At 44.2% G+C, this 288,358-nt stretch overlaps 2 protein-coding genes across 3 annotated transcripts; one reads left to right on the forward strand and one right to left on the reverse strand.

Annotated features, from left to right (window-relative positions):
• The first annotated feature begins 31,110 nt into the window (after positions 1 to 31,110).
• On the forward strand, positions 31,111 to 159,089 carry CCDC69 (coiled-coil domain containing 69). Its single transcript, XM_085617681.1, has 9 exons — positions 31,111 to 31,304; positions 115,931 to 115,991; positions 134,404 to 134,507; positions 150,994 to 151,081; positions 152,920 to 152,993; positions 154,845 to 154,946; positions 155,816 to 155,935; positions 157,365 to 157,462; positions 158,075 to 159,089. The coding sequence occupies exons 1-9, from the start codon at positions 31,254 to 31,256 to the stop codon at positions 158,247 to 158,249; spliced, it is 873 nt and encodes a 290-aa protein (XP_085473807.1). The 5' UTR covers positions 31,111 to 31,253; the 3' UTR covers positions 158,250 to 159,089.
• On the reverse strand, positions 102,908 to 222,128 carry LOC146810625 (platelet-derived growth factor receptor-like protein). Of its 2 annotated transcripts, none has more exons than XM_085617680.1 (6): positions 221,939 to 222,128; positions 207,848 to 208,169; positions 202,260 to 202,411; positions 199,937 to 200,230; positions 180,064 to 180,203; positions 102,908 to 103,048 (listed from the first exon to the last, which is right to left on the reverse strand). In XM_085617680.1, the coding sequence occupies exons 1-6, from the start codon at positions 221,988 to 221,990 to the stop codon at positions 102,968 to 102,970; spliced, it is 1,041 nt and encodes a 346-aa protein (XP_085473806.1). In that variant the 5' UTR covers positions 221,991 to 222,128; the 3' UTR covers positions 102,908 to 102,967. The 2 variants fall into 2 exon arrangements, with proteins under 2 accessions (XP_085473806.1, XP_085473805.1); XM_085617679.1 differs by lacking the exon at positions 102,908 to 103,048 and adding an exon at positions 164,128 to 167,648 and having other exon boundaries at positions 221,939 to 222,127.
• Between the last annotated feature and the right edge of the window lie 66,230 nt (positions 222,129 to 288,358).

A 288,358-nucleotide genomic window follows, 5' to 3' on the forward strand; every position in this document is an offset into this window, starting at 1 on the left:
TTCAGGGAGTGTGTGACCAATGCATTATATATGTGTCTTTATTTGGAGTTTACCATGATTTAGAGAATTTGACGATTTTCTGTAGTTAATTAGTACACTATGCGTCAGAGTAGTCGATCTGGAGAGGTTCTTCACGCCTCCTCTGCCAAATAGAATACACTTACAATACATATTGACTAAATTAGCTGTGATTTACAAACCAGAAAATAACTTTTTGCCAAAACGTTACTTGGAAATAGTGTTCTGTATTCCTAGGACTCACATGATTTCAACACATTTACTGCAGATTGTTCAATGGGTGTGAACAATGCATTACATGTTGCGAAATCTGAATGGTTGAAATGAAGAGGTAATTGTTTTCTTCTCCAGCATGTAAGCTGTTTTTAGACCCCATAGAATAAATTGCCAGTTTTACCAGTTACTGCCAGCCAAAAAGGATCATATACCAACGAATGGAGTGATTAGGTATGCGTACTAAAATCCGTTTTTTCAAACATTTACCAAAGCACAAGTGTTGGTGCTGCTTCTGACAAACTGTGTAATCCTCAATCACAGATAAGAAAATGTGTCCCTCAAGAATAAGGTTTAAATCAGCATTTCAAATAGCAATCTATAAGAAACAGCCTTGACTCAAAAAGGCACATGATCAGTAATTTAGAAAACCATAAAGGTTAATAATTAATACATTAAATTAAAGTGCAGTACAGAAGGCAAAAATATATCAAATCAATTGAAGTGCGCAATATTTCAGTCATAAGCATGAAGCTCAGAAATCATTTAAATCAGATGTAGTTTGAGCAAGATCGGGAAAGTAGTCTACGTAAGACTACGCAGCAAATCAATATAAAATCAGGCAGCATCCCTAGGGTCGGGAAGATCATTAAAACGACTCTGGATTCCCCACAAAAATAGATCTTTTTATAAACGAATTCACCATAGGAAGCAATGGAAAAAACACCATCAGCATACGTTGAGCAAATGTATCAACATACCATGAATTCATAATACAGGATAATACCATGCTACTTAATACCACCACCTTAGCACTATTCCCCTAAATGAATAAAAATGAGTTTTCTGTGACCTAATGTCATTGGACGTATTAGCACAAATGTGGTTAACAGCCACAGCTACCTACTTTGAAACTGGGTAACCAGGTTTGAGTGTCGGCGTCCGTTAAACATCTTGTGACTCTGGGACAAATCACTTAGGGCTAGATTTCGAGTTTGGCGGTCCATAGGACTGCCAAACCTGCGATGGTGCAGCAGTCACTGCTGCACCGGAGGACCGACCACCCAATTACAACTTCGGTGGTTGGACCGCCTTGGAACCACCACAACTGCCAGGGATCCGGGGTCCCTGGCAGTGGCGCAGTGATGTGAGGCGCAGTATGTTTGCTGGGGACGCTGCAGCCCCGCCAAGCATATTACGAGTTTCTTCACTTCCAGCGGTTTGATGGGGCTGGTCATGCCATGAAACTACTGGCCCCATGGTGCCTCAGGCCATGGAGATTCATGCAGGAGGGCACATGGTCTGCCCCGCAGTATGCATGCACTCCCAGTTCTTGCACCGCATGGACTTAACAGTCCATGCCGTGCAGGACCTTGCTTTGGGTTTCCCATTGCAGTGCCTTTTTTAGAGGAACCGCCATGGGAACGCCAAAGGATCGCCGCCAGACAATGAGAAAACTGGTAATCTGGTGGTTGGCCTGCAGTCGAGTTGGGAGGTACCGAAGTGGGCGGCGGCATGCTACCCGCTCCCGCACCACCAAATTCTTAATCAGTCCCTTAATCTCCCTGTGCCTATAAACAACACCTGCTCATGTGAAGCACTCCAATACCTTCAGGTGGAGTTTGCACTGTAAAATGAACAGATCTACAGAGAACACACAAGGAAAAGACCTTGGATAGCAACAATTCATTAATAAACTTTCCTTAGAGGCTCTCCAGAAAAAGCATGTCAACATAAAGCATTAGTGCACACTTTACGGCATGTGGTGTCAACAAGAAATGAAAACATGGCTATTTCTAAATCCATAATGGAGATGAGGCCTAATTGAGGCCTGGTTCAGCCTAGGCCAAGAAAATACAGTTCTGAACATCACAACATGGTTGTTTCTATTACAAAATGTTCATATTACTATAAAAATATTATTTAAAACAAAAATAACAAACACTAGGAAGGAAGGACTATTGATTTAAATAAAACATTGCATGCTTTATTGTTTCAGGCTACTGTCTACGATGTCTGTGCACAATCCGTATTTACCTGATTTCGTGACATAATTTATACCCTAAGGAAGACTTCCTAGCATAAATCAGTATGTAGAGCAGAACCATCGTGTCTACAGTGAAATTAGGTGTTTGTGCTAGTATATTTAGAACACGGAGATACCTATATTTACCCTTCCTCCCCCAAACAAATCTGACTGATAGCAATGTGATTTATCATAATTGTGGAATATGATCATCATACGTTTGTGTTTTGTTCTTATATATATCATGACCTAAATTATGAACTAGTTTCTTTATAATTATAAATTTATACTTCTATCTGCTTTGTCACTTATAAGTTTGTCTCTACGTGTTTTTTTAGGATAAGCATGTAAAGTACTCAGGATTAGGTTTAGTGTACACCATGAGCAGGAAGTAAATATTTTGCATTCACCTACTTATTGTCCTCCTTAATTTCCAATATATTTATCTATAATACTTTTGACTATTTCTACAGATTACTGGACCGTAAATTATTACTCGATCCTAAGGGCACTTAAAGGCACAATCACAGCATGGCGAACAGCTAATCAGAGGACCCAAAATAATTTAGAAAAAGCTTCATAAAGGAACATTCTTATATAATGTTGATTCCTTTTAAAGACGCACATGGTCCTAGGCCTGTGGAACAGACCCCAGCTGCTGCATAGGAAAGACTATTGAGAACTGGACCGTGGCTCAGTGGGGACCACCAGCCCTAATCTGACAGACCACACGTGGAGCACAGCGTCAGCAATCTAGTCTACGGAGACGCCCCTTTTGGACAAGAGGCGCTTTCGACGTCAGCAGGAGTGATGCTGCAAGCTGCACCCGTCAGACCCAAGATGTGACTCTGACCCCAAGATGGAGAGGACGTTTGAGAACTAGTGCGACAGCCTCCCGCTGCTCTTCCCTAGTTGTACCAAGAAGCCTCCCATGCGAATGGTTCTGTTTCCAAGCTAACAACCCCTGCGCTCTATAGGGTCAGAACATTCTCATTGCAGCATTGCTCATTAACCTGAACTGGGGGTCACTTACCTGCTTCACCTCCCTAGTTACACATTTCAATTCTCAATTCAATTTGCATTGCTTCCTTTAGGTGGTGGGTTTGAAGGGGTGGTTTAGTGTTCAGCACCCTAGGTCTGCAGAACTGGGACCGCCCTTTACGTCAGACTGCGACATAGAATCAGTCCACTGTGCTGTTTCTATGCAAAGTAGGCCACTGTGTTAGGCAGGCAATTTCTTGCTCCTGATCCATTTATCTTGAAAGAGAAAGTATGGCACAAATGCAGATTCTTTGACAAGAGGACAGGAATGCATAATTACATTCAAGATATGAGGCATGGCTCTTTACTAATCATTTGCTCCCCTCCCAGTTCGCTAGGTACCAGTTATTATCTTATTCTTTGTTGTCCCCTTTCGATTGTAACCTTTTTGTTTGGTATGCCTATTTGATTTGTTTGGGTTGGTATTCCTTTTGATGCCTGTACTGCATCTGTTACCTTCCTTTCCCTCAAATTGTAAAGCGCTCTGATATCCTTCGGGATCATGTTCACGCTATATAAAACTTTATAAATAAATAAATGGGGCATCATGTTATAGTGTCTATAGTGTGTAGTAACAACCACATAGTGGCAAAACAATGCTAACCTTTCTTTGGAATCTTCCTAATTTGTAGTGCTCTTTTCACACCCGAGGTAAATAAAGATCAACTGTTTGCAACAGGGAATAGCTCCGGGTGGATATTGATCCTGAGACATATACTGTATCTGCATTGTAAACGTGCATCACTTTCGATAAGTAAAGCTGACTGCTCCTCCCGCCCAACTACCCTGAGAGTCAATGTATGTGAGCTCTGCTGTAATACCGAATCTCCTGTGATGCAGAGATGACAGGCTTGACTTGTCAGAAGGATCAATGTGACAAATGATGGATATTTTCTGCTCAAATCTAGTTGAGGATGGTTCACAGCCGATGGTGGGTGTGTGGAAAAATGAGATGGCAAAAGTATAATTGGGAGCTGCGTCAAGTTGGAGAAGGGTAGCCACACGCCTCTTGTGAAAGAACAGGAGACAGGCAACGAAATGGAGAACTTGCACCAAGCAGAGCAAGGATCAGCTCTCTGGTCTTGAACCTGAGAAGAGGGCTGATGGGAGGAGCACAAGGGTCAACTGCTGTAGGAGACGTGGTTTAGGGGGGGGAGAACAAATGAGAAAGGCAAGGGGAGGGAGGAAAATAATTACTTGTACTTCTCTCAGGGCCCCATTCACAAAGGGCCTCGGCACTCGTGGCAGAAGCTCCGCACAGGTTGCAGTGGGCCCGTACTCGTTGCAGACGGCCCACACTCGTTGCAGATGGCCCGCACTCGTTGCAGACGGCCCGCACTTGTTGCAGATGGCCCGCACTCGTGGCAGAGGCTCCGCACAGGTTGCAGTGGGCCCGCACTCGTTGCAGACGGCCCGCACTCATTGCAGACGGCCCGCACTCGTTGCAGACGGCCCGCACTCGTTGCATGGGCCTGCACTCATGGTGGGACCCTCCGGCCTCCAATTTCTCATTGCAGAGGTCCTGCCATGAGTGAAGGGTCCTTCGCCACAATTGCAGGGCCTCTGCCACGAGTGTGGAGGCCCTCGGTGAAACCCGGCCCTCAGTGTTTAATGTGTGCTGGTAGTTGCAAATGGTGCACAGCAGCACTCACTTTCAGGTCTGGCATAAGCCAAGACCCTTTAACTTAACTAACATTATATGTATAATATACTTATGTACAGGTACTTTCATCCAGCCTTCTGCATCCTTTGGTGTAGTATTGAGTTATTCACATTTTTCTTTCATGCACTAGAGCACTCTGAAAGGGGCAGTGGGTCAGCCACTTCAGCCATTGGCTAACTTCATAGGGAGTGATTGCATTCTGCCTGTTCACAGGGAACCAACCCACAAACAAAGTAGATCCCTCCAGAGACTACAGCAGCGATATGTGCTTTTTGAGACCCCCCAAAAAGTTTTCTTTCAGCCATTTATTTTCAGATTGATGAGGTCACTGGTTGTTTCCACAAACAATAATAAAGTTTTCCAAAAACATAACAAAATAAGCATTGAAAAAGAGGACGGCAGTCAACGCCACGCCTATTCGTTTTGTCAATGCTTGTTGTAGAATTAGTCATTCATCAGAAGCCTTTGATCCAGAGCTAGAAAGAGCACGACAGAAACGGAAGAACGAAAGAGAAAGACAGAAGCACAGTGTCACAGGAAGAAAGCACGGATGAAAAGGAAGCTGCAAGAGTGAGATGAAAAGAAAGGAAGTCTAGGGTAGTTGCAGCTAGACAGGGGTATACCCCCCCCATACCCCCCCCCACCCCGCTTTAGCAGCTTAATTAATTGTATATGGGCCCCTTACGTCTGCAGGCAAAATGCGGATATATTGCACTGCTGCTAAGTACCATGAGAGAGGGTTGTGTGCTTCCAGATGGCATACTCAGGGAAGGGAACACATATAGAATAAAAGTTGAATAGTAGAAAATGCAGAGAGGGGAACACATTGGAAAGCAAAGTGCATGACAGAGAAAGATATAAAATAAAAAGTGAAGATGAGAGAAAAAAGATGGATTGATCTAAAAGGGAAAAAAGAACAGAGGCGAAAGGGAGGGTGACAGAAAGGAAGGAAACACACAGAAAAAGATGGAAGAAAGGTGAAAGGTTGGACAAAAGGGTAAATGAATGACTGGATGGAGTGGGAGGATTGACTGATGAAAGTGTGCATGAATGGGAGTATTGAAGAATGCACAGAAGAATAAGAGTGAATGAATGGATGGTTAAAAGATAGATGCATATATGAACATATTGATGAGTGGATGGGTGAAAAGATGGATGGGGCACTGGGTGTGTATATGTAAAGGTGAAAGTATGGACAGATGGATGGATGGATAGATGGAAGGCGAGTGAAAGGAACTCTTCTTAGGAAGCTTGCATTGGCTCGCTTCACGCGCTCGGTCTGATTTGAGATATGTTTCAAGTGGGGGGTATTTTAATTTTCTGGCTACTCCCTTGCAGCTCAAGTCTTGGCGTGGAATCAAAACTAAGCAGGCGTGGTTTTTGGCAGCAGCCTCCTATGAAACCCTGCACTTAATCACAGACCGTTTTTAATGTTCATAGTTTCTGGTAGATAAACCTTGCCAATTCTATGAGCACAGTCAGCTATTTTGCTCAGTCCACCTGTCCGCTGTCTTTGGACAATAACGTCTTGCAGGCACGGTAGCAATGAAGCAATGTTTTAAGATATGGAAGCTGCAAGTTAAGACATTTGTTACCTAATGAAAGCAAAGTCTTCTTTCGTGTGTTTATTTCAATGCATTCTGTTTCTATACAAAATGTCAGCTTAAGATGTCAGTACCTCCGCTGTGAGGACATCACAGGGTGTCTGGCTACCATCCTCTTTTGTTTAAAGATACAGAGGATAATTCATGTGTTGCTGTAAGGAACACCAGCATGAGATGTTACCCGAAGAGCATGAATAGTTTAGCAGTGGAGATAAAGACGTTGAATTCCTTCCATCAATCACTTTGTTAGAAATTTGGCAGCAGAGTGCAGCTGCTGCAAGTTCCCTCTTAATTCCAATGGGGTTAGTAATTTACATTCCTCTTGGGACCCTGAGGGTTCCACACATAATACCTGGTAACTCTACTCCCCGAAGTTACTGATACTCGTAAATACAGAGCAGAACATATGGTTTTATATGACTTGGTTAGTTATTGAAAGGAATGTGAGGAACGCCTTCTGGTAAATAAGCCTTAGGTGGATCTTCTGACAACATGTGAACTTTGCCTCTGACTGCTCAAGTGGGGCATTGACAGTGCCCACTGTAAGTGTAGAGCAGCTCCATGTGTGTGCTAGACAGGCACCAATCATGAGGTCTACTGATGGGACGTACATGTACGTCTGAGATGAGAATGACACTGGAGTCAAGCTAGCCTGGCTGAAGAGGGGTGAAACCCCGAAACAGGTCCTAGGATGCTTGTTTCCAGTCCAGGGAGGACCTGGCTTGGCAGTTCGGGCTGGACTGTTCCCATGGGGAACAGGGTCAAGACTGATTTGCATATGGGTGGTTCAAAACTGGAATGACATGGGGAGCAAAACAATGATGGACTTATGCCCAGATCTCTGTCCAGGGGTGAATGTATGACATTGTTCAACATTCCGTCCATCAATTGTTCGTTTTGCATTTGTCACCCCGAGTGGGATGGGTATGCCAAGACTTGGGTCCTGTGCTCTCCATACCACTGGAGTCAAGCTAGCCTGGCTGATGAGGGGTGAAACCCCGAAACCAGTCCTAGGACGCTTGTTTCCAGTCCAGGAAGGACCTGGCTTGGCAGTTCGAGCTGGACTGTTCCCATGGGGAACAGGATCAAGACTGATTTGCATATGGCTGGTTCTAAACTGGAATGGCATGAAGGAGCAAAAAAACGATGGATTTAGGCCCAGATCTCTGTACTGAGGTGAATGCATGACATTGCTCAGCATTCTGTCCATCAATTGTTTTTGTTGCATTTGAGATGACAATGAACCTGAGTTTACCATGGTGCACAGTAGACCTCGGTAATGCAACACTGTACAATAAAAAATAAATCATCACTGGATAAAAATACTTTTTGGGAAGTGCAAACTAGCTTTACTTCTCGACTCAGTATAAATACTGCAGCACGGGTACGCTTTAGGCTATTCTCCATTATCACATGGGAAACATATTGATCATTTGAGCTCCTCTTCTGGAAGCATAGTACCCATGTGGGACTTACTGTTGAGAGCTTGAAGAAAGCTGAGCCAGGATTCATACGGACAGAAAGTGTATCAGTGTTGTAGACATTTGTTCTCATTGTTAGTGGCTGGTAACATCCATTGGGTAGAGTGTAGGAAATGTTGGGGTAATAGGCTTGTAAGAGCTCATCACTGAGCTGTTACTAGAAAGACTGACGGCTGAGTGGATCCTACAATATTACTTACAGCTTTCTTCCCCACCGGAGTTCATTCACTTACAGGACAGACGTTTTTCTTAGTAACTTACATCCAGGAAGACCAAAAGGTTCAGGCCACAAGGTTGAGAACTATTCCACACATGGATTTTGATTAGGGCCTTTAGGTTTAGACTTGCTGAAATGGAGACATTTTCTCCCTAAAACCAGTGGTTGGAATGCAAAAGTGACACCTAGGTTTCTTCCACCAATAATGTCCCCTTCCGGCTCACTGTAGTTTTGAGGCACAGTTTAGCAAGGAAGCAAGTGTATGTACAATACATATGTGTTCAAAGGGGCATGGCCTGGTCCTTCCTAAGCACAGTAATTCACTAATAGGAAAACAGAATGCTACGCTTACGATTAAGCACCTTGGAGGTATCCTCGCTGCAGTCTCTTTTAAGAGACATCCAGAATTCGAGATGGAAACAATCAATCAGTGAAAGTACTACTGAAAGAAGAGTTACATTTTAAAGGCCACGATTGCTCATCAAGGCAATGAAATTGTAGCTTGAAAGAAATTTAGCATTTGACGGATTGCATGGAGAATGATCTGCCTCACTTTGCCTTTTCTTTTTCTGGCACTCACTCTCTATGTCTTCTCAGTCAGCCAGCTTATCTGACTATTGTACAGCCTTTGGTGGTCACACATTTCGCATCACTACCCTCACACACATCAACAGTAGTAGTGTAATGGTATCAAATAAACACTTGCGCTTCATTTGGGAATTTTTTATTTTTTAAGTTAATGCCCTTATTTGTGACTTTCCATGGACATATTGGGATCTGATCTTCTGTTTCGTCGATTTACTAATGCCTGATCTTATTTACATTACTGTACTGCTGTCTAATATTTATTCAATTGATTTACTGCTATCTGAGCCACAATTCAAAATGAAATTGATATCTGGTCTTTAACTCCATTGTTTTTAATGCCTGTTCTTCTTTTCGAAATATTTGTAGATTCCCTTCCTTTTTCACTGATGTATTAAGTCCTCTCATATTTTCTGTGAACTCATTGATGTCTGTTCTTTTCGGTGCATTATTTACTGCCTATATTCTTTTGAATAAATTTAGTAATTTCTAATTTTCTTTTCGGTGAATTCATTAATGTCTGTATTTTATTTCTGTGCATTTTTGGTGCAATGTCTAGTTTTCATTGGTCTATTAATGCATATTCTTTTATTCTGGGAATTCATTGATATCTGGTCTTCTTTTCCATGTATTTTTGATATTATGTCTTCTTTGCATTCATTAAGTAATGACCGATCTCCTTTTCTGTTAGTTCATTGGTGTCTGTTCATCATTTATGTGTATTTTTCGATGTCAAGTATTCTTTTGCATTGATTTATTAATTCCTGGACTACTTTTTGGAGAATTTGTTAATATCCGGTCTTTTCCCATGTTTTTTGTGTTAACTTCATTTCCATTGATTTTTGATGTATGTGAATTTCCTTGGTGACTGATCTTGCTTAAGAGGATCCACGGTTTTCTACTCAATGGGAATATTAGAATTCTGATTTGAAACCGAAACTAACCATATTATATGAACCACGGCATGCAGCAACAATCACATTGCAGTACATTCAATAAACCTTTCATTTCCCATGTCTTATTTGTCTGTTACTTCCACCTCTGATTAGGTGCCTCGGGTGTGAAGACACATCACCCAGATGTCCAAGATGTTTGCATATTTTGGGTACAATACCTTTGATGGGCGGTACTGAATGATTTTACATGCTGCAATAAACCATGTTTGAAAATAAAGTTTTGAATGTTGGAGTGACCACAGCATTGGTCATCGGCCTGATTTCAAGGCAAAAACTGGCTGAGCCCTCTTATCCACTCTGGAAGTCTCTAGAGGAGTTGTATTTTATCTAATAGATGGGTCATAATAAGGTGAGCAGGTGGAATAACTTACAGACTATACCAAACTCAACTTGCCACAGTTTGGGATAACTCACAGAAAATACCAATGACAACTTGCCAAAGGATATGACAATTAGAATTACAATGACAGGAAAGTTCAAGACGGGTGGAAAAAGCTGTAAGTTTGATTACTTTACATACTTAAACTAGTGAATATCCAGTCATCGCAGGTGCTTGCTATGTGTTTGCCTTAACTTTTACATATGTCCAGTTTCAGAGCAAGTTAAACTGGCTGGTCCCAGGTGACAAACGTGAAGCTGATGCTGGCCATTTTGAACTGTGTGGTAAAGGAGTTTGTGCGAAGTAGTAAAAGTGGGACTAGTGAGATCAAATCACACGTCACCCACTAGCAATCTAGCAACAGACTTTACAAGTTGAGAAAACCTATGGTTAAAGCAGCAAAACACAGGGGAAGAGTGTTGCCAATGTTCGACCTGAAAATTACCATTTATTGGTGCCTCATTCACAACGTGCTGTAGAAAAATGATCACCACGTTATCAGCGAGCGAGGAGGCAATGTTCAAAAGGATGGATAACCATCTAGAAAGGGGAGGTCCGAGGGAGAAGAGATAAAGATCAGAAATTCTGCCTTTTTAGGCTTATGTCTGAGGGAGCTAGAGAAATGGAGGATGATTAGGACTTTGGAGAAATTGTTCACAAGGAACTTGTGGGTACATTTCCATCTCATCTCTGCTCCGGAGCCACACAGAAATTAACCAAGAGACTCCTGGTAAATGTTGAATATATAGTGGGGGCCATGAGGGACTGATCAATGTGTCAGTGAGAGGTGGAACATGAGAGAAAGTCACAATTTGTGACTTGATGCAAGAAGTTATCCAGGAGTGTGAAGAAGCAATGTAGAATCTTGTGTTCAAATCCCAGATGAGAGGTCAGGTCATCAATAATACCTTGATGATCAACTGTGTCGCGAGCTGTGAATAAACCCAGGAGGATCAAAATGAAGGAATCTTCTTTGGCGGGAATTCGCAGGAAGTCATTTGGGATTCTCAACAGAGTGGTTTCAGTTATGTAGCATTTTCTGAACCCAGATTGTATAACATTCAGAAGTTTATTGCCGGAGATGCATAGTTTTAATTGGAAAGACACGCATTACTCAATTACCATGGCAAGGAAGGGCAGACCCGCAATGGGTCTACCGTTATAAAGGTCATCAAGAACCTCACTGATTTTAGGCACTGAGGCAAAATTACTCAAAGATAGAGTGGAATCAGAAAAGTCAGTCCATTGTGTAGCAATAGGCGGCTGAATGCTTTTCTCAGAAAGGATAACATTGGGTCAGCCGAGAAGCTGACTTGACTACTGAAGTGGCCCAAAGGATATGTGTAATGAGACACTGGTTCAAAAGAGTGCCAGTTGGAGTTTGTCATCTTGGAAATAGTATAGGGGCACTCAAATAGAATGGTCAGTGTCTGAGTAACACCAGGTTTTATTTTTTATTTTATTTATAAGTTTTATATAGCGCGAACAAGATCCTGAAGGATAACAGAGCGCTTTACAATATGAATGGGAGGAATACATTTTATTGTAGCTTTGCTTTTTCATCAAAGTGTGAAGCAAATACTATGTGTTGAGCAGGAGGGTTTCAAACATCGAGCATGGCCCTGGTTTACTAGCATTACCTGACACTGCTGAATAGATGTCTTTGACAGTTTCTAGTATGGTGTGTCTAGTTCATTAGAAAATTAAAAAAACAGGGGGAGGAAGAGGGGTATGATAGGTCCACCCTCCTGATTCAATAGTAGACACAAAAATCCGAATTCTCAAATAAAGAACCTAGCTAGTAAAAAGAAGGTTTTCGCTCAATATGAGTCAGGAAATACATGGTGAGAAAGAAAAACTGTCCTTTCTTAAGTCCCCTCACTCACCAGGGTTTCCCCACGGTGACATGCTTCATCATAGGGGCCATCTCAACCCGCTGCGGGTTGAGGCGTGTTACGACTTGCGACACTACGTAGGAGAACTTTTAGTGAGGAACTATGTGTAGTGCAGAGGTATGTGTGGAGTGGGTGAGTTAAAAATATCTAACTAGTGAGCAAAATAACTTTATTCAGGCTCCTAACTGATATGTTAAAAACGGGGTGGGTCTCTAGGGTTCCTGTCTTCAATGGGTGTCCCTAGTGGACGTCAACTAGTTTTTAGCTTCCCCAATGCTCTTCTTCAAGACTCATACAGGGTCCAGCCCTGTGTGTACCACTCCTTAGGTGATCTAAAAGTGAGGAAAAAAGTGCACTGCAACTAATAAGCAAGCGAAGTTAATACATACGATATTATAATCAACGTAGTATGTGTGGATAAAAATGAAGACAAAATTATCAAGTACTACCTACTCCAAGTGGGGTAGGTGAGTTCCAAAATGTAATACAACAGTTCACTCATTCGTTCAGGGTGTGTGTGTTAATCCAGCCTTAACGTGCTTTTTTTCATGCTGGGTTAGTAGGCAATACACACTCCTTATCAAACCACCTTAAAAAGTGGCTCTCTAAACCTGTGCCCAGTGGCACTTTCAGAAACCAAAACAAAAGGGTCACCTTGTGACAGTACCGTAATGAAAAACATGCCGAATCACTGGAGAGCGATTCCGGTTATGTACTTCAGTTAAAACATGCTTTTTTAGTAGTGAAGTAAAGGCTCTGTTAAATCATGCTTATTTTGTCCAATAAATGTGACACGTTAAGTAAAGGATCGTTGGTTATGCCTCCGTTAGTGTCAATGGTGGGTCTTCAAATTGAGCACTGACAGCCAGGGTCTCAACGATAATATCCCTTGGGGCCAGTTCTCAAGATAGCACCACTCAGGAACTGGATGACAATATTTTCCCACACAGAACCTGCAGTTATGGCACGCCACCCCTTGGTATAACAAATAACTCTCCTGAGTACCCTACATATTAATCAGGGACATATACACTACGAAACAAACACCCCACAATCTTGCTTGTCTTTGTGTGAGTATTGTCCTTATAGCTACCATCCACAAATTTAGGAGGTCAGTACAGCCCCTACGCCCCCACCCCCCCCTTTGCCCACGTATATGTATTATCATTTTTTGTAATGTCATCTTTTATTATTTCTTTTCACCCCTTTATTTAATTTTTGTATTATCCTATAATCTACCATCCACAATTGTAGGAGGTCATTACAGCCCCTACTCCCCGCCGACTGTATTGCCTACGTATATGTCAACATTCTTTTGTAATGTCATAATTTTTCAACCCTTTTATTAAGTTAGACATCCGGTGTCACTCTCCCAAAAAGGTCGACCACTTTAGCCACTTGCAGCGGCCATTTTGTGAAGGTTCCCGCTCTAGCCTTCCTAGTATGACTAGGCAGGAACACTTCCTACATAATCCCTTACCCGGCAGTGACTCGCTAATATGCGGTCGCGAGGGTATACCGGTGAATCCGCCAGAGAGTAGATCACTTTCAAGTACGTTTTTTCCTTTACAGGATTGGAACGGGCAGCCAGCGGAACCCGTAATAGCTCACCCGCGCACTTTCTGCCCCGCTTTAGTAAACGAAGCCTTCATCTTTGCTTTGTCCTGCTTTTTTTTCTTCTGTAGCGCACAATTGCCAAATCCTCTCAGCCCCTCAGGAGACCATGAAGCAGATTTATGCTTCGTAACCAGTATGTGTTTTTCCCCCTAATATGTGTTGTTTTTCATGTTGTGTTGTATTGTTTGCTCGTTATCAACGTGATACGCGCATTACTGATAACCACCATTGACACTAACAGAGGCATAACCAACGATCCTTTACTTAACGTGTCACATTTATTTGACTAAATAAGCATGATTTAACAGAACCTTTACTTCACTACTAAAACAGCATGTTTTAACTGAAGTACATAACCGGAAACGCTCTCCAGTGATTCAGCATGTTTTTCATTATGGTACTGTCACGAGGTGACCCTTTTGTTTTGGTTTCTGAAAGTGCCACCGGGCACAGGTTTACAGAGCCACTTTTTAAGGTGGTTTGATAAGGAGTGTGTATTGCCTACTAACCCGCATGAAAAAAAGCGCGTTAAGGCTGGATTAACACACACCCTGAACGAGTGAGTGAACTGTTGTATTGCATTTTGTAACTCACCTACCCCACTGGGAGTAGGTAGTCCTTGATAATTTTGTCTTCATTTTTATTCACAGATACTACGTTGATTATGATATTGTATGTATTAACTTCGCTTGCTTATTAGTTGCAGCGCACTTTTTTCCTCACTTTTAGATCACCTAAGGAGCTCTACACACAGGGCTGGACCCTGTGTGAGTCCTGAAGAAGAGCATTAGGGAAGCTCGAAACTAGTTGACGTCCACTAGGGACACCTGACCCATTGAAGACAGGAACCCTAGAGACCCACCCCGTTTTTAACATATCAGCTAGAAGCCTGAATAAAGTTATTTTGCCCACTAGTTAGATATTTTTAACTCACCCACTCCGCACATACCTCTGCACTACACATAGTTCCTCACTAAAAGTGCCCCTACGTAGTGTCACAAGTCGTAGCACGCCTCAACTCGCAGCGGTTTGAGATGACCCCTGTGATGAAGCATGTCTCCGTGGGGAAACCCTGGTGAGTGAGGGAACTCAAGAAAGGACATTTTTCCTTTCTCGCCATGTTTTTCCTGACTCATATTGAGCGAAAACCTTCTTTTTTCTAGCTAGGTTCTTTATCCGAAAATTTGGATTTTTCTGTCTACTAGTTCCTTAGAAACACAGCATTGTTTCCTGAATGTCTTTTCTCAGGATCTACTAGAAGCTCTAACACAGAGAGAAGATGTTCAGAGGGGCTCTGTTGAAACTTCGTTTCAGCCAACTTCACACACTTTCTTTCATCTTAGCGATGCAATTTGGGCTTTTCTTGTTTAATTTTAAGGGGGTGGTGCTAGGCACTACCTCGTTATAGTGGGGGGTGAGAGATTTTACTTCAGTCCAGATCAGGAATTGGAGTGGCCAGATGAGGAGAATCAAGTCTAGTGATACCAAGTGCATTGACAACAAGCAAGAAGGGCATTTTAAGCTGATCTGACCAATCTACAGGTGGTGGAAGTTTGGATTTGGGACCTCATTGGAGATTATCATGTCAAGTATGGAACCTTTGATGTGGGCGAGTTGAGAGCAATGTTTAATGGGGTTGTTGTTCTCAGAAAAGAAGTCAGAAGGGAGGTATTCTTGTTATTTTTATCTGCTGAATAAGTGTTGCTGTAGGGAGAAATGTCTGAATGTTTATGAAGTCCATGTCTAGTTTGGTAGGCATGCTGTTGTCATCTACTGGTGGTAAATAAGGTGAACGCTAGAGGAGGATGGGGGACTATATAGAGGGGCTATATTTGTCTTCAACAACCAGCCTTTCAAAAGGCGCATACAGCCAATAATTAATATCTCTTCATAAATGGAGCATATTTAAGCTGTTCAAGAGTCCCGAGTTTCAATCTTAGCCTTCTCCCTTAAGAAATTGTGTGATCCTGGGAAAATCACCTCACATCTCCACCTAAGCTAGTTTTCTATTTTCTGCCAAAGATGAGAGTATATAGATACATAATAATCATCAGTATTAGATTCTGTACAAAAATGGTGGACACAATTCAGAAAATGAGTGTTTTCACTTGAGAAATGAAACGCAACAGACACATAGGTATACGTTTAGAATATTGTGACCTTTGCTCCATGGTACATAAAGGGTAAAACCACCTTGGGCAAGAAATCTCTTTACTAGAGCAGCAAAGAAAAGTGTGTCATCAGGTCAAGAGAAGTGACTCAGTAACCACTGACCAACCAGCGTTTGTGACTTGATGGTAGCCCTTGCTGTACTTTCTAAGAATGCGTCTTTAAACTACTTAAACATTACTCTTTTTAACTATCTAATGCAAATTGCAGGTCTTGCTTGATTATATGGTTCTCAAGATTATGGTGCAGCCCCTGGAAGAACGTCTGTGCAATGAAGCACGAGCAAACTGAATCTCAATTTCCAGCTCGCCAAATGTGGAGAGCCACAGGGGGAGCCTGTCCTTGATGTGCATGCAAGCACGCCCCACGCCCCAAAGGCCTGAACTGCCTGCATCACAGAAGGCTTTTGAGACTTTTTGGGTTAATTATGCTGAAATGTGCACCATTTGTCACTATGTCCACAAAGCTTGAAGGCATGTGAGAGAATACTATACTTCTAGGGAGACACGTCATGAAAGAACTGGAATCTTTCATGCTTGTGCTTTTTATGCAAATTAATGTGAAAATCGCACTTTTATTGCCCCTGTTTAAAACAATATCACGAGGGTTGCAGGGGGTTGGCTGCTCTTTGAAATTCAGGGCGGGTGGTGAACCCCACTACTTTCAAGGACCACTGGCTGCTGCTGGTCATCCAGAAAATCTGGAAATCCATCTAAAGCCTGCCTTTTAGCCTAGTCCTCAACCCCTCCCATTCAGCAACCTCTCACCACTAGCCAGAATGTCGAGTACCTGCACTTCTTTTTTCCCGTTTAAAGCATTAATTACATGTAGAAGTAATCTCCTAAATGCAAGTAACTCATGATGTAAAATGGATGGGACAACACATTAAAATCATGACTTCGCCCAGTGTGTACATTTCAAACTTCTTCCCCGGCTACATCTCATTTTTCTGTTTCGGTTAACCGGTACCTCGAATTTTGCGCCACCATTATTGCAGAAACAGTATCGAGCTGCCCAGGAATGAACTTCTGTTTTGGGTCATGTTTCTTTAAGAGTCTCTGTCGGAGGGTCCTTGATGCTGTAACCAGACCCGTGCAGAGGGTGAAGATTTAAAAAGGTGGTGTAACCACAACACTGGCCGCCTGCCTCACGAGAGCACAGGGGAGCCCATTCTATGCACTGCCAAGGGGCCGTATTACACAGAATAGATGCGTAATATAAATTACTGTCTCACTAAATGCCCTCCGGAATCCCCGTACCACAATGGCTGTCCATTCAAATTATAATGATAGAATATTTGACTGATCTGCTTTAAAATATCCACCCGAATTACTTTGTGATTAAGGAAATGCCTATTGGTGCTATTATAAAACAGAGAAGGCCCCTCAGAATGGTAGTGCCACTGAATATGTGAGATCACTCACCGCACTAAAATGCAAAGTCACGCATTATAGCGCCTCCTACGCTGTCGAGTCGGAGCATTGGCTGCTAATGCACCATTTACAAACTGAAAGCAGCTGGAGTGGCGGCCGCATGTGAGCTGCTCCGGGGAGACTTGGGGGCTCCTGGCTGGCTGCTACAATGTAACACACCAGAATTCCCTGAGCTGCAATACATTTCACTGGCGTCAGGAGTTTAGAGCTCATTGACTACTATGGAGACAGTGTAAAAAGGGTTGGATTAGGATTAGAAATCGGCCTGGACACGCAAAAAGAAAGTAGCCCACATTTGCATATTGCCTTTCTGCAAAACATTGCTTCGGTGAAGTTTTATAAACACCTGAAAACAAGTGAGGCCACTTCAGCTCAGGCCCCTGCCCCTGCTCAGTATGCACACATTAATTGGCCGGCCCAGCGAGAGAAAGGGAGTGACATCTCTGCCCATTGATAAAAGGGCGGTAATGGACACCCATCTGCCTCCAGAAAGGCCACTCAGGGCCCCACTGGGCCACTGATGACATCTGAACACACCAGACACAGCCCAAATCGGCTCCCCCAGGCTGTCAAAAAAGTAGCCCTCAGCTGGAACTTCTATACCGGCCCCTCGGCCATTGCCCAAGTGCCCACTTTACCAATCCGACCCTGAGTGTAAGCCTGTGAGGTGAGGACATTGAGGGTCAGATTCTGTAATAGGTGGGTCCTGCGGTGTGAGCGGGTGGCAGTTTGAGAAAGAATAAAGTTTTGGCTGCCGGGAGCAATGGCAGCGCAGTTCATCCCGTGGTAATGAAACCTGCGACCTGACCCAGGCAATGAAGTGAGCTCCAGCAGAAAAACCGAACGCAGTCAAACGCAGGAGAAAATCTGAAAATCTACAAAGCGTGGGTGCAACGGTGGCAAAGAAGGAAATCAGTCGCCAAATGCAATGACGTTGAAGGTTCACAAAGGAGAGTAAATGCAAAAAGGTAGCTTCATTCCACAAAAGCAATCTCCCACGACGTGCTCAGCTGATTCAGATGTTCGACCACAACTAACTTGCTTCAGTTAGAATCCTCCCTTAGTGTCCGCTGCACGTGTGAATCACACATTACAAACAGTAACATAGAATGATTACGAAACCGCTACACGTAAGTAGGAGTGTCTGCCCGAGCACGCGGCACCGGATACGTAGTAGGTCAGCTAACTTGCCATGGCCGTTATTAATAAATAAAATGAATGCTCCAATCATTCTGAGCTGCCTGCACCACCAGCCTGTAGTATACTGAGTCTGAGAACTGTGCAGTCACTCAGTCAGACTCTGCTCAGTTTTCAGCTGCCTGCCGTTAGCACACTTTGTTTACTTCAGTGACTTCTTAGGGTTTCTTGTTGCTGAAATAGGTACTGAAATGGGTGTAATTTCTGATGTGTATATGTTTCCCTGGTCTTTATTGCTTAATTTTGCTCGCAAGAAAGTGTCACTCATAGTCGTTGAAATGTCACTCATAATTTCACTTAAATTATGAAAATGTCACAGATAGCAATCTGAAACCTTGACAGCTATGACAATAGATGGGACACCTAAAGCGAACTGCTGAATGACGCTCACCCAGCAGGCCACTCTGAAGGTGAGTCGCAAGCTAGCATATATCTGGTGGGAAACCAAACACAAGGAGATGATGGACGGAGCCAACGAAATGTGTTGCTACATCCACATAAGTGTGTAACATAACACTTTCAAACAGTACTAAGAACCATGCAGCAACAACAGATCTGCAGTGTAATAAAGCCCCCATAAAGAGGTGTTCCAGGTTGAGAAATAAGAGGCACAGAAATGCTCCGTGTGCTGGAGCGGTAGCACAAAATCATTGTGACTTTATTCACCTCCGAAGTTGCAAACATCCATGAAAACATTAAACACAAACCAGAAGCACACTCCTTCAAAGATATACTCCACCCATACTACGAGCATTCTTCATTGTCTTCAAGATGGTGAGCACTTCATGTGTAGAACAAACAGCACTGAGTCAAACTAGTTCATGAACCCCTGTAAAGCAACATGGATGATCAAAAATGTATCTCAACACTTGAAGCATGCCTCACTGCACTACGCGATAGTGACTCAACTCAGAGCAAAGAACCAAAGCCTCTCAAACAGGCTGTGGTCTCCGCGCTCTTGAAAGAATATGTGTAGGGTCCCCGCAGCTCCCAACTACCATCTAATTTCCAACCTACCCTTTCCTAGCAGGATCCTTGATCTTGAAAAGTGAGGTTGGCAGGTCTCTTGGTGCTCTAATGCATACTTCATGAATGAATGTCAATTAGGTCCTGCTGCTCTTTCTGTTTTCATATTGTGCAACTAAACCCATGAGGTAACACAGCACTTTAAAAACAAGGGCATATGAACGTTAGTTCTGCCCAAGAGGTGTTTAAGAATAACAATACACAGAGTGGTACAAGTGTCTTTAGTGTAAATATAAAAGAAAGTGCAGAAAAGTATGTATGAAAAGTAAATAGAAGGCCATTAGCAGCATGCACTGCACAGCATAAATAGCAGCATTTAGTACAATAGTGTCACTGAAGGTGCTTTCCTGATCAGAGGCAGCTGTTCAGGTATCAATGAATCAAGGATTTATAAAGTGCGGCAAATCACTTGTGGGGGTCTCAAGGTGCTATAGATGCTATCTGCTTTGTGGTGATCTTGCTCATTTGAACAACCACGTATTGAGTCCTTTCCTGAATTGCCGGAGTGATAAGGCGATCCTGAGGTGCAGTGGAAGGTCATTCCAGACTTTGGTTGCCAGGTGTGAGAAGGAGCATCCTCCCCTGTTGACTCGGCAGATTTGAGGGGTGTCTGCGTGGAGGAGGGAGGTGGAACTTAGGTGTCTGTCCGCTTGGTGGACGGTCATGCTGCTGTATGCTGATCCTTCTTTGTGCAGGAACTTGTATATCTAGGTCAACATCTTGAATTGACATCTCAAATGGATCTGGAGCCAATGTAATGTCTTGAGGTGGAGTGTGAAGTGGGTCCATCTGGGGAGGTCGCGGATGAGTCTTGTGGCTGAGTTTTGTATTGTCTCTCCAGCAGGCGTGCAGTGATTACTATGTAGAGTGTGTTCCTGTAGTCCAGCCTGCTGGTGATGAGGGTCTGTGTGACAGTCCTTCTGGTGTTAACAGGGAGCCACCTGACGATCTTGCGGTGCATGTGTAGGTTGTGGATGCAGGCAGATGAGGCAGTGTTTGCCTGTTTCTTCATAGATAGCCTGCTGTCCAAGATGATGCTGAGGTTGCAGGCGTGCTCTATAGAGGCGGGGGATGGGGGTAGTTCAACAGGCCACCATGAGTTCCATGGCCAGGGGTTGTTCGCAAAAATTAGGAGTTCCGTCTTGTCCTTGTTGAGCTTGAGACAGTTGTCCTTCATCCATTCTTCGACGTTCATTATACATCTGTGGAAGTTGGCTCTGGTCGTTGAGGGTCTTCTGAGGGTGTGAGGATGATCTGGGTGTCATCGGTGTAGGAGATGGTGTTGAGTTTGTGCAATCTGACGGAGTTGGACAGAGGGGTCATGTAGGTGTTGAAAAGTGTGGGACTGAGAGATGACCCTTGAGGGACGCTACAGATGATCTTGGGTTCTGAGGTGAACAATGGGAGATGGATTCTCTGGGTTCTTCAGCTGAGGTATGAGGCGATCAATTTGAGGGCATCTCCCTGGTTCCGATGTGGTGGAGTCTGTTGATCAAGATGTGATGGAAGACGGTGTTAAAAGGTGGCTGACAGGTTCAGAAGGATGAGGGCTGCCATTCTGCCACGGTCCAGGAGGGCCCGGATGTCATTGGTGGCTGCAATCAGGAATAATTTGGTACAGTGGCTGCCTCGGAATCTGGATTGGGAGGGATCCAGGAGGTTGTTGTTTTCAAGGTGTTTGGTGAGTTGCTGGTTGATTGCCTTCTCTGGAACTTTTCCTGGAAAGGGGAGCGGGGTGATGGGCCAGTAGTTCTTTGGATCTGCTGGGTTGGTTTCTTCAGGAGGGGCCTTACTTCAGCGTGTTTCCATTCTTCAGGGAAGGAGGCTGAGGCGATGGAGGTGTTCAGGACTTTCTTGAGCTCGTCGCCAATCGTCTTGCTTCAGTGGTTGAAGAAGTGGTGGGGCAAGGGGTCTGAGGATGCACGGAGTTCATGATGGAGATTGTGGTTTGAGTTGTAAGAGGGTCCTAATGGGTGAGCAGGGGTTCGGGATTAGTGTTCATGGGTGTGAGCATGCTGATGCTGTCGGCGGAGGGGGTTGGACTTTGAATTTTTCGCAGATGACTGAGATCTTGTTGTGGAAGAAGTCCGCCTGGGTATCACACAGTTCTTGGGAGGGTGTAATGTCGTTCTTAGTGGCTGCAGGGTTGGAGAACTCCTTCATGATGGCAAAGAAATCCTTGCCGTGGTTTGTGCTGGCTTCTATATGGTCTGCCAGGGTGTTCTTCTTTGTTTCTTTCAGGAGGAGGTGGTATAGGTTGAGTGCTGTCTTGAAGGTGCCAATGTGTCCTTTCTTTTTGCTGGTGTGCCACTTCCTTTCTAGTTGCCGGATGTTGCATTTGGTGGATTTCAGCTCCGCGGCGATCCAGCTGGCTCTTCTGGCAGGTCCTTTGGATTTGGCTGGCTCGGCCGGGCGATTGTGTCAGCACATTCTGTCATTTACTGGGAGAAGTCTTTGCAGCCTGTTCTGGCTTGAAAGTTGTGCCAGGGAGGTCAGCGTTGAGAGCGTTGTTCCACTAATCTTCTGATACCTGTGAGAAAGTGCACTCTTTCTGCATGGTTTGCCCCACTTTTTGCTGAATTGCTGATGTACTTTGACTAAGTGGCCCTGGGCTCCTGCTAATCAGGTACCCAGGGCCTATGTTATTTCCCTAAAACTGCATTGAAGCCTAAACCCAATGGGCATCTCTGGCCACAGGCCAGCCCCTGGTAAATGGTACCACAGGTACCCGCGGCACTGTGACCAGAGAAGGCCTCTAAGGGCTGCAGCACTTATTGTGCCACCCTTAGAGGTCCTGTACCATTACACTCACACACTGCCTTTGCAGGCTGCGTGTTTTGGTGCAGAACAAAGTGAAGAGTCGACATGGCACACATCCTACAACCCACTGCCCTGGCATAGATCAGTCACCCCTCTAGCTGGGTGGACTATACCAGTGGTTAGGGCACAGGTGCAGGAACCCTGTACCCCTACAGTGTCTAAGTCCATTCTTAGACATTGTAAGTGCAGTGCTGCCATTAAGAGTATATGGTGCTGGGAGTTTGTCATTACAAACTCCACTGCACCATAATGGCTACAGTGAAAACTGAGAAGTTTGGTATCAAACTTCTCAGCACATTAAACCCACACTGATGCCAGTGTGGGATTTAATGAAAAATGCACACAGAAGGCATCTTAGAGATGCCCCCTGAAAACTAACCTACCAATAGTGACCAGGCTGAGTGGCTGCTTTCAGCTGCCACCACCAGACATGTTTTTGGACCCCTGGGTCGAGGGCCTGCTGCTCCCGGGGGCCTGAAACAATGCACATCCTGGGACGAGGTGTCAAGTCTCCTCCCCCAGGATGGCAGGGTTCACGATGGGGGAGCTTCAAAGGCTTGCCGCTTTTGTGAGCTTCCCCAGGCCACTTGCTGCTCTCAGCAACTGGTCCCCTCTGGTTCTGACCCCCAGTTTGGGCGGGAGAACCGGCAGGAAAAACAAGTGAGAAAGAGAGGTGTGCCCACCTCTGCCAACTCCACCCCTCAGGTGGGGAGGCGAGGTGAAGCACAACTCTCAGTCCACGCCATCTTGAAGATGGGGGGACTCAGCCAACCAGGGACAGGCTCATGCCCCCTCCCACTGGAGGGTGGCATAATAGGGGGTGTACCCACCCCAGGGAAGGGACCCATTGGTCCCTGCCTTTTACCTACCTATAACGCCGCTAAATCTAGTATTTAGGGGCACCCCTGAACCTCGCATCCTCAAACAAGAAGAAACTACAAGAAGAAGAAGAAGGACCGAACAGTCGTGCAGCAGCTAATAAGAGGAAGACGCCCACTGAGTTGGCCCCAGCCCTACCGGCCTGTCTCCCCCTCGAACCTGCTCCTGCGAAATCCCGGTGTGTCCTGCAGCCAGCAACCTCAAAAATCCCGGAGGACCTGCCTGCCTTCATCCACAAAGACTTTGTCTCCTGTGAACACCTGATTTGTTCATCTGCAACCTCTGGCCATGGCCGGAAACTGCAAATCTGCACCACTCTGTACCAGCCGTCCACGGCCTGAGCTTGAGTGGGCAAACAGCACGAGGAGGTCGCCCCAGCGATCCTGACCCGAGATCCGGTGACCCCTGACCTGCCTCAAGCCTCCAGCTGATGCCTGCATCCTAAAACCAGAAGGCCCCCCTAACAGCGACCAGGAGCTGGTCAGAAGATCCGACCCCAAAAGGCACCCCTGCACCCGACGCCCCACGGCCTTGTGTGCCCAAACCGACGGTGCCTAACCAACCCCTAACTTCCCAACTTACCTCTCGAAGTGGTGGTCGCACCCAGAAGACCATTGTCCCCAAGCCTGCAGTGTCTTTACAAACCGGAGGTTCTCCATTGAAAACAACAGGGCGTCCGACGTCGAAAGAAGCACCCTGCACCCAGCCGCCCTAGTGCCGATGAGGGTGCACCTTTGGTGCTACTTGGTTTCTCCATTTGCCCTGAGCTAAAGTCCAGGAGCTTTGCTCCCACAACCAAGTGGCCTGCTAGTCAGCACCCACCAACCGGAGGCCCCCTATCCCCCATTGGATAACACTGGGCCTCAGTACTCTGCACCCGGCCGCCCTAGTGCCGCTGAGAGTGTAACTAAAGTGCATCCTTGACCCTGGGGGACCCCCGAGTCTACCCCCAGAACCTCAACTCCCAATACCAAATACTTACCTCAAAACCGATAACACTATTTTCCTCCATAGGATAACATTGACAGTTTTCTGTGAAAAGTTGCTAAGTGTGGAGTTTGAGAAACTAAAGAAATTCTTAAAAATTGCATAATTTAACAAAAACGATTTTACTTACCTGTTTTCAGGAAATGTCCCAGAGTAGTATCTAGGTATACTACTCTGTGTACGCCTAGTAATCTCAAAAGTTACTTACCTGTTATTTTACTAAAAAGCCTATTCAAGTCTATGTACTGCATTTACTAAGTATTGCATTTCTCTGCATCCATACTGTAAATCAAAACCAAAGTGCATATACAATTATCATTCCAACTGTATTTCAATTGCATTTCTACTGTAAAGTACTTATTGCTTACCTGTGCCAGGCTTGCTTGGTTCTGGAAAACAAAATAACTTAAAGAATATTTTCATACAAAAACAATTGGTCTAAAGTTCAGTCTTTGAGTTTGTGAATTCATTTGCTGATTTAGTGTGTACAACAAATGCTTAACACTGTCCTCTGATACTGCTTACTGCTCGACCACACTACCACAAATAGGGAGTAAGGTTCTATCTAACTGTACCCCTGCCTACCTTTGGGGATCCACTGGACTCTGTGCATACTATACCTCACTTTGGTATACTATATACAGAGCCAACTTCCTACAATACCCTTTTCCAGTTCCTGCACGTGGAGATGCGGGGCGTGGTACCAGTGTTGGTAGGTCCTGAGATGGTAAAGTGGACGCTGTAGTGGTCGGTCGGGTGAGCTAATGCCGATCAGGTGATGTTGTTGAGGATGTAGTTGCAGAAGCTGGGGCGTGGTCCTGGTGGTCTGTAGGCGAGGGTGCCTTTGATGGTGCATTCTGTGTGTGTGTGAAGTTGGAAGTTCAGATGTTCCGTGATCAGGGACGGATCGTCTGAGGAGGTCGGCAGTGGTGTATAGGAAAGTGGTAAATATCATCAATGAGATTTTTTTTTTAAATTAAGAGAAGCGATTCACGTAGACCATCGCAAACATGATTTTTAGGAGGGGCTTCATAAGCATTCTGGTCATGAATAAATATGACAAGCTTCCTGGGCCTATTCATAACGTTCTGGTGCTTAGAACAGATAAATGAGTAATCTGACCGGAAAAGTCATTTTTTACAGTTTTCTTCCCTTCTTTAGTGCTTAGAGTTTGGAAGGAAGAGGAGATTTTCCTCTGGTTCTTCTCATGGACACACAAGGTTTTTATTTTAATGTTAATTTAATTTTTTAACCAATGTTCAGTCTATTTCTAATTCTTGTGTTTACTTTTGGCAAGAGCATATCTTTTTAACATCTCTTATAAACTGTGGTTGTAAAAATATAATAGTTCAGTAGTGGCTTTGAAGAGCGGTTTAACCGGTGTATGAGGGTGGATGATTGAGTCTAGTTTGTTATGGTCAATGTCTTTAAAATCCATTACGGTAGATAGCACCTTCTCATTATTTTAGCATGAGTGATGCTAAAATACCAACATAAGAAAAGTTAGCGGTCATATCAGTCGAAATGGGTGGAGTTACGCATAAGGATGTGTCCAGGACAGGAGATTGTTTGGTCCAGTATGTTTGCTTTGGTAGGGGAAATAAGATTGTGTTTAGTTAGGTCAGTCTCATTAAGAAATGACTTGAGATGGTGGAGGCCAGTAGGTTTGCTCTTCATTGTTGAAATTGTTCTGGCTGGACAAGAAGAATTTTCCTCTTGTCCTCCTTTATGACAAGAGGGCTTGCACCATACATTCGTACAAGTCACTGCCGTAGATCTGCCTGGTTGCTGACATTTGGTTGGAAGAGAAACTTGCTTTACGATTTGTAATGTTTCAACTATTCCAACTGCATGACCTTTGGATTTGAGTACCACAGCAAAAGTGTTATATCTATCACCCCCAAACCATCTACTCCTTCTCTGGTTACCCTCTGCTTCAATTAACCTGCATCCACCTACTTGTCTAGCTGTATCTGAACACGACTGAAATGATGATTCTCTTTGTAAATACTGTTGAAATGAAGGTAGAAACTGCACACAGGATTCTGATTCCCGGGAGAGTGTGCACAATCTGTGGTAATGTTTTATGCAAAGAGAACAACCCCTATGCCCCCTAAAAACAGAAGAACGTGTCTGTTTGTCTCCAACAAAGCACCTCCCCTCTTGAGGATACAATCAGATGGTCATGGTGTGGCCTTGTGTTCTTGATTTTAATATGAGACATTAATCTTTGTTTTTTTAACTGGGATCACTGGGAGGGAGCCCTGTCTACAGCGCACTGATGCTAACTAGTCCCTGCTAAGCCCCTCCACCACCACCACTGTGACAGTCCTATGGCAGTGTGAAAACGTACATTTTGCCAGTATAACTTTACATACTTCTATTTAATACATTGTTAGCAATCACATACATACCCCAGAATATATAAATAATTGTAATCAAAGATGAATCTAGTTTTGTGGTTGTTTGAAGCGTCTTGTTGCACAGAATATGCTTGCTAGTTGTCATGGCTCTAGTAGGCAAGCACACCAGAAGCATCAGGATTGTACCTTTGCACATTTTTCTAGCAGAGCAAACTTGCTGCCAGGCCTGGCAAGTGGGAGAGAGATTTCCCGAGAATAACGAGTCCAGCATCGTATGTAAGAATATCTTCTCCTCAGAAACATCCAGCCCTTACTCAGGGAAAGATCCTGCCACCTGCGCTCATTGGATAAGTATTCCCTGAGAGTAACAATTTTCTGTCATATGATTAAGCTCCATCGACTTGTATTGATAAAAGGCATCCATGTTCTTGTCTAATTTAGAATGCTTTTTAGCTCTATGCTCCAACTGACTATTTCCTAGCGAGAACCCTGGTCAGTTGGAACAACAATTCTCTTTGACCTTCTGCTGTCCTGCCTGCTATGTTGCATCAAACACTAATTGGACTTTAGGCTTCTCTTTAGGTTTCTCTATTTGTTGTGCTTTATTTTTAACAGCTGCAAGTGATACTACAGTAAAGCATCGTCTAAGTATCTCTGGCGAGGTGCCATACACATGTTTTTCCTACACAGGTGATGCTGGCACGTGACCTGGAGAAAATCAATGATGGGGCCACCTGAAGAATATGAAGAGGGGCCACTGAGTCCCCCATATCTCACAAAAAAGCATTGGCCTTGGGTGGTTTGTGGCCACTGAAGGGTTGGGGGCCCCTCTCTGTGCCGAAGCGGGTGCAGAGACCTGTGTTAAGCCCCTGCGTGGGCCCTGGGAGAGGTGAAGGGAGGGGAGTTTTGATGCATTGCCTCCTATGCATGAGCTTGAAATGAAATGAGTAAGGATAGGATACTTGAGCAGAAGCGATGCGGTTATATAGATGGTCATGTGATTTGTCAGGCAAGTGGTCACATGCGCGCAGACTAGAGGTCATGCAGGCTGTGTTGTAAGCATACATGCAAGCTATAATGCAAGCCTTCAAACATGCTCTAGAAAAACTTATACATTCCATATGATATTGTAATGTCGGAATACTGGTATAGCTCTGTTGCGCAGAGAATGTGGACTGTCCTGACAAGTCATGGGCAGGCTGGCTAACTCAATTCTGGTGGATTTAGTAGATTTGACACACACAGTAAAAGGGCAGGACAGTAGGGGACACATTTATCAACAGCCTTGCTAATACTAGCACTATAACTACATTTCAGGTCTAGTGGCCCTTACAAGAGTAGAAATAATGTTGGTAATGCAATACATTTCAGTAGAGGACCTGTCCAGATCTGAGAAGACGTGCACTTACTCAGAGTTCAGTTCAAGCGGTGTCAGTGGAATCATACCAAGAGTAGTGCAATAAGTTACAGGTTCCTCATAGTCACGGTTTGTGGAACATTTTAATTTAAGTTTTGCTCTCATATGCCTTCCCAGACTGTTACAATGCATCCCCAGTGGCCGGACAGTTTGTAACATCTTTCAATCACAGTCTCCTCTGCATTCCAGTGCCTATTACATGAGCGGACTTGTCTGGCATGGATCTGGCCAAAACATTTGGGCGCACGAATTGGGTGGGAACTGTGCTTCTTTTCTGGTCGCCTTGTGTTTCAGAATTTTAGTTGAGTTGTAGTATATGTACGGCAGAGTCTTGCCAGTAAACGATAAGGCACTATGTTTTCCGTCCTTGGGAGAGACGGCTGTGTCTAGTCTGGGCCACTTGATGCCTCATCTTGGGAAATGCCAGGTCTCCACGGTCCTTTTGAATTCTTGTTGGCTATTGATGGTTTGTATCTTTGCTAGAAGCAACTTCTAGAGTTTAATCCTTTGAACACAGAAGGAGGCTCCCACTATGCTCTTCTTGCAATGGATGACAGTGCTCAGTTCTGGGAATATATATGGATCTTTATTTGTAGGACCTTTGCCACTGATGCCCCGGTGTGTTGTGCAGAGGATCGTGAAAGCTGATCTTCTAGTGACGGGAAGGCAGTGAACGAGGAGCTTCTCTGGCCAGTGAGACATGGTCATGCCGATGTACGTTTAAGAGTTGCAATGCTGCTGCATTTTGAATGTTGTGACACTTTCAGCACAGAGGGTGAAACCACAAGGTAGAATCTCCTTTTATAATCCAGAAGTATTACCAGGAAGGTAATTGCCTGGAGCTTATGCAGGAAGCTTTGGTGAGGAAGGATCCGTCTTAGGGTTCACATTGTGTGGAAGACACTTCTTGTGACTTGATTTACTCATTCAGCTGCGAAAAGCGTAAATGCATGATCATACCCGTTTCTCACTCCTGTCAATGCCATTGGTTGTACAACTGCTGTGGCCATACGATCAGATGATAGCAGTTTTTCCCATCTTCACGTATGAGCATCTCTGTTTGAATGCATTGAGCTTAAAATGATTTGTTAACATCCATTAGTCAATAGATCGGAGACAGTGGTGTAGTCTTAAGCTATCCAGATTGCTCAAATTTGACAAATTCAGGATGAGCTGTATGACAAATGCATCGATGTAGAATGTCAGATTAAAATATTGGATTAGTTCAGAGAACAGGCAGAAGTAGAGACGGAAAAGTATCGGAGCAATGATTGACTCTTCAGATATGCCTGCCTTGACGTTTGAATGTGCGGATGTAAATTGAGGTACCAAGGTAATGCTTGATCTGTTAGTCGGGTAGGCGATCCAGTCAAGAATGCTTCCCTCTCTGCCTGTTTTCTTTCAGCCTCTAAAGGGATGTAGTGATTAACTGTGTTGAAAGTAGCAGACAAGTTTAAAAAAAGATTTACCGCAAAACCATCCCTATCCGCAGTGATTTTCTGATCGTCCCAGGTGGACAGCGGGACAGGTGTGGTGCCTCTCCTTGGGAAGTTGATTTGTGCTGCTTACAGGCATTTTCTTGAGTTCTTGGAGACATTCACTGCTAAAGATCAAGGATTGTAGTGGGGTAATTCCTGCTACTGGTGCAAAATTCTCTGTTGGACTCATCTACTATGTTTGATGAAAAGGGTCATTCATCAGAAAGGCAAATATCATATACGAGAAACATGGAAATGTCACGAATAAGCAGACTGTAAACTAGCCAGCCCTGCACCACAGCACACACACACATATTGAAGTTATTTTTTGATTTACTTACCTGCCCATCTTTTTGCCCCTGGCGCACGGCTACTTTCTCGGTTCAAGCCGTTCCCTGCTCCTCTTTTCCTCACCTGGTCCAACCTGATGTGATGCTGTTCATTGCGAAGGATCATTCTCCCGAAGGGCTCTTCCCGTGGTATTCTTGAATCAGGATATTACAAGAATGTAAATACTTACATAAATTATTGAGTGCTGATAATGCAGGAATGTATTTATTAATACTTCAGCAATCACAGATGTTTTATACACCAGCGAAAAGTATCCTCGATTCTCCTGCAAGCCTCATCACACGACTCCAGAGATGTGCCCAGGGTTGCTACCTGGCTGGTTTTATACTGGCATGACTGGTATTTTAATGTACCGGACAGTACAAAATTAGAAAAGCTGCCTAAAGCCGCCTCACCTCCCCTTACAGATATGTACTTTGAACAGTGAATGTAAGAAGAAAACACTTTTAAAAATGTGCCCTACAAACTGCACTAATGAACCCTGACTGATAATTAAAGTAAACAAAGAGAGAAAGGCCATGTTGATAATCAATACAGACAATTTCCTATTAAGTTCTACTTAAAAATCTTGTCCAGGGTTTTGCAGAATGTTAAAAATGAGCAGATGGCCGGTGTTCTTTCTAGGAAATGTGAGACTGGCCTTAGGATGATCAAGCATTCCCCTATAGGCTGGTCTAATAGGTCCGTTTGTGGGCCTGTTTAATGCTCGGATGGGTCAGTTTTAACTGTTGATTTTCCAGACATTAAAACAAGCATTGCCTGCAGCTATACCTTGCAAAATATTTATACAGTGTGTCTTTACAAGATGAAAACTTGCCGATTTTTAAACAATGGTCAATTTGTAGCTAATCCACTGATGGGGGCACTTGTATTTGGGGCATAACCGTTTCTCTGTACCAGTCCGACCCTGCAAAGGTGGCAACCTTAATTCCACCCTTAATGAGTGACATTGGCTTCCACATCTCTTATTCCATCCGAATGACTGACACTGAGTGCCACACCATCGTCAAAAGCGTCTGTGTCACAATCAAAGCAGTAATGACCCGCCGCCCCATCCCCGCCTGGCAGAAAAAAGCATTACCTCCGAAGGGACAAAACACCTCCAAAAGTATCAATAGATGTAGAGTTGCCAAAAAGGTATAACCTCGAAAAAGCTACCCCCTAAACAGAGCAACAAACCGTCAGCCTTAAACCTTGATCCTGCTTAACGTCCAGGTACTGTGTATAGCAGTACCCAGACAGCGTTTGGGACGCGCCGCTCTTCTGATGTTTACGGTGCAGAAGTTCATGACTTTGTCAGGTTCCGGGTGGGGCGCGGGGACTGGCCTAAAGTCAGCCAGACTTGGAAAGTGCATGAAGTGGTGGAGTTCGTGTGGTGGGGGTAATGGAGCAGCATCTTTCCCTGCACCCCGAGTAACAACACCCCTCGAAGCCCGGCATGGGGTGCAAGGGCAGCAAAATGAGATGCTGTCTGCGACCCCGGAGGAAGGTAACGGGCGGGAAATCCGCATCTTTTTTGTTTATTTTTAGCTTCCTTTTTATTAAACGTTTTGCACAAGTTGAGGAAGTGGCTGTGGGTGGGGGTGGCTACGGGGGGGGGGGGGCGACGGAAGCTCGAGGGAGGGTGTGGGGGCTAAAGGACCGGAGGAGGAGAGGAGGGCACGGAGCCGTGCTGGTGGGAACCGGGTATCTTAGTAGAGAGGTTTCCGTTATGTAGAGTCGGGGGTCGACGGATAGCGGCTCAGGAAAGATCCGATGTTAGGAAGCAGAGGGGATGATTTTTCGTGTAGTTTCATTCCTTGTCTCGCATAAAAATACATTCTACTCGATTAATTTAACGGGAGAAGTTTGAGTCGGTGCCTCTTCCAAAACACACGATCCTCCCCCACACTGCTGCGGTGCGAGGGCACGCACTGGCGTGGCTTCTGATAGCCCCTGCCTCCTCCACGCCCCAAATCCTACCTCCTGTCAATGATGTCAGGATCTGTCAAGCCTCCCTTTCTATCTCGCATCCTTAAAATAGCCGGAGGGACCCTTTCTGCTGTCGTGCGCGCGGCTTTCTTCAGAACATCACAGTGACCGGAGGGAAGACCCCTTCCCCTTAAAAGCACAATAATAGGTACTGACCCCGTGTCTTGTTTCTGGCTCCGAGACGGAATATTTTTTTAAATATTTACTGCATCAAAATAATCGCTGGAAGCCCCCAGACTTCTCCTACGAGTGTTGCAATGACACCTAGGTGACCTCTTCCAGGGTAGTGCGTAACTTTAGTGCATGCAGTATGTGTTCACATAACAACAAACAGCACATGACGGGGGACTTTTCAGTAATGTAGAAAACAGTTGCTGAGAGTCTCTTCCCAGGGCTTTAGTGGGATGAAAAAACTGTGTGTGTGTGTGTGTGTGGGAGGGGGGGGGGGTCCTCTCAAAGGGGCGTAGCCAATGTAATTAAGGGCGCGGCTTAAAAACAAACCAGCTAAAATCTGTGCTTCGCATAGTGTGCCGCCCGACTTGTATTTTGCTGTTTCTGTCATTGCATCCAGATATGATACAACAAGTAACATCATACCTACAAGTCAGGACTATTGGCTTTGTCAATGGTTGTTAGTTGCATAAGATAAATAAGCAGCAACTATGGGTCCTGTAAAATACTGAAAAAGCTTCCACTTGAAGCCCTGGTGACACCACTGACAATGTTGTTGCTCTTGAGTTTCTAAAAGAGAAGGGAATTCCAGAGAGAAATTGACTCTTATAAGGATTTCCCTTCCCGTACAACGCTCTCCTGGCATGACGTCACGCCGTCACTTCTCCACTAGTGGGACGTGAGCACTGTGAGCACGCGCACATGATGTGCCTGCTATCACTGCAGTCCGGAAAAAACGGACCGCCTGTGCCAGGGCACAAAACAGAGACCCGTTTCCAGGCCCCCTTTAAAATACTGCCGGTGTTCAGCACCGGTGAGACCCGGACCACTTAAAGCCCCGCCTCTTCCATTTACTTCAAGCCAGCAGTAGCTGGACTATCCCTTTTTTGGTGTCTTTAGTGGATGATATAAGACTCCCCTTTAGTGCATCTCAATAACAGCTTTAGTTCACCTGCCTCATTCTAGCGTGTGACAATAGCTGAAGGCCCCGTGTCATTTTAGTGAATTCTATAATAATAATAATGCATGCGGTCCCGTGTCACCACAGAAGTGCTCGCCAATGATGGATGGAGTGCCTCTCTCTTCTCCACAGCTGAAAAGCGCCCTTTCTTCTCTTTGTTTTCATTAGTTCATGGCGAACTCAGTTTCAGCGTCTCACAGTATCTTGAGGTTTCTCTTCTGTAATCCATGAGAGCATCCCTCGGGGAGCTCCTTTCCCTGCTTGAGTTGAGGGAAGTCATTTGTTTCTTTCCTTAATAATATCAATGACCCGCTCTCTGGTATGGTCAGGCCCATTGGATTCTTGTAGCGATGGAGGAAAAATGATGTATAATTGTTGACTAAATTATGGGGTCAGAAGAAATAAAAATATGAAGCATGTAATTCATCCCAGTCTGCGGCACTATGACTTCACCATCTGCCATTTTAACCCGCAGAACTGTCTGGACAAAACTAGCACCCCAGTAACAGCAGCGTACCCATAATTATGCAGAAAACACAGTGGCTGCAAACCCGCATAATTTCAGTAGCCCTGGGTATGGTGGAAGCATTGCTTTCTGGCTCCGTTTCCATATGGACGTCGAAAGTTCTTTAACTGCGTTGTAGGATTGGGGCAGAGAGAGTGTAACTGAGCGATGGCAGGGCAGAATTTCCTGGACTGCCTGCAAGAAAAACACAACAAGCCCTCTGGTCATGGGCCGCCTTTGTGAGCTAATGTAGCCACCACGTGCCCCAGTGGCATGCTTAACACTTAGAGATTTGACTTTTTAGCCAACAATTTGCTCTTTCTCAGAATTATGCATTTTGGGTAACTTTTTGAAACCGCTGTGCACCTTGCATGAAACGTCTCGAAGAGACTTTTTCGCAGAAAACTGTTGCAAAGAAAACATTCCTGTTCAAACCCGCTCTTGTGTTGTAATCTTGGGTGAATTTTTCATGCAAATTACACGCCCAGTCAAAAACACAAAAGATACACAAGAAACCCAACCCACATTTCACTCTGAAAGTTTAATCTCACAACATTTTAATGAAACTATGTTACAGTTCGCCAAAAAATGCAGTCTTTTATTGGAGAAAAAGCCTAGGTCGGCTATAGGTGTCACGCATGGCAGGGCGCTCCTTACCAGGTGTACAAAGACCTTTTCCTACCACTAAACCTCAGGCATCTTCTTGTGCGAGATTTGATCTTTTTTGATGAAAATTTGCTTTATTGAATTTGGTTTCCCTGGTAGGAAGTATTATGACAGCATTTGATTGCAGTGAGACTGGCCTCCAAGGTGTGAGGCTCACCTGATCAGCCAGACTGTGCTCACACTGAGTCTGAGTGTGCTCATACTGAACTACACAAAACTCACTAAGTATTTGGCAATTCCCATGATCTTGTGGTAATAGTAGGAAAAGAGACAAGAGTGATTGTCATGATTCTCATGGAAGCAAATTTGATTTAATACTCGTTTATTAATGTGCCTTATACTGACATTATCACAAACAGCGCTTTAATCGTCACTGACTTACCTTCATGATTTCTTTCTTGAATGACCAATTCTTGAGTGTTGTATGGATTATAGCTGATGAATAACCCCAGGTAGCACGTTCCAGGCTGGGAAATTTACTTCACAGTGTTGCAGCGTTGTAGCAATTTAAATGTAAACACCAGGTGTTACTAGCTCTGTGGTACTCATTTTATCATCTTCGGGAGTGGCATCAAGACAGTGTGCCTTTGTGTACGTGCTTACGTCACCCATGGGGAATTCCAAACTTTATTTCGAAGAGGTTAGAGGCACATATATAAGCAATAAACGAGCAGCTCTCTACAATAATATGCCTGCCCTGTTGTACTCTTTTACATACTATTACATGCCTTTCTGAATTGGCCCCAAAATATCAAAAAATGAAATATTCAAGGAATATTCACCCAGTTACATCTACATGTAGTACAAACAGGGACGACTGTGCCCTCTTTGCACTTTTACCTATAGGATGTTGTGTGTTTAGGGGCTAATTCTCAAAGGCTTTTAAAAATACATAAAGTGTTCTCCTGTGGTACAAATTCAGGTAGCCACTGATGCTTTTGTGAATCTGTCCCTCTGGGTGGGACGGAGGCTTGCTCTGCTGCTGCTCTGGCTGCATTTGAGGGAAGCTTGCCCTACTGCTGCACATGCCCAGGATGAGAAGGCAAACCCTTTTGCTGCTTGTGAAGTTTGTGGATCAGGGTTTTGGTGTTGCAGCTCATGGTGTATGTGGAGATATTTTGGCCCATGCATTATCTTGCTATGTGTAGAAAACTTGCCTGCCCTGCATCCTTAGGCAGTGGAAATCCTTACTGTCTGCCGCTCATGCTATGTGTGAAGAAAGCTTTAATGCTAGCCGCGCTGTGTGTGTAGGACACCTGCCTATACTGCTTGTCTTGCTGTGCAGAGGAAGCACGTGATGCTGTTAGCAGTAAGATGTGTGGGGGAATTTTCCCTATTACTTCAATTGTATTGTGCAATATAACCGTGCTGCACCGCTGCTTAACCTATGTGTAGAGGAAATTCCATACTTTTCCTACCCATCGTGGCGAGTATGCAGGAATACCAGCAGCTAACACCGCCCACCAAAATAACTATACTGCGCCAACATGCTTTCCTTGCGGTAATGCTGCCAGGTAAAGTCTGCAGAAGTTTCAACAGGGAAAATCATGGGTCCATGCTAAAAAGCTGCTTAACCTGGTGTAGTATAGAGAATGGATGTACCTAGTATCTTAGATTGAGGCCTCTGTATGTGTTGTGGAGGCATGGAAGCATGAGGCAAGGTTTGAATTTGCTTCCCACCTGTTGTGGCAGTCAGGGTCTCCAGAAGGGCTTGGAAGCCGTGCATATCGAACAGTACCGGGCGCACACCTCTTGTGCAAAATTACCGGGATTTAAAGACCGTAGGATGCCCGGAGCCTGTCCACCCAGGATATCTTTACAAAATAAGTGCAAAAGGTGCTTTACTCTCACGGCGTCCATTAAAATTGGTCAATAGAATTCCCTAAAAAAACAGGGCTGTGTCAAGAGCTGGCGAAGAGGGATTGAGTGGGGCTACTTCGATGCTAGAGAGCTGTGAGGCATTAAAGCTCCCAGAAGGAGGAAGGCTGATACTCTAAGTGCATGATTCATATAGAAACCATAACCTCAACATGAACCAATACAAGTATCTGGGGATTACTGCGTAACTGACAGCGGGGTTAGTCAATAGTCCTAGTTAATAGAACTCACAAACATAAATAGAGGAGTTCAAAATGAAGGTAAAGTGCTATCATTAACATTATTAATTCACTCAAAGTTTTGTAATCCTATTAACAGTAGGATTGTAAATGTTCACCTGTTCTTCTTTCTAGTCAGGTGCCTGTTGCGAGAGTTGCAGGTGATGGCCAGTATCGGAAGGTTCAGACTGCGTTGAGGGCAGTTGCATTTGGAGTCCCACTAAACAGTCCCGTGCATGCATCAGTATATGTAATATACATTTACTAAGTGTCATGGAAAGGCACTACGTTTTATTTCTTATGGAGGAACAGTATTGGAATTTAACCTGTTAGTACATCCCTAGCTGACTACACCACAGTTCACCACTGTACTACTTAATGGCATTAAATCCAAGCACTGTGGCTCTGCATGATGCCTCTCACTGTACACTGCTTTCCCACTGCTGGGCCCCCGCAGAGCCCTCACTGTCTGTCCTCTGGCGTGCACCAGGCATTGGTTTCCAGGTGCTTGTCTCAGGCTTGCAGCATTCTCAGTACTGAGACACTCGGAGGCCTCTTAAAAATGTCTTTGACTCAACACATTTTAAGACTTATTTGGAGCAGGTCCATCCAAGGAGCAGAGTTCAGTGCCTGGCACGTCTGCCCCAGAGATCTGCTGTACCCCAGAGGTCCACAGCCTCAAAGACGGGAAGGGCCAACTCAGCCTTTTATGTCCTGCTGTTTAAGAATGTGAGTTTAGCAATTACACTTGTTGTAAAGCACATCCAGGTGATGCTGTTTCGTCTGTGTGTCCAAGGCACTTTTATAAACCTCTGTGTTTAAAGGAATAAATCAAAATCTACACATCTCGCCTAGAACTGAATTCTTTGTTGTACAAAAGAGCCAGAGAGAGGCTGGCAGTAGATATCTCATTTGAGCACTTGAAATGGAAGCCGTGTAATCAGCAGGATGCAGGCTCCAATCCCAATGAGATTGTTCTGGAGGTTGATGGTTTGATACAATGAATTCATTTTCAGTTAATTAATCTTCAGGTCGCAGGTTCCGGTGCCTGAAAGAAGTAGTGTGCGAGTTCTGAATGTTATATTTATTTTCTGTTTATTTGCTGAACCATTCATTTGTATGTCAGCAGGAGTATCTTAAACTCCAGATGAAGTAGACTGAACAAAACCATGTTTCCAGATTGCAGTTGAATCCAAATTACAACAGCCACAATGTGATGGGCGAGCCTTGGTAACGCTGCTTAAATGGTAATAGGTTTAATCCCATCTTTGCCCATTGTAGGTGGTTCCACTCCCTGTGTCACAATCCAGGACAGTAAGGAGTACTTGATTCTCAAATGATGAAAACTGGGTGTGGTATCAGACAGAGAATGCACAACACTTGCTTTAGAAGTGGTGGCTGGTGACATTTCAAAGTGGTGAGGAGTAAAAGGTTAAGATGAGTTTTACATAGCGAGCAAGCAAAGCGAGTGAACCTGACTGACATAAGGAGGGTTGGGGGAGTTTGCAACCACCTGGAGAACAGTTATTTTTAAAAAAGAGTGTACAAATGTGCATTTTAAAGCAAATTTGAATAAAGAGTTAAGTGAGAAATCAAGAAGATTTGTGAAGCAAACAAAATGGTTCTGCTCCACTCATTCAAAATCTTAGTGCCCCCGCCCCCTCAAAAGCAGCGGTCTACTTAGGCCCCTGTAGAGGACCCCTTTCTCATTTCGCACTCATAATGTGCAGTGTGGCTGGACATCACCCCAGACCTGTCACCTGCATGTGCTTCACCCTCCAGACTGGAAAACTCCTACATTTCAGCTTGGCACTTGTGACAAAAGCAAACTTCAGCCAAACTCAACCATCCACATGGCCAGTCATCTCACACCATGCATGCCACCTGCCAGGGCCTGCCCTAGCTGACCATTAGTCCACCCTCCTGATGATAGGGTGTCAGTTTGTTACCTCAACTCTACAAGGCCACATGCACCAGTTTATTCTCACTCTCTTCATAACAACAAATACACCAGTGACCTAGTCACTACATTCAAGCACCCAGATCTAAAATCATAAACAAATATGCACCGCAGCAGCAATGGGAATGGCCAATTATTTACGCTTCTTCTTTTGGCTAAATTAAAAAAAAAATATCTTTCTTTCTTAAATGTTTATTCTAAGCTGAGAAAAATACCATTTCTTTAGTTTGGAAGAGTGACATCAGGGCAACCATTTACAGATGTGTGAAAAATTATCTTAATTATAAACATCATCATCCAGTCATAGCTTGAGTACACATGGCTCTGCTTCCTTCAAGCTGCATATCAGTAATGCAAACACCATATATATATATGAACATGCATAGGCTGCATCCTTACGTGCTGCTTGCTCTGATCGCAGGCTCTAAACTGAATTCAAACAGCTGATCCCTTAGAAGTCAATATTTATTTTTAGTTTTTTAAAGTGATGGTAACACACTGAATAAAAGAACGGGCATGCAGCGCTTTCAAACGGAGGGTAAAGGTCTGAATCCACAAATAACACATATGATTACTTCATCAGGCTTTCACCATCTTACTACACTGTGTAACGTCTGTAGGGCTGGGCCTCGTAGAGCTAACTGAATGCAACACAACAATGTTCTGATAATATAGGCTAATAGAACACTTTTTTAAATGTAGCACACAGGTGGATACTGTATTAATGCGCTGAACCATGCACAGCCAGTCAGATGTACGCTTTTTGCTGATTATTTCAACAGAGACAGTTGCTTTCTCACAAAAGTTTTTTATTCCAAGATATAAAAAAGCACTTGTGACAAGCTATAAACTAATTTTCATATTCTTTTAGTTCAAACATTTTCTGTAAAATCACTCTCGAAGATGCTGTAGAAAATGATTTTCAAGTTTTGCTTGAACACATCTGCCACTGAAATTAAGTTATTCCTAGTAAATACTCATTCTGGAGAGCTTTTAATATAGCACAAACTCGATCTGAAGGTATTGGAGGGATTTACTTGACAGCCTAGTTCCTTACACAATGTCACATTCCTTTTAATTGACACAGGAGATTATGTAATTTGCTGAAAATCACAGGATGTTAAGCCGACGCCGAGACTCGAACCTGGTTCCCCAGTTCCAAAGTCAGCATCTCTGACCGTAATGCCACAGCCTGTCCCCTGATGAGAGAAAACAAAAACTATGCTAATTTAGCAGCCTGTAATTCTGGCACAAACACATGAATGCAAAATTGATACCTTTAGTTGATCTGATAATCGTCAGTTTACAGAGCGCTGCTATTGAGAGGAGAATCGCAGTGTAAAACAGAAACTCTCTTTGAATTAACATTTGAACTATAGGTTGAGTTGGTATTACATGGCTGGGTTATACCGAGACAGCTGTTTATAATGATCGATCGGTTGTGCTATAGGACGCGCGTCTACAGATATATGTTCTGCGATGACGACTTTGACTGCGTAGACTTGAGGAGGCGCAGTGCAATGGATTCGTTTGTCGAATCCATTTTAATCTCTGAATGCTAAGTTATATGTACTTGATTTGGTGCCCACATGAGCTGCCAGGGAGCTCATCAGCAGTGGGGTCAAATATAAATATTTGTGGAAGTTTCGAATACATTGTAGTAATCTTGCAAGTTCGGCCAGCTGCTAAATCTTTGTTGTAATCATTGGCCACTCTTCTATATTTTCTTCATGTTTATTCTCACTGTTCAAGGCGGTTGCCTACATTTATAAGAACGAGAAGCCGTCACCCTCTACTCACTCAGCCACCAGGCCGCTGCAAGCGCTCTTGGCCTTGGGTCGGATGCGTCGTTCAAGAGCAGGGCTGCTTTCTCTCCCCTCGTGCACAATGCCGTCACAAGCACTGGGCATGAGGGGGAAAAGCAGGCAATCACATAACCTGAATAATAAATCAACAACAAAAGAGTGAACTAGGTAAGGAGCAAAATAAGAGAAAAAGCGTGGGCAAAAACCAAAATAGTGTTTTAAAAGAACCCTCACTCACCAACCTAGTTGGTGACATGCTTCATCATCGGGTTCCCACCAGAGAGGCCGAATGCCTCTCTGGTGTGCTGCAACGCCTGAATTACAGCGGAGCTGGTTGTGATAGAACGGAAGGTGAAAATTTAAAAGGTAAATGGTTTTAACCAATAACCAATTTAATCCTGGCAAACCAAAAACCGAATAAAAACAAGTGAGTCGGACAAGAGCCGGCCAATTAGGTGGGACAAGGCTCGTCCTAATTACGGATAGGTCAACATGTTTCTGCTTAACATGCCTAGTTGGCTAAGCATTCGTCAGGACCATGGGGAACACCACGGCGGTATGCACACGCTAAGGTGCACCCTAACCAGTGGTGTTATTAAACGGTACAACTTACTCTTATACCGCAAAAAGCCATCCTATAATTCAGGGGCTAGTAACGCCTGTAAAGAAAAAAACAGACATAACACACATAAAGACATATAAAGACAGACACTTTGTGTCACTTGAATTGCTTATACTTTATGTGATTCAGGTGAACACAAATGGTAGGCCCATGCTGTGACGCGGGAGTCAGTGTCAAATAACGTTATGTGGTTAAAAAAACTCCCACAGTAGGGTGCGGTGCTCCATAAGGGCTAAGAGGACCTGTACATTTATAGGTGTCTTTCATTACGGTACTTCGCACTATTTGTGTCTGTGAAAAAGTTCAAATAGAACTCTATTGACTGGTCGACCAGCAGTGTGCAGTCGACGGAGGCTATTTTGCCATTGTGTATGCCGAAAAATAGCTGACTCGTTCAAGTGGAGTGCATGCTGAAACGAGCGCACATAGTGTTTGCCAGGCGCCTTTGCTCCAGTGCATGACTATAAATAAAGTTGGTAAAACACAACAACAACATGGAAAAACGGGGCTGAACTCTTACTCAGTACAAAGGTATTGTTTGCGTCATGGGTCCGAGAGGGGGGTAGTGAGCTATAGTATCTGTGAGGGTAAAAAACAGAAGAACCTAAATTGTCTAGGTACTCAAAGGTGGACCTCTCTGGGACTCACATAACCTGACCAATTACTGTGCAGCTCTAAAATAAAGCCACACAGTTATTGGTTCTGTCCTTTCATCCTGCGCCTGCGCTGCCTTGAACGCTTAGACCCGCGGGGATAGGCTAGCCTGTCCAGAGCCAATCCAGGCTTTGTTCTCATGCTTTTTAATATTTAAAGCAGCATGAGCGCACAGCAAGGATTGGTCTGAGCGGGTGAACCCAGCTCTCCAAAGGAGACCATGGGGTATGTGCTGTGGTCCTTCTGGCTCTTTAACAGAGCATGGGGTTGAGACCTGAAGTGCGCGTGTCAGGTTGGCCGAGATCAGAGATCTATCCAACCCGTCATACGCAGTAAGCTTTAGCTGACGCTGACGGTCAGCATTGCCAATCACCTGGATTGGCCAGCCCTCCCAGCAGGCTGCACCATATTGAGTATGGAGTGAGCAGAAAGACACACACACAATTTTTTTTAATTATGCATAGCACAGCGCCTCACGCTGGGGAAGGGAGGCGATGCTCCAACGCCCTGGAAAAGGAGCAGTCCCTGTGTTTTAGGCAGGATGGTTGGTAGAAGACCTGGACTGTTTTCTCTGCGGTACCGGATGGCACAACTTCACAGAGGCACGGTATAATTCACAGTCAATAGAGGAAACCTAAATGAGTTAGTATTTGATAACAGAAGAAGGGTTCTTTGTAATAAGTAAGTGCTGTAGAAATACCTGATGTGGTTTAGCCAGTGTGAGAGGAGGTGCGCTGTAACTAGCCCGGAAATGTGCCCGATAACGAAGATGATTAACACTCCTTCCACCTGAAGGTTGAATCATAATTGCTGAGCCAAAAAGGGGAAATCTGAAGCCAGGTCCGAAGCAGGTTGGTTCTCCAAAGCTAAATCACAGTAGATAAATGGAATAATTTCAGATGAGTAGTCTAGTCAAATATTACAATAAGACCAAGACAAAACACAGGGATTAGTACAAGGAAGTGGGATAAGGCAGTCCAAGGCAACCAAAAAGGTGTGGTAACAGAATTATGGGTGCAAAGTATAACGTCAAGCTAAGCAGTCAAAACAACCGGTCATGCCAGAGCCGGTGTTCTGCATCCACAAACTCTTTATAGGGCTTTGCAGGAGTACCTGGCAGGCAACTACCTGTCCTCTGCTGGTGGTCAGTGGCGTAACGAAACTTGAGTGGGCCCCCCTGCAAAGCACATGGAGGGGGGCCCCCCTCCCCCGGCGGCGCGGCCCGCCATCTACCACTTTGCCCTACCACCCAGAAATCTAGCATATTTTGATTTGAAACCTCTAACATTTAAATGAAATGCCTCTATATTGTCTTTCTCTAAGTTCTAATGAGAAAGTGGGAAACATTCTTAACATACAAGCTATGCCATTTGTAACAATACTGTCAAAAGCAGATTATTTAATTGAGGCAGCAATCAGAACAATGCCAAGGAGGGGTCCTATTGTCTCAGGAACTGCCTATGGCTGAAGAACAAAGAACAACTATGAAGGGTCTGAAATAGAATTGCCAATACCTTGAAACTTTGAAAGACCAACCCAAACCTGCAATTCCATAAAAACTCAACTGACAATATATATGAGAAGTACACAAGCTATAACTCAGTATCCTGCGAAAGTCAAGAGAAATAGACTGGTGAATTATCTGCATGCCACACACTAGCGACTGTCAAGGGTTGTGCATGATAATAACGTGAACTGAGGAAGCAATTTCAATCATAATGTCTTTATTAGTAAGCACTGCAAAACAGGCAGGCAAACAAGGCTGAGGAAGAAAACTGTTTGGGTGCTTCAGAACATTGAGGCAGATGTTTGTCTGTTTTAATTTATCATTTCTGTAGTGTAAACAATGCTAAATACAAGATTTAAGGTACACGTATTACAGATAAGTGCAAGTAACACCATAAATAACACTGCATGTAGAATAAAAACAAACCATATCAGCAAGTACCTAATGACAATCTATACAAACTGTAGTTGGTAAAGCAAAAGAAAAAGTGCAAATACTTTCAAAGTGCAAAATAAAGCAATCATCAGTCCAGCAATATTCAAAAATCAAGCATGTTTTGTAAAACAATCCAACTTTCTTCTTGCATCAAGGTGAAAATACTTTCAAAGTCCATGGTAAAAACAAGTCCAGCAGCTTCCGTCACAAGGACTGACCTGAACCACCAGACTGGGCATTAGTTCATAACAAACAGAGGCCTCAGATCTCAGTGTGTCAAGACTGGGGGTATTTACAATTTACTAAGAGTATAGACACGCCTGCTAAATTACAGATTCACCATTGCCTCCAAATGGCTCTATCATCACGTGTGACACCGCAAGCCAGGCCTGGATTTTAAGCCAACAGCGCCTTGCATTCTGGGAGTTGTGCTGTGACCATCTAAGTAAGGGGTTAAACATTCCAGCATGCAAATTGTTGTTGGATAAAAGCTACGAATGGACACGACATGGTGCCAATGCCACATGGCAGCTATGTTTTATACAAGCACAAGGGGATGTTTAGTTTCCTCAACACAAGCTGCAGAAGTCTGGCGTCAAATAGCAAACACGTTGGGCGGAGAACCCAGAAACGTGCTGTGTTTAGCCCCCGTGTATGGACCTGAGGTGTCATTCTCTAAGAGACCCAGTGGTAAAAGCCCACAGTTGTCTCTAATGCATGTTAGTGCCAGGCAGTGGTCGAAGTGAGGGAAAAAAGTAGGGGAACTGTGGGAGGAGAATCAGAAGGCGGGAATAACCAATGGATTGGGTCTGTGGGCGGAGTGAGAGTTGTGGCAGAAAGAGCAAAATATCCCAATTTTTGGTATTCGTTTCCCATTTCACTAACTGGTTACAGCTTATTACATTATTTAATTTAACCAATAGATACACATGTTTATTTAAGGTTAAATATGTGTTATTGACATTAAAATACATTCACAAAGTGGGATACATTTCCAATCACAGAATGTCCCAAATATCCTTAAAAGTGGAATCGCCAGCCATTTGTCTCCCAGCCATGGAGTTTCTGTCATCAGCACTTCTCCTCCCTTTTTCCACAAGAGCAGTTGAAATGAAATGAAATGAAATGAAATAGCATTTATAAAGCGCTTGGTTACCCGAAGGCATCCCAGCGCTAGGGCAGAAACCGCACTAAGCTGTGGCAATCAATTAGGGAAAAGCCAGGTTTTGAGCCTCCTGCGGCAGACGGTGTGGTCTGGCTTTTTACGTAGCTGAAGCGGCAAGTAGTTCCAGAGTTTAGCGGCGTTGTAAGAGAAGAGCCAGCCAACACTTCTGGACCTCTTGATTCTGGGAACAGACGCCAGGTGGAGGTCATTCGAACATAACCGCCTTTTGGCTTGGAAGGGCTGGACAAAGGAAGAAATGATAGCCGGTCCCACACCCCCTAGCATCTTATGGGTGGTGCAGAGGGCTTTAAAGTGGACTCTTTCCTGAATAGAAAGCCAATGTAAAGACCTAAGTGCAGCTTTATCTGACTGGCAGCTTGGAGTACCCTCAAGAATCCTTGCGCCACAATTTTGCATGATTTGAAGTTTCTTAAAGACCGCACAGGGAGCACCGAGCTAAAGAGCGTTGCCATAGTCCAGGCGGGATAAGACAAGTGCCTGGACCACGAGCTTTCTTGCCTGAGGGGGTAGCAAAGGCAACACTTTACGCAGCAGTCTTAGAATACCGAAGTAGGAGGCAACAGCTTTCCTTGCTTGGGGTTTAAAGCTAAGCTCAGAATCAAGCCAGAAACCCAATCTCTTTATTTCAGATTTGGGGATAGGCACAGGTCCCATACATGCTGGCCAGATAGAGGAAACCTCGAGGGGGGAGGGATAACCGAGCAACATAAGCTCAGTCTTATCACCGTTCAGTTTAAGATGGGAATGGCACATCCACCCCATCACCTTCTCGAAGCATGGGCCAAGACAAGTAGGGGAACTGCTTTTGTAGTTCAATGCCACCACTAATTAAGTGTTGTCGGCATATGTAATTATATGCACCCCAAAGGGTAGAACAATGTCCGCGAGAGAAGCCATGTAAACATTAAAGAGAGTGGGACTCAGGGACGACCCCTGAGGCACTCCACAAAAAAGGGGCCTAGGGCTTGAAATGGCCTCGCCCTCGAAGACCTCGAAGGATCCACCCTCGAGGAAAGAGCACAGCCAATTCAGGGCTGTTCCTGTCACACCAAGATCTTTGAGTCGATGCATTAGGCTACATTGATTAACCGTATCTAATGCCGCGCTGAGATCTAACAATATCACGGCTAGAGAACCACCTGCATCAAGAATCCTTCTAGAGTCTTCCGCGACTGCCAGTAAGGCTGTTTCAGTCCCTTGAGAGGGGCGAAACCCAGTTTGGGATGGATGCAGGAGTTTTCCAGCTTCAAGATGCCTAGAGAGAGAGTTCAAACATGATTGGCAAAATATCCTAGTTTGCAAATGTTTTCAACATAACTATGGCTTTGCCATATTTGCCACATAATACATCATCTGCTGCATATTCTGACTATTTTAACTAATAAATTGTTTATAGCTCAAACACATCAAAAGTTACTAAAAATGTGACTTGTGCTGCTGTGAAGTGGAGGGCCCTTTGCAAAGGTTGACTGGTCAACTTTCTCATTGCTGCAATTGTATGTTCCACTAGTACTAATAAGGAAAAATCTTTGCAGAGACTGTTAGCATGTGTAAAAATTTCAAAATAATAAAGTATCAGAAAATTTACAGCACCACTAATACCAGTGTAGGGTACCAGAGCACTTTACATCACACATATTACACATAGACAATCATTCATATGTGTGTATATCACTGTGTAGGAAATGTTACATAAGACAAAGGACTACAAGGTGTAGGAGTCACATGACAACCATACTAGTAGGCAGCATAGTTTAATAGTGATTGGTCTGCAGAAACACAAACTCAGAATTAAAAACATAATACCATGGTTAGGGGTTCTCTTTAATAATCAGAATTGATTTCTACCCAAAGGAACCCTTTTTTGCAACATTCGGATAATCGAAGACTGGGGAAAAAACATAACGCTCTAATTTATACCTTGGAGTTTGCATGCAGCTCTTACATGACAGTTAATAGCTCACTGTTCTATGTTAGGATTTTAACTTATTAACTGCAAGTAACAATAGGGTCTCTCTGGCAAAATCAGTAACCCACTGACCTATTTACATTATGTGCACTTTGTGATATGCATGGCACGTGTTCTTAGAAGCATGCACATTACACCTCTGCCATGCCTTTTCATGAGTCAAACCTTCCACTAGACAAAACACCATCTCTCTCTACTAAGAACATTAATCATTGGAGTTATCAAGACATTTTTATTGTTGCCCAAAAATGTTGGAGACCAGGAAGGAGGCAGCAAGTGCTTTTAAAACCATAATATACTTACAAACACGATGTCCCCACCTGAAGTTAGCGCCAAGTGCGGTCGCACTGCCCTAGAGCCACCCTGCTCAAGGGTCCTGTGACCTCAGTGACAGAGTCACTGCCACTCTATGGTGTGCTGCTTCATAGGTCTGTCTCCAAGACTGGAGGTGAACTTCATGGATAGTGGAAGACAGGCCTTCAAGGTTAATCCACACTTGCCACCGCTAGGGTCCACCTGCTGGTGCTAAGACACCAGGGCTTTTAAGATCTTGCGGCGTCTTCTAAGGTGTAGCACAGGAATGTGCTCCCTCAGAAGAGTGGTCTGGGAGCCTGGTCATTAAGGCTGAACCTGGTTTACCAGTTCCACTTCAGCAGCTCTGACCATAGCGCCACATCCTCTCCCCCACTGAACAACATACTGCCCCACTGAGAGAAACTTGCACTGCACTGACCCGCTATAAACACCTGGATGTGACTCAATTCTAATTACGCATGAGACAAGAGCAATATGCTGCCTAAAAAGAATGAACAACATCCTAGAAAAAGCAAACACTCATAGGGAATGCAAGATTAGGTAAAGCATGTGAAATGTAAGTAGGGACAACATGGTTACCTTTTTCCTTTTACACTCATTATTCTGAAATTAGTGAGTGCTTTTGCATGAAAAGGTAAGGCCATGACTACAGGGCCCAGAAGGGACCCGTTTCAGTGCCCATTGCTTATATCCTTTCAAAACATAGGCAGTATGGTTTAAAAAGACCTCATTCGTAAAAACACAGTCGCTGTACACATTATGTTTTCCAATTCACCCATCAAGCAGGTATTTCAGTACCTCCAGGCAAGGTGCACTTTCCCACACAGGGAAAACAATGTTGTTCAAAGGGAGAGGAGAAAACAAAAGTATCCCTTCACTGGCAAACACTGTAAAGTAGCGCTAATGTGTTTAGGTGTGAATAAATCAACCTGGACACCTTGCAACCACTCTATCTTGCTTTAATTAGTTATTTATTTTTCACATTTGGAATGTTCTATTCCTCTCCACCCGGAGGCTGCACTTGTGTCAGAAAAAGACAACGTTTCCAGCAAAAATGTTATTCTTTTTTGGATCCAAGAAGGAAAGGGCTGGTAATACCCATTTCTTGAAGTCTCGGTTTTCACTAACTGAGGAGCAAGACCGAAAGAGAGGGAAGACTCGGAGGCTTAGAGGCCGTCACCGTGGTGTGCGCGCACAGTTTAATTTATAGGGACTTGGGGAGGCTGAAGAGGCTTGCTTGCAGGCGCAGCCGTCTCCCTCCGCTTATAGGGAGCCTGGAGCGTGGGGCCCCCTTCCCCCACACCGCGGGGGGCTGCGGGGGCCTGTGTTATGCCCCTGCTGGTGGGGCAGCGTGTTCCAGACCCGAACCTGGAAGCTATCATTCTCCGTGACGGTAGTCTCCAGTGCCCCTTTCTCCATCTCCTCCATGTGGTATTCCCATGACTCTCTTATGTGATATCTTACCCTGAAGCCTGGCAGGAGGTTGAGATGGTAAGTCAGCATTATGGCATTGCCGAACAACACACTTCTTAATTCGTCTTTACACATAACTTTTTTGTTGTACATAATTTGCAGTTTTAGTTACAGCGATTCACAGTCATACACATTTTGTTTTATGTGCTGAAGGTGCAATTAAAATCTAGGCTTCTAGGGTCTAAAGTACATTTAAATATGGGGCGACGCTCCTCAGCCATAGCTGAGGAGCCGCCCCTGCTCTCTTCTACCTTTTATTGATTTTGGAGAGAATACCATGGTGAGGAAGGAAAGCTTACTTGCTTCTGATACTGTTTCTTCACCATGGGTATTGTGTTCCAATTCGTAGAGCCCCATTCTCCGTCCTGCTTCTCAGAGCCACAGTTATTAACTTGGTCTTGTTAAAATCTTCTCTGTGCTACAAAAAAATAACCTCTTGTCTGCCTTCTGGGAAAGATGAAATAGTGCAGCCTTCTGCAGGTCATGTTTGTATTAGGACACCAGTTCCTGCTTCTATCATTTCCATTAGAATGTATTCCAGTGGTGTTTTCAGGCATATGTACTATTTAGTTTCTATGTGGTTGTTTGGGCATGTTAGGAATGTGTTAATGAGTTTGGAAAATGTGTTTGTTGAAATGTGTGTTGGTATCTCACAAATCCACATATATATATCCTACCTATCATAAATTGGTAGAGAATGCTCATAGTAACCTTTGCTTCTTATTGCCACTATTTGACCAAATCTGATTAGCAAATCTTTTCTATAAAAGCTAATCTGGCAGCCTTTATGTCTGGCATGAATTGTTCTTCTCAAGCATTCTTTTTAACCATACCTTGATGAAAATATTTGCATAGAGGGAATTTGAAAAGCATACTCCACTCTAAGGAGAAGATGTAGCCTTACGGCTAGACCGGTCGACCTCGAAGCTGGGAACCGGGTTCAAGTCTTGGCAACGACGCTCAACATCCTGTGATTCTGGGCAAATCACTTAAATCTCCCTGTGTCTAACAAAAATGAATGTGTCCATCTGTAACGAAACTGGTGCTCATGTAAAGCGCTCTGATATCTGATATCTTCTAATTCGCGCTATATAACACTCTTAAAAAAAATATATATATATGTATAATTTAATAAATAATGTTGTTTCTTGAATTGGAAGGTAGAACACAGGAACCTGCCTGCACCACCACTTGACTCTCCATCAATACAAAAGTTATCATCTAACATTTGACAGAAAAGGCTTTTTACCATGAAAGCACGAGTGAAATAGACACATTCCTTATCTTGGGGATGAGGGACAGCCGGGAACACATAAAAGGAGGGCATTGAGCGATTTCCCTACTTCATCCTTTGAAACCATAAAATAAGAGGGAATTTGCTTACTTTCACCCACGGTCTCATTCCATTTTACTCCCCAATTAGAAATATGCAGAGTAGCTGCTAAATAGAGGAACATAGCTGAGTCCCCTGATCTACTATTTTCCATCACAACAAAAAGATTTTGACTTTGTGTATATATGACCTTCCAAGTTGTTGATCACAAAATTAAAACTTATCCTGGCCTGGAAGGGCGAGAAGCACAGTTTTTAAATGTGAATGTTACTCTGCAGTAGCTGTTGCAGACACATCAGTCGGGGGTGAGCATAACGTGCTTAATTCCGTGTAGTGTAATCATGTATAATTACCCGAAAAATTTAGTGTGAGATTATGCAAAATCACGTGAGAAGAGTAATCCTGCATTTTGCACAATTTTTTTAGCTCAAAAATGACCCTTTTTTTTAGCTCAAAAATGACCCTTGTGTCAAAATTGGATGCGAGGGGCATTTTTGTGCTAAGAAATAGCCCTAAATGCAACAGAGCATGAACAGCGAGCACGAGCAGACACTCATGTCCGCAAAATGTACACTTAGGGTAGGGGTTTTCTCCAATGTACTCCCAGCATTTAGCAGTAGTTTCCTAGCGCAAAATGCACCCTAATGTACAAAATCGTAGCAAAAATATATTTTGCACTAAGAAAATAGTGCTAAATTCTACAGAACATAAACAGCAGCTCAAGCAGCCACTCACGCTTGCTAAGTTTGCTCCTGCGTTAGGATTTCCCCCCCAAATTACTCCTAATTACGCAAGCATGCGTAAACTTGTTATCTGTCATTCCGTGTCCAAGAATAACACAGAATTACCGAAATTACACCCATCACTGTGGCATAATTGAAATTCCGCCCCTGCCTAGTCTTAATGCAAGCTAATCAGTTCTATTGTTTTCTTCTGCCCTGTTGGCAGGGGGAAGATGGTTGGCCAGAACGTTCTGTAGTACATGTGCCTACACCTCGAGTCCTGCTGATTCCCGGCGAAACCCAAACACAGCCACTGCGTTACTTTGTAACGTGTAGGGTTTCAGAAAGTTCATAAAAATGATAAATAGGGATGTGTACATTAATCTAAACTACCATGAATTACGCGGGGTGCACATTATTCCACAGTTTTTGGCTAGTCTGTGCTGTTACAAAAGGGTGCCATCAATATACAAATGAGCCAAGAATGCCCCGAAAGGACCGGTCCAGCCCCAAATCTTAGGCTACATCCATGACTTTAAGAAAGTCACCAGAAGTAGGATGTGCATGTCCAAACGTAGTCCACTAGGTCTGTAGCGCACTGTGTCCTAGAACGTAGGGTGTGCCTCCATGGTGAGGCCAAAAACGGCCGGAACATGTCAGGGGTTGCCTTCATGGATACACACAAAAGCTAATAGCGGCGGACCATAGGTGTTGCACCTCAATCCAGTATATTGAAATGTAATGTGCTGTGCATAACTCTTCTGGCACTTGCCGCTGTTAAGTGTCACTGGAGACCAGGAACAGGAAATTCTTCAAAAGGAAGGTGCACCAGGAAAGAAGTTCAATTTCGCAAGATTAAGTCCATCATCTTCATTTATTAGTCCTTTGTATTATACAAATTTAAAAGTCAGCCAACGCGTTTCGTTCCTTGATACATAAGAACTTCATCAGGGCTTAAGACATTGTATGTCGTATGCACAGTAGTTGAAAATATTTGGTGTTGTACCACTCTAGGACAACCATCATATCAAGGGGTTAAGTGCATCCCGTCCACAGATGGTACACAGGGACCATATTGTTGTAATCTGCCATTATTCTCCTTCCTTACATTTTTCTCACGTATTTCCATGTTGGTAGGATCTTCCCTCTTTCTTCCCCCATCCCCCCTCCTTTTGTCTTTCCATGGTAGAACCCTGATGCTTGGAGCGGAGGTTAGAACGTGGGAGATGGCTGGCGGTTGAGTCAGAACGAGAGAGCGAAAACTGACTGGAAATAAACGCTTCAAACTTTCTGCATTGTGTAAGATTTTTCACTACACATATCTTAACCCAACTCGAAACCAGCGTCTTTTGAACAGCAAAGATAACCTGCGGTCTGTGTTCAAAAGGACCTTTTTTATTGTGAATACGACATACTTTGTTTTAAGCCCTGATGAAGTTCTTATGTTTCAAGGAACGAAATGCGTTGGCTGACTTTTAAATTTATATAATACAAAGGATTAATAAATGAAGATGATGGACTTAATCTTGCGAAATTGACCTTCTTTCCTGGTGCACCTTCCTTTTGAAGAATTAGGGGTTGTCTTCATGTACACAGGAGAGGTGGATCCCCAGTTTGGGCTGGACTTTCCTCTGAGTAGCAGGGCCAAAACTGGTTTAATAGTGTGCGTCTCTCGCTGCACTCTTGCAGTGAGAGACAGATCATTGGCTGGAACGTGGCCCACAGTAATTACCAGAGGCGGCGATTACTTCGACCAAGCCATCCATCACTTTTTAATCCTGTGCCTTAGACAAAGAGGCTCGAGCACCCTTCCAGTGTTCATAACATCTAGCTCAGATTGTATTTACTCATATTTTAAGTGTTGCAATATTGATCAGGCGCCGGTGGAAATGTTTATGAATTAACTAATATTCATAACTTCCCACATTAGTAGGTGTGGATCACTCTTAACATAGATTACTGAGCAAGTGATTAATCCAATGATGGCCTTTATGCCAGGGGTTCCCCAGTCTGTTGCACAGAGACAGCCCCCAGCTCCTCCCTGAACATTCCTCATACCAAGAGGCAGTTCAGCTCCCCGTGCGCTCCTTATAAAGTATATTTATTTTAGGGCTTTGCTGGGTGTGGATCTGACCAGCGAAGGAGCTGGATCCCTGTAAGGCTGTTGGGCGTGTTTGAAATCACAAACCCTAACAACCGATGTCTTGTTTGCAATGCATTCTTGTCTTACGTAGATAGTAGCCAGGAAACTAGACCTGGTACACTTGACCATTAGATTGCTGAGGCACATTCTCACAGGTAGACACTTTGCAGGCCATGGGGTTTTCCATTATAGAATTCATTTAGCCGAGTAGGCAAATGTGTGCAAAGCTCTGCAGGTCCATGCCTCCATGGGCAAAGATGTAAGAGACATGAATTCCATCAAGGGTAGTTGTGGTCCTTGAGCTGACTGGATATTTCGGACCTGAGTTCTAATCGTGGTGTTCCCCCATTTGTCTGCATGGTGTGGTTTGTTGGGACAAATCTTCTCTGCCCCAGCAGGTTCACAGAACAACCCCACCTGGTAGTTTACCCATTAGCTTCTGTTGTAAAGTTTAGGTTTTGTGGACAATTTATACTGGGAACTCAGTTGGGGCTTCAGCCTACTGAGTTGCGCAGTGTATGTAAATGAAGCCCCTTTCAAAAAGTTGATTACAAAAGTATAGTGGCAAAAGGTATAAAAAAAGGCACAGATAACATATGTTTCTTTGTTTTTTGTAAAGGTTGTGAGAAGTTGGCCTGGTATATGCTCTCCACTAGTTATAGTGGGCACCCTGTACCAGTCCAAACAACCCCTTATTGGTTATAGGTTAAAGACAACCTTTATTGAAAGCTATCCTAGTGGTAGCTATGGAGAGCAGCCTTCAGGCTAAGTTTTGAAGGAATGTAAAGCAGCTTGTTTTACAAGTCTATTATCTCTTGAATGGCTAAATGAAAGACAACCACACCAGGTATATATATAAAATATATGTATTTATTTCTAAACACACCCTCCTAGTCTCTTTATGAGGCTAGAGGTCAAAACACATAAGTTACACTTCAAATATGACAGTAATAAGCACAAATACACGTCAGGCCCTAGGGGCAAGCCAAACCATATACTAAAATAGTGGTATAAGAACCACGACTTAACTAGACACAAGGCCTAGAGCCTGTAGAATCGCTGGGACCCCAAGGAACCACCCAAGTTAGTGACACAGGGGACCCACGGGGCCATGTGCAGTGTGAGAACACAGCCGCGAGCTCCCGTTAGCTTCTCTGGGGAAAGTCGCGGTTAGATTTTTAAAGATTAGGGACACTTAGAAATGAGTCAGGCCCAAACCCTTTGGGACTTAGGAAGTTCTAGGTCCAACAACCACGGGAGCACCGGAGTACTCGTGTTACCTCACCCAGGGAAGCCGGGTGCATAGGTATCAAATGGTGTCAGGTCGCGTGGTCGATTTCAATGGGAGCTGGCAAATAAGTGCTGCTGCCGGGAAGATGCGAAGTTTCCAAAGAGATCCAAGCCTGGATCGAATTCGAGAAGAACCTGAAAGCAGAGGGGACAGAGTCTGGGTCACTTGCCAGTGACCAGGAGGATGATAGGTGAATGCCCACCGATGTCGGGTGATTTCAGGTGAAGAAGGTGAAGTTTGACTCTTCAGCCACGAGGACCAGGGGGCGTCGAGGATGACCAGGAGCTGGATTCGAGCTGTCCCACGAAGGATGTCGAGTGCTGCAGCGTCAGTGCCCGGATTGGACACAACAAGCCTTGGCAACAGCAACCCTCGCAGAAAGGAGAAAGATGCTTCGGTGCAGACCAGCAAGGTCTGGGGGACTCACCACTTAGTTGGGAATCAGGGCATGTCTATAGCAACCAGGGAAGCCCAAGGAAAATCAAAGTTACCCCCTCAGGGACCCACCCGTCGACGGACCAGGGATCGCGAAGGGACCGCGAGAGGAAACACAAAACGGCGGCCCACGGGTCACTCGGGGTGACTAGGCTTGCTCGAGGTGGAGGCTACAAGTAATCCCAAGCACGACTTCAAGAGACGTTGAGAAGTCAATGCACTTGCAAAAGTGCACGATGACCAGGAGTTCCAGTTCCACGCTACTCACGAGGGCTGCGGGTCTCAGCTTTGCTGGGGACTCGGTTCGGCCTCTGAGATGTCTGGAAATCCTCTTCCTGGGCTGTAAATACTTTGGAGTCCAGCGGGAGCTTCGGAAATGCAGACCAGCAAAATGCTTTGTTGGTGCCTGCCAAGCAGGGGAGTCACTCCTTGACCCCAAGGGAGATTTCTTCAGTCCTCTAGTTTTTAGTAGAGCATCGAAGTTCCAGCATTCAGCTTCAGAGTTTCATCCAGGGATATCTAAAGTTCTGGTTACAGAGGTTCCTTACTTATACCTAAGGAAGGGGTTGGACTAGCTCTGGGAACCCAACTATGGGAGGGTTTGGAAATAGCTGTGGCTACACCCATTTCCTTTGTCCAGTTTTGGACCAGAGCAGGGGCTGGAAGCCCCTGAACTGGTTTGAGCTGGACAATGCACAGGGACACCAAATGTGCCCCCAGTGCAGGACTTCAAAGCACTCTCAGAGTGCTCACACCCAGCCCCACTACACATCAGCCTATCTGGGAGGTGGTTACACCTCCCTGTGACAGGAAACCTATTGTCCAGGCCTTCCCTGCAAGAGTTTCGGTCAGCAGCAGGAGGCCAGACTTGTGTCTGTTGCTGCAGCATCCATTTTGTGATGCCAGGGCTCAGTTAAGTTTCTACCGGGTATACCAGTACTGCCATGTCTCTCCCTCTAGAAGGGTGGGATCATACTCCCACACCAGTTACTGGTGTGGGGGTATGATTCCAAGGTGTCTGACACCAAACACGACATGTAGCCAGTCCAAAGTTAGCATTAACCGTTTAAGATATAATGCACATAAGAGTATATGCTCAGGCTGCACCACTGACAACCCCGGAAAAGAGATTCCAAAGACTGCAGAGGGGCTCAGCTCATGCCTGGGCACCCTCTCACATATAACCAAGCACTCTGCCTTCAGGATTGTTAAGGCCTGCCATAGGAGTGACTGATAGGTTTGTATGTTCAGTGATAGGTGAGGTACAGTGAACCTATACCTCAGTAAGGGATGCATGCACCACCTTACCTAGGCTGCAGTAGCAGACCTGTGGTGTCATTTTGGGTGGCTGTCCAGGGGTGGCATAATACATTCTTCAGCCCCTGGTAGGCCTCTGGGGTACCTATGCACTGGGTACATAGTATACCATATACTAGGGACTCACAAGAGTACCCCAGAATCCAATCTGGAGTGTACCTAAAGTACAGGAAATCAATTTAAAAGAGAAAGCAGATAGGCTGGGGACCTGAATAGCAGGTTCCCAGCCAAACTAAGTCAAAAACCATCAAAGTACCAGGAAAAAAGTGGGGGTAACCATGTAGTCAGATTACACCTTCCTACAAAGGTGTAGTGAAAAAGTTTAACATTTTGCTATCACTTTTCGGCTCTCTTGTTTTTACTAGCATTTCGGTTTTTTTTACTTTACATTTGCTCTTTTCTTCTGCTTTAGTCAGTTTACTATTATATTTTCCTTTTATTTTATACATATTTTCTTAGTATCCTTTACTTTTTCTCTTCTTTTATCCCCTTCAGCCCCTTTTACCTCTTCATTTCAACCTCCATTCACACTCCTCTCTTGCATCACATTTCTTTTTTTCTCTTTTGTATTTGTAGAGTGATACCACATGCAGTTGTTTCCACTCCTTTGGCATTCCTCCCTCAACTCTGCTTTAGTTTCTCCCTTCATTTGCCATTTTTACTGTTCTTTACAGCGGAATGCCGCCTGTAATGGAGGATGATCAGTGTGGGGTTTTGGGGACAGGGCCTAGCGCAAACGCGCAATAACGGGACACGACACATTCGCTACTGGTATGGGCGGGGGACGAGCCACGAGCGACTTCATCCCCTTTATTTTATACTCTCTGGCAACGCCTGGTCAGAGAGTAATACATTGTGTGAAAGCCCCTCCAGGCTGAAGGTCCAGGGCACGGCATGCTTCAGCGGCAACTAGACCACTACACCCCCGTGCTCCCTGTTTTCTCCCTTCAATCACACTCCTCCCTTGTTCCCTACCTCATTTGCGTCTTTGCTGTTTCCTTCCACTTAGCTCTCGCTCTTCATTTGTAGGTTTGGCTTGACAAGTGCAGCTGTTTACAAGACTTTGTTTCCAATTCAATATCCATAGGTTTGGTTTTGGCTCCACTCGGAGGATCATTTTTCTCTCACCTCATGCTATTGACTGGTTGGTGAATTACTGCCTTCTATGAGTTGCTTGCATTTCTATGCATGAGGGACTTTTTTACATCTCAAAATTATAATGAATAACTACACGTTAAATTATATAACTGATATAGATACATTGTATACAGAAAATGACTTTTTCGATTTGTTTCTTTTCTGGAGCAAATTTGTTATGCTTTAATCAGGACTCCAGATGAAATCACACCTATTGGCCTTGCCAGTGCTTGTTTTGCATTTGTCTGAGACTTTGTATCTTCTTCCAACATGCATTAGACCTCTGGCTCCTTGTAAGCAAGCCTTTGGTCTCAGCCCCCGAACCAGCAGCTATTTTGGATTCTTTGGGGACTTTTAAAGTGCATTTTGCTTTTTTAATTTTTGGTAAAATGCAACGTATGAACATACTTGATTGCGTTTTAGACGTTGAGCCCAACATGTGTTCATTTTGTAATCTAATATAGTAGTTTTGGACTTTTTTGTTGTATATATTTTTTCTAGTCCATCCCTTATAGCTGCACTACTGCAAATGTGGGCTTGCAGAGCCAGAGAACATTGAAAGAGTGGGTCAGACAAACATATTGCAATCATGCAAGATTGTACTTCTGTGTCTTGCCTCATGAACTGATATTTTGTGTGCAAACACCTAGCAATATCCAAAGCAGTCTAAAAACTAGCCCGCGGTACACGGACACTGCCCCAGTTTGCCATTGATTCAAATGTATTTCAAACTCTATATGATGTTTGGGGTCATATATCAGACCATTGAGATGCTAGGGCCTTATGGTTTCCCCCGAGCACCATGACTTTACCTGTAGTTTTTACTTACCAGCTAATACAAGACCTCGTCTTCTTTGAAAGTGTAGCACTTACTTGACATGACGTTTATTACGTTTTGTTTACTGTCGTGCAGTATGCGTACAGTGTACATATTTGGCTATCCAGCTGAAAAATTGTAAATGTATGTAGTTGGGTCACCATTCGGAGTAGTGCGGTCTAGTTCTTATTCGGAAGTCTCTATTTTTAGAGCTCAGCAGTCGGTCTAGACGCTTAGACTCACCTATTGACCTTCGACTATGAGGGGTATATATCATGTCTGTCCTCTGTAAACTTTGAAGCACAGATGCCTTAGGAGATCCATGCTTTGTTTACTCTGGTAACCTTCCAGGCTGCAGAGCATGTCGAAAATCCCTAGTAGGTGATAACATCTCTCTATACAAAAATATATCATTTATGTACAGCGGCTGATACTTTATAGACCAACTGGGCGGGGCCACCCGAATTTCACCCTATGAGGAATTAAGACATGGATCTCAAAACAAGCTAAAGATGGCTCATGGAGGCAAATATATGGCAAAAAAGCATGTCGGATAAACATATTGAAAAGTCTTTGAAACTAGAGTGCAAAAAAACGAGAAACACTTCAGTAAAAAAAAACAACAAAAAACAGTTTTCCCAGAAATATTCCGACCTGCCACACAGCATTCTATCTCAACCGCGATATTTCCTTATTACAAGAGAGATTGATTTCGGTGGCCCCTTCCACTGAACGAGCAGCTGGCCAGGGGACTGCAGTCGAGGTCCTAGGCATGCCCATGTGGTGGCCTCAGTCTGAAGTCCTTCATTTGGCTCCTGCATCTATGCAGAGCATCCCGTCAGGCTGGCAACGGATCACTGCGGTCACACGTGAGGAAGTCTGTCCCGTGAAGAACAGGCCGGTGGGGAGCCACCTTTTGTCTCCGGGCTCTGAGGAAGTCCTGCACTGGCTTCTTCCTTGGTGAGCCCCGGTGCATCCAGGGTACAAAGGTTAAAGCAGCCGCTAAGGACAAACACGCGTAGTATTGTTTCCACTTTTTACCTATGCGCCCCCCTCTAGCTGCAATGCAGACACTTTTCATTAATAAATGCCTTTACAGTACCCGTAACTATTAAATACCATTGCCTGTCGCCACTTTACACGCCGATATATTCACACTGTAAAATACGTTGTCCAGGTGTGCCTTGATTACTCCTACCGCCACCGGTGGCCCTTATGGGGCAACACCTGCAGCCTGTGCTGCACTTGTTTGAGGCAGGGTGCCACCCAAATTATACAATAATTTCTTCTGATTGAGTAACAATCCTCAATTCATAAAGACCAATCTTTTAGTCTGGCTTCTTATAAACATTTCTTTTATTTTGATTATTAATCCTAGAATTTTTTAAGTTTTTTAAAAAAAATTTTATAGGACTTTCTTTAAACAAAAATTTAAGTTCACAACAAAATAGAGACTTGAAAGGTATATACAATAACATACAATATATACAAAGACATAAAAAATGTCACTACTTTCATGCAATGTATATCAATTTACAAATTATTTGGTGAGCACATTAAACATTCAAAAAGACAACATTGAGTGCACTTAGAGACATAAACATCAAGACTAAACAAATTAACGGCACATTAACACATATAGCCTGTTCAAAGACAAGAGAAAACGCCCTGGATTTAATAAAGTTTTTTTGAGAGCAGGTGCGGATTCTAGTGATTAGTACAAAATTAATTTGTTCTTGTTTTCATATAATAGACCATCAGATAATTTAATTTTTAAATTATAATGCTGGAAAGATTGGTCTATTTGAGAAGACGGAGATAAAGGGAACAGGGGTCGACGCGTTTCGAATCCCTTGTGTAGCAGGGATTCTCATCAGGACCATGAGGATTCAATCTATAGAAAAAATGATAATAAAAACATTCTGTCAGTCATACTCAGAACACTCGACTTCAATCAATCAAGCACACTCTCAGATCATACCTGTATTTACGATTCAGTGGTCGATCTCCCAATAAAGTTTTATCGTGTGGCTGAAATGTTAAAAATTCAATGGGCTTAATTAATATTGGTGAACCAATGGAAAGGAAGAATAATGACTTTCGTTGAGGAACTTACATTGAGATGCTGTGTGGCCGCGTGGTCAGTTCCTAATTGTTAGTTTCTTCAAACAATTCTGAAATATAAAAAAATCTTATTTACTTTGTGAAGAAAAGACACGCACGAGCGGTTTAGTGAGTGAGGTTGACTCGAGCTCCTAGGTTTGTTAGCACGCGGCGAGTCTGATTCCTTAAAGAGGTGTGCCCATAGATGAGATGGTTTTGCGTTCGGTAGCATCCATTAATCAAAATATTCAGGCGATGCAGTGTCTATACTCGTTTTAAATGTGGCCGCTTCCCAATTGCACGGATGGGTTAAAACTTGTCTGCTGCGCGCTAAGAAGATCTTACCGGTATTGGTTTTTCGAGTCTCCTCCATACGCGTCCATGTCCATCACTGAGGCGCGTTTGTAATTAACCCGGTTGAACCGGTTGTATAAGTGATTGAAGACTGCAACTAAGGATTCTGGGTATCGTAGTTTCCAATGTTTGTTAGCGCGGAATATGAAATGCTGTCTACTATATACTATACTGATTCCTTAAAGAGGTGTGCCCATAGATGAAATGGTTTTGCGTTCGGTAGCATCCATTAATCAAAATATATTAAGGCGATGCAGTGTCTATACTCGTTTTAAATGTGGCAGCTCCCCAATTGCACGGATGGGTTGAAACTTATCTGCTGCGCGCTAAGAAGATCTTACCGGTATTGGTTTTTCGAGTCTCCTCCATACGCGTCCATGTCCATCACTGAGGCGCGTTTGTAATTGACCCGGTTGAACCGGTTGTATAAGTGATTGAAGACTGCAACTAAGGATTCTGGGTATCGTAGTTTCCAATGTTTGTTAGCGCGGAATATGAAATGCTGTCTACTATATCCATGAATTCTTGCAGCCGTGGGTGTGAAAAGGAGGGAGAAAGGAAAACACTGTATTCATAAATTGTAAATTTCCGACATTTCGTTCAAGCCCTGTGTGGCCGAGTTGAATTTTAGGATCAGCATTGCTTCTCTTTGCTTAAGTTTGGTCTCTAGATCTCCGCCCCTCTGGTCATGCTCTAATTTTGAAATGACGGTCCATCTGAAGTCTTGATCGCCGTGTGACTCGTCAATCCAATGTTGAACCAGGGGTGCTGTGGTAATTTTTTTCTTTATTCGTGATTTATGTTGAGAGATTCTCTGTCTGATTTCCTGATTTGTTTTCCCTATGTACAATTTGGGGCATGGACATAGGATGGCATAGATCACGTTTTTTGATTTACAGTTCGTAAAGATGTTGTGTTTCCATGAGATGCCTTCGTGTTGGAATACATTCCCCTCAATTGTGGAAATACAACACATGCATGTTCCACACTTCTTATGTCCTGTAACGGGAGGCAAATTGACAAATTCACGTATTGTAGGGGTCTTCTTGACTGGGACGGCTGCCCTAATGATCTGGTTCGCTATACTTTTATCTTTTTTAAAAGCAAAAAGTGGTTTAGCGTTCAACTGTATGTCGATATCCTTTATTAGATGCCAGTTTTGGTGGATGGTCTTTTTGAGAAAGTTGGATGATGCCCCAAAGGTAGTAACACATACTTCCTTTCCATTGGTTCACCAATATTAATTAAGCCCATTGAATTTTTAACATTTCAGCCACACGATAAAACTTTATTGGGAGATCGACCACTGAATCGTAAATACAGGTATGATCTGAGAGTGTGCTTGATTGATTGAAGTCGAGTGTTCTGAGTATGACTGACAGAATGTTTTTATTATCATTTTTTCTATAGATTGAATCCTCATGGTCCTGATGAGAATCCCTGCTACACAAGGGATTCGAAACGCGTCGACCCCTGTTCCCTTTATCTCCGTCTTCTCAAATAGACCAATATTTCCAGCATTATAATTTAAAAATTAAATTATCTGATGGTCTATTATATGAAAACAAGAACAAATTAATTTTGTACTAATCACTAGAATCCGCACCTGCTCTCAAAAAAACTTTATTAAATCCAGGGCGTTTTCTCTTGTCTTTGAACAGGCTATATGTGTTAATGTGCCGTTAATTTGTTTAGTCTTGATGTTTATGTCTCTAAGTGCACTCAATGTTGTCTTTTTGAATGTTTAATGTGCTCACCAAATAATTTGTAAATTGATATACATTGCATGAAAGTAGTGACATTTTTTATGTCTTTGTATATATTGTATGTTATTGTATATACCTTTCAAGTCTCTATTTTGTTGTGAACTTAAATTTTTGTTTAAAGAAAGTCCTATAAATTTTTTTTTAAAAAAGATAAAAGTATAGCGAACCAGATCATTAGGGCAGCCGTCCCAGTCAAGAAGACCCCTACAATACGTGAATTTGTCAATTTGCCTCCCGTTACAGGACATAAGAAGTGTGGAACATGCATGTGTTGTATTTCCACAATTGAGGGGAATGTATTCCAACACGAAGGCATCTCATGGAAACACAACATCTTTACGAACTGTAAATCAAAAAACGTGATCTATGCCATCCTATGTCCATGCCCCAAATTGTACATAGGGAAAACAAATCAGGAAATCAGACAGAGAATCTCTCAACATAAATCACGAATAAAGAAAAAAATTACCACAGCACCCCTGGTTCAACATTGGATTGACGAGTCACACGGCGATCAAGACTTCAGATGGACCGTCATTTCAAAATTAGAGCATGACCAGAGGGGCGGAGATCTAGAGACCAAACTTAAGCAAAGAGAAGCAATGCTGATCCTAAAATTCAACTCGGCCACACAGGGCTTGAACGAAATGTCGGAAATTTACAATTTATGAATACAGTGTTTTCCTTTCTCCCTCCTTTTCACACCCACGGCTGCAAGAATTCATGGATATAGTAGACAGCATTTCATATTCCGCGCTAACAAACATTGGAAACTACGATACCCAGAATCCTTAGTTGCAGTCTTCAATCACTTATACAACCGGTTCAACCGGGTCAATTACAAACGCGCCTCAGTGATGGACATGGACGCGTATGGAGGAGACTCGAAAAACCAATACCGGTAAGATCTTCTTAGCGCGCAGCAGATAAGTTTCAACCCATCCGTGCAATTGGGGAGCTGCCACATTTAAAACGAGTATAGACACTGCATCGCCTTAATATATTTTGATTAATGGATGCTACCGAACGCAAAACCATTTCATCTATGGGCACACCTCTTTAAGGAATCAGTATAGTATATAGTAGACAGCATTTCATATTCCGCGCTAACAAACATTGGAAACTACGATACCCAGAATCCTTAGTTGCAGTCTTCAATCACTTATACAACCGGTTCAACCGGGTTAATTACAAACGCGCCTCAGTGATGGACATGGACGCGTATGGAGGAGACTCGAAAAACCAATACCGGTAAGATCTTCTTAGCGCGCAGCAGACAAGTTTTAACCCATCCGTGCAATTGGGAAGCGGCCACATTTAAAACGAGTATAGACACTGCATCGCCTGAATATTTTGATTAATGGATGCTACCGAACGCAAAACCATCTCATCTATGGGCACACCTCTTTAAGGAATCAGACTCGCCGCGTGCTAACAAACCTAGGAGCTCGAGTCAACCTCACTCACTAAACCGCTCGTGCGTGTCTTTTCTTCACAAAGTAAATAAGATTTTTTTATATTTCAGAATTGTTTGAAGAAACTAACAATTAGGAACTGACCACGCGGCCACACAGCATCTCAATGTAAGTTCCTCAACGAAAGTCATTATTCTTCCTTTCCATTGGTTCACCAATATTAATTAAGCCCATTGAATTTTTAACATTTCAGCCACACGATAAAACTTTATTGGGAGATCGACCACTGAATCGTAAATACAGGTATGATCTGAGAGTGTGCTTGATTGATTGAAGTCGAGTGTTCTGAGTATGACTGACAGAATGTTTTTATTATCATTTTTTCTATAGATTGAATCCTCATGGTCCTGATGAGAATCCCTGCTACACAAGGGATTCGAAACGCGTCGACCCCTGTTCCCTTTATCTCCGTCTTCTCAAATAGACCAATCTTTCCAGCATTATAATTTAAAAATTAAATTATCTGATGGTCTATTATATGAAAACAAGAACAAATTAATTTTGTACTAATCACTAGAATCCGCACCTGCTCTCAAAAAAACTTTATTAAATCCAGGGCGTTTTCTCTTGTCTTTGAACAGGCGATATGTGTTAATGTGCCGTTAATTTGTTTAGTCTTGATGTTTATGTCTCTAAGTGCACTCAATGTTGTCTTTTTGAATGTTTAATGTGCTCACCAAATAATTTGTAAATTGATATACATTGCATGAAAGTAGTGACATTTTTTATGTCTTTGTATATATTGTATGTTATTGTATATACCTTTCAAGTCTCTATTTTGTTGTGAACTTAAATTTTTGTTTAAAGAAAGTCCTATAAAATTTTTTTTAAAAAACTTAAAAAATTCTAGGATTAATAATCAAAATAAAAGAAATGTTTATAAGAAGCCAGACTAAAAGATTGGTCTTTATGAATTGAGGATTGTTACTCAATCAGAAGAAATTATTGAATCAAAGTGCAGTACTGGCATTTTTTTGTTGAATCTTGTATTGGCGCAGCCTTACTGCGTTGAAGCCAGAACCCTTATTGTTGTCACCCAAATTATACAAACACCCGAATATGGGCTGGAGAAGAAGGGGTTAAAGGTCATTCCTTCTGCGGGCCTCTAGGCACAGTTAACTTGCGGATGTGGGGATTGTTCTGGTAAATATGTCCTTTTAAGAGGCTGGTTTACCAAAAAGCGTTAATGTTGGCCCATTAACAGCGAATCTGCCATTTACATCTGATAGATTATCTCTGCTGAGTGTCGGCAGAGATAACCTATATCTGGGCGGTTTAACCATGGTTGTCTACATGAAAACAAGCATTTGCAATGCAACAGGTCTCGCATTTACCTGAGCATGAGCTATTGGCATTGTAAATAAAAAGGCCTTTTATTTATGTTTTGGTTTTTGAAATATAAATAAAACGCATTGTCATTTACAATGCTAATAGCTTAAACTCGCGTAAATGTGAGACATATTGCATTGCAAATGCTTGTTGTTACCAGTCATTGGTACATGCTTTTTCATCCTTGCCTCATCTGTCGACGTTCCATTTATAACCAAAAATTATTCCACCAGTTTATCTACTCATGTTCTGTATTTTCTGTTAACTTAGCTATCTGACACATGCTGGTGATCCAACATCCTTAAAATTATTAGCTGATTTTGCTTCAACCACAACCATAAATGTTTTCTTAATGAGCATTACTAACCCTGATGCTGCCTAGGCGAGACCTAAAAAAATATGTTTTGTGGTGCTAAGAAAGCAGTTTATATTCACTTTATGCTGTGTAAAAAGCATATTTGAGGAAGGTTGTTAGCAATGTATGGTTTACCACATTTTGGAAATCAAGCATTGGTTTTGTAGCCATGAATACAAATTAGAGACTGAATATTTTTTACATTTTGCATTTTTTCCATCAGGGAGCAATCACAAGGAGGCAGTGCCACCTATCGCACCACCATAAGTTTAAGATGTGGTTATAAATATATGGATCTCGGGAAAAAGAGTGTGTGTGCGAGAGAGAGGGACAGAAAAAGTGAGAGGGATAGAAAGAGATGGAGAGAAGAGGGAGGGAGAGAGAGAGAGGGGAGAGAGAGAGAGTGTAGAGCGGGAGGGAACGAAAGAGAGAGAGAGAGTAGAGCGAGAGGGAACGAAAGAGAGAGAGAGAGTAGAGCGAGAGGGAACGAAAGAGAGAGAGAGAGTAGAGCGAGAGGGAACGAAAGAGAGAGAGAGAGAGAGAGAGAGAGAAAGGGAAAGAGAGAGAGAGAGAGAGAGAGAGAGGGAAAGGGGGAGAGAAAGGGAAGAGAGAGAGAGAGAGAGAGAGAGAGAGAGAGAGAGAGAGAGAGAGAGAGAGAGAGAGAGAGACAGAGACAGAGAGACAGAGAGACAGAGAGACAGAGACAGAGAGAGCGCAGTGGGACTGCAAGAAAGAAGGGGAAAAGTTATCATGGAAGAAGAGGCTGAGATAGGCAAAGAGAATGAAAGGTAATAAAAGTGGAGAGAGAGAATGGCGGGAAAAAAAGATTTGCCTATTAGCTGAAAATATAGACTAGCATGCCAAAGACATGAGACAAAAAAAAGTACTAACAAAAAAAGACAACAGTAAAATAATAACGCCAATACAATAATTATAGGACTGCAATAGTTATTATTGATATTAATAATGATAATAACTATAAGAAGGATTTAATGTTGATACCACTATAAGTAAAGCTATTTTATCTTTCTATTTATTATTTTACTGTTTTAGTGAAATGGTCTAATTCTTAGATATGAATGGATTCAGGTGTGATATAATTATTGAACGTGAGGGGCGCCTTAAACTATTGTGAAATCAGGCTGGTTATCTAAACAAGTGTTCATTTCTGTTTATGGCTTCATCAGTGTCACAGTAGGGTCAATATTGCATTCGTCTCGGAGCCGGTGTGCCGATGTTTAATACTGGCACTGCCCACTGTGTAAGCAGTAGTGCCATATGTGGTATCCATGGCTTTAAGGCGCCGCGTCAATGTGAAATTCATATTTAAAAGCAAGTAAGAGGCTGGCACACACATCACTGCACATGCATAATCCCTTCCAGAAGCCGTGTGCCCTGCTCGGTGGGTGCGACCACCGTGCACAAAGGCCGTAGATGTCCCTCGGGCTGGGGGATGCCACGCAGGGTTGGTACAGCGCACTCTGGGCTTTGATGCTGTGCCTGCCAGCCCCCTCACATGCCAGGCCTACTCTGCGGGGGTGAGCCAGCTGCACGGGGCCTGGGGTGTGGGCAAACATATGCTCCATTTGGGAAGGCTAGGCCCCGGCCCGGGGTAGCTTGCTCTGCAAAGGGGGCTGGACTCTGATTATAGGCAAATTTGTTTACATTTATTTCCCGCAGACAGGAATGTACACTCGTCCGTCTTTGATGTCCACTGCCAGTGACAGCGCTGTGCTATGTCCTGTTTTACTAGGAAACAGTTAGGTCTACAGCTCGAGTAGGGGCATCTAAGTATACGTGAGTGGTTCCGGAGCGAAGATAACAAGCATTGGCAAGGTCAAGTTTCAGATTGCCGATGTCCGACATTTGTGTCTGCCAATGTGCAGTACGCCTCGGCGGGCTTCTCCCTACCTGAGCAGGGAGCTGGTGGAGGCCTGCTCGCAGAATGGGCGGACCACCGGAGGACTGCTTCTGCTGTGTTTGTGTTCGGAGGGTGGAGGGCGGCTGATAATGGAACAGAAAGCAATTGATTAAAACAGCGCGTGTGGGCTTGAAGTCAAAGCAGTGCACTTCATAAATATACAAGGAAGTTAACCGCGAAGTGATCGCGATCAAACATCAAAGCGGCCATGCGGCCGCGAAAGTGAAAGCTAATGGTGTGCAGGCTGACAAATGGTGGGGGATCAGGAAGTGCAAACGAGTGCTTTCAGGCTGACAAATGGTGCGCGCGCCCGGCGCACATGCACTGTATTTGGAGGCCTGAAAGCACTCTTTTGCACTTCCAGATCCCCCATTTACAAAAGCTCTCGCAAGAGCAGCGCTAAAGCGCTGTCTCAGGCGAGACCTAAAAAGGCAGAAAGCCAAGAACCAAATTATTTTTTTGCATTTTAAAACTGCGCTTTGGCATTATGACATGGATTAGCAACATTTATTTTTTTCCACCTATCATCATGTTGGACTGTGGGGCTTGTAGTTTGTCTTTTAACAGTTTCAATATGGGATCAAAACACCAGCATGCAAAGTGAAGTTGTCTAAAATGCCAACATTGGATTGGCGGAGCAGCCCTGCCATGTTTCCCCTGGTCCATGTGTGGTGATGTGCTCCTCCAGGCAGCCCAGGTTTTTAGGTCTCGGCTGACCCAGCGCATGCGCTGGTCTGGCGAGACATTTTGTGAGGGCTCCAAAAAGTGCTACCAGGCCAGCCTAAAGCTACAGTGCATGTGCTCGGGCACGCGCGTCGCACTTTACCGCGATTAATTTCACTTTCGCGGCCGCTTTGATGTTCTCTGTGAGGCTTCAATAGATTGCAGCAGTTAAAACAAGCATTGGCATAGCCAATAGGTCTCGCTTTTGGGACCTTATAAGTGTTTAGTTATGCAACTGTTGCATGGCTAAACACTTATAAGGTCCCAAAGGCGAGACCTATTGGCTATGCCAATGCTTGTTTTCTTTGAATTCTGGGGCTTGTTGTCTTATTTATTCCATTATAAAACAGGACTGTAAGTCTCAGAATTCTAAAGAAAAAAACCTGGACTGGACGAGCACATCAGGTATGGACATAGGAAACATGGCATGTATGGAAGTGTTATACATGACATGCTGCCACTTATTAGGTATGTGTTAACATTTTACACAGTTGTATACTCCATTTCAAAAACTGCTTGTTTCACACATAAAACCCAAAGTAAACTCTGCTCACATATTTTGTGAGGTTTCTCTCTTTTACTCACATCATGCATTAAAATAAGTATTGGCAATGTGCATTGTTTGTTTTTCTTATGTGGAGTAGATACATTTATACCGAGCTACAATAATGGTACACCATGGCCAGCCACAGCACAACCTTTCCTAATACAAATACTGAGTTAATTGTAGTTGACAGCAGCAGAATAAACATAAAACGATTCTCTCACACAATCACTACCGGTAGAACAGAGGTAGCGAACGTACAAAAGAATGAACGAGTAGGACTGTTGTATAATTTTCGTAAACAGACATAAACATTCTAGAAGTACAAAACGCCTGCTAGAAATATTCAAACCGGTAATAGAATTACCGTACATTCATGTATCGGGTGATGAATGCTCACCTGATGTGGTGTGCTTTATTAGTGGGTTCCATATATTGCTCTGAGAAGCCTTCAGGAGTACTGGTGTCCACTGGTTGTAGCATTTCCTAGTTATGTGCTCCCTAGTTTGAGTGATGTTATGTAACTTATGTCGACATTTATGTAGTTGCTTTGTTAAACTGTCAGACCTATATTAAAGGTTTGTGTGTGTGAACTAGAAATGTTTTCACTGTGGCCTCGCTACCACATGATTAAAAACAGGAGCGCGGAGCTACAGACCCTGCTTCTCTTTTCCATCCACATGTTATGGTGCTTGAATATTGCTCCTTTGAGACCAGGTTCTTTCCCAAAAATATTGGTATCTCACATCAAATACTGTGAAACAACCCCTTGGGCATGTTCACCCACCTCAGAAGGGCGATGGGCGATGGGGCCGACCTTGAATCAAGCCATTGGTGAGGTTGCCTGTATGCAGCATGTTTCCCAGGGCGATTCAATGTAATCCCAGCCTGCACTATGGAACCGGCCCGCCCATGCTGTCTAGCCATACTCACAATTGACTGGCTGTTGTACACTGTACATGCTGACCTATTTCAAGATGCTCTCAAATTTGGCGATCATGGGAAAGGAGGCACAGTGGAAGAAATAAATTGCCCATGTCACTCTGTGTGGTGAAGCTTGTAGGTTGGGATTAATACCAGGTTTCCTGATTAGCCACTGGGCTTTTCAGGTCCTGGATGGATATCACATTCATTCCCCTTCGTCCCTGATCAAAATCTTATCGTGACCCAAGTGGCAAGTCGGTTGTCTTATGCCGCCTATACAATGCTTTTTACAGTTATGATAGCTGGAGCAATATTATGGTCTTTTAAGCCCATAAGAGTGCTTTCTACAGTGCAAAGCCTGAGGTAAATTATTTCAAATTGCAATCAAATGTGATGTTCACTGAAAAGGAAGCAGAGGGGAAAAGTAATTGCTCTGGGTCTCACAGTTTGGTCAACCTGGGAAGCTGTGATTGAAACCAGGGTCTCTGGGTCAGGGCCCCACAATTTGTTTTGTCCTGCGTCCAATAAAAGCTTCTGACCGATCTGGACATGTTCTGCAAGGGTTTTAAAATTATCCTTTGTATTTGTTTTATATGATGAGGCTACAACAGTGGAAACACCCCATGTCATATAAAAGCTACACCTTGAGCAAAAACAGCGCATGCATCCGTCCTTCAGAGGACAGGTGCAGCTGGTGAAGCAGCCGCACTAGCAGATACAAATCGGACGCAGCAGTGCAAGTTGTAGTTCCTCGCAGGATAGGGACAGCATGGCTAAAGCAGAGGAAGCTTGCTCTCTTTTAGAAGGCAATAAATGCAATCTTCATTTCCTCGGAGCAGATCAAGCATTGCAAAGTTGGACAAGCTTTCATCACTCACAGAACATGAATTGTCAAGGCATGAGTGACATGTAGATTACTTACAGATCTCTGGAACAGGTGCTTAACTCACTGAGAGGAATGTATAGGTGGATGACCGAGTGAATTTGCAAGTTCTGACACCCTTCTCACTTAGGTGCTATTCCACGTTAGCACCCTGAAAATTCTGCTGCTGTTACTCTAAGACCGGTTTCTATTGATTCTTTGTTTTTCCACATAATGAGAAATTGCAGAAATCTCGGAGATCATTTTTCTTTGGATCAACCTCCCCAAAGCCTAAGTAGCTATGCTCTAGACATGACCACAGGTGCTAACCTCTAAAAGGGTTTGAATGCGTGCCCATCCGGCTGTGTGCTATTCCAGCCTCGGTGCTCCAACTTTTCAAAATATTGAGGGCCGCCAGTACCTACCCCTCTGAAGGCATTCTGAAAGCTGAAACTGACATCAATTGATCTGATATCCCAGATCATGCTAATGCATGTATTGCCCATTTCACCTTTATTGTGTGAAGCTCATAATCATTTATTTTCACCAGGATAGCTCCAGTCCTAATGAATAGTGCCTTGGACTGTTAACAGGATGGCTCTTAGGGCCACATGTACAAAGATTCCCGTTTGCAATTTCCAATAGCAAAGTTTTGTAATACGCTTTTAGGAAAATGCAAATAGCTATGCAGTACAGTGTATTTAACACTGTTTGTGCTTCCCAGTGGGTCGCAATTGACCTACCTCATTAATATTCATGCGGTAGGTTGCAATTTGCGACCCATTGGGAATTGCTAAAAAAACAGGGATGTTGGCCTTCTGAGGACAGCAGACCACCATGTGTCTGTTTGCTTTTAAATAAAGCAGCAGTTGTTTTAATGCAGCCCGTTTTCCTTAAAGAAAAAAATGGGAGGCGCTTCAAAAAAAAAATTTAAGTTTTAAATGGGAGGCGCTTAAAAAAAAAAAAAGAAGTACGTTTTCTTTTAATTTTTTTAAGAGTAGCCCGTGGTCCGTGGGACCACTGCCTGCTCTTAAAAAACGTTTTTGAAAATATTCACAAAGGAGAAGGGGTCCCTTGGCAACCCCTTCCTATTTGCAAGTGTGTTAGTACCAACTTGATGGGGGTAAAATGTGAATGTTTTGCGACCGCATTTCTGTCCTAAAACATTCATACATACCTTACAAGTCGCTGTTAGGAAGGGACACCCGTAACATACCCGTTCCTACTACTGATTCGCGAACCCATTTTGTGATTCAGTAATAGGTTCACGAATCGCAAAATAGGGTTTGGTACATGTGAAAAGGCTTTTTTGCTGTTGGAAACCGTTTGCGACAGGCTAAAAGCTTTGTACGTGTGGCCCTTAGTTCGGAATGGCATGCTAGGGGAGTCTCTGCTGTCCTAGACACTGTAGCTTAGATCTCTCCTGTGTACAAGAACACAGCAAGGGTTCACTTGAAAAGACCATGGCAGGCGTTGATAAATTACCAATGTTACTGAGAAAATAGGTGAAGTGCAGGTCATGGAATTGTTTATAGCTCCCGACGGAGCATATATTTGTTTTGAAAAAAACCCTGTGGTTTCATTGTCACAAGGGTCTTATCCAATAATTAGCAACTTCTGAAACTAGCCCAGTGTTTAGCTTCAGCACACTGTGCCTAGGGCATTGTGTTTGATCAACTCATAGGAACAATTACACAAGAAAGCTCACTGTTTGACATTGAAAAGCATTGTCAAAGACACTTTATCATGTATTCATTCGTAATTAGCACCATCATAAATCCCAAATGTGAACCTTTAAAAAGGCTTGGACATTCATATTTTTCTCGTTTTATGTCTGGGTAGTGTTCCTCAAACACATACCCATCATTTGAGTATGAGATCCCCTCTGAGCTGTGTCGCAAGCAAAGAATCAGATATGTTTAAATCACAAATCTTTGTAAAACCTCAATAGGAGCTAACACTGACCCTATATATTTTTATGAAACAATTACTCCATAATAATGTCTGACATGGCAAGACATTGTGAGTGCCGTGTGTCTTGAGCTGCGGCTCAGATGCGGTGTGCTATCGGGGCTTTACTCAGCAGCCCTACTGGAATTGCTTCCTCAGAATCGTTTATAATTCCTTGGAACGCTGATGTGCGCCTGTGCCCTCTTTGGCATCTGTACACCTGCAGGTTAGAGCCTTGTCGGCCAGAATCCTTGTTCGATCCTTGTAGGCCTGAAACCTATCATAAGGGATTCTTTCAGCTAACGAAAAAAGGGATCACATCCATTTCATTGCTGTGCAAAGCTCTCTTACATGTTCACTGGTTAACTACCGATTTAGATCATAAGGACATTTGCCTGTGTGAAATCTATTGGCTTTGTCAATGTTTTTTTACATGTTGCACAGAAATGGCTGAAAGTAAAAAAAAAAAGAGCTATGACGTGGCTAGCATTGACCACATCTTAGCGTCTTTTTGTCCTCAAGCCATGTTGCTCAGCAGCTCATGCTGCTATGCAATATCTTTAAAAAAAAACAGAACAGCGGTGTTGGGAGGGTGTTTGGGAGATGGCAACACTTTGGAGGGTGGGAGAAGGGTAGGGTGAAAAACAATAGAGGGCAGGGGTGGTGGAGAAAACATGGGCGAGATGAGGAGAGGTACTTTTGGACATGCACGCGATCAAAGTGCATGTCCAAACGTAATAGTCTGCTTGCAGGAGCCTGCGACCATTGGAAGGATATTGGCCACCGGAAGCTCTTCTTGGTCCATGCTCCATAGCACCGATGAAGACTCCAAGCCCAGTAGGAAGCTGGAGGCGAAAAAGAGGCGCTGACCAATTGTAATTAAAGAAACATGAGTGATGTGGGAGCCAACCAATGGTAAGAGAAGAAGTAATGGGAGGGCATTAAGACCCTTTTAAGAAGGTTTTTAAGATCAGTAGCTTTCACTCTGTAGGCAAAACCTAAACTGGAAAAATAAAACCGACATTTGTTTAGAAACTATAATTGAAAACAATAACCCTCAGAAGAAATCAAGGGGAAAATAGCCTTTGTGAGACAGGCAGTCATCCGAAGGTACTGAGCAGATTGCAGACTCATCCCAAGAATCCCCACAAGTTAATGTTAGCCCAATTGTTTTGGCAGAGTAGAGTGGGTAGAATAACTTAGCTTTGTGTGGCAGCTGAATTTTTGTAGGAATTTGCGGGGATTTTTAATGTTTTCGAAAAGGCAGGCGCTCGGTTAGTGCCTCTGGTTCTCAGCCAGGTATGGCTAGCTGGAAACAAACTTTTGTCCCTCTATTTATTGTTAGAATGACTAGTATATCAAAGTGAAATTTGCCACTGGCTGAAATGGGATGGCCTATTGCCCCATGCTCTATGCAATAGTAGGCGGAGAAATATGAAATAGACCAATGGCTGAAGAGGGCTGACTGAAAGTTCCTATAAGCATAATACATAGACATAAAAAAGGATTTCAAAATTGTATACATTCTTAAACGGGCATTTAAAGTATTCAGATAAAACAAGAAATAAATAATTTCTGAAAAACTTGTCTCATACCATTTGCCTTCCCTAAAGGCTCAATATTGAACTCTGCTAATGTTTATATTTCGTACAGTGAACACAGTGTGCAAACACAAGCTATAGGCAGTGCTTAGCTGTGAGTATAGATGACATTTCCATCTTAGCAGTGCTGGCACCCCTTTGCTTTCCACATTTCTGAGCAGATGCAATATGACTGAAAGGTGTCCAGTCCACTCTGTTCTCTCTTACATGAGCCCAGTATTATGATCTGTAATTCTTTGAATGCTAGCATAGTGCCAAGACCTACACACAAGCAAGCCGGCTGTAGCAGCAGATGCATTAAATGATAACAAAATGCACGCCATTTAAATAAATCGGATGTGGCTGTGGCCTGAGAGAAAGATATGACCATAACCGCATTCCCAAAGAATCCAGAGATCCAAACCAAACATGCGTTGACAAAGCCAACTGGCTCGACCTTACCAAGTGTCAAAGTTTTTATTTACTTTTTTTTCTGCAAAGCAGATCAAACATAAAACCAAATAAAAAAAAACATATGCTTGTTTGCATAAAGAAAAATAAGAAAAAAATTACCCCATTGCCATAATAAATTAAAACACGAAATGAAAGCAGAGATTGATTGGAGGAGGAGCCCTAGCAGTGCAGTGGAGTATTTCCTAGGAAGATGTTCAGACTGAGGACAATGAATCAGATGATACCAATGTTAGTTTATGCATGGACAGAATATGTGACATTACTGTGGCATACTGGAAGACTACGTTGATTTTTATCGTGCTGGGAGACAATGATCTGATTCTGGAGATCTGAAAAATGCAGTCCAAACAACTGTAATAAAGTGTATGAAATGAGAATTTATGTTACACTTTTAATGATTTTAACAGACTTTTTTCACATCAAAACAGATAGTCTGTCTTCACATTATGTTGGGAAACGAATATAGGAAGTAAATACATGCCATGTTGAATCTGCATTCTTTGTCTTGAGAAAGACCTTCTGTGAAGTTTTGGAACGTGTGGACGTAAGCTATGTCTTAATAAAGTGAAAGAGTACCAGCTTTTTCCTGTGGTGAAAGAATTCAGTTATTATATTTGATGGATGACTGGCACCTGTCTCATAGGACTGTGCGTTCTGTACATTACAGGTGTTTTCTGACGAATGTGTGTGTGTATATATACATACATCGATTTTGAACTGTCATTTCTAAAAAAAAAATGAACAGATTGACCCCAAATCACAGAAAAGTAATCTTTCTGGACCATTAGCTATCTTTGTTCCAAATTTGGTATAATTGCATTCAGATGTTTTTGCATTATTGCTGTACAACTTTCCGATGGAAAATTGCATGGGGAAAAGGCATTTTTGGAACCCCGCGTTTTTCTTGGACCCCACTTGACAGATTACCCCAAAAATTTCCAGGAAGAAACTGAGGTGGATGAACTTTAAAAAAAGGTTTTGTGAGGATTCGTCAACTGCCACCAAAGTTACACTCAAACGAAAAAATTATTTCCAATGGAGCAAGGCTGCAGGTCAGCGGCCGAAACGCGTCCTGTGGACCATGTCATTTGAATAAAGCCTTTCACGAAATCTGGAGTCTGTGCCCGAGCTGTGATTTTCTATTGCATGCACCAGGAAGGATTGGGATATATATATATTGACGGATCACAAGAAAACAACAGCCAGCCAGGACAAAAATCCAGATCCCAAAGGATTCAATGAGTCACAAAGAAATGAAATATCCAAGAAAGAAGTGACTCAAACCGGTGGACTCACCAAAGAACAAAAATAGTTTTCCTACCAGAACGTTTCGACTTTTGCCTTCCTCGGGTAGTGCATGATTGTTTGCTCAGTGACTGCACAGATGACACTGCTGGATTTTCAAAAAGCGTCATGAGTGAAGACTCCATTGAATGAATGCAGTCCTAAGATCTCTTGGGATAGGCAGTAATCCGGTGGTTGCCAGTGATGTTCAGTCCATCTGGATGCAATGATTTTAAACGGTACACCCAGAAGTTTTCTCTGGAGTCCTATAAGACATGTTCCCAGGGAAATTCTTCAAAAATCATAAGTTAAAATAATTGGCTACAGGCTGGTCAAGTTTCTTATTAATTACTGCTGATATGTGGTTCCTGAATCGTGTATGGAGGTCATTCGCTGTTTGGCTCACATATTGTTTTTACAGTTTTGGCATTGGCACTGAATCACATAAATAATGCATGTTCAGCAAAATGTAAGAGGCTGTCCTATTCCATAGGTTCTACTCGTAACAAAACTAGTTATTGATAATGTTTTAAAAGGTATTCACATGAGATGCACCTTTTAGAATTACAGCAATGAACCCCTACATTTGTTTCAGCTTGCTTGAGTTCAGCTCTCACAATAGGAGATTGTAAATCGGGAGCAGGATGGTAAGCAATGACTGGTGGTATTGGAAACCCCTCTTGCAAGTTTTCTCTATAATTTATCCTTTTTCTTGCCCAGACTAAAACAATTATTAAATGCTACTTTTTCACATGACTGAATGGATTTACACCAAACGAAGCAAAGGAACCTCTTTCATGCCAAGTATGGCGTAATTTCGTTCAGATATTTTTTCTGTAACAAGGAGCAAACTATTGTGTGGGAGTTTCAATGGGAAATGCCACTTTTTCAATACTTATACCAGTTCTAAGTCTTTACCATTCTTCTATCTCTCTCTTGGTGACTGTATTAGACATAAATCTTAGCCATTACCTCCCAAATCAAAGCGATCTAACTTTCTATGATAGGTAATGCACTGGTATTAACTTCTTTTAGTTCAGAAACGCCAGGACCCCCTACTTCAATAGGGTGACTAAAGGCAGGGAAAAACGATAGAAACTAAAACACCTGTCAACCTTTCAATTTAGATTTCTTGAAACCCTCTCACATAAATAGATATGAACATGTACAACTCAGAGGATAAGGAATTGAAAGCATTATAGACTGGCCACAGTTTTGAATAAAAATGATCTGTATAAATATAATTGAATAATGTTTAAAAATGAAAATATATGAAATCTTGATGCTCAACATGACCAAATGAGTGAAACATTAGAGAATTATAGAGACCTGTGTTGTCATTGAAAATAACTTTTTAATATATGTATAGATGCATAGTAGTTAGGAGTTGTATGTAGAGTCATATTTGTGGATGACAGGAAATGTGATTTTATTAGAATTTACATTTGGTTTCCATTGTAACCTGTGTTGAAGATGTTTAAGATGTACTCCCGGGCCATATAATGGCAATATTTTACATAAGAAATATGTTATGTAGAAAAATTGATTTTTGTATAGAAAAATTAAGAATTGAAATGAAAACCATAATCCTCTGAGCCTTACATGTTCATATGTATTTGTGTGAGATGGTTTCACAAAATCTAAATTGCAAGGTTGACAGAGTTTTAGTTTCTACTGATATTACCTCCTGTAAGTGCTTCCTCTGCGCACCCCCTCTAAGGTGGCCTTAAGCTCAGTTTACTGCTCTCAAAAACACTGTCATAAATAAACAAGTATGCCTAAGTAGCACAGCCTATCAAACACCACAGTATGTGGGATATTTGAGCCAAACTAACACCTCTGATTGCAATATCGACAGATGATCTAAATTGCCAATCAGCTTGCAGACATGCAGTAATGCCATGATGTGGGCTGTGTGTTATATACCGGGGATATGCTCCCTCATATTTGGGACAGTACCCAAGAAAATAGCAAATGTTTCACAGGACCTGGATCATATTGTTCACAAATCAGTATACATACTTTCATATAAAAAACTTTGCGGTTATAAAAATGACGAGCGTGTTGCTCACAAAAACTCATTTATGACTAAAGCTGTAAGTTATCCCTCGGTCTGTGTGTCTGGGGTGCTCTAGGTGTGATATTAATATGCTGTACGTGAATAACTACTGCGTGGTGGTCAAAGTGTGTTATGTAGATTGATCCCTTTCTATTTTTTGTCTTCGCTCTATCTGACAGACTCATTCGTCTCGGCATCTTTCTACGTAATGAAAATGATAAAGAAACTTCTACCTTTCCTCCCAACCGGCGCCGGTAGGACTCTCATTAGTACACTAGTCATGTCCAAGGTCGATTACTGTAACGGCCTATTTATCAATGCCCAAGAAAGAGTCCTAAACAAGCTACAACTGGTGTAGAATGCAGCCGACCACACTTCTGACAGCCACCCCCAAATTTAAACCAATATCCAACATGGTACGATGGCTCCACTGGCTGCCCGTCCAGAGCAGATCCAAGTTCAAGGCGCTATGCATTGCCTACAAGGCAGTCCACGCCATCGGACCGGAGTTTCCAAGGAAAACTCTTTGTCCCTACAACCCCACCAGACCTTTACGCTCATCAGTAGCAAACCTCCTGATTGTTTCCGAACCAAAAGAGCCTCCTGTGGTGACAGAACATTCACGTTCGCCACCACCAAACTATAGAACAAGCTCCCACTCCACATCAAGACCGGCCCCACTCCGCTCACTTTTCGAAAACAACTAAAGACTTGGCTCTTTAACCAATAGCCGTCCGTGCCAGCCTTCCTCTGCCCAGTCCACAGCGCCGAGACACACAAGGGTATTTGCGCGCTTTATAAGTTGCATAAATAAATAAATAAATTCTCTCCCAATGCGCACTCCTTTCTCCATCTCCTCTCGACAAAAGTAGGTTTTTCTGTATTTACCATCCTCCCTTTCCCTTGTGACACTCCTCTCTCTTCCCCTTTGGTAAGGTGGCTTCTGTACATTCCTTCTATGAGTCTTTCGTGATGCCTGGGCAGACTCGTGCACTGCCTTCTACACTTCTCCTGTAGTTTTAAACTGGAGAAGGACTCTCTGTCCACACTGCCTGTCTCTGGATCTCCTTAAATCTTCAAACCTGCTGCACGCTTGGCAGTCAGCAACCGTGCTAAGGGGCCATGTGGATGGCACCTAGTGTGTCACAAATGCCAAAGTGCACAAATAAATATTATACGTTTAATTGTCAAAGCTAGTTGGGCCAATAAACCTTTGTTTCCATAAAAGGATAGCTGTCGGGCAGAAATGGTTTTATGATTGCAGAATTGTACCCAGTGCTTAATTTGTAAAACATTAAGGGCCATATGTATCAACACATTTCCCCATAGACACAGAACGAGCAAAACCCTTTGATACATCTGGCCCTAAGTGCCAGGGCTCTGACCAGGAGGCTACTGCAGCTTGCACCACCCATCGCCCTTGTAATTGCCGCCAAAACAACTAGTAACCATCTCTTTCGTATGTGAATGCGACAGTTCAGATTATTCCAGGTCCCCAAAGTTAAAGGAATGGCTGGGGAGTCCGGTATGTGCAACTGTAATGTCTGCTGTATTCCTAAACAACCCTTGTTCTGCTCATCTCTAAATTAGATGAGCAGCACCACCTTGTGGTAGACTGTTCTAAATATGAGGTTGACAATTAGGTGCTGGTGCCGAGCACCGGAAACCAATTAAGTGCTGGTGCTGAGCACCGGAAAGTACCTTCTCAAATTAAGCACTGATTGTACCCCATGACGACATACATTTGAACAGAAGTAAACCTGATTAAAGGGGTGGTGTGAGGTAGGATCAATGCATGGTTTACCATCAGATTTTATGGACGGCCGCAAAGTAATGAGTTTGTTGGCATTCACAAACTAATTCCTAACACCATCCCAGTCTGGAAATGGTCAGAGATTTACTTCCACACATAGCTTGAGTAGCTCCCATTCCAGAATGAGAAAGGGATGGGTATAACTCACAATTTCTGGTGATATATTTCAAGGGTTTCTTCATGGGCGTGTGTGGGGGTGGAGAGAGACCACCTTTAGAAAGCTGTCTTTATAACGGGATGCTTTTTCCATGCATCCTTTACCACGCAATGCCTTTACCATGAATATGCCTTTACCACACATGCTTTTACAACAAAAGTTAAGTATATTTACAATAAGAGTGTGTGTGTGTATAACATTTAATTTAGGGATTAGAGATAGGAATGGGTATTGGGGTAAGGGTGTTTTAGGGTTTGGGGTAGGTAGGGGTATAGGGTGTTAAGAGTATTTTTAGGGTTGAGCGATTGGTAAGGGTATTGGGTGGTGAGTGTGTTTTATAGGGTTTAGGGGTAGGTTTGGGTATAGGATGATAAGGGTATTTTTAGGGTTTAGGGGTGGGTAAGGGTATTAGGTGGTAAGGGTGTTTTAGGGTTTAGGGGTGGGTAACGGTATAGGATGGTAAGGGAATATTTATGGTTATGGGGTGGGTAGGGTTATAGGCCCGTAAGGGTATTTTTAGGGGGTAGTGGTGGGTAGGGGCATAGAATTGTAAGGGTGTTTTAGGTTTAGGGGGTAGGGGTATAGGGTGGTAAGAGTATTTTTTAGGGTTTACGGATGGGTAAGGGCATAGGGTGGTATGGGTGGTTTTAGGGTTTAGGGGTGGGTAGTGGTATAGGGTAGTAAGTGTGTTTTGGGGGTTTAGGGGAGCGTAAGGGCATAGGGTGGTTGTACCCTTAACCTCAGTGACACTCTAAATTTGCTCACCTCAAATGCCTGGTTTTCTATCAAAGTTTTTAAGCATAGGATGGGCACTGTGCTATCCATGCAGAGATAGAAAGGGAAAAAGTATTTTGCCATTTCTACAGCAAAGTCTTTAAGCATAGGATTAGCACAGTGCTATCCATGCCGAGCTGTAAAGTGGCCAAAGCCTTTTACCACTCCAAGCACAGTATTACAGCTTTGGATTGGTAAAATACCATCCAAGCCAACCTGAAATGAATAAAAGCAACCCCTTACATGTGTTTTGCTGTCATTACAGCTCTTCAGAGAGGTTTAGCTTTGTCCAGATACAAGGGAGCACCCAGTATAAGTCAAAACAATACCCTTGCAGGCATAGAGTTATGCATGCATTATGCAAAAAGAAGCAGAGAACTCTGGGTAGTTCCCAAGTTTAGGTGGAAGGCAGCTCCTGTATAGAGCACCCTCAACACCATTGACACTCTAAATGTACTCACCTCAGATGTCTGCTTTTCTATCAAAGTTTTTAAGCATAGGATTTGCACAGTGCTATCAGCGCCGAGATAGAAAGCGACAAAGTCTTTTGCCATTGAATATATATATTTGTCCTAATTCCCGTGCTCCTTCCACAGCAAGGAAAAGCGGCACCACATTCCCTAGGTTTCACCAATATAATATTTTATTTTAATCAAACAGTGCAAAACAAACAGAATAAAGACGGTTGGCGTGTTTCGGCTTGTTACCTTCGACTAGACCTTATAGTCCCATGCCCAGAAAGTCAATTTAAAGTGCCCATACCATAATAGTCATTCATCGCTGCTTATTCAAGAAAATGACTAGAGCGCACATGCTCCTACTTCTTGAAAACACTGTCAAATATGCATCATCATTTGGGGTTTTGTTTTTTTGTTCTAACATTCGCTTACATTACTGTAAAGTACATGTAATACAGAATCTGTTGATTCCTAGTGAACATTTAACAAAACAACTTAGGCATGGATTTCAATACTGACAGACAGGTTCATCTCAAGAATTACTTGATTACATAATGCTAAAATCCGAAGTATATATTGATATCGGGTAAAGCAGATAAGTGCAGATAAGTGTGTTAACAATAGTTTCAAAACACTGAACAAAGTAAAAAAAATATCTTAATCCAATATGAGATAGAAGAGTGATAGCGCAATTGTAAAAGATAATCAAAGTTTTCTTCAGAGGTAAAAAGGAAGGAGTAAAAAAGGAGAAGAAAGTGGAGGGGTGGGTTGGGTTGGAGGGCGAGGCCTAAGAGGGAAATCAGGGCCAGATAGGGGGAGAGAAGGGAGGGTTATAAAATGACATAATATGTATTCATTGAAAAAAAACAAAGGTTAAACTAACGTAATAGTTAGTTGAAATGTTCAGTAACAATGTAACGTTTTAAAGTCTTAAAAACCACAGACTCTTACCAGTTATAGTTATGGCAAGTAACTATAGCTCAGGCCCTAAGGTAACTATAACTCGTACCCCCGCCATGCACAGTTTTCTCCTCTATAATTTCATTGCAAATGTTGCAGTGATATTATCAATGATGTCACAGAAGATGTCATGAATAATGTAATATGTGGAGTAATTAGTAGTGCATGGCAAGGCGTGAGTTGTAGGTAACTTGATGTACGAGCTATAGTTACTTGAGATATCTATAACTATAATTTGTGAATTTCTGTAGTTTTTAGTTTAAAACGTTATGTTGTTAGTGAACATTTCACCTAACTATAATTTTACTTTAGCATTTGTTTTTTTCTGTGAATTTCTAGTTTTATTTTAATACAAAGTAATATTTTTTTACCATGTGTAAAGCCAACCACCCCTCTGCGCATGACCTTCGGCTGTGTGCAGCTGGGGGTTAGCCGCAGGGCCTGGCTTCTCAACCCTCTTACCCCACACAATTCACAATCAGTCAACCCCACTGCACACGGCTGCGTGGAGGGAGTTGGCTAGTGGGCCTGGCCTGCACCCAGACCCTGTGGCCAACACCCCATGCCCCCTCCCAATACCCTATATATAAAGCAGATGTATCATCTTTCTCCAAACATTTGCAATAATTTTAATCAAATGTATATTTCAATAATACACCCAATACAATGTTTATTAATATTGATTACTTAAAACATATTTAATACCTTTTTTTACTAAACTACGTCTACAACTCTTTCATTTAACATAGTTTTTTATTATTACAGTTTTGGGGTGAATTTTTTTAAAATAAGTAGTCCGAGATCTATTATATTTTCTTTAAGAAAACACATATCTATTTTATCTATTTTTATTAATTTATCTCCATTTCTAAAGCACAAACACTCATCCCCTAAGGGATATCACGGAGCTAGAGAGCTTCTTATTTTTACAACTGTGCGAACTGACTGTTAGGTTGGGCCTCCGCTTCTAACATGTCTTAATCTTTGAAAAGCCAAGTTTCATTTTTTTCCCTAAACTGCAGATGGTCATCAGTTGGGCAGAGATCTAAGGGTAAGATTTTCCAGTGCGATGCTGCCTGATGTAAAAATGAGCGGCCGCCAGTTCTTACTAATTCTTATACGTTTAGCCTTGGCAAGCGCAAGGCTACATGGCCTCAGTATTCATGCTCGCTTGTAAAATTCCACTGTGATTTGAAGAATTTTGGGCCCAGTCTGCAGGGGTGTGGAATTTGATAAAATATCTACTTGTCCATGGGGCGAGTTGCTTCATAAATGTACTTGTCCTGTAACAAAATCTACTGGTCCCTTTTGTGCCAATTTAATATGGCAACACATTATTGCAGCAATCTCATTATAGAAGAGCTCTAAAATAGCCTCTTTGATTATGCCGGGCGCCTTCCAGAGTAGGGTTTGAAAACTCGCAATTTCCTTATGTTGCCACGTTTCCGCAGATCTACATATTGGGGCTGAAGGTAATGGTAAGCAACAGTTATAGGGTTGGAATGCCCTTTTGAGTCTGTGCTAACCTACTAACTTGAATGTTTTAAGGGTTTTCACCAACTCTTCTCTAATCTTTTCCCATACTGAGAAAGGTTGGAAATGTACTCCTGACAATGGCAGATATAAAACTTCTTCACGGGTTGGGAAAAAAGTGATTGGAGAGAAAGTGAACTTGCAAAAACTCCTATTTTCGCAGGATCAAATCTACACCTGCATACTTGCTCATGGTAAAATGCAGTGCACACATATTTTCAAGGATGTACTATTTCTTGGCCTACTTCTGTAAAGTCTTGGGAATTCACCAAAGTTGTATATCTGCACTTAATGCAAGGACATGGATACACTTTTGAGTCTTTATTTAATAAATGGGCCCCTAATGAGGTCTGGCGTTAACCATGACCTTTTTGGTTTTATTAAAATCCTCTCCCTCTTCCTCTTCCTCTCCCTCTCCCTCTCCCTCTCCCTCTTCCTCTCCCTCCCCCTCCCCCTCCTCTGTCCCTTTCCCTTTCCCTCTCTTTCTCTTTGTCTCTCTTTCTCTTGCTCTCTCTTCTCTTTCTCCCTCTTCTCTTTCTCTCTTCTCCCCCGTCCTCCCCCCCCCCCCCCTCCAGCTTCACTGTGAGTGATAGCATTCTGTTCTTTCCCAGGGAGCATATCGACACAACGTCATTTTGTTCAGTACCAGGAACTACTGTGGCAATGTGGGTTTTTTGAGACCAAAATAATTTTTGCTTATTTTTGCCAATGTTTGTTATAATGATCAGGGCTCCCACAACAATAAGGTTTTACAGAAACCATGTCAAAATAAGTCACAAATTGACAACATCAAAAGGCTGACCAACAGTTTCAGACCTACTGGCTTCATCAATGCTTTTTTATTTTTATGTTTCCCATAATCCTATAAAAAACTAGTTAAACTGATTTTCCATTATGAATATTTGTGGGAAATACTAGCATATATCAGCACATTTTACTAAATGATGCTGCAAAGAAATGGTACATAAAATTTTGCGGTAGTTTAGCTAAATGTTTTTGCATTTTTTTGTGAACATTTTATTTTGAATGCAAAGAATCACCAATCTTGCTTTCAAGCTGCTGCAAATATTTGCATCTAATCAGAGTGCATCCTGGGAACAGTATACGTAGCCTCATATTGCTAAACATTGAAAATGTGTGTACACATTTCTATACTGTAACCACTGTCAGTAGTGCAGTCTGAGCTTACAACATTTGCTTAGTGTTCTCACCCTAATAATAGAAGTTTTGCATTAATGAACCATAAATACAAGTTTGAACAGCATTACTATATGGACACGAATATTACCTTAACTGCAGGCAATGACTTTCCCTGATCAATAATGTGCTGTAGGGGGTTGGACCTACTTGTCCCAAGGACAAAATACACATGAGAACTTGTTGCCCTTGACCCCAAACAATATGTCCTGGGCGTTGGGCTATAGGAATTCCACATCCCTGCTCAGTCTTATAAAGAGTCTTGTATGCATGACAAAGAAGCTTAATGCGGATCTTTTCCTCATTGGCAGCCATTTTAGAGTTGCCAAGCAAGGTGAAGCCGAGCTGGACCTATCCAGATTGCAGCTCAGTTTTGTGGCTGCATTCTGAACAACCTGATGTCTGGTAAAAGGGTGATCAGCCATACCTACATATAGGGCATTACCATAACCCAACCTGCTGGTTATTAGTGCCTGAACTTTTGTTTTACGCCAGTCGACTGGTATCCATCGGAACACTCATCTCAGTAATTTGAGGATATCAAAGCATTTACCGCAAGTGGGCCTAACTTGCTCATGCATTAAAAGCGAGTCATCAATGATGATCCCCAGATTTTTGGCTGATTTCTTGGGTATCGGTGTCTGTCTTAGAGATGTGGGCCACCTAGAGGAGTCCCATAGTCTGTGGGCTCAGCTGAATAGTAAAATCTGGGATTTCTCAGCATTAAGTTTCAGACAATGCTCAGTCATCTAGTCTGCCATTTCTGAATGACAATTGGTAAGATTATCTAAGGTTTCTTCATATTTCTCTACCATGGAAATGATGAGTTGAGTGTCATCCGCTTATAAGCAGATGTCAAAGCCCCACTTCCTTACCAGCTTTGCTAGAGAGAAGACATACATGTTAAAAGAGGAGCCTTGAGGGACTCTGCATCTGGATAGATAAGGGTAGGATCTAAAAGCGCTCAACTGGACTGATTGCGCTCTGTTCTTTATAAAAGGATCCAAACCACTGTAAGGGTTTAGAGTGGAGCCTAATTTTGTGACGCTTCCCAATCAGCCAACTATGAGAGACAGTATCAAAAGCTGCCAACAGGTCAAGTAGGATCAAAGCAAGGGCCTTGCCCTGATCAACTACTGACCTGATAGCATCCAGTACAGCTAAGAGGGTGGATTCAGTACTATTTTTGGGGCGAAAGCCCATCTGTGAAGGGTCCAGTAAGTTGTTATTTTCAAGGAAGTTAGTGAGCTGTCCATTCACACTTTTTTCCAAAATCATGGACATAAATGGGAGCAGAGATATTAACAGGTAGTTGGAGAGCTCAGAGACATCCATTCCTGGCTTCTTGACTATAGGTAGTATCAAAGCCTACTTCCAAATATCTGGGTATGCTGCCTCTACCATAGATTGATTAAAAATTGGGTACAAATGGGGCTCAATATGGTAGTTAACTTAGAGTAGATAAAATGAGGTCGAGGAACAAGCGAGATCCTGAATTAACTTCATTCATTAACTTTGTAGATTGTTCTTCTGTGATTCTTTCAAAAGAAACCAAATGAGTCACGGCCTCTGGATGTAGGCTTAGTAGTTCCCATGAGATCCATGAGCTCCATGAGTGTCAAAGGACACGTAGATTTTGTGTTTAAACAGCTTTCCACTTATCTCACAGTGAGCTTCTGTAATAATCGTTTGGGCGAGAGATGATGGCTGGGATGGATCTTTTACAATTTTAAACCGTTCCTTTGAGTAATCGCTATTCTCTTCAGTTCTCCTGATAGCATAGTCCTTCTTGGCACTCCTTAGTGTCTTGTGATATTTTTCAATTCCTCTTTGTGATTTAGGCAACTGGTTAGGGTGTTTGAATGTCTCCAGATGTGTTAGAGGGCTTTGCATTTCCTTTTTGCCAGCCTTAATTCATTAGAGTGCCAGTTTTCTGAAAGCGAACCTCTAACTGATTTTTTTGCTTTCAGTGGCGCTCATCTGTCCATGGAATTAGTGATGGCGGCATTGAGGATTTCAATATTTTTATTTAGAGGTCTAGTTAGGTCAGTAGGTGTAGGAGTAACGTGATTAGCAACATTTTCAGCATTTATGCGGCTCCAGGGTCATTTGGGGGCTAAGGATGGAGCTGGAGATATTTTTCTTTGATCAACTAATAACGTGAGGTTGAAAGTGACAAGAAAGTGATCTGTCCATGTTAAAGGGACAGTGTCAAGAATTTTCGTAATTTCAATGTTTGAGAAAAGGAGATCTACAGTATGGCCCACTTTGTGAGTGGAGTCAGTAACCCATTGCTTAAGTAGCAGCATGTTCATATCATTCTCTAATTGCCTACAAAGTGGATCCTCCACATTCTCAAAATGTAGGTTAAAATCCCCAATGACTGAATAGTAATCACACTTAACACTTAAAGGGATCAGCTTAGCAAGGAGGTTGGTCATTCTTTGTGGTTGTTAGCCAGGTGGACCATGGAGGACCATGCCTCCGAGTAGCTTTTGATTGTTCCAGAGCAGCTGGAAAGCTATTACATCACAGTCTGTCTGAGGAGAGTGAAGTTCCCTGGAGCAGGTACATGTATCTTTGAAAATAATCTCAGTGCCTCCTCCTGTGCGGGCGGCTCTATCACAGTTCAACATCCTATAACCAGCATGGCTAGCGAGATTTTGGGTTGGGATGAATCCTTAAGCCAGGTTTCTGTTATAAACACCTAGTCTATCAGTCTACTTTTTAGCAATTTACACCCCAAAAATGAAATCGGAAAAGCAACCAAATATATATTTTATGTGATGCACTGTATCACATAAACTGCAACCATACATCCAGCCCCTAGGTGGCACTGCAATCCCAGCTGTAGAGCCCAGGGCACCCCACAGTGTGTCCCTCATTGGGGGGTTGTGGGGAGAGGACCAGGGCCCCCAGAGCCTCACCTGGTCCCCCGCTTGCACCCATTGGGCATGCAGCTAGAGCCGTCATTGCTCCAAGCCCACAGAAGCAGTTTCGTTATGCTCCTGCGGGGTGGAAGCAATCAAAGCATTTCCCTGCCCGAGAGCGAGAGCAGGGAATAGGTTTTGTTTTGCCACCGGGCAGAAGTAGTTTTGTGTTCCGGCCCGGTGGAAGAACTGCGGGCAGGGAATTAGAGGACCCTGGGACACCGTCCCTGAGCTAGTCCAGGGAAATGGGGTCCCTAGGGCCATTGTATGGTTCAAGGAAGGGGATCATGTTGCCCCGCTCCCCTTTATTTGAAACGCTGCAGGATGGGTTCCCCTGGGTCTCTCCTGACTCGGGGAGGGGTGCTGCACGGCAACCCTCCCCTTTATTTAAGTTACAGGCTCCAGGGGATGGGTCCCGTTGGAGGCTTGGGGAGGAGGACCATGCGTCCCTCTAAAATATACATCTCAGCTTCCCCCGAGACCCTGATCCACACAGGGGTGTTGTTTTTTAAAAGCACGGTAGCCTGCGCTTTTGATTTTTGCTTTTTCCTGCTGATTCATGGAACCTCTGGGAATTTGCTGCAACCATTTTTTTAACAATGTTTTGGGCCCCAGCCAGTGTCCTTCTGGGACCCCAACACCAGGCCTAGGGATTCAGGGTATCTGTACCCTGCCCCCTATGCAGTGCTTAATTTGTAAAAGAATAAGTTCCGGGGCTCTCATTGGGAGGCCACTGCAGCTTGCATCACACATTGCCCCTTCCAGCTGCCAATAACAGTACAAACACAGCTGCTAACCTCACTGGGCTATCCTACATATGTGTGGCAATAAGAGAGTGGAACAACCTCAAAGGTGTCCCGCGTAGGAAAGAGCCCGCAAGTGAGGCATGCAGATGTTTCACCCAAAAGGGACGGGGTAATTACCCTGGGCAGATTTTCATTGTTGTTGTGAATCAGTCTTGACCCAAAAAGGACAGTCCAGTCCAACAGCCAGGTCCCTTACTCTCAAAGGGACACACAGAAGCCCCAAACCGGTTCCACCTTAGGGGTCCCCAACAGCGAGGCGTAGCTTGAACCTTAAAGCATGGCGAGCTGATAACACACGTCTGGCCACACCCGTGCCACACTCAGGGCAACACACTAGAAATCAGTTAATATCACCCAACAGGAAAAGAGTCCAGCCCAGCAGGCAGCCCACCTGCAGAGGTTTTGCTGGGGGGCTCGCCAATGAACCAAGATGCGCGCAGAAGATGCGCGTGCTCACTTCTGGACTTCAATTAATCCAGGTAAAATGCTTATAATAATCACCTATATGTCAAAGCAGTGTCACCATGAATGCCTCTTTGTCCACTAGTGACTGGCATTGCTCATATATGTGCAACAATCACTGACTCCACCCATATCCGGGCTCCTCTGTGTGACGCAGCAGACGTGCATTGACAGTAATGCAGTCCAGAGTGGCTATTTTGAAACGACCTCAGCCTGATATGGTGAGTAAAGGATAGAAAACTTAGCAGTTGGTTTCTCACGTTAGTCAACACACGCAGCCCTGCACCTCCCAGGAAGGGGGAGGGGAGGGTTGACACTGTGGTTGTGACTAACACTCCCTACCCACTTCCCAAGTGCTACTTTGAGAGAAACTGAGCCAGGCTGCTGGGGGGGAAGGTGGCTTTGCTTGCATTCCTTCCTAGTCAGGTGTCTGAGATGCATACATTCCACCATGGACCAGTCTGATGTCACCTGCCCCCATGCCGTGCCCGCTGAGTGCCAGAGTCACCCGGTGCAGGAAAGGACAGGGGTGGAGCCGGCGAAGGGGGCACTTGTTCAGCAAGCCTGTCTCATTACTTTGCATCCATATCTCTGACCTTTCACACAGCTCACTACAGTCAAACAAACTGGGCGCCTAAACTCACAGGCGGCCACCGGCCAGGCAGTGCATCTCTCATCATTCTTTCATGATCATTTGAATGAATCTTATGTAGCGGAGCCGCCGGGCCGGAGCTACTGCTAGTCTACCACAGGGTGACGTGACCTGCTGACGAACGTTGACTCACTCCATCATGCTCCCCAAAAAAAGCAGCACCAGCGTTGGTTTGGCATGGGCCACTGCCACCCACCCACAGCATATTATTGGCATCACGGCATGGCGGCTACGCTGCTACTAATTACTTAACTTCAGTACTGAAGCGCTGCTTGCTTAACTTTGTTAACTAACTTACAGGTTCCGATTAGTTCGTGGTGGGCCGGGCAGCCGGGACACACTGACTGCATTTTCTTGCTTAGGCTTTATTAACTGATAAGGCCTGGCCTGCCTGCTTCACCTGGTGCTGCTGCCAGTACTGGCGCTACAGCTGCCAGTCCTCAGGTCTTCGTTGGGTGAGGTTTGCGCTGGCTGGCACAGGCACTCCGACCTTGAATGGCCTTTGGGGACTCGGTGGTGGGTTGCGGCCGTGCGGGTATGCGGGGGCGTGGCAATGTGCAATCTGAAAAAATCTGCGCAGCCTGCCTGCTGCCGCACAGCCCCAACCCCACAAAAACAAAATCCAGCCCAAATCAGTGTCCCGCACACCGGGCCGGCAACACTGTGACTGAACTATTCATGAATCTCCATTCTCTTCTTGGCTCAGCCAGGGCAGGCCAGGCTCACAGCTTTGCTGGGAGTGGGACTGAGTCACTCTGGACTTTGGAGATGGAGACAGACAGTACTGCGGACGAGAAGTAGTTAAGGTTGCACAACACTCTCTGCCACTGCCAAATCCAGTAGTGAGGTAAATCATTAATATCAAATTCAATGACGTGTAGACCCAGCCCTGATAATTATGTGCCGGTGCTAAGCACCGTAAAGCACCGGCACAAATTAAGCACTGCCCTATGTCTTATTTTTGTGTTTTGTTTTAGGGCTCAGGACCAGTCATGAGCCCAAAGATGACTGCCACCACTTCCTGGTTGAGGTGGTCCAGCCAATCAGATCTCAGCTTTCCATCTGTTGACTCTGCGGATCCTCCGTGGTGTGATGTATGACAATTATTTGAACCTTAATTGTTCCAAAACTACTGAACAGATTTACACCAAAATACAAAGAAAAAGCACTTTTCCTGGACCAAGATCTAGCTTTCTGTTAAATTGATTGTATCCGGTCAGTGGTTTAGACTGTATCTGTGTCTAAAGTTCGTATGGAAAAATAAATGGGGAAAACACATTTTGGGACCCACCCCCTTGACAGTTCACCCTGAAACTTTCCATGCCCAAACTAATCAAAAAGTAGCACTTTTATGGAAAGTCTTGTGGCGATTCGTCAGATGGCGCCAAAGTTATTAGCAACACAAAAAAGGCATATCCTATGGAAACACGATCCTAACTAGAACTACCCACTGGGTGATGTATTACAACTTTTGTTTGTAAACTAGGCCTTCTACCTCACCCTCTCCTCCTGGTTACAGCAATACTGACTGTGCTTCAAGAAGATTTTTTTTTTTTTTTAAACAGGAATGTTTTTTATTTGCTTTCATAACCGGGCAAACTGAACATTGTCTCTGTCCAGCTTACACACAGAGAAATCACAACATAGCACATTATCAATAGTCCATTGCCATCTGATTCCACAAACCCCGAACAAACAGCGAGGTGCCCAGTCACTACATTTAGTACACAGTCCATGGTAGCTCCACCATTTCCTCCCATTTCTTGCTATAATTCTGGGGTTTCAAGAAGATCTTGCGCTTCCTTACCGCTCCTCTTGCCCCCTTACACACTGCCTCTCATAACATTCCCAAACTCCCTTTCATCTCATCTCTCCCTCTAAAATATTAATTTACCAGTAGCCTACCTGTAGGTATCAGAGTCTCCTCTAAGGGGCATATTAAAGTGTTAATAATATACGCAGTGCCTCGGAGAATAATAGTTTAACTAAGCTGCACAACGTGGACCCTCCTCTGGAATCTGTCCTCAGTAAAGTGGGGTTTCACTTCAGTCTTTGTGACTCGGAAACTGCTGTATCAGACAATACTTTTGCGTTCTGTTGCTTTTATCGCCATACTGCCAAACAGGCTTGCTGTATAGTTGACCTCCAAATGTAGTGCCTCCACTCTGTAAATGACTACTTTGTAAAGAATTGGACAGATACATTCGGAATGTATTTTGTAATACACAGCATTTTATTAATAAGCACAGTCCACACACTAAGACCAAGTGTACTATATTCTATTTATTACTGTGAGCTCAACTTTGTATATATTATCAGCTTGATGAGTTATCCTCAGTTCAATTATTTTATTTATTCTTTAGGTAAGTGACTGCATTCATTAAATTGTGCCTTTGCAGAACTTACTATGAGACAATACTTCTTGTGAGTCCGCAATGTGGCCGGTCAGGCTTAGACACTCTCAGCTTTGAAGCACTGGAACATTTCAATCTCTCATAGCCTGACCTGCCACCCTTTTCCCAGCATATGTTCCCTGTAGGTATGCTAAAGCTTTTCTCATCAGATGGGACTTGTATTCAAACCTGCATGTCTACGATGATACCTTCCCCAGAGTGAAAGACTCACAGAGAACGCGAGTTAGTCTCTTCCTAACACTAGTTGTAGGAACTAGTTAATCCTCGCCTTCATAATGTGAGTCAGCCATCCTTCACACCCGTCCTACATGCTGCTAGTCTACTGTGAGTAACAAGCAAGCACATCCTGTCATGAACCCTTATGCAGATCATGAGAAGTCGCCTATTATCCTATAGCCATAGACTGCTCCTCTCACTGCTGTGCACCCTGAACAGTGGGGTTGGTTCTACTGGCTCCAGACACGAGTCTAGAGGCGAATGCATCTTCACATACCACCGGGATCTCCTTAAACAAGATCTCCCTGGGATCTGCAGAGGAGGAATCTTCTTCCGAGTGCCCAGCAAGGACATCACTCTTGAACACCCAACTGCTTTCCTTCCCAGATCTTAATTGACATTCATCCAAACAGTAATGCCTCAGCGTTCTTCAGTGACATCACCGGCATGAGCCTGCGTGACTGATGACATGGATTCTACGCAGTGATGGAGTCCGTATACCACTGTGTACATATTTATAAAGAAAGAAAAATGTTGTCCTTGATGACAAAATGCATAATAATACTCATGCGTAAATGCCGTGCCATTTTCTGTGGTCATATTTGCACTGTGTGCACGTTGTAATGGGACAGTATTGTCACAAGTCCTAACCCAAAATCGTTTCCAGGAGTGTGTCTGAAAGCCTGCTACAGTTGCAAGTTTCTTTCAAGATGTATGTAGAACATAGATAGATTTAGAGGCAACAAAAACCAAAATGTAGTAGACAACAATTTGGACGTCAGTCACTGATTGTAGTTTTTTCTTTCTTTATTCCATTCCTTTTTTAATAAGCGCAGCCAATGCTTTTTATCTAGAAATGTGCTTCCTCAGGGCACAATCATGTGAAAAAGTGCTCTATTCCTTGTCTGAGTCACATCATCGCAATCTGTCACAGTGTCCTCCTCAGCGTGTTGCTGTTTCACCGTCCCAAATGTCGAACTCCAAGGGACTTCGGTCCTGATGCGGGGTAAGTACGGTACCCAGATATCATAGAAGGGAGAGGATCCTTGTTAATGCTGTGTTCAGCTATTAGAGTTCTGCAGACCACAGTGTCCCGAAAATACACATAGTAAAAAAGATGTAGCCTGAGAAACATTTTGATGTTCAGAAATGAACAAGTCTTCACCCAGACGTGTTTGTTAATCTCTATGTGTGACTTTACTGATTTATTTGAGAATCAAGCATGAAACCATTTGGTTAGTAGAAAGAGAGAACAAATACTCAGTGGGATTCATTTTCCCCGTTGACTTCTATTGAAGTGGGGACAATTTCAGATGGGGAAAACCTAAATCAAGGTGATTTTTGGCTTTAAAATCAGGAGTCTCGTGCCTGAATCGGGTCTGTTGGTATGTATGGGCTAGGTGTGCACAGTGACACTTGTAACAAGCGATCTTTTTTTAATTCAAGTTATTACAATGTAGCTGTCTATATTTGTTCCATTTGTTGACACTTTGACACAGGAACTCTCTTAGAAAGCAACTGGCAGTATTTCAAGTCAGAGTTTCTTTGTGGTCTATATTTAATGTATATGTATATGCCTCCAAGGTATTTTTTATCATATTGTTTTGAGTATACGTGCATGCACTCTTTCTCAATCAACAACACCCTTTACAGTGATTACTTCAGTGATTATAATCAATAACTGCAAGCTTTTCCTAGCATAATTTTTCAATCTTTTACCTTCATTTTTTGCATGAAGAATCACTGTGAATTTTTTACCAGCTTAAAATACGCAGATACACTGCACTATATGTAGTAATGCAGATGTGCACTGTTTCCATTACTGAGCTAGTCTGCCATGTCCACCAGCATGCTGAGTTAGGTCACAGTAGCGCTGTGTGGTCAGCACCCGGTGCAGAGATCTGTATGGTACTTATCGGTCATTGAGTTGGTTTGATGTTTTATCAGGTCTCGCCCACAGACAGCTGTCTGTTTTTGAAGCATCAATTGTGGAGTCTACCAGTGCTTACAGAGAGCTTTGTGCCAGGCTGTTGCCTACCATTGGTTTGCTTTCTTGTGACTCTTCTTTGCTTGCTTCTTTTTCAAATGCTCTCCTTCCTGTTCTTGTCCATCCCATGCAACACAGCTTCTTTACCCTTGCTTTTGATTGCATGGCTTGGATCATTCCACTGCTCACACTCGGGGAGCTGCATTGTTCTTTTTCTTTCAGCACTCCTGGGTGTACATGTGCTTTCTTACTGTTTCTTATTTGCGGCTTCCATCTTCAAATTGCAACCTGCTGCCCATCTCCTCCCCTGTGTGCTCCATGTTGCTCCCTCCACCCAAAGCTCATCTGTTGTTTCCCCCTCCTGGGCTTTTTCTCCCTCCTCCTTAATGTTCTCTATTGCCATCTCCCACGTGTTAACTTCTTTCCAACTGGCTCTCCCTATCAGCCACTCCGTTGTTCCCCTACCCTTCCCGTCCAGATGCAAAATATGTTTTTGGTTTGTTTGTCCCTTGGAGAGCCCAGCACCTGCTAGGTGCTGCTGGTTGCTCCGCAAAAAGTGCTTTATCCAAGGACCAATTATTTTTCCATTTCAAGTTTCACTTGCCAACTTGAAATGGTAACTAAAAATAAAAAATGGCGGATAAACGGCAGCCTTCTCACTCCATATGCATAATAACGTGTGGCGATGCATGCACGTGCATACGTGTCATTACAATAAGCTGCTATAGTCTTGACGCCCAAGCACACATACGCTGCACAAGCATAAGCAAAAGCGTTTGCAAAGCCAAGAGGTAGAAAAGGCTAGACCTGTTGGCTTTGTCAGTGCTTATTTTTCTAAATGTAATTAAAGTATAAGCAATTAGTTGGGAGTAGGCCCGTTATTTAGGAGAGTTCAGTTCTGTACGCTGAAATGGTAACCATTATATAATATCAGCGAGATTAGCATTCGGGCGCTCCACCGGCCCCTGCACCCCCCGCCCCCCCAGCTGAAACAAAAACTAGTAACGTGAGCGACGAAAGTAGGTGGTTTTTGCTTCTTTTCTACTTGGGGTTAATGTTATTTCCTGTGTCAATTGCCGACCTACATAGCAGTTTCTAAATCTCGCGTAGCACTATAAGGTGCTTCTCCTTTCTGCCGCCCCCAGCTACAATAATTAACGTCGAATGGAAAAAACGAAACCAACGGACGCAGGTGCAAGCAGTGGAAGTAATTCTCAAGAGAAAAGTTATCGTGTTAGCAGCTTCCACAAACACAACCGACATTGGTGACTGTTTGTTACTCTATCTGTTTTCTTGTGCATTTGCTTATCTCCAATGTCCCCCTTATCTGGTGTACTTTTTTGGCTGGAATTCCTTATTACGGCTAATAGGAGAAGGGTTTTCCTCATCTTGAAAATTCACCGAAAGTAGATTCAGCAACTTTAGGTCTGCAGGCTTGTGGTCTCCGTTTGGGTTTTTCGGGGTGAAGTAGAGCTCGATTGTTGTACCTCCCGCTGAGGAGCTGTTCTTGAATTTCAGTTCTTAGAAGAGTGAAAGAAACAGAGGGTTTGTGAAGTCACCAATTTAGGATCAAAGCCCCATTCGCAGGATTGTGCCCACTGGCAATGAAGGAAGGTGTCTGCTTCCTCACCATTGCTGAACCATGTGGTGCACAAGGTCGACACAACTGTTGGCTCAGATATCTGCCTTGGTTGTCCCTCTCGTATACATGACCATAGTTCAGAGCAGCACCCCAGAGGCGGTGAGGCCTGTAAGCAAATCAGAAGATTCCTTTAAGGCCCATCGTCTGAAATGGTGGGGCTGCCCTGGGTCCACCACATGTGTGCTACACTTTCAAAGGTGGACACAGGGTGCTCCATGATAAGACAATGCAAACCTTAATATTTGCACAGTTGTTTGAGGCAAAGGACATTTCAGGTCAGGATTGAAAGGTGCATTGGCAGAGTGGTCTGGGGGCTCCATGACTGCAATAGCAAGTAGTTGAGATGGTGAGAATTTTAAACCTCTCTTCCGTGACATGTCGCTATATAAAAACTTCAAATAAATACATAAGGTGAATTGATGTCGCTGTAGGTGGGCCCAATGATGTGAGTGCTCACACTTTACAAATAAAGCTGTCTCTAGGAGTCACAGAGCTACATACTGGGAAATGTTGCCCTTAATTAGTTCTGTTGGTTTTCCATATATTGTCTTCTGCATTAAGAGCACACCTTATGAGAGGACCCGTTTATTTTCCGGATGCGAGTGAAGTTCTCTGGTGAATGGGAAGTGTGTTCATGGTGCTGGAGTCCTTGACCTGGTCTGCTTAGACATTTTGTGATGGTATCCCCATCCCTGCGCCCGCTTGCTATCGAGCATGCCAGTTGCAAGCGATTTGGTGTGAGATCTCTCCAAACCCAAGTCTCGACCCTCTGAAATTCCCTCTCTTCCACCTAAGACCTGAGGGTTATTTTCGGAGTTTCAGGAAAGGACTGAAACCTGGAAACCTAAATGTTGTGTTTAGCCTGCTGCGACAGACAATCTGGGGTATACCTGAGCTTTAAAAAGGTTCCTCGCTTTCTTTGCTCCTATTTCATTGTGGTTCCTGTAGGTTTATATTTAATTGTTAAGCTGTTAAAACACAATTGCAAGTTTCAATATCATAAGTTACCATAGATCATGGTCATTGGTCGTTCATCTGGTCGGGGGCAGCTCCTCCGTAATGGTGGAGGAGCGCTGCCCCCCTGCTAAAAGCGTAAAAATAAAATGAAAATAAAAGCATTTTTTTGTTTTTGACTTTTTGTTACCAAAGCTTTGAAATATACACAGGGTGGGCTATGGCATTAAAGTATTCCCTTTCACCTCATGCTAGTGGCTGTTGGATGTATCATTCCACCCCCTATTCAGTGTGTCTGCATTGCTATGCATCAGGGACTATTTTATACATATCAAGTAGTACACTGAATTATCACACACCTTTTTTTTATTTCACAGATATATATAGAAAATGTTTTGTTTTTTCCCCCTGAAACAGGCTTTTTTAACGTTTTAGTTGGGACTCAAAATGCAAGCCAGACACTTTGGTTTTGCCAAAGCTTGCTTATTTTGGGCCTTTTGTTTACAGTTCAATACCTCTTTACATCAACACTAGGTTGAAAGTGCATAGGAAGAGGGAAGTTCACATTCATTATGCCGGGACACACTGGCGAGAAGCAGAGCAGCGACACATTTTGTATCACATCAGGGTTTGTTGCGGTGCCGGACTGGGAACAGCAACCAGCCCTGGCAGATTACTGCACGACTGGACCTCGGAGCGGAGGCAAGTGCTAGCAAGAAGCACCACTCCCACTTTTGTTACAGGGGTCCGATATTGCAGCATTGCTGCAAAACTGGCCCCCCCGTGACAAAACCGCCCCCACGGGCACAAAACTGCCCCCACCCCTCCTGCCCGCTGGGTAAAACGCCCGGTGCCCGCTATGGCCAGCCCGGCCCTGGTTCACTGTGACTGAAGACAGGAATAGTTCAGTTTTCATTGCTGTGATATACACACCTCCATATGGTCCACAATGCAATTGGAGACTAGAAGGTAACAAAGGGCCTTTGAAGTCAAAGTACTCTGCTGAAGAACATTGATGTAAGTTTCCAGAGTTGCAACTATGATACACATTTCTGAATTCAGGTTTTTTGCTTGCTGATAGTGAAGAACTGCTCCTTCCAGCACAGACTCAATTAAAATAGGACTAAATTATTATGCTGCATGGAATATGTAACTACCTACATCCTGGCACTGTTACACTCCTCTAATGAGCTAAAAACACGTGTGAAATACATCCTTAGGTGTTACAATGAAACATAACGTGAATTAATGTAGCACCAGATGCAGTGGCAGCTCCTTCCAGTGATTAGTGGTGGGGAGAATACAATAAAAAACAAATGCACACCAAAAAATAATTAAAAGCACACTTACCTGGCTGCCGACTTCCTTCTCTGCACCAATCCTGGACTCCGACTGCGCAGGCTCCTAGATGCAAAATCCCAACACTTCTCTCATGCTGGGAATACTATTCCCATCATGAGAGAAGAACTGGGATTGGTTTGAGCAGCTTTGTTTGCCGCTCAGACAGTGCATTGGAGTCTTGGGTGTTTTTCCAACCTGGATGTGCTGCACACAGAGAAACTTAAGTACACGTGTGTGTTTGGCCGGCTGTTAGACCCAAAATGCCTTGGATGGCATTGGCTGGCAAAAATACGTTCAAGCCATTGCAGTAGTCCTGTTGAGCCTTACTCATAGACCCAACCCCATTTTCATAGAAACAAAGTGCCTTCTGCAGTTTCCGTATTGGCTGCAATCCCTGTTTGGTCTTTGAGAGCATCTCTTCAGGACACTATACCAGCAGGGACAGCTGCAGGCCAGGCTGGATGCACATTGGAGGTGGCTGTACCGTTCTCAGCACAAAAAGGCAGAGACTGCTGTTCTTCGGGTCTGAGGTGCTTCGACAGAGATGTTTGTTGGTTTTAGTAAGATAGTACCTGGGGGTTCTGGTTGCACGGATCTCACTCATCTGTGAATAGTTTATTAGGCTGTTGGTACTTGGAGTTTAGCGTTGCCTGTTGCTGCTAACTCCTTAACTATTACTGTGCCTGTCACTTTACGAAATGTATTTTGTTCCCTGCTGGTTATTTTGTTGTTGTTGTTATAGTAACTAATTATTTAGTGGCCTTTCGAATGCTGTAGTATTATGGGTGGCTAATTGTGCAGGTTTGGACTGATTTCTTCCGGCTGGAGAGCCCATCTGTCCCAGAGATGCAGGAGCTCTGCAGAAAGAATTTATAAAGTCAAGTTTAAATAAAACATGATGATGGGCTTTATAGCTGCTTGTATTTGTGAGCTGGCTTGAATATACAGCATCACGTTTCATGTGGTTGCGTGGCTGTATGAATATGTGCATTTTCCAGTGGCAAGACTTGCTGCTTTCAGTTGAGATGACAAATCCGACTTAAATATTATGTTTTCCTACCTAATGCAGTGAACATGTTTAGGTCTGGTGTTGCCATGAGCTTTGATTTCTATCTATCTATCTATCTATCTATCTATCTATCTATCTATCTATCTATCTATCTATCTATCTATCTATCTATCTATCTATCTATCTATCTATCTATCTATCTATCTATCTATCTATCTATCTATCTATCTATCTATCTATCTATCTATTTTAAACCATTTCAACTAGGACCTTTCTTGTACTTTTGTGTGCACATTTAGTTTCTTACCATTATCACTTTCATAAATTGAAAACAAACTTAAACCGCTCTTTAAGTATTCCACGAGAGTGCAATCGAATTTACCCTTCAGCATGTTTCCCCCCTTCTCTCAGCACCTTTCTTTTCATAACATTATGAATAATTTTCCAGAGCTTTGTCCTCTTGAGCCGCTCAAATGTACACTTTCACTTTTATACAGCTTTGCCTATTGAACCGCGCACCCACGTGCTTTCACTCCATGTTGCACTCTCCCTTTCATATTTGCATTCACCACCCTCCACATTGCTCTCTCTCCGTTTGCATCCCTCCCTCCATCCTCTGTTTTGCTTTCTCCCACGCCACCTGTGTTGCTTCCACCCGTGCACCCCTGTGTGGCTTCCCCCCAGTTGTATTCTTTCCCCTAGGCGCATTCTTCCCACCACCCGCTTGTGTTACTTTTTTTTTTTCCTAATCCAACTTGAATCAGTAAACAAAAGAAAAAGAAAGTGCTTGCTTTATTTTGTGCAAAAAGAACAATTGATGGACAGAATGCTGAACAGTGTCATACATTCACCCCAGTACAAAAATCTGGACCTAAATCCATAGTTTTTTTGCTCCCTATGCCATTCCAGTTTAGACCCGGCCATATGCAAATCAGTCTTGACCCTGTGCCCCATGGGAACAGTCCAGCCTTGAACTGCCAGGCCAAGTCCTACTCGGACTGGAAACCAGCATCTTAGGACTGGTTCCGGGGTTCCACCCCTCATCAGCCAGGCTAGCTTGATTCCAGTGGCATGTAGAGCACAGGACCCACTTCTGGGCATACCCGTCCCACTCGGGGTGACAAATGCAAAAAGAACAATTGATGGACAGAATGCTGAACAATGTGATACATTCACCCCAGTACAGAGATCTGGCCTAAATCCTTTGTTTTTTTGCTTCCCATGCTATTCCAGTTTAGACCCAGCCATATGCAAATCAGTCTTGACCCTGTTCCCCATGGCAACAGTCCAACCCGAACTGCCAGATCAAGTCTGCCCTAAACTGGAAACAAGCATCTTAAGACCAGCTTCTGGGTTACACTCTTCATCTTCCAGGCTAGCTTGACCCAGTGGCATGGAGAGCACGGGACCCATGTCTGGGCATACCCATCCCACACGGGGTGGCAAATGCAAAAAGAACAATTGATGGACAGAATACTGAACAATGTCATACATTCACCCCAGTACAAAACTCTAGGCCTAAATCCATAGTTTTTTTGCTCCCTATGCCATTCCAGTTTAGACCCGGCCATATGCAAATCAGTCTTGACCCTGTGCCTCATGGGAACAGTCCAGCCCGAACTGACAAGCCAAGTCTTCCCTGGACTGGAAACAAGCATCCTGGGACCAGTTTCTGGGTTTCACCCCTCATCAGCCAGGCTAGCTTGACTCCAGTGGCATGGAGATAACAGGACCCACATGTGGGCATACCCGGCCCATGTGCATCCTTGGTGCGTGCGCCTACAACATGAAGAAGTTGACCAAGTATGCTTTCCCCTCCACCCTTTTATTAGCCATGCCGCATAGCATCACGGATGCTGTGCAACATGTGAGAAACCCTTAGCAAAGCCAATAGATCCCAAAGGCAACATTTGATGGCTTTGCCAATGCTTTTTCTATTATTGTTCTCCATTTCAGAGCTGCACAGCTCCCACTGTGATGCTCTGCTGGCGAGACTAATCCGTCCTGCGCTTCCATCACTGTAGCTCTCTTCCCCGCGGCCACTCAGACAGAGGCATGGCTCTTTGCTGATAAAAAGAGAAGTGGCGTTTCCAAAACAAAACCTTGTTTACAGCAGTTGTTACGCCGCCCCATCTTTCATTTTATCAGCCGTCCTGTGAGACGCACTGTGCTGCAGACCGTCATCCGGCCTGGCTTGTGCCACTACGAGGGCTGCGAGCATGGAGTATTGTTGTTTCCATTCCCCTGCTGCAGCTTTTTCAAGCACTTTGTTTTGTTCATTCGGTGCTCCCAGTGTCGGGCCATGTCTGGGCAGCGACACCTTGCCCTTGCAGCCTTCACATACGGGTCCATAGTTCAATCTCTCAGAGCATTCTTCATGGTTAGCAAGGCTCCTATTTATGGCACATTGTTACTCGGGACTAGGATTTCATGCCAGCACTGGGGAGCAAAGAAATAGCTCCGAACAGAGTTTAGCCTTCTCTCAATTCACAAATGTAGCACCCATGCTCAGTGGTAGGCTAACCACATAGAATTATTTTTATTTTATGGTTGCTGCCTGTGCTAACACACCCCTGGGCAGAATCTTCTGTCTATACAGTAACTATTGGGGTGTACATATATTTATTACCATAGGGCTCTTCATACTGCATGCATATATGGGATAACATTTTTCTCCATGTCAATAGGGTGATCAGAGCATTTTCCGTTGTCATGGCTACTCCTATTTCTGGAATGTAGTTTCTTTTACAATCAGTACTTTAAATGGGAGTGCACTGGATTCCAAGTCAACAGTTTAGTCACTAGACTTGAGCAACAGTACTGGTATGCACACAGTCCTACACTACATTTATTGCTACAGTGCAGAAGTCAATTTCGAATTTATTACCACAATAAACCAAAATTGGCAGGAGAAAAACACTTTTTACTGCCTCACAGATTGCAGGCAATTACTTTGCACGTGGAAAAACCTCTCCCAATAGTCACTCATCTCTTCAATGTGATTTTACAAAACTGCACAAGTTTAATGCCTTGAATCCTGGTTTTGGTTAAATGTAGTGTGTTAAAACAACTACACTTGCAAAGGTACCATAGCATAAACCATATATGCAGATGTGTAGGGTATAATATTCCATTTATTACCATTGCTGAAGGTGGGCCATCATGACTTGTGAGGGGCTCTCACCACACATAATGATAATAGCATAAATTACACTCTGCGCATCTGCATACATGATGTGTATATTTTTCTCTCCCTTGACGCTGAGAAAGTGTTTGATGTGGTCCATTGGTCCTTTGTTGAACAGACACTATTGAATTTCGGTTTTGTCCCCCACTTAAGGAAGTGGGTGGTGGTGTTCTGCAAGTGTTCGGTTGCGGTTGAGGGGAGAACATCTGCCGAATTCACGATGGGCAGGGAGATTTGGCAGGGGAGTCCCATCTCCCCGCTTTTATTCGCTCTAATGTTGGAATCCTTGGCTTGTGTGGTGTAGTTACACCACAGAGTTGGAGGGTTCCCTATATCCATTGTGGATGACCAGGAACAACAAATATTGTTGCTGACGACATTCTCCTGCAAGCACAATCCTGACGCTCTTTCAGCTGTTGAGACTCGCAGCGGGAGGCACAAAACCCGGCACGGATTAGCTTTGGGAGCAGCACAGTCAGTGGCCGTGGAGGATGGGCCAAACATCATACTCCAATGGGAGTGGACGTTTAAAGATTTAATCAGGCCCCCAGTTGGAACATCATTGCTGAGGAGGAACAGGCACTGAAGAAAGCCGTAAGGCTGAAACGCGTCTGCCTAGCGTTTCATGGACACAGCAATTCTATGCCATGCGCTGATGTATTGGTAATAAAGTTCCCTCTTTATCACCATGTGTAGATATATATGTGTGTGCGTGTGAGCATACTATATATGTACATTTTTTCAAATAATATATATATAGATATAGATATATCTATATAGATATAGATATATATATAGATAGATATAAATATATATGTATACAAACAAGTTTGCTATCCTCTCTGCCACAAAGGGCGGCGGGCTTCAGTGAGGGCGCAAGACCTCCTAAGTGCAACAAGAGTCCTCTCCTTAACGGCGAAGAAATACTCAAGCCCAAATCCATTTCACGTAGATGATTTATTCCATAAGCAAGTTGTAAGCCAAACGCCCGACGCGTTTCGGTACAGCCGCACCTTGGTCATGGGTCGAGGGAACATTTGTAAATCATAATTACATATAGTGCACAATAAACATAAGTGTAGGACTACATATCCTAAATGCTGCAGTTTAAAGGTGAAAAACAGCGGACATTTTGTAATGGTGAAAGTCAATAAGTATTTCACTTATTATTTTCTGGATACAAAGATGCTGCAAATTATCGTGAAAACTTTGTTCAAATAATAACACAGATCTTTTTATAATGCTGGTTCCTCACTTGGATACCTCATCAGTCCATTGTGTTTGGTCTTTGCTAAAACCAGCAAACAATTCCGCCCCAGTGGGCCAATACTCAAATACGAATATACCTTAATAATTAATCCTTTTTGTATGATTTCAATTCCGCCCAAGTGGGCATACCTATCAAACAACAAAATTAAATCCATTTTACACTGTGTTACCAGTAATGAAAATACCAAATTAATGAATTAAACAGCATTCATGATCCTATATAAGATATTCATAGCTCTTTTGTTTTTCTCCTTCCAGCAAGGTGATATCATCGTCTCCTACAGTAAAACATAAAAAAAAGTGCAATTAATAAAATGTGACTGTTAAAAGCAAACATGGCAAGAGAATCATTTCATTGTAGCGATGGACAGAATTTCAGACACAATAATACAAGAAACCTTATCCCAAATGGACTGATAATTCCTCGTCTTTATTCAACCCTATTGGATGCATGGTACCAAACTTTATGATCTTCCTAGACTCTAAGCGTCTCAATTCCCTTACCCTGTTACCTCCTCTTTCAGTGACGGGAATTCTATCAACTGGGGCAATACGAGTGGTCTTATTGTGTGCAGTCACTACTGGAACCTACATTGGTAAAAACATTGCTTCATTTATTGAAACCACAAGTACCAGCGTGCCGAGCTATTAACTCGCCTGAGAGCCCATCTAGGGCGAAATGGTGGGCGGAGCGCATGCAGTTAATGGCGCATGTGAAGCAAAGAGCAAGTTTGCTGGTCAAACCTTTTCCACTGAAGGAGTGTGTGAGGCTCTGAAACGCGTTTGGAAGATATTTTAGTTTGGACTGGGGAGACCTGTGCGCCGTGAATATATAGGTTGTTACGTGTGTGTGTGTGTGTGCTCACATGTGTGCTCACTCTCCACGCATCTCCACCATTCCAGGAAAATCTCGGACGTCCAGATTGCTGCAAATAATGTAATGGCATGGTAAAAAATGATGCGTTTCGGCTTTATGCCTTGTTCACGCTAGTGTGTATACAAATTTGCCATGATTAAGGTCACCTCCTCGTCTCTGATCAGAAGACGGACTCACCACACCAGTGCCTATACAACATAGCAACTGTTGCGGCCATTTTTAAATAGTACAAATATCATTGTTGGTATATATATAGCGGCCTTAATATAATGGATATCAGTAAATAAACCACATTTTTACCCTGCAATTAAATTATTTGTAGCAATCTGGGCGTCCGAGTTTTTCCTGGAATGGTGGAGATTCATGGAGTGCATATTAAGGAGTATCAGTATCCTACCTCGTACCGCCCGTGACAGCCTGATATACTGTTACCGATAATTGTGGACTGTATAAATATATATCTATCATTCCAAACTCCCACAGCGATCGGCTGAACTGGGACACGGACTCCAGTTGAGTGCTCCTTTTTCTTCTTTATTTAATCAAGCTGTTGCATGGCAAGATGACGCGTTTCGCCCACCTAATGGGCTTGTTCACATCAATATATATATATATATATATATATATATATATATATATATATATATATATATATTGAAAGATTTAAGTTGCGGTCAGTATTGACCTATAGGATGGTCTGATTGGACTTTTGCCACATTGGTAACCATACAAGCATCCTGCCCATGGTATGTCCCTCTCTGTATGTGTGCTGTCTGGAGGGAGTACAGTTACATTTGTCTAAATAGTAATACATACATTTATTCTTTTTTGTTTTGCATCATTTCAGGATGTTTGGGCGCTTCCTTCTCTAAATCCAATATCCTACTCTGTTTGCATTATATCCTTTTCTAATTGCGCCATACCTTCTTGGATATAATTGAGACTGGCACCATGTAGCAACTTTTCGTGGCTTCCCATTTATCAGGCCCCCAATGTATTGCAAAATAAAGATCAAACTTGGTGCAACTGTCTTTCCTAAAGCCCAAATCCTACAGTCTGCACACCCTGAGTCTTGATGTCGGGATACAGTTCGTTTCCCTACCCCCGGCATACAATAACCTGAAGGTGAGTAATTAATTTTCTGCCTATATATCTGCCCTAGATGTTCCACCAAGGAAGACATGATCAGTTTTGCTATAGGATGTAGCCAGAGCCAAAAAAAACCAAAAACATATTAACTATAGTGCATGGTAGATGTGTGGGAGCTGCAGCAGGGAATCTTCCACATGACCTTTAGGGTTGCGCACTGGAGGCCATGCTCAAGGCTGGCTCCTTGGCTGGCCACACTGTTGTATTGTGGTGGCGAGAAAGGAGCACGGAAGAACATGCTTTGAGATACGGGCAAGAGCAAGGGAGGCAGGAAAAGGTATGGTTGGTCTTTTTGAGGTAGGCTTTTCCTTTACACAGCCCCAATCCGAAATGGCGCTGCCCCAATACCATTTACGACAGGTTGGAAAGCTGGCACAGTTTGATTTCCTGTTTCTCCCAAGTATTTAAGGTGGTCCAGTGTTCCTTCAAGGTGCTACAATGTTTACGATTTACTTTTGCCCCCAGGATTATCACCCTTTTGAGATACATTCTAGCCAGTGTGATTGGTGTGCCTTTTATATTCTCAGAACACAGCTACCTTGGATGGCTGCATTCTCTTGATACCTGTGGTGCTGCTTGTGTCTAAGGCAGTTCTCCTGTGTGACTGGCTGATCTTCTGCTAATGCCACTCAGCTATGCGACATCTTCGGGGGGAGGAGGGTTAGGCCTCCGGGCTTTTCCTTTATCAGTAGTGTACTATTGGACACCTCTCCACGGTCACATTTTTTTTTACCACTGGCTGGAAAAGGGATTACTGATGATCAGCCATAAATCAAACCCAAGAGAAGGGGGGTGGGGTGGGGGGGGGGGGGGTGGTAATAGAGACCTCTGTGAGCAAAACTTGAGACAAATGGATGTTTTTCAACGCATTCGATTATATATCCTGTAGGGACACCGGCTGTGCCCCGTGCCTTGTAAAATATATGACTTTGTAACTTTGCATGAAACTTTTTAGCCCCACAGACATTCAAGGGTAATAGTTTTAACTTACCAATTGATCACCCATGACAAAACAACAATGCCTCCGACCAAACACCTCACCCCCCTATAAACACTAAGAAAGAAAATGAGTCTATGGACTACAAACAAACGAAATTGAAGTTGAGATGCAAAAACACTTAACCACCCATCTTCTACAAAGAGGCTTCTGAAGCAAAACAAACAAAAACATACCTTTACAAACCTCAACATCCACTCAGATTCCATGGTGTTAGATTTACAAGGAACATTTATTTCACAAACTCCTCCCCCCACCCACAGTAAGAAACCTTCAGCATATACACTCTGAAAGGGATAGAAAACCACATAATCCTTAACATTAAGGGACACAGTAATTCACTCAAATCCCAACATGTGGGATATAATCTTGACACTTCCAGTATAGCTCCCTGAGGACCAGCGGAGGAGGAATCTGCTCTGGCTCGTGACCACCCGCTTACTCCCATATGAACTGCTATAATTTGGAGAAGGAGGGATCCAGGAGAGGAACAGACTGCCTCAAAGTCCCTCCTTTTTGTGACGCGAGCCTCAGTCTTACCCCTATGCAGGCAGTGCACCTTCCCACCAGGTGCCCCGCCCACCGCCAAGATCCAGACAGCAGCCGTACTCCTTCACCCCGGTTGGTGCCAGTCATGTACACAGGTGACTTCAGGGCTATTCATCTTGATTAACGGAGTGAGCAGTTGTGGCAGCCGGAGCTTCTCACAGCAGAAAGGACATCTGGAACCTGTGAGCTTCTCACAGCAGAATGGACATCTGGCTGGCTCTGGTGCTTGCGGCAGCTGAATGTCTTGTGGAAGGTCCAGTCCGAGTGCTCGGGTGTTGGGCTGCAGGCGAGGTAATGTGCACGAGGGAATCTTCTGAAGGCTTGGCGTTGGTGTGTGTGTTTGGCTCCTCAGTAGTAGGGGGTTTGTTCAGGTGTAAAGACGAGATGGGATTAGGAGAGCAGTACCTGTTGGGAGAGCACCCGTGGGAAAGACATGGAGGGTGTGCTTTTCACACTCTGTTTCAGCGCATGCAGGCGACCCAGCCTCAGGCTGATGCTCCGCAGTAAGCAGGTCATTTTGTGATGTGAATAAGACATTTGTGCTTTGGTCACTAATAATTGCATGTAGGGTCTCGGTGGAGGGAGACTGAGAGTGTGGTGGTTTTGTATTCCTCGTGCAGGTGTTGTGGTTTTAGTTTTATGTCAAACTGTTCATTTTAGGAAGTGGATAAGAGGCTGTGCTCTGGTCCGTAATAAGAGGTTGTAATGAAGTATTAGGTAAGTAATCCCACTTCTCATGTAAATGGGATCACCCGCGGGTGGTCGAGTCCTTCTGTGGAGAGTCCGTGTGTGTGTGTTGTTGTTTTGGTGTAGATGGACTGGGCCGGGAGGTTTGGTTGACTGAGGGAGCCTGTGGCAAGGGGCAGCGGTGGCATCCGGAAGGGCTGTGGGTTTGTTCCTTGATAGTATTTCAGTCTCTGTGTCAGTGTGTAGAATCAGACAATATCAAGGGGCACCGGGACGTACATACATAACTCATAAGCGTAAAAGTTCGGGTAGTAGGAGTGCCTCTTTCAGCACGTGTATGGTACAAGCAGTGCATATGTTATGTTGGTAAAAGGAACCACCAGCAGAGTGCACCATATGGTAGGAAAAACATTTTTAAATACACTTGGATACACTTTTAACTTACTTATTAACGTAAGGTAGGCACAGACACTACATTCCGTTTTATGGCACTCTTAATGCTTGTCTTGTATTTTATCGCAGAATTCTGCTGGTTGTATTGAGAAACTTTTAATCTCTAGCCAGAGGGTATTTTGTTGAATACCAAGCCCACGTGATTCACTTCATTATAACATACCAGTGGTCAGAAAAAGTGTAATATCAATTAATGGCATGGTTACATTTGAGGTGACTGAAAAGAAATCTAAGAGGGCTTTGTTCAAGAATCTAGGACACTTCACATGTGTCTTATTCTGGGGTGTACATCTGTCCATGTGGCAATTAATATATAACCACCTATTACTTGTTGAAGATGTTTCCTAACTGTTTCTCTTGCAGATTTGGCCCATCCACAAGTATCTGCACAGTCTAACTGGGAAAATGACTTAATATATTTCAATATTTCCATAAAAACTATAGATTGCGAATAAAGCTGTAGGGCCGTCATCTACAGGGCTATAGTAAGAGACCAATCCCAAGTAATTTCCCGGTATAATAATATGGGTGAAAATCCACCTGCCTTTGGAGTCTGGCTCATACCAGTTGTAAGCCCTGTATCCCTTATAGAATAATGGCAGTGCCTTTGTGGGTAGTCATTGCACAGGGATACACATCTTTCTAGCGTACTTGCTCCAATGTGTGTTTCCTGCAACATAATAATATTGGCCCCTGTTTTGTTTTGGATATGGAAATATAGAGCCGCACTTCCTGGGAACGGGAAACCCATTCACTTTGATTATACACACCAGTGCTGTGTTTTAGAGATTGTAATCACTTCAGCCTTCTCCAGTGTTACGCTACTCATAAATCAAATTAGCTTTTTGACTGTTTCTTCTTTTTCACGACCCTGCTACCCTTTCAACCCTTCCATCTCACCCTTTGCATAACCTTTTCCTCCTGTCCCCTTCCGATCCTTTTGTTCCACCTTAATGGAGAGTGGTTGGAGCTGAAACCAAGTCACCCACCACAGCATGTAGCCCCCCCCCCCCCCAGGGCCAGAATGCACAGTTTGGCATTCTGTCAGGAAGGAAGCATTGTTAGGCTTCAAACCATTACCCTAGTGAATTCACGTTACCCTCACTCTGCCTATCTGCCAGACGACATTTCTATTTTCTCCTTTCCTTCTTGTCCTCTGAACGCGGCACCCCACTTAAATCTATGCACCTTGTAAAGCTAGGAATTTATATGGGGGACCTACAATCAGTGACCCAGGGTTTGCACTTGTATCTTTCTCCCTTCTTCAACTTCTTGAAAGGTATGGTGCTCCCCCTTTCATTGAACTTTCAGGTCTGCAGTACCCAGTAACTTAGAGGAGATCCCTGAATTCCTGAGCTCTGATATCTGAAATCTCATCTTCTCTTACCTCCTGGTGATATTAAAGGCATACTCTAGAAAAACTGAGAATGTAATCTCAAGTGTTGTAGTGATTCATCTCTTTTCTCTTGCTGGTCTGATTTCTTTAATCAGAAGTCTTGAGAAAACACAGTGGGGGCTCGAAAGGGTACTCAGCGGGCCCATGCAGTACTTAGATGACTTCCAAATGAAGTATTGTCTTCACCTAGGACCAATTCTCGAAGGAGCTGAGCTATGCAGTTAATGACGGTGTTCTACGCTTTACGACCCATAGCAGACGTAGCAGTTATGAATTCTACAATGCAAATGTTTGCCCCGAAACCTCGATTTCATTAGTCTTCAATTTTTCTTTCCTAAACTTTTGATTTTACCATCCTGTCATGCAATTGCAATATATATGAGGAAAATAGCTTTGGACACCGGTTCTCCATAATGGGCACTAGGTTAATATAACGATCTGGTCTTTTCCTACAGCTCATCCACACCTTGAGATGCTAAAGATTGCCCATGTGTATTACTTTGGAAGTTTTAATATCCTTAACTTCTTGGAGTATGCATTTTAAGTGTGACTTAGCAGATAATTCAGGCTGGAGATGGCTCGAGCGAGGCTTCGAAATAGCACTTTCCTTGAGTTTTCCTTTCCTAGTTGAGGAGGTTACGATACCTTGTCCTTTTGATCCTTCTCTTCTTTTCTCTTGCAAAATAGAAGCATCTGAATCATAATCATATCATAATAATCTTAATCATATCTCGAGCCTTGAATCAAAACATACTTGGCATGATCAATCGGCTGCATACTCATTCTTTTTTGCTGCCTCAGCCTAGACTGCATCTCAGGTCCTGCATCGAGACAATGTACCTATGGATTTCTGTAGAAATTCTGGTCTGTCTGTCCCCTTTTCTCCAGCTAACTCTTCTTGGCAAGACTCCGGCAATGTCTAGGTTGTTTTCGAGTGTTCATTCTATCTTCAGAAGTGTCAGTATTAATATTGGTTTAGCCAGCTAGATACACTTCCTGCATAGCCTCTAAAGTAGCCTATTTTTCTCTCTTTATTTTTCTCTGTGTCTTTCCCAGGTAGTGGTCATGTTTACCATTGCACTGCATACCGTTTCTCCTCTTTTTCCATGTGGGATCCCCTCCTACAAACTTTGATGTCTGTGTTCAAGACTAAAAGGAAAGTGTAGTGCATCTGTGAAGAAAGGTATGTCTTTGGTAAAGAAAGAGTTAGTTTTAATGGAGGCAGGTCTGAGACCAAGGCATTTATCATTGATTAAGGTTTCTGATGGGCAATCAGGGGTCATGCTTGTTGTATTTGAGGGTAGTTTATAATTTGCCAAGCAGAAATAGGGTACCTGATGTGTTGCTACATGCATTCTGGAGTCTTATCTATTATGAAGCTCCCTTTGTGTTATATTTGGTGTCGTAATAATCGTGTAGGCTATTGATCTTGAGAAGCAGAGTCACCGCGGGACAGCTGCAGTGTGCAGGAATGTGAGAACAAATTCAGTACATTATTTGCCAGTTTTCAGATTTTCAAAACAAATTGTTGATTTGTTGTCTATATTTGCAGGATCTATACGGCTTGCGGGTGCACAATGATGAGAGCAGAGGCATTGCGTAGCACAACTTGCATTTTTGCCTTTTGAATGCAGTGCCTACATTTGCAGCTCTTCCCTGATCTAGGGAACCAGGGGCACATTACTGTGTCATAGGGCACAAGAAGGCAGGAGCTGCAGGGAAGCCGAGGCCATGCACAGCAATGGTTGAGGGTTATGGAAGCAAGGGACACAGGAATTAAAGTGCACAGGGAAACAAGAGGAATACACAAGTATGGCACTGGGAGGCAGGGAACACAGGGGCTGTGCCAGGGGTCTTCATCATTGTGTCCATAACTGCTCCCCTGAATCTCTCCATCTTTCAAGGACACAGTGAGGTAGGTTGCACAGTGAGGTACAGGCACTCCCAGACAGCCAACAGCACTGCAAGCAAGACTTTACAAAGGGCACTGTGTGGCCTACCGATGCCAGTAACCTAACATCTAAAAATATCTGTTCAGCTTTCAACATAGACGTGTGTGCTTTATCACAAGGCATGCAGTTGATCCAGAACAGGCCTCCAGAATTCCTCCCCCTTTTAAGAGGCAGGGACATGCTCTAGGACTGAGGAAGATCACAATTGCTGTGATCTGATTTACAAGGCGTAGGTTGACAAAAGCACCAAAACCTGCCAAATCGCATATCAATAAATCACAAAGCCCCAACTGATTCTATCTCTTCCAGAAGGACTTGCTGCCTCTAAGATGGGCTGCCTGAGGCTGGAATACTGCAACCTCTGGGCAGGGGGGTATTTGGGGTGTTACACCCCCAAATAAATGCATTCTTGGCTGGGTGGTTGGATCTGGTGGCCTGAGTTGGGTCTGCTCCCTGTATGCTGCCTGTTCTTGTCGTCCCGATACCACTAAGAGGTTTTAACTTGTTAATTATTTTGAATCACAAATTTAAATATATATAGTGACTGGTTTACCAAAAAAGTAGTAAATCTGCTCCCAAAGAAATACTCCTTGAATGGATGCAAATTTACTATTTTTTGTAATTGTCAAACATTGGCAGTATAGGCTTCAGTCTCAGGTTTCAAGGTGTACTACTGGCAATCAAACACCTGAAAAGTATGGGACGAATGGTTATGAATAGTCTAACCACTGGCAATCACTTGGCATAGCATTCCAACCCATTATTTTTTGCCCACTGTGCCAGTTAAGACAGAGGTACTGATTCAGAGTTTGGTTGACAGGGTGGCAGAGAACTTTACGTCAGCCGCCTAGCCTTTACTCTGCTCTCCAAATTTATAGACATTCCCTACCCACGCGGACATCGCTATGTATTGCCGTCATAGTGGTGACGGTTAGTGTAGGAAAAGTTTGATGGACAGCTCTGCCAAACACGACAAAAATAAATGTCTAAAGCAGGAGTTTGTCTTTGAAAAATAAATAACAAGTATGACCCCCCACACTATGGGAGTATTCACCCACACAGTGGTGGTCATTATTTTTTATATTTTAATATTCCTCATCTTCAGAAGCTGTATTTTCTGGCAGTGATAGACAGTTTAAAAAAATCCCTCTGTCTGTCCACTCTAAATAGGATGGACTATTGGATTGCTTACCTCTAAGAAGCTCCTACTCTACCTGACCGTCATTTATAGTTTTCCACTGGCAGAGAAGAGAATTGGTGTAAAACTTGCAGTTTGCCATTGTAACAGTGTACTCTGTCTGCCAAACTCTAAACCAGCCCCATAGGACCACCTAATTCAAATTTGTACTGACGCTGCTGCTCATGGGAACAGTCAATCCTGAACCCTGGTGATCTCACCCACTCACCCTGCGGCCCACTGTTTTTTCATTTTTGGAAATTTGATATTCTCCCCCCTCGAATTTCCCTGACCAGGCTATGCAGCTGTCTCTGGCCACCCCATACAAGACCACTGAACTGCATAAACATTGTCTCTGCAGACAGGGCTTCCTGTAAGAGACTCCATGACCATCTGATCGCAATGGAGACTGCCCTCTGAGCGAGATGCCTAACTTCCAGTATGGATGAAGGATGGTTTGTGACATGAGGGATCATTCCAAGATGAGATTCTGTGGGTGGGGCTTCTTTTTTTGCTTGGTTGGTTGACTGCTTGCATCTTGATGCGTTGTTCCTAAGCTGGGAGTTCCTGCTCCCCAGCTCTGTCTCCTCTCCCCAATGATCTTACTGCGCTTGGTCGTATTTCTGATTGGGCAGGCTCGCTTGTGCTCCAGCGTGTATCCTCCGAATGTTATAACCAAACATGATATCAAACTGCTTTGAACTCTCAGCATCCCTGCCCCAGACCATGCATTAAGACTCGCTGCGGCAGACACTCAAAACCGCCTGACCCCCTGCTACTAAACCTAGACACACAATGCACTAGATGAACACGCTTGCATTCCCTATGTGGTAGTTCACCTGCTACCCATTTGTATAGAGATTTGAATTCTCAAATTATTGACAAATGGGAGTTTATTTATTGATGCTACAAATGGGAGCTCAGATGCGGATGTGAACAGTACTGGAATTGGTAAAAAATGTACTTCAGGACTCATAAATTACGGGTCAAGGTTTGGCAAAGGAAAAATGGTAAAGCCACCAGTCTGACGGTCAACTTATATATTTATTTATTTTTTAAATCTGCTGCAAGGACTTTGGCAAGAAGGAGGACACATGTGAAGGTAAGTCTGTTCTAGCTTTCTTAATTGGCCACCAAGAGGCTGCATTTTAAGTATTTTACAGGATTAAGACTCCTGCTGTATAGATCTTTGTGTGCCCTGCAATTCTGAGGGTATTATAAGCGAAGGAAGATAACCCTAGTGGTTAAAAAAGTTCTGGGAGATTTTGGTGTTCTGCCCAGTCTCAGTGTTCTCTCAGAAAGTAACATAGACAGTTAATGTGAATGTTGAAAAGAACATTGTGTCACATGCAGATCACAGATTTGTATTTTATGTAGCTAGGTAAGTGGGCTACTGCTTTTCACACTGAGATCATTTTGCTATTTCCAGTTCATATGTTGCAATCCTTCTAGTGCAGCACATTGGTTTATTTACCCCAATCACTCTGTTACATTTTATATCCAGACTTTTTGTTTCTACCAACCATTCACTCTTAACCTATAATGTCTATAAGTATGATATGTGATTGCTACACCTTATTACCCTCATTGTCTTATATGACATTTATATGACATTTCCTGTACATGGATTTACATACTTGTATGATTCATTGTGTTAGCGTGTCATGTAAAGCGCTCTTACACTCTACACTGGGGTGAGTAGTGCCATAACAGAATGAAATAAAACAAATTAATCAATGCCATTCAATCATTATTTGTGTAATTACTTATTCATCTGGCGTTCTTACTGTGCATGCACATCTCTTACATGGGAAGGAGGGTGGGGGGGGGGTTGAACAAGGTCAAAACCCTGCCTCTGAGTCCTAGTTTCTCTAAAGTATTTGTGAAGTGATACCCTGTGCGCCTTTGTTCCTTTCCTACGCATTAGTGTTTAGGTGTTCTGCTCGAGACAGATTCCAGCAAGAATTATACTTCAACAGAAGAAGGGCTGATGGCCCTTTAAATCAGGGCTTTGTTTTAGGGCCAGGTGAAAAAGAAGTCCCCCTTGCCCTCTGCAGGTTGCTGCTCCCAACGAATGGAAAGCAGACCACAGGCGGCCTGCTGAATTGTGTCCTGGTGTTGAAAAATTACACCAGGGCAAGTTCAGCATATTACACTGGGTCGGCTAGATCCCAGATCCGACCAGAATTAGCTGCTGGAACTGGGATCTTAAGGGATCTTACTTTCCAGCGCTGGGTAGGTTCCTGGCTGGCTGGGCTCTGGGGCCCAATTAAAAAATGAGCACAGAGTAGGCAGGCTACGACAATACTCTGTGCCATCTCTTAATTCAGTTCTATAGAGGAAAATTGAAAGAGCGCTGCTGCAAAACAGTACGAACATGAATTTAATAAAAACACTTGTGTTTTTCTCTTTTCACTGAACCTGCAGTTTTAATTAAATGCAGACCAAAAAAGGTTGCAGCATATCTAGGAGACAACAGCAAGACAAACTTTGCATTGTATAACCTAAGAGCGCTCCCCAGGGCCCGTCTCTAACTTTGTCTCAGTTTAGTTTAGTTCCCTGCCTCCTTAGTGGTGTAAAGAATCTCCTGAAATAGCTTTATCGGGTACATCTTAGAAGGCCACTGGTATAAGCATCTAGATGTAGTGCCTCGCTTGCCTGCTGGAGTGCTGTTTAATAAGTTTTGAGATAATCTTTTTTGAATGAATTATTGTAAATTATTTTGTTTCTAGAAATATTTAGTCATTACTGCCAGGCCCAACATCACATATTTTGCATAATTTGCAAATCAATTTATTTGATCATATTGAACACAGTTAAAAATGTAGTTCGTGAAAGACCGCTATGCACCAAGCAATGCCTTTTTCTGCAAATCTAGAGACCGAATTGCAGGTGGGATGATTGAAAATCTGGACTGACAGCCCAACTTCCACATTGGATCAAATTGTTTGATCCTTGGCAGACAACTTATGTCACTGTACTTCACTGTCCTTAACTGTCCACCTTTGAAACACAACAAGCAAATCACCTTAGAATTAAGCCTTTTAACATGGATTGACATATAGTTTAACAGAACTCATTTTCATATGGTTACTAGTCATCTATAGTGTGGTTTACAAGGGTGGTCCTTCCATGGCTCAGGACACGCTTTCGCTCTCAAGCTCAAGCCGAGCTCCTGACTCTGCTGTCCCTGTGAATTTGGTGGTTTGCCAAACTGTAACCTACATGACAATGAAGAAACGCGTGCCGGTGCCCTTAGGTAATTGTTCTCTGCAGACTATGCACAAATGTATTCAGTGTTTCAAGAATTTACTTGTAATTCTGGTGTGTATCATAGATACCAAAATAAATGCAATGAAAGAGAATATGGACTCTAACAGTAAGCGTGCAAGGAGAAAGTCCTCACCACTGACTGAAATGTATATACATTCTCCATGGGTACTTACTGACCCGGAACTGCTTGGATTTCACCCTTTGTCTAATTGTGGCCAGGAAGTGTCGTTCTCTCATTCTGTCCCGCCTCATACTGCACGCAGTGTAACGTCAGAATGCGTCTGTAACAAGTATCACGCTGGAGCATTGATATGATTGTCTTAATTCGCAAAGGAAAGAATGTACAGAGTTTTAATTCACAAAGGAAATAATGTACATAGTTTTAATTCGCAAAGGAAAGAATGTACAGAGTTTTAATTCGCAAAGGAAAGAATGTACAGAGTTTTTTATATGCGAGTTGGAGGTTTCTATATATATTATAATTCCTTTTATAAAGGCACCAGGAGAGATGTCAGTGTTTGTTTGTTAAGTTATGCATTGAATTGTTGGCTTCATAAACAAATGACATCTCCGCGCATATGGGTTATATGTTTACTGATTAGCGTTTAAACCCCCAAAAAACCTGTTTTCTTCTGTTTTACCCTCAACAGAAGAGGAAGACGAAAACGGACCAAAATGAACTGGATGTCCAAGAGCTGAGACATTTGAAGGGTGAGTAAAAGCTTCATTCATTTGGCACCAGTTTTCTTATCAAGCTGACGTCATTGGGGTCGAAGAAGCCTTTCATTAGGTCAACATAAGTGATATATGGCAATTACTGATGTATGTGTATGCTTTTGTGACCACACAGCACTCTTCCTCCCAGAAATATGTTTTAAAGAAAGACCTCGTGTGAGGTCCTCAATGCGTACACGTGTCTGTGACACTAATGCAATCCTTGCGTTGGTCAATTTCTTATATCGTGTATAGTATTTGTTGAAGCGCAGGGTCGGAAGTGCTGTACAGAGTGACAAACACAAGGTGCGCAGACGATCAACAGTTTGATTGAGTAGCCAGAGGCATTGAAGAATTTGTCAGAATGAAGTGTTACAACATAGTGCATACGATAGCCATGTACACATATTTACTGCAGGGAGTGTTCATACAATAGTGGATGATGCAGCGGCTGTCTCCCGACCTCCAGGGATAAGCTATGTTTGACATCTTCTGCGGTATACAATCCTTGCTCTGCATAGAACACGCGTATGCATGATACCCCTTGCAATGATAATGCAAGACATGGACTTCCACATTATAGATGTGAGATTTAAACAGGTGAGGCAACTCACTCGCCGTCACCTGAGCGAATATCTGGTCCATGTATCTGGTGTACAAAGGCACTGACGATAAGGTGAAGTTCAAAGCCTTTCCAGACTAACGTTTTATGAGCAGCACCTTTAGAGAAATGAAAAGGGTCTGCTAGGGTTTGCTCATTGGGTGGGCACATTGAATACGGCTTGCACCTTCAACAACTTTCATTCCCCACATCACCTCCTAATCACCCAGTGCCCTCTCTCCACCTTGGACTGTGCATCATATTTCTCCTCTAAGGTCACAAACATATGACCACCGTTGAAACACTCCTAGCAGGACTATCCCACAGTCCTATATTCCACTTCCAGCTGCCACTGACAGCACCAACCAGCCCTCACTGACCGCTCCAGCTGACCTCACACCTGTACTGAAGAATGAAAACCCTTCTCGCCCATCCCCTAACCCTTTCATCCCACAAGTTTTCCACTGTCCTGCTCACTCATCAGACGCCCTCTCCTGTCTGGCGTCTCTCTGCTACTCTCTCTCAGCTTCGGTTGTTACCTTGCGATGCTTCAAATTGTCCAACCTTTACTCCAGAAACCCACTGCAAACCCGTCGAGCAAACTATTATGCCCCGTCCTCTCTCAAAAGCTGAAACCCTTGGTTTTAACTTTCTCGCCACATTTCTTACTTCACTAACTAACCAAGCACTTACTTGGCTTTCCTTCGATCTCTCTAAACCGTGTTCATTGTCATGCTGTTTACCAGTGCCCCACCCGACTACTCTTCCAGTGGATGCGTCTCAAGGCTCAAATCTGGATCCGTTACACTTGTCTCTGATCCCTCTATACTCCACATCCCTTGGTGACATCATCTTTAGTTGGCTTATAATATCATTTATATGCTGATGCCACACAGATGTTCTCCTCCTTCCAACAATCCTTCTCGAGCTCCAGTCCAGAATCTCTGACTCTCCCAGGGCCGGACTGACTACCGGGCGTTTTGGAATTCTGCCGAGCAGGGGGCTGATTTCACTGCGGTGGGGGCTGATTTCGTTCATGGAGACCTGCGTGTACTTCGAAATAATTAAAGCAAAACGAATTTCTTTCAGTACACGCAGGTCCCCATCAACGAAATCAGCCCCCAGCCCAGCAGCATTCCAAAACGCCCGTAGTCAGTCCGGCCCTGGACTCTCCTGCGGTGAATCACTCCTCTAACACAGAAGTTATTCTCTTCATTGCCAAATCGGAATCTTCACATCTGGCAGTTCCATTTCTGTTGCCTCTCAACACACTCACACTAACATATTCGGCCACAAACCCTGACATGCATTTCAATTCTACAGAGCCTCTAGCATCCTACACCACTTCCTTGGCTGCCACCACCAGATCCCAATGTGCAGAAACGATCGCCACATTCACTTGCACTCCACCAAAACACTGCTTAGCACGCGTGTCCTGAGCAAGTTACAGCCTGCCTGGTCATACGTCCTCTACACACACTTCTTCCACAAGAAAAAAATCTGAACTTTGACATAATAACCCTTCATAACAAACAAAGTGCACCCTCCACTCATAACAAACAAAGTGCACCCCAACACCCTATCATTATCACCATATTAGCAGGATATGTGCATAAAACTGGACAACATACAAACTACTACTACAGGAATCAGTGACCTGTACCCAAGCTGGCTAGCTCAGATTTTTCAGGGTACGCACCTATAACAACCTTTGCTCAACTAAGCTGGGATCTCTTAATGCCCATAAACCTCCCTGTGCTGCTTCTTCAGTCTGCTATTTTTATTTAACTAATAGGGCCATACTATTTGAATCGTCTGAACTGGGCTACAACTCTGATCTTCCTGCCTTCAAAACTGCCTCAGAGGCCCACTCATGCATGGAAGTGGGCACACATAATGCTTACTACCCCCAGCACTCCAGGCCCCCTCCATTGTCCAAGTGCAAGTATAGATATGTGCAGTGAGTTCAGCATCAAGGAAAAGAGCTGCAAATAGAGAGTTTGCATTTTTGCAGGAATCTGTTCCTTCGCAGAGATATTGTGTGTTAGAGGCACTAATAACCTGAACGAATACAGATGGATCTGAGTGTGTGAATTAATGAATGATTCTGGCTAATCTGTTTGGCACTGTCTTCCGAATCTGAATTTAATAATGTGCTGGACCTGTAGGAACTGCAGAGTATTTGATTTTCCAAGCTTTAAAAAGATGAAAACATCCCCCTCATCAAAAATGGGTGGTGCCTCTTCCCATGCTAAAATCAGGTTAAATAGGTTAGTCAAATGAATGCTGAGTTCAGCCATAAATAGTTCCAGTGCTTTGATGCCATCTCCAAAAGTGAGAGGGAAAGGGGTGAGTTGGGCTAGGCCAACTCTATATGCAGGGGTGGAGATGTCTCCCAGAGCACCCCTTTGCCTTCCTATTAGAATTCTCTTCATGTATTTGCTCATTGTGTGGACAAACTGATCAAGGGCTCTCTCTGTTTTTACTTAAATAGTAATCTATACACATTTCACTGTGAAATTAACATGTATATTTGTTCCCATTTAATGTCACTTAAAACACCTCCTGTTAAACAGACATGCTCCTATAGTAACTAAAAGTAATGGGTGATCCAGATAACCAGCCTTAAACTGGTGCACCTGTGATTGCACATAAACCTGGTAATGTTTTTATTATGATCAGTGCAATAATCAAGGCGCTGTGAAACAGTACAGGTGAATTTCGTAGCGCATATGATAATCCATTTCCAGCTCAGAACAACAGTGATCATCACCCAATCACAGGAAACCCACATTGCATGTTATCACAACTAAGCCTGGGCAAAGCACTACGCTACGCTCGCGTAGTTTGCGAAGTTCGCGCTACTTCGCACTACGCGAATTGCACGTAGCACAGTGCGAACACGCGTAGCGTAGTGTTGCGTAGTGCTGCGGTCATTTTTTGCTTGCTCGCGGTCCTCAACGTCAAGTTGGCGACCGCGAGCAAGCAAGATGACATCCCGGCGAGACTTTTTCCTTGTTCGCGATCAGCAACATCAAGTTGGCGATCGCGAGCATGGAAAATAAACCTCCCGGCGAGATTCCCAACGCGAGGAGGTCAGGTTTCTCATTGCGAGTGGTCGCTAATGCTTGCGACCGCTCGCGATGAGAAACTATCAGTTCGCGTTGAGAAAGCTGCCGCTCGAGTAAAAATCTACTCGAGCAGCAGAAAACTACAGCTCGCACTGTGCAAGATGCCATTTTCAATGATTGCACATTGCCGGTTGCTTGTCCACACTGTGCAATCATTGAAAACGACATCTGGCACAGTGCGAACAAGGTACTACGCAGTTGGCGAAGTGCTACGCGTAGCTCGCGTAGTGCGAAGTGCCCTTTGCGTAGCTTCGCGAAGAGCTACTTCGCGAACTACGCCCAGGGTTAATCACAACTGAACAATAAAAGGTGCACTAAAGAAAAGCAAGCAGCAGCAGTGGGTAGTGCAAGTCCTGCAAGAATTCATTCCAAAGATCTGTTATGGGGCACCACTGTTACATGGTGTAGTTAAAAACCGAGTTATGGCTCTGGTTAAAATGAGCACAACAAATGAAATTCTCCAGTTATGGTCACCAGCGCACACAACACATGCCACAATTTACATCGCCCACCATGTTTTCTTTACCGTTAGCAATTTGGTGTTTTGTGCATAAAAGGCAGCGAGAGTTGTGGTTTGTGTTGTTTGCCCTGGTAACCATAACTGGCAAATTTCAGTGGTTTTGTCGTTTTGAGCCAGAACCATAACTCAGTTTTAAATATTTTTTTTTTCAAGAGAATTTCACAGTTTTTATGATGTACTTAATTTGTAACCTTCGCTGCACATGGCCTTCCTGTGTGCGCCATCGGGGTTGGATTCAGAGCCTGGCCTTTGGTCAACCCTGCCGCCCAATGTGCCCAACCTGCCACAGTTGCTCAGCATCTGCTGCACACGACCGTTGGGCATTTGCAGTGCGAGTTAGGTGGTCAACCTCTGCAAAAAGCCAAGCGCATCAATGAGTTTGCTTGCATGGCCTGGCATATAACGAGCCCCTGTGTCATACCCACTGTGGGTGGCCAACATATAGGCTGGCCCTTAAAGCGTGGCCTGTGGGCAGGTATTCCTTTTTTTGCTCTTTTTTTGGGGGTAATTTGTGAATCTAGAAAAGGATTTTTGAGTATGAATCAAGCTTACGCCCTGGCTAACTTGAACACAGGGCAAGCTTCATAGACTCATTCTGCTCCATTCATGGACTCTCTGTTCCAAATCCATGAATGGCAGACGGTCTGTGGTACTGATACAGGTGCCGGGGACTCGGCTGCCATTTTAGTTGTCTAGGATTGGTGGATCTCGAAACGGATTTGGGAATCCCGCACCTCAAGGAGTGGCCTTTTAAGGGTCCATGCATTATTTTCTAAAATGCTGGAGAAGCACATGAATCAAAAAATGTTATTGTTTGTTGAAGTGAAGTATCTTCTTCGCCGTTCTCAATCTGACTTTAGGCTGGTCACAGCATGGAATACACCTTGCTGGGAGTCACAAAGGAACTTAGGCTACATCTTGATAGAGGTGGTGCAGCAACGTTGATTTTACTTGATCTCAGTGCCGCATTTGACACTGTATCACACCAGTTGCTTCTGCAAGGACTGGAGGCTATGGATGTTAGAGACTTGGCTTGACCTGGCTAGATTCATTTTTGCAAGATCAGATTTTTCTGGTCTTCGCCACAAACCATACCTCCAGCTCACAACCTGTACCCTCAAGGGTACGCCAGGTGTTGGCTCTCAGTCCTTTGCTATTAAACATTTATGTACGTCCCCTGGCGGACATTGTGGAAAGTTGTGGTCTCTCTCTTTTTTCATATGCAGATGATACCAAGATTATCTTTTTCCTTTCACCTAAGGAAGATGGCAGCTCTGACACCCTGAACATTTGTCTTTTGAAGGTAGCTGCCTGGATAAGCAACAACTCCCCGCAATTAAATGGAGACAAGACAGAAGTTTTATTAGTGGGCAATAACCCTCTTCTTTGGGGAGCTCATCACTGGTCAGACATCCTTGGTACTCCTTCAGTCTCTGTTTCTGTGGTTACAAACTTGAGTTTTTGGCTTGATTATGAGCTTTCAATGAATCGTCAAATTTCGAAGGTAGCCTCCACCTGTTTTGATGTTTTAAGGTGGCTTAGGAAAATTCTTTGGTTACTTTCTGTTATTGCCCAAAAAACAGTAATTCAGGCATTGATTCTGTCTGGATTGGTCTATGGTAACATTCTTCATCTTAGGGCCTCCAATGCCTTACTCAAATGTCAGCAGAGTCTCCAGAAAGCAACAGTGAGATTGGTATTCTATTTCTTCAAAACTTCTTCCCGTCCAATCTTCTCCGAGACCTCCTCTGGTTTCCGGTGGAACAGTGGATCCAGTTTAAAGCATTGTGCTGAATGCACAAAGCTGTGTCAAACTCGGATCCACAGTTTCTAAGATCATTGGTGGCACACTACCATCCCAGCCTTTCTCGCCGATCAAGCAATAGTAATTTCTTTAGTACTTTCTTTGTAGTACCCAGAATCATAAGAACCCGATAGGACGGTCACTCTTTCTCTTATCTGGATCCTAAATTGTGGAATGCTCTACCGGTTTCTGTGAGAACGTGTAAACTACTTCGGTGTTTTTTTGAAACTTCTAATAACCTGGCGCTTCTAAATCTAATTATGTACCATTCTGTTGCCTTCCATACACATGTATGGTGCTGGGAAACCCTGTCTTGTAGGTTTGCGCTCTATAAAACTATATCATAACAGCAATAACATACCGCCGCCGCCATAGAGAGACAGACACTGGGCCACTTCAATAAGCAGAGGTTCTTTGAGGAGAAGCTGGACATCTTCAGTGAAGATGGCCCACTCTGTGCCGAAGGAGAAGAGGATGCTGACTCCCCAAACGTCCCTGTCCACCAGCCCCTGCCTGGAGGTTATCGGCTCTGACTCCTTGGAGCCCAAATAGATGACAGAAGAGGAGGAGGGTGAAGGCAGTCCATCCACCTCACTCCAAAACAGCCCTGCCGTCAAGATGATGCAGAGAATCGTGAGTACTGCTGACACACAAACTAACAAGCCACACAAATGGCAGCATGCCATGGTGCAGCACTACACCCACGGGGGTTGGCATATAGCCCGACACATAAGCCACCACTACTTCAAAGTGCACCACCACCTTTGGGCTCCAGTCAAAATCAAGGTGAGGTGTTGGAGCCAAGATAGGATTCACCCAATACGCTTGACCCCCATCAGCCTACCTTGCTCCTAAAGCACGTAAAGAGACTTTGAAACTGAAATCCTTTTCAGCGCCTCAACCGTGCTGAAATCTCTCGCAGCCCGGAGACCCGCCTCGACAGCCGAACCGAAGAATTCAAGAGGCCGATCCTTGTGAAGCTTCAGCAGAAACGTGACTGGAGACAAAAGACCATTTTCGCCCACCCCCAGACAAGGAACATTTCCACTGGCGCTGGTGCAGTGATCACAAGAAATACAGGCTTGCTTTTGAGGACAGATTCAAACCGGATCCCTCTTTGGGATCCCAGCTCTTGCGCCTAAGAAGGCACTCCTCAAAAAGGCCACCGGCCTTCCACCTCCACCACCATGCAGCCCACCACCACCCGCAACCCCTCCTTCTTGCTTCCCTCTGGGGTCATCACAGTCCCTTTCGGAGACAGGCAGTCCTATTCTCCTGTAGAGGACGTTGATGCCCCCCTGTACACACACCTCACTGACGATCCCTGGGAAGACTATGATGTAGAACCCCCTGGGGACCTCGACCGTGAGCATATCTCCGGGTCATCATATGCACAGCTGCCTAGACATGCACACCACACCTGAAGAAGGTAGAGTCACTTCCCAGGATGAAGCATTCGCTCCAATCCTACCCATGATAAAGGGCGTGCTAAAGGCTGCCCCAGAGACATTCAAGGAAATTGTAAAGTTCTGTGTTGTCACACCCATGACTGAGAAGAATTACAAACACCCTCTGACCGCTTGTATTTTAGTGGGCATGCTCCCCAGATTCCCTGTTGGTTGCCACCACTTGTAAGTGAACAGCAGCATAGGCCACAGGTAAACCCAGCCCCCCCGCCCCCTCATATTCCGGATAAGGAGTTTAGGTGCATTCACGCTGCAGGCTCTATAACCACCCTCCTCAGTTTATAGGAAGAGGTGGAAAAAGATAGTGGCAGAGGGTAATCTTATTTCCTACACCATTCTCCATTATGCCCTTGATGCTTACATCACCTCACAAGCTGCTCAATTGGCCGCACTCCGTGGTACAGCTCAGATTGATCAAAAGTTACTAAAAATGCAGTTACAACTGTTACCACGCAGTGGAAAGGCCCTTGCAAAGGTTGATTGGTCCTCATTTTGTTGCTAATTGCTGTATTTGAGTGTTAAACTGGTACTAATGAGGTGAAACATTTGCCTCCATAGTGTTAAACTGTGTAAAAATGACAAATAAAGGAAGTCATGTTATCACAAAAGGAGCAACATAACCCTAAATCATTTGCTTTTTCTTACTGCAAAATTAGGGAACCCTGCCACATAATTCAGCCCTCCTCTGCCACTTAACTCCAGTAGCCCTGGATATAATTTACTAAAGGCATTTCCTATATTGGCCAATAGATGGCAGTGAGGATGCTGTAGTCCACATGTTGCTGTGTACACAATGTTTATCATGCTTTCTGGTATTGTGTACACATTTCATTCATGCACAGTATTCTGCCTTCAGTTTATGTAAACCTCTCTTTCAACAGATGTAGACCCAAAACACCATGGGTAGTGTGTATGGTACAGTGGCCGCTGCAGCGTAACTAAAGTAGGGGTGAGGGGGTGGGGGTGGATGGGACAGAGAATAATAAATAATAAAAAGAAAAGTACCTGTCAACGCCGGCATCCTTGTGTTCTTCTCTGGCTCTTCTTCTGGCAGTCACTGGGGCACAGGCTCCCCACCCAATCCCGGCGCTGCTCTCAGTAGCACGAGAGCAATGCCAGGATTGGTCTGAGTTGCCTGGTTTGCTGCTCAGACAGTGCCTGGGAGTCTGTGCTGTTTTTTCAACCCGGCTGTACAACACAGCTGGATTGGAGAAACCGAAGTTTCCCACTGGACCTTCGGCTAGTACACAGCTGGGATATTTTCAAGAGAAAACTAAAGACCTGCCTCTTTAACAGCTAATCTAGCTGCCTGTTTGATCCCCCTCTGCCTAATGCTGGGACACTCTGCTGAGTAGCTGTGTGCTTTACAAAACAATATAACATAACATAAGTGCGCATGTCTGTTTGCCGACTGAGGACCGCGTCAAAACTGACATGCGCACTTTACAGTGCACATCACTCCTCCCCATGCCATGGTCCGGCTCCACCCCACCCCTCCCTACACTGGCATCGGCTTAGTAAGTCAGCGGAAAATAAAATAACAGTATTGTTTTATTATCATTTTATTTTTCACTGACTGACTTTACAAGTGGGGCAACGCTCCTCCGCCATTACAGAGGAGCCGCCCCTGGTTTGACATTGCCATGGTTCTGAGCCTTCATTTATGGATGGTACTCCCACTATGGTGGCTACAACCGGGACTCTAGTATGAAATGTTTACTGGAATTGCTCCAGGAATGGGGGAAAAAAACATTTTAGGATTACTTTTGTCGAGAGAGTATTTAAATGACTTATTTACCAATCCTTATTGTGTAATCGGTGTTTATCGCTTTTCTTATCCCTTCTCTTATCCCAGTCATCGGTTAGTATTACTCTGTGCTATTTTTAGACTTTCAACAGAATTAAGGGTTTTCTTCAAAATATCTTTATTGTATTGATATTATAACAAGATGCATTGTCGAAATAAGGATCTCCTATCATACTTCTGTTTAGATCATGTACCACAAAACCCTAGGGGTGGTGATAGGATACAGAGACTAAGGCGTTTAGAATCACGCTACATTATCGATTTACAAAACAAGAATCCACTGGGTCTGAATAGCAGTGAAGAGCTTGCTGTACATTTAGGATAAACTGGTTTACATTGCAAATTCATGATGATTTTCTAATTCTTGTACAAATTTTGCGTTCTGTATTTTATTTCTTTTCGCACACAAAAATGTACTATTGACTGATTAAGTTTATTGAGTCCTGTCGCAGTAGGTAGAGTACTGGCCAATTTGTGGGCATGATTTATGTATGACTCTCCTATGCGGGTGTGTTCCACCTAGTTTGATGTCATGGTATTTTGAGGCAGAAGATTAATGCCCATCTGTGGGCAAAATTGAATTCATGTGATTTTCCTATATAGGAGTGTTCATATGGCATTAAGGATTTACATATTTATGTATTATTATGGAATTATTACGATATTTATTGCATTATTTTCCTTCCTTTTTAGACATTCAAAGATGGCGTAATGATTAGTTGCCTCATGACGAATAGTCTGTTTTTTGTCTCTATACCGGAAATCTTGAATGCACTTTATAAATGTGAAATGGCCGCTGCGTTTCAAAGCAGAAATTGATGAAGGCTAAGTGCCGAAACGCGTCTTTGCTCGGAGTTCAAGTAATAAATCTCTTTGAACTCTCCCCCGTGAGTGCTGTCGTCTATTACGGGTACGATTACCCGATGGAACTGTGAGCTGTATATTCGAAGCGGGAACACCCCCGCTTGGCGTGCACCCGTTCGAGAGTGCAATTGGCTGGTGTTGTGGAGCATTTATATGTATATATATAAACACATCCTGCTTCAACGAAGAAGAGGCATGCACTCGAGGTTTGTAGGGATAAGGCTCATTTATTTTCTTTCTGGTCTCCCTCGACCCCGCATAAGATGAGATACATATATATATGTATATGTCTTGCACTGTTCGTAATAAGACCGCATAAACAATTTCAGCTGGAAACTCTCAATTGAGTACAGGATAGGCAACATTTGAGAAAAAAACAATCTATTCAGGATTGGGATTTGGTGAATCACGTGCCCTGATGAAAATAACGAGTAATGTTAACGCCATAACTTGGCACAAACACCCTAAAACAACCATAAAAGTGCACAGTATTCCTGTTAACTCAACTGAACATCGGGCTCCGCCATAAAATGTATAAGAATTTAATATAAAAATTCTAAAGGTGCAATACAGGATAATCAAAGTGAAAATGCATAAAGTCATTGCAATGAAGGCTGTCAGTAAGAGGGTAATGCAGAAGAATAAAAAAAAAAAAAAATTTTAACCCCCAAATGAACAGCAAAATCATGAAGAAATCGGACAGCATCCCTACATCGGAAAATCATCTGGCTCACCCCCAGAGTTGAGGTTTTTTTAATAAGCAATATTCTAATAGACTAGCATTGAATGTGCAGATTCATCATAGTGTGAGCAAAATGATGACAATTCCTGTAAATGAGAACATTAAAATGAAGAACATCATACAGCCTTACCACCTAAGCACTGTTTCACTCCATGAATAAAGATCCAGCCCCATCTATGCTTATGTCATCTGTAGATGTCTTCACACACTAGTTACAAAACAACATTGTACTATTGTGAAACATTGTACTATTGTGAATGAATGCAATACAGCGAGCAGGTAGAAAAAACCTTGAATGAAAGTTACATTACTGAACCCATGGTACAGAGTGTTCTTCGAGAACAGTGTCATTCGGAAATAAATAAACATGACTTGTTTGAATATGTGCAGCAGAAAAATAAACAGTGAATGTGACATGTTAAAACCTCCATTTTGAACCAGATGGTTTTGAGGCCCGTTAGCTTAAGCCAGGAAAATGCACTTGAACAGGTCCTATCAAATTTGTTCAAAGGCAATGGCATCATATAATTGCACACCTATAAATCCAAGTGTGGATTGTTAATAATGCACAAATAATATTAAATGCACTAAAACCTCTACAAGCCTAACATCAGATTGGATGGTGGATATGCCATTGGTACACCACTGTGTCAAGAACAGTCAAGTAAACGGAGAACCCTTTGTGTATTCAGACCAGTTGCCTCCACCATGTAGTAACAGAGACTATATTTCAACCTAACAGAAAAATAGCCGAAATTGATATTTGCTCTTACGACTGTAAACAGGGGCTGGAATGAATAAACACGCGGACATTCCTTTACATTCAGAGTATACTCCACTTATTTATAGTTACAAGATCCTTGTCACATCCATATCCCTCTTCACTTCGTTTTGTATTTCTCAAAAGGAGTAAACAAATCCTCCTCTTCCCAAGATTTAAAAACAATCCTTGTGATGTAATTACCCATTATAATTAGTCCTGCCTAATAGGTGTTAAGAAGCAGGGCAAGGAGCTGAGTTTGTTTCCCTATTCTGTATCGTGGAGCCTCCGTCGCGGGCGATGGGCAAATTTGAGAATGTCGTAGGTAAGACTTGAGCGCTTAATAAGACCTCTGCCCTGGACTTGTGTATGGCTATAGAGTCTCACTGCTAGTCGAGGAATGCTTTGGTTTACACTTTATATAGCCTGAGAAGTATTTACAAGCTTGCATTATTATGGCTTTTAATAGGTTATCTTCATGCCCAGGAAAGTATGTGGATTTATAATCGAATTAATTGTAGAAGAAAATGGAGACCGTTCCAGACATATCATTCTTGGTTGTGTGTGTGTCACCAACCCCAATCAGTCTGTTGACCTGATTAAAGGATCATAAGAAACTTTGATGTACAAGGTTTAACCCAAGTAATGAGTGTTGGGGATTTGGGGTTGTCCCAATAACCTATCTCTTGCTTCCTAGATTTTGCAGATTAACTATTATGAGGCTCCACCGCCCAGTGTGCCCACAAAACACCTTCAAAAGAGATGTTAAACTCAATAAAATTGTATCTAGTATATGTGATTGACGCCATTACTTAAAATGAGGAATATTCTCTCCCTGCCCTGCTTACATCTTTGTTACTGTATTTGACATTATAAGACCTGTACTCCAAACTCTGTGATAACTCTTTAGTTGAAGCCTCGGTGCCCAGTTTATCAAACAAGCATTCGTTATTCCACTTTTGAGGGAAACTGTTGATCGTAAGGTCTTGAGCAACGTTCGGCATATACCTCTCTTTCCCTTTTCTTCTACTATTCTGGAAACTGAATGGAATAATCAGTTATCTATAATTATAGAAGAGCACAGCATTATTGATCAACATCTAATGAAGTTCCATCCTAAACCAAGATGGTTCTTACTGCAGAATCCAATGATATCCAATGATATTCAGAGGCTACTAATTGAAGGAGGTAGTGCTGCGCTAATTGTGTTAGTTCTGAGTGCTGCAGTTTACTCTTTTTCTTTGTTTAGTCTTCTCCATTGCTTGTACTCACTTGGTATCTGCTACTCTATGCATGCTGGGCTTTCTTTTTTCTTATACAGCACCACACTTGGAGTGTTTTTCTTTCTTCTCTCAGTTCCTCACAACATTCGTTCTTCACTAAGTCCCCTATTTTTTGTTATTTAGTTTACCGCTTGATCTTGTTTGCAGATTTGGCTTTTCATCGATGTCCTATGCACATCATTATTTTTTTTGCTGACCAGATTTACACAATCCCTAATCATGTTCGCACTTGTCTTTCCGTTGTTTACCGTGGATAAAGACCAAAGCCCTAATCTGAATGGACAAGACAGAAATGCTGCTGTATGGCAGCACTCCCTTGATCTGCTCCACACGCTGGTTGCCTCCAAAATTGGGATTAGCATGTACTCCCTCATATTGTGTAAAAATGTAGGTCTCGTTTTTATTTCTCTTACACTTTTGTGAAGCAAATTAATTCGCTCTCCTCTTCCTGTTTCTACTGTTTACGAGTGCTGCGGAAAATTGTTCTGGTGCTTCCACTTGATATCTACAGATCTGTGGTTTAGGGGATCATTCTTTCTCGGATTGATCACTGCAAACTCTCTGTCTTGGTCTCCATGTATTTCTGATATTGCACATTCAGCTAATTCAGCATCTTGCAATCAGATTTTTGCTAAACCTTCCTCAGTGCTGCCCTTTATCTGCTTATCCAGGACCAAACACTGGCTTCCTGTGGACAAACGTCTCATTTTTAAACCTATGTGCATTTGCCGCTGGGCCTTTCTTAACCCTGGTCCTTCCTTAATCTCTTCCAAAATCAAATGGTATGTCCCAAGAGGAAGGCTGCATTCTGCTGAAGGGTCTCTGGCCACTGTTCCTTGTATCACCTTCACCAGCGTGGGAGACTGGGTTTCCACTTTCCTGGAATGCTTTACCCTCAGATTATTGTATGGAACCCGATTACCTTAATTTCCGAAAAGACCTGAAAACCAAGTTATTTTGCGGAGTTTTGGCCTCTACTTTGGCGCCTGAGCACCCTTTTCAGGTTTTCACCGCGCTTTCTAAATTTTCTTCATCATCATCAGTGCGCTCCTCTGTATTATCATGGAGTACAAGTTGTTGGTACCAGGTTTTGATAGGGACTTTTCATCCCCTTCTCAAAGGACTGTTGCTTTGTAGTCATATACAGTCATGACATTAAAAAAAAATCCCACCTTTCAAGAAGTCTGTGCTCAAGAAGTGTTACCTGCCAAAACCACAGCCAATGTAACCATATCAGAGATCTTTAGATGATTGCCCAAAATAGAGGTGTTTTTCCGATAGTCAGAAAAAACGTTTACATTCTCTTTATGTGCGACTGTTGTAAGAAAATGTAATGAATCTATAATTTTGTGCATTATTAACAAATGAGCTAAATACAATTTGTCACTAAATCCCACATAAACTGACAGATTTAATGTGATTACCTTTAACACTCGTTTTTTAATGATATGTAGAGGTGTATTTTCTAATATATATAGATTAGGCCACATTTCTGACAGATTTAATGTGATTACCTTTAACACTCGTTTTTTAATGATATGTAGAGGTGTATTTTCTAATATATATAGATTAGGCCACATTTCTGTGAAAGACACCCTTTTGACGAAGATGTGAGTCATCTGTCAATCACTCTGTGCCTGCCCTGCACCCATCCGATCCCAACAGCACACAGGCATGCTGAAATATGTTAGGATATTTCCATAGTTATTGTAATTCTCTTCATGGTTAACTTTCTGTAGCTCTGAAGTAATTGGGAACATGTTGCATATTTACCATAGCTTCAGTTTCTTCACTGGGACCTATTTGTTCAATTAGTGTGACGCTGTAAATGTATCTTGTTTGTGCAAACATGTCCGGAGGACATTACCATAGATGGTGGTGAATACCTATTCCTGTAGTAGGATAATGCTTTGGTGTTAAGGTAATGTGGTGTTCTTATTGTACTCTGATTTACAGAAGAAATTAAACATTTGCTCTCACGATATAGATTCTACAAAAGTTGTCATTTTCTATGCAAGTATTGTGTAAAAAAACCTCTCGATAATTGAGGGTGAGCCAGAGATTTGGAAAAGATTTACCTGTTCTACTAGGGATGTTTTCTAATTCTTTTTTGATTTTGCTGCCCATTGAGACGTGGAATATTTTGAGATTTTTAGAAACTCTGTATAACTGCTTTTGAGACCTTTCATTGTATTAATTCGGTATCGCTAGTTTTTGAATTGTGTGATAAAAACCCTTTAACTTTTCTTTGATCTAGAACTCAGTTATTAATTGGACTCATTTAATCCTAAATTAATAATGTACTGTATTACGCTTAATTTTGGTGTCTTTGGAGGTGCTGTAATGTGGAAACACATTGACTCATGGAATAGAAGTTTTAGCACGGTCTCTCATCCAGTAAAATGTGGGAAATCTGATTGAGGTAAACTTTGAGGTGTCTCAATTTTGGGTTATCGTTTTGCTCTCACACTGTTCTGCTCTTCGTTACATTTCTGTCTGTATTATTTCACAGTACTGTTTTAATTTAATGCAGTGGACTAATTCTCACCACACCAGGCCAAGGGGGTTGAAAAAATCAGTTTCTTTAAAATGCTACCCAGAATAAAAATCACTGGATGATGGATTTCGCTAGATGTTTTGTTCGTTTTTTTGCAGATTTTTTTGTTTCATTTCGGTTGCCCCCGTGTGTTCTGGTTGCAGTGCTGATGCTACCAAACACAGTTAAATGAACACATACATTAATGCTTTAGTACTGCTTGGTGCCTCGAATGGTTTTATTTACTTGCTAGGAAAGTAGCCAAAGAGGACCCTAGTGTATAATCAAACATACATTTTCAAAGCATGCTTCACACAGCAAACACAAGTCCAGATCAATCAATCAATTAGGGTTTTTAAAGAGCAATTACTCACCCGTGAGGGTCTCAAAGCACTAGCGGGAAGGGGGGCGGCTCCGTTGTGTGCTGGGGTGACCTGAAGAGCCAGGTGAGCGTTGGGCTTGTGTTCTTATGTGTTCTTATGCACACTAGCTGGCCAGTATACCGTTTGACCTGAAAAAATCCTTTATCATGTGCAGTGGACATGTAAGTAATCCATTGATCCCAGGGGGGCTATGCTGGGTGGTCTACAGAACTAGTCAACTTTTGGTGGATGCTGTACCAAGCAATTCACTATGTGTTACTCAAAATGGAGGCTCTGCTGCCAAGACCGACAGCAACACCTCCATGCTTTGAGCCTAGTCTGTGAAGACCCACCCCAGGTAAATCCATCTTGGGGTAATTCTTCTCCGCTGTTCTTTGTCTGCTGCAGTGAATTATCGCTGTGAGACAAGGCCATATGTTTGCACTGGAGTCAGGAGACCGTGCTATGATCACTGACTGTAATGCCCTTGGGTTAAAGGGAGACGGAGGCGTTTCTAAGCAAGAAAACAGATTTCACATTGAATTCTGTTGTTTCAGTGTTTGGTGAATCCACATTTCTCCGGGATGCTCTGCCCATCTACTACCTCCTTCTGACAGTCTGTGATCTTTCGTGCCCTGTTGAACCCTCGCCAAGAGCGGCATGCTGAAACTCACTCCCTTAGGGAAGAGGGGAGACCCATAGATCCAGAAAGTGTACTTTGATGGAGCACATGAACGCCTCCATAACTGTCCTCCATGATGTTTTCAAGCTGAGATCCTGTTTGCTTTGCCCACCTAAAATCTCAATTCAGTCACTTACAAAAGCCACAGGTTCCAACAGTTAGCCTTTGGGCACATGCTGTTTTCAGTGCGCTGATCCAAACTATGGAAAGTGCTTCCTCTGGCCTCTGAAAAGAAACCACTTGGATCTACTCCCATGAAACCCACCCGTGCCTGTGCCTGGCACAAGACCACGCGCCGGTATCATGCTCACACTGAAACAGAATAGCCAGTCTGTACTTTTGAGTTTTAGTGTAAAGTAAACCACCAACCTACTGTGAGGTGTGTCTTTTGTGCCCATGTGAAATGAGAATGGGAGCTGCCAGGGCTAACGGGGAACCCTCCCGCAGTCCCAGGGATCCTCGTTTGCTCTTACCCAACCTACACTGCAACCTTGCACAGTTAATGATCCCTCCAGCCTGGGCAGTCCTGTTCATGGCAGTCTGTCTGCCTCAGCTGGATGCTGTGACTGGCCTGACCCAAGCAAGGGGACGCAGTTGAAACTGGTGGCTGCCAAAGAAAGCGATGACAGGACACATAGGGAAAATAAATGAGATTTTTTTCACACTGTGACTTCATGCTCACTCCTGGGGATGTTTATAAACTATGCTGCAGAGTGAGGATTTCTACCAGGCTTTATCACAGAGGAGAGGAAGACCTGCACTGAGGGATTAGCACAGAAAAAGACAGATATAAATTCACCCCTTCTCCATCACTTGTAAACAGCATCCAGTCGTTCAGCATGTTGCTTCCAGGTTTGAAAGCGAGAGGGGTTGGATTCTCCCATCCTCACCTGCCTGTACTCAGAAACAAACTCTCTTGGTGAACGCTCTGCTGCCCGGTTATGGTATACAGCACATCTGAGGACCACTAAAGACAGGTAATTCAGTGTCCTAAAGTCTCTGCCGTTAACATCACTTTTTACTAGCTGCGGCTGCTGCTCCGCTGAGGTAGAGGAGCATCGCCCCACTGTTTTTCAGCAGCATAAAAAAGGAAAAATAAACTGATAACAACACAATCCTATTATCATTTTATTTTTCCCTGCTGAGACAGTTTTGTGGGGCGGTGCTGGGCTGCTCTGCTCACAGAGAGGGGGAGGAGTGATAGGCACTCTGTAAGTGGGCATGTTTGTGTGGCCCGTTGTCTTGGGCCGGCCAGACAGTCATGCGCACTTACCATGTTCTCCACCAGGCTGTATTTCACAGCCTGGGGTGAGAACATCCACAGGCTCCCAGTCCCTATCTGAGTTCCGAACCACGGTGCTCAGATTAATCACAACATTACTGACAGCTGCGTCATGAGTGGCTTAGTGGAGCCTGTGTGCTTCCTGCTTCCGTTTCTGCCGCACTCGTCGGAAAGAGACGCAGAGAGACGATGGAGGAGAGACACGGTGAAGAGGTAAGTGTATTTTATTTCCACCCCTGATCCGTGTTAGCCGTCACTGCTTACTGGGCCTTGCCAGAAAAAGAAAGAGTGCCGCAAGTGGCGTAGTGACTTTGAGGTTTTATCAACCAGAGGCTCATCCTGTAACTGAAAGATCATCCTGGAGCACTGTTCGTTCATCCCAGCGCAGAAAACTGTGCTCTGGTGATGGTCGATAGCAACAGAACGAACACCATCTTTGTTTTGCATCTCTATGTGTGACAAAGGTCATGAACCACCCTGGCATAAAGTATGATAAAGAAGTGTTGATGGATAGAGACGAAGGAAGCTGACTCTGCAGTACGGCTGCTGATGTGTCTCTCTCTTTACAGATGGGTCATCTTCCGTCCATGTGGGGCCTGAGAACAATAATTCGGGGTCCCAAGAAAGGCACCAGCAGGAATGTGAACGACGAATACAAAAGGAACAGGAAGAGGTAAGAATACAGGCCAAGAATTGTCCGTCACGGGTAGGATCCAGGTCCCCTCATCTCAAATCAGAGAAATACCTTCATTAATCCGCATCAGGGCTGTGACACAGAAATTTTTCAAGAAACACACAAACATCACTAAGTCTGATTCTGACAACTTACTATATAAGTAATTGGTATTGAAGGGAGACCAGTTGGTTGGTCATGGTACTCAAATAATTTTGTATAAAGGGTCCGCGGTGCTTACCGTGGAAGCATACTCGTTCTATGATTTGTGGGCCTTTTTGTATCATGTATTGTGGCTGCAGTTGTAGAGTTGCTACCTGACTTTCCACAGAGCTTTTCTGCCTCTGGTGAAGACGCCAGTTTCCTTGTTTTTTTAGGGTCATTATATCTGCTAAACTTCGAGTTTGGACTGGCCTACATATCGGATCATGGACTATGGAGTAATTCAGTCTGACTCACTGGACACGTACAAAAAATGCACAATCAAACATTGTTTTTAAATGTGTTCACTATACCTTGCTTCATGATGTACCTTTCACTGCAGCACTTACCATCACTTGAATCACTGTTGTAGCACATTCAATTAAAAATATTCTTCTGCCCCTAAATTGATGATATTTGACTAATTCCTCATTGTACTCTTGATACAAATATTTGTATTGCTCCCCTGAACTCAATTTAAAATATGAAATACAGCCATAGGGATCATTGTTATCTTTTGACATCGACATATCCAGGTTCTTCTGTACAATGTCTTTTTTATGGGGTGACGTAGTAGCTGCAGAGACATGACATTTGCGAACTTGGAGCTCTTTGGGGTGGCCGCGCCTGCTCTTTCGCGTTGTCATCGCACTTGCCTGTTTTGGTGGCGCATCTTTGATGCATAATGTTGTGAATGATGCCTCAATGTGCGAAGCCCTGGCCAGTGGTAAATCAGCTCATTTTCCCAGGGTCAGCCTAGCAACAGACTTTATTTCTATTTATATGAGGAATTGTAGTCTCCGTGGGAGCATCTGCAAGTGGACTGTATTTGTAGTATTATCACCTGCTCCAGGTTGACCGCTTTTACATGCTCACTGGCACTGCAAGCAGGCATGAAATGCATCGGGCAGTTTCCTGGAGCTGTGTGGGCTGTGTGTATTTGAAATATTTCCTAATCTGGGTTCACCTGCTGTGCCAAGTATGTGTTCAATGCTTCGACCATGCCCTGAAATGTGCCATCATTTACGGTTTTTAGCAGCTTCAATTGGATTTTAAGCACATTTTCCCGCCTACAGGAGGAGGTGTTTTATGGCCTCATCAGTTTTTTGGTTGCTGCCAGCAACCCCTGCTAGGCATAAGCTCCACGGCGCTGTGATAGTGAATGGGCTTTGTGACCATCTAGGCGCTTTGCATCACCTTTCCTTTGATTTCGGTTTGTTTGGTTGCTGTGGGAGGCTCCTTCTTCGCCCTACTGCCGAAAGTTATTTTATTATCTGAGGTTACATGCCAACATGATTTCCCCAAAAAGGGGCAGGTTTCAAAAATAATCCCACATTATTCTACAGCCAGCAATGGTATTCCAGGTGTGGGCACCATCATGCCTTCACATGCATGCTCCCCGTATGTCACAAAAAACAAAACTATCTATACCAGGGTCAGCAGTGCATGCTTGGTGCAGCTTCACATTCTATGTTGAATCCACCTGCGCTTAGATCTGTGATGCCCCACGTTGGCAACCTGTTTTGTGGTCAAAACATGGCTCCTAAAATTCCACCGGAATGGTTGGTTCCCCCAAACAACCATTACTCCCCCCAGGTGTCACCACCTAATGCTGTGCAAAATGCTGCATTGCAAAAGCCACCAAGTATTCCACTAAAAGTTTGTTACCGTAAGCAGACAAATATACTTCATCCTTGTGAAAAAATGCCTCCCCCATCCCCCCCCCAAAGGCAACCATGGTAAATTGTCTTTAGCCATGCTGTGGCGAGCAATTGTTTTAACCTGCTGTTCAAACACCTGACTGATTCGTTCAACCCTTTCACAGACCTCCCAAATCTCCAGACTCTCCTCTGGATGATATGCAACCATACTATGGCTGGGCTGAGGAATCATTTACCCAGCAAACACAAGGAGATGATGAACGGAGCGCTGAACCTTTTCAGACACTCACCCCCAGTCACAGATCTGGTTTGAATCCATCATAGTTCTTTAGCTCACTTCGCCACCCCAGTTCAGACACAGCTATATGCAAATCAGTCTTGACCCTGTTCCTCATGGGAACAGTCCAGCCTGAACTGCCAAGCCATGTCTTCCCTGGACTGGAAACAAGCATCCTGGGACCGGTTTCGGGCTAACAGCCCTCATTAGCTAGGTTAGCTTGAATCCAGTGGCAAAGTGAGCAAGGGACCTACATCTGGGCATACTCTGCCAACTTAGGGAGAACAAAGCAAACACAAGGAGATGATGGACGGAGCGCTGAAACTTTTCAGACATTCACCCCCAGTCACAGATCTGGGTTGAATCCATCTTCGTTCTTTAGCTCACTTCGCCACCCCAGTTCAGACACAGCTGTATGCATGTATGCAAATCAGTCTTGACCCTGTGCCTCATGGGAACAGTCAAGTCCGAACTGCCAAGTCAGGTCTTCCCTGGACCGGAAACAAGCATCCTGGGACCAGTTTCAGGCTAACAGCCCTCATCATCCAGGTTAGCTTGAATCCAGTGGCAAAGTAAGCAGGGGACCCAGGTCTGGGCTAAAGAACGATGATGGATTCAACTCAGATCTGTGACTGGGGGTGAGTGTTTGAAAAGTTTCAGCGCTCCATCCATCATCTCCTTGTGTTTGCTTTGTTCGCCCTAAGTTGGCAGGGTATGCCCAGACGTGGGTCCCTTGCTCAATTTGCCACTGGATTCAAACTAGCCTGGGTGAGTAACATGAGTAAACTGGTACTTTGTCAGAGGTACACCTGTATCATGGACCAATAATGAAGCTGATGCTACCCAAGAACATATCTACAAGAATGCATATACTGTCGTGATAGGACACCACCTAAAACTACCATTTCTCCTCAGGATCACTTGATCCCCTTTTCCTAGTTGGTCTGTTTTAGAGGGTGGTATGGTGATTACCAAATTCCCCCCTAGCCAGGAGAGATGACTGAGTAAAATTCCACCATGGATGTCCTACTTAGATCTGGCCACAATTTCAGAGACCCTAAAAGCCCTGTAGAATATGATAGACAAGGTTACCTCATACCCAGTCCAGTGTACCTTGTCTAAGACCCTTATGATTTTCTCCAGTTTATCCACATCTATGGGACACCTTTGATCCGGGGTGTACCCCTTCAACCTTTCCCATCCCTTAAAGGCCTGCTTAATCAAACATGAATGTGAATGATCCCAGCCTCCCCCTAATTTGGCAAAGAGGACTTCCACTAAGTGCTGCCTAGGTGAGGCCACAAAACTACCCTGTACCCTCATGTGTTATAGGAAACCCAGCCAGTTATCTAAACAAAAAAGCTGGGCTTAAGGATTGCTTGCGCTGTATGCAATGTAGCTACATTAAGCCCTTTTATAGGCTCCCAGGGTCTTAGGTGCAAGGCTGGCTGCGATTAGATTAGGGATAGTTGTGTTCCAATGTTCCAAAGATGTGCCTGAAAGTGTTTGGGTTCCGCCTCTGCTTGTGGATGGAAGCACCGAAAATCCTGCAGCTTGAGACGAGATAATGCATCAGCAGCATTATTCAAAACACCGGCACATGTTTTTCTTTAAACAAAATGTTATTCTTTAGACAAATCGCGACCAACTCTTTCAGCAACATGATCACCTTCTTGCATTTTGCATGCTGGAAGTTAATAATTTCTACTACGGCCATGTTATCAGACCAAAATGTCACTGATCGATTGCTAAATTGGTCAGTCCAGATCTGCAAGGCCACCAAGATTGGAAACAGTTCTGAAAAGGTGATGTGGTTTACCAACTCTGACTCAAACCAAGCCTGTTCACACCACTTATTGCCCAATATAGTCCCGAAACCAGTGCTGCCTGCTGCATCCATGAACAATCCAAAATTATGACTTGACCGCTAAGGAGTTGGTCACACCATGGAACCATTAAAACTTTTGAGGAATGACAACCAAATCCTATTTCAGGTCTGCTGACAGGCGTATTTTATGATGTTTTTCCTGAAAACCGTACATAGCCTGAGCTATGGAGTGTGGGAAGGGGTGGCCTATTGGTATTATACGTAGAACAAAATTGAGCTGTCCCACCAGTACTTGTAACTGGTGTAAGGTGACATTCTGTACCACCAAACAAGACTCCAGTGAAGCTCTGAAAGCATACACTTTTTCTGCTGGCAGTCTACATTCCCCTTGAATGGAATTTAATTCTATCCCTTGGAAAACCAAGGTTGAAGCCGGGCCAGCAGTTTTTTCAAGGGCCAGGGGTATACCCCGAACTCAGACATTGAATCTTTGAAAGTTGCTAGGGACTTGGTACAATGGTCGGAATCACCCATCCCCAAGAATAGGAAGTCATCCAAATACTGAATGACAAAAGCAGATCCAGATGCCTGAGTAAAGACCCATTCCAGGAATGTGCTGAATTGTTAAAAATAAGCGCAAGAGACTGAGCAGCCCATGGGCATACACCTGTTGTAGTAGAACTTCCCTTGGAACTGAAAACCCAACAAATGATAGTCATCACGGTGGATTGGCAACAAACAAAATGCTGACTCTATATCTGTTTTTGCTAACAGGGCTCCTGGACCTAGCTGTCTTAACAGTTCAAGAGCACCATCTAGGGACGCATATTTGACAGAGGATAGTGCAGGGTTGATGGCGTCTTTAACAGAAGCTCCTCTGGGACTGAAAGATTGTGAATTAGCCTAAATTCCCCAGGATCTTTTTTTGGGAGCCAACCCCAAGGGAGAACAGATGAAATCTGGAAAACGTGGCTTATCAAATGGCCCAGCCACCCCTCCTAATTTGAGCTCTTTGTCGATCTTTCTTTTTGCCACTTCCAACCCCTGGACCAAAGATTGTTGATTCCTGCAACATTGTGGGCCCTGTAAAACCAAAGCACAACCAGAGTACAACTGATGAGCATCATGCTGCCATGGGTACAAATTTAACCAGGGGTCATAAACAGTAGCGAGACCGGGGAGGGATTATCAAACACTGGAGACAGGACTCCTTCATTTCTGTCCACTTTTTTCTTGAACTTCTTAGAGCATTTAAACTGTGGGTGCCCTGCCATCCCACTAAAGGAAACATTGTGCGTACATTTGCAAGACCCCTGTGGTCTGGAACATGCTTTCTTATTATATGCCAACATGCCCTTTCCGCTCTCCCCCTCCCGTCGCCTGGCGAAAGGGCATCTGGCCACTGCCCTCTGGCTTCTTCAACATCATACAGCGGAACCATGCATTTACATACGTTTGATACCAAAACATCCCCGGGTTTGAAGCTTTCTTCAACCTGAATGCTTTATCGTATTCCTCCCAGCAGGACCCCCCAAATTGTGGGTGCATATGAGGATAAGCACCCACTATTTTGTTCATTTAGTAGGAAGTCTGTGGGCCCAACTCGGGGTATTTCTCAAGAAGAACCGACTGATAAATAGTAAAACCCTTAATCCAGTTCATTATTGTCTCCTCAGCTCTGGAGTCTTCCATTTATGTGAGCAGCCTTTAGATTCCTTGGTGTCCTCACCTGGTGGTTTAACCACTGTGAGATCAAACACTTCAACATATGCCCCTTTCCTTATTTTTGCCTTCACGTCTTCAGATAAGTGCGAGCCTAACTGATTCCTAGGAGACAGGACCTGATCAAGGCCACTACTGGTGTTACTTGCCTCCTCACCTTTGTCCCTGTTGCAGACCCACAATTGCCGTGGATGCCCCGGCCAATGGTGTGGTGGGAAGGAGCAGCCCAGACGTCCCTGGCTGTGTACTCACTGGTCCTAGCTGCTGGGTAGAAGCACTGAGGACATTCCGGGAGACTGCCCCGCCCCCAGGTTGAACTTGTGGATTTCCTCCCACTAGGCTGTTTTCGGCTGCCAATGCACCCCCTCCCCAACCGTTATTGCTGGGCCTTGATTGCCCGGTTGTGAAAGCCATGGTGGCACCCCGGATAAACTATTCACAAGGTAATTTTTATCTTAACTTGCCCCGGTCAGCCCCCTATCTGTCACCCTCTCTTCTAGCACTATGACCTCAGGTGAAGACTGACTGGGCGTGGGCGATATCCATGCGTGTGTCTGGTCTGCCCCTGTTGCCGCCCCTCCCTTCATCATTCCCTTCCTTGCTCTCTTTTTAACTGGTGGGAATGCTGCTTTTGGGGGGACCCCCGTCCCGCTTGGGAGCTCCGCACCCACCAGTACGGTAACAGTTAGTACTCCTGTACTAGGCCCTGGTTCTGGACCCGCCTCTTTCCGAGCCAGGGAGGGCCGTGCAGGTTTGCTTTCCTTTTCACCTGTTTCGGGGCTTTTTTAAAACCCTGGCGATGAGATTCGGCCTTCAGAGGTATCTTAACATCCCAATTAAAATGAAGCCCGTTTTAAACAGGGCCTCCACAGAGACGAAAGCAAAAAAAAAAAAAAGTTAAAACCCAAATCTGAGGCAAACCTCACAATTAAGCATAACTCAGCCCCCCGCGCCATAACAAAGCCTGCAGGATTATCTGAGCTGCAACAGAGAGCAACGAAACTAGAATTTGAAGTGATGTTTAACAATTATGTCCTTAAATCACCCCCAGCGCCGTACAAAAAACCTGGAAGTTTATCTGAGTTTCAGCAAAGAATAACAAAGCAATTTCTCACTAATGTGAGTGTTTAGTGCCACCTACTGCCCAAATACGGAACCACCTACTACAACATAAAATATATCGAAAGTTATCAGAGCCCCCAGTGCAAAACAGATGATTAATATAAATAAATAAAAAGACACCTGTAGCAGAAGTCGAGGACCACTCTCACCCGCCCAAGAGCCCAATTGTTGGACTATGCCTGCTCCCCCGGGCCCGCCGCTCCTTACCTCATTCCCTTGCAACGGCGACCTCAAGAACCCGAGGGATCAGACATGGGTCCGGCTGAGCGAGGATTCCCCTGCAAATAACGGGGACTTCCGTCTCCGCAGTCCCCAGGCAGAGGCAACCGTTCGGTCGAATGCAGATGGACAGGGACAAATGCCCAATGAAGAAAAGAGCAGTCCCAGGAGGAAGCAGGCGATGAGCAGAGCAACAAGGTTGTCCAGACGAAAGAAACTCCTCCGTAGTTCGGGGCATCGTGCGACGGCAGTGCTCCAGGGGCAGGCAGGCAGGTGATGATAGATGTTGGTACATTTAACAATTTAAGCGTGTTGTAAACAGGGGCAATTTTAGGATTTTGTGGGTGTGGGGGGGGGGGCAAACTGAAAGTGAAAGTGTGAGGCCCCTCTAATTTACATACAACATGACACATTCAGGGCTGTTTGCAACTCAATAGATGACCCTAAAGCTGCTTTATGCAGACCCCTCCTGGACTGCAGTCCCTCCCTCACAGTCCCCTACAAGCAACTCTTTTTCTCCTCACAAATGGCTGAGGGAGTGAGGGTTGCTTATCTTGTGAGAGGGTAACCTACTGGGTCACTAAACTGTGGGACAATAGCCGCCCTGTAGTCAGGGTTGAACTGGGACATAGAATAGGCCTAGGCACAAAAATAAAAGAGGCCCCCGTTTGCAAACCAGATTTCTCAAAATGTGGCCCACATTTGCCAATCAGGCCAGTTTTTAACTTGTAAAGACACACTGTATAGTTATTTTGTATGGCATGGGAAGTTGCATTCATCAGTGTTTGTTGCAGGCACTGCTTGTTGTACTATCAGGAAAATTAACAGTATATAAACCGGTCCACCTGGCCATAAAACAGGCCCACAAACTGCTAAATAACTGCCCCACACACGGGACTGTCAGACCAGCCCATCAGGCACTGTCTGATAGCCCTATAGGGCAGTTCAACACAGCCCATGGGGCCTCTCTACGGACCGCATGGCAGGACAAACCTACAGAATCTGTCTCCTTGCAACTGGGCCCATAAAACGGTCTCCCCTACCCCAGGTCTCACCGCTCTACACCATGTCTGCGAGGCTCAGAAGAGGGGGGCCTCCCAAGAGCACACTTTCAATGACACCTCTCTCGTAATTGGATGGGCATGGGTCACTAGAAGACTGGTGTGCCGTGGCCAGGCTGTGTCGCACTGGTGCAGGGCTCCATGTTGGTGTTTGGCCCTGGGCAACTGCCCATACTGTCTATGACTAGCGCCGGCCCGTTGGTCAAATAAATGGCTGCCCCACATGAGCCGAGCACTTGCCATACAAACGTACTCAAACATAGAATATGTGATGTTACAACACGATCAAAATGATCGCAGAACATTACATTGCAGTTTTTACAATGCAAGTCATTACAACAACTTGCGCTGGAGGGCGCAGGACTTAGGAATAGTGTGATTTACTATTCCAACATCAGTCTACGTACAGTAGGGAAGGTGTTGGAATAGTAAATCATACTATTCCTTAGGTTAGAGCGCCATCCAGCGCAAGTCGTTGTAACGACTTGCGTTGTTATACCTGCGATGTAAAGGCATTGTGATGCAATGCCCGCGTGGTACTGGATGTTTCCCTCAAACATACTGCATCTCCCGGTGTCCTCCTTCATATGCCATGACACACGTCTGCACACTAGTGATGGTGAGATGCACACCCCATTATGCAGGGGCGATCAGGAGAGCCATGTGGGCTTAGGCAATAGAACCACTAAAGAAGGGACTCACACTCACTGCTGCCAATACAGGCAGAAGACCCTGTGCAGTCATGAGCCCCTTAATTTATATCCTCTGGCTGTGCCCGGCCAGAGAGCGCAGTGTAGTACATCCAGGTTAATTGGTCAAGCTCAATAGCGTCCGGGTGGCTCACTACTTCCCTTTCGCACCTTGCTCTGAATCCACCAACTAGATGCTACACACAAAGTCCTTGACTCTCTGATTTGGCTATGGGTGGGGTGTAGATCATATTGCTGACTTCGGAATCTGTCTGGCCCATCTACCGGATTCATTTCCCCTTGGGACTTGGTTGTGTGCACATCACACCTGATCTGATCATGAGATTGTTCATCAAGCGGTTGTTGGTATGGGGACTTTCTTTTGCTGTGAGGTCTCCAGTCTCCTGGAGCTCTTCCTTCTCATTTCTCTCCTCACCAGGAGTATCCACCTTTTTGAACCAGGCAATGTTTCGGGTTACTGTCTCTTCTTTGCATGCAGTCACTATTGTGCCTTCCACTGATGCCACCTTCCACACACCTGATTCAATTGGTGCCCTGAATTTCCATCCCAGCCAGCGATCCTTCAGGAGCACCTGAACACCTCATCCTAGCCAGCGGTGGGCTGCTTTCCTTTTGATACTTGCCCTTGCAATGTTCCGTACCCGGCTGTTCTAGGTACCATCAGGATCATACTCAGGTAGTGTTCTCTCGAGGTGTACTGGAATTCGAACGCGCCGGTAGACCCTTAGCATGAGAGTACCTGGGGGCCATTGGGTGGGGCAGTGGGGAGTGCCTCTGTAGTCCAGCAAGAAATGATGTACGCTGAGCTCCAGGCTCAGCCCTTCATGTACAGCCATCTGCAAAGCCTTGCTTAATGTCTGCATAAACGCTTCACCACCCCATTCGCATGTGGCCACAGCGGTGTGATTCTACGACGCCATATGCCCAAGTGACGAAGCAGATCCTGGGACTCAGCTCCCTGAAAAGGCAGGCAAGTGTCCATTTTGATCTCCTCTGGAAGGCCGACTAGGGCTAATACTTTCTTCAGTACTGAGGCAACCTTCACAAAAGCAGCCGAGTCATTGAGCTCCACAATGGGGTACTGCGATTGACTATCCATGAGGACCATGGTAGTCTTTCCATTTGTGAAACTGCCAAAATTGAGGCTGACCCTGGTCCAAGTAGTAGTGCAAGATTCCTCTGGTATTATCAGTGCTGGTGCATACGGGCAGCAGGTGACTTTAGATGCTGCACACTGCCTTACGAGGTGATCCACCAAGGCCTCCAACCCAGGGAACCACACCTTTCCTTGTAGTTGAGCTGTGGTTTTTGCCATCCCTTGGTGTCCTCCATGAGCAAGTACAGCCACCTGCTGTGTCAGACTCTTGGGGATGACCAATTTGTGCCCCCTCAGAACGAGACCTTCTAGAGTGGCACTGAGTTCATGAGAGACTTGCTAGAATGGCGTGAGACGTTCTTTATCCAGGCCACTCCAATTCGCATCCTGCAGAAAAGAGTGCCATGACCCTCGTTGCAGTGTTACCAAGACCTTCATTAGCACCGTGCCACCAGCAGTTGCTTTGCTGATCTCAGTGAGACTCAAAGCCCTCGGACAGGCTCCCCTGCTTACCAGCCTTACATATTCCTCCGTTTGGCCGGCATCCTCCTTAAACGGAATGGTCACCCCCACAGATATAAGTGAAAATGTCCATGATGGTTATGACTTCCCTCTCAATCTGGGCATATCTTGCTTCCATTGATGATAATGCTTAGCTTGCGAATGCCAGAGATGCCCACCTTCCACACTCAATGTCTTGTGTGAGCACCCTCCAAGACCCACCAAGCTTGCATCGACAATCCACTCCATTCTTTTCTTGTAGTCAAAATAGGTCATTGTAGTCTTGTTGAGGAGTGCCATCTTCACTATTTGGAGTGCCTCCTCTTCACTAGGTCCCCACACCCACTGGGCATCAGCCTTCGATAGCTTCTTAAGGGGTTCCGCAATGGTTGCCAGCTTGGTGATGAACCGGCCACAATAGGTGGCCTTCTCTACAAAACTGCACACCTCTGTTTCATTGCAAGGTGCTGGGGCCTTTCAGATCGCTGGCAATTTCCTTGGGTCATCTTGAACCCCTCTTGCATGAGAACATAGCTGAAAAGTTCAATGTTCATTTGGAAAAAGGAACAGTTCTCCAGATGGAGGGTGATTCAGTGATCACACAGGCGCTTCAGGGTGGCTCTCAGGCGCTGGTGATGTTCCTGTCGCAGAATATCTGAAAGTTACACGTTAGTGACAGATTGCTTACCTTAGAATTACCCACCGGTGTCAGACTGGATCCGGAAAGTTTTCGTCAGCAGTACCCCTGCACGTCGGAAGGTGGCGTCGTGCGGCTCCGCGTCCCTCGTAGGCGTCGTGATCGCCGGGATGACATCGCGGCAGCTACTTAGATGCAGCCCTCGCACGCTGACATCAGTTCTTTCTTTTTCCGCGCCAGCAAGCGCAGATCCGGAGAGAGCGGTACCCCCAGTCAATTTTTGACTGAATTTTTGGGGACTGTTGTCTCTGTTCTTTGGAGTCTTTGTCTCCTGGTGTATAGGGATGCCCAGTTTCAAGTCTTGCGAGGTTTGTCCCCGCATGATGTCGGTGACGGACCTGCACCGCGAGTGTCTCTACTGCCTGGGGCGTGACCACAACCCGGTGTCATGCCCTAACTGCCGGGCCATGGCTCCGAAGACTTTGCGGGAGTGGTCACTAAAGTTGCTAGAGGTCCGGGTGCCGGCTCCATGCCGTTTAAGATCCCAGTCCCGTGGGTGGTCGAGGGACCGGTCGCGGAGCTGCCACCATCGTTCAACGAAGTCTTTGCACTCGGAGTCAGGTAAGACGAAGCACAAGAAGTCCAAGAAGCGACGTCGCTTTTCGCCTAGACTGTCGCACGACATGGCTGCGGGTGCCGATGGTGCCACCCCTGTGGCTCCGGCGGAGCCTATGCATTTGCCGACGGCCTACCCGGGTCCGTCGGCGACTCCAGCCCAGCTGCAGGAATTCCGGTCTGCCATGGCCAGCCTATTTGGCCCGTCGGGTCCTGCCGGTGCGCCTTTGGGCCCAGCGGGCCCGACTGGGGGTCCTTGCCTTCCTTCGTCAACAGCTCTGGCCCGACGTGGTCGACGGCTCCGGCCTCAGCGCCGCGAGACCCCCGTGGATCCATGCATGGATCCCAGGCGATGTCGGATGACCTTGTGGGACCTCCACCAACATCGACGTCTACGGCACCGCTGCCTGCATCGGCCGGCTCCCTGGCCGACGTCGTCCCTGGCTTCCACCCCGACATGGAGACAGTGCCGGACCGGTGTTGATCGACGCCGATTCTGACGCCGATGGGGAATTTCTATTCCTTGCTCCATCCTCCTTCTTTCCCACCTGCCCAGCAGGTTACAGAGGACGGGGAGGACTGGGAGAGGTCTCAAGACCCTCTCGCAGCCCAATGCGAGTTAGACCCGGACTGGGCAGAGGAATTGGAGGACGCAGGTGATCTGGAATTCTCTCCATAACCTGGGACACTGTCTCCTTCTACCGTGGCTACGGAGGAGGGTGGTACTTATTCAGTGGTGTTGCGTAGGGCGGCTGAGGCTCTCCAACTCAAGCTCGCTACAGTGGCCGTCAGGAATAACCTCCTGGCAGAAGTGCTTTGGCCGGCGGCTTTCTCTGCGGAACCGCTGCTGCCCTTTAATGATGCACTTTCACGTTCTTTTGGGCACCTGGTCCAGGCCCAACACAGGGGCTCCTGTGGATAGAAACCTGGCCAGACGCCATCGCTCCGCCCCGGGCGACCCCATTTTCCTCTCCCAGCACCCTATCCCTGAGAGCTTGGTTGTCCAAGCCTTTGCGTCCCCGAGCGCATTCCCTTCCGCACCACTGGACAGGGAATCCAAGAAACTGGAACAGTTCGGGAAGAAGATTTTTTCTTCTGCCAGTTCAGGGCTGTGGTCTGTGAACATCGCATGCCTCTTGGGCCGTTATTCCCACTCTGTGTGGGATATGATGGCGCAAGTCCTGCCACAATGTCCGGAGGATGCCCGGACACTGCTCTCTCAAGCTATTGCTGAGGACAGAGATGCAGCCAAGTTCACAATTTGTTGTGGCCTTGACACCGCCGACTCGCTGTGCAGAGCGATTTCCACAACAGTGGCGCTACGCCGTCACGCCTGGCTGAGGACGACTGGCTTTTCAGGGGATGTCCAGAACACTCTGATGGACATGCTTTTTGATGGCACTCGCCTTTTTGGCGACAAGGCGGATAGTGCGTTGGAGCGCTTTTAGGACTTGCGAGCTACAGCTAAGTCCTTGGGCCTTTCGGCCACGCGCACTCCATCGGCTTCTGCTTTTCGCTCCTTTCGTGGCCAAGGAAGGGGCGCCCAAACACGTTCATTTCAGAGCCACAGGCCTGTGCAGCACAGTCTCAGTGCAGCTGCGGACGTGGGACCCGCCGAGGTGGGTCACGGGGCCAGCGGGCGGGTCAGTCCACCACCTCCTCTGCCAACACTGCCTCCAAACCTTCCTAGTCCGGTGTTTCAGGCCCATCAAACACCAGTGGGCAGCAGGATTCGCCATCACCTTCCCCACTGGCGCACCATCACTTCGGACAGGTGGGTTTTACAGACCGTCCGAAGGGGCTACTCCCATCCCTTCGAAACTACCCCTCCAGCCATGCCACCTCAGTACCACCGCATGTCGGGAGATCACTTGGCACTTCTCCAGCAGGAAGTTGCGGTCCTCTTGGCCAAGGGGGCCATCGAGCGTGTTCAGACACCAGAAGTGGGTCATGGTTGTTATTCCCACTACTTCCTGGTTCCAAAGAAGGACAAGGGCCTGCGTCCTATCTTAGACCTTTGGAACGTCAATCGCTTCTTCCGGAAGGAGAAGTTCAAGATGCTCACCCTTGCTCAGGTCTTGTCTGCCCTAGACCCGCAAGACTGGATGGTAGCATCAGACTCGCAGGATGCTTACTTTCATATCCCCGTCCTGTCGGCCCACCGGCATTACTTGCAGTTCACGGTAGGCCACGAGCATTTTCAGGTCACCGTGCTCCCTTTTGGCCTTACCAGCACCCCTCAGGTGTTCACGAAAGTGATGGCGGTGGTCGCAGCTCGTCTGCGCTGATGAGAGGTTTAAGTCTTCTCCTATCTTGACGACTGGTTGTTGAAGGCAGGCTCGCCCCAGGCAGTCGTATCTCACCTCCAGACTACGGCCGACCTCCTGCATTTGCTGGGGTTCTCCATCAACGCGACGAAGTCACACTTGAGTCCCTCTCAGAAGCTCCTCTTCATCAGACCGGTTCTGGACACGGCGCAGTTTCGGGTCTATCCTCCCAAACAGCGAGTCCGGGACATTCGAGCTATGATTCCGATCTTTCAGCCCTTGCTCTGGGTTTCGGTCAGGATGACCTTGAGGCTGCTGGGCCTCATGGCCTCCTGCATCCTGCTGATCAATCATGCCATGTGGCATATGCGGGCTCTGCAGTGGGACCTGAAGTTCCAGTGGGCGCAGCATCAGGGGAACCTGTCCGGGTACATCCAGATCTCGGAGGGCACTGCACGACAATTCCAGTGGTGGCTCACAAACCAGCATTGGGTCAGCGGCAGATCCCTAGCCCTTCCCCAACCGGAGCACACAGAGGTGACAGATGCGTCCCTCCTGGGATGGGGTGGCCACATGGGAGAGGCGGAGATCAGAGGCCTTTGGTCTCCGGCGGAGTCCAGGCTCCATATCAACTTTCTGGAGCTCCGGGCGATCCTACTTGCACTGAAGGCATTCCTTCCCTCTGTCAAGGGAAGAGTAGAGCAGGTGTTCAGAGACAACACCACTGCCATGTGGTACTGCAACAAGCAAGGTGGGGTGGGGTTGTGGACCCTATGTCAGGAGGCTCTGTGTCTCTGGACATGGCTGGAACATCAAGGCATTTCCTTGGTGGCTCAACACTTGGCGGGTTCTTTGAACGTCAGGGTGGACAAACTCAGCCGCAGGTGCATGATGGATCATGAATGGCATCTTCACTCGGAGGTGGCGCAAGGTCTCTTTCAACAGTGGGGAGAGCCTTGGTTAGATCTATTCGCCACCGAACAGAACGCGCAATGTCTGCAGTTCTGCCCGTTGAAATTTCCAAGGCGGCACTCGCTCATCGACGCTTTTCGTCGCAAGTGGAGTTGCGGTCTCTTGTACGCCTTTCTGCCTATACCACTTCTGCCCAGAGTGCTGAAGAAGATCAGGCGCAATGGGGCCCAAGTCATTCTTGTGGCTCCGGACTGGGCTCGAAGAGTTTCGTATCCCTAGCTACTCAGTATGAGTGTGGATCCCCCGATCCAACTGCCTCTTTGGGAGGATCTTCAGTCGCAGCAGCAGGGGACGGTCCTCCACCCGAACCTGTCCAGCCTCCACCTCCATGCGTGGAGATTGAGAGGCGACAGTTGATTCCATTTGACTTGCCTCCTGAAGTCTGTGATGTCATTCTGGCAGCCAGCCAGGCGTCCCTCCACTAAATCGGTATATGCCTGCAGGTGGAATAAATTTGTGGCATGGTGCACAGCAAAGGCTGTGGATCCCCTTTCTGCCCCTCTTTCTGAAGTACTCTTGTTCCTTCTCTCTTTAGCCCAGTGAGGTCTTGAGCAGCCACGAAACGCCCATTGGTCGCAAAGGGCTTCAGCCCCCATCGTGTGTGGCAGCCCAGGCTGAGACAGCTTCCCGGGCACACACACAGCCGCACCTGAGTACTTCACTAATCTTTAAAAGACCATTTGCTTGTTAATGATGCTTTGTTGTTTTTCACCCCTTCTTAATGCCCCTGCATCTCCACTCTCCTTATTGCTGGAAGAATTAGCCCCCCCGAAATTTTTCCTAGCCCCCCCGAAATTTGACTCTAGTTGCGCCTCTGGTCTTGAGCCCCTTTATTTATATCCTCAGGCCGTGCCCGGTGGGATGGTGTGGTCAGTGGTGTAGTATAACCAGGTTCATGGGTCAAGCCCAATTGTGGCCGGAGGGCTCACTACACCCAAGTACCAGCCACGTGTCCCGGTGGCGTGTCTATAAGGACTGGACAGCTAATCGCTGGCCCCTCGAAGGCCAGTTCATTTCCAAATAATAAACTGGACTATGTGCTGCGGTAGTTGGCAATTGATTAAAGCCACATCACCCGCTGTCATACTGTAGTCAGTGCCTGCGAATCGATGCAATACCCTGTTTCTTGCAACCACAACAAACCTCCCCTTTTCTTACCACACTGCCTCACCTCCAGCAGCTGAACTGAGCACGTCTTACTACTTTATTTATTGATTCCACTATTTGTATGAAGGTACCTGGCCAATGTTGCGGCTGAAGCAGTGTAAATATTTCTGAAGGACCCCCTAAGACTATATTTGGTCATTTGTTGTGGTAGTCTGCCACCAAGTGGACACGTGCTACAGTGTAAGTAGGACTTTCTAAATTCAATTCGTCACCATGCTTCTGAATGACACTTTGCTGCTCGGTGTGAAACTGACATAACACAAGTTGAAAAGTAATTTTTGTATTGAAGGTCAGCAGTGCGGATAATTGCCTTCTGTTAGTGCTGTTATTTCGACTTCTAAGTAAATTCAAATGTTAAATCTTCATATGACCACTGATATTCTACGCTCAGCTGCCCTTGTTGACCTGTCGCCCTTTGCTTGTGTCTCAGGCGGCGAAGGAAAGGGACGCAGAGATAGCAAGGCGCCTGACAGAGCAAGCCGAGGCCCTGAGAACGGACCATGAGAGCCAATGCAAAGGTAATGATTTAGTTCTGTCAGGGCCGGTATTGTCACCAGGGATGGGAGGAGGATATCTGTGCACACGGCCAGGTCCGGGCACCAAAAGAACAAGCATTGGCATAGCCAATAGGTCTCGCCTTTGGGACCTTATAAGTGTTTAGCCATGGAACGGTTGATGTTGTTGCACCAAGGATATTGTGCTGCATAACTAAATACTTATAAGGTCCCAAAAGCGAGACATATTGGCTATGCCAATGCTTTTTACAATTTGGCATGCCATACATCACGCAATACCATGCATGCATCTTAGGTTGAAAATCATAACCAATGTTCTTTCAACCGTGAATGACAAATAGAGCAGTTACTTAATTGTCTACCTTGAACACACTTTGGGCACCACAAGGGACTCTAAAGTGCTATGTAAATGCAAAGACAATACAATAACACTAACATCACTAACTGGATCTAGATATATGCAAATCAGCCTTAAAACTGCTCCAATCTGAACAGTTCAGCCCAAACTGCCAAGCCAGGTCCTCCCTGAAATAGAACACAAGCAACCCAGGACAGGTTCCGACCTAGTATGGGCTTGTCAGTTCAGGCTGGACAGTTCCCACTGGAGCAGGGTCAAGACTAATTTGCACATAGCTGGGTCCAAACTGAGGTGGCAAGATGTGCAAAATAACAATGGAATGGGATGTGACCCTGAGAAATTACCAGTGACTGAAATTGATTCAAGCATTCTAGCCATCAATTTTTGCATACTTTAATATTTTAAAATGAGCATTGGCAAAACCAATAGGTCTTGCCTTTGAGGCCTATTGGTAAACCCAGTTTGCCTAAGCACAAAAAAACTGAAGTGGGGTAAAACTACATAGCAGGCAGATGAAGAAGCAATGGAGGGTGGGAGGGCAGGAGATTCAGCAAAGGCAAGGTGGGCGCAAAGCAGCAACGGAAGGAGGATAGGTGGGAAAAGCAAAAATGAGTGAGGGTGGGCAGGCAGGCACTAAACCACAACAGAGGAATGGTGAGGAGGCAAGAAGCGGCAAAAGAGGAATGCTAAACAGTGATAATCCTAAGGATTGGGAATTGCCTGGAGACATGACACTGCGTAATGCTGTTGACAGTAATGGTATGGACTAGAGCAACATTCAGTCGTGGACAAAGCGACAGCACAGGTACATCAAAGAGGCGGTATTAGGGTACTGTCTGTGAAACGACTGGAATTAAAGTGAAGTTTTGTTTTAGTTTGTTCATTTTATTTTTTTATATAATTTTATTGCTCTTATAATTTCCTTTCTTTCTCATTAGGAAAAAGGACACGTCCGGTTCCTTTCTTTCAAAAGTCTGCGTATTCCATTATTTCATGTCCTCACTGCTTCTATACTTGCTTAGATAAAGTACAGTGCTGTAGTTTGAGTTTCTGTCAGTTGACCTAGCGTCAGCATTGGCCTTTTAAAACATTAATTAAATCTTAATTTTCACCTTCGATTTGACATTCTCAATTACCAAAAACAATTTCTGGTTTCCTTACATTGACAATCCAGAAGCTACGAGTGTTTCTATCATTCTGTCATCGGGAGAAGATGGGAGGGTGTTCTGAGAGGTGGTGCTTGCAGTGCGCAAACCCTGCAGGCAGTGGCAAGAGGGTTTTGGTTCTAACTGGGCCATCGCCGATAAAGTAGGTGAACAATCGGGCAGCCAAGATCTGGCGTTGCAAGTGTAGGCACGCAAAGAATGGACCCCGATTCGCCTCTGGATTTCACTAAATGACCCAAAAGCGATGCTGCCTGAACCGATGCCTTGTTCGCCCGGTCTCACCTCACTGGCTCTCTTGTGTTGTTTTGCCTTTGCAGAGATTCAGCGGGTACATGATCAGGAAAAGGCCTCCATGGTGGAAGAGTTCCAGACAACGCAGGCGGCGCTCCAGGTCTCTGAGCTGCATCTCAATCCTGAATTATTCCTGATGGAGATGGCGCTCTTTAGCCGAGGGAAATGCTGTAGAAAGATGGGGGACACAACTGAATGCCTCATGATGATTGAGCTGATTTATAGCGTCCACAGCTACTTCTATGTGTGTCTCGGCGCTAGACAATAACTGTACAGATATGACAACAATCAGGCCTACACCAATTCACATTTCCATGCAGGTGGAAGGGGTCCCTAAGACTCAACACACGTTGCACCTTCCCCTTGACGCGTGTAGTTTTAATGGCGCAGTTTTATAACCTTGGATGTGACTGTATTCTAAACGTATGAGAAAAGTTCTGCGCGAGGTGAACCATCAAGCCTTGCAGCAGAAGGTTAAACAAATATACTCAGATTATTATTAATGTTACTTTGGTTGCCAGCTGAGGCTTGCATTTGTGGTTTGAAGTGTGTTTGATGCTGTGAGGCCAATGTGGTAAGGATTCGGTGGCACACAGGAACAGGTCACTCTTGCTAAGATTCGTACACATTCACTCTGCCCCTTAGGGTACGTGTGGCAGGAAGAATTGTAAGCTAGATAGGGTCATGAATTCCTATGTACCACTATTCAGTGCATTGGTAGAGCGCTACTGGGCTGGTTGGTAAGCTGGCACAAGGAACGTAGTTGACTTGGGTCGCTCTTAGGTAGATGGGGTTGGTTTTATAGTTCTAAAAATTCCGGCTTTAGCCAATAGAGGCCAAAGGGTGAAAGCATGAAGAGACATAGGAAAAATGTTTATAATCACAGATGCCCACGGTGTAAAATATCCCATGTGGAGCTGGAAAAATCGAATTGGGCGCAGAATGGGCTGCATAGTTCTTGACGGTTCCCGCAGGCCTTGGAAAGGTTTTGCCAAACCTTTGTGCACAGGCCTGTCACACTGCCACACAGTATGAGAATGTGGCTCAAGGAGTGGGGCAGAGGAGGTAGTCCAGAGTGAGCTGGCCTCTTTCCCAGGGCCTCCATTATGCATTGAGTTACTTCATCCACCCCATTGCTTTGCTGGCTGCTCGCTCAGACTTTGAGCTTGTTGGCCCAGCTCACAGAAGAAAAAGAACTTTCCACAAATCTTTATCCTGTGTTCAAGGTTAGGGACCCTGGACTTTCTTCTCTACCATTAGCCTTAAACTATGTATTCATCTGTGGGACACCTTCTCACACACAGGATATGAAACCCTAGTGTCGCAATCTGCACAACGCAACATTGTCCATGACTGTTCTGCACGGGCAAGATGAGATGTCGGAACGGGTTGGAAAACGGACTCTAAAAACACATGGATCTGTTGGCTTAGTCACAGAAGGGTAGCCTTGATGGGGCTGTTGCATAGCCGCAATGCCATCACTGGCCCAAGGGCTATAGCCTCGCAGGATTAGAGCTCGGTAAATGTTCTCTCTGTATAGTAATGAATTGAACTGCTGGACAAACCATTCAGCACACTCCTTAAGGATGGACCTCCGCCTTCCGAGTCCAGTTTAGCCTGTGTGGTCGTAAATGTCCTCCCACTTAACTGCAAATACATGCCCCTTGCAGGTAGCAAGGCCCAGTACACAGCTCTGCATCCCCTCCAAACCATGTATAATCAGATGGAACTGCAATCATTTAGGGAGTGTGCTCAACAGTGAATTTTTAAGGTTGCAAGATGGAGGACACAGACTCAAGAAAAAGGTTGTAACCATAAACTGCAGCTCCCTCCTCACCTTTCATCAAGCGTAGTGAGCGGTCAGCTGTGCTTCACATTGTGCTGATGGCCCCTCATGGGGCGCTTTATTGGTCAAGACGCCTGAATTAACCTTGGACTGCTTTTCCTTCAGGCACAGCTGGATCTGCTGAATTCACAGGTGCGGTCCTTTCAGGAGAAGATGAAAAGGGTGGAGGCGTCGGTCCTGAATCAAGACTACAAGAGGCACGTCCAGGTGAGCGGGGGGGTGCGTTCATGCCTGCATGTGGATGGCCATTAAGGTGAGCAGGCATGAGAAATGGAGTCAACAGGCACAGGAGTTTAGGTTCGCATATATGATCATTCAGTAGAGTAGGCGTGATCTTTCAGGAGAGTAGATGCATACACTCAGACAGGCTTTGGTACAGACACCAGTGCTTGCTTGACTCAGGAAATGAGTGGAACCTTAGGTGGGAAACATCACAACTCTGACGAGCTCAGGATGGCACCAGTAAAAATTACAAGTAGGCATCATCACAGCTAAGGCAAGTGTCTGCAAGACTTACGCAGGCATCAGAAGCACTTACGCAAGTGTTGGTACAGCTCAGGCGATCTCCGCATCGCTCAAAAAGAGAAAGCTTGGTCAGCTGGCCTCAGTTTTGCAGCTCTTGTTGGTGTTCCAGCACACGGGCCACATAGAACTTTGACAGTGAACTATGACCCGGAATTACACTTCTACTCTGCTGGCCTCCTCCCATGCCCATGATAGGGAAATCACCCCCTTCAGAACTCCCTTCACTTCAAGGCCTGGGTCTCACAAAAAGCTTTGCTAATGTACGGCGTTTCTAGATTGCAGCACGCCTGCAAGTGTCTCTGGGGATGCACGCCACTGCTGACCTGGATCACTGTTTGCTATTACGGAAGGAATTCTGTCCTTTTCTGCAGCGCTTGGCGACTCTCACATCTTTTTGTCTGTGAACCTCAAGCCTGGCCTGCAGTACATCTGTGTGACATCACACCAGCACAGCTCTGCCTGTGCACCTCCATCCAGACACTGCGGAGCCTCAGCTTCCGCGGCATCGATCCTCTGCATCTCTGATCCCATGCCTCTCTCTTCTCCCCCAGGAGTACGGGAGCCCGGGCCAGTTCTGGGAGCAGGAGCTGCAGAGTCTGCACTTTGTCATTGAGATGAAGAACGAGAAGCTGCACGAGCTGGAGAAGAAGCTGCTGAACCTCACTCTGGTGGTATGCATGGGTTCCTTTCCTTACACCCCCTGAGTATCAGTGTCTGTGGAAATATGCCCCTTGAACCTCACTCTGGTGGTATGCATGGGTTCCTTTCCTTACACCCCCTGAGTATCAGTGTCTGTGGAAATATGCCCCTTGAACCTCACTCTGGTGGTATGCATGGGTTCCTTTCCTTACACCCCCAGAGTATCAGTGTCTGTATAAATATGCCCCTTGAACCTCACTCTGGTGGTATGCATGGGTTCCTTTCCTTACACCCCCAGAGTATCAGTGTCTGTATAAATATGCCCCTTGAACCTCACTCTGGTGGTATGCATGGGTTCCTTTCCTTACACCCCCTGAGTATCAGTGTCTGTATAAATATGCCCCTTGAACCTCACTCTGGTGGTATGCATGGGTTCCTTTCCTTACACCCCCTGAGTATCAGTGTCTGTGGAAATATGCCCCTTGAACCTCACTCTGGTGGTACGCATGGGTTCCTTTCCTTACACCCCCTGAGTATCAGTGTCTGTGGAAATATGCCCCTTGAACCTCACTCTGGTGGTACGCATGGGTTCCTTTCCTTACACCCCCTGAGTATCAGTGTCTGTGGAAATATGCCCCTTGAACCTCACTCTGGTGGTATGCATGGGTTCCTTTCCTTACACCCCCAGAGTATCAGTGTCTGTATAAATATGCCCCTTGAACCTCACTCTGGTGGTATGCATGGGTTCCTTTCCTTACACCCCCAGAGTATCAGTGTCTGTATAAATATGCCCCTTGAACCTCACTCTTTGGTATGCATGGGTTCCTTTCCTTACACCCCCTGAGTATCAGTGTCTGTATAAATATGCCCCTTGAACCTCACTCTGGTGGTATGCATGGGTTCCTTTCCTTACACCCCCTGAGTATCAGTGTCTGTATAAATATGCCCCTTGAACCTCACTCTGGTGGTATGCATGGGTTCCTTTCCTTACACCCCCAGAGTATCAGTGTCTGTATAAATATGCCCCTTGAACCTCACTCTGGTGGTATGCATGGGTTCCTTTCCTTACACCCCCAGAGTATCAGTGTCTGTATAAATATGCCCCTTGAACCTCACTCTGGTGGTATGCATGGGTTCCTTTCCTTACACCCCCTGAGTATCAGTGTCTGTGGAAATATGCCCCTTGAACCTCACTCTGGTGGTATGCATGGACAATGAACAACTTGACAATATAACTGCTAAATTATCCCCCAAAAAACATTCCCCCAAGTAAAGTGGTTGTTAGTTTTTATAAATGTATTTCCAATACTGTGTATATTTTGAATAAATACCACAGTATGAATTTTCTTCTTCATTAAATTTCATACTCCTCAAGACTGTATTAGCCTGGCTGCGTCTGTCCTTTTGAGACGAGTAATCGCGTCTTCCATTTTATCTTCTCTTTCTGTGGGACCATTGCAGATGGAGAGAAACCTGTTGCTAGAGGAGAAGGTGTCTGCTCTTCAACAGGACAACGAAAATTTGCATGTTCAGATCCAGAACCACGTGTCCGTCACAAGGTATGAGAAATGTAACTATTTGCGGTCCTTGCAAAGTGGATGGTTGCACCATTGCTTATAGCACACTCCAGCCGGTCATATCCTACTGATAGGACCCTAGATTGCTCATGTCAAGTATCTGGTGACTAGATTTATTTTGCCCTACTGTTTGATGGCAGGTGTGTCTTGTCTTATTGTATGTTGCCCAAGCTGTAAATGAGATGTATTTGGTGCACAGTCTGGTTTTGTGATATGTAGTTTGGTACCCTGACTGTTCATATTGTTTGATACCCAAACTGGTATTCCTTTTGTTTTGCGTCTTTTCGGGGCCCATCTTATTACCCAGAATGATTTTGCCATTGTGTTTTGTGCCCAGAGAAGTTATGTTTTTTTGTGTGGCGCTTAGGCTGGCCATTTCATGTTCAGGACTTAGAGTGGGTAGCATATTGATTTTTTGCTCAGGGGTCATTTCTTTTTGTATGGCGGCGAGAACAGTCGCCTTTAGAACCTTCCAAGTCAGGACGACAAGCTTACCTTAGTCTGTGTGGGGTGGGGGTGGGAAATGAAGCTTCCTGTATTTTGGACTGGTGCAGCCTCGGTAGCTGTGGATCATGATGTCCTTCTGTTTTACAGGCGGATGTCTGAGGAACTGCAGTCCATGCAAGAAGCGCTAGAGCGAGAGACGCTCGCCAGGCAACAGGTTCACCATGAGAAGGAAGAGCTGCTCTATCGGGTTCTTAACAACAAGACGTTGCCAGCCTTTCAGCTTTCTAGTGTGGCAGCCGAGGTGCCACTCCTTGCAACGTAGAAGCCAACCAAAAATGTGAGAGGGTGGCAGAAAGCAATGAAGATCCAGGAATAGCAAAAGACACTCAATGCTAGTCTGAAACTCTGCTGTGCTTGGATCCTCACCGTAGAGTCCAAAACACCTCCAAGAGCTACAGTAATGAGAAAGCGGTATATAGAACTGTGGTTGCGTGTTTTCTTTTAAGAAAGACAGTATTTTGCATCTTGGTTCAGCTAACCAGCACTGACATTTCACTCCTAGGAAGGATCTGCGTAGGAGGAACAGCATGGTGGTCAAAGACACCCTGCCACCTTTTCATCTTAATGGAGTTGGCTGTAGAAATGGGTCCAGTGGTTGCCAAACAACACACAGCATAGAGTGGCGCAATATTTTAATTTACAGTTTGCCATGATTCTCATGGAATGGAAAAACCACGCAACGCATTTGCATGTCTCCTCAGCCCTATCACTCGCCATCAAGATGATTTTGCACGGATCCTTACACTCCAAGCTCAACCTGGTGACACAAGGGAAAAGGAGACATTCCCGAAGCCATGCAGACAATCCTCATTATTGCTGCCATCTTTCTCCATCTGGCGTTCTATATCTTCCTGTTACATGGCTGGACATGCCCGCTACAAGCACTGGCTGGTGCTGGAAGGAGTAGTCATGTTTTCCATAGCGAATCTGTTTAATCACCCACTCCACCCAATGATTCATAAACTGTATTTTTATTCTTTTAAATAAGCTCAAATGTCTCTGACGGACTTCATCACAAAACGTAGGGCGCGTTGTCCAACTCCTTATGTGTCAAGAAATGAAGCAAAGAGACTCTGAAATAAACTGGTTTTATCACCCTGTGGCTGAGGCTTTATCTTCAATGGGTTGGGGGATGTGGGAATTGTGAAACAGTATTACAGACTCTGTCACATAAAGGGTGAGTTTCATAAACGTATAGGGATAATGTGAGCAGAACGATGCATTTGTAGCACGTGTGGCTGTAGATACACATGCTATACATACTCTTGCCATCTAGTGTTGGATCCAGAAGTTTGCAACTTGTTTTTCTTCAAAAAAGTTTGAGTCACAAGACCTTTTCTGACTCATGCTTTTGGTCCTCAGTGTACCAGCACGCGGTCTCCCCCTCAGATTGTTTTCTTCTGACTTGGGCTCATACATAAGGGAACACTGCTCTGGGAATGATGTATTGCACACCAGTTTTCTAAATACTAGCTACTCACACATCTAACCCCGTACACAAAACTAACATTCCTGCCTACCGGAAGATCCTTCATGCAACACCAGGACATCAAACCTGAGGTCTCCGACATTTAGCCTTCGACGCACTGTGCCTCCTTGCTCCAGAGCTTGATTAACCTCGAGTCTTCTCAGTCATCTATTGGAGAAGGCATCTTTTAAATGTCCCTTTGGTCAGGAGCAGCTGTTTACACCCCTGGTGGACCACATGCTCCCACAAAATTACAATTGACATGAACAAGGCAAAGTCCATCCAGAAGCAGGGTGGGCTAATTCTCTTCAGGTTCCTGCACAGTCGGCACACAACAACATTCACCTGTTGATGGAGCACTTGCCAGGAGTGGAGAATAACATTTTGGACCTGCTCAGCAGGTCCCATCAACACGTCCATATGTGGGAACTCCACCCACAAGTCCTTCAGAAGTAATCTAATCGGTGGTGCTCCCTGACCATAAACTTGTTTTCAACTTTTGAAAATGCAGAATGCAAAATCTTCACCTCCAGGTATTCACACGCACAGTCCATGGGCAAAGCACTACAGAAGAGCTAGCTGCACCAACCTGGACAAAGCGGTCCTGGTATTCAGCACTCCTAGAGATGTTATTCAATCCCACTAGAAGTTACAGCTGAGTTCGGACTTTCTAACTCGGCAAAGAGGCCAGCTCAGACACCCAGATTCCAGACAGCTGAACCTCGTGATCTGGCACCCATGTTCCTAGAGTTCGGCTATCTCAAACTTTCAGAGGAAAGCATACTTATATTGTTAGAGGAGCAAAAGCCTACTACTCGTGCCTGTTATGCAGTCATCTGAAACACATTTATATACTAGTGTATCTCCAAGCAGTTAAACCCTTTTAAGAAGGTTGTCTGTAACCTTCTACACCTATAAAGGGCAGCCTTACACTTCCATACGCTTACACTCAATCACAGTAGCAGTGGACCTACAAAACGGACAACACTCATTGTTTTAAGGTTGCCGTCATTAAGGCCTTTATGGTGTTTCTTAAGAGGTTCTGTGTGGAACCTCAATGTGGTCCTCACACAACTCAGCCCTTACACTCATGCGACCTACAGTTCTTGACTTGGAAGTGAGCCTTTAGCCCTGGATAAATTTGTGTTACGCCACCAAAATTAGCGTGATTTCAGTAATTTTGCATTCCTCGGGTTATGTGAAAGTGCCAAAATTATGCTGTAACACCACATTGCATAATATAAGGCTACAAATTTACCATGAATGCTCTGTTCATGATGAAAACTTACAGCGAATGATGAATTGAGAATGCCTGTTGTTCTCATTGCTTTTATTTTTTGCATTTACACAAAATACATCCTCACGTCCAAAGTGTTCATGAGGACGATTTTCCCAATGAAATACAACACTAAATTCCAATTTTGCATTTAACATATTTAAGCATAATTTTGTGGTGATTTTGCATAACTGTGCAAAAGCAAATTATGCAAATTTCACACATTCCTAGTAGCCTTATTGGCTGCAATCACCTCCCTCAGATGTGTTAGTTAGCTTTAGACTTTTACAATACAGGAATCTTTCATCTAGGTTCACAAAGATAGGGTAGTCCTTCATACCGACCTCAAATTGCTGCAAACATTTGCCTAATCTTTTTACATGAGCCAGACCATTGACTTGCCAGTCTTTTTCCTGCAACCAGAGACTGTAGAAAGTGCCCTTCACACCCTAGAGGTTAAAATGGCACTCATGTACAATATTGATAGAACTAAGACAGTCTTACAGTCCAGTTCTTTTTTGTAGCTTTTGCCAAACCCCACAGAGGTAGATCCCTTTCTAAAGCAGGTATTGCATGATGGATCATCAAGTGCATTCAGACTTTTTATGCTAAGGCCAAGTGCACGCTCCCTGTGCCCCCTAGAGCTCACTCCAAACACCAAAAGGAGCCCCCTTAGCTTTTCTAAGTAATATGCCTTTAGCAGATATCTGCAAAGCAATATTGCATAGGCTTTCTAGCATGTCAGCACGCTCTAATTGGCCAAGCTGTCCGAAGAACACGGTTTCAAACCTCTCTGTCATCTGCTCGCTAACTTTGAAGAGGAACTGCTTTACAATTAACTTAAAGCATGTGTGTCTACAGCCACACATGCTACAAATGGAAAATGTTGCTTAGCCTATTACCATCTATTTGTAGCCTTTAGTGCTGTAGATTCACGTGTGCCCACCGTCCTCCCCAGAAGCTAGCGATGCTGACAAATGTCCTCTGCCCTTTTCATTCCCTTTAGTATTCACAGGATACTCCATCTCTGTCTTTGACACTACTCAACCGCTGAGTGGAAAACAATCTGATGTGGAGCCAGCATGCTGGTGCATTGTGGACCAAGAGTGGAGTCACAACACGTCTTGTGACTCAAACTCCTTCGAAGAAAAACAAGTTGCAATCATCCGGGTCCAACACTAGGTGAGAGGAACATACAGAGCATGTGAATCTATAGCTCTACAAGTTATGAACAAATGGTGACAGGGTAATATTTTCCACATGGCGTATAATACATAAAGCACCATTAAACGTGATGGACCACCTGTAATCGAAGAGTTCTCCTTTAAATGAATCCCTAACACTTGTAGCATAGAACTGTGATTAACTAGTGATATTCTTTGTTTTCCATGAGACACCGGGAGTTGCCAATCAAACTAAAAAGTACTTTATTGGCAAGGTATCTGTATTGGCTACATGGGTTCTGGGTAGCCATTCTCCTAAGTCTCGACAGCAGAGGCACAGAGCTGGCCATACCAATTATGTGCTTTAAAATCCCCACCAAAATGTGAGCGTAGGACCCAGCGATAGGGTGACTAGGAAATAACCAGTGGACTACAAGAGCACTTTACAAGCCAAATGCTGTTCCCCATGCCTCCTGTGCATGACCACAGCCTTGCCCATCAGGCACTGTGTGCAGGAATATTGGGCAGAGGGTGTTCTCAAAGCCCCTGACTTGTGCTGTTGACCTCTCACGATGCATTGAGGTGCATAAACATTGTGCATAGCCACAAACACTGTGGGCTAAGGTGTTGGCATGGAACAGCTCGGCTGGCTCACAAATTGACAGAAAGATACAGGCCACGGCCACTGGATACTCAGGGCACCCTCATTAGTAGGGGCAACAGGCAGGGCTAGCAGGTATGTGGCCAAAGTCCATGTCATATATCCCTGGGAGCTGGCGGGCGATTTATGGGACGCAGGTCATGACCCAAAGATACCCACAAGGGCCCGTAATATTTAGATTTTGGATTCATTCCTTAACACCCCATCAACTGACATATTTGTAAGGGAATATATATATCTGCTTTAAGTTGCATTTGCCACTAATTTGGTAATGGATGACAGAAACGGTGCATAGATGGGTTACAGCTTGTGTTTTTCTAGACTGATGCACAGTTTTGTTTGTCATTTTTCTAGGGAAATCTTACTTTGACAAGAACCTTAGAAAATATTTTTAGCAACATCTCTGCACCTTGGATAATCCTTGAGGACATACCTCATACTTCCTGTTTCCCTGCTATCACACTTGATGCAAAGGCTTGCCTCTTTGGATTTCCACCTCTTTGCGGTGACCTGTTTCCAGCTCCATTTTGTGGGCGCCTCGGGCCATATCATACATACAGCGCATTTTCCTTGTTTGCACCGGGTGACCTTTTAAAAGGTGTGCCTGGCGCAAACAAGGAAAATGTGCCGCATTACGATGAATGTGCTGCACACAGGGCAGCCACGAACTCCCGCTGCTCTGGGGCCAGGGTATTCACTTGAAAAAGGGAGTGTCTGCTTTGAAGCTGCTCCATGTTTCACTGTGAAGGCGGCAACCCACCTGTACTCTCAGGCGGGTGCAGTCACTCACCTGCAAGGGGATGTCTGGGGGGGGGGGTCCATGGGACCCCCTTTACACCCTTCAGAGGTCTGCCTTCAGGGGGCACACTGAGGTTGCGCACTGTCAGTGTGCCTCCTGGCAGCTTCTTTACCTCTGCGCCCACATCTGTCATACGGCGGCCATGCCCCCATGCAAATGAGGAAACACCATCGGATGATGGCGCTGGCGCTTTATGTGCGCTAGGTCTATCGGAATAACAGAAAGCATCTGCGGCCCCTTCAGAAATATCAAAGTGCCCCGGGGGCGTGCAAAGCAGGAGCAAACGCCCGTTGGGCCACCGAGACACTTCTGTAATACAGCCTCTGGTCTCTTACCAGTGTGCATCTGCATGTTGGACCCTTGAAAGAGGTTAGATAGTCTTGGAACAGTACAGTGCTCTGTCGTGGCTGTAAGGTGACAACATGGCGCTGCATAAAACTCCCAAAGATGGTCTGCTGGGGTGTAGTGCCAGTGCAGGGATTTATAACACTGCAGACTGGCTTTTCTCTGTAGCTGCCTTCGCTGTGGGTGCTGTTGCTATCATGGTCGTTTAGTGCTTGCTGAGGGATGAAACTGTGTTGGAGTTAATCAGATATTATTTAAATACCCTCAGATTTCTACCAGTGGCCAGGGCAGGGGCAGGCTGCACAGCTTCAAGTTTTCTGACCTGACTTTCAGAGTGTGGCACCTTTAAGTGAAACTCGAGTGCACCAAGTTCCACGCTTCTCGGCCCCAAACCAAATTCAAATAATTACAATTAGTGGGCCAATGTGTAGGTTTTTGCTAATATTTATTTAGCTTCATCTGTAACAAGTTGAATAATACACGTGTAAAGTATTAATTGTAAAATATAGAAGTTATACAGACATCATTGCATCTAGACAATAATTGTTGATATATATATTTTAATCCTTTTTTTAGGGCTCTTGCACCATGAGGATCACACTTCACAGTCAGTTGAGTAGAATAAGGTACAGATGTAACCATAATAAAGCTGAACACAATTAGGTCAGTAACTTTGCACAGTACTCTTGGGAGTGAATGGAATACATGTTCAACCAGGTGTGCACGGAAGAAGTGGGCATTACTCACCTGTGTTTCCATGTTATATATGTGGTGTACATACATTTTGACATGAGGGAATCTTTTGCAAAATATCAACTGCGCTTTAATGCTTTTTTCCCCCCAGATAGTATTACCTTTGGTGGTATCCCTGCCCTGACCCCCCACTATAATGGGGGTGTTTTCTCAATTAGACTCCTGCTCTTGATAGGAGCAAATCTCTCGTGTCCAGGGTAGGAGTGCACCTTACAGATGTTTGCGAATGCTCACAGGCCTGCATGCTCATAAATGTTCACCAACTTTGTAAGGAACCCCCTACAAGGAGCCCCATCCCCACTCTATGCACATTTGATCAGCTGTAGGCATTCTGGGGTAAAATGATGGCAAGGAACTCGTGAGTTTAAAGTCATAAACCAAGTCATGTGCACGCCATCATGGGTTGCAAGTGCCTTTGTGCCTCGAGCACAGTTAGTAGAGACAGATTACCTCTGGTTTAGGAAAGCCATCAAAATGGGCTGGATCCCAAATTCTAAAGTGAGCTCTGACCCAAAGCAGTTGTTGTTGTTCTGTACATCGGGCAGCGCAGGGATGGCCACTTGCTGCTGAACACCGCTCTGGTAAATACCTCATAACACAACAGCCGCCATAGTCCAGAAACGTGGTACAAGTGAAAAACAGGGCAAATGTTATTTGCACAACTTTGCTGCATGTGTAAGAACACAACATGGCACACATGTATTTCACGCTATTTTTACTGTAGTTACAAAACACAAAATAAGGAAAGTATGTTTTGTCCACTCATCAAATGTAGAAGATGGGACTAAGTCTCAAGCAGAACATCAATTTGACATTTTTTTCAGAATTAGCAAATCAGTGCAGATCAATATACTCTTATATTTGAAGGAATATTGGTTAGGATGCATTTGTTAGAATTTCTATTGCACTTCCAAAATAATTTAGAAGCAATGAATGTTTAGCAGTGTGCCCACAATCCATTCCTCCAATTCTACCCTGGTGCAAAATATCTCTTTGTTGCACAGCAACTCTGGCATGCATTTCACTTGTGAAACGTTAGTGTTTTATGGCCTAAGGTGCGCTAATTCTATAAGCGTTTTGTAATGGGACAGAGATTATTTTTGATGCCCAAAATATATTATTCTTAGATGTTCTTCTCCTGATATGGATTTTAACAGTGATTCCAGGTCACAGAAACCATGAATCTGGAAGCGTCAAAGGAAGAAACGCAACTCTTGGTCTGCCATGCGTTTGTAATCCAGCTGGAAGTTTATCGACTCAGCCGAAGCGGCCTGACACTGCAGAGTGTGCAGCGCCCCCTTGAGTGAGTATAATATATATGGGTGAGAGGACGGGCTCTGGGGCCACTGTTTGCCCAATGCTAGACCCTGATGCAAACAAACCAGGGGAGCTCCCGATAGGTCCGGGTGGAAGCACAGACCGGTGCTCCAGTGACATCTAGGGCTCAGTGTTGGTATTGCGTGCCTGTGGCCGCCCACCGACTAACAGGGCCTACGGTATGAAACGTTAAAACCCAGGTCACAAACAGTGCAGTCCGCGGATTTTGCACACCAATGATCGCATCTGAGACTTTTTTGTGGGTGCAATGCGACTGAAATGCAACTAATTAGCTGAATTTGAAGACGCTCATTCTCGGGCGATCACTGAGACTTCTGCCTCATTACTATGCAGGGTGCATTCAGACGCCCTCCTGCAAAAGCTGCAAATGCAGGGATTGATTGATGGCAGGCCTCCCAACATGCATCTGCATTTCTTTCATGCTTACATTTTTAAACTCTTACCTTTTTCCTTGAAAGGGACAGGGGCTGCTTTAAGAAATAAGTCGGCGTGCATGGAGTGATATGGGGGACGGGGATAAGCATGCAGCGGTCCTCTCAACCAGAGCCTGCTACCCTCACGGCCAAGAGCCACAATTCACAAGGTCAAATGACACCCCATGTCTGGTGTGAGTATCAGTTCAATTGCAGTCACATATTGAAGCATTTCATTGAAACATGCCATGAGGAGGGAGACGCCACTTTCACACATCTTTGGCCCTCAAAATAAGTTTGCTTGATTTTTGGTGTGCAGATACCGGGGGTCTCGAATCTGTGATTCTGGCCTGTACCCACGCACCAAAATCCAGCAACTTTGATTCCCAGAATGGTGAAAAACAACACCGACCCAAGAATACTGAGACTTTTCTAAACCCTGGGTTTCCCCTGATGCTCAGAACTGGTGGAAGATGTCAGCTGGAGGGCCGGTGGGTCTTGAGGTTGAGGGGTAAGAGGTTAGGACAGTGTAAGCCGAGGAAACACTTTCTGTGTTCTGCTAACAGCCCACCCCCACTAGCTCCCGTGGCACTGAGGAGGTTGGTCAAGACCTGGTCTATGCTCCCGCCTGCTACCACTGCCCGAGTCCAGCAGCGTTTTGATTGTGTGCAGGTTTGCACGTGCTGAAACCAGCCCAGTGTCTGTGGACTCACAATTACCTGGACCAGAGGCACTGGGCTACCTGCAGTGGCCCAGAGCAGTTTCCCACCCAGAGATAACAATCTGGGAGGAATACAGCAACTTGTAACAACTAATTGTTTGCCTTGCACAGCACTTTTTAGTGCATTACAACATACCTTTTTGTGGTCGCTAAGCCTTTGCTTTTGCAACTCGTCTGCTTTGTGACTGCAAACTGTTTGTATATCAGGCCCCAGTTGGACTCCCACATTGTCGAAGCTCCTGTAGTGAGCAGCAGCTGGTACAGGAGGAACACCCGCTGTCCAGTCATCACATGAAGGCACTGGCTGAGGCCCCGGAGGGAGCAGATTGACACTGATGCAGCAGTGGTAGCCAGTTGATGTTCACATTACGATTTTGAAATCTTTTTAACATAACCGAACTGTAGCTGTGACAGTGAGGGTTCTTGGATGTGGAATGCCTGGCTGCTGCCAATGGTGTGCACTGTCCTATTTCCCAGAGTTCTTGCATTACGCAGTGCGCGCCGCCCTGCGAGTAGGAGCAGCAGCCGCAGCAGCAAGGGGCAGCACGGTGACATGGGTAGACACAGTTGTGGTGCCCTGTAGGTTCTGGGCACGGCAGGTGTAGGTGCCCTCATCCACAGCCCGTACCCCATCAACGCTGAGGCTGCTCTCCGACTCCTGCACCATCTGCCCCCCACGGCGCACCAGGTTTGCGCTCTCGCGTACGTATGGAGGGCGTCCAATCTGAGGAGGAAAAGGAAAGATAGATCCAGGATTAGTGAGCAATGGAAGAGCATTACTTTATCTTAACCTGGTGAGCCCAGCATAGTCAATACTCTTGGTAGGAAATCGACCCTACAAGTAACTTGTTAACCCTTAGCAGTGTTTATAGCATGTATAGGAATGCCATAAGACATTTTAACTCAAACCACACCAAATGCTGCTAGAGTGCAACAGTACCATGTCCATGCGATGTGAGAGTGTGAGAACTGCGACAATAACACAGGGGCAGTTACATTCATCTCTACAGTACACTGATATTACCAGGTACATTGGGGGCCGCAATATAGATGTGCCGCGGGGGCGCAACAGACGTTCGCACCCGCTGTGCATGCCCTGGGGCAGTTTGGTTTTACAGAAGGGGTTGCAGATGCTCGTGCACCCCCTTCTGTAATACTGAAAGCGCTAGTGCACATACAGTGCCAGTACTTCTTCAAGAGGGTGTTCCCTCATTTGCGTGGCCCCATGCAAATGAGGGAATCCTTTTGCCTCTGCGCCTGCGCTCTTTTACAGATGTGGGTTCATAGGCAAAGAAGCTATCAGGAGGCGCACTAACAATATGCCACCTACAAGGTGGCGCACTGTCAGTGTGCCCTCTAATTGCAGCCCTCTGGAAGGGGAAATCGAGGAAAATGCGCTGTTTGTATAATATGGCCCAAGGAAGAGAAGGGCTACACCTCCAACTTCATCTGCCGCTTATTCTAGGGCGAGCTCATTCTATATGTGGCATTTCCTCAGCATAGGCATACTCAGGTGACCAGGTAGGAGCTCTGGTTGTTCCCTAGGTGCAGGGGACCCTGAGAAATCACGAGGGTGGGCTCTGGGGGATGCTGCTTAACTAAATTGATCACTAGCTCCGGGTACATTTAAGCCAGGAACATCCCATCTTTTGCCCTGTTACGCAGCTGTTGTGGCAATTGTGGACAGACCATCATTTTGTAGGTTGTGTGATGTGTGTGACATCATACTGATGCCCCGGGGAGGGTTCAGGCACACAATATGCATAGACTGGAGCTTTCTTCCCTTAAAGCGATCGGGTGGGCAGCCTCTCTCAGGAGGATAAGGTACATAATGATCCCTTTGACAAGGCCTCAGTGAGCGGCAGGCGTCCTTTACTAGTGGTCCTATGAATAGCGAGGACCTGCTGATGGGGTTCTTTTCAGCCCGCAGCCCCACAGCAGGAGGATACCCAAGCGGCGGCATGTTAATTCTCATTCTTTGGGATCTTGACACATTTTCGAGTATCGGGGTATATTTTGTCTACTGGACTCTCATTACTGGGACTGCTTTAGAACACCTCAATATCAGCTGCCAGTTCACTCTGTTTAGGATAAGGATTGTTTGATATTTTTGCCAAGAACTGTTTTCCATGTTATCTGTGCCATCACAGCTCCCATCATTTCCCCACTGGCCCATCTGGTGTCAGGCTGGGTCCATGCGGCCTTTGCTTCACCTGCTCTCCAACTATCTTGCCACGGCTGGCATCATACTTAAGCAGCTACTAAATGCAGCACCGTGAACCTTACAGCACACCTTCGAAGTGTGCTAAGTGGGTGGAACTTTGGGAAAACTGCAAAGGAGTTAATTTACCTCAGATACTCTCCTGAACTCTGTGTGTGTATGTATGTATGTGTGTGTGTGTATATATATACGCGATTATCTAGTTATGGTAATACCTATGAGTTATTTCATATGATGTGAAAAATACTATCAGGATAACACATTGACATTATGTGGTTATTAGGTTTGGCAGGGTATATATCTGTAACATTGAAGGAAATGTATGTTTTCTATGTCCATTAATTGATGCACTAGCACTTGCACTTTAAAAAGAGCGGTCATCAGCCAAAGTGTTGTCATGTGATCAAGGGCGGGATCGCCCGAAACGCGTAATGGCGGAGAATGGCTAATAAATAACTGCACGAATAAGATTGGGTCTGCGCTCGTTTGTTTTCCAACCAAGGGAAGAGTGAAGGCGAGTGGAGGTGATATATATATATATATATATATATATATATATATATATATCCAATCCAAAAATTCTTTATTTCGGCCATATAGACCATAAAAGATGCAATGAAAACATTACAAACATTAAAACATTATTTTAAAACACATTTAAGTAGAGTCCGCTCTCCCAGCGAGGAGTGATTTAAAATTGCATTAGAAAGTACAAGGGGCTTCAGAGGATTTTTTCTTTCTGATCAACCATATGGCCATAAGAAATTTGGAAACAGCGAACACAATGTGGCCCAGGGTGCTAGTTTTCAAAATCCTGTATGCCTGTGCATACTCTCTGAACCCCAGGTTCTTACAGAGCGGTGCTATCCAGTATTTTCTGGGCCTTTGGTATGCAGGGCACACAAACAAGATGTGGGGGTCATCTTCCACATGGTTGTTACAGCAGGGACATGTTTTATCGCCCCCATTTGTCCACTTGGAGGTGTATGAATTAATAGGTAGTATGCTAAGCCTCCATTGAACATACAGTTTCCTCGCCAGGATGGGAAAGATAAAATCCATAAAAGGTTCAAAAACATAAGAATTTTTGGATTCTAAAAATCGCAAAGTTAGGGTGCCGCTATTTTGAGCGTCCATCAAGTGAGCAAGGGACCTGGCTTTGTAGATTTGTGCCAGGGCTTTGCGCAAGATTGTTTGGCAGCCTCGCGCGGGGTCCTCCCACAGGACACAGAGATTGATGGCAGACAGTTCATTTTCCACAAAGGTGAGCCAGGGGATTTTGCCGCTGCAGTTTAAACTCATGACATGGGTGAGATCCTCCCTATAATGATGAAGTTCGTCTGTAGACCAGAGCCTGTGCCAGAACTTCACTGGCTTTGACACAAGCTCCTCTGCAATAGGGGGGAGACCCATGTCCATTCTCAGAGGCTGAAGTGGCGTGGCACTTGAAAGGGCTAGAAGGCGCCTTAAAAAACTATTTTCCACTGTTGATAAGCCCTTCAACGCTTTGTATCCCCATAGCTCACTGCCATACATGGCCGCAGCCTTGGCCTGGGTCTTGTAAGTTTCAAGGGCCGGGCTTATGGGCTTGAAGGAAGAAGTATTAGCCACTTTCAGGATTGCACCCGACAGTTGGGATAATTTGGCCTTAGATCGTACTATCTGTCGGTCCCATGCTAAATTTTCCTGCAGTGTTACCCCCAGATATATGAAGGTGGACACCCTCTCAAGGCTGGCGGTCCCCAGGGTGGGATTGGGCCTAGTTTTGGTTGGTGGATTGAAGATCATGAACTTGGTCTTTTCTGTGTTCACCTCCAACCCATGCTGATGACAGAAAAGACCAAATCCATCCAGGATCCTCTGGATCCCCATGGGGGATTTTGAAAGGAGGAGGGTGTCGTCGGCAAACATGATTGCCGGTACCTTCCTACCTGCCAAACAGGGGGCGTCGTTGTCCTTGACGTTTTCCAGGTGTGAGATGACGTTGTTAATGAATAAGCAAAACAGGGTCGGTGCCAAGACACAACCCTGCCTCACACCTCGACGGACAGGAAACCTGGATGAAAGTTTGCCATCTTTCCCACACCTGACTTGAGCATAGTTGTTCTCATGCAGCCTGGCTAAGATGTTAAGTAGCTGGGGGGAATTCCTAACTTTTCCAGCACCTCCCAAAGTTTCCTGCGCGGGACTAGGTCAAAGGCTGACCTCAGATCCACGAAGACCATGTACAATCTCCCCCCCTCGATCCTCACCGTCTTCCAGTAGAGGAGAACGAGGCGGAAGATCTGGTCCATGGTCGACGTGTTTTTCCTGAAGCCAGCCTGCAGGGGACTCATGATGTCATTTTCCTCCACCCAGTCTAATAGATGGTTCAAAATAAGGCGCGTAAAAAGCTTTTGGGGAACATCTATCAGGCTAATAGGCCTGTAGTTTGCCGGACTCAAAGGGGACCCTTTCTTGTAAATCGGAACTATTTCAGCCCCTAGCCAAGAGGAAGGGACCGCCATACCTCCCAAAATAGCATTAAAAAGAACAAGAAAGTACGGGGCCCAGATGTCAGGGTGGTATCTGAACAGATCACCGGGTAGCTTATCCAACCCCGGTGCCTTCCCCAGCGCTAGGCGCTCCAGTGCTAGCTTCACCTCCCCCAAGGAAAATTCCAAGGCCACATCTGGAAGGCAGGGGGACTCCACCACCATCCCTTCCGGCCAGAGAGTGGTATCTTGATATAGTGTCCCAAAGTGGGCCTCCCAAATAGAGGGGGCAATATTGGGTTCTACTGCGGATAGCAGATCCCCTGTTCCATTGTTTACCAGAGCCCAAAATTTTCTAGAGTCTTTGGATTTGAGGGCTTCAGTCAGTTCATGCCAGTGGTTCCAATCCCACTCTGCCCTTGCGTTGGCCAGTGCTAACTTGTACCCCCTCCTAAGGGCTGCAATCTTCACCTTATCACTACCCTCTTTAATTGCGGAAAGAAGCTCAGACTTAGTTTTCCTGCAGGTGGAGGTGTACCAAGTCGGAGCGCGAGTCTTTTTCCTTCTAGTGGGCAGGGCCGGATTGAAGACATCTGCAAGGTCCCTCACTAAGGCCTGGTGAATGCCAAATAGTCTCTCATTGTAGTCAGAGGGTCTTGGTTGATTGATGAGAGCATCCACCTCCTGGAACCTGGGGAGTGCTATGCCATAGAGGTTATTTATAGCTTCTTCTTTATCAACTAGCTTCCCCCATTTCACCCGGTGCCTGCTTGTAGTGAGTAGTAGGTCTCCCTGGTCGACTCCAGAATCGGTAGTTAGCAGCCCTATAGCAGGGGCTGGGTGCTGGATCTCCAACAAAAGGGAATTGTGGTCACTGTCTGTCCTCGGGATCACTCTAAAATCTTGAACTTTGGGCCACAGGGAAATATCTATAAAAATGTAGTCCAACCTTGACTCATGGCCCTTTTTGTTGAAAGTACACACCGAAGGAGTGTCAGAGGGGGTGCGTCCGTTACACGCCCTCAATGCAAAGTTCAGAGTGAGAGAGGTAAGTTGTACTGCCAACGGAGACCAAGCTTTGGGGTGAGGTGAGGAGGAAGGTGGGACTCCCCAGTGGTCATCCTCGGCAGTAAAGGCACCCTCCATTAGACCTTCCAGGGGTTCAAAGTGGCAGTTGAAATCTCCTCCCATCACTATTTTCAAGTCACCTGGCAGTTGCCCTAGAAAAGATGAAAGATCAACTAGGATTGGGGATTCCTTGCCCACAGCGACTGGTCGAGAGTAGACGTTAACAATAGCCCATGTACTTTTACCAGGCCATCTGAGGAGCACACACTGAATGTCCTGTGAAAGTGTATCCATTCTTTCCACCTGACACCCAATGTGGCTCGCCACCCAGATTGCTAAACCTCCCGAGGGTCTCCCCCTCCCATTCGACTTTGCCGGGATTTCAAAAATGTCATATCCCCTCCTAAGCTGTGGTGCCCTAGCCCATGTCTCCTGGAAGAGGAGGATGTCACTTTTACTGACCAAAGTTTCCCACTCCGGGGTATCCACCTTACTTGAGATGCCAGCTACATTCCAGGAAAGGATAGTCAGGCCTGGACCTTGAAATTGCGGACCTGCTTCACTTGGTGCAGACGGGATGTCATGTGCAAAATTACCCAGGTCACCCAAACCAGTAGTAATGGGCGACTGGGTGGGTAATTCAACAAGCTCCACCAATTGCGTTGTAAGAACAGTTGGTGTGTTTGGTGGATCCTCATCTAAAACTTGGATGCTTCCCAGGGCGGTCCCCCCCTCATTTGCAGGGGCCAGGGACCTTTTTTCATTTACGGGAACAGATGTACCTTCCCCCCTGAGTGTAGACCCATAGGCAGAATTTACTGGGTGTTGTGGAGTGTCCCCCCTTATTGGTCAATCTACTTGGTCCAAGCAGGAGAATCTATTCTGATGGACAAAATTGCCATGGGCGGGCAGTGTGTTGTGCTTGGGACTGTACCGTGAACCATCTACGGCGAAGCCCACTCTGGTCCAACTCTGTTCCCTCCCCACTACTAAGTTGGAAACATTTGGGTAGAAGTGTGAGAGGGACACTAATTCTATGTTGGACTTATCCGGCCTTACCAGCCAGTTATATATATATATATATATCAGCGTGCCGGAAGGCAAGGTCACCAGAGTTCAGAGCGGCATTGTGCAACAGCGGTTGTGTACTCCGTCTGTTTTTAACTGCATTCTTGTTTTTATCCATTTTAAATCAATTTCGTTACCTGGCACTTTCCTTCGGGCCAGTCCCCGTTCCACCGCAGCTGAGTGCTGATTGCGTGGAGGGGGCGTGGCTCCGTCCACAATACTATCACTTCCGTTTGGGGCACAATACTTAATCTGTATGTGTGTCCGGACGCGCCGCTGGCGCGCCAAAGGCAAGCCCATCTGCGCCTGTCCGCAGCCAGTTCGCGACCAGCGCCAGCCATGCTATCCGTTAGCTGAAAAACGAGGCAATCCAGTGGCCTAGACACGAGCTCTTGGCCCTGAACGTTAAAACCTGCACTAAGGCACATGGCTTCAATCTGGCATTTGATGTGTCCCTCAGCATGTGCACGGAGTGTAATTGGGCGCTGGGAGGTGCGGGAGCTCACAAGGGCACAATAAATGCAAAAAGAGAGCAGAGTATGCCAGACGAACAGATTAGGGCATGCCTGATTAACTGCAGATCCCTGCCAAGGCATGCTGGGGATTTGTGGTTTCTTCTGGCAGAGATGGAGTATGAGATCATGTTCCTGACAGAAACATGGTTGAAGGATGATACTCTTGCAGCTGTGGCACTTGCTATTCCACCCAGTTTTAAAATATGCTGCGCGACTAGGGAAGGAGAAAAAAAGAGTAGGAGGAGTAGCGATTATTCTTAAGGATGCCTGGGAGATTGCTTGATCAGCATTGTTGAATATGGATGTGATAGAAGGCCTTCATTTTTGCATTAAGATGAACCCTACAACCTCCTTCACCGGCCTGTTAATATATAGACCTCCTGACTGCCTACAAAATATTCACCTAGAATCCTGCAACTATATCGCGCAGAAATCTCTTTTATTCTCCAATTTTACAGTACTTGGGGATTTTAATTTACACGTCAATGACCCTTCCTGCGTACAAGCCATGCAGGTAGTTTCCTCTCTTGAAGGAGCCAATTTACCCCAACTGGTCTATCATCCCAGTCACAAAGCGGGGCATAGCCTGGATCTGGTTTTCTCCAATATCCCATGTCTGAAAATCAAAGCCCAGAGTCAGGTGGTGTGGTCTGACTATTACCTAGTGCCTTTCTCCTTTAACCTGGCTAAACCCCATCTGCCGGATAGCTCTGGATACTTCTTAAAGAGAAATTGGAAGAAGCTGACGGAAGAGTTTTTAGGACCTGTGTTGTGGGCCAGCCAACCTACACTATCTAAGGACCCAAATGCAGATGCCGCGACCCATCATAATTGGATTGAGGATGTAGTAGAGTCCACTGTTCCAGACAAAATCATGAAATCTTTTAGGAAATCTCCATCTGCCCCTTGGTTCTCGGAGTTGCTAGGGACTATGAAAAGCAGATGTAAGCGCCTTGTGAGACAGTGGAAAGCAGACTATGATAGCACAGCCAAAACAATATATAAAAAAAATCGCTGAAGAATTGTATAAATCAATGAAGGAAGGTAGGAGAGATTATATTGTTCAATGTATTGAGAAAGCCGATAAATTTGACAAAGCCATTTTCAAGGTTGTAAACGCTTTCCTTAAACCTCGTGAGTTGATGACTGACGCACAACTCTCGGTGGCCTTATGTGAGAAAATATCAGATTTTTTTTTTACAACAAAATCCGTAAGGTCTACAATTCTTTCTCAGCAATAGTTGATATGGTCAAATCAGACGTAATGATTAGAAAAGCTCCTAGGTTTTTTTTCTCAGCACTCACTCTGATATCACAGGAGGAGGCACTGGCGGTGATCCTGGGCTGTAAATCAGGTTCACCGGAGGACCCATGTCCTCCGAAACTACGGAAAGAGCTGGCTAACTCCTCCATCCAGGTGCTGTCTGAAACATGGAACACCTCCCTCACTACCGGCATCTTCCCTGATTTATGGAAGCACGCCACCCTCCTCCCCCTTAAGAAGAAATCCAATGTTGATTCAAGTGAACTGAATAATTACAGACCAATCTCTCTGCTACCTGCTCCAGCTAAGATGCTTGAAAAGATGGTGCAGAGACAATTGGCTAATTTTATCGATAGACACGAAATCCTGCATGACACCCAATCTGGCTTCCGCGCTGGTTTCAGCACAGGGACAGCGTTGATAGGGGTGTCAGATTCAGTCAGGATGGTGCTGGATTCAGGGGCATCAGCTATGCTGGTGCTCCTGGATCTTTCAGCAGCATTTGATACGGTGGACCACTCCATTTTGGTTTGGCGCCTCTCGGACATGGGGATAGAGGGCACAGTCTTGATGTGGCTAAAATCTTTCCTCCATAAGCGCACGCAAAGGGTGGCGCTTCAACCGCATTAGTCCAATCGCAAGCACTTATGGTGTGGGGTTCCGCAGGGGTCGGCCCTGAGCCCTTTGTTTTTTAATTTTTATCTGGCCCCTTTATTTTCACTGATTGCCAACTGAGGGGTGAAGGCGATCTATGCTGATGTTACCCGGTTGGTATTTCCTTTTAAAGATCTGTCAAGTGATTCCTTTGAGAACTTTAAGAGTTGCTTAAAAGATATAGCGCAATGGATGAATAACAGCAAACTCAAGCTGAATGCAGATAAAACGGAGGTGCTGTTTTGTGGTAAAAATCAACCTTTGGTGGCCGGAGGAAATGGGCTGTCCTCCCGCCCATGCAGGTTGTGCAAAAAATTTGGGAGTAAAATGGCTGCCGGACTTATCTTTTTCGGCCCAAATTCAGCAGGTAACAGGTGCATGCTTTAGCAGTCCGAGAAACCTGTGAAAAGTCATACACCTCTTGCCAGAAAACTGTTGTCGGGTCGTTGTTCACGCCACAGTAACCTCTCACTTGGATTACGCAAATGGCCTTTATCTAGGTCTACCGGCATACCTGATAAGGAAACTGCAAATGGTTCAGAATGCGGCTGCGAGATTCATCAAACGTGTTCCATTCAGACAGCATATCTCTCCGCATCTCAAAGAATTGTATAGGTTGCTGGTCGCCAATAGAATTAAATTTAAGGCCTTAGCCTTTCGGGCATTCCATGGACCATGCCCCAGTTATTTTAAGCTGAGGCTAGGCGCGTACAAGCAGTCTCGGCTACTTAGGTCTAGTTCTCAGAACCTGCTATGCACCTCCGAGTTCGGAAAGCACGGATGGGCGGCAGATCTTTCATGTTCAGGGCATCCATGATCTGGAACGCCTTGCCCAACGCACTGCACCAGATTTCTTCGGAAACACAATTTAGGAAATCAGCAAAAGCATGGCTTTTTAATCAAGGCTAATCTCCTGGACTCTCTGAACGCCATGTGTCCTTGCGCACCACCTGTTGCTATAGCGCCGGGACACCTCTTCGGAGGTAGCTGTTCGCGCTCTACAAATGGCAGTATTAATATTATATGTACACACACACAGAGTTCTACACACACAGAGCTCAGGAGAGTTGTCCAAGGTAAATTAACTCCAGGTCAAGAGTTTGCTTGGCGAGACTCCACCATTGGAGATCAAGTGGTTCCCCTCCTCCAAATGGGTCAGGGGAAGTTTGGCGGTGCTGAAAGCTCTAAATGAACCACTTCATCATCTTTGGGACTTTGATTATTGGCAAGTTCATGCGAAAGAGCAAGCCATGTGTTATACATGAAACAGTAGTACAGGATCATTTAGCCAGATTACCACATACATTAGGTGTGAGAGAATGGTAGCTCTGTAGGTCAGTCTTGAACCGGGTATTAGTTTTAGCCATCAGATATGAGAGGGAGCTGCAGTGCTTAATCTGAGCCGGTGGTTGCCGGAGGGGGCCACCAGCACTCATTTTTGGGGACTGGCACTTGCTTTTCCTCATCAGACCTTGAGCAAGACAGAGAACAACACACAAGGAAGTAGGAAGAGAAAGACTAAAAAACAATAGTAATAAAGGCAGAAAACAGGAATCTGCAAGAATTATATAAAGGGGAAGTGAGCGTTTGCTGGTGGATTAAAGAGGAATGAAGTGCAATCAAGACTATGCAGTCTTGGTATTCGGCACGCTGACATTCTATAACGCTGGCCACAGACTTCTGAGTAAAACTGCGGGCCCTGGCACTGATTCTTTTACAAATTAAGCAGTGGAGAGCTGCATGGGTAACACAGAGACCAGTTAATACACCAATCGAGCAGTATTGCCAGTCAGTCATGTTATTCTCAGTCTAATTATGTTCATATAATAGATATCTTTAGAACCCATCAAATATTGTTAAGCACATGAGCGTGTGAGTTACAGGTTTTCTCTTTACTAGCCTCAGGTATTCCTTTGAAACAGGCCAACACCAAGCCATTTGGTAGAGCAAAGATGAATATAGGGACAGATTCTGCTTAACAAAGAAATCGAACCAGCCTAACTGATCATCGCCAAAGCTTTGTTGACATGAGTGTTAACCGGGGTTCCTACACATTTTGCAAAGGGTATACTGGAACGTATAGAGTGGGAAACGTTCACATGGAATTATTAGCATAGACACGTACCAGATGGAACTAGTTTGTAGACTACTTGTGTGCACAAATTCTTAAGTGCAAGATGCCAAATCTGAATTCTGTTGAGATTATGCATTTGTGGAGGGGTACACAGCATGCACACGTGATTATCTACCCAGGGCACATTTAAGTATTTTCCATGCTACTCTGCTGCCAGTTAACTGAGCAATACCCAGACCCAGCCCTAATTGTGTGCTTGGCAAATCGTGTGAAAATAGTGAAATCAAAGTGTATGAAATGGTAATAAAGCTCTTATTTGTCTAGGCTGTAGCAAGCACCATTTCAACTCGAGACATCTATGCTATAGAGAAGGGTGTGTAAGAGAGACTAATGCTGTAAATCAAAGGACAGTGCTCAAAGTAATTTCTGGGTACCAGCTAGAGCGTGGAAGAGCTAAAGGATTTCCTTGCAGCTTTTTAGGTGTAAGCATTACAACGCCTGTAAGTACTGCACTTATGGTCACAGCTTGCCCCAAAGTCTGGTGTGACAGACTGAAGTGCTGAGAAATTGATTAGCGATGAGAAGCCTTTCTATGTCTCCTACCTCAATTGAGTTATTCAAGGTATGTTTACTTTTTTCAATTGAGCAGTCACATTTCCAGTTCCGAAAATGGGTACATAAAAAAAAATCTGGGCCCCTGGCTCAACCTCAGGTCACCTATGAAAAGAATGCTTTGGGTTTTTTCCATGTGCCAATACATATTAGTACACTTTTGAGTATGTTAATGTTGAGTCCTTTGTCCTCGAAGGACACCTCCAAGCCAGTTAGACGTCGGTCGTGCTGTTCTGTGTCCTGCCAGCAGCACAGACCAGACTTAGACAACCACTGACAGGTCCATCCCTTTAATCAGCCAGTAAACACCACTCATGTTATTTAAAAGCTGATTAAATAGCACTGATGCAAGTATGCAACCCTGGTAAACCCCTTCAATAATGATGAGTTGTACAACGGGTCCGCCGTACAACAGAAACGCGCCTTACTCTCAGTATCTTGGTGTCAAAGACAAGTCAATTCTAGAATCCCTTGGGAAGAGATCTGAAAATTTCATTGAAAAAGCTTCATTCTATCTGATGCGTCCAATTCGTTTTTAAGGGCAAAGAAACCATTTTCCTTGCCCAGAAAGTCATGTTTTAAAATAACCGGTAAAAAGAAACCATGATGGATGGGGCTTATGCCTAGGCAAAAACCTGCTTGTACTGGGCTCTTAACATCATCCTCTTCTACCAAGATGAAACCTCAATATAAAATCAGTTTGGCAAATATTGTGTCCGTTACTCATAGCAATAAGGCTGGGCAGTAGGCTGGATGGTAGTTCACGGGCATCGTATTAGGACCTTTTTGTGGCTTGTCATTATTTCTAAGTATGCCAGTATTGGGGTACTTTCCCAAGCAAGAATACTGCATTACATTCAGTCTGCAAAAAACATTTTGCCCAGGAGACCACTCCTGGTCTAAATAATTCTGCAGATAGACTGGCAAGATAGAAAACCTTGAGCCTGCATCTCAGCCTGTGGACCATCAGCAGCCTGTATGCCAGACACCAGAGAAGACCACATCTATACACAAATCCGCTGCTCTGAAAACTCCAGTCAAGAGTACACTTACCTGCACCTATCTGTGGTGTCCTACAATCCTCCTCGGATTGAGCTCACGAACCACCTATCCTGGATCCTCCACCTGCGGCCACAAGAGTTCACCTGCAACAAATGTTCTCCGCATTCTAAGGGGAGAGCACACTTACCTTCTGTCCTGGGTACTCCCAGGCAAAATCAACGCTTATTTCTGGCTCTCCCAAGACGGTGCAAGTCACAACAAAGCTCTCTCCAGCACGTATGGAGCTCACAGAGGACTGGATCGTGGCTTTTGGAGCGGACGAGGGAACTAGAAAGCAAAATGACAAGGATAAGTTATAAAAGAGGCGGCGTTAGAAAGGAGAAAAAGAAGCCCACTGTGAGAGCATCCTAACATGGCTGATGTTTAAAGTCCTTCTAGTCTTCTGAACAGCACTCGAGGCAACACAACTGTGGCACAGTGACGTCTAGACCAACAGCCACAGCTGCCTGTGTACGTTTTCAATACAACATTGTACACATGCCAAAAAATTTAACCATGCATACACATCACACACAAATATACAAATCCTATAGGACCAAGCCATAGCACACCCACAATCATAACATGGGTGCTGTATTTGCTTTCCTCTGCAAAGCAGGGAGTGTGCCGGAGTATTCCTCTCCCATGTTGTTGATTAATGGAGATATGAGAACAGTGCAAGGTGACCAGATGACGCCCTGGCAAGTCTTTATTGCCAGGGTTGTGGTACATCATCAATAATGTTGTTCTGACTAACAAGATAGAAAAACATGAGAGGGCCTCTGAGTCAAGATAATAGGGAGAGCAGGGGAAATACAATAGCTAACAACAAGCACAGTCTCCCTAATTGCTACCTTCAAAAGGGAAGTATATCCATAAATTCACATGTTCCATAGACAAGTAGTTTTCAAAATGTATTATGTTTTCTAATACATGTAAAAAATTAATATAAATGACATGTAAATATCAGAGATAAAATGAAATTATCAAAAAAGCCACAATAGCGGGCATCAATTGTTATGGAGCCCCATAACCATGATGAGAAGAACAGTAAAGAGTGCATATACAAAATTCAAAACAGTACACAAACATGAGACAGTGAATCAATACATAAAAAACACAACAGAAGAAGATATAATGACATACATAGAATATACAATAATGTGATGACAAATACACAGGAAATGCGCCGACGCGCGTTTCGGAAGTGAGACATTTTTTATCCAATTCCTTCATCAGGGAGCTGAGAAATCAAGTAGGGTGGTGGCCAACAGCCATCCTGGATACGTGCACTATTCCTAGATGTGCAATAAAGGGGGCTCAATAGAAATACATACTACATACGTTTTATAAATGCGATGTAATCTGGTAACAGAATGATGGAGCTGTTGCACGCCAGTGGAGATGGATACCCTCCCCAAGCAACGATGCACTCAAAGATGCTATGCTGTACTAGGTCACAATGAGGATTAAACCAATGGGAGAACTGAGTGCCAGTGAAGAAAGGTGGGGGCATCTGTCCTGGGATAAAGAACTCCTCGACGTTAAATGGGGAGCTCAATAATGTCTTCTCCTCAAAAAAGATAGAACCTGGCGGCGATCTGCACTGTCCACGCGGCAGAGATTCCTGTGCATGGTACCTGTCCAACTGGGGCAGAAAAAATGGAACAGCGTAGAACTTATGAACCCATGTAAAACATTAAGGTGTTAAAAATAATCTTCATTCACGGTGATATGTAACATAATGTAACGTTATGAATAAAATGAAGTCTTGTGCTAAAAATGTATATATAAAATTGTACGCTACTTTTGCTCCTTCAGATGAGAAGTCTTCAATGTATATTTAATTTGGATAGCTCGTTGAATGCAAACCTAAAATGATAAGCAGACTGAAGCAATTTTATCATGCTGGAAATAAAAAGATCGATGCTATCCTTAAATATGAAATGAATATTATGATTTTATCTGTTTTGAATACTAAGGACCTTATTTAGAGTTAAGCGGGTGGGATTCTCCGTGACAAACTTGGCAATTGCCCCACCTGCCATATTACAAATGCATTATACCCTATGGCAATTGTAATATGGTGGACAGGACATTGTCCATGCTTTGATGGAGTATCCTGTCAGCTAAATTCGGAATATGGCCCTAGGGTTTTTATTGTGTGCAACATTTTCAAAGTGTTATTTCATTCTAATAGCATGGCTTCAAATTTGGTTTGGTGGGCTGGATTTCAATGCTATTAGAGGAGTTTATGAAAAGTGAAGAAAGACTTGCTTTGCATCCTTCTTCAAGATGTGACAGTGTGGCCCTGCTTGTGTCAGAACCAACTGCTAGCTTATTTTATCTCAGCTGTGCATTATGCCAGGAGAGGACATCCAGAAGAAACTCTTTAGCAACGGTCAAGAAAAAAAAATACATCCTTGATTAATAGTTCAGTCAAGGATGAGGATGTATATACTTTGCCGTTTGTAGAACCTTTCTGTTTCTGTGCATTAGTCAGCTTGGATTTATCTTATTGAGCTCTCTAAATACAACTAGTTACATCAGAGGCAGACCAAATGTGTACCAAGTGTAGAAGATGCAGAAAAAAAAATAGCATCTTCAGTAATGTCGTAGTACGGCACAAGTTGTGCCAGAACTTTTTACGTTAGTTAAACTTTATCTGAGCTGAGACTTGTGTCTGCAAAGTGCATCCAGCATTAAAAATCTACAACAAAAGGCATAATTGGAACCTATGTTATCAGCATCCTCACTTGTATGGTGTCCGCACATGGAAAAGACTAGAGGTCTTCATGTTAGGAGTTTTTGTTTAATTTCATTTCTGAAGACCGAAGACACGTGAGGCACTGGTTTAATTAGAAAAACCATCTGAGACCCCACATCAACTATGTTTAATGGCACAGTGCATAAGGAGCCTGTCGTCACAACTGAACACTAGTGCAAGTATGCAATGTATAGTTTCACAGTCCGTGTCTACTTGTAAACCAGAAACTGGTGAATCGCTTCCTTCAGGGTTGTGTAATATTTTTAAGGCTTGTGCTCACACTTGTGCGAACTTTGGTTTTATTCTCGAGATATTTGCATGGTATGACACTCCGTACAGTTACAATCAGGTAATTAGATGAATGTGCAATCTGAGTGTTTAGCTTGGTGCCTTGCCGGTTCTCTTATTAGTGCTATTACTTCAATGTTTTGTGTCAATACGCTTAAGTTCACCTTTGGTTATTTCAGTTGTATTGGACTAGAAAGCGATGCCGAGGTGTATCCCTGGTCATGGTTTCTGTTGTGCGATTACTATGCTTCCTGCATCCCCACAGGTTAACGTCACAGTGGTGTAACTGTTACATGTGTGGTCCACGATTGTTGTAGGATGGTTTTGGTTATCTTAGATTCTGTAATATAATATGGTGGGAATGATGACCCGGAATGAGGATTTGAACTATAAGCTATATTAGAAAGTACATTTGGCTTGCCAGGTTGAGGCCATAATGAGAAAACACACAATATGTGAGTTCAGCCAGTACAATGCAATTCACATTATTGAAAGCTGCTGGTTTTAGGATATTGAAATTTCAGATTTTTTATGTAACTTATGATTCTTAGTGGAGATGGGTTTATTGAGTCAGTGTGATCCCGTGATCTATGTTGTAGGATATCATTTGGGCTTTAACTGTTGACTGTTTGGGCCTGATGCAAGACTGATCATAAGAAGAGAATTATAGGAAATTGGCTAGGAACAGGCTATAGGTGATTGAGTAATTTGTTATAAAACTATTTCCAAGGAGTCGTTTTTTATATCAATGATAATCTATAAAGTAAATCTGATTCTCAAATATTTGAATTATTTTAGGACACGTTCTCTGCGGTATCTCAATGATGAGACATGGATTCATGGATGCATGGGAGACATGATGAAAAATAAATAATATGAACAACCGGGGTGTCTATTCCTTATACCTGAAGAAATATTAAGGTATTTTTATGGGCAACTCCATTGACCCAATTAAGTCCTTTTAACTATTTATCATAAATTACTTTGTGATTTTTTGGGAACTTGGACGAGCGATAATAGTATACATCTTTCCCGCAAGTTTATTGCAAAGAAATGTGAAAACTGATTAAATTGTTCTGTGTTTGAAGGACTTCACAGGATGCATTAAGGAGATTAGCTCCTAAGGTTAATTCAATTGGGAACATTAACATCATAATGTCTCTCTAATAGAAATAAGTGAGCGCCTCCTCTCAAATGATTTTATGTGGACTGTTCAAGGAAAGCCCTGATATATGGGGGTAATGCTGCCAGTTGTACATCCTAAGTCAATGCACAAGTGACATTCAACGCATTACAGGTGTCACTATGCACTATCAAACCGGTGTATACGGATTATTTTTAATAAATAGTCGTGGATGACAGCTATGTTTAGATGCATTAACTATTCTGTGAACTGCAGCCACCATTAGTTCTTAATTATACTGACTCTGAAGTGTTTAGCCATCTCATAATTCTTAAGCAGTGCTCATCTACTGATGTAACTATGTGAGCAGGAGGAAGGGACAATATTGCACATGTATGTGTGTATGTGCTATGCATCAGCTTATTTTGTATCCTGCCAACATGAAGAAATGTGTGATGCAAATACAGTTCACGTATTTCATCTTGTAAAACAGTCTCCAGAATTACTAGTTACAAACTGAAAGCTTGAGTACATGGCTTACAGTGTGTGTGCTTGATTGCACAGTTAGGGCATTCATTGCAGATAGTCGTCTCTTACTGCTGGTGGAGAGCAGGACCCCTGCCTGTACTGAGCACACCAAGTAAGCTCACACAATGTGGGCTTACCGGGGCCCCATGCCACAGCCATATTCTAGGTATAAATGTTTTGTGTGCTTATGTTCACAAGTGCTGCCAAGGTGCACACATACCTGAAGGCTCCCCCTAACATGTTCCATTACTCATGTATGAGTCACCTTGTATGGGCCACCAACAGAAAGACTCGCTTTGCATGGTCTTTTGCCAGCTGTACGGATAGGCCTGTAAATACATTATTTGTTTAGGTCTGGGTCCTATTCATTGCACCGCTTTAATTTTACCTCAGACATGTTACTGGACAGCCTTCTTTCACGATCAACTAAGCTGCTTACCTCCATTATTTAAGACTTCAGCGTGCATCCTAGCCTCACATCTAAAATAGTCGAACCTTTTTAAGCCTTGCTTTGTATGCCTGCAGTCAGTCCAACCACATTTAGTGAATATAGCATGATGTACCCGTCCATAAGTGCTCCTCCTACCGCATACTAATAGTCTTTTACTCAGACATGTTCAGATTGCTGTCTTCTATACTGTAGGAAAGTATTGCTGCCTTCTATACTGTAGGAAAGTATAATCTGCTTTCATGGTTACCCCCACTTTTGCTGATGTCATTGTGTTTTTCTGACTGGAACCCTGCCAATCGGGACCCCAAGTCTTTGTGCTTCCTCACTAAATTGGACTATGGTGAGTACTTGGGTACCCATCAGATTGGTTACTGGTGTACCCTTGCAAGACTCTAATATACGGTACTTAGGTCCCCCCATGGGCTGAAGCATGTAATATGCCACCCATGGGAAACCTCTCAAATTATGACTAGAGGCCTGCCATTGCAGCCTGTGTAAGCTGGTGCTAGCACCACTTAGGACAGATATAAGCGTTCTTATATCTGAGGTCACAACACTTAAAACCTATAACTCACTCCTAAGGCAGGCCTTTCATTCCTGAAGGCAGGGTGCTTGGTTATAAGTGTGAGAATGCCCCTACATGAGCAGGACACCCCTACAATTCCTGGAGTCCATTCTCCAGGCGCTGTAAGTGCATCAGCCATTACGATGCATAGAGTGGCCAGGGGTCATTGCGCGATGGCTAACTCTAAACTGGCTGTAATGAACCCTGGCATGTTTGGTATCACACATGTTGGAATCATACCCTAACACCTGTGTTGGAGGTATGATTCCAGGCACTGTGGGGCTCCTCTAGGAAGCCCTTTGTGCTCCCGGTACTCTAGTCTTCTAGAGTCTGACAGCAAGATATGGCTGCTGCCGACCACAGACACGATTCTGCCCTCCTGCTGCTGAGCCAAGCTCAAGCAGGGGAAGGTAGGGCAATAGGTTTCCTGTCACAGGGAGGTGTGACCACCTCCCAGATAGGACTTGGTGTATTGGGCCAGGGTGGGGGGCGCTTGCCAGTGCCACTAGACTACTTTGAAGGGCACATTGTGTGCCCTCCTTGCATACTCCAGTTGGAACCAGTTTAGGAAGCCGTTGGATCCCGCTCTGGTGCGAAACTGGACGAAGGACATGGGAGTATGCTCCCCACTGTCTGGCTCCTCCTTTGGGAGGGACCGCTGAATTGTCCCAACCCTCTCCTCAGGGCACTTAAGGGCTTACCTGTGGGTGGGTCTTTAGATTCATCGTGGGACAGGATTCAGATCTGAAACCACTTCAACCGTTTGGACTTCATTTTGGGAATCGAGACTGCACCGGGAAGACTCCTGCTGCTCCTGATTTATTTATTTATTTATGTGTTTTATAGAGCGCGAACTTGACCCGTTAGGGTATCAGAGCGCTTTACAGGGGAGCAAAGCAATATACAGACAGATTTAGAGTCGACCAGTTACAGCTCAAGTAGCAGTATAGTGCAGGAATATATAGGGTAAAGCGAAGCATGTATTTACAGTTTACATAACCAATTACAAAGAGCGAGAAACCATATTTACAGAGTACATTTTCAATAATTCCGACCCGGTCCCAAGATTCTGGTGTTTCGGGAGACCCGGTAGTTAGGGGGAGGTAGTGGGCCGTCATAGGTTATGCCAAAGAAGTAGCTGAGGTAGTGTTAGACGAGAAATTTGCCCATAAGGAAGATTTTGGCATCCTTTTTGAAGTGAGACAGTGAGGGGATTCTTCTGATGTGGGGTGGGAGAGAGTTCCATATTCTGGTGCATGCTTTAGGTGTGGCTCACTAGTTAGAGGTGGCAGACCCGTAAGCTGAGAATCGGCCAGGGACCAGGGTTCAATTCCCGACGCGGCAGGGTTGTGGACCAGGGTCAAAACGGACTCGATAATTCTCGCCTTGGTACCTACTCTAACCAGGAACACACTCGGCAACTCTGGGCATTAAGCTTGCCTCATCTCTACAACGGCCCCCCACAGACGCCGGGGATGCCTGGTTTCACCTTGGAGATACCCAGAAAGGGACCATCTCACAGGGATAGCCAGGACGGGTTCCCTAGTGGTCTACAGTGCCGGGACGCCCCGTTGCTTGGGTAGCTGTGCGCTTTACAAGTCTACAACATTACAAATCTACAACATTATGTTCAGAATTCCCGTCAAAGGGAAGAGGGGTAGCTGTGGTGGGGTTATGATCTCGGAGGATGGCCAGTATTTCAGTTTCAGTGAGGTCTAGTGGACTTAGAGTTGGAGAAGCGGTGTAGGAGAGGGCCAGAGCGAGGCATTCTTCCTCTGAGAGGTGGCATGGTTGTTTACGGAGACAAAGCTGTCTCAAGTCTAGAGGAAGAGACTGTTTCGGGTGCTCAGTTAAGTGCAGGGATGTGCAAACAGGCAGGGAGGTGAGGTTAGCTAGGGCGAGTTCAGCGAGGTGGAGGAGGTTTGTTAATTCCGCGATAGAGATGTGAATGTTCTGGGTAAGTTTGGTAGCTCTGGAGAACAGAGAGGCCATGTCCCTATCCAGTGGGGGCGATAGAAGGCGGAAGGGCAATGGTGCAGGGGCCGTTAAGTCAGCATGAAAAGGAGATATTGGGGAGGGCTAGTGCGGCCTGTGTTATGGGTCGTAGGATCAGAGCTAGGGCTCCTCTGTGGGATGAGTTGCGGGCTTGGAGGGTAAACACGACTGGTGTCAGCGGGCGTTGGGGACATATCAGTGGCATAGTCTACGTGGGGGGATAGTAGGGGGGGATCAAGGGTCTAGGGGAGATTCTAGGGGTAAGGCCGGGCACCATGTTGGGGAGGGTGGGGGGGTCTGTGTTGGAAGACCTTTGGGGAGTTTGTGAGTGGTTAGCTACATTGGGTAGGCTAGATGAGGGCTTGTCGGGACGTGACATGGTTCCCCTGCTTGCGTCATGTGCGTGGTTACGAAGGAGGGTGAAAAGGTCGGCAAATTTGTCCTAGTTTTTGGCTCAGGCTTGGATCAGGATAATGCCATTTTTGTAAAGAGTGATGGTGAGGTCAGCACGCAGTGTGGGGGACGGTGCTATTGTTAGCTTAGTGCCATATGGGATGTTTTTTGTTGTGCATACATTGAGGAGGAGGGCAAAGGTTTTGCGCCAGGCAGAAGTCCTTCTAGAGTAAAAAATGAGGTCATTAGTGATTATACCGTTGTCCGTGCTATAGCGAAGGTCAGAGACCAATGACTCAGGGTGTATTTTAAGGGTGGAGTGTTTGAAGTGTTTAGCGGCAGTTTTGGAGAGGTTGGGGGGGTAGACCAGAGTGTAAGAATTAGCCCCTGTAGCGGAAAGGCCAGGATTTGCCATGTTGGCTCAGGTGGGCAACTCGAGGATCAATAGAGACAGCCGTGTAGAGAGGTGGGGTGCTCACCGTGCAGAAAACAGGAGTTGGAGGGTGTCAGTATCGGGGGAGGGCGCAGAGTGTCTGGTAGGGAAGAGGAGTGGCTGGCAGCTATCGGAAAATAACTAGTGAGGGAAAGGATAGTGTGGTTGTCTATAGGATTTTCATCCTTATGAGGTCAGGCAGTAGAGGCGAATGTGTTGTCTTAAACTGTAGCCAATTTAGGGTCAGGTGATGAGCTGTCTGCTATGTATGAACATGCTGTGATGATGCCGATGGAAACATAGTTGGTGAGGCAGGATAAACTTTTTAAATGTTAACTGCTCACCTTGGTGATGCTTGCGTGAATGATTAGGTCGGGGAAGGGTCAAGATCCCTGTATTTAGAAGCGGCGACGGTGTTTAGGTCCAGGCTGTCATGCGTGTCTGCAGTCTTTACTCTAAACTTTACTTTAATATGTTAATACAAGAAGGTGCCAGAAAAAAAATAAAAAATAATATATATATATATATATATATATTCACTGAAAAAACCATAGGTTTCACACATGTTATAGTTAGCGGAAATTTTACTGATAAAAAAACAATGAAATTCCCCCGTTATAGTTAGTGCAGGCAACTATAACTCACGCGACCGCAATCCTCTGCTGATGCTAATACTGTATTTAGACACTTATTTGCCCATGTCTTCTTCCATACATTTTTAGCTATACATATATTACAAATATTTTTTTTTCATAAAGACACATATGTCATCAGCAGAAGATTGCGGTCGCGTGAGTTATAGTTGCCTGCACTAACTATAACGGGGGAATTTCATTGGTTTTTTATCAGTAAAATTTCCGCTAACTATAACATGTGTGAAACCTATGGTTTTTTCAGTGAATTTGCAAGGTTTTTTAAATGCTAATTCCTAACTATAACGTGTGTGAAACCTATGGTTTTTTCAGTGAATTTGTACGGTTTTTTAAATGCTAAGTTACTTTACGCCATTCGTGGCGTGCGCACCCACTTAACGCAGTTCGTTCCGTGCGCGCACGGTGCGCTTCGCGCACCGTGCGCGCACAGTGAGCACGCGGTGCGCTTCGCGCACCGCACGCCCACTTTACGCAGTTAGCGCCGTGCACGCACGGTGGGCACGCGGTGCGATGACAAAGCAAGAAAGCACGTCAACAAATCTGTTTCTGCTTTCCTCCGTGACTATGGTATGGGTGCCATTTACCACAACAACTTGCGTTATGACATGCAAGACATTTATAGAGGAGATGGTGTGCACTTCAATGATGAAGGGAACAGAGTCTTCCTCTTAAACCTTAGACTCTGCATCGGTACTTACTTGTAGGTACCACTAAAAAATCATTTCAGAAACACAACGGCTCTTTTTAGAGCCCCCTAATATCTAAACACTTAAATCTGATTTTCATTTTTTTTTTTTTTTTTTTCTACCGTACGCTTACCGTAAGCTTACCGTACGCTTACCGTACGCGTACCCCGTGATTTTTTTTAAAATCAATAAATGTTTTCTTTGTACTTTACAGTCCTTCTTTGACCCCCTCACAAATGTAAGGGGGTCTGTAACTCTCCTCATTGCCCCCTTTCCTTGTTTTCACTCTTTTTTTTCAGAGTGAAATACACAAAATGGCGGCCGCCGCTTCCTGGTTTCGGCCGATTCGAATGTTTACTAAGATCTAAGAGCCAATCAGAATCGCGCTCGCGCACGCCACCGTACGCTTACCGTAAGCGTACGGTAAGCGTACCGTAAGCGGGCTCAGATATATATATTGATTTAAAGGCTATTTTCTCAGAATCTACTGAACAGATTTACACCAAACCTACAAAAGGCACTTCCTTGACCTAGGGACTACCTCTCTGCCAAATTTTGAGTAATTCTGTTCAGCCGTTCGGGCTGTAGCTCGTTCTAAAGGTCCTATGGAAAAATGCATGGGAAAAACGCGTTTTGGGACCCCCCTTTTATCTCAGCCCCCGCTTGACGGATCCCCCCGAGACTTTCAGGGTAGGAGCGAAGCGTAGCGCCCCACCTATTTTGAGAAATTTGCGAGGATTCGTCAACCGGCGCCAAAGTTATTCAAAATAGAATGTTGAGGTTTTCCTATGGAAAAGGGGTCCTAACTATAACTACCTACTGGCGACCGCCAGTAGGTAATATATATATATATATATATATATATATATATACAAATATAGGTGTATTTCCTCTACGAAATAAACATCCAGCACTCCGAAGTAAAAATTGGGCACTCGGTCTTTATTTTAATGAACGAGGTGTAACATCAACGCGTTTCAGCAGACTCACGCTGCCTTGTTCATGATGTTTGTGCACCATTTTTTTCTCAATAAAATACACAACAGTTGGTGAATGACATCAAAGAGGGACTCAACATATAAAATCACAGGCTCTGCTTGGTGTACTTTGGCCGCCATCTTTTAACATGTTTGTTCCTATTCCTTTAACATGTTTTTTGTATGGCACATTACGCTTACTCCCCTCTCCTCCCTTCGTATTTTCTCTACAATCATGTCAGTGTGTTACTCCTCTATGTATTTACAAAAAAGAGGGAGAGAAGGGAGAAGAAATATTTTTCACGACCCAATAATTGAAACTATTTTTTATACCGCAGGAATACACTCCCTTGCACACATTCTTAATAGTCAATTATGGTCGAAATTATCCATACATTTCTATAAAATTTAGGATTTTTTTCAAAGTGCAAGTGCAAATGATATTTGTTCTTAACGAATATAATCGGCAAGTGCCTTTCTTATTTCCTTATAACAATTGGTAATTTAAAGTGCTAGTGCCTATTGTGTAAATTACGCAAGAAATCCCTATTCTACTATGTACAAATAATTGGTCTATATAACATACTATGGTTTTCTTCTATTGAAGCAAAGCCAAAAAACATTCTTTTATATACATTCTGTAGAAAAAATAAATAATCAAAATAGTTTTTCCTAATGATGATTATCATAACATTTTTAAAGTGCAAGTGCTTATGTAAACTTTGGCATTTATCAACTAAAATACCTATTTACTTCCTTCAACCCAGCACAATTAAATAAAACAAAATAGGGATTGTTATCACACGTAAATACATATTTACAAATATTCAGATCATATTTGATATTTTTTTCCCGCAGAGCGATTGTTCATGTTGAATTAACCTCTATGTTGACCACTTTTCACCATTAAAAACAAGAAGGGCAAGAAAAGAAAAAACACCATATCATCAATGGTTTACCATGTGTGTAGTTTCCTATTCACTATTTCTCTCTGAGTGTTTCAAGACAGACACGTGTAGAGATCCTCATCCACATTTAACCCTTGTGGTTCTTTACAATTAAATTCTAGGATGAAATATGTTTCCAATCTCCTTAATTCCTTTTCCCTGTCCCCTCCCCTCTTTTTCCTCGGGACTTCCGCTATGCAGGAATATTGTAAGAATACTGGGTTACTTTAGTGATGGGACTCAAAGTGTCGTGCTATAGGATACGTTCTGTCTTGATTTACGATTGCCCTCCTGTGCTGTAGAATTCGTTTGTATACAGGAAGGGTGGTACTCCCTATATACACTTTCGGACAGGGGCATCATAACAAGTAAACAACATAGCTAGATTTACAGGTCAAAAAACTCTTAATAACAATGGTTTTATTAAAAAAAGTTTTAAAATCAGAGCAATTTACGCCATGCTGGCACGCTTTGCATTTTGGGCATTTCCTAAAACCTGGTTTCTGATGCAACCAGGTGGTAGCTCGCCCTTTCACTTCCTGATATTCGCTCCTTACAACCAAATCTTTTAATGATTTTGATCTCTTATAGGTGATGTCAGGGTGTTTCTTCATTTTGGGGCCTAATACGGGATCATTTCTCACTAGATGCCAATGTTTATTTAAAATAGATCTTATTTCTTTATGCTTTTCATTGAACGTTGTTATGAATCTAGAGTTAATCTGGATTTTATTCTCCTCACTCCGTATTTTCCTCTGTTTTGTTCTTGATGGTTCAAACAGGATTTTCTGTCTATCTAGGTTCCTTGCCTTAGATGAGGCCCCTTTTATTACAGCCGGGGAATACCCTCTTTGGATGAACCTGCGGGTCATCTCACTCTCAATTTTATCATACTCAGCCTGATTACTGCATGCTCTCCTTGCTCTAAAGAACTCCCCAAAGGGGATGCTCCTAATTAATGCAGATGGATGAGCACTCCCCGTATGGAGCACTGTATTTCCGGCGGTAGCCTTACGGAACACTGAGGTCTCCAACTTCCCTCCCACTGGTTTGACCCGGATGTCAAGAAAGTCTATGGTGGCTTTACTGTGGTGACCTACAAACTCTAAATTAATTGAGTTCCGATTCAGGTCTTTGATGAATAATTCTATATCTGTCTCCGTGCCCTGCCACAGCACGAAGACATCATCGATAAATCTAACCCACTGTAATATGTGTTCTGACCAGTGCTCCAATGGACTGCCTCTGAGCACCTGTTCCTCCCACCAGCCAAGATGTAAATTCGCATAACTGGGGGCGAAACAGGTGCCCATCGCAGTCCCTTGTTCCTGCTGAAAGAGTTCATCATTGAACAAAAAAATATTCTTTGTCAAACACCATTCTATTAATTCTAAAATCATTTTGTTGTGTTCCATGAGTCGAATTGGTCTTCTATTCAGGAAATACTCAGTTGCCTTTAAACCATCTATGTGTCTTATACTGGTGTACAGTGTTGCAATATCCAGTGTCAATAATAACATGGTCTCCGCATTCCATTGTATGTCAAAGATACCCTTTAAAAAATCCGTTGAGTCTTTGATATATGAAGACAATGATTTTACAATCGGATTTAAAAAGTAATCTATGTAGCGTGATGCGTTCTCAAATAGGCTCCCACAAGATGAAATAATTGGTCTCCCTGGTGGACTGGTGAGACTCTTATGCACCTTGGGGAGCATATAGAACACCGGGATCATTGGTTTATCTCTTTTAATACATTTATATTCATCCCAGCTCAATAAGCCTTTGTCCTTCCACACATCCAGCCTTATGAAGAATAGTTCTTTCATTCTTTCATATTCCTTCATATTTATCCGGATGTAACAGTTACTATTGTTCAATTGATTGAGGGCCTCTTTTTTTATACAGTTCCCTACCCCATAGAACAATATTCCCTCCCTTATCCGAGGGTTTAATCAGTACTCCGTCTTCTTTCTGGAGTTTATTCACTGTCTTGTGGAAAAGTGCTTTTTTTGGACACATTTTCTTTTTCTTCTGGTTTGCCGCAATATATAGTTGTTTCATGCCCTTGGTTACATTTTCCCCAAAAATGTTAAGGTTGTCTTTTATAGATTGGGGCAAAAATCTAGATGGTGGTCGAAATGGGGTATGATCTTCTTGGTTCATCCCTGCAAAAAACAGCATTGATTGTTCCTCAATTTCTGGTGGGTTATCTTCACTAGCCAGTGAGATTATATCTGCCAAAGTGGGTATGTCATTTATATTCAGGGAGGCTTCATCGTTAGAGGGTTCTAGTGCTCTTACTTGCGGTGCTTGATTGGTCTTGTGTTGGTTTAAATGCATTTTTGACAATTTGAGCCTCCTGATGAAGCGGTATAGGTCCATTCTGTTACTCGGGTAATTATATTCATTACTACTGCAGAAGGACATACCTAGTTTCAGAATCGATTCTTCATCTTCCGTTAGCTTCAGATTGCTCAAATTAATCACCGTGGTATTGTCCATTAATTCTTGTTTCGTGTCCTCGTATTGGAACGCAGCGATCTTTTTGCTTGCCAATCTTGTGCTCCTCCTATATCCATCGCCTCCTCTTCTTGGTTTCCTCTTCCTTGGCCTCTTCCTCTCCTGCGTCCTCTCGTCATGCGATGGTCTGTCTGTTGTTCCAGAAGCATAAAACGGAATTCCTCAGTTACAGCTAGCCTCACATCGCGCACCCCTCTGTTGCCCTGCTCCTCTGGTTCTTGTTCCGAGCCAGTGTCTGAGCTGATTTCACTTTGTACATTCTCCTGGTGGTCCACTTGGCCACTATAAATCTTCTGTCGCCTCTCCAAATCGAATTTTCTGGCGAATGTATAGATCCGTCCTGATTCGTAATCTACACGATCTCTCAAGAATTTTGTGGCTTTCCTATCTTTGATGCGTTTTTCATATTTTTCCAGCCTGCTTTTCAAATCACTTTTAAACTTATTCACTTTGGCCTTATCATCACTCTTCTCCAAGATATCATGCAATTCCTTTAATTTGGTAACCACTTCCAGGCGCTCTTTTTCCGCATATTTTACTAAGATGCGTATCATATTGTTTGAGCTAGCTGCACTGTTGTCCGCCCATTCACTGAGCATTTCTACCTGAGGATTTTCATATGTCGGGGTGATCATTATACGCAGTCCAAGAGGCACCCGTCCCACCTGTAGATACTGTCGCAGAGATGCCACTTCCCACCAACGTGAGATCTCCCTTTTCTTTAGTTTTTCATACTCCTGTAATTGCCTAGCTATATCACTGCTCACTTTTGGTGCCGCTGCTCCCCTCGTATTTTGTGTCGGTAGAGCATTTTCCTCAAAGATTTTTAGAGCTTCTTGCTCCCACGCTGCACATTCCTTGTCACTCATTTTTATTGCCGTTGCCTATTTACCCGCTGGGGCGTTATCCTTTTCTCTTCCCCGGGGGCTGAATTCACAGCTTTGGGCTTTCGTGTAGATTCTTTATTTCCCCAGTCTGACTCCCGTAGCTGCCTCTGTTCCCGCCCTTTATTCCAGAGTTCAGCCACAATTACTCACCGCGGTTTCCGTGATCCTCCGACCTCCGGTTTCCCGCTACGAGTCTGTGGCTCCTTCACTCCGAACGGCTTCCAGGAGTTTTTTCCGATAGCAGCTCGTACGGGGGGCACGCCTGTCTCCTTTCCTCTCTCGTCGTGGCGATTTGTACTGGCGGGCTTCCTAACCGCCGGTGGTGCTGGTTCAAAAGACGTTTTCTCGCCGCATCTTGCAAATATCCAAATATAGGTGTATTTCCTCTACGAAATAAAAATCCAGCACTCCGAAGTAAAAATTGGGCACTCGGTCTTTATTTTAGTGAACGAGGTGTAACATCAACGCGTTTCAGCAGACTCACGCTGCCTTGTTCACGATGTATGTGCACCATTTTTTTCTCAATAAAATACACAACAGTTGGTGAATGACATCAAAGAGGGACTCAACATATAAAATCACAGGCTCTGCTTGGTGCACTTTGGCCGCCATCTTTTAACATGTTCGTTCCTATTCCTTTAACATGTTTTTGTATTGCACATTACGCTTACTCCCCTCTCCTCCCTTCGTACTTTCTCTACAATCATGTCAGAGTGTGTTACTCCTCTATGTATTTACAAAAAAGAGGGAGAGAAGGGAGAAGAAATATTTTTCATGACCCAATAATTGAAAATATTTTTTATACCGCAGGAATACACTCCCTTGCACACATTCTAGTCAATTATGGTCGAAATTATCCATACATTTCTATGAAATTTAGGATTTGTTTCAAAGAGCAAATGATATTTGTTCTTAACGAATATATTCGGCAAGTATATATATATATATATATATATATATATATATATATATATATATATCAACCAAGATGGCTGCCATGGAGCACCAGACAGGGGAGTAGTCCTATAACTCTTTTTCTGTCCCAGGCTTCTCTGTTGCATAGTCCTATTTCTCTTTGTATTCCAACTGACATAGGTGCTTAGAATTGTAGTCTTTTGTCTCTTTCCCCACTTCAGTGATGAGGGAGTAGTCCTATCTCTGTTTGAATTATTCGGCCATTTTGCAGAGAGGTCCAGAGTGAAGCTAAATGAGCAGTCCTAAGATGGTGAAATAGTACTGCTCACCGGCTGAACCGAGACGACCAAAGTGCAATACACTTTTACAAAAATAAATAAATAAATCAGACTTCCCAGCCCTGGAGCCTGCGAGCAAAGGAAGCAATGAGGGAGCAATGAGGCAAGCAGGATGACACTGTCCTGCTTGGTAGATTGGTGCCGTGGGCTCAATAACGGTGGAGAGATGACAAAGGAAAGGGAAATGCCACATGCGATGGGTGCTGCACGCCAAACGACCATCTCCATAGACCTGCTCAGCCTGGATGAGAATGAGCCCCTGAAGCGGCGGAGATCACCCAGTAAACAGCGCTCCCCTCTATGCACTGGCGCATTCACGGGCATAACCACACGAAGCTCACCACATCTGCGAGCTAAGGAAGTGGCACTGAGGGAAAGTCGCTGCTCCGGCCCCGATGACGCTGCACTGGCGAAAGCAGCAGGGAGGGAGGTCACAGCTCGCCCCAGACGCAGCCACCGCAAAGGTGAAAATCCCGGTGCCAGCCCACCTCCAGTGATGTGAGTAGGCCGGGACTGCGGACCGTTCACTGCCCTTAAGATCAAGCCTGGCTCGCGACGATGTACTCGCTCCAGGTGTGAACACTGGGGAGTCGTGGAGGCGGCCGCGGTCTGGGAGTGGGGGAAGCCCTGCAAATGGCGCCCAGCTTATAGGGTCGCCCATGGACGCCCACAGACCTCGGAATTCAGGAGGCTGGCGACGGTCGCGACCAGGGAATGTCTCTCCCGCAGCGATGCCTCGCAGTCATCCACGGCTCGAGGATCTGGCTATGCAGCCCAACGATGCTCCGCCGCAAAGGGAGTCACGGGCGGCAAGGGTGCCGAAATGGACTCCGGCAGCCGTCACTCGTTAGGTAGGGTGACGATCCACTTTGGTTGGGGGACCACTTAGTTCCGGGTCAGGGGTGTTGTGCAGTCAGCTTCCAGAGATCTTCGGTGCCAGAGAAGACGGTTTTAAAGGGGATGACTACCAAAATTGGTAATCCCTGAACCAGGAGCTCCTCGTAGAGGCTCCTACTCGGCGGCCATGTTTTCCAGCATCTCATCGTCCTGCCAGTCTGCTGTGTTGTTTGTGCCTGTGCTCCATACAGGTTCTTCTCAGGCCTGTGGGCATCCAAGACACCAGAAGGAATCTCCTTTGGAGTGAAGGAGTCACTCCCCTGCATCTGCAGGCACTGAAACGAAGCTGACCAGTGTGCTGTTCCTGAGCTCCCACGGACTCCGAAAGGTTCAGCAACACAGGTGGTGGTTTTGCATTTCCCTCGAGGCCTGTACTGTCTTCACAGCAAGTTTGAAGGCAGTATCCCTCGTCAGAACCACTGGAGCAGTACCCCTGTGCACAGCGTCGACTTGCCGTTGCCAAGGCTTGTTGACTCACTTCACCAGAGACCTTCGGGCTCCAAGAATCTCCAGCCTCCAGCATCTCTTGGTTCCAAGATCTTACTCCTCACCTCATCTTTTGCACTGTGGGCCTGCATCATTGGTGAGCTGCTCGAGGTCCTCTTGAGGGTCTTCTTTGGCTCCAGTGGGTTTCCCTGTTTGCTCGGAGCATACTCTGACTTACCTGCTCGTGGTCAGTCCCTTGGACCTTGCTGGTCCCGACTCTGCGCCTTTTTCTTCTGCAACTCTTGTTGCCGCTGCAAAGGCTTGTTGGTGCTCCAGCCAGACAGATCACTCCTGGCTCTTGGCATCCGACGTTAGACAGCTCATGAAGAGCTCCTGGTCTTCCACAACGGCGCCTGGTCTGCACAGCTACAGCGCCAAGGTCACCATCCACTCTCCTGCATCTTCTGACATCTTCCGTGCCTCCTGGTCACTCCTGAGTGGCATAGACTATGTCTCCTCTGCTTGCAAGTACATCTGTTCCTGAATCCACCCTTGGGTTCAACCGGACTCTTGCACCTCCTTTCCCAGTGGCATCTTTGCTGAAGTCCTCCGTTGGGGGCTATGGCGGTTTCCGACGTCACTTCGCTCCTATGCACCCAGCTTCCCTGGTGTAGGTATCCTAGTTCCAGAGGTATCCACGGGTGGGTTAACTCTCCAACCTTCCATCTTCCACGGGGTTTCTTCGGGGTCCTCTGGGAAGGGTCCTTCTTGAAAACTGCAAATGCGACTTCCCCATTGACTTGTATTGAGTACTCAGTCATGTTTCCACTCTGCACAAGGCCTCTGTGGGGTTCCTGAGTACTTTCCTTGGGTGGTTCCTTGGGTCCCTGGCCTTTCTAAGTTTTCTGGGTCCAGTGTTGACTTAGATCGTGGTTCGCATTCCACTTTATTAGTATATGGTATGGTCTCCCCCTGGGGACCACTGTGTATTTGAGCTAATTACGTGTTCTATTACTGAAGTTTTGTGTGTATTGTGATTATATCTTCGGGGAGGAGATAATGTAATGCGTTAGTGAGTGTTTATAAAAAATACATATTTTTATAACTACACTGTGTGGTTCTGTTTCGTTTAACCTACACTATATGATTAGTACTGGTAAAACAAGCTGTTTTACACTCCTTCTGGACTAAGCCTGAAGGCTGCTCTCCACATCTACCACTTAGAGAGCTTTCTAAGGTTGTCTAAGACCACTAAAATCACCATAAGGGTAGTCTGGAATAGTGCAGCGTACAACGCTTAAATAAGTGTGCACCAAATACCAAGCCAGCCTTTTACATATACATACATGCATCCCTGTAATAAATGCACACCGCTCACTACGACCTTCAGTGATTGCCACCCTATGCCCATTCCATGCCACCCACCCATTCATTCTTAAAGTATTGTGGCACTGCGTCTCCTACTTATCCCCTGTACCTGGAGTCTAATAGAGTCTTAGCTCACAGTCTTTATGGCGTACTGCAGAGTATCGTAATCTGATGTAGCACCAACCGCATACAGTGCACGCTCACATTTTTGTGGTCTGGCAATGTGCCAGGATGATGTTTAATTTAGTATGTAGGTTGTTCTCTGTTGAATGAAATGAATAGACCCTTTCTTTCACGTTCCTAGCTATCTACATGTGTTCAAGTTCACAATACTTTGTTGCAGAAACTAGTGCTCTGGCTAATAGCTGCCTTGGTCATCATTGGGTAAAAGATGCCAACTGTGCGTCATTTGTAGAAGTGACTGTCCCCTTGCACAAGAAGAATATAAAGGGATGAAATCGTCCTCTCCATTTCCTGTGAAAGGACCCTCAATCACCTTTTATCATCGGAGTTTCTTGCAAGAAAGTGAACTAGACTCTTCAGCTCATGATCTTGTCTTTTCTAGTCCCATTATTCTAATGTCACACACTCCAAGTCATTAGTTTGATTTGCAGGGTGGCCATATCTAGAATTTAAACCATCTCCTTATCTTCAGCCTATCCATAATGGCCTCTTCCTGAATCTTACCCCTACATGCCCATCCTTGTTTTCTCATTCAAGGTACTGTGAAACCTGCATTCTGATTGTTGGATTTCCCTGTAAGGCTATTCGGTTCTATGTGTCCACTAATGTGAAATGAATTATTGGGAGACAAATCTTACAGGTCCCACCCATTGGCCACACACAGGATCAAAGACTCACAATTGACGTAGATGAGCATGTACTTGGTGGAGATCTGCCGTAGCCCGTTCAGCTCTGCCATGCAGTAAAGCGACCCTGCGAGGGATGGATGTGGTCGGTAGATGATGAAGCCTTTCTTCACGTCGAAGGAGATCTGCACACCATCCACAGCCACGTCTTCGGGCGGGAACTCGCGATGCAGGGTTACCTTGGCCAATGGATTGGTTACCTGGCAGGGCAGCAAGCTCGGCCGGTTAGTCCGCAGCTGGACCACTTCATAGTAATCCTCAGTGGGCACGAAGAGCTCTCGAGCGTCTGAGGGAGCAAAAGACAGATGATAAACTTTTCGGCTAACCAGATGTTGGGTAGTACTCCAAACTGACAAGGCTGTGTCTAAAAGGGAACTGCATCTTCTATGACCGCTCATTGTTCCTAGAAAACATCTGGTCCCGCTGTGCTTTTACGGGACAGTGGGCCTGGTGCATGCGATTGATGTGAACCAGCAGAATTCACTGCTTTCATGGAAGAATACCACTGAACCAGGTCCTAGTTTCTCCACATTTGGAATGCAGTAGTCAGGTTGGACGGCAATTAATCTACATGCATTGTTACAAAATTTGCTTAAAACACTGAAATAGTTGCCATAATTTTTTTTAATTATAGAGGGGTGCCATTGCCTAATTGGTACACGATTCCACTGCAGCTGGTACCACCCACGTCACCCTACTATAGGAAAGGCCCGAAAGTCCTTGCTTTATCATTTTGTAAGGTATTTGTAAGATAATGTTAAATAGTTAAATGCTGTAGACCTATGCTTAAAAAAGAAAACAGATGCACAGCATAATTAACTGTGCTTACAAATCTGTGTTGGGGCGAGCACTGGCAAACACTGGCACAAATTAAGCACTGGGTTAAGCATTTAAAAACATGTCAAGAGTCTCAGACAACTGGGTATGTCAACTTACAGAAACAGAGTCTGGGAGTAGTTGTGCCTCATCTTTTACTTATAAAGAGGTGTATCAGACGTTTGATCAGTCAGCCACAGAACAGAGACATTGAGTGGCCAAACATTAAGACCAGAGTGAAGAACGTGTAATATCCATCACTAAAATCATTTGTCAGTGCACAAAATTCGGCTGTGGAAATGACTGCCAATTTATGTTTTTATTGCTCAGGCTCTGATGATGCCAGACTGTGTGAGATGCTCAGCCAGGACAGGCCTTTTAACTCATGGCACTTTGCATTCCAGTTCTTGTCGTTCTGCATTTATAACGGAACAAGGAAACAGAATAATTCCAGACTGCAAAGCAATCCAAGCCTGTCTGACTCGAACCTGGCATGGGACTGCGTGAAATTCTGGACCTTGCAGCCTCAGTCGAAGTTTCCAAAACCAGTAGTTGGATGAGTTCTTGCAGAGTTGTCATTGGTGGATACCAACAAAACGGACACATTCAAATAGGGAAGCACAGACACTGGGAACGGGAAACACTCGGTCTATAGCAAAAAGCCACCAACAAAACCCCAGACACCGGGGTATAGAAATATGCACAAAGAGAAGCATGAGTGCACTTGAAATCTTATTCCAAGGGAGACAGAGACTCTGGGGCAGGGGTGCAGGGGTCCATGGACACTAAACTAGAGGCACAGGGACAGAGGGAAATAGATCAAAAATATTGCGAACAGATGCAGAACAATCAAAATTAGATCTGAAGGAAACCGCAAATGCTTGCAGAAACCCACCCTCAAAACAGCCCAACATTCTCAAGGTATGACAATTGCTGTAGTATTTTACTCAATCACAAAGTAAAATAACATTTCTAAGGAGTGCTAAGGATGTCCTTTTCATATTGAGTCTTGGAATCAACAAACATTTAATCCGCCATTCTTTGCAAGAAGCGGGCCCATGGTCATTGGAGGAATTGTGGGCACGACCATGCCCAAAATTTTCAATTTAATTTTCTCTACAGGCAAATCCACCTTTGTCCACAGCAAACCATGCGCCACCTCTGCATTAATGAATTAGCTTCAGTGACAATCTGAGTACTCCAAGGTATTTCCCTTTGTCTGATAGTTGAAGAAGGAAGTAAACCAACGAGGAGAGAGAGCCCTGTGACTATCCCTCACAATACAAAAAGGGATGTGAGAATGAAGTCCAAATTCTTTCTTTCCCTAACATTGTAAACAATTTTCCAGTTATTTCAAGTTAGCTACTTTTTGAAAAACAACGTCATTTTTGTTGTAATTAAATTGGAAAGTTGGTTCTTCAAGAAGCAGCACGACTGTGCCTGTGGTTCAGTCTGCATCAGTCCAACAAGTCATCCCCGACATGACTCCCCAATGATACCTGTGATGAAGACGAAGGTCTTGCCCATCCTCTCCTCTCCGCCGTGGCAGTCGGGGCTGTCACAGAGGTAGGATCCACAGCCGTATTCTCCAGTGTCCGCAGCTGTAGAGTCCACCAGCAGCAGCTGGCTGTACCGCTCGAAGTGTTTTATTCTGAAAGGAAGGCATGGGCAGGCAGAGAGATTTCATGTTAGTGAACTCATACACTCCGTCGTCACTCAGCCAAGATCTTCTTCAGGTCACGCAGACGCATTACAATCAGGCATAAGGCAGCAGAACTATCTCTCAAATCACACACAGTCAAGTTTCACACATCACAGTGGTGCCTTATGATACATAGTAGTTTGTCTTAATTTCATAGAAATTGAAATGTAATTTAAAGAGTGAAAATGGAAAATCAAATTTCCTACTTTCTGACCACTTGATATAGATTGATGGTTTGTCATAATACAAGTGCAATAAAGACTCACATTTTTTTTCTTTACCTGGTCAAATATAATGTGTCCTTTCAAGATAGTAGCCCAAGAAACTTAATGCCACCAATCCTAAAAAATACTGACTAATTTGCGTTTAACCACAAATGATTTATCATTGTCCTAGTCATACAAACAACAATGAAGAATTATGCTCCTGGCGATAGAGGGGCATATTTACGAGAAATTGATGCAGTGCGGTGCTGCAAGCCATCTAGGTGCGCCGAGCTGCGTCATTAGGAAAGTGCAGGGATGCATCGTATTTACAGCAATACTGCGCACCCCTGTGCTTTCCTCTGTGCTGGCGCACAATTGGTGCCTAGCTCCAATGCAGGCACCAAATGCCCGTGTTGCAAGGATGAATGTTTTTGTGCAGGAAGGCACACCTTCCTGTACAAAAACAAGCAATGATGGTGTCTTCCTCATTCTACATGTGCTGCAGAATGCAGCACACATAGAAACAAAAACAATGAGGAGAAAAAGCTATTTCTCCCTGTTAAGCTCGCCTTGGGAGGTGTAAGATTTTGATGCATTCCCAGGTTTACAAGTCCTCGTAAATCTGGGAATGCGTCAAAAGCCATGGGAGTTGCGTGGGAACACCCACCGAAACACCCATGGAACGTCTCCATTGCGCACAGTAAGCTGATGTAGCAATTTGCACTGCGTTGCCTTAGTCAAGGTTTATGAGGCCACTGAAAGCCACGCAAAGAAGCTTTGTGTGGCTTCAAAAATCAGACTCAAGGCCTTGCTTCATGCATGTACCACTTTGCATGGTGCAAACGTGATGCAAGGGGTCATAAATGTGCCCCATAGTGTTTATTAATGAAGTACCACATTTACAATGAGAAACGTACATGAAATTGTGCTGTGTGTATACAAGCCCAATAGACAGGCTTAAAAAAAATGAGTTCTGGTCCAGAACCAAATCTTTAAATGTTGATATAAGGTTGTCCATTGGTAGATTTTGATATCTGGAAAAACTCAATCTCCAATCAGCTTGGCACTATTTAACATTTTCCAAGACAAACTAAGATTCTTGAGTATCAAAATGAACTTGTTAAATTAATTCAGAACCTGGCAGTAGACAGGATGGCTGCTATCCCTGGCCACATTGTGAGACCCTTTTCAAGTCCTAACTTCGCAGTGACGTCCTCCACAGCATCAATCAGCAAAAACAGTAAGGAAATTCAAGGAATGGACCACTGTGGCCTGAGGAAAGAAATGAGGAGGCACACTGCGCTAGGGCCGTAAAGATGACTCGTTCCTTGAGATGCAGTGTACAGCAGAAAGAGAAGAGAAGCCTATCTAACTGGAAAAGGATTCTACTAAAAGGCGTTCACCTCAAAAGCCATGGTCTGTGTAAAGTTCTTCAGCCAAAGTGAACACTGACCTGATCATTTCAATTTTACCCCCGAAAAAAGAGATCATTACAGAGCTGTGGTTAAGATTTGGTACTGAATAGAATACATACCTGATCAAAAAGTTCTCTGGTTATAGCGACAACTTCCTGAATGCTATTAGCCACCTGGCTGTGAAGGTAGACCACTCCAGCCAAAGCAATGGCTTATTTGGAAACTTTAATTAGGTTAATGTCAACTCTGTGCATAGTGCTGATATCAGGACTTTTTTCGGGGCTTACAAGTAGCTCAGGCATTAAACAGGCAGCAGTAAGACGTGTACAGTAAGTAACTTGGAATTTTTTAAAGAGCAGAAAATCAGGGAATGATGGATACTAAACGATGGATACAGACACTGAGGGCCAATTCTCAAAGGTAAGTACACTTTTGAATATGTTCACTACTTTTTGGTTTTCACAAACTGCATTTTTGTAGTAACTTACAACTTCGTAGTAATTTACACTTTTGTAGTACACTCTGCGTCACACATGGCATAACTCTGGTACTGCAGACCCTCCCATAGAAATAAAGGAGGTATAATAAATAGTTTGTATGCGAAAAATAAATATGTACCTTTCATATATGTGTTATCGTTAATTTATATTTTGTTATATTTTTAACAATTTTATAGAACTTAATGTAACATTATTTCCTATGGGGTGTCATTTTAAGTCTGTACTTCCAAAAAGTCAGTCCTAATGGTAATTTTCAGCATGTGGGTAGCAGCTCAGATGCATCTGTCAATCTGTTTTTTCTTGGAAATCTTGGATGAAGGCACAGGAGGAGATGGGATGGAACCACAAAGCCAACAATATGTTTAATTTCAATTTACAGTGCCATTGTGCTTATTGATGCGGCCCAATTCAAATCTTATGGTTTGACAACTTCACAATAACGCTCAAGGCATTAGTAAAGTTCTATCAGGCCAAGTGCATTTCAAAGACATCTTATGAGGGCGATATCTAGAATTATGTGGCCATAAATTAACTCCAGCTCATAAAAAATGAATTCCTTATCGTCTATTGTGTGTCCCCCAAAGTACATTGACTTTTTGAGTTCATGAGGAGATGAGATTCAAGAATCTTAGTAATCGTCCATTGTTGGGCTGGATCAGGATATGGACCAAGGAGGAGCTTAGCCTGACTGCTGAATACTCAGGGACTGTTTGCTACTTGATCACGCTTTACAAATCCCGTTTCAAGAATATTAGGGATTAATTCCTCAAATTGGGAAGGGGGGCTATTTTCTAAGCCTGAGGGTATTCATAGAGTGGATTATAAATGGGTGAAAGGAATACATGGTTAAGAGAGGAGTCTGAATTGCTTGATTCCTCTGTTCAAAAGAATGCAATGCTAACTACCTCCCAGGATATGGAGCTCTATTTAGCTCTGATGATGAACAATATCCCTGGGTTCCTATGGCTGCGGAATTTGTTCTCCACAGGATACAATGCATTTTTTCATGTTTTGTACATGTTATACTGTGCCCAGGTAAACTCTCATTGCCCCATTGCTTAAAGATAGAGACTTTTCACAAGTCCACACTGCCCTCTTTGTTTTTACAGATGCTACTTGGTGAAGCCATGCTTTTAAATGTTGTATGCTTTTTAAGAGCTATAACTAACCTTGGGAGTTCCCAGGAAGATTAATTGTGCTGCTATTTGTTTAGGTTTTGTCTTTGATTTGATTTAATTTTTATAAAGTGCAAACGTTTGCCCGAAGACGTCTTGGTGCTGCCTATGACCGGAAAGGAAACAGAGGAACTTCACAGACTTTCAGGATAGCCAGTCAAGATTCAGAGTGAAAAGCCAGGTCTTTAAAGCCTTCCTGAACTCAAGCAAAGAGGTACCACTTTTAAACTCCAGAGGTAGATGGTTCCAGTATAGGGTTGTGCAACTTATCTGGCTCCCGCCTCCCCAGGTTGCCGGCTAGTGGGAGGGAACAGTCAACTCTCATGCTGAACTGGAACGAAGAGGCCTGCCTGGAAGGTACCTTCTAAACCGGTCTTTGTAGAATGTATTGTTTTTATAGATTGTATTTATTATTCTGATGTATGCTTGTATGGTTTTAAATGTAACAGAATAAAGATATATACTGATATTGATTTTGACCGGCTATGGCGTTAAGAAATCCCTAACTTTCAGCTCACAGCGGTTTGCATGGGCGCTTTCGTTGTTTTCATATCCCGCAACATAACTGATGCAATGTTAAAATGAAACCGCCCTGAACATCTCACAGTGGATAACTGACAAAGCTGTTGGGCACAAGCGTTCACATTATTGTGTTTTACACGTTATTGCTGTTTGTGCCCGCAATGCATTCACCAGTCATTTTCTTGTGACCTATATTCCCCAATCTTTATTTACTTATGCAGATTGCATTGATGCATTATAATGATAAAGCACGATAGCATGTTGGTTATGTTTTATGGTGCTGTGCTCTTAGTTCATATATTTATATAATGTATATTGCTTTTGGTTAGGTCTATAGGGACATCCATACATAGAACGATAAGAATTCCCATGAGGTTCTTCAAACGCGGTCACTAGTCATGGGAACACATACAGTGTCTTCAGATCTCCGAGACAGAACTGCACATCTCGGAATCCAGGGAGCTCAATTCTCCATCGCCAAGGAAACTGGCCGACAACAAGTGGCGCTCTCGCAGTCAGAGCATAGCATCTCGGGTACTCGTCAAATTGCCCATAACAAACATGTATGCAATAAAGTTCTGTAGCTCTTTCAATTGCAATTAGCAAAGTAATAAGAAGAATTATGAAAAAAGAACAATATTTCTTCTCATATTTATTTCTGTTAATTTCTTATAGCTACAGTAATTTTGATATATTACCTTCGTTTTGCATATATTCTGCACTAGTTTTACTTCTAACAGGTGACCACCTGACTCAAGGTCATAACGGACATTGAAAAGTCCAGAATTGGATGCAACTACAAATCGTTGAGTTCAGATGCACTACTGCAATTACTTCAATGAAGCAAAACAGAACTACAACACCCAGGATGTAGCTAGTTATCACTCAAACATACAGGACTGGATGCAATGGCTGAAGTGGCCTGGAGAGAGGTGCTCAACCTAGCTTCTAATAAAAACCCTCTAATAATACCGAAGACCGTGTAAGCTCTGGCAGGTAATGAATGTTCCTCACATGGATCCTCCAGGTAAATTTGGAAGAGGTTCACAAACCTGTCCATTTTCCTTATTCCAAATGGTCAGATGATATACCTGCACTTCTTGGAGGCAAATCTCCCCGCTCTGACCAGGAATGACCCGGTACACAACAGCAGAGAAGGTTACTCTCCGAGAGATTGCAAGAAGTGATTGATTGCTTTCTTTAAGACACTGGATGCCATACCGGCCTTCAATGAAGCATTCAGAATCTGCACAATGGAAGGAGGGAAAACACAATTAAATTCTTTGAGCTATCAGTGGTCATGGGGAGACCCAGATTTTTGGGACAATAAGCAAGGTATTAAGCAGACACAAAGAAACGGGGTCAAACTGACTGAGCTTGGTCAAGACTGGATTGCTGTTGATTGGCCACGCACTGGTGTCAGTAGCAGAAAGATGACAAATAGTAGGTTTTACTTCTATGCAAAGAATCATTAAGTTTTTTCGCAGGATTTTGAATCCAGCATTATGCATAGCAAACAGAAAGCTTTTTTCTTTTCTGTTAAACAAGTGTTCACTGCATGATTTACCTTAGGCGCCCATCTTCGTCGTCCTCCAGGTTTTCTGGGTACCTCCACCGGACAGATCTTCCTTTGCAGCGTAGATCAAGGACATCTCCAGCTGACACAGTCAAAATTTCCCCCACCTTCTTGAACTGTCCCCTCTGCAGCACCTGAGAAAGAATGCTCTCTTCTGGGCCTCCAATGCTGGGAATGGTGGTAGCTTTGGGTTTAGGCTTTGAAGCAGCTGGTTTGGGTTGTTTGCCGGGGGGGTTGAGATCTTTTTGTACATCTTTCTTGGGTTTCTTTTCCACCTTCTTCTCCACTGCCTTATCCACTGGTGCACATTCAGCTGAAAGGGGAAAATACAATTTAGATAACACTGTGTTAGCCAGCCACCAGACCTGAGCTGAAGCAGCTTCACCGCCTCTTTCTGGGATGGTCGACACTTATAAAGTGGTGGATTTGATCACCCCACTCAATAACTGAGGTGGGATCTCCTACCCTCCCTCAGTAAGAGCTTGTGAATCATATGACCATATACAGAAAGTGAGAGAGCTAATCATTAACACCAAATTATTTTATTAGTGAATGTTTTTTATTTAGAGGTTTCACTTCATGATAGCGACACTATTTTGATCAATTGGCTCCTGTGACACCCAAGTCCATGCTGCACCCATCATTATATGGAGAGGCAGAGCAGATGCTTGTATACATGTTTTGTCTCTCAATATAGTAAAGTGGTCATTCTAGTTGGGGAGGGGCACAGTTTCCTGTAGCTTTGTACTTCTAGAGAGCATTGAACATCTACGTCTAAGTGCTTCCAACTTTTATGAGTCCGTTGAATCTGGAGAATCTCATGGGCAGGATGTCTGAAACAGGTAGTGTTCAGTCCCTATGCCATGGGTGCATCACACAACATTCTTTTAGTTGTTCAAAAGTGACCGTCTAGTTTGAGGCTCGCATGTTTTCTTCTAAGAAGCTTCTGTTTTCCTCTAAGAAGAAGCTTCTCTTCTGTGTTGTTGCCGCACAGATATTAAATAACACGTGTGCAAGGTGCTGAATCCCTGTAAAACAATAAACCCGTTTCATCAGTATTTGGGCTAGATTTCCAAGACCCTTCTACAGTCAGGATTTTCATATGTACAAACTTGAACATAAAATATCTTTCTGGGCCGTATTACGTATTGGCATTGTTTGAGCCCAGCGCATCTTTGAAAGATGCGCCTGGCGCAAACAATGCCAATGCGCCCCATTATGGTGAGTGCGGTGTCCTGGGGGCAGCCGCGAACTTGTGCTGCCCTGGGGGCAGCCCATTCATGAGAAAACACAGAGCAGCTGCTCCGTGTTTTCACAGGGCAGGCGTGCCGCCTGCACTTTCAAAGGGGATTACAGATCCCCTTGCAGGCGGATGCTGTCAGAAACTCTACCTGAGTGCAAGGGGATGTCTGGAGGGTCCATGGGACCCCCATTACCCTCTGCAGAGGGCTGCTTTCAGGGGGCGCACTGACAGTGCACCACCTTTTAAATGGCGCACTGTCAGTGCACCTCCTGAGGGCTTCTTTGACTCTGCGCCCACGTCTGTAATATGGCGGGGATGCAGAGTCAAAGGAATTCCCTCATTTGCATAGGGCACGCCCCTATGCAAATGAGGGCACACCCTCTTTTGATATCGCTGGCGCTTTAAGTGCGCCAGCACTATCGGTATTATAGAAGGGAACGCACAAACATCTGCTCCCCCTTCTATAATACCAAAGTGCCCCGGGGTGCACAAACGCCCGTTGCGCCCCCGGGGCACCTTATGTAATACGGCCTGTAGTGTCTTCCACAAGGAGTTGCAAGTTATTTAACATTGGTGAATTCTGCTCTTTGCGCAAATGTTTCTAGATTTGATGTTACAGAGCAAACTTGGCAGTCATTTTGCACACCTGATAAAGCAACAAAAATGATTGTTTTTTTCCAATCTCTCTTTGTTAGTAAATGTACGGCCTGACTTCATTTCAGAACCAGAAGGCAAACAAGCATTGGCAAAGCCAAGGTCAGGCATGTGTTAGTTGTCCTGACTAAACTATTGAAAAAAAAACATGCTCAGTGATAAAAACAAAATAGAAAGATTACTTTCTGTATACAATGCACATATTAAACAAAGAATGTAAAGTGTGATGATCCAGTGTACTTTTGAAATGCAAAATAGTTCCTCATGCATCACAATTAAGTACTCTATAGGAATTGGAATGCTACACCAGAGAGACAGTTGCATGAAATTAGAGAAAAATACTTTCTGGTCTAAGCCAAATTCCACTCTGTATATGTTAAAGTATTATTAACAATAGATATTACAGGCGTCTGCTTTGTCAGGCCAGACATAAATGGGGAGACACATACACCGTCATAAAATATAATCTGCCTGAAGTTCTGGTAAAAGATTTTCCTTTGCTTGGCATAGGCACCAGGTATGGCCTATGTTCCCATAACCTCCATGAACAGCACGTGCTATGCCACACTGCAGCAGGATTGCATTTATTGAGGTGCAACAGATTATACACCCACCATTATTCACAAATGACTGTCACAAGCCCGTGGTTAATAAGATACTCACAGAACATGATGAATGTTGTCTCGCCAGCCCTCCCCTTAGACACGTGTAAAAGTGTCAGACTTGCACAAATTAGGATATTTTAAGCATAGGAACTGAGCCTTGTGTGGTCACTCGAGTAAAGAAGGGTCATTATGCATTTTTTACATGCCACAAATAGTCTTACCAGCCCTCTTCATGCTAACACCCACAAGGCATGTGTGGAGCTGGTCACGAACGTGTTGAGAAAATTCAGTGGTGCAAAACAAATGGGAGTTTCATGGCAGAAGTGGGTGGAATTCCAGTGCGTAAGCAAAAACCTGGGAAGTGTGCTTGTTATTTTTCTCCTGTGAAGTGGAACGTGGGCTGATCTGCTGCTCTGTGGGCTGAAAAAAGCCCAAAGGCCCTGTTGCCTATAGAGACAATATGAGGAGCCAGGCAATGCATTTAGCCCAATGCTGGCTGCATTAAGGTACATATGCTGCCTGGACACCGGCCAGTGCACCTCAAAGAACCTCCCCGGTATCAAGGGTCCGTCTGAGGCTCAAGCCGGCGGCGCCGCACACACGCACTCCTGCTGGGAAGCCGCTTTGAAGACCACTATCAGGGGTCCATCACTGCAATTAAATGAATGTAATTACATTGTCAAGTTTCTTACAGTGCTGGATAGCCCAAAAAATACTTGTGCCCTTCATTTCACATTGTGCACAGTTCTTGTGCTGCAGGCCATTTCGCCGGCATTTCTCCTTTTTAGGTGTCACCTACCAGGCAGCACAAGCTGTCTTATTGTGAAAAGGCCTCCTGTCAGCCGTCAGTGGGCTTAGAGCCTGCCCACTGCTTACTTACTGTTACTCTTGTTTGCCTGCTTTGTATAATATGTTAATCGAATGTGTAAAGCGCAAGTTCATTAAGTGATCTCTTGGCACCAAAGTGATTCTGTGTCTAGGAAGGCATCCACGCTACCCAACTGCATCTCAGAGGTCTGTGTAACCAGCCATGTCTTCAGACATTTCCGAAAGAAATTCAAGTCCATAGCCACGCGGATCTTCGCAAACAGTTAGTTCCACATGCTAGGGGTCGTCAAACTCCTACCTCCAGACGTTCTTTTCTGATATATGGGGGCATCCAGTTTGTTTGCATGAGCAGATCTCCGATTACAAGAAGGAACATATTTCTTGACCTTAGCCACAAATTTGGGTGCAAGACCATTGGTGCCTTAAACACCATGCAGCATACCTTGAATTGTATCCGTGTTTCAAGGGAAGCCAGTGAAGCTTCTATAACAAAGGTGTGACATGGGTGTGTCTAGGGAAAAAGGAAAAACAACCTTGCTGCCTCATTCTGCATCCCTTGGAGTTTATGCAAGATGGGCAGAACTGCATAGGTTGCACTGGAGTAAGTCTAGATGTGATTGAAGCTATCACTATCCGTTTGTGCGCTTCAGTCGTCAGAAAAAGAGCAATTTTGCTCAACATTTTTAGGAACATGGAGTATATCCAACAATTCTACAGATAATGAGGCCTGTGAGGTACGGTGCCTCAGGGTTGTCCCACACACAGTGCGAGAGGCTTAGATGATCTCTTCAAACATTCCAAGACCGGCAACCAACAAAGTGCAGAGACACTCAAACAACCTCAGAACAAGCCGGCAGCAGTGAAGAGCACACACACACATGGGGGCCAGTGAGACTTGACAGAGCCAGAGCAGCCAGAGAACATCACTGCTACGGTGCCATCTTCAGGAGAAGATGACGCCCCACACGCTGCTTCACATGCAGTGAAAAAGTCGCACCTGATCGTTTCCATGCCTAGAAAACCTGATAGTGCTGATTAATTCCACTAGCAGAGCTGCGGAATTAAAAAATAATTCCATGTAACAAGAGTAACGCGGAATTACTAGATTCTTCCAATTCCGCTGGTGGAATTACATATTCCACCCATCCCTAGTAAAAGACCCTAATCTAACCAATTGTGCAAGGTCCTCAAGAAAAGATTTAATCTATTGAAATGCATTGCCTAGTGTACCAGCTTTCTATACCCGGTCGATCACGATTTTGTGGTCGACCGTGTCGAAGGCCACAAAAAGGTCTAACAGTACCAGCGCAACATCTTTTCCAGGATCTTCTTTCCATCTTAATTCATCTAAACTGTAGCAATTATTGATTCTGATATATACAGTGGATGAAAGACAGCTTGAAGAGGGTGAAGAAGCCCTGTGTCCTGCAAGTACTTACACAGTTCAAGGGCCACATGAGCCTCTAAGAATTTTCCCAGAAAAGAGAGCAGAGAGATGGGTTTGTAATTTTGAGTACCATTGGATTAGCTCCCAGCTTTTTAAGCAAGGGGTTAACTTCTACAAGTTTAAAGGTACTTGGTACAATTCCTTATTAGAGACATTGATTAAGGAGATTTAACAAAGGTGGGTATATTACAGCAGTAAATTCTTTCAATAGAGCTGTAGGGCAGGGGTCCTTTGGAGAACCTGTTTGTACTTTAGAAGATTGAACGCCTAATCTGCTCTCATCAATTCCCGGAAAATGTGTTAATATCGCCTTAATATACTCCTTATTATTATCCCTTGATATCAAGGGGCATGTACGGATACTATCCTTAATTCTCTGTATTATATCAATAAAGAAGTTGCTTCGTTCGTTGCAGAGTTCCTGGAAAACGGTCACTTTGGCCGCTACTGTTTCTGGGGAGGTAAGTTCCTCAAGGATTTTAAAGGTTTCTCTTTGTTTATTAGATGCTTCAACAATGCTATCGGTGTAGTAATTTGATTTATTTAAAATAACATTGCTTTATATTCAGTTAAACCCGTCTTATATTTTATTTCTAGTTCTTCCTCATATTTCCTTCTCCTCTGTTGCTCTAACTATCATAGTTTAAGTTTGGCCTCCTTAAATTCTTTTGTGAACCATGGTGCCAATTTAGCCCTAGAGGATGTACAGTGACTTTGTAAAGGCACATGGGAGCCAGCCGCTGTTAGCCAGTTTGTGAACTCTCATTCAACCTCTAGAACAGAGTCCCTCACAGTAGGTTTAGTCTGCTGAAGAGAGTACGCCAAGTCGCTTATTTGATTTGTTTCCATTTACGTACTACTCTAGTCATAGATCACTGAGTGAAAGGGGCCCTCTATATTGGGAACACAAACTCAATCAAATGATGGTCAAACCAATTACATAGTTTAATTTTGGTATTAGCCGTATCGATATTATGTGTCCAAATTAAGGGCCTGATTTCAAATTTGACAGACAGCGTTACTCTGCCACAAACGAGGCGGGTATCCCATCCGCCAAATGACCATAACATTATATCCTATGGAACTTGTAATACTGCTGACAAATTACCTCAAACATTTGCTAACATTAGTTGGCCATATAGTGCAGGGGATGGTAGACAAGAAGACATAAAATAGAACTTTTGTTTAATTCCATTTTTAAAAGTAACAGATGTACCATTTCTGTGGTTTTGCATTGGAGCTGGACAACCTTCAACTGTTTACTTATAATAGTAGCAACTCCTCCTATTCATTATCCATCTCAATTTACATGGAGTAGAGTATACCTCGGGGATAGCTTCAGGTGTAGAATCCTCGATCAACCAGCACTCCATCAGTAATAACAAGTCTGGTTTAAAGCGCATTAGATAATCATTCACTTTCAACCTATATTTACGAAGAGACCAAGTATTTAAATTTGTCATATTAACTTCATGTGCCAAAGGTTCCCTGCTTAAGCTGCGTATGCAATTTTTCAAGGAATATCTAGAGGGTTTATTCCTGTTATCCTCAATGATGTGTACAGGCTTGATAGACATTGGGTTACTGGTTGACTGGGGTGTGAGCCATGGTTAAGCAGCAACCACAATCCTAGTCAGGTAAGGTACAAGCGAACCCCAAATTAACCTGTGCTCAACCCCCTGGTAGCTTTGCACAGAGCAGTCAGGCTTAACTTAGAGGCAAGATGTAAAGTATTTGTGCAACACTTCAAACAGTAAGACAATGGAAACACCTTACAAAAAGATCCCACACCAGGTTAGAAAAATAGAGCAAAAACGTAATAAATAAAACAAGACCAAAATGAAAAACAAAATCCAATTAGTAGAACCAGAAATATTGAATTGTAAAGTTTTTAGAGTAAATAGCACAAAAAAGCATTTAGCGCCATCTGTGGATTTCTGGTTGCACCGGAACGGGACAAAGTCACACTTTCAGACCAACTGCGATGGAGCGTGGGCTGGCTACAGGGAACCAGTTAGGCCCACTGAACAGAGTACCTTAAATCCTGGGTTGTGGAGCGTTGCGTGGATCCATGACGAAGATGCGTTGTGCAGCAAAGGAGATTCGTCAGTTCCAAGATGTGGTGAGGCAGCGATGCAAGGTCCTGTTGTATCGACATCGAGGATCCCATCAACGGGGCCTGTGCTGCAAAATCTGGCATCGGGATGCGACAAGCAGCTGGAGCAATTTGTCTGTTCCAAAGAGCTGAAAGGCTGCAATGCAGAATCCATCGTCAAGGCTGCTGTCAACAAGAGATGTGAGGGCCTGCACCAGGGATGAGTCGCGCAGCGGTTGTTCTGACGTGACATCCAGCTGTGATGCGGGTCTTTCACGGCGGTTCCGATCAACGCAGTGCTGCGATAAGTCGATTCTGCTCAGGTTTGCGCTGCCATTGATTAATTAGCAAAAGAATGTGTGCCGGTGCCCGAAGCTCTGCTCAGAAGCTGCGGCCGGCTCTATTACATGTCGGCGCACCAAATGCCAAGGCTGCTTAGTCTGGAATTCACCTCATGCCTCTTTGATCATCTATCAGACACTTTCTGCCCCTTTATTCCACTCTTGTAGGTTCCTGCTTTCTCTGTTTGTGATGCTTTTCCATCTATCTCTGCCTCTGTCTTTCCACTTTGTGTGGTTTCTTTCTCTCTCTTGCTCTCTGGAAGTGTCTGATGAGGGAAAATGTGTCAGTCCCCAAAAATGAGTGCCAGTGTGCCCCACCAGCAACCCCGACTCAAATTAAGCATTGCTCCTTAACCATCATTTTCTGCATAGATGTGGCTTGGTGGGATATCACTAAAATTTAAGCACAAATGAGGACCCTAGTTGCACCCTGCATGGACACCGCCATTAGATTGCAGTGAGGCAGAAGCCAGGATAATAATGGTTTTCACAACACCCAGAAAACCATACAAATAGCTGTGGATTGGAAATCACATTTTCCCTTAACTATGCGTGCATACTTGAGAGCCCCAACTCTAAGTGCCATTGGATTGTGAAGCAGAGACACAGAGAAGGCATGGACAGGTATCATTTTTGTCAGAGTTGAATGAGGTAAGCGGGATAGGTTCTAATATTCTTACTGCCCACAGTAAGAATATTAACAATGGGCAATTAACACCTGTTAATTGCCCTTTCCAACATTATGCACCTCCGGCTCAAGAGTGGAGCAGTAAACAACAGCGGGCAATACCCTCTATAGATGAATATCTGTCATAATACATGACTTTACCATGCCTATTTTTCAACATGTTGACCTTTACAAACTGTTGTAGTACATTGTGGTACTTTACCACAAATTGGCTGTGGTAATGACTGATATTCTTATTTTATAACCATATCTATACATCGATTCACAAGTTATAGTTATCTCAAGTAACTATAACTTGTGCACTAAAGTAACAATAACTTGCGCTCTCTCTATGCAAAGTGTTATTAATTATGTCATTTCAGACGTCATTAGGGATGTTATGAATGCAGTCATTGAACATCTCATGAGAGATTTAATATGTGAGGGTGCATGGTGAGAGCACCAGATATAGTTACTTTAAGGCAAAAGTTACAGTTACTTGAGATAATTACTATTGGTGAATTTAGATAGTTTTGTTATTTTAGAACATTACGTTTTAACTGACATTCTTCACCTAACTACACAATCCCTTTAACGTTTGGTTATTTCAGTGAATTTCTAAGATTTTTCTTAATATAAAGTAATTTTTCAGTTTTAACGGTATCGCTGTTCAATTTTCCTATGGAGAAAACACATTTTAATGAACTCTTCCTTTTTCTCGACCCTCGCTCTATCACCTGAAACTTTTTAGGAAGAAACTGAGGTGGATGAGACTTTTTGGAAAAGTTTTATGAAGATTCGTCAAAGAGCGCAAAAGATATAAGCAAGCCAAAAAAATCAATTTCCTATGGAAATGGGGTCCTAACTAGAACTAACAAGTGGTGACCACCACTCAGTAATATATATGTATCTATCTATATTGTCACTGTGTAGAGACCGGAGTTTCCATGATACAGCGTTTTTTGTTTTGCTAATAACTTTGGCGCAGTTTGATAAATGTTCACAAAACTTTAAAACAAAAAAGTTCATCTACCTCAGCTCATTCCTGGAAAGAGTCTGGATGTTCTGTCAAGTGGGGGTCAACAGAAAGGGGACCCCAAAACACTTTTTGACCATACAATTTCCATAGGGAATTTTAGGCAGCACTACAGTCAAAACAGCTCACCATCATTACATCAAATTTGGCAGACGGCTAGATCTTTACCCAGAAAGCGTGCTTTTATGTGATTTGATGTAAATCTGTTCAGTAGTTTTCAGAAATTCAGGCTCAAAATGTATAGAGAGGAACCACAAATTCAAATAGAGCAGTCCGATTAGCCATGAAGGCTTTTGTCCACGTCAGCCTTTTACTCCAGTGGGAGCGAAACGGTCCCTCAATAACTTTTTGGCTCCCATTACATGGGCACAGGGATCTGGTACCAATGTCCCAAAATAAAAATAAAAACCTATAATAAGGGGCAAGGCAGGGAAATCGTGACCCCATGGGCCATGTGGAGGGGTCCTAAAGGGACCACCCTTCTGTCAAATAAAAAATAAATTGAGTCACTGCTGTCTCACAAACCCCCCCCAAAAAAATTAAATGATGGCACAGCCTTCAGACTGTGCAGAGCTGTTTATGGAGAGTGAACGCCCAATACACTATGAAGGCCCATGAAATGGGCAAGCCCCTACTATGCACAGTCTGCATTCAGTACGCAAACTGGGTGTATAGCCCACTCTCTCTAGAGACCGAAGCTCCATTAGATGGGCAAGCCCCTAGTACACACAGTCAGTGCTGAATGCGTAGACTGTCAGTAGAGCCCACTCTTTCCAAACAGCTAAGCACCATTAGGTAGGCAAGCCGCTACTAAGCAGAGTCTGCGCTCAGAGCTCACTCCCTCCAGACATGCAAGCGCTATCAAGTAGGCAAGCACCTAATATACACAGTCTCTGCTTAGAGTGCAGACTGTGCATAGAGCCCACTCCCTCCAAAGACTCAAGCCCCATTAGGTGGGCAACCCCCTACTATGTGCAGTCCGTGCTCAGTGCTCAGACTCTGTGTACAGCCCACTTCCTACAGACAACAAAGCCCTATTAGGTGGGCAAGTCCAACTATGGACAGTCAGTGCTCCGACTATGCATAGCGCCCACTCCCCCTAGGCACACAGTTCATATTTGGTAGGCAAGCCTTTACTATGCACAGTCATTGATGCAAGCTAACCCCCATTAAGTGAGCAAGCCCTTATTATGCAAAATCTGCAGTCAGTGCGCAGACTTTTCATACAGTCCACTCTCTCCAGGCCCCAAGGCCCCTTTCAGTGGTCAAACCATTACCAGGCACAGAATGCACTTTCTGCAATGCTCTTTATGGAGAGCCATCTCGCTCTAGACACCCAAGCACAATTAGGTGGGTGAGCCACTACTTCACAGCGGCTGCTTTCTCTGTGCAGCTCTTCACAAAGAGCTCCCTCCCTCCACATACTCAATACTTCTTTCATAGCCAAAGGGGTACTACATGCAGTTAGGTCGTTTAGTAATATTTTACTTTATGTTTAAAAAACCCTTGAAATTTACTGATAAAAACTAAAGGTTAAAGTGATGTTATAGTTGTAATAATTTATTATCTTACGTTTAAAAAAACAAGAAATTCACTGAAAAAAACTAAGGATAAAGTGACGTTATAGTTAGGGCTGGTAATAATATCTTACTTTACGTTAGAAAATAAACCTTAGAAGTTCAATTAAAAAAACAAATATTAATGTGAAGTTATGGTTATATGAAATTGTTAGTTAGAAAACAATTTTAAACTAACACTGATATTCACCAGTTGTATTTTACTGAGCTAAGTATAATTTGCACTCCTGCCATGCACTGCTTATGACCTCACACATGACATGTCTAATGAAATTTTTGATGACATCACTGATGACTACTCCAATGATATTTTTGATGAACCCAAAAAACTTGCCACCTGTTACCACTACCCCTCAACCCCTAAATACCCCTTCCATTAACCTTTAACACCCTCTTTTTTTTAAGTAACACACAAATTATGTCTTTTTTTTTTTGTAAAACACCTTCTTGGTATGGTCCTTTGTTGTAAGGTGCCTAACAATGGTACTTATCTGCATTGCAAAGACTTGAGTTGCAACGATCTTTGTGGTAAAGACTGACTAGTAAATGTTACATACCCTGCAGATGCTGTTAACTACAGCTAGCACATTAACAAGAGCCAAAATAATTACATTTACTATATGAAAAGTTGTTATTGGTATAATCATCACAACCACTTGAATAGACAGGATATGTTGCTTGCCTTTCGAGACAGAGTACACAGCATTACTTCGGTACTCACTTGGCTATTTTGAAGTGAAAACTGTTTTAAGGTCCAAGAAACAAAATGAATGCTGGAAAACTAATTTTGAAAACCTGGAGACTGAAAGTAGCATTTTAATATCTGTCACGTCAGTCAAAATCTTGATGTGTGGCAACTCGAACTACCCCAGACTAGCAACCATACAAGGTTTAACTAGGAGCTAAAAGCGTGGATTTTGATTAATTTTTAGGTCAAAACCTAGCAGACATCACATCTGTCTGGTTTGCTTAAGACTTCTTTGGGACATTCTGAAAGCTTCCCTGGGGATGCATTCCGCCCATTGCTTACCATTGACTTTGTGTTTTGTAACTCACAGTTGCCTTTTTCTATTTGTTAGCTTTATTTGTTTTAGGCTGTCCAGCTTTAGTGAGTCCCTCCCATGGAGCATAGCCTGATAACTGTATTCTTCAAAAAAAAATTAGCTTTCTGTTACCAGTCCTATAAATGTTGTTCTTCTCTTGACACAATTGCTGTGCATTCAAAGACAGAGGCCAAATGTCAGGCTCTTTCATCCAGGAGCTTGGTGTTTACTTTTGTTTCTCTGACTTCATAGTGAAAGATTTTATCTGAAAACCTGCGGTTGTGAAAGGACAGGCTTTATTTCTAGCACAGAACAACATTTTAATGTCTTTAAATGAGCCATGCAAATATTTCAGAATCTATCAGAATTAGGAACGCACAAATGAAGCACGTTTTTTTGTAATTCTGAAGTGTGCTGGAAACACTGCACTCTACAACACTCCATTCTAAGACACTACACTACACTCTGTGGCACTGTATAACACTCCACTCTATGACACTGCACTCCACTCTATGCAACTCCATCTATGTCATTCCACACCACTTTACTCCACTCTATTCCGCTTTACTTTACCCCACTCTATGCCACCTCACTCTTGGACACTCTGTGCCACTCCATTCTGCGACACTAAACTCCACTGTACATCCTTCCAGTGTACGCCCCTCCACTGTACGTCCCTCCATTGTGCACCCCACTATAGCAATCCACTCTGTGCAACTCCATTCCACTCTATAGTACTCTACAACACTCCACTCAACAACACTCTATGCCATTCTAGTCCACAACACTTTACTCTATGACACTCCTCTCCACTTCACTCCCCTCTACAGCCCTCCACTCTACGCCACTCCATGCCATTCCCCTCTATGATACTCTACAACACTCCTCTCCATGCACCTCTATGCCACTAACTTTTATCCATGCTGAACAGCAGCCACGCTGGTTTACAACATGCCTAAAGTACATTGGTAAAACCAATAAGTTTGCTTAGTAGAGACATGGTTTTGCCAATGCATGTTTTTTGTTGTTGCAATCTTTCTGCTGTGTGCGACTCGAGGAGAGCGCCAAGAAAGCCACTGGGACAATGTTGTGCAGTAGACAAGATACATTGCAATCAGAGGCGCAACTAGAGCCAAATTTCGGGGGGGGCTGAGCAAAAATTTCGGGGGGGGCTGAACTTTAAGCAATAGGCAGAGTGGAGCTGCAGGGGCTCTTAGAAGGGGTGAAACAACAGCGAGGCCTCATTAACATTCAAATGGTCTTTTAAAGACCTGTGAAGTGCTCGGGTGCGTCTGCTTTTTTGCCCGGGAAGGTGTCTCATCCCGGGCTGCCGCACACGACGGGGGGGGGGCTGGAGCCCTGTGAGTCCAATGGGTGTTGCGCGCCTGATTGCAATACAAAGTTAAAGTAAGTGGATCTCCAACGTGGGCCACGATGCATAAAAAGGGAAACTCATTTTGTACTTTCAGAAAAAAAAGTCAAAACTTTAAACATGCCAAACCCATTTATCCTCTTTAGAACAACCTACTAAGCCACAAGAAATGAACAGTTTACTTCTAACAGTTCATGAACTCTGAATTACATAACAGCCTTCATTGTTATCCGAGCTCGGCTTGAACAAATCTTTACTTGTGCCACAGACCAGGAATGTGCAAACTCTGCCAAACGAGGACAAATTGAGTTATGAAGGAATGGAGGGGCCTTTATTAGGGGTTGTGCGACTAGAGAGGGGTGGGGGTCCTAAATGGAGATCGGGGGGGCAGGGGCAGGCGAAGGCGGGATCTACGAGAATATTGAGCAGGAAAATGTCATAGTATGAGGGAGGCACGGTGGGGTGTGACAATGCAGGGTGAAAGCTATGCTGAGTCTGCAAATTCAGAACACAAGGCAAGCTGACTGGGTTTGGGCATATCAAATTCATTTAATTTGATGTTGTGCAATAATTATGTGAAATTTTGACAACATTCTGCAAAATTTCATTTAATGCCAAACTGCCATTTTGCGCTTTATTATGGCATACAATTAAATGGACGTGAGGAACCATTTGGCGTTGAAAAGTAATATCACATAAAACACCAGCATTTTAAGCAGCTGAACATGTTCTGCTTGTTCGTGCTGTTCTCATGCGCTTGGGCTACTTTTTTGCCGCGAACTGCGCATCAAATCTGCAACAAACGTAAATCAAAAATACCCAAGATTATGCCTGAGTAACAGGAATGTCATCCCCCTTCCTGGAGTCCTGAAGTGTGCGGTATGGAGAAAGAAGCACATGTTCGACGACCAAATCTCGTGTGTAACACCGTCGGCAGGCTAGGCTATTAATCAAACAACTGTGCATTCTGGGACTTGTAGTTTTAGAATTAACATTGAACCTATCGTCCTGTAAGCTTAAGACTTCAAAGAGCTGTTAAAACGTCAGAAATTACATTATACACATAACATGTGACCACTAAAGAGCAAGGTATGAGAAGGGAATGGACTGAATACGATAGCGCGTAAGAAGTGAACAAAGAGGCTGTTTGAGAAAGCGGAAGGTCAGTCCTTACCCAGGAAGAAGAGGAGGGTGCAGGTCATTAGCAAGGGCCGCTGCAGCTTCATGGTTCGTCACTCTCGGAGGTCTGCGCGAAGCTGCCGGCGGAAAGGGCTCGGGCCGTTCTGGGCGAATCTCAGTGCAGCCTCTGTGCCTGCTCCGGGCACGCGACCGATAACACGGAGGCAGGGAGACCTGAGCTGCGGGGGAGGAGGGTACTATGTTTTTACAAGGAAATAGAAAAAAAGCTAACTATTTAGTTCTTTAAACAAGACCCCCTTTCACACCAAAGCGCTGAGCTCACAGCCTGGCTCTGAGGAGCCTCTCAGAGGGTTTGCAGAATCCCAGGCGCGCGGGGTTCGGCACAGCTGCCAAAAGGACCCATGTTTTCATCTGTTAGATGGTATAAAGATCTCCAGTTGGTTTTCTTTGAGGTCTGAGATTTGTGGACCTCTTTATCCCGTTATAAAAATCAGTATTTCTGGCTCCAGAATACAAATACTGGGGAGAGGATGTGGTCTGACTGCTAGATTGCCGACTTTGGTGCTGGAAATCAGGGTTCGAGCCTCGGGGTTGTGATTCTGGGCAAATCACTTAATCTCCCCGTGCTTGTCTAACGTAACCGGTGCTCATGTAAAGCGCTCCAATACGAGTTCGCGCTATGTAAATCTGCATTAAAAAACAAAAATCTGTCTTGGGCGAGCCTCTCAGGTATTGTCTTCTGAAACCCGGGAGCTCGTTACGAGGCCTTCAGCGAGCACTGACGTTTGGTGTAAGCCAACAACAATTTTCCTTTTGTCACTTGAAATTTAGTTTGTACTGTCCTAACTCAGGGAAGAGCGCCTTTGGCCAGGTATTACCGGCTGCCAGGTAAATGTATGGCTTGAGGGACATTTTTTTTATGTCAAGCTTAGAGAAAAGGTTGCCTTTTCCACTAGCCACCTGTTTCTTTCTTTTAAAAAGAATACCTCAATCTGCGTACACAAATGCATATATAGACAATGTTTGTTCATTCCTCTTCCTCCATTGGTCTGTTGAACTGTCATTCATATTTTGCATGGGGCAACGGGTCAGTCTACTCCGGCCATTGGCTTTCATGCATTCTGGGGGATGGTGTTTTGCCTCTTCACATAGGCACGTCCACCTAAGCAGCACTGCACTTCAATGCCTGCCAGGGCTATAGGGCCGATTTATCTCATAATTTTTTTTACTTTTAAACTATTAGTTTACGTTTGACATGTTAGCAAAAAAATGTAAGATTTACAAAGGCCAGGCCTTTTGTCTATGTTTGTGCTTGTTTAAAATTACTGCTGGATGACCTGCCACATAACAAGCAGCCAATAAGAAAGGAGAAGGAATAGGAGTGCATCAGCGCATCCGCAGGTGCGACTGCCATCCATTGTGAGACGGACAGCACAGTTTGGTGCTTGTAGTTCTGTCTGTTGTATGGGGAAAGCAAAACTACTAGTACACCAAGTCAAGTCAAGTCAAAAAATAAGTTTATTATGACCATTCGGTCTTTAAACTACATATTCCATTTTATCACACGTTAAAAACACAAGATAATATAACAATATATATATTTTTTTTAAATCCTAAATCCATTTCATTTAAACTAAAACTTTTTCTAGTTTCACAATAAAACAGGGCATACAATATAAAAAGTTTCTAGTACATAAATAGTTAAAACCATTATATTACCAATAATATTCACCTATGCCCACCTCATTCCGTTCCATTGTTATATAGGAATCTTTTTGCTTCTTGTAAAAATTTTGCCAAAGCGATTGTGCTATCTAAATGCTCCACAACTGTAAGTAGCTCGATTGCTTGTGTTCTTGTACTTATTCCGTACTTCAGAAACAGGGGCCTTAAAATCATCTGCCTTATTATCATCAGTTTTGTGCAATAAAATACAAAATGAACACTTGTACATTTTAGATCAAGCCCACATATGCATTTGCCATTATCATCCATCAACATATTTTTCACTCTCTCATTAGCACGGGCAGGATTAATTCCTATTCTTATTTTCAATAATTCTAATCGCAGACTGTAATTTGGTAAAATGTCTAGGTATGGGTATGAATTATCATTATTCCAGACATGTAACATAAAGTGTACTGTCTTTTTTTGTTTCACATACTCCAAATCAATTTCTCTAGACTTTTCATTTCCCAGATTTTTTATTGCACTCTTCTCTTCTTCAATATACAGTGTTTCTGGACCAATTTTTACTTTTAAATTTCCACAAATTAAACCCAATATTCTTCTAGTATCTTTTGCCCACTTCAGTTCGCTAGTACACCAATGCAAACAAAGGACCTGGAGTGGGCGAGCTACTTGCACCTGACAATGGGCAATATGAGATCATTCTTACAGTCCTGAGCTTATTAGCTGCCAAGTGATGTCCAGCACCAGTGTTTTTAATTGAAATGTGTTTTCATGTGGTCCCTGGGCAATCAGATGCTACTGGGCAGTACTATCCCTTGTGTCTACTGTTGTTTACCTGTGATACACTCCAAGCAGCCAAGAGACTGTCTCTGGGCGCTGTTAGCATGGGTAACCCCTAAAATCGTACATCCCTAAAGTCACCTTAAGAGCATGCCTGTTGGTGGATGGATCGGCGACAGTGCTAAACATAATTTCATGAGGCAATGTGACCCAAGATGAGGTGAAAAACAGCATAACAAAAATATAGTCAATTTATGAAGGTATAGACTCAATAAGGGAGTTCTAGGGTGTAATTCAAACAGAAAGATTTACTACAAAAATTCAAATGGGTACATGGATCAATTGTAAGTACAGATACATAAAGTCCTTGCCATGGAGCCTCTCAGCATTAGGGCAATACAAAATAATAGGCAAAGTGAAGAATTATTCTGTGTCGCAAATGAGCAGTAAAATTAGACCGCTTCATTAGAGACATGGGACACTCCGTTAGGCGTAGAAGATAGGGTTTATTAGCTGCAGCTAAGTACAGTTGTCCCAGAAGTACACTCGGTATGTTCTTAGGAGACTGCCACTTTACTTCGTGGCGCACAATCTTTTATAACATACATATTCACAAAGAACACTCCCAATGCATACAGGGTCAACCAATGAGAAGAATGTGAAAACAAGATATTAAGTAACTCAAATAAGCCTCCCTTCCAACTGTGTTTGTCACCCTTCCCCACAAGTTAATCAGTGGTAGTGTTTATAAGCCGACTTGCAGGTGGCAGGACACATTTGTATGGCCCAGAGGACAGTTGTGAAATGAGAGAATACGAGTAAAGAATAGCGAAGGCCAGAGGATAAGATAAAGTCAGGAAAGAATGGTGCGAACCAATAGATAGTTGAAACAGGGATCAGTCAGACCAGACGAGGATTAGTGGAGTCGGCCGGACCCTGACACCAGCTATAAACAGAGGCAGGAGGTTATTTGACACGTTGCAGTAGGATGAGGGAAAACAACACTTCGTTCACCGTGTCGCCTGAGTGAGGGCAACACAAAATGGCATAAAGACACAAAATGGTGGCTAAATACGAACGTGATCGGAAACTGAATTACCTCAGACCCTCCTTTTGCCATTACTCAGGCAAGACACACAGACTCATTTTAATCTGAGTCGACGTCAATGGCCATGAGGTTATCAAGCTGTTGCTGCAACATCATTGTAATGCTCTCCGTCTTCCGTGGCACAGGCCTTGGGACACACATAGTGGCACAAAGACCACAGATGGCGGGGCCACACTGCATACAGAGACAACAGGAAAAAATGATGGCCAGAACCATTCCAAGGAGTGTTAATACCTTCGATCCCCATTTGGACAGTAATCCCCAAAACCATTCCACTAGAGACCAATCTCCTTCGTCCTGATGAATCGACTCGGAGATCACATGTAATTTGGAGATGGCTTGGTATACCGTAGGGGCGTCGTCGGATATATAAATGCAACAGCTAGATCCGATCAATTTACAAACTCCACCACGATCCGCAAAAATAACATCCAAAGCAATCCGGTTCTGCAATGTCATGAGACGATCCGCCTGAAGTTCAGCTGTGAGATTGCTCAAGGCTCCCACAGTGACATCTATGGTAGTCTCAACAACACGAACCAATTGTCTCATGTTTCTACTTTTGGCCATTGGGCCCCAAAAAGGAAGAAATCCTTTAAGGAAATCACCTCCCTCTTGTCCTGCCGTGTCTTTAGAATCAATAATCCCTCTGCCATATCTGTTTCTGTGATGTCCCGAAGGAGCAGTGTATGTAGGGGGAAGAAGAAAGGCTATATAGCATGTTCCTGAAAAATCCGTTGGTAGCCACGTGTACGCTCTATCGTGGCAGACAAAATACGTGCCCTGGGATGGCACTAACGGTGGGGAATTCTGAGATGTGTGAATGTATGTATGGGAACAAACACTCTTTCCTTGTCCAGTGTCAGTAGTCTGGCCATTTATTTGTAAACAAAAGTTACCTTGATGAGGCACAGTCCAAATTGGTGGAGATTTTCCCTGTTTAATCTGTAAGGCTAGTGGCGTAACGAGTCACGTTCCAAGCATCATATGCCCGTTTCTCATCAACAGGAACCTTACTATTCTCCACAATTCTAGCAATAGCCACTATTCCTTTTATCAGAGAACTATGACTAAAATCTTGTCCACTACCATATGAACCAGCTGGACGTCTAAATTGGTTCTGATATGCATTTGAAAACATCACAAAATAGGCCCAAGCGGAACCTTCATAAGAAAATGGAAGGGCTAAATATGGCATCCCTTTTTCTGTGGTATGAGGCATAAGTCCACACACCCAACAGTCGGTTGTGTTGACTACCAATTGGTGTTGATGCAATAACTGGACAAATGAATTGTTAAAATATTCTGTTCTCCTGATTAGTTCATGTTGGGGAAGCGTATATAATTGGTGTGGGGAGATAGTAGAATGAAAAGGCAAAGAAATAGAAGTAGGAACAGATTTATGCTGCATAATATGAACAATCCAACCTATACAAGCCAATAAGATACTAGAAAACATAAGAACACACAATGTTATGCCACATTGACTGTACACTAATTTACAATATTTCTTTTTCATCTCTTCCTCCTTATTATTCTTTCCCAATTTGACATCTATCCTCTAAAATTGTTGCTCACGGCAATCTTCCTTACTCACTTGGCTGTGATTATTAGCCGTCCTATGACACTGCAAGTCCTGGGCGCCTAGCCACTATACAGGTCACGAACCAAGACTCCTACCGTGACCCTGCAACCTGGACAGATGATACATGTCACGAAAGAGATGAAAATTTCAGGTGTCCTTGACCAGTCTAGGCCTTAAATTATATCGAGTTCTGTTCAGTACAGTTTGGTCCTGAAATAGTGTCTGTGGCTCTGTAGTGTTCAATCGGAGATGTGGCAGTACTGCTTCTTGTAAAACGTCGTCATCTTCTTTTTCAGACCGAGCTCCATCTATATGTGCACTACTGAAAGGTACAAACCAAGGGACCCTTTCGCCTTCAAAATCACCTACACCCTTACGGACCCACTGGTCAAAAGGCAAGGGCAAGGGCACCTTTTTGCAGTGCACGCCATGGATCCAGTTCTTTTTCCCTTCGACCTTCACTGCTGTACGTGTTACTAGAAGAACCTGTCGAGGCGCCCTCCAACGAGGTTCCAAATTCCTTGTCCTCTGAAAATTTTTCACACAGACCCAGTCTCCCGGTTGGATAGAATGACCTGGGTCTGTGGAGGCCTCTGGTAAAGCGTCTCAAACCTGTTGGTGGAGAACACGTAATTTAGTGGTGAGGTCATGCAAGTAATCAATCAGCATTGGATACTGTATGTCAGAATACTTTTTAGGGCGAGGGACTCCCCAAACATTAGCCGGGCACCCAAAAACAACCTTGAATGGGCTGAGTCCCAAACAAGAATGTACAGCTGTTCTAGTGGATAGGAGAGCCAAAGGTAAGGGACAGGCAAGTCCCGTGCTAGCCTGTACCTTTGCAAGCTTAAGTTTGAGAGTGCCGTTATAGCACTCTACCAAACCCGCTGATTGGGGATGGTTCGCCGCATGGAACTTTTGGACGATACCAAGACCGGCACACACCTTTTTCATAATTTGGCCCACAAATTCACTTCCATTGTCACTCCAGACAATGCGCGGCAAACCAAACCTAGGGAAGAACTCTTTCAGAAGAACTTTGGCAGTGGACAAAGCAGTGTTGTCTTTCAGGGGGTAGGCCTCTATCCATCTAGAGAAGGCACACACCACCACCAAAACATATTTGAGATTGTTGCATCGTTCCATGTGAATATAATCAATTTTCTACACCTCAAAAGGATATGTTGGGGGAGCAAAATGACCTGCTGGAGTTGGGGTTCCCTTTCCTGGATTATGCATCAAGCAAACGATACAATGCTTCACTAAATTATCTGCACATTTTGGAATCCCTTCGTTCAGCCACACTGGAGCCAGAAGCTTACATATTCCTTTCGCACTGATGTGGGCTGGACCATGTGCCATAGCAACTACAGGCAGTACATAGGCATCTGGTAACAGCCAACGCTGATGTTCTGACAATTCTATCCAACATCCCATCGCGTCTAACATTCCTGTACTCTCTTTCCACTTACTCAACTCTTTCTCTGTAGCCTCTTCTTGAATCGATCTCACACTTTTTATTGTATCCTCACACATTCCTTTTTCCTTGACCCAATTTGCAGGGCCCGCAACATACATGCGACTCATAGCATCTCTGGCTGTTTCTTTCGCTACCTCATCCGCATTTCCGCGACCAACCTCATCAGTAATCCTCTTATGCGCACTACACTTTATGATTGCTATCTGGGTAGGCAAAGCAAGTGACTCAAGAAGATCAGTTACCAACTGACCATGCTGTATTTTAGTACCGTGGGAGGTAAAGAATCCTCTTTCCTTCCACAAACGACCAAAGCTATGTGCCACACCAAACGCATATTGGCTGTCGGTATATACATTCACTCTCTTCCCCTTAGATAACACACATGCTCTGGTCAAAGCTATCAGTTCAGCCGCCTGTGCTGAATTATGTCTGATGCGTGCTGTCTCCATGATTGTATGCAAGGTGGTAACAGCGTAAGCTGAAGTTGTTTCACCATTAGGGAGTTTAAAACAAGAACCATCCACCCATAGGATCCCATCCGGGTCCATTAGTGGTGTATCCTTCAAATCAATCCTACCTTTTGTCGTCTCCTCAGTACGGAGAAAACAATCATGTTGTTCCTGAATACCTTTCTCTTCTGGAAGAGGTAACAATGTGGCTGGATTTAAAGTGTTACATCGTTTGATGTGACATGACTAGCCAAGAGCGTCAGTTCATACCCAGACAAGCGAGCGCTTGTAAGATGCTGCGTTTTTGTCCTATTTAGCAAGGTATCCACTGCATGTGGTACCATGACAATAAGAGTGTTATCAAGCACCACTCCAGCAGATTGACCAATAGAAATTGCTGCTGCTGCTGTAGCTTTAAGACAACTAGGCAATGCCTTGGCTACTGGATCTAATGTAGCCGAAAAGTAGGCATATGGCCGCTGCTTGTCTCCAAATCGTGTTAAGACTGACAACGCACGACCCTCTCTTTCATGGACATAGAGCGTGAAGGGCTTACTGTAATCCGGAGTACCCAACACAGGAGCAGAGCACAGAGCAGCACGTAAATCAGAAAAACTCTTCTGACATTCATCAGTCCAAGGAAGGGGTTGGGGTGTGTCTTTCAAAGTGAGTGCCAACAAAGGTTTAGCCAACAAAGAAAAATTTGGAATCCACTGTCTACAATAAGAGGTAATGCCCAGAAAGGCACGCACTTCTCTTTGTGTGGATGGCACAGACATTTGTGCAATTGCTTGAATAAGTTCGGGGGCCAGTCGCCTTCCCTCCTTCGACAAGAGATGACCTAGATAGGTAAGCTCTTGGCGGGTATATTGTAATTTAGAAGGTGAAACCTTATGGTGAAGGTCAGACAAGTGACGCAACAGTGCAAAAGTCACGTTTTTGCAAATATCCTCTGAATCAGCAGCAATCAATAAATCATCCACATACTGAATAAGGGTAGCACCTGGCGGCAAAGGAAAAGCATCAAGCTGGCATTTCAGAGCTTGGCTATAGATGGAGGGACTTACACAATAGCCTTGGGGTGCGCGCTTGAACCGGAAACTTCGGCCTCCTAAAGCCAAAAATATCCCTACTCTTTTCAGCAATGGGGATGCTGAAGAAAGCATTTTTCAGATCAATAACAGAAAACCAAGCTGCAGAGGCAGGTATCATAGTTAACAGGGCAGTGATATCTGGAACAACAGGAAACTGTGGTACAACAATTTTATTAACCTCCCAGAGATCAATAACAAAGCGATAAACAGGAGGCTGAGAAGGATCAGTGCGTTTAAGAACCGGGAGAACAGGACTATTGCATACATTTCCCCTCGTCTCCTCGACCACACCCTTCTGAACCAAATCATAAATAATAGCAAAAAGTGCTCTTTCACCATCATTGGGAATTTTGTATTGAGGGATGCGTGGCAATTCAGCATTGGGCTTGAGGGTAACAACATAGGGTGGGATCTCAAGACAACCAACATCATTTGGACCTGTAGCCCAAAGTGTTGCAGGGAGAGAGAGCAATTCAGGTGGAAATTGATCTTTAGACAAATACATTGGAGAAGTCAGTTTCTGCCCCAAAACGAGATGTACACCAGAAGGAGAACAATATATCGTTGCATGCAGTCTTTTCAATAAATCCAAACCCAACAGATTTTCGCCGCAACCAGTCGTTAAAAGAAGCGGAGCTTCCAAATCATAAGAACCAATTGAAATAGGCAGAGGACAAGAGAGCGGGCTATGAACTGGGGCGCCAGAAAATCCTACGGATACGTTTGTTAAGCCAGAGAAAGGTGCCCCATGGAGTTTGGAGTGAATAATAGAACTTCTCATCGCACCAGTATCTAAAAGAAATGGCTCTGAAACACCCATTGTAGTGACATTAACATAAGGCCCATTCTGATCTACTGGAATCAATACAACTCCCTCACTTTGTCTATGGCTGTCCTAGTTAGCGTGAAGACCGTCATTCTCACCTTCAACATAGTAGTCATCATTGTAATACTGTGTAGACTGAGTATTTTGCTGATCAAAGTAGTTCATAGAATGTGGAGGTGGAGGGGAACGCTGTGTCTGGGGCGACATACCTCGACCTCTACCCCTGGGCGCTAACTGGGAACCACCACGACCTCGTGGAGTAGATAGTCCTCCATTACGCTGTAATAAAACCGGGCAGCTATTCTTAAAATGACCTTCCTCCCTACAATAGGCGCATTGGTTAGGGCCTAACAAAGGCCGTGGAATATAGGGCTCAGTCTTTTGAAACACCCTCTGAAACTGGGGAGGCTGTTGAAACTGGCACTGAGCAGAGCGAGGAGGATAAGCTTGTTGCAGAAGAACCTTCATTTTGAATTCTTTAGTCTTTTTCTCTTGCTTGTCTTTTTCCTCTTTGTCCCTGTTTTCGTAATATTGAGCAGTAGCCAATATCTGAGCCGAAGAAGAAACAGCCCATGAACTTTCAGAGTCTTTTAATTTACGTGACAACTCGGGGAGCAAATTGAATACAAATTTATCTACAAATAATCGTAGTCATATCCTGACCACTGTGATCAATAAACGTCTCCTCAAAACGAGTGAAGAAATCGGAGACACTCTCATCTTTCTTCTGTTTACACGCGGCTAATTTATCCCAATTAACTCGTAAGGTGGGCATCATTGTTTTCATTAAAGTAATAATCCTACCAGGAAGTTCTGTGATCAAACCATCAGGCTTAGCACCACCCACTTGTGCTCTATCCGAGGCAGTTATAGCATCCCATGTACCACCCAATTCTTGAACGTGATCCTCTCTACGAATCCGAGCCCATAACGCTTGTGGGACTACATTTCCCATCAACATGTCAATATCCGCTAAGTTCATAATACAGGCATCAACAGTCTGAGACAATTCTTTATAGTAACCAGCAAGGTTTTTACGGGGATCCGGTAAAGATTGTTTGATGGCCAAAATATCAGATCTCTTCCAGGGCACATGTACCCATATACGCTGGAAGTGAGCAGGAATAGCTGGATTATTACCTGCTTGCGCAACCTCTTCCCTCCATATCGGAGGAACCTCTCTCATTGGGTAATGTTTCAATGTCTGCCGAACAGCAGGATCAGAATCAAGAAAAGTTTGTGAAGAAAATAACTACCTAAAAGTAACAAGTGTCCTTACGGCGTCCTCAACCTTAGAACCCACAATGAGTCCTTTATCGAAATTAACCTGAACATCCAACAAACCCTGGGGAAGTAAGCCCAAATCCATATCCTCCCATCCTTTAGTGAGATTGTCACACATAACATTAAATACATATCTCTGCGTGGGCGCCCCCCACTGATGAAAGGTGATCATGATATCTTTCACACTATACTGGGGACCCTTCTCGATCCATTTGCGAGCGAGAGAGTCCAATACCACCCGTTCGTTGGAACCTGGAAGTTGAGTACGAGACTGTCTTCGAGAAAAAGCCGGAAACATGTTCAGAGTCTCAAAGAAAGGGGACAAGAAACCAGATATTCGTTTGCGCACAGTAGGAGAATTAGACATAAGGACAGGGGACAAGGTATTAGGCGATACAGGAGAGGACCTGGCAGTTATAAGGGGAGCCAAAGGCAAAGAAGATTGAGGTTCAGGAGATGGAGACAAAGGAATCGGTGGCACGAGAGGTGGGAGTGGCAATACCGGAAGAGGCAAATGTGGAAGAACCGGAACAGGTAGGGGGACAACAGGTAACTGAACAGGTTGTAACAACGGGGGTGCATTAGCACCTTGTACATAGGGTGGGGGCAATCTCAATAGGTGAGACATCAAAGGGTCTTCCTCCAGATCCTTACTTTTATCAGAAGGGGAATTAGGCAACACCGGATAGCATCTATCTATTGCCATACGATGCTGTCGCTCTGAAATTTCCATTGCATTATCAATCTCATTATCTTTAAACTGCTGGGCAGCCTGTATAATCGTCATATTTTGTGCTTTCTTATCTCGTTTTGCCTGCTTAATTTCTTTCTGTTTGGCTTCCTTACGCCAGAGGCGGAAAGATTCAAACATTGCCAGCCGGGCTTGTCTTTTGAACAATATCGCTTCCAAATTGTCTAATGTGTCAGGCTCCAAACTACCATTTTGTGGCCACTGTAGAACGCCATCGTTCTTCGTGTATCGGATCCATGCCTTATTAAAGGCGATGGGGCCGACACCATGTTTTGAATAAAGCTCATAGGTGGGAGTTCCAACCGGGGAATCGGACAAGAGTCCTCCAGCCGGGAATCCCTATTACAACCAAAGCAACAGAACTTCCTAAACTTATTCAGACCAGGCATCGTTATTTCACTGGACTGTTCACAAACATCAAGGGGTTAAATAATATAGCACAAACGTAGTCACCTCTTGGCTTCGGCTTTTGCAATAGCCGAATCAAAGACCCAAATCAAAACAAAATAGTGGGAGCAACCCACCAATACTTAACTAAGTGTCTTCTTACGCCAACAGAGGCCCATCTAATGTCTCGCGATGGCAAACATCATCAAAGGGACCAAAGCAGGGCGGCAGTCAGGGCAGCAGTCGTCAGCAGCCGTCAGAAAGGAGAAACCGCGCTGCAAAAGACCTTCGGACCACTTCAACATACAGGGGCCGCTTGACGTGGTTCGCGATTCCTCCAGAATTTTCCTGCGGGGCTCCTCACGATCCTCGGGCAAGAACTGCTACCTCTGAAGCTGCCCCATGTTGGGTGTCAATTGAAGAACCAAGACCTTAGGGGCCTGGCGGCGCAGGGTACGCCTTAATCTCCTGAGTTCACCTGCTTTGTCGAACAGAGACACGGGACACTCCGTTAGGCATAGAAGATAGGGTTTATTAGCTGCAGCTAAGTACAGTTGTCCCAGAAGTACACTCGGTATGTTCTTAGGAGACTGCCACTTTACTTCGTGGCGCACAATCTTTTACAACATACATATTCACAAAGAACACTCCCAATGCATACAGGGTCAACCAATGAGAAGAATGTGAAAACAAGATATTAAGTAACTCAAATAAGCCTCCCTGCCAACTGTGTTTGTCACCCTTCCCCACAAGTTAATCAGTGGTAGTGTTTATAAGTCGACTTGCAGGTGGCAGGACACATTTGTATGGCCCAGAGGACAGTTGTGAAATGAGAGAATATGAGTAAAGAATAGCGAAGGCCAGAGGATAAGATAAAGTCAGGAAAGAATGGTGCGAACCAATAGATAGTTGAAACAGGGATCAGTCAGACCAGACGAGGATTAGTGGAGTCGGCCGGACCCTGACACCAGCTATAAACAGAGGCAGGAGGTTATTTGACACATTGCAGTAGGATGAGGGAAAACAACACTTCGTTCACCGTGTCGCCTGAGTGAGGGCAACACAAAATGGCAGAAAGACACAAAATGGTGGCTAAATACGAACGTGATCGGAAACTGAATTACCTCATGGTGTGTTGAGGATTTATATAGGAAAGCTCATAGGAATACATTAAAAGGGCACCTTTATCATTGTGTGAGCAAAGGTGTTACAATTTCAGCAAATAAAGTCACAGAAATATTAGGCTTCATGCAGTGCCACATCGCCTCACCACCTAAGCACTATCACACTACATGAAAATATTCAGCCCTCTCTACGTTAATGCTATCTTGAGATGGCAGAACAAACTAGTTACAAAACAACATTGAACTATTGTGAATGAATGCAATACAGTGAGCAGGCTAAAGAAACCTTGAACTTTCAGCTAAAGCTTTTCCTGAGCTGGATCAGACACTTTTCCTTGCTGCTGCTGATGACTCTGCAACAGTTCTTCATTCAGATTCTCCAATTGACCCGGGCTACTGGTACCTTCTCCTGGATCTTCACTTTACTGTCATTAGGAACCTCACCCACTTTTCCAGTTTCAGAATTCACTTCTCCAATTTCACCTCTAACATCTCCCCCCATCTGGATCCATACTGTAAACTTGAGCTTGACTCTGTGAATCAGTGGTTGTTGTCACCACCTCTTCATCCACCTTCTTCACCCTTCTTGTGTGAGCTGCGTGGATCCACTATTGGCTTCCAGTACATCTTACAGCAGTATTAGTTATAAGCACATCTTAATATGGTCCTTTCCATCTTGCCTTAATGCAGCTCTTATGAACATGCTTGTTAACTGGGGCTCAATCTCCTGGTTGAAGTGGATGGTGATTATACAAAAAATTGCCCATTAAATGAAACAATAAGGATGTTAATTTGCTTTAAGTTTTAAAAATGAGACGCAGAAAATGATGCAGAATGCACTAAGCTGACATTCCTATTGATACGCTCCAAACTAGGCCTCTCCTTTCTATAAGATAGATGATTCTAGGAAAATGCTGAGTTCTGCACAAGAATATTCAATAGCTTGACCTTAATGTGACATGCTTACATACTGTCATACCTGCAGAATGTACCATGTTTATATAAGGTATTATTTTCTTCAGCTACATATTCTTGATAAACTTACTTCTCCGTCAGGTGTTCATATAATAGTAAATAGAGAATTGAGTTTTACCAATAAACATATGCTCATAAGAGATTGACTACCATTACCTAACCAGAGATATGCAACGTAAATGTTTCTATCTTAGCGAAGTTCATTGTTCCTCAGTGAAACATGATGAGTAAATAGACTGAACACTGGAAGATTCTTCCGAGGGAACCAAAGATACTCGCCCCAGTTGTACAAATGTTAGCATGAGATGATACATTTCTGATAATGGACTGTGAGCTTCACATGTTTGTCGTGGGAAAGAAGGATGAGGACGGTTACGGAGGAAGGATGTCTTTCCATTGGACGAATCTAGCTTGGAAAAGCAGCATTGTAATAACGTGTTTTTATGTCTTTTATAATACTGCATGTTTCTAGTTAGTTACCAACCATTCGTGCAGTTCTTTCCATGAGCATCTATTTGTGCTGTCCCCTTCTGTATTCTTCTCTTGACCACTTTCTGTGAGCTACTGTTGATGGTGATTGCTGTTGCCTGACTCTTTGCAGGTGATGAATTCTTTCATTTGTCCTGACTGGTACAGTTACTGATGCGTCTGTTTCCCTATTTTACTTGATTGGGATTTATTTGAACAGTTGCTATTGCGGCTATATACTGATGCTATTTGGAGAAAGGATACTCGTCTGAGTTTCAAGAACTACTCCTTATGCGGAGTTTGACTTGATATAGACTTCGATTTGATGTTCCTTTAAATACTGCTCTTTTCCAAGAACTCGTTAGGGGGTCGGTTAGGTTCCTTTTAGATAGAATAAGGACAGATTTGGTTATGGAACATGCAGTTATTTTCTATATTGATGACTCTAACTATATGTTTATGATTTCTGTAACCAGAATATTTGATTACTGATTAAATAAAGACGGATACAAAGAATTTACAGTCTCTTAATGAGAAATAAAGCTTTGAAAACTTTACCAAACTCTCATCATTGACTGATCTTAAATGTAATTTTACACTAATGATTGTCCTGATCTGAGCTGGTTTCCATTCATAAACAGTGGCAAAGTTCTGTCGCCTAGCAGAAGAGGAAATTATAGTGTGGAGTTGGAGTCGGTTCTTGTAAGTAAAAGGTTGAACTTGTACTGCAGAGTAAAATTGGACTCTTTTCACATTATCAGTTTTCTGGTAGCAGAGGATAGTTCAGACCTAGAATGGAACCATAAATATTCTCTCAAAGTAGATTAAAATTGATGAATCCCAAAATCCAATGCCCAGAACCTAAGGATTTGACAAGGTGGTATTCGAAGGCAGTTGCTGTTTCGAGGTGTGAGTATTACCAGGATGATGCGGCGTTTGATGTAAGAGTGTTTTGGTTTGAATCTCTTTGTTCAATGTGAAGAAGTTGAAGAGTTTCAGACTCGTCGTAGTCTAAGATCCAGGGATATACATAAATGAGATCAAGGTGAAATGTCTTATTTGCAGTTTTAAAGTAGAGTGTGAGGTACCATCATGACTTACAAGGGTAGAAATACTAAACATTTATATTTGTGAATGTTTAACATTGATTAATGTTAGCAGAACCTGATCGCGCAAAAAGGGATGCGGAATTGGTTACCCTGATTTTTCTCTGGTCAAAATTTCATTTGCGCATGCAGTTTCTTGAGTAAAGTGGAATACTATTATTTCTGTAGTAAGAGCAAACAAGAGCTAAGATGTTTATTGTATTTGTTGTGAGTTTGTGGAAGTCTGTGGAAGTAAGAAGAAACTGCAAAGGAGGGTAAACAGCTTCAAGGAGCAAAGTCATATGTCGTAGAGTTCGTGCTGTGATGGGGCGATTGGTGTGCTTTCACGCTGGGATTGGTTGATGACGTAGTTATGCCGTGCTGGGATTGGTTCAAAGCTGAGTGAATATTGTATTGAGATTTGTGAACTGGACTTTGGAAAATAATAGCTGTCGCAAGATTGGTAAAAGACATTTGATATTGAATTGAAGCTTGTTTGTGCTCTAAATTTAAGCAATCATGAAATGTTTTAAAGAATTTAAGAGCTTGGTGACGGGGGATATTACTATTCCGGAACGGGAATGGGAAGAGGCACCCCCAGATAATACGCCTGCACATACTATGACAATAGAACATGAGTTATACACATGTTTTTGGCTTCATCAATGGTATAAGATCACAGAGAAAGAGGGTCCACTGAGTTTTCCAAGATATGGGACTTTTGAAATGAGAATTCTTTACAACCTAAAAGGCAAAGTTATATGAAATGAAGCCACCTCATAGACCTACACAATATGAAGCTTTAAATCTATGGGAAAAGAAGTAACAATTAACAAAGTAACAAGCCAAGATGGCCGACCGGTGAGGAGCTCCGGCCGGGAGCTCCCGACCAGGCATCGCCTTTCTGGTGATTTCCCCCCATCTCTGCCATTCTTCCGAGATCCTCCTTCTCACCTGAGGTCCTGCTGTTCAGCGGGCCTCATTGCGCTGATTCCCCCGCTCGTGATTCGTCGAGGAAGACGGGCTCGAGGCTTTCCACCTGTTGAAACCGAGCTAGTGTGGCCGACACCCGGAAGTGGCCGGCTCGGGTCATCAGCAATTATCTCCAGGGGCTTTCTACCCCTGCGGGTCATCTGCGGTTGTCTCTGAGGCTTCCCGGGCCATCCGAGGTCCAGTGACGGAGCTGGGGACCTGTTGCGGGCCATGGCTGTGGCAGCCGGAGCGGACTGGGACCCCTGAGTGGTGAGGCGATGAGAGGCGGACAGTCTTTTTTGCCCAGGGGAGTCCCCCGAATCCTAGGGGTTCACAGCGGCATGAGGACCCCTGACGAGGCCTGCCGCATCTTCGGTCTGGGAGAATGAAGGGCAGATGCTACTCACCAGGTCTTTGTGGCGCCGATCTCGAGGGGTGGCAGGATTGAGAAACTGGCGATCCCGGCTGCCCGACTCAAAGATGACAGCTTCTTTGGGACGGAGACGCGGGTCATGAGCCAGCTCTCCTCTCTACTGTCTGGTGAGAGACTCTAACCCCACACCTCTCGAGCACTGCAATATTTACCGCCGTGCTCTTCTGAAGGAAGGATCGCACCTGAGGAATGGGTGATCCCGGCTGCCTGACTCCAAGATGGAGGCTGCTTGGGACGGAGACGCGGGTCGGGAGCCGGCTCACCGCTCTACTGCTTGTTAAGAGGTGCCTTCCCCAGTGGCTGCTCCCCTAAAAAGAGGGCCTCTCAATTTTCTATTTAAGGTACCCTTTTTATTTCCTACCTTCAATAGCCCAATATGATTGGTGGGGCGATCTACCCCTTAACACTGTCTGACCCTAAAATGGCGACCAGGCTAGTAGCGCTCGCTCATTACCAGTTCTTTATCATTTGTGCCCACGTCTAGGGGAGTTAACGCTTTACCTTATTCGTACCAGATCCATAACTCTTCGCTTGCCAGCTGCCCATTTGTTATCTGGGTGCAATAGCGAGCATCATCATTGACTCTGATCTCCCTGCATATAAGATGGCGCCCGCCTAGGGTAAACCTGACATTCTGCATGATTAGTGACAGTACACCCAGCATCCACGCACTTCTGACCCGATAATGCAGAATCCTGCTGAACACCTCCCGATCGCATTGATGGTTTGATCTGGAGTACAGGTAATACCGATGGAGGTATGGAACGCGATGCTGCACGGCACCACCCCGCAAATTGCTGAGATGACCTAACGCGGCGGCTTAATCTTGACACTGGACTTAATGACTATGTGACCCCATCTAAGTTACGGGCCCATTTACTCTTACTTCCTGGGCCCCCACGAGGTATTTATCTCCCATTGCCGATCTGCCAGAACTGCTCCACTTCCCAGCCCTCTGTTTCCACACACCCACACAATACACTATTATCCCTAAAGTTACCACCATGGTGTGTACCCTTTACCAAAGCACTCCTTTCTCCGCTTGTTGGGGAGGGAGCCAGCATTTATTTCCTGGAGTCTCAGCGTCCCCCCTGAGAAAGCCCACAGCGTCAAGGGAGCCACACACAGCGGTGGTGTGGGAATGGCACCCCTTGCCAAAGCACTCCCTCGCCTCTTGTTGGGGAAGGATCGAGTATTTATGCCCTGGAGTCTCAGAGACCCCTCTGAGAGAGTCAACAGCGTAAAGGGAGCCACACACAGCGGAGGTGTTGTATGTCACTATTTCCACTGGGATCACAGCACACCAGACTTTGGACACTGTTTTTCCTCGTCTCCCGGTTGTGCTCCTTCACCCCCCACCTCTTTCATTCTTTGCCTACCTCCCCTGCTGCTATCCTCTCTCCTTACCTGCTTTTTCCCTATGTATATGTTTTTAACACATGTAACTACGCTCCAGCAACTTGTAACTATGCTCTGAAACTGTGTAACTTATAACTATGTAACTGGTAACTATGCTCTGAAACAATTCTCGTCCTCATGTAAAGCACTCTGATACCTACGGGTCTAGCCAGCGCTATATAAACTTTTCAAATAAAACGAAATAAATCCAAATAACAATATCAGAGAAGGACAAAAAGAGCACTGCGTAATTATGCAGATGCTCAGTGGGATGAAGGACAACATAGATGGATAAAAGCTGTAATTGAGGGATTTAGACTATATGCCTATGGTGGTTTCCACACAACAATCTGTTTGTCATAAGAGCTTGTATTAAACTGTTATAGATGGAGGGACACTGGTTTTCACAGCTCCTGTGACCCCCAGAGACAATAATTTAATTGGAGAAGGAATTACTTCAGCTCAGTTGGAGGAAGCGGCACGAATTAAGAAGATGGGTGGTGACTCTTTGCTAGAGAATTTAGATACTGAAAGGGAAAGACCTCTGAACATTTTTAAATTGAAAGTGGAATTAGAGGAAATAATAAGGAGATAATAAGAGGATCTTGAGATCTAGAACAATAACAAAAGAAATAATTAATTTACCTGAGTAAGGAAATTAAAAGACGATCAGCTGTTAAGGATGGGGGTGTATTGTCACACCACTCTCGACATGTCCATCTCTCTAAATGTCCTATTGTTTTATTTATTCGTCACGTCAGCTTCCTCCCCAGAAAATACAATTCAAGCCACTATCAAAATATTATCTTCCTTCATGCCGGTTATGTAGCAAACTTTGTATCATTTGTACCACTCGTGCCTTTCCAGAGGAAGCATTTTATCCGCTTGATCAATCAAATTGCCTTTTCATGTAAACTTCTTGGCATGCACTCAGGATTCTTGAAGGACAATCGTTGTCCACCTTCCCCTTCGCTTTTAAATTTTTATTTTTCAAGCACTTACTCTTTTATTCCATTAACCCCATAACTCCATGCAGAGCAGAAAACCATGTTTCTATGGAAAACAATCACAGCCATTATTATTCACTTGTAATGCTTTTTCGCTACGCACCAATCCAAATACTGCATCTATTCATACGCAACCCATGTTAAATATTATTTTCCTAGCAAACATTAATAACGTGCACAAAAACAGCATTATTCTTTTTATTTACCTTTTGTCCAAAAGCATCAGCGGCCTAGTCCAGTGCTTTAGTATGTGCTTGCTCAATAGCATTTTCCCTCGCGTTAGTCCCCTTTACCACATTATTTGTCACCGCACACTGTTAATAAATGTTACTGAGTGTTCAATTCAAGCAGGTTTTATTTCACAAAAACCCTGCGTCATCATTCCCCCCTTTTTTTTTTTTTTTTGAAAAGATTTTATTGTGCATAAAAAGGGTTACAAACACGGGCCTACAACCACCAGGGCCGGCCGCTAGTAGTCGAAGTGTTCCAGCATATCAGACAACAATGACTGGCCCACAGGGGCTCCGCACTATCACAGTAGATCCGACTGCACATAAGGGAAATCAGAATACACACTTTTAATATAAATAACAACAAAAAGGAAAAATACAAAAATACAACAAACAAGGCGAAACGACTTATGAAGGGCGGCTAACACCAGCCGGGGGAGTCAACACACCAACCACCCGAGGGCGGTCAATAAAAGAAGACCTGAGAGGGAGGGGGGGGCCACGAGAGAACCAAATCTGTACTCCAAAGTACGAGATGCTCAAGGAACCTTCAAGGATCAGGGGGACGAGGCAACCCCGGACGTATCCACCAAAGGGGGAGCACAGATAGACCCACGATACGAGTTCCACTGCCCCCAAATTTTACCCCAAGCCCCCGGTTTACCACGAGCCACATACACCGTTTTCTCCCTGAACATGCACCAGTCCATGTTCTCCTTCCAGACGGACACGGTGGGAGGTCGCTGGGAACCCCAAAGCTGTGCAATATCTCTCTTTGCAATCATGTTCCCCAAGGCCGCCCACCGAGCCTGAGCCGCATTGCAGTCATTGGGCTCCCATATATTCAGCACACAACGACGCACCTCCGGCAGCAGAGCGACTCCGGTGACTCGTCTCATAATATCATGCACCCGGCGCCAGTATTCCGCCACCTCACGGCATTCCCATAGGATATGGAGAAAGGTAGCACTGAGCCCGCAGCCACGCTTACAGAGTCCGTCGTCTGAAAACCCCATCGAGACCAGGCGGGGGCCCGTCACATATACACGATGGAGAATCTTAAGCTGGACCAGGCGGAGACGGGCCTGGATGGCCACCTCCTTAGGGGATGACAGTGCAGTCTGCCAGTCCTCATCGTCCAGCTCCACCCCATCTCCCGTCCATGCCTCCCGAAGACGCACCAAGAGGTCAGCCCGATTGTTTATCAGTTTTTTGTAAATCAGGGAGATAGTACTGTCGGGGACGTGACCATCGAGTATGCGGTCCTCGAGAGGCGAAGAAGAAGGGACCGTGGTCCCCTCCCCAAAGACCGTAAGCAGGGCGTGCCGAACCTGTGCATAACGGAAGAACTCTCTGTCACTAAGCTCATACTCGCGCTGAAGCGCCGCGAAGGATTTAACCGCACCTTTAACCCACAGGTCCCCCACTCTGCTGATGCCGATCGTATCCCAGCGCTCGAAGCCTTTCGCCGTCCAGAGGCTTCCCAAGCGGTCTGAGTCGAATAGAGGAGTGGCGCACGTTAAACGCTCACTCCAGCCCATCGCAACGTTAGCCTCCTTCCATACACGGACCGCAATCCTGGTAGGGCCCGTAAGGGCCCTACCAGCAGACCGCGAGTAAAGCGCTCTGTTATAGTTACCGCCGGGGAGCAGGAATTTATCCATCTCATATGCCGGGTTCAAACCAGGAGCGTACGTAGCATGATTAATGGCAGACAGCTGGGAGGCCCAATAGTACCGTCTAATATCAGGAAGCGCGATGCCCCCGTCATACCAGGAAAGAGTCAGCTTGGCCAAAGCGATACGCGATCGCCCGTCCCAAACCAGTCTCCTCTTCAAACTCTCCACCTCCCTAAAGTAGGCCGCAGGAATGACATCGAAGGAGTTCTGGAGTGCATAAAGGAATCTGGGAAGGGACATCATTTTAAACAGCGCCGCGCGACCAAGCGGAGACAAGGGCAGCTTACACCACCGAGCCGTATCTGCCCTCAAACGCCGGAGTGGAGACAGGAGATTCTGCTCATAGCGGACCGCCGGATCCAACGAAACGTACACCCCCAGGTATTTAAAGCCGGACTGAGATATTTGGAGCGGAAGCCGAGGCGGCAAGAGAGGAAGACCACCAGAGATAGGGTACACACAAGATTTGGACCAGTTGATTATCAGACCCGAGTTTTTCCCGAAGGAAGTAAGGACATCAAAGAGAACATTGAGCGACTTCCGCGGTGAGGTGAGATACAAGAGAATATCATCCGCGTACAATGAAACCCGATCCTCGAAGCCCGGGGCCCACCGGAGCCCTCTAATCGAGGGCTCCCAACGGAGCCAGGCAGCGAGCGGTTCCAGGGCGAGAGCAAAGAGCAGCGGGGACAACGGGCACCCCTGCCTAGTTCCCCTCCCGAGAGCGAAAGGCCGAGAAACCCGCCCATTGACAACCACCTGAGCCATTGGTCCAGCATAAAGGAGCTTCACCCAGCTAAGGAACCCCTCCCCAAAACCAAACTTCGCCAAGACAGCCCAAAGAAATGGCCATTCAATGGTATCAAAGGCCATCGTGGCGTCTAGGGAAACCAATATGGCCGGTTCAGCGAAGTACTCAGCCCTAGCGAGGACGCCGTGCAGACGCCGTAAGTTGAGAGCGGTATTACGATGTGGGATGAAGCCACATTGATCCGGATGTATCAAGTCACATATAACGCTCAGCAAGCGATTGGCGAGGACCTTAGCAAGGATTTTGGGTTCGGCATTCAGCAGGGAAATAGGCCTATAGGAGGCACAGCGGTCACGTGGCTTACCCTCCTTGGGAATCACCACTATAGTAGCCAGACGCTGGTCGTCAGGAAGGGAACCCCTCTCGAGCGATTCCTGAAACATATGACGGAGGAAAGGCGCGATTTTATCCGGGCGCAACTTATATAGTTCAATCAGCAGACCGTTGGGGCCCATAGCCTTGCCCGAGCGAAGGGAGCGAATCGCAGTAGCTATCTCTTCGACAGACAAAGGGGCATCCATCAGCTCGCGGTCCTCGACGGATAAGCCGGGCAGGGCAATATCCCGAAGCAGAAGACGAGAGTCGTCCTCATCTCTATCAGACACCGGGGAGTACACTGCACGGAGGTGGTCAGCAAAACACTCAACAATCTCACCAGGCTCAGTCACACACACTCCATCCGACCCCCGAAGCTCCGGGACCACACGATTCACTCTCTCCTTCTTGTCCAACCAGGCAATCAGCTTACCCGCCTTGTCTCCGGCGTCATACAACCTACCCTGCTGCTCCCTATACATAGTCTTGGCAGCATCAGTGACGAGAGACTTATATTCAAACTGCTTCAGGCTGAGGGCATGCAGCCCATCCGGGGTGACACCCGCCTCCAAGGCTGCCTCCAGCCCCGATATTTCAGTCTCCAGCGTCACAACCGCCTCTCTCTTAACCCTCTTGGCCTCCACTATCTGGGACAGGGCATGCCCGCGGAGCACTGCTTTGAAAGCTTCCCATAGGGACAACTAGGACAACACCGACCCCTCATTCTCAGAAAAATATTGATCAATCGACTTAATCAGGCTATCCCGGATCTTGGGGTCTCGCAGGTACCAAGGGTTAATAGGAGCGATCCGCCCAGCGGACCGCGACCCGGTGTCAAAAAGCAACCACAGTGGGGAATGATCAGAAATACCCCTGGCCAGGTGTTTGACCTCTCGAATCCGAGTAGCCTGGGCCGCGGGCATAAGGAAATAATCCAGTCTGGAGAGACTCCCATGGGCCCCAGAGTGAAAGGTGTACTGACACTGTGTCGGATGCATTAACCTCCAACAGTCCACCAGACCGAAGGTCTCCAGGAGCCCGCCCAGCCACGCCTGGGCAGCAGGGAGGGCCCTGGGCGGATGACGGTCCAGGTCACCCGAGACAACCGAATTAAAGTCCCCACCCATAAGCAAAAGACTGTCAGGAAGCCCAAGCAACATACGACCCAAGTCTGAGAAGGTGGAGTTCTGGAGGCCCGGGGGAACATAGACCGAGATCAAGGAAAGGGACTGCCCCTCCCACCTCCCAGTCAGAGCCACATAGCGCCCTCTATCGTCTGGGACCACCCCGGTGATTTCCAACGGAAGTGAAGCTCGCAAAAGAATGCCCACCCCTCTCGAACCAGTGGTGAAACCAGAGTGGGCCACAAGTCGATATCCCCCCCTGTCCATAGCCCGACAAACATTGCCAACCAGATGCGTCTCCTGTAAGAACACCACATCAGGGGTCAGACGACGCAGATATTGCAGCACAACACCCCGTTTGATACGGTCCCCCAATCCATTGACGTTCCAAGACATCAATCTCAACCCGTCCCCCCCCCATCCCCTCCAGTAGATCAAGGGCCCCCTAGCAAAGAGCTCAACACCCAAGGATGAACCATAGCCAATACTTCGCCTTGAAAACAAAAAACACAAATGCAAACAACCCCACCCACCCACCAACCCCCCCCAACTCCAACACCCCCCACCCTGCACCCCTGCGGTCCAAAAAACCACCCCAACTTGCAGTGTGCCTGTCGCCCTACAAACCCCATTCTACGAAAAGACCCCGGAGGAGGGAAGGGACCCGTCCCCGCCCGCTCCCCACACACAACATAATGAAACAAAATGCACAAAAGAAGTAGAACCCAGCCGAACAGTACAACATGGCAGAGTCCGGGACCATAAGTCACTCCAAAGGAGACCCGCCACCCTCGGTACCGGCAGAGGGCCCAGTCCGGTCACCCCGGTCCGGCAGCGAATCCAGCCAATCACTCACAGTTGCAGGAGAGTCAAAAAAGGTAGTCCGATCTTCATGTTCCACTCGGAGCCTTGCAGGATAAAGCATAGAGTACTTGAGACCGAGGTCCCGGAGACGCCGCTTCACCCCCTGGAAGCCCATCCGCTGTTTCTGGACAAGTTGGGTGAAGTCCGGGAAAAAGTTAATGGACGAGTTCTCATGTCGGACCGGGCCATGGACCCGTGAGGCCTGCAGAATCGCGTCTCGGTCTCTGTAGTGGAAAAGTCTCGCAACGATAGGCCTCTGGGGGGCACCCGGTCGTGGCCGGCCACCCGGGACTCGATGGGCCCGCTCCACAGCGAAAAACTTACTCAGGCCAGCGGGAGCAAGATGTTCGAGGATGAGCTCCTCGACCAGGAGATCAACCGGGCGGTTATCGGAGGTCTCCGGAACACCTATGACGCGGATGTTATTGCGGCGGGCCCGTCCCTCGAAGTCTTCCAGCCGCCGGGCCATCAGATCATTGGCCGACTTGAGATCGCCGAGAGTGGCCTGCAGGTCCGACACGTCCGTACCAAGGGAGGACGTCCGCACATCCCGCGATTGAACCCTCTCGTTGGTCTTAGAGAGATCCGCCCGGATTAGCGTAATGTCAATGGCCACCGTGTCGATTTTACGGGCCAAGGCCTCGTACTGCGTAGCGATGGTCTCTCTGATGCCCTTAATGGCGCCCATGATGTCCTGCAGAGACAGATCCGGAGAAACGGACGGGCCACCACTGGTGTCCTCCGGAGGGACATTGGCCGTCCCGGGGGATCCTTTACCGTGAGTGTAGCGGTCCATGTTGTTCGTCTGGACCGGTCCCCCACGTAGGGATGTTTTGGTCTTACGCCTCTCGGGGTCTCCCTTGCCTCCCATGAGAACCTCGATCGCCGAAGGGGACCACCGAGGAAGCGTCGAGGTGGCACAGGCCAGGCAGACGCGTGTCGCACCACAGGCCGCAATATGGCGGAGCGAAGGGACCACCGTCAATAAGCACACTGGCAGCAGACGAAGCCACTGGCAGCAAACGAAGGCAAAATGAAAGCCCAGTCGCACCAAGCAAGTCCACAGTCCAGCCCCTCAAAGACCAAAAGTGAAACCGAAAGTGATGTGACGGCCACTGGCACAGCCCCGCTGCCGTTGTTGTTCAACTACGCCCCGGCTCCACAGATCACCCTCGCATCAGGCACAGCCGTCGGGTGGGCCTCAAAAGTTCAAACCGCCATAACTCCGGATTGCCAGGTCCGATTTGATTTCCGAAAGGAGTTTAGTGTTCAGCCAGCATTCGTCTCCCAGATTCCATCAACCAAGTCAGGATAGAGTCAGGATAAATTCCGAGGAGCAGCGAGGGTCCGGGGAGCCCTGTGCTCACGCGACCATCTTGGATGCGCGCTAGGCTCCTCCGCCATCATTCCCCCCTTTGATGGCTTTTTGAGCCATCACCAAAATACCCACTAATACAAATTATAACTATTAAAAAAAACAGTTGTTCTCTCTCGTTTTATCATTATTACATCTAAGTCTTTCATGACTTCATTATAATTTCCTTTCATATTCTCTAATTCTATCTCATCTCTCTTTCTCTTTCTTGTCCTTCTTTTATTATCAGACGTATCTCTCTTGCAGCTACACTCTTACCAAGTTTATTCCAAGCACCGTCAACCTTCAATTCAGCTAAATCTTGATAAAGATTTGTAATATTCTTAAGATACCCCTCAAGACTCTTTCTCTTGTCAGGGATATAAGTGCAACATTGTTTGTATTTTCAACATATTGCAGACTCCACCCTCTTTAGCCAATAACACATCAAGGGCAAGTCGATTTTGTAAAACCATAGATATAATCGCAACCATCTCAGGATCAATCATCAAAAACCCACCAGCAGTATCTGTTTATAAACGATCAACCACTGTGTACAATTTTCTAATTTTATGTGAATTCAGAATAACTTCAACTGAAGGTATCAATGCTCCAAAAATATCTCCCACTATTTCAGAAGAACCGCTCCTCTTTTATCACGTATTAATCCATTCTTTATTTAATTGATTCTATCATTCTTATCCAAATGATAAACCTTTGGAAAAACAATACCCATATAACAACACCCATACCAATGTGCAGGCAACCTATAATAGGCATTCTTTCCACACACATAATAGATTCCCGGGAAAACAGGATGAGTCCCTCCTTTTAGTCCACATCCTCCCGTAATTAGAAAGGTATGATCACATTCACTAGAAGCAATTAAATCATTATTATATTCAGTCTTTTGTCTAAGAAAACAAAGCTTCCCTCTATGACACCAGTCTAGGGTCATGGCAGCGTAAGTCTAGCCTTTCTTATAATCTCCTTCTCTGAAAGCACTTGGAGGTACATGAGACTTTTGCTCAGCAGCTTTTCTCTGTAAATCTTGCCTTCTATCTTCTACCATGTTAATGAATTATATTTCTTCAAACATTAAACTACAAGTGAGGTTATATCTATGTGCATATACTGTATCTATTTTCTGTGTAGTATGAAAACATTCTACCATACATTCTGCATTTCTAGCACTATATATTCTATTCATGTTCTTTCTAATGGGAATTTCTGAAAATACTAAATCCATGTTAGAGTAGTAATATTGTAGGCTACTCTTCTTGTAAAATAGACTAGTCAGCACACTACACGACACTCCATATGTTCAAGGTAGGTGGTGATAGGTCACGCCCTCTGAGACAGATGACGGAAATTGCATGCACACATAACAATCTCTCGCAGCTATTGTGTTGACATATTCATACTACAATTTAGTAAAGACATTTAACAAAAACTCATTAATAGATCTATCATGATGATAGATGCTGTCATCTTTCATCTTTTCTATATTAATATGTGAGTCTTCTTTAAGACTTTTAGAATCTACTTTTTCCCTCATCACACCATTAGTATTATTATTGTGATTAGCTACCATTCAGACAGGAAATACGACAATTAGTGCTATCCACATCAACATTAATAGTAAAATACTAAATACGCAAGCATTAATATATTTACATTTAAAACTACGATTTTGATGTCCAGTCTCTGCTATATTTGCCATTTCTAGAGAAAAATGTGTATCAATTCTAAAAATAAAAAAATTATAAAAACTAAGGAAAACTAAAAAAAATAATCTATAAGATCTATCCAAAGTAGTGTATTCTCACACTTTATGCCTTTCTTCCGTACCCCCTCCTTTTCTCTTTTCTTTTTTCTTTCTTTATATTTACTTCTTCAGATCTTTGTTCTGATTCTCTGCAATTCTTTCAATGAATTTCTCAAATTTCTGCACTTTAATTTACACAGTTCTTTAAGGTGTTTCAAAACCGTTTCCTTCACTTTGTTCAGTACCAGTGTTTTCTTTGATCTGATTTGTGTGTTCAATTTCTTCCAACACCACATATGTCCGTTCTGGAGCTGTGTATTTCTTGTTTGGAACCCTTACTCTTTTTGTCTTACGAACTGATTCTTCTTTTGATTCACTTAGCTCAGTCTGATATGGTACTTCTATTATCGTGTCTGTTGATTTTTGTTTCAGAGTGTATTTCAGTCTTTTCACTCCTTTAGGCCACACATCACCCTTTCCTGCTTTTTTAATTTGCACTGCTTCTTCTGCTTCAGTGTCAAGTTCGCAAGTTCTCTTACTCAGCCCTTTTTCTGTTGCACTTGCTCTTTGTTTTCACTGAACACTTCTCCATTTTCACCTTCAACAGCAGTCTTACGCGACCCAGTAGCTGGTGCCCACTTTATTCAACTCTTTCCCTGCTCAACCACGTGTTCAACAACTTCAGAATCTGTAACTTCAGACTCTATGGCTTCGCATTCTACAGCTTCCGGCTCTTCTCATTTCTCCACCAGTTGCTGCTCTTCTTCTTGTCTTTCAAGTGGACTTGAGACTCTTCTTGTATGACTTGCGTGTATCCAATTCGGCAAGCCACCACACTTCACTGCTGTTGTCGTTACCAGTATTACCTGGTAAGGGCCATGCCACCTAGGTTCCAGACATGACATTCTTCTTCACCAGGATCCACTCACCTGGACTTAAATCATGTGCTTGCTCCTGCTGTGTTGTGGTTGCAATTACTCCAACCTGATGAGGCACAGAACGCACCACATCAGCCAAACCTTTGCAAGAATCAAGCACTAGATCATCTGTAATATTCATTAGTTGATTTGTTGGTACAATCAGCTGTCTCATTGCTCTCCCCATTATAACCTCATGTGGTGATAATCCAGTCTTTTTATCAGGAATGCTTCTCAGACTCATCAATACCAGGGGTAAAGCGTCTGGCCATTTCAGTGTTGTGGATGCACACACCTTTGACAGTCTGGATTTGATAGTGCCATTAATTTGCTCGACCACGCCTGAGGGTTCTGGCCGATAGGCACAATGCAGATTTAGTTCAATTTGCAATGCTGCACAAATCATTCTAATTATTTCATTATTAAAATGTGTACCTCTATTCTTTTCTAAAGAGACTGGAAACCCAAATCTAGGAATGATCTCTCTCATAAGCAATTTAGCAACTGTTAGACTATAATTTCTTCATGTTGGATGTGCTCCTACCCAACGAGAAAACAAACAAACCACAACCAACACATATTTCAGTCCATTACAAGGAGGGAGTTCAATAAAATCTGCTTGTAACCTCGTAAAAAGTCCTGCTGCTTTTCTAATGTGTCCCCAACTAACAACAGTCTTTCTACCTGGATTTTGCTGCTGACACACTACACACCTCTGGCACAGACTCTCTGCAATAACCCTAAACTTAGGATTGTACCATATCTGTTTAAAAAGTCTAATCATAGCATCTCTTCCCACATGAGTTATTCCATGGTACATCCTTGCCATCTGTGAAAATAAACAGTCTGGCATCACTGGCCTATCATCAACATACACCTATATTTCATCTTCAGGTCTCTTTGTATAACCTGATTTTATCCAAAGTTCTTTCTCTTCCTCACGTGCTTCTTCCTGTAACTGTCTAATTTCATCCCATGTGTCAACAGTAGAGAATATCAAGTGACAATTTGTATTCTATTTCTCTGTTCCTTTATTAATCAAAAACTGTATTTTGTGCACAGAAACGAGCCACTTGGTCTGCGTATCTGTTCCCACTGGTCACATAATCATTTCCTGATTTATGTGCTGGACATTTGACCACTGCAATCTCTTTTGACAATTGTAATGCATTCAGCAAATCTTTCAAATCTTTACTATTTCTAATTCAGAATCCTGAAGAAGTCAGAAATCCATGTTGCATCCACAATTTACCAAAATCATGCACCACCCCAAAACCATATTGAGTATCCGTAAATATGGTTACTCTCAAATTTTTCCCAATTATACATGCCCTGTTCAAAGCGACCAACTCAGAAATTTGGGCTGAATTTATCCCTTTTAGACAAGATGCTTCACGAACCTTGGCCACTGTGCATACAGCATATGAAGCTCACAAAACACCTTTCACATCTCTCAGACAAGAACCATCTACAAACATCACACAATCTGACTCTGACACAGGTACATCATTTATGTCAGGCCTTGGTTTTGTACACAACTCTGTCACATCCAAACAATCATGTTCTGCTTCATCCTTTACCTCTTCACAACTCGAACTTGGCAAAAATGTTGCTGGATTCAGTGTCGTACATCTTGTTACGGTTACATTTTCAGCACCCAAAATCACTCTCTCATATTTAGTCAACCGACTACTCGTAATGTGCTTGTTCGTGTTAACAAAGTTTCAACAGAATGTGGTACATACACTATCACTCGATGTCCCATCACAATTGATTCATTCTGCTCTAGACTCACACAAGTAGCAGCCACTGCTTTCAAACAATCTGGCAACACTGCAGCCACTGAGTCCAAAGTAGCAGAAAAATATGCCACTGGACGATGTGCCATTCCATGTGTCTGTGTCAAGACTGAAAGTGCACACCCATCTCTTTCACAACAGAACAATGCAAATTCTTTACCATAATCTGGCATACCCAATGCAGGTGCTTGACAAAAGCTATTTCGCAACTCAACAAAAGCCTTCATGCTTTCTTCATCCAATTGGATTAGATCGACTACATCTTTGTGAGTCAGTTTCTGTAATGGCTTGGAAATCAGTGAAAAACCACTAATCCATTGTCTACTGTATCCAACCATACCCAGAAACATTCTAATTTCTTTCTGTGTTCTGGGAGAACCCATTTGCAAGATCACAGTTATTCGATATTGTGATACTTTCCTGACTCCTTTTTCAATTTTGTGTCCCAGCCATTGAACTTCTTTTTGACAAAACTGCAATTTTGCTGGTGACACTTTATGCCCACCTACTGCCAAATGGTTCAGTAAAGCAATCGTATCTATCACACATGCTTCTCGTGTTTTCGAAGCCACCAATAGGTCATCTATATAAAGTACCAATACTGAGTCTTCTGCCATAACCAATGCCTCCATACACTTTTCCAGAATCTGATAAAAAATCGAAGGACTCTCTGTATACCCTTGAGGAACTCGGCACCATGCCAAAACACGGTCTCCGAACCGGAAAGCAAAAATATATTGGCTATCCGGATGCAGGGATATCGATAAAAATGCTTGGCACAAATCAATCACTGTGAACCATTCTGCATCATAGGGAATTTGGTAAAGAATTACTGCTGGATTTGGCACTATCGGACAACAAGGTACCACAATCTTATTAATCTTCCTCAAATCTTGCACAATCCTATACTTACCACTCGGTTTCTTAATTCCCATAATAGTTGAATTACAAGGACTCCCTACTATTTCTCTCGGAATACCCTGCTCAATCATTTGCTCAATTACAGGAGTAACTCCCTCAATAATCGAAGGACTCATTTTATACTGTGGTGTTTTGGGAAATTCTGTACCCTGTTTGACCCTTATTTGGATAGGATCAACACCCTTCATCAATCCGATGTCTTTCCCTGAGAAATCCCCCACATCAACTGTCACTGTGTCTCTTAATTCAACAGGCAAATCATTTGCTGTAAGTAAAGGAAACAAATCATTCCCCTTTGCCCCTTACTTTGCTAACATCACTTTGAAAGCAACATCCTCATCTGGCGTTTGAAAAGCAATACCTTCAGGTGTACAATAGATGGTGCAATTCATTTTACACAGTGAGTCTCTACCTAAAAGGTTCACCGGACTTGTGTCACACACCACAAACTGATGTAAATCTCTGAGCTTTCCAATATGAACCTCAATTGGTTTGGTCATTGGAGTCTTCATATACTTATTTGAGACTCCTACGACTTGGATAGTTTCTCAGAGAGGGGTAGGTTCGGAATTTCTGCTGCTCTTACAGTAGAACAGGTAGCACCAGTGTCCACAAGGAATGTAATATCATTACCTTCTACTTTCCCATCCACAAAAGGACCGGACTGATCTACCACTAGAGATGCGCCAAGCACGCACTCTTACTCCCCCCTCAGGCACTGTCATTGAGATGAATCTGAATCACTCTCAGGACACTGCAACCAATATTGTGAAACATTTTGCACATTTTGATTCTTACCAACTTGTTCACCCATGTGAAAATCAGCATCCGCACTGTATCTCTGTACCTGAGTATTCACATTATTTGGCATAGGAGCTTGAGGCACTTGTACCTGTTGTACCTGTGGTGTAACTACCTGTTGCTGCTGCAGTTGTTGGTGATTCACAACCACCTCGTTCTGCATTTGTGGATTGAAATGTTTAACCATTCCATTATTTCCTAACAAGGACTTACACTCATTCTTCGCATGTCCTGACCTGCCGCATCCATGACATGGATATTTCTTTTTCATCTCTTCTAAATTATTCTTACCTCCACCTTTTCCCAGAAATTGCACTTGAACACCACCATTCCATACAATATTCATAGGTACCTGACTATTTTGAAAATTCTGATTCTGCCCTTTCATCTGAAAACCTGTTTGCTGCCCATCAACAAAATTCCCATTTTTCTGATGTGCCACTTTCACTTGTGCTCACATCATTTTCTCTTTCAATTTGTTTATGCCTCGATTCAATATCATCACTACAGCACTTTGCATTTCTCAGAATTTCGTCCACTATCTTATTCTGCCAACCAATCAAATGCTGCTGAATCATATTACTAATTTCCGGTTTTAAATCAAACACAAACTTATAAACAAAACGTTCCATGTCCTTGTCATTTATACTTTCAAAACCACTATACTGTTTAAACACTTGTAAAAGTCTTTCATAAAAAGCATGTACTGATTCTTTCCACTCCTGTGTCGTCCTATTAATTTTAACCCAATCCGTTTCTTTTGGGGAAATCTTAGTCTTCAAATAAGTAATCACTTGATTATATTTCTTCATCACTTCTTCTGATGGTGCTCCAGGTTTAACATCTCTAGGATATTCTTCTTTTGGCCACTCAACTGCGATCTTGCGCTCAGTCCATAAATCAGCTGGAACCACAATATCAAACAGACCATCCAAATCTTTTAACAAGACCTTTGAAACCTTTACAAATCTCTCTACCGGTTTGTACCATTCAACAGGCTTTTCTCTCAACCTGGGAAATTCATTTGTAAAAGACAATATATCCTGTCTTGACCAAGGTATGTGAACATATCCACCACCTGTAACTTCTCTCATTGGATATATCATTTCAGCAGACTCTGTCTCCCTTAACAGAAGCAAAGGAGGTGAAGTCTCACCCTTACTTGCAACCATTTCTTTTTTCTTTTTCTCCCATCTACCTTTCCATCATTCTAAATCACCCCACCTTTTCAGAATATTTATCAACTCTTTTATTTGTAATCTTTTACCAGATGCATTCAAACTCTCCAGATCCTTATCACTAAAATCCAACCTATATGTTTTTGCAAAGATTTAGATTATTCAATATCCACTCCATATTCTTGTGCAGCTTCTGCCAACTTCCTAGCAAATTTTTCACTTTCATTGTAATATTCTTACACACGAATAACAACTCTTCATCCTGATACTTAATCTCTCAGGACTAATTGTACCAATAATAATTTCTTCTCAATCTACCTAAATCTATACTCGGTGTGGATTTATGAGATCCCATTCCTCTTATCCATTCATCCAACTCCTCTGGCGAAGGTCCCTCTGAACCTGATCCTCCTGATATCAAAATTGTTTCTCGCCCATTCTACAATAATTTTCTAGGATCTATATGTATACTAATTTTTGGTGTTTCAGTCATATTTGACATTTATTGGAAGATCAATCAATGGCGTACCCATCTCATTTGTCTCTGATCCATTAACATTCCTAACACCATTCACTGGAACCATCAATGCATGCACTCCTGAAATATTCTGACCCTCACTATACAATGGATCTATAGGACCAATTGTCACTGGAACTGACAACACTTCTGCATTTAGGCACATCCGTTAATTTTCTGAGTCAACTCTTCTTTTGCTCTATTTAGCATCTCAATCTCTTTTCCCTGTAATACTTGAGTGACCTGTGAAGGCTGTATAACTAATGGAACTTGTGAAACCTGTGGAACTTGGGAAGCTTCTATTTCAATTGATGGTGCACTTGCAGTAATCCCATCCGGACTTTCCTTATACGGTGGAGGTCTTTTCAATAACATCTCTTCTAATAACTCATCATCAATTTTGTTCGGATCCATATCTAGTTCTGAAATCGCTCCATTTTTCTTCTTCTCTTTACACTTTACACCAGTCTGATCCTCAGCAACCATTACTGGGTATAATCCATCTATGATTACATCTCTCCTCCATCTTTTCATCTGAGCATCCCATTTAGCCTCTGAATACCAGCTCATTGCATTTCTATATTTCATTCCATTCCAATCTCTCTCCCTTCTGTATGCCTCATGTTCCCATTCTTTAAGCGCCTCATACTACATAGGTCTAGGATCCGGTTTCAACAAATTAATTTGTCATCACAAATTCTCCAAAATTCTCACATTAAAAGTACCATGTTCTGGGAAGGCTAAAACTCCATCATCTTTTGTGTATTTTACCCAGTTCTCCAACCATGTACATGTATGATACCCACGCTCTAACATCATAAAAGAAGCAGGCGATCTTGCAGGAGGTACAGGAATTCCCTCTCTAGTAACTATCGGTTTATCCTTTTTAAAGAAATCCTGAATCGCTTTTATCAACTTCGCACACTGTTAATAAATGTTACTGAGGGTTCAATTGGAGCAGGTTTTATTTCACAAAAACCCTGCAGATGAGGTGCATGAGCGAGAAAAGCAGAGGAGTGGAGGTAATTATAGGTACATTTTTGGGAGGAAATATGATCGTGAAACTCATCATGATTGAATGAGGAGATGGTGAGATGCTAGTATGTCAGAGGGACTGTATCCGATGAGAACTGTTGAGGAAGCAGAAGGGAGGAAAGGTACGGAAAAGGTACATGATGCAGAATTAAGGAGGTATAGGGCTAATGATTATGAGGATGAAGTCTTGGATGACATGATTTACAAGAGACCACCTCCATATAGACCAGAACCAGAAGTGAGAACACCAGTTGCTACTCCAATAAGAGATACTTTGCAAATTATTAAAACAGAAGTTGCGACACCTGATTTGAAAGGTGGTAGCTCTTTCGCGGAAAGGGAAAGAGAGAGAGAGCGAGAGAGAGAGAATGCAATCGGGGATGAGAAAACAAGAGAATTAGCAAGAACCACATCCGAGTTGACAGAGAAGATTAGGGAATAGACAAAGAATCTAGAAGCTGTTACAGTACCTGTAACCATAGGTCCGGTTATGCCTATTTTTGATAAGCAAAGAATGGGTGAAAATGGTTTGACAGTTCCATATGTAGGAAATGGTTTGGTTGGTTCTCCGGGAGAGTCAGGAATAAGGACGGGAGAAAATCATTTGAGACAGTTGAGACATGACACATGTGGTGAAGAGTCAGATGTACAGCCTAATTCAGGATTGAATACTGGTTGTTTGGGAGGATCAATTTAGGAACCACAGAGGATGGCAGAAAAAGTGAGTACAGTGAAAAAGTCTACAGAAATAACGGCTGAGGATTTGACTGATTGGTTGAAAGTTCTTCAAAAGAAGGATAAAGATTCACAGGCAATTGGTGTAGCAAGGTTGCGCATAGAATTGGAGGAACTCATAGCAGGAACAATTCCTACAGAAATGTTGAAAAATCATCATGATGGTGAGTTGTTATTTAAGTGCAAGAGTATCACCTGGAGGGCTAAGAGTACACATGACAGGTTAAAAGGAATAGCGAATGAAATGGGAGTTGACATGGACAAGGTGAAAGCTTTACAGAAGCCTTATAGAGTGGATGTTTCTGATAAAGACATCGAGAATCTAAATGATGTTGGCAGAACAGGGCAGATTAAGGAAATGATTTCTTTATTGCGAAAATGGGGTGATGTGGAAAAGTGGAAGGATAGATGGTACAAGAAAAGAGAAGATTCAGTGGACAGGACTTACTCAGCATTTCCTATGAGAGAAAAGGAAAAAACAGTGGATGCCTATCCTATGAGAGAGAATCCTGGAGGAGGATATGTACATGTCCCATGGACTAGACAGGATATTTTGTCATTTACGAATGATTTCCCTTGACTGAGAGAGAAGCCTGTCGAGTGGTATAGGCAGGTAGATAGGTTTGTGAAATTGTCAAAAGTGCTGTGGATTGACCTGAATAGTCTGTTTGATATAATTGTTCCAGCAGACTTGTGGGCAGAGTGTAAAATAGTTGTAGATTGGCCTGCTAAGGAATACCCGAGAGATCAGAAAACAGGAGCTCCAGACCCGGAGGTTATGAAAAAATACGAGCAGGTTATTGTGTTCCTGAAGAATAAGGTACCCCCTAAAGAGACAGACTGGGTTAAGATAGATCGAACACATCAGGAAGCAAAAGAATCAGTTCATGCTTTTTATGAAAGGCTGATACTGGCTTTTAAACAGTTCAGTGGAGATGAACATCTGGGTGATAAGGATTTGAGTCATTTTGTATACAGATTTGTATATGGCTTGAGACCTGAAATAAGTGAAATGATACGTGAGCACACAGTTGATTGGCAGAGTAAGAAGATTGATGAAATCTTGAGACATGCGAAGTACTTCAGTGATGAAATTGAGGCAAAACAAAGAAAGCTGAAGGAGAAAGCGATGTGGTCACAGGTGAAGGTTGCAGAAAGACAAGAAGCACAGATGGTTGAACAAGCAAATAATCCAGGAAATAGGCCCAGATATGGTACAGGAAAAGGAAAGGGGAACTTAGAAGAGGCGAAGAAGAAATTCCCGTGCCACAACTGTGGACAATTGGGGCACTGGAAATCCGAGTGTACGAATCCACCATTAGTGAGTAATGAGAATAAATCCTTGAATCAACAGGTGCAGAACGAGGGGTGTAATCATCAGCAGCAACAGCAGAAGGTTGTCAAGCAGCAGAATCAAGAGCCAAAACCGCCCTTGCCACAGAATAGAGGGTCCCGGAAATATAACCAGGACTCAGGATTCTACAATGATGAACAGGTAAACAAACCGAGACGTACTAATCCAGTACAACAATACTGGTTAAAGAATGAGGGGAGTAAGTCTGAAGGGGACTACTGACGGTGCCGAAGAGAGGAGGAAGAGTGCATACTTGGAGCAACTCTAGAAATAGACCAGGCAGGACCATTTGTAGATGGGAAAATAAATGGGGAAAGTGTCACTTTTTTAGTAGACACAGGAGCGACAAGATCAACTGTCAGATCAGCAGATATAAGAAATCTTCCTCTCTCAGACGAAGCAATCCAAGTGGTTGGTGTGTCTAATACACAGATTAAGACTCGTCTTACTGAACCAGTTAGGGTAAGGATAGGGAAATTTTCAGATATGCACCAATTTGTGGTGTGCGACACTAGTCCAGTGAACTTGTTAGGTAGGGACTTATTGTGTAAAATGAATTGCACAATTTTTTGTACTCCGGATGGAATAGCTTTTGAGACACCGGATGAGGATGTCTTATATAGGATGACTCTAGATAATAGAGAAACTGAGATTGTTGGAACATATGCTGTATTTAATCCAGATGATTTGCCTCAAGTGTTGAGAAACACAGTAAAGGCAGCAGTTTGGGATTTTACTGGAGAAGATGTGGGATTGATGAATAATGTAGATCCAGTAAAGATTACAGTGAAAGAGGGAATCACTTACCCTAATATCCCACAGTACAGATTGACACCAGAGATAATTGAGGGAATAACACCTATAATTGACAAGATGATTCAGCAGGGTGTTTTGAGAGAGTTATTGAGTAGCCCATGTAAGTCACCAATAATGGGACTGAAGAAACCTAATGGGAAGTTCAGGATTGTGCAAGATTTGAGAAAAGTTAACAAAATTGTGGTATCATGCTGTCCCATTGTGCCAAATCCATCATTGATTTTGTATCAGATTCCTCATGATGCTGAATGGTACACGGTAATTGATTTGTGCCATGCTTTCTTTTCAATTCCATTGCATCATGACAGCCAGCCGATTTTTGCATTTCGGTTTGGACAGCGTATTTTGGCATGGTGCCGTATCCCACAGGGGTATACAGAGAGTCCTTCAATATTCAATCAGTTGCTGAAGAAATCATTGGAAAGTCTGATCATGCCTGAAAGCTCAGTATTAGTACAGTATATTGATGACCTACTGGTGGCATCAAAGACACGTGAAGCTTGTGAAGTAGATACCATAGCTTTACTGAATCATCTGGCAGATGGAGGATTAAAGGTATCTCCAGCCAAATTGCAGTTTTGCAAGAAAGAGGTACATTATCTTGGACACAATATTGAGAAAGGTCTGAGAAAAGTGACCAATGACAGGATCAAAATTATCAGAGGAATGAGAGCCCCAATGACCCAGAGAGAAATAAGAATGTTTCTGGGGATGGTGGGTTATTGTCGTCAGTGGATAAGTAATTTTTCCCTGATAGCAAAGCCACTGATTAAATTGACCAAAAGTGAAGTAAAAGACCCATTGGAATTGAATGCAGAACAAATGGCAGCATTCGAAGAATTAAAGAGCAGATTGTGTGAGGCTCCTGCACTGGGAATGCCAGACTATGAGAAGGAGTTTGAGCTGTACTGTAGTGAGAGGAATGGATGTGTACTTTCAGTGTTAATCCAGAAACATGGACGTTTGAGGAGGCCAGTTGCGTACTTCTCATCAACACTTGACCCAGTAGCTGTGGGTTCACCAGGTTGCCTGAAAGCAGTAGCTGCTACATGCAGAAGCTTGGAACAGAGTGAGGGTATAATAATGGGATATCCTGTACGGGTATTCGTACCTCATGATGTGGCAATTCTTTTGACAAGAAGCAGAACTCAATATATGTCACATAGTCGGCTGACTAAATATGAGAAAATCATTCTGGGAGCATCAAATGTGACTCTTGAGAGATGTGTGAATGTGAATCCAGCAACACTCTTGCCAGATGCTGAAAATGTGAGTGTGAGAGATGATGTTGATCATGATTGTTTGGATGTGCTTGATTACTGTACAAAACCGAGACCAGACATAAGAGATCTGCCACTGCCTGAGAGTGATCATGTGCTGTTTGTGGATGGATCATGTCTGAGGACAGAAGAAGGTGTGCTGAGTGCAGCATATGCGGTGTGTAAAGTTTCAGAAGTTATGGAAGCTTCATCTTTGAAAGGAGTTAAATCTGCTCAAGTAGCTGAATTGGTGGCATTGACAAAAGCTTGCAAGATTGGGAAGAATGTGAGAGTGACTGTAATGACTGATAGTCAGTACGGATTTGGAGTGTTTCATGACTTTGGCCAGCTTTGGCTACAGAGAGGTTTCTTGACTTCAAGTGGAACTCCTATAAAGAATGCTGAAGTGATTGGGAAATTGCTTGAGGTGATACAGCTGCCTAAAGAACTAGCAGTTGTAAAATGCGCTGCTCATGGACAGGGAGATGATTTTGCTACTCTTGGTAATCGGTTTGCAAATGACATAGCACAGTATTGTGCAAAGAACAATCATTCGATTAACAGGGGAAGAGAGAAGGAAATGTCTTTTTGTTCTGTGATGTTTACTAATGTACTGGAAACATGGGATGAGGTGAAACAGTTGCAGGATGAAGCAGGAGATGAGGAAATGAGAGATTGGATTAAAGCAGGTTGTGCTCCAAGAGAAAAGGATCATGTTTGGATCTATAGGGATGGAAGACCAGTCATGCCAAATTCTATGTTGTCAACAATGGCAAGAATGTATCATTGCCAGGGACACCTTGGGAGGGATGCTATGATTAGGTACTTTAAACAAACCTGGTACAATGCAAAGTTCAGGCTGATTGCAGAGAGCATCTGTCAAAGATGTTTGATTTGTCAGCAATTCAATACTGGAAAGAAAACAGTGGTGAGCCTAGGAACAATAGGCAGAGAAGGAGGTCCTTTTACCAGAATGCAAATAGATTTCATTGAAATGCCACAAGTTAATAGATTGAGGTATGTTCTAGTGGTAGTCTGTTTGTTCTCAAGGTGGGTGGAAGCATATCCGACTAGGAGAAATGATGGAATAACAGTGGCCAAGTTGCTGTTAAGAGAGTTGATTCCTAGGTACGGGTTCCCAGTGACAATTGAGTTGGATAGAGGAGGACACTTCTACAATGAGCTCATGAGTTTAATTTGTGAAGTATTGAGCATACAGCAGAAGCTACATTGTGCATACAGGCCAGAAGCTTCTGGCGTTGTTGAGCAGATGAACGGCACAATCAAAAACAGAATTGGTAAGATGTGTTTAGCCACTGGAATGAAATGGCCTGATGTCTTGCCTCTAGTGCTAATGACTATTAGATCTACTCCAGACAGAACTACAGGGTTGAGTCCACATGAAATATTAATGGGACGTGCAATGAGACATGCATTCGTGCCTGTCAACAAGTTGATGACAATAACTGATGACATGATTTTGGATTACTGTAAAGGCCTGGCTGACGCAGTTCATTCTGTGTTTCACCAGGTTGGAGAAGACGCCACTACACTTGAAAAGAAGCAAGCCCATGATCTGAGTCCAGGGGACTGGGTGAGAATAAAAGTACACAGGAGAAGAAATTGCTTGGTTCCAAGGTGGGGAAGGCCAAGACAAGTCATTCTGACTACGACGACTGCTGTGAAGTGTGCTGGAGTGAAGAACTGGGTTCATGCAAGTCATACTCTGAGAGTTCCAAATCCAAAGGATGGGACTGGAAAAGAGTATTTTGAAGAGTCAGATTTCAGTGATGATGCAGACACTGAAACAGTGAGAAGAAAATAGAATCCTGAAAGGGGGGAAAGAGAGTCAGAAAGAGAGTCAGGTGATTCTTTTTTCTTACCAGATGAAGTTACAAGAGTTACAAGGGGAACATTGCGAACCTCAGAGGAGAGTTCGGATTCTGTAAGAGTGCCTGAAGTTCCAACAAGCAGTGGAGAAAATAAAGAGAAAGAGAGAAAAGAAAAGAGCAGTTCCACGGAGACTACACCGAAGTCAAATGAAGAGATTGAGAATTCATCTGAGATTACTTCTGAAGAAGTAGGGTCAGAAGAAGATAGAGAGGGACAGATTGCGGAAGACCCCCGAGGAGGTGTAGGGAACATTCCTGATAAGTTAGGTGAAGGGACAAGTAGACAGCAAGAAGATTGCGTGTCGGAGACCCGAGGAGGGACAGTAGCAGGGAAATCTCAATCAGTGGGGAAGAAGACAGTGGAAAAAGAGAAAATTGCTGAAGAACAAGAGGCAAATGAGACAGAATCGGATGAGAGTGAGAATGAGAAACCAGGGGGTCGAGTTCTGAGAAAGAGAACTTGAATTGGAGAAAGAAACAATAGAGAAGTGAAACAGAAAAGGAGTGTAAAGGGAGATCTTTGGCCCAACAGGATAAAGAGGCTGAGATATCGGCTGACACGAGTGAATCCATCGAAAGCTGAACAGGTGAACGAGGTGTCGAGTCAGAATCAAGCAAAAGGTGAAAAACAAAAGGAATCAAAAGAACCAGAGGAGATCAAGAGAATCAGAAAACCCAACCAGAAGTATAGGTCACCGGAATGGACGTATGTGGCACTGTCTGAAGAAGAAGAAGAGGCAGAAAGTCAGGGAAATCCAGAGGGGACCTTACGGAGAGTGGTTGAGGAGGAGAAAACTGTTGGAATCCTGAAAGTTATCTTGACTGACATTGGAGAAGAGACAGATGTTCAGGATATTCAGGATCTGATACAATTTGATGTTGCTGAAGAAGAAGTGAAAAGTGATGAAAATCCAAATTGAGTGAATTAAAGGAGTCACTTGGAGAGGAGTGAAAGAGAAGAGATCTAAAAATTAATAGATTGAAATAATCTAGTGTTTTAGAGATTCAGTAGTGGAGTAGTAGAGGCTAAGTCAAAAGACACTGCCAAAGTAATAAGATGGCTAACACAGAAAATAATCAAAGTAGATGTACCTTCCTAAAAAGATGGTGCAAAATGTGCTGCTGTTGTACAGGATTATTAATGCTACTATGGAGTGTTCTTGCTTTATTAGTTACTTTTAGAGTTACAATAGACACTTTGGGAATACATACTGAGAATATGACTAATATAGAGAAGAGTTCACAGAAAGTAGTAACAACTATAATTAGTAATATATACATACATAAGGATAGATCAATTAATGATTTTTCTAGCAATGTTTTTTTCAAAATTGTTGTATGAATACGTAAAGACAATGGAAGTAAGGGATTGCTACGTCTGTATGCAATTGCCTGCATCCGTTTCATGTAGTGTGTTAAGTAGTATTTTTTATCTATTAGGGAAAATAGATTATGAGATGTCAAATAAGGATAACATTTTTGGGCAATTGCCTATGAATAAGAAACTGAATCCTGCTAAAGAAGCTAACATTTTTGGTGAGATTTTTATTGAAACAGAAGAATTAACATTAGATTACATTTTTAGAAACAATTTAACTTGTAGTTTGAAGGGAGAAGAAAAAGCTTTCCTAGACATGGTAGAGGAAAGGAGAATGAGCATGCGTGAAAAGGCAGGAGGATATAAAATGAGTGAGACAATGTGGGACATTGAGATGGGAAAGGAGTTGAAGAATGGGGCCCGACCAACTTTGGCTTTAGATGCACCACAGAAGGGTAAATTATGCATTACTAGAAGGAAATCCCAGTATGATAACTATTTTGTTGGGACTAGTGAGTGCCATGATACATATTTTATTGCAACGGGATGGGGATTCAAAGGAGGAGAAGATCCATTTTTCCCGGGAGTGTATTATATTTGTGGGAATAAGGCTTATTACAGGTTGCCTGACCATTGTTATGGCACATGTTATGTTGGCCTGGTCTTTCCAAAGATTTTTCATATGGATAGAATAGAAGATGCAGAAAAGATTAATCTACTAACACGCTTTAAGAGAGAAACTTGGTCGGAAATTGTAGGAGATATTTTTGGAGCTTTGATTCCAGCAGTGGGAAATTCATTAAATGCATATGGAATTCGGAAGCTGTCAACAGTGGTGGATCGCTTATCGACAAGCACCGCTGGAGGGTTTCTATTGGTAAATACAGAGATGGTTGCCTTATGCGCCATGGGAATGCAAAATCGACTTGCCCTTGATATTCTATTGGCAAAGGAGAGTGGAGTCTGTGGAATGCTGAAAGTTCAACATTGTTGCACTTACATTCCTGATGAAAGCAAAGATCTAAAGGTCTATATCAAAAATATTACTGATTTGCATGAAGAAATAGTACCACTGGAAGCTGAAAGTATCTGGACTAAAATGGCTAATAAGATGATTGCTGTTGAGAATTTTATTGCTAAGATAGGTAGTACCATTTTTGGTAAGATATTATTTCCATTGACATGTGTGATTGTTGCTTCATTGATTCTTAAATTAAGGTGTTTATGCTGTAGATATAGGAGGAATAAAAAGAAAATAATAGAAGGAAAAGTTGAAAAGAGACAAAAGAGGTCAAAAAGAGACCCACAAGAAATAGAATTGGAAGAATTTAGAGAGAGCATGTACTTAGAAACGAAACGAGATGATGAAAGAGAAACTGGAGTGTAGTATAAATGCAAAAAGACATTTGACTTTCTCCTAAGAAATGGGGACTAAATTTTTGGGTTGGATTTTTGTGGTGATAATATATCACCAAAGGGGGGATTGCTGGAGCAGGGTTTTCTGTTTAAACTCAAACTTCAGTTTATATTTTTATATGTCATAATTAAAATTACTAAGAACTAAAATATTAAGTATTCATTTTTGTTGAGTGTTTTGACTAATCAACTTTACTAGTGAAAGAATTACACGTGGGAATGCTATTGCATGGCTTAATTAATACGTGAACTAAGTTGGTGAGCAAATTAATTAAATATGTGTGGCTAAAGTGCTATTTGTTATGTGTTTGCGCTTTAAAATAATATGCTTTAATGCTTCCTTATGTTGCAAGTGGCTAGATAAATACATACACATAAGGGTATTAGTGGGAATTAACACTGAATAATCAATACGATGTAGTAACGTTGTTTTGTGTTTCTTTTAATTAAGATTGCCCATTTTGGCCTATTGAGAAATGGCCGACATTTACAGCCTGCATTTGAGTAGATGAAATGTGAAGAGAGGCCTCGCTGAATATGGTTGAAAATATGACCTCGGCCTCTGTCTGAGCTAAAAGTTACGAAAGGACAGCAGCTCTGGGCTTGTCGCCAGATATCCTTGAAGGAGAACAATTGTCACAAATGAACATTTTGATAAACTGGCGATGGCTTCATTATAATTCCGGAGAAGAGCATCCATGGATGTTGCGGATTTAGTTTGTGCTTCCTTCTTCCGTGTTTTTATTTTTGAGATATTCGAGAGCGGAGATTTTTCTAAATGTTGCGAGCCAACATCCTTTCCTGCTCACTCTGCTCAACGGACGCTTGGAGCTTGTTTGTAACTTTTAATGTGTAAGTTTTGGTATAAATATTGTTAGACTAGAGAGGGTCTAAGGTCACTTCTTCCTGAACTTATGCTCAAGAGGATCGATGCTGATTGAGAGGACGGCGACACGGGAGACTTTACTGAGAGACCTGTCCTGACCTAAATACGACATTTAGCTAGAATAGGTAACTATGAGAATAATGATTTTGCAATTGGATGACTTTCATTTGAACTAATTTAGATAAAATAACCTTTGTTTGAATTACAGTGTCGGGTGGTTATTTCTTTGTCATTTATTGAGATCTCAAATGTGTTTATTGTTTAAATCATGACTCGAGACAAATCAATTAGGTTGCATTGACCTCAGATTAGATGCAGATTGATTTAGGAGTTCTCTCGTATATTCAGTCTGGATAGAGTAATAGAATGAATATTGGTGTGATGGGCCCCAGTGTATGATGAGTGTATGTGCGTATGACTGTGAAATTACTCTGTCCGTGGAAGTAGGGGGAATTTATAAGTTCTGATCTGCAGCACAGCCATAAACATCAGAGCTGGCAACGGAAGAGGGGACGCCACCACCCGCTCTATCTGCAGGTGAGGCGAGTCTGGGGAGTTGTGTATCCAGTGGTAAGCATGAGCACTTTGTGCTGCCCTATAATATAAGTCTAGGTCAGGGGGGCCCAGCCCCCCCATGCAGTAGGGCAATGTAAGAACGTTCCATCTGACCCGTGCTTGCTTACCAATCCAAGCTAGCTTAGTCATCAGTGCAGTAAACGTGCGAAAAAAGGAGCCAGGGAGGACCAGTGGTATATTAGTGAAAAGAAACAATAAACAGGGTAATATGACAATTTTCATGATTGATACTCTGCTAAGCAGCGACAGTGGCAGACGGATCCATTTGTCAATCTCGTCTTCTAATCTACCAATAGCAACCCCGTAGTTTTCCCTGAACACCACCTCAGAATCCGTATGGATCTTGATTCCTAAGGACCGCACCAGCTCCGTCGAGCACTCCAGCGGATAGTCAGGCTCGAATGGGACGTAGCTGGTGTAAGGGGAAAGATAATTGACTTTGGCCAGTTAACCCCAAGTCCAGACACCCCTCCAAACCTCACCACCTCCCTCAATACAGGTGACAAATTACGATCAGGATCACGCACATAAAGTAGCGTGTCATCAGCGTAGGTTGAGACAATCAACTCGTAGCCCGGGAATCGTATGCCCCTATATCTGTGATAATCACAGAGTGCGCAGGCCAAAGGTTCTGCATCCAATGCATATAGTATCAGTGACAGGGGGCACCCCTGTTTCATGCCTCTAGATACGTTGATAGTGTCCGTTACCAGATTACCAATTTTGACCCTGGCCGTGGGTGAGTTGTATAGGACCCCCATCATCTGAAGAAAGGCACTCCCCAGCCCCGTCCGAGTCAAGACCTGCCTCATGAATGGCCATTCAACAGAGTTGAAAGCTGTTTCCATGTCTAGGAAAACAGCCACGGCACGCACTTCAGGCCTAGTGTGTTGTATTGATCCGAACACCGTTCTCAGATTGTAAGTCCAGTTTCTACTTGGCACAAAACCCGCTTGCTCTGGTGCCACCAGCAACGGAACGAGAGGAGTTAGTCGGTTCGCCAGCATTTTTGCGAAAATCTTCGTATTCACATTGATCAATGAAAGTGGGCGATTGGATGCGCATTCATCTGGGGATTTGTCCGGCTTTAGAATAGATACAAAGATCACCTCTCTCATAGAGGGAGGCATGCTACCCTCTTCGCACATTTCTTTCAAGAGGGTGGCCAAGTGCGGCACTAGTAGATCCTTGAACTCTTTGTAAAAATTTGCTGTAAGGCCATCCACTCCTGGCGCACTCCCCGATTTCATGCTCACCAGTGCCGCGATTTTTTCCTCTACTTCTATAGGTCGCATTAAATATTCACGATGCGCATTCGTAAGCCAAGGCAGCTTAATATGTGTCAAATAGTCTAAAATTTCTGCCTCAGAGCCTCTACTTCGTAGAGAATAGAGTGTTGAATAATATTGTCTGAATCTGCTATAGCCGCTTCATCAGTCAGTGTGTCTCCCTCAGCAGTTTTAATCTCCGCAACTATTGTTTTTCTCTCCGCTTCTTAAGAAGCTGGGCCAAGACTGCGCCCGGATGCTTTCCTTCACCATACGTGCGGGCTGTGGCCTATTTACCCAGGTGCTTTAGTTCAGCGTCTACCGCTTCATGATATTCTCCCAACTGTGTGTGGAACTCTTGTGTAATGTTGTCACCAACTCCTGCCAAGAGCCGTCCTTCCAGGGCAGCAAGCAAACTTTCCAAATCTGTAAGTCGCTTACGCACTGCTCTGAGGACCCAAGAGTGTTTAGTCATAGTTATACCTAAAATATATACTTTGAATGCCTCCAAGACTACCAACCCTATATTGCAGGTAAAAAAAAATTCTAGCGCTTCTGCCAGCTCAGCCTTGAAAACCGTAAGAGTAAGGTGGGAATTGCCAGGTAAAGGGGGAGATACATTTCTAGGGGGTATCTAGAACTAGGAGTATCGGGGAATGGTCCGAAAGCGTACGAGGGAGTACCTCGCAAGCACAAGTCCTTTCTAGTAGGGGCCTAGCAGCTAGCCAGTAATCTATACGGGTATGCAAGTCATGAAATGCAGAGTAGTGTGTGTGCTCACCATTATCCGGGTATCGCTGTCGCCACACGTCGCACAAGTCTAACTGTATCATTGCATCCGCTACAGTGCGTGCTGCTGCTGTGGTGTGCCTCTCTGGGCCTCCAGACCTATCTTGCCGCGGATTCATTACCAAATTGAAGTCTCCTCCTCAAAGTTGCTGCCCATCCTCCCACCACGTAACTTATCGAGAACTGCTGTGTAAAACTTGGGATTGTCATAGTTCGGGCCATATATGTTAACTATGAGTAAGTCCATGCCTTTCCCCCTGCATCTAGAGATCGCATAGCGCCCTTCCTGGTCCGTGTCCAGCCGGTCAAGCGTAAGACTAGTCTTGGGGTTTACCCAAGTGAGCATGCCACGTGCATGTGAAGTAAATCCTGTGGCATGGGAGTATCCCTGCAGACCCCTGCTGTGTAACATAGTGCTGTTGAGGGGAAGGTGTGTCTCCTGTAATAATGCAACATCTATATCGTGCCTTGACAAATAGGCCAAAACATTCCTGAGCTTCCTATAGTCATTTAGACCTTACAAGTGAGGGCTCTGAGCGTGCTACTTGCTACTGTATTACTGGACCCATTGGGTTTCGTCATGAGGGTGGTGAATGCATATGAAATGACTGCCGCAGCATATGCAAATATTATCTGTTTCGTGTCCATCAAGAATAGTGCATATAGTTTGAAAATCACCATACATCTTCAGTCTCAGTACCCCTCCTCCCCCCACCCACGCCAGGCATACCCCAACTTTGCCATGGCGGAATACCTCAAAACATACCCCAATTACCATCTAAGTATTCATCAACCCAAAACAAACCCACTAAGCAATAATCAATACAGCTCCCAAGGTGTGTGCCACACGCGTGGGCAGATGTTGCCCGCCCAGTAGGTTAACAGAACCTAACTGGATCACATTCCCCCCTCCGTTCACCATCTAGCAAATTCAGTGCGTCAGAAAACAATACAACTGTACCCCCGCCTTTCTATGCCGTTACAGGCAGGAACATATTGCAACATACATTATGAATCAGAATTCACTGTGTGCAGTACCCTAGCTTAATAATATATTCCATAGTGACTAGTTATCCTCAACACACCCAAATCAGCCACTACTACTGGATCCCCAAGCACATCTTTCCAGCTCTCCCAATCACCCCCGCAAGCATGCAGTTCAGTCATTAGTCCTGTTCGTCCAGCCCGCCTCCAGCTGCGCTGTCGGAGGAGTCCTGCTCAGGGCCACGTTGCTTTTCTTTGGACCACTCCTTCAGGGCCTTCTGCAGCGTTTTAGGGTCTGTAAAAATCCACGACTTGCCCTGACGATTGACGCGGAGCCTCACCGGGTACAGCATGGCGTAATCCAGGTTGAGGTCCCGTAACTGGCACTTGAGTGGTGCAAACTGCCGGCGTGCCTCCTGCACGCGGATCGTAAAGTCTGGATATAAGGAGATAGCAAAGCCCTCATATTGCAGAGACTGTTTTTCCTGAGCCACTCTCAACGCTGCATCTCTGTCCCTGTAGCTCAACAGCTTAGCAATTATCAGCCTCGAGGGAGCACAAGGGGCGGGGCACGGGCCCAGCGAGCAGTGCGCCCTCTCTACCACAACCATGGGAGAGAACGTTTCGCTCCCCAACAGAGACACCATAGGTTTTTCGACAAAGAGTTCCATATTTCCGGTCTGAGTCGACTCTGGAAGACCCGTGATTCTTAAGTAGTTTCGTCGGGACCTCTATTCAAGGTCCTCAGCCTTCTCCTGCAGGATTTGTAGCACCTTTCCCATTTGTGTTCCACGTCCATCTCTATCTGGGCTTTTTCCACCTCCGTGACCCTGCGTTTGGCCATGTCTAGTCTCTCTACCTGTTTATCCATTCGTTCAGTCATTCTGTCCATGAGGTATGAGAGAGAGTCTAGTTTAGTTCCAAGGATAGATAGACTTTTCTGCAAGCTTTTCTCCATGGCCGCAAGCATGCCTCGTATATCTCCGTCCGCCACCTCTTGTGTCTGTTCCTGTGCATTATCTCTGTCTCCTTCACTTAAGCTTTTCGCTGGTCGAAGGTGAGTTTAGGCTGCGTTTTGTCCACCCTGCCCAATGTGACTGGACGGCTGCAACCACAGTGGATTTGCGCTCGCTGACGAATCTGCCAAGCACTTGTGGACAGTTAGTGTACACCCAGGCCTCTCTTCCGTGTTTGTCAGTCCCTACAAATTATGCGCAATCTGGGAAGCGCCGGAATATATCTACTACGTGGATGGGCACCGCAGTAGAGCACCCACCGCCTATCAATGCAACCGCTGCGTGGACAAGCAATTGAAGAGTCCCAGCACCTCCTCCAATGCAGCCAAAGCTAGCCAAACTTCAAAGCAATGCAGTGAACTCTGGTGAGACCCCAAAGACAGCTCCCCAGGCTCTCAGGGCAGACATACACCGCTCTCCAGGCCACTCCGTGGGCCAGCGCAATCGGCCAAAGTCTCCCGCCACACCCTGCAACTCAACGTCAATTGTGTCTGTCGTTCTCTGCTCAGGCCCTCCGAACGAACCAAGTTGTCAGCCTGAACTGTCCAGCCGCATGCACCAGGAGTGAGGGAATATGCAGCCCGCCGCAAAACACCAGAGCAGGCCCCGCCGCAAAACCACACCGCCATGCCGCAATTAACACAGTTTAGCGATGCAGGGAATTACTGTCACCTCCTTCGCCGGGGCCTCAAAATGGCTGCACCCGGCCTCGCAGCACCTCTTCAGGCCGCGTCCGTATCTCTGCGTAGGCTGCCAGCTGGAGTATCTGCACTGTCCACAGGGTACCTCCGCGAGCCCCACACGGTCTCTTGGGCGGCCAGCATTAGGAGCAGCACCAGTCCGCAAGCAGCAGGACCGAGTCCCCGCAAAGCACTTTGATCAGTGCCCCGCAGTAGTGGCCCTGCTCGTCGCCTCACCGAGTCTCCGTGCAGTCCCACCTCGCAGCGGATCGCAGCATTCCGCAGCTCCTCTCTATCCCAACCAGAGTGTCTTACGTGGCCGCCGCCTGCACCGCAGGTAACCGAAGCGTCTTTCATTGCCAAAATCACCCAGGATTGATACGGCAGCTCCCTCCCAGCCTGATGACTGCCTGCTACTCCAGCCCGAGGATCACAGCCTAGGGCAAGGGCTCCACGCTCAAAGCCCGCTGCAGCTTCCCTTGGCGATCCGGGCAGGTCCAAAGCAGCACACAGCGCTCTCTGCGCACTCCGGGGCAGATGGCGGGGCAAATCGGGAGAAATTGTCCGCATTGCTGTCGGGTCAGTTAAGGATCCTTAAATGGCTCAACGGAGCTTCCGAACTAAGCAGCCATTTTAGGCTCGAGCAAGCTCCAACCCAATAGGATTTTATTTATCCCCAGAAACAGATCATAGAAACACTAACACGAGGGGGCGTGGCTTGGCGCCCGAAGGAGATGGCGGCGTTCGGCTAGGAGCTCCGTTCACACCAGGGTTTACTGGCGGTTCGCGCCTCAGTTCCCACCAACGAAGGGCACCCTCTCCTGTCGGAACATGCCAAGATCATTTTTAATCCTTTTCTGGCGCTGAGGCACAGTTATTTTGGGTTTTACAACCCATTTTATTTTCGGTCGCGGCTCGTCAGCGGCCGCGGCCGCCATCTTGTTTATTTTCGCCCGTGACTGCCTCAGCAGTGCGCTTTGCCGCGCATGGATCCCCTGGACGCCTCATGCATAACTACTGACCCCAGCACCTCCTGAAGCACAGTTGTGGACATTCTGCACTCTAAGGTGACTTTCTTTTTTCTCCTCAACATGATTATTTCCGCTGCCTTTTTCTGCTGACTGGAATTTTCAACTTTCCTCATATACGGCGGCCATCTTATGCTTCCAGTCTCCAACACCTTTGACTCCAACTTTGTGGCCTGGCATTTTCCTTCCCTTATTAATTTGCTCCCTGCTCCTTTTTCAGTTGGGCAATAAGATATTTTTTCTTCTTTTTTTTGACTGCGCGCTCCATTGGCGTGCCGATGGCGCATTGCTCTAGTCAGACTCAAAAACGTAGTTACATTAAGAACTCCAAACTATTCACGGCACTGGCCCACTTGGAAGCCTCTCAGTCTCTACCTTCAACTGAAATGACATCGACTGCGGACATCACCTCACAGCCTTCGGCAAAAGTGAACTCTAAGAGGTTAAAGAAAGACCCGCCTTCGCCTCCTAAGTCCTCCTCGCCCATCTCAATGGAGCTAATCCTCGAAGAGATACGGGCCCTGCGCCCTTTCATGGAGGAGACGAATGCTAAGCTGCAGATTCTCACTGATAACTGGGCCTCGATGGACGAAAGAGTATCGCTGGTGGAGCGTGACGTCTCCTCTCTTCAGGAATCCGCGTCCAAGGTTTCCCACATGCACACGCAGATTTCATTTCTTCAGAAGCAGGTGGAGGACCTCGAAAATCGTAACAGGCGCAACAATCTTCGCCTTTACGGCCTGGTGGAGGGCTGTGAGGGGAATGATCCCATCAGCTTTTTCAAATCCTTTCTCCCGAAGCTTCTCCACCTACCTGATGACACCTCACTGAATATCCAGCGTGCCCACAGACTTGGTCGAGCTTCCTCCTCTCCTTCCGCATCAACGAAGCCTAGAGGTGTAATAATGTACTTTCTAGAGTACACAGACTTGTTGAAAGTCCTCTTAGCCGCCAAAGCCTCTCCTCGCCTCACTTGGTCAGGCTCCACCTTGTTCTTTGCACAAGATTATGCCAGGACCACTGCAAACCGTCGCAAGGCCTTCCTGGACATGAGACCGGACCTACGCTCCATTGGTGCCAGATATGGGCTTTTTCATCCTTGCCTTTTTAAGGTCACTTATAATAACAACACTACGACATATGAGGATCCTGCCCGTCTTCGAAGCTTCCTGAACTCCTGCGGTCAGCCCGGCATGGAGATAGCCGGTCCCTCTTCCCATCCACCATGACTTATTTTTGCAGCTGCAGCTTGATTCTCTAATTTGTCCTGCTTTAATGCTTTCATTTTCTTTCGCAGGTTCTTCAGAATGTATGACCTTTCGTCAAGATTATGCCTTTCATTTTGTCCTCTGACAGTGTTAATCGGGCTCTTCAGTTGGTCATATGTTTGTTCTTTATCATCGTGTATTCGAGTTTCTAACTATGTTCTCTTTCTCCCTTCACAGATCACTGTTTTGCGTTCCGTTCTGTTATCCCTGGTTGGACGTCTCTCTCACCCCGAATGCCCTGCCTCTCCCAGTTGGCCCTACCTCCCTCCCCTCATCTCCATGTGTGTTTCTGCTTATTCCCAGTTCCTGATTGTATTTTTCCCGTGCTACCCCTCGTAAGTACTCTTCATTCCTCATTTATCATGTTTTTCTTTGCTTTATATTTTCTTATTGTACCTTTTCCCTCGTTGTTTTCAGACTTACTGGTGTCATTGCATTTTCCATGCTTCTCCCTTATCTTTCTTTCTTCATTTTTTCTTCTCCCCATTGTGTATTGGGTCTCTTGCTTGTATTCATCTCCCTTTACCTATTCTATTTCCCCTTGGCCCTTACCTACCATTATCTTTGAGTATTGTTGTATCTTCTTCACTTTCTTTCTGCTTTCTTGGCTCTCTCCTATTTTTATGGCTTCACTGGTTCCTTACTCACTTTTTCTTCTACCCTTGTCTTTTCGCGTCAGTTCTCATCTCACTCTCTTTTCCTCTTATGCTCCTGTCCGCTGTGAGGCATTTCCTTGCTGTCCTACTCTCCAATTGGTCCATTTTTTGATTAGTCTTTAATGTCAGTTCGAATTGTTTCCTGGAATGTTAGAGGTCTGCATTCTCCTATCAAGAGACAAAAAATCCTCTCTCATTTAGCCAAATTAAATGCAGACATTGCCTTTTTACAAGAAACCCATCTATCTGATGCTGAAGCTGCTAAACTTAAGAGAGGTTGGGTGGGGGCTGTATTTTCATCTCCGGGTGATGGTAAGAGAAACGGTGTGGTTGTACTAGTCCGCAAGTCTCTTACCCATTTGCTCTTGGCTTCTGAATCAGATCCTGATGGTAGATGGTTGTATGTCAAACTCTCCTCAAAAGGCGTCCCTCTCTCCCTCCTTAACATTTATGCTCCTACTGGAGGTGATCAGGTCTTCTGGCGCGCATTGGCCTCCCGCATCACTGAATATATTGATGATAATTTTATTTTAGCAGGTGATTATAACCTACCCTTTGATCCTTTTTTAGACAGGAACTCCAAGGCACCTTTTATCCCCAACAAGTCCCACAAGCTTTTTACTCAAGCGATATCCCAGCATAAACTCATTGATTCCTGGCGTCTCTGCAACCCCACCTCTAAAGAATTCACCTTCTACTCCCCGACTCATCATTCCCAGTCCCGTATTGACTATATTTTCCTCTCCCATCATATGTCCCAATCCCTCACCCATGCTGACATAGGCCCCATCTTATTTTCTGACCATGCCCCTGTTTTGATAAACATTGACATTTTACCCAAGTCCACTGGACCAAAGAGATGGCGCTTTAACAACACTTTACTCCTTGACCCCAAATTCTCCGCCTCCTTTGTAGACTTTACCACAGAATTTTTCAACATTAATGACACTCCCACTATGCCTAACCACGTTGTCTGGGATGCCTATAAAGCAGCAGCCAGAGGTTTTATTATCAGCTTTGTGGCTACTAAACGTAAGAACGCTCGTAAATGTACCAATGACCTCCTTTGTACGATTAAAAAATTAGAACATTCCTTCTATACATCCCATTCGCAAGAAAGTTTGACTGCTCTCATTGCTGCTAAGATGCAATTCAACAAACAATCCACTGAGGATGCTTCATTGTATTTGTTAAAATCCAGTTCAAAATTCTATGGGGGTAAAAACAAGGCGGGGAAGGTCTTAGCCAATTATTTAAAAGTCAAGCAAAACAAACTGAATATTGAATCTATCTACGATGTTAATTCTGTTTTAAAGCATACGGATGTTGATATTTTAGAGCAATTCTCCCAGTTTTATTCCAAACTCTACTCTTCTGAGACTCACCCCACTCCTCATTCTCTTGCTACTTTCTTCGCCACCATCCAACCACCCTCCAATTTCCCTGTTGATCTATCCGCCCTTGAATCACCAATCTCTAGCGATGAATTACTTTCAGCACTTCAATCACTCAAGAAAGATAAGGCCCCCGGCCCAGACGGATTCACAGTTGAGTTTTATTTGCATTTTTCCAAATTGTTGTTGCCCAGACTACATTCCCTTATTGATTCCTTCATATTGAATGGCTCTTCCTCAGGTACATTTTCTGATGCCCACATCTGTGTCATACCCAAAGAAGGCAAAGATACCCAACATTGTAAGAATTACAGACCAATTTCTTTGGTTAACATTGATTATAAACTGTATGCCAAATCTCTCGCCATCAGATTAGACCCTTACCTTCCCGAATTGCTAGGCCCTGAACAATCTGGCTTCGTTAAGGGCCGCTTCATCACTGATAACACCAGACTTTTGTTTAATGTCCTTTCCAAATCTCCACAGTTCCAAGACTCACTTGCAGCCATTGCCCTAGATGCAGAAAAAGCGTTCGATAGGGTGGAGTGGACTTTCCTTTTCTCCGCCCTCAAATGGTTTGGATTTGGCCCACACTTCATCTCCTTTATCTCCTTTCTGTATTCCAGCCCTAGAGCGGCGGTTTGCGCCAACGGTCTAGTCTCCTCGTTTTTCAATCTGGGTAGGGGTGTTCGTCAGGGTTGCCCCCTTTCCCCTTTTCTTTTTAATTTGGCCCTGGAACCTTTTCTTTCAAAGCTTCGTCAAAACCCCAACTTACATGGTTTCCAAATTTCCCAAACCAATATTAAACTTGCTGCCTACGCAGACGATATTCTACTATTCATGTCTAACCCTACATCTTCCATTCCCGCATTCCTAGCTGAAGTCCATGACTACTCTCAGATTTCAGGTTATAAGCTAAACAATGACAAGTGTGAGATTCTACCCCTTACCAAGTTCACCTTTAAACCGGACTTTATGGCGTCCAATTTTACCTGGAGCTCCTCACACATCAAATATCTAGGTTTACACATTACTTCCTCCCTCCCTGACACTGTTTCATTATGTCTCAATAAATGCATCCAAAAACTGTCCGACCTCACCTCTAGATGGCACCCATTATACCTCTCCTGGTGGGGCCGTCTTGATACGCTTAAAATGATGCTCTCCCCATTAGTCCTTTATACCATTTCTAACATCCCAATTCCTATCCCTGCTAAGTTCTTTAAGAAAATTAACACTATTCTCTCTTCCTTTCTTTGGTCCGGCAAAAAAGCACGTATGTCCCTGTCCAGATTGCAACTCCCCAAGTCTGAAGGTGGAGTTAACTTTCCAAATTTTCCCGCTTACCACAAGGCATTCCTCTTGCGGCAAGCTTCCCAATGGCTGCAAGACCCTGCTGAGCCGTCCCCCTTATGGGTTGTCATTGAGCGACTTTCCTTATCCCCTTTCACTTTTGCTGAATACCTCTCATTCTCACGCAAGCCTCACTTCTCCTCCATTCCTATCCACAAGTTCACAGCCAAGCTGCTTCTCTCCACCTCCCCAAGCCCCCCTTCCTCTGTAGCAGAGTTTCTCAATTCCACCATCTGGCACAACAACAGTATAACCATCAATCGCAAACCCTTTTATTGGAAAACCTGGAGACAGAGGGGTTTAATCTGGGTATCTCAACTCTTCTCTAATTCCGATTTCTTATCCTTCTCCGTTCTCAGTCAACACTTCCATCTCCCCCGTTCTTCTGCCTGCAAGTATCTTGCGCTTAAAAATGCAGTCATGCCCACTTATGCTCTTCTCTCTAACCACCCTACGCATCCTCGCCCTCCCAACCCTACCTCGCACCTTCATTCCTTCCTGCGCACTCACCCTACAGCCTCCTCATTATACCACTCGTTCCATGCGATTCTCACACCCAGACCAAAATCCAAAGTTGAGGAACAGTGGGAATCTGATTTTGCCATCTCTTGGCCCACCTCCCTGTGGGATAAACTATGGACCAAACTTCGCAAGACATCTAGGGCTGCCTCCCTCACACAAACTCTTTTCTTCATTTACAACAGACTCCTCTTCTCTCCCCAGATGTTGAATAAAAGATTTTCTTCCACACCTGATCTCTGTTGGTCCTGTTCTGCTCCTAACGCCACTCTCTTTCACATGCTTTTTTCTTGCACTTTCACGAAAAATTTCTGGACACTAGTTTGGGCCCAAATCAATGCCATATTCCACACTACATTCCCCTTTTCTTTTGTCAATATTTTTTTAGGAAGCCTTTCTCCCTGCTGGGATGACATTCATCTTAATACGCAAATTGTTGATTTGTTGTTAGCTGTTGCGTTCCAGCAAATCACCGTCAACTGGAAAAACTTTACGAATATCTCTTTTAAAGCATGGTGGTACAACGTGTGTTATAATCACAGGCTAGACACTGTCTTTGTGCACCCCCTTAGTTTAGTTGCTAAACGACATGATTTATGGCTTCCTGTAACCTTGTATCTAGATATCTGTGCTAAAAGCTCTTCCCATGTATCACCTATTCAGCAAGAGGTCTCTAAGCCTCCCTGAGTGATATTGTTTTTCATTTGTATTATTCTTTTTATATAAGCTACTTTAATTTTCATTATTACCAGTGCTGTTTTTTGATATTTAGCCTCAAACCCTTGTTATCCTCTGATTGATTGTATATTTTCACTACCATGTATTACCTTTCTTCTCCAATTGAAGACATGTTTGTATTTTTTTTTCTCATGTATTGACACCTTTACTTATCCAATAAAAATCTTTTGAACTTAAAAAAAAGAAACACTAACACAATGAAACCACATACATTCCTTAGTGATGAAGATCAACTGAAAGTTTTCTTTACTAGTTACAAGAAAGATGATTTTTCTACAAATGCTTATTCTAGGTTAGTGTGAAAATGCTATAGATGCAAAGGATTGCTGTCTTTGCGCCATTTGTCTACATCTGCCTCAGAAGAAGTAACTTATTACCACATGCCTTTATCTTATGCCATCTCTTGCAGTATTTTTACTTTCACTTGTATATAGATGACAACATTTTGAATATTTTTATACTAACTATAATCTAATCCTTGTAAGAGTACCTTTGATAGAAAGCATGAATATACACCTGCGAGCAAAGGAAATGGACACTGCTTGGTGTTATTTATTTCCTTAAAGACACATAGATAGTGTTAAGGCTTACAAAAATACCTTAACTTACTCAATGAAACCCTTAGAGAAAGCTTACATTATAGCTTTAGAAAAAAGAAACATGAATATAACATGTACTAAAGATAAGCAAAGAGATGTTTTAGAAAATGTTTGGAAGAAAGAAGAAGATGAATTTAGAAAGAAAATGATATATGATATACTCAAAAGGTTAGAGAGTCAACATAAAGTGAAAATGTATATATACAGAAGAACAACATCAAAATGATCTAGACATGTAAGGTTTAATAGTTGTGAACACACGTTTGAATTGAAAGGTGTACATAGCAAATTTTACAGAGAGAAGAATCTGTTATTCATGGAGTTTATTTTATTTCTGGACCAAATGCTTATTTCCTATTATCTGTTGATTGGGATGGTATTTGATATTTAGGTTTCTTTAATTCCTAAAATGTACCACGTACTGAGCTTAGATGCATTAAAAATGGCACCTGCACATAGACATAAACGAAGTGATGAAACTGGAGCTGAATTAATTGGAGACATATTTGCTGCAATCATTCCACTTGCAAAGTTTATACTAAATGGTGAAAAGATAAGAAAACTATTGTCAGTTGTCAACAAAATGGCAACAAGCACATGTGGAGCTTTGCTAATAGTTAAAACTGAATTAATTGCTAGATGACCCATGGGTCAGGATCATCTTGCTTTAGACATTTTACTCTCAGTGAAGGGTGGAGTGTTTAAGATGCTTAAATTAACTCATTGTTGTTTATAAATTCCTGATGAGAGTAAGGAAATTGAGGGTTTTGCAAAGAACGTTTCAGACTTAAAGCCTTCATTGGAAGAGTTAGAAACACCTGGGGGCATATTATCAAGGACTGCGTTAAAGATTATCGCCGGTTTAGCGGCAGAAAACTGCCACTAAAGCAGCGATAATGGGCTTGATAATATGCCCTTGAGAATTCCAATAGAAGTCCATGTCCTGGTGTGAACATAGGCTTCTATTGGAATTCTCCAGAGCATATAATCAAGCCCATTATCACCGCTTCAGCAGCAGTTTTCTGCCGCTAAACAGGTGATAATTTTAACGCCGTCCTAGATAATATGCCCCAAAGTGTTTTTCAACATTTTGGAAAGGGAGTTCAAATGATTGGAAACTGGTTTTCAACTGCAGGATGACGGATTTTATAAGCTATACGATTGCTAACAATAATAATAGGGCTCTATTTGCTGTTTCTGTGTACATTATTCTTGAGCTGCAGATACTTTCTACAAAAAAGAAGGGAAAAAGAATTACAAAAGATATTTACAAATAATTTGGCTCTAAATGGCATTATAAATGATGGTTATATGAAATCACTTAAATACAGAGGTCAGAAGAGAAAACAACAAGATTCAACAGATGGCGAGGGCACTCTCTGAAAACTATCTCACAAATGAAACAAGCATTTGCAATGCAATAGGTCTCGCATTTCCAAAAGTTTGAGCGATTGGCATTGTAAATTACAATTCCTTTTATTTATGCGTTTTGAGAATCTGCAATTGAGGCGTCAACACACACTTTGTACTTATAGTCGTTGCTTACGAGAAGCAAGGCTAACAGTAACTGTGCCTCTTAACTGCCAGTCTTGCTTCTCGTAAGCAAGGACTATAAGAACAAAGTGCTTTTTACGCACCGATTGAAAGTTTTCAAAACACATAAATTAAAGGCATTTTTATTCATAATGCCAATAGCTCAAACGCTTACAGATGCGAGACCTATTGCAATCCATGTTTTATTTTCATCATGGCTTATGGGTTCCTTAGGATACGCTAAATAACATGTATACACTGCAGGATTTGTTTGGCATGCACACCCTTAAAAAAATGAGCTGTTGACAGGGACGTCAGTAACACACGCCACAGGTACTTATGCCATCGACCTTGCAAGGATGAAAGGCAACCTCATCCCTGACTCAAATCTGGACGGCCCTTCAGACCATGCCCTAACCCACTGGCAGTCTCACTGGTCTAGGCCCCACAATCTCTGCAGAGGGCAGGGTAATGGGGCTGCAATCTTGCAAGCAGGCTAGCATACCCCAAAATATGAGGGTGTGAAATGGTCGTTTGAACACCAGGAAAGCCCCTCGGGTGATTCACAGTGATCAGGCTGCACTGGTCAGCAGCACAACTCAAAACGTATAAAAAGAACTTGTGAAGGTTAAAACCAACATGGAACCTATTTACACAGGCTGAGCTTGAGGGACAGCCGCGCCACAAACTAATCACTACTCTTTTTTTCTGCAGAAGGTGTGCAGTTTTCAGATTATAGTATGGCACTTATGGTGCCATTCATATTTTTTGTAATCTCCACTGCTGGAGGAAGATATTAATAAGTGAACGTGCTAAGAGGAAAATAAATAAATAAATAATCAGGGGTCCACCATATTAGTAGAACGGGAGGACGTGAGCCAGCCGCTCGACATTAGGCTGGTGGTTCCAAAAGTTTTACCCACTCCCTCTTCCCAAATTACTTCGAACGAAGAAGGCGTATATTGTCTACTTATGGCTTTCATTAGTGGGATAAAATCTCAATGTGAAAAAATGCGCTAGCTCAGTGGGCTAAGGCGCCTGATGCAGATATGCCTGCGCGCGCCCATCAGGTCAGGGGTTTTGAATTCCGTCCTTTTCAGCCTCCCATCTCTCTAGGGGTGATAAAATGAGCCCCGAAGAGTCGGTAAAAGTAACACCCGATGTTGAAGGGCTACAAAACCAAGCACGACGTAGTAATCATTTTAATACGATGTAGCAACCTTGAAATTAAGAAATACTTTTCATTCGTCCGATTTTGTTTAAATATTTGATAGTGTCACATTTCATGCTCCATGACAAATGCAAAGTTCATGCTTAATTTGCTGTTTCTTTTTCCAGTAGAGATTACCATGTGACCACTTTTCTAGTCTTTTGTTTTAGTACTGCCGCCTTCATTGTAGCGTTAATATAGCGCATCACACCCGCGAGTGGGGACATACAGCGCTTTTGCCAATGTCGTCATATTTCTTACTGTTTGGAAATATGCAAATGCCATTGCCTGATAGTCTGAAGCAAAAAATGCAGAAGTGTAGTGCAGAAGTGTAATGCACAAGGCAAAACATCAAACAAGACAAGCCCGGCGGAGCGTGGCGCATGCGCTTGGCGGGGGCGGGTGAGCGCATTCCAGGTGGGGGAGCTGACCCTTTGAAGTACGATGCCAAAAGCGGATTGCACGGCGGCACGATGCACGTGATTGTGCGCATGCTCGCCATGCAATCCGCTTTTGGGAGCACTTTTTGGAGACCCTTACTAGAGTCTCGCTGAGCGATCGCTTACGCGATAGCCAGCGAGACCTAACAAGCATTTGCAATGCAATAGGTCTCGCATTTGCAAGAGTTTGAGCTATTGGCATTATAAAAGATAATGCCTTTTATTTATGTGTTTTGAAAACCTGCAAGTGGAGCGTAAACACGCACTTTGTACTTATAGTCCATTCTTACAAGAAGCAAGACTGACAGTAAAAGAGGCGCAGTTACTGCCAGCTTTGATTCTTGTAAGCAAGGACTATAAGTACAAAGTGCATGTTTATGTACCGCTAGCAGGTTTTCAAAACACAAATAAAAGGTATTGACATTTACAATGCCAATAGCTCAAACTCTCACGAGACCAATTGCATTGAAAATGCTTGCTTTTGTGGCCTTCAGCAATGTGTAATCAATCCTTGTTTAGACACCTGTCCTAAAAGTATATTTCCTGAATACTATATCACAACCTCCACAAAGACTCAATCTCCATCTACCAAATCTGAGACAAGTCTATTGGCGAGAGGTGTGCCCTCATGAGGATTTATGGGCTGTAAAGTAATGTCATGAACCCAAGTCAGCCCTCCTGGACCAGGTTTACCACAAACGGGTTGTTACAACAACCTGTATAGATGAAGCAAGTCGTAGCCACCTTTAGAGCACATTAATGAACTAGAGAGTGCCGCATATTACCAACTCAAACACAGCTTCGTTGCGTTACGAAGCAGAGATTCCCCAATCTCAGAACAGGTCCACAAAGATCTATTTGTTTGGAGCTTATAATCATTGAAAATGCTTAAGCCAGGGTCCCCAGCTTCCTGCAATGACTCCGTGTGGGTCCCTGGATTTCACTAATAATTAATCAGGGCTCCATGGAAGTCAAGTTAAGAACCTCTGCAGTAATCTACTGCAGCGGACCAAATGCCAAGCCCTGTGTAAAATAATCATGCCTTGGCAAGTGTTTTCCTTATAAATGAAAAGAATTATTTAAATCTTGCCAGTTTGCAGATTGAAACTATCTGGAAACTTAAGCCATCTAATTTATAAAGCTAGAAAATAAAGAATTCCATGTACTATTTTGAAATACATTTAGATATGCTCTTCCTCCAGTATCTTGAAAGGTTTCTACTTTAAAAAAAAACACACGGGCAAATGCAATAGCTTGGCACTTTTCATAAAGGCAAGGCCTATTGGTTTTGGCTGTACTAGTTTTCTTTTTTTAATCAAAGTCTGACCCAATTTGAATGCAAAAAAAGGTATTAAAAAAATGTGAATAAGAAAGCAAGGATCGCAAGGGTGAGATAAGGAGACATGTAGTGTGTGGGGGTAGAAGAAAGAGGTATGAGTGGAATGTAGACTAGGCAGCCCTGGTATTAATCATCCCTGCCATTCGACAGCACCAGATGGGCACCTAAACTAACGTTTGAGCGCATGCACTTCCAGATTAAACACTGCAATTATTCCAAAAGTCACCCATGCACGACTGTCCGAATGGGGGCTCAGGAACCCTACCACCCTCCTAGGAGCGCCACTGCCCTAGACCATGGATTCTGTAATTTTAGGTCTAGCCTGACAGTTGTTAAGTGTCTCACTTACATTGTGCCATTGCTCACAACATACATCACAGGCATTACAATTGCCACTGCTGACCTATCTGGGATGTCAATTTGCGGATCACATCTACTTCAAAGGCCCTTACAATAGTCTCGCTTTGCGATCGCTTACGCGATAGCAAGGTCGAGACCTAAAAAGGGTGGTGTGGTAATACAACCATCAGACGGGGGAATTGATAACAGAAAATTGCTTATAAAATGAATCAATAAGGACGCTAATTTGCTTTAGGATTTAACACGAAATGCATTTAAAAATGACACGCAAAAAATGGTGCGGAATGTACTAAGCTAAAATAGATGATTTTAGGAAAATGCTGAACTCGGCACAAGATTATTGAATAGCTTGAACTTAATGTGACTTGCTTAGATACTGTCATACCTGTAGAATGCGGTATGTTTATAAAATGTATTATTTTTTTCAGCTACAATATTTTGACAAACCAGAACTGAATTTCCTTCTCTGTAATGTGTTCATATAATAGTGAACAGAGAATTGTGTAATAACAATAAACGTATGCTCACAAGAGAGTGACTACCAATACCTAATCGAAGATATACAATGTAAATGTTTCTCTTAGCATTGTTCATTGTTCCTCAATGAAACATAATAATTGAAAAAACTGCACACTGCAACATTGTTCCCTGTGAACCAAGGCTAGCTTGCCCCAGTTGCACGAATGATAGCATGAGATGATACTTTTTCTGACAATTGACTGTGAGCTCCACGTTTGTCAAGGTGAAAGAAGGAAGAAGGATGCATACAGATGAAGGATGTCTTTCCATTGGACGAAACTGGCTGGGAAAAGCAGCACTGTACTAGCATGTTTTTATGTGTTTTATAATGGTGCGTGTTTCTAGTTAGTTAGCAGAACATTCATGTTGTTATTTTTCCCTGAACACCTATTCATGCTGTCCCCTTCTTTATTCTTCTCTTGACCACTTGCTGTGAACTACTGCTGATGGTGATTGCTGTTGCATGACACTTTTGATTTCTTTCATGTGCCCTGATGGGTACAGCTACCTCTATGTCTGAATCCCTATTGTACTTGATTGAGATTTATTTGATCATTTGCGACTGTGACTGTATACTGATGAGATTTGGAGAGATGAGACTCGGCTGAGTTTCAAGAACTACTCTTTATGGGAAGTTCGACTTAATTTCGATTCGATGCTCCTTTCAATCTTGCTATTTTCAAAGAACTCTTTTTGGTTTTGGATAGGAAAGGTTGATTTTAGATAGAATAGGTGCTGAATACTTTATTTGCTTTATTTACTGATATTTGCTATATTGATGACTAACCACATTTTTTGAATTTCTGTAACCAGAAAATTTGATTATTAATTAAATAAAAAGACAAATAACAATTATTTACTAGTCTCTTAATGAGAAATAAGGCTGTGAAAACTTTACCAAACTCTCATCACTGAATGATCTTAAATGTAATTTTATGCTAATCATTGTCCTCGATCAGAGCTGGTTTCTAGAGGTGGGGAGCAAACTCTGTTCTGCTAGTGGAATTCACATAGTTTTTGTCACTCCAACCTTCGCTTAGAGGGTGGAGTTTGAAAAAAACTCTGCCTACGCTGCGTAGCGGAGTTTACCAGCACCCACCATTACTTTATAGGGGTACTTCTGCATGTCTTAAAACCTCATCCAGTTTAATCCCCACAGACACGCCTGCATGCCTCTCGGACGTTGCATTTTTTTCCAGTTTGCACTGGGTTCAGACTCAATGGGGGGCTTACCATGGTAGTCTTTGATGTAAAGAGGAGCTGGTACGCTTGTGACAAATTTCCTACTGGAACTGTTCTCAACTGCAACCTGGCGGTATTGGTTTCAACCTTCAAGCGTGGAGACATCATGCTGCTGTTGCTTAGGAGATCGGTAAAATTTCAGTGCGGAAGTTATGAAACCCTGATGTGGTGCAGTTCGTGCCTGACTTTATTCATTTGTAATGGCGGTAGAAAATGGTTAATTTGTAATGGCGGTAAACAATGAAGAAATACTCTGACAGTTCATAAGGGGTGGGGGAAGAAAGACTGCTGTATCAAGGAAACAGTGTCTGCGATTTGCAAACTGATGTCGTACTTCATTTATTTCCCTTATCTCATCAGCAATGGATGGCGCACTGCTGCAGGCCACCTTGAAAACCCTTGGGTAAGTAGCCCCTCGTAAAAGAGATTTTCCTACCAAACCATGTAAACCATTTTCAGCCAGCAGCCCTCAGCCTTCATGCATTCATCAATGGTTTCGGATCCTTGATCTCGCTATGAGCCAGCCTTATTAAAGGCTTTGCAGTGCTACCTTATTAAAAAAAAAAATCTACAATGCTATTCATCCCTTCTTAGATTTCTTTTGAAGGTTTATATTGCATACTTCTGGGATAAGAAGTTAGATTTGACCTGAATTTCAACGGGTTTTGCACTTTTTATCAATCCTTTCTCTTTACCTGTGAAATCCCATACCTCTTATTTGACAGAATCCGTTAACTCCAAATGCAGGTCATCTTTTGTTAGAACTTGGAACAACTGAACTCTCAAATCTTGCAATTTTGATTACAAACACTGAATCTTCATCTTGAACTTCAATTGCAACATCATGGAGTGTGCAGCAAATCACACAGTTCATCTTGCAAACCAAGTCTCTGTCAAATAATGAAACAGGACTCAAATCGCCCAATATGAACTGATGATTTTTCTCCATTGACCCTATTTTAACTTGGTTAACAGGGGCATCTGCTGTAAGCTGATTAGCATTCTGTTTATTGCTAATGCCTACAACTTGACAAAAGCCTCAAACCGGCACCTCGCAGAGGGGCAAGTTTGGGATTTCCACAACTGGAACTGTAGAGTTTGTGATGATGTAATAAGAATATAGAATAGTGCCCACTTTCGCCCCTTCTCTTCGCTCTGGCGATGGAGCCCCTAGCAGCTCTGATTCAGTCTGAAAGACTTGTTCGGGGGTGTGAGTGGCCAGACTCTACAGTGGACAAGATTGCTCTTTATGCAGACGACGTCTTGCTTTTCTTAACCAACCCTGCACAGTCGGGTCCCCGCTGTCTCCAGATTCTGCAGTCCTTTGGGCAAACCTCTGGCCTCTGTATGAATGCCAATAAATCGCTTCTTGCCCCGCTCCATCTCTCCAGAGAATGCTTCGACTGGCAATCAACGATACCGCTTCGGCGTCAGTCCTTCAAACATCTCGGGATATGGGTCACGCTCCTCCCAGAATTGGGATGGTCCCTCAACGTCACCCCGCTTGTGAAGAAGGCTCGACCGACTTCGGGTCCAATGGGAGGAATGGGTGGGCCCCTTGGATGAAGCGGACTGGCGGGACGTTCTTATGTCACCCAGGACAGTCACTGCATCCGCCAAACTCCGTCTGATCCAATTATATTACATACACGCGGCCTACTTAACCCCACAGCGCCTGTATCGTGCCGGCCTCTCTCTATCCGCTACATGCGCACGCTGCGGCCAAGAACCGGCCGATTTTTTCCACATGGTATGGGCTTGCCCCCGATTGGCGCAGTTCTGGGGCGAGATTGAAGCGGAGTTGTCCGAGGTCCTGGGGTGGGAGGTTCCGCATGACCCACGACACTCCATTTTAGGGATTACGGACGGCCTTGATGGGTCCAGGAATGAGAAGGTATTTTATAACACAGCCATGGTAGTGGCAAAGCGGGACATAGCCGCCTCATGGAACTGTCCTACACCTCCCAGCTCGGCCGGATGGAGAAGGGGGGTGGACTGGTGCGCGGCACAAGAGAAACCATTGTACAGGGCTCGGGGGTGTCCTAGGAAGTACCGGAGGGTGTGGGGCAAGTGGTTGGGGGCCGAAGTCTAGGCTGTCCCATCCGTACCTTATGCTGCCCATGGTGGGAGGGCGGGTCTGAGTGTAATGCATGTGTTCTTCTCAATGAATGGTGTCAATGTCTGTATTCTGCAATGTTGATGCTTTGGTGGTTGCCTTTTCTCAAAACAATAAAAATTTGTTTATCAAAAAAGAATATAGAATAGTAAGGGGTTCTATGTTTAAAGTTCTATAATGGAAGGTAGTGTTTTTTTAGGTCTCGCCTAGCGTTGCAGTGCGCATGCTCTGCTCACTCTGCGAGGCGTCTTTAATCGAGGAGATTTCAGCCGTGATGATTAAGCCCCGCCCCTTCTTTTAATTGGTTTGCGTCATTGTGTATGCTAAACACTGTCTTTCTATTGTAAAGGAGGCTAATTAGTCCCTCCTTGTTACCACCCTGTCTCCTTTTGGCCCCGCCCACCCAGACTGGATCGTTTACCAGCGGCGTTAATTAGTGTGCGTGTTACAGCAAACAAATGATGGACGGAATGCTGACAATGCAAACCTTCTCCCCCAGTCAAAAGATCTGGGTTAAATCCATTGTTCTTTTGCCCACTGCGCCACCCCAGTTTGGACCCAGCCATATGCAAATCAGTCTTGACCCTGTGCCTCATGGGAACAGTCCAGACCGAACTGCCAGGCCAGGTCCTCCCTTGACCGGAAACAAGCTTCCTGGGACCGGTTTCAGGGTATGTCACCCTTCTTCAGCCAGGCTAGCTTGAATCCAGTGGCACAGTGAGCAAGGGACCCACGTCTGGGAATAATACCCATCCCACTTAGGGTGAAAAGTGTTACAGCAAACAAATGATGGACGGAATGCTGACAATGCAAACATTCTCCCCCAGTCAAAAGATCTGGGTTAAATCCATCATTCTTTTGCCCACTATGCCACCCCAGTTTGGACCCAGCCATATGCAAATCAGTCTTGACCCTGTGCCTCATGGGAACAGTCCAGACC

This window comes from Triturus cristatus, chromosome 7 (genome assembly GCF_964204655.1).
Source record: "Triturus cristatus chromosome 7, aTriCri1.1, whole genome shotgun sequence".
Taxonomy (NCBI): domain Eukaryota; kingdom Metazoa; phylum Chordata; class Amphibia; order Caudata; family Salamandridae; genus Triturus; species Triturus cristatus.

What these genes read in the sequence shown, in the direction of transcription:
- CCDC69 (XM_085617681.1), top strand. Translation starts at nt 31,254, where the DNA reads ATGGGGTGCAAGGGCAGCAAAATGAGATGCTGTCTGCGACCCCGGAGG. An exon ending in CAACGCAGGCGGCGCTCCAG is followed by an intron (nt 152,994 to 154,844) that starts GTCTCTGAGCTG and finishes CTTTTCCTTCAG; the next exon opens with GCACAGCTGGATCTGCTGAA. An exon ending in TGCTGAACCTCACTCTGGTG is followed by an intron (nt 155,936 to 157,364) that starts GTATGCATGGGT and finishes GGACCATTGCAG; the next exon opens with ATGGAGAGAAACCTGTTGCT.
- LOC146810625 (XM_085617679.1), bottom strand. Translation starts at nt 221,990, where the DNA reads ATGAAGCTGCAGCGGCCCTTGCTAATGACCTGCACCCTCCTCTTCTTC. An exon ending in GACCTTCGTCTTCATCACAG is followed by an intron (nt 200,231 to 202,259) that starts GTATCATTGGGG and finishes TTGCTCCCTCAG; the next exon opens with ACGCTCGAGAGCTCTTCGTG. An exon ending in GGGAGTACCCAGGACAGAAG is followed by an intron (nt 167,649 to 180,063) that starts GTAAGTGTGCTC and finishes TTTCCTCCTCAG; the next exon opens with ATTGGACGCCCTCCATACGT.